General features: G+C 45.2%; 2 protein-coding genes across 2 annotated transcripts; one reads left to right on the top strand and one right to left on the bottom strand.

Annotated features, from left to right (window-relative positions):
- Positions 1 to 54,373: 54,373 nt before the first annotated feature.
- Positions 54,374 to 263,108, bottom strand: Znf704 (zinc finger protein 704). The gene is made up of 9 exons (XM_052715088.1): positions 262,656 to 263,108; positions 209,783 to 210,021; positions 100,446 to 100,549; positions 96,501 to 96,727; positions 84,010 to 84,110; positions 77,858 to 78,125; positions 75,072 to 75,176; positions 67,441 to 67,538; positions 54,374 to 66,433 (listed from the first exon to the last, which is right to left on the bottom strand). Exons 1-9 carry the CDS (start codon positions 263,106 to 263,108, stop codon positions 66,322 to 66,324), a joined length of 1,707 nt encoding a protein of 568 aa, XP_052571048.1. The 3' UTR covers positions 54,374 to 66,321.
- Positions 125,321 to 131,151, top strand: LOC128096022 (uncharacterized). The gene is given in 1 exon segment (XM_052715087.1): positions 125,321 to 131,151. A coding segment is annotated over 1 exon segment (5,220 nt). The 5' UTR covers positions 125,321 to 125,493; the 3' UTR covers positions 130,714 to 131,151.
- Positions 263,109 to 288,358: the final 25,250 nt, after the last annotated feature.

The raw sequence follows: 288,358 nt of genomic DNA, 5'->3' as shown, positions 1-288,358 counted from the left end.
TGCCAACACTCAGGAGGTAGAGACAGGAGGATCTCTGTGAGTTTGAGGTCAGCCTGGTCTACAAAGGGAGTTCCAGAGAGTCAAGGCTGTTACACAGAGAAACTCTGTCTTGAAAAACAAAACAAAACAAAACAAAACAAAACAAAACAAAACAAAACAAAAAACCCAAAACAGCAACAACAACAAAAAAACCAAACCAAACAAACAAACAGAGCCAAGATGTTGCTGGTAATGGTGAGTGGTGGTCCAGCCCTGTAATTCTAGCCCTTCAGCAAGATGATTAGCATGAGTTCATCACTAGCTAGGAATATATAGTGACATATGTGGGGGTGGGGTGGGCAGTGGGTGGTGGGCAGTGCAGGATGCTTCCTGCATCTCTCTCCTTCCCTGAGTCAGGGTCCTTCTTGTATCATTTCCCTGACTTCCTCACGGCCAGGGGTTTAAGCTGGTAGGAGACAGATAGCCAAACGCACCAGACTGTGTGTGAGAAACAAAGCTTTTGTGCTGGGGATATCTTTCTGTATGCTGTGAATGTGTTGCTCTGATTGACTGATAAATAAAATGCTGATTGGCCAGCAGCCAGGCAGGAAGTATAGTATAGGCGGGATAAGCAGAGAGGAGAATTCTGGGAAGTGGAAGGCTGAGTCAGGAGACGCTGCCAACTGCTGCCAGGAGAAGCAAGATGTGAAGGCAGAACTGGGAAAAGGTACCAAGCCACATGGCTAAACATAAATGAGAATTATGGGTTAATTTAAGACATAAGAACGAGATAGCAAGAAGCCTGCCATGGCCATACACTTTATAAGTAACATAAGTCTCTGTGTGTTTACTTGGGTCTGAGCGGCTGTGGGCCTGGGCGGGGCTGGAGAAAACTCCAGCTACACTTTTGAGTTAAGCCACTGGTATTTTAGAATTTGCCTTTTGGGGTAAAGCCAAATTATAGCCAAGGCTATATCCTGACAAATACAGATATACAACCAGAATTAGAAGTTTGCCCTTGGGCCATGAAATTGAACAAACTGAATTGACATAAATAGGAGATAGCTTCATTGATGATGATGATGATGATGATGGGGAACCCAGAGTCTCACACATGCCAGACAAATGCTCTCCCTCTGAGCTGCACCTCCCAGCCCCACTTGATATATTTGCTTGTCTTGTTTTAATTTTTTTCTTAGCCAATTTTAAAATTAATTAACTTTGTGTGTGAATGAGTGCATGCATGCTATGTGGTCCATGTGTGGAGGTCAGAGGGTAACTGGTAGAAATTAATCTTCTCCTTCTACCATGTGGGTTCCAGGGATTAAATTTGAGTTGCCCGTCTTGGTGGCAAATGCCTTTACCCACTGAGCCATCTGGCTGTTTTGTTTTTGACACAGGGTCTCACATAGTTCGGGCTGGCCTCAAATATATCCCACCATAAACTCACTTGCTTTTTTGTTTTTTTGAGTCAGAGTCCCACTGTGTAGGCCTGGCTGTCCTGGAACTCACTGAGTAGATAAGGCTAGACTTGAACTCAGAGATCCACCAGCCTCTGCCCCCAGAGTGCTGCTGAAGGAATTTGCCACCACACCTGGCTTTGTGTTTGTTTTTAAAGCAAAGATGTGGTTGGCTGAAATCAAAGCATATAAAATCCGGAAAAGTTTCTAAATGTAAACCAGGTTTCTTTATATGGAGCATAGGTTTGACATGTTCGATCCAGAATGCGATCTGTATCCCTGGTGTGATTTGAGCCCACCATCGGCTGTTTAGTTAACCACCTTTCCCTCTTCCCCCTCCTTGCTTAGACTTTTCCACTCTCAGCATCCTGCATTCTACTGTCCCCCTCCTTACTCAAGGGACCCCCACATTAGTGGTCTCTTTCCAATTTTCTGGCTTCTGTAGGTAGTCCGATCAAACACACCAAACTGTGAGTGTGAAGCTAGGGCTCCCGTAGAAGGGCAAACATGTGGTGTTTGTCTTTCTAGATTTGGGTTTCCTCCCTCACTATGATTTTTACTAGTTCCATCCATTTACCATCAAATTTCACTTTTTTTCTTTCCAGCTAAATAAAATTCCATGGTGTATGTGCAACTCACTTTATCATCGGCCCATCAGCTGATGGACAGCTAGCTGGTCTCACTTCCTAGCTTTTGTGAGATGAGCACCAATGAGCATGGCTGAGCAGGCCACTATTGTAGAGTGGAATGTTTGGGGTATATGACCAGGAGGGGGACAGCCGTGTTCTATGGTAGTTTTCATTCTAGCTTTTGAGCAATCCCACACCAAGTTCTGTAGTAAATTCCTGGTTACAAATACAGATTCACTGTTTCCCAAAGCCTCAACAGCATTTGTTGATTTTTGATTTCTTGATGATAGCCATTCTGAGCGGACTGAGATGGAGCCCCGAGGTGTTTCTGATTTGCATTTCCCTGATGGCTAATGGTAGCGAACAGTTTTCAAATTATGTATGTATGTATGTATGTATGTATGTATGTATGTATGTATCTATCTATCTATCTATCTATCTATCTATCTATCTATTTTTGTTTTCTCCAAGACAGGGTTTCTCTGTGTAACAGTCCTGGCTGTCCTGGAACTCACTTTGTAGACCAGGCTGGCCTTGAACTCACTGAGATCTGCCTGTCTCTGTCTCCTGAGTGTTGGGATTAAAGGTGTGCATCATCACATCCAGCTTTTAACCTTTTTAAAACTTTTTTTGAAATTTTATATGTGTGGGTATTCTGCAGGCATGTGTATCCATACACTATAGGTGTGCAGTACCTCATGGAGGCCAGAAGAGGGCATTTGCTCTCCTGGGACTAGAGTTGCACATGGTTGTGAGCTACCATGTGGGTGCTAGGTCTCAAGCATGGGTCCTCTGAAAGAACAATCAGTGAGTCCCTGGCTTTAATTCCTGAAGGAATAGAAAGTCCTTACCTGTGCCTGTATGTTGTAGCATGCTTCCTACCTTTTCTTCTAGCAGTTTCAGAATTTTATGTTTGCACTGTTGTCTTTGATACATTTAGAATTGATTGGGGTGTGTGTGTGTGTGTGTGTGTGTGTGTGTGTGTGTGTGTGTGTGTGTGTTCCACATGTTTGTCTGCTGTCCACAGAGACCACTAGAGGACATCTGATGTCCTGGAACTAGAGTTCCAGATGATTGTGAGCCACCATGTGGATGCTAGGAACCAAACCCAGATCTCTGCAAGAGCAACAAGTGCTCTTAACCACTGAGCCATCTGCAGTCCATAGCCTGTGTCTTTTGACGGGAGAGTTGAGGCCATAGTATTATTTAATATTATACCAAATATTTTAAAAAAAGCTATCACTGAAAGTTTATGTGGACTGCTATCATTTCATTGCTTTTGTGCTGTTGGCTTCTTAGTCCTACTTTGCATGCTAGTTACCACAGCCTCATGCCTCTTGGCTTTGCTTCCTTCTTTTTAGTCTGAAGTACTCCAGTATTTTCTGTATGGCTGGTTGGATGATGGTTGATGATCGACATGAATTCCTTTATCCTGTTTATCTCATTAAATGTTTTCCTATTTCCTTCAACTATGGCAGATAGTTTCATTAGGTATAGTAGCCTGGGTCGGCATCCATGATCTTTTAGGACATGAAATACATTACTCCAAACTCTTCTGGTTTTTAAAGTTCCCATCAAGAAATCAGCTGTTATTCTGCTGGGCTTGCCTATACATGTGACTTTTGATTGTCTCATGTAGTTAAGAGCAACTTGTTGCTCTAGCAGAGGACCCAGGTTCTAATTCTCAACACTACATGGCTCACAGAGGAATTGGGTCATTCAAACAAAGGAAAGGGTGAAGTTTTGAAAACACATTAACAGAAAATGCAGAAACTTAGGGACATCATAAAAAGAGCAAATTTATGAATTACAGGCCTAGCAGGAGAATAAATCCAGGTCAAAGGCACAGAACTTATTCTCAATAAAATCACAGAAGAAAGTTTCCCACAACAAAGGAAAGAGTAGCCTTTCCAGGCACAAGAGGCATATTGAACACCAAATAGACAAGACTGAAAAAGAAGCTCCCCATGATACAATTCCTCTGTCCTGTTTTCAGGCCCTGAAAATCTGCCTTCCCTTTGATTCACTCTGTTTGCAATAGTCTCTACTGAGTTTATTTATTTTTTATTGTTTTGAGATTTATTTGTTTTTTATGTGTATGAGTGTTTTGCCTGCATACATGTCTGTGTGTCACATGCATGCAGGGCCCATGGGGGCCAAAAGAGGGTGTCAGATCCCATGGAACTAAAGTTACTGATGACTGTGAGCCATCAGTAGTGTTGAGAATTAGAACCTGGGCCTTCTGCAAGAACAAGAAGTGCTCTTAACTTTCGGGCCATCTTTCTAGTAGTATCCCCTGTCGTCCCCCCTCCACTCCTTTTAAAGAAGGGTCTTGTAGCACTGTCCTAATTGATCTTAATAATAAAAGCCTGGAGTCAGATATTGGGGTAAATGCTGAAAGATCAGAGAAGTAGGAGCAGCCACAGTCACCTCTTACTTCCACAACTCCTCAGACTGAAAAAGGGGCCCAAGCTTCTGTCTCCGCATGTCTAATATTCCTCTTTCCACCGTTCCATACAACTTCTTGTCTCTTGTCTACACAGATCTCCAGACCTCTATGATTAACTAATGGCTAGCTTCAGGCCAACTTTATTTGCTAGAGCACAAACAAAATATCACCACATATTCCCCCTTTTGTCTAAAAAAATAAAGTTATACCTAATATAAGAGAAACTATATACAATAAGTACAATAACTCTGTATAATACATACAGTTAAGAATTACATTAACAATGTTCAATCCATTAGCATTTGACAAATTCAGAGAAAATACTCCATTATCTATCATCTCTTGGCGAGTCCAAAAGAATATACCCAATTCACTCTCTATTCTAACTTGAATTACTAAAACTATTTTTTAATGTCTCTCAACCCTATAAACTTGACACCTCTTTAGTGAATTTCTTTTCTGAATCTGGCAACAAGGAAAACTATAACTATAATTATCTAGTCTTCAACTCCATCAGAGATCTGAGAGGGAAATAATATTACCTGAGTAAGCAGGAAGTGCAAGCAAGTGACTTCCAAAAATGCAAGAAATGACAGAAACAGCTAGCTGCCTGGACAGTCACCCAAGGTTCCTCTGCAACATTGGAGCATTCATCTTCAGCCTACAGGCTTAACATATCTGATAGACTTTTCTGTGAAGCAGGATATTCTGAAGGGCTGTCCTACCTTGTCTTGGCAAAGTTTGGCAGTCCTTTCTTTTGTGTCCTACTTGTCCAATTTGAACAGCATATTGTCAGCAGTTGAGGCAAGGGCAGTAGCTAACTTTTGCCACAAAGAAAGTAAACTCCATATGAAGTTTCTTTGATGCCCATCACCTTCTCTGAATAGATTGGTGCTGCCAGGAGCAGACATGTCTCATAGTCATAAAAAAAAAGAACCTATATTATTAAAACCTCTTAAATGCCATATTCTATAGATCTCTGAAGTGTTTGAAGACCACCTATCTAACATATATCTCTGTTTGACCTTGAAAACATATGTAATATGACTACAAGTTTGATTGTAAAAGGTGACTGACTACTAAGCTACATTTCTTTATTATCCTAAATAGTTTGTAATAATAACTTTGAAAGACTAGAAATTTGCATTACATTGTTAAATGAATTATATAGGTACAATGCCTTGAACAGGAGTAGAAATGTATATACAGTATGTTCTAACAAAAATAACTTTAAATTTGTATTAATATACAAAGATCTATATCAATGTAAAATGTTTAAAACAAGTAGTTGCTTTTTAAAAGTAGATTCAATAATCTACCCTCTTATCCTATCATAGTCATATCCCTCTTTTTTTCAGAGTAGATTCAATAATCTACCCTTTTATCCTATATTTCTAGAGCCCCCTTTTTTATTTTCAAAACAAGATCCCTAAATCTAAACTCATTTGCTCAGCTTTTTTCCTGATCATTACCAATAACAACTTGTAACCAACTACCCTAAACAATGACAAATATCTATACCCTACTGAATGACCAAAAACTGCCCCCATCTTGGGAATGTGGGTGTCACGTTCTTAAAATTACTTTCTGCTGGGGTTGGGGATTTAGCTCAGTGGTAGAGTGCTTGCCTAGCAAGCACAAGGCTCTGGGTTTGGTCCTTAGCTCCGGAAAAAAAAATTACTTTCTGCTGTATGGGGGCAATGGCATCTTTAGGGGATACTGAAAAGAAAAATTTGGATTAATTGTCAAGACCTTGAAGAGGTAGCTGTATCATTCATTATCCAGTCTCTGTATAATGGGAAAGCACAGGGCTTCTCTCAAGTCCTGGCTAGAGTAGTCTGTGAGGCTAGATCATCTCAGCTAGCCATCTTGAAATTGTCCTGAGCAGTTTGTAGTCCAAAGCTGATCTTTGGATTTGTCAACTTAGTGATGTTATCATAGTCCATGTGGAATTGTCATTGTGGGGACCCATCATCCTTTGGAGACTTCAAAGGTTGCTGTTAGGTGTGGTCATGGTTTACCGAAGAAAACTTAAATGTCATATGCAGCAGATCTCAAAGAGGTTAAAGGATCAATATTTATTATGTACATCCAGAGTACAAAAACTTAATTCCAAAATTAAGAGACTCAAATCCAAAATCATGTACAAGAAGCAAGATGAAGCCTTTTTCTAGAATTTGTTAGTACTCTATATAACCATTAATATTATGATAAAAAGTTAAAACAAATATATATATATAAAATTATCTTATAAATTTTGAGATAATATTTATACCTTAAGAATAGCTTATTCAAAATAAAAACCAGGTGGTGGCACATGCCTTTAATCCCAGCACTCGGGAGGCAGAGGCAAGCTTATTTCTGTGAGTTCAAGGCCAACCTGGGCTACAGAGTGAGTTTCAGGACAGGTCCCAAAGCTACACAGAGAAATCCTGCCCTGAAAAACAAAATAAGACAAAACCAAAAAAAAGAAAAGTCAAAATAAAACCAAAGGATTATGAGATTAGTGGCAATAAAATAGTCCCTAAATTTTTGTTTTTCTTCTGTCCCATATCAGGTGGCTCTTCTGACATGAGACAGAGATTTTGGATTTCACTTTAACAAGCATGCTTGGGTTTAGGGAAGAAGAGAGCCATGTTCCAACTCCAAAGCCAGTTTTAATTTTTATTGAACTGGGACTACAAAAAGACAATTTGCATTATATGTCTATAGAGAACAGCAGAAACAAACATTTGGGAAGATTTATGAAATTTTATCCTGTTGGAGATGTGATATACTAATAGACCAATTAACTCTTTTTCTTGAGACATTTTTTTCTGGATGATTTGTCGTTTTTCTTCAGATGTCTCATTTGTCCAGTGGTCTTCAGATTCCTTAGCTGGATGCCTTCATTCTCCTGAAAAGACAGAAACAAAACCCTGCCCCAACCCTAATTTTGGGAAGGTTCCATTTATGGCAAATTATATCTGATCAAATAAAAAGCATTTATTGGTTTTATAGGTTAGTTTAGCTTGAATGGCCATGCTGTTTGATAAACTATCATGACCTCTTCTAATCAAGAGGTCTCTCTCGTTCAAATCTAATCTTTATCAATTTTGATTTATGATTTCTCCTGAAATTTTTGTTTTAATTTCTAAAGCTGTTCTATCATCCAGAGCAGTATGTTTTGTTTTTTTCTGTTTGTTTGTTTTTTGAGACATGGTTTCTCTGTGTAGTTTTGGTGCCTGTCCTGGATCTTGTTCTGTACACCAGGTTGGCCTTGAACTCACAGACATCCACCTGGCTCTGCCTCCTGAGTGCTGGGATTAAAGGTGTGCCCAGCTTTTTCCTTTTTTGAGGGGGGGCAATATGGTTTTTTACAATAGGCATTGGGTCCTTTAACTGCTCTGGGAAGGAGTTTCCCCCATGGTCACAGGAGATGATTGAACCAAATTTGATAGAGAGTCTATGAGAAGCCCCCCAAAGCATTTCCTGATGACAAAGGGTTACCTTGTCTGTGCCTTGTTGATCTACATTCATTAGTTCAATGTCAGCCTTTGCCAGACTTTCTGCCTACTCCAGAAGGGCGGAGCATTATGTTTGGATTATTCTTAGAAAAAAACATTGTTTCTAGAAACACCCTGTTTACAATCCCTTTTTAGGTGACCTTGTTTACTGTAATTGAAACATCTGACATTTTGACTTTCTTTAAATCTCTGGAAATCACTTCTCCTATCCAAGAATCATCATGGGTATAAGATTCAATATTTATTGTATCTCTGATCCATTCCTCCAAAGGTGCTGATCTTGCCTTTAATGGCCTAATTACCATTTTGAATTATGCATTAACATCTTTAAAAGCCAGAGATTCAATTATTGTTTACCTAGTTTCTGGATTTGGTATCATCCTATTTACTGCTAAAGTTAATTTTTGTAGGAAATCAGTGAAGGTTTCTTTTGGGCCCTACATAATTTTAGTAAATGAGTCAATTTTCTTTCCTACTTCTTCAATTCTGTCCCAAACATTCAAGGCTGCTGTGCAGCATAAAGCCAGGGTGTGGTCATCACATAGCGATTGCCTTTGTACATTAGCATAATCTCTCTCTCCAAGAAGTTGGTCTTGGGAGATTTCCATATCTCTAGCCCTACTTTGTCGTTCAATGGTCTTAGCCTCATCTTTCCACCAGGTTCTCCACTGTAACTGAGGACCAGGCTCCAAGTGTCTCCAGTCTTGAGGGATAATCCTATTACAAGTTGACCAGGAGTTTAACATCTGCTTCACAAAAAGTGAATACATGCCATATGAGACTATCACTTCTTCAAATCTATCATTTGCACAGGAGTCCATTCAGCTCTTACACAGCCTTGAGGATATCTATCATTTGGCAGTTCCTGTAAGGTTACTGGATAGATTAAGGTTGGCTGTTTGAAAACCTTAGGCTGTTCCTCTGTAACCTTATAATGCAATGCTGAGATTGGGTCTCCTTTAACTTCCTCTGTCTGGGTCTGAATATCTCTATGATATGTTTTAATAAGTTTTTCTAAAACTTTTATCTTGGCATTCATATTAACCAACTTCTTTAATGATAAAACAAAAAACGATCAAACAAATAATACTTATAATTGACATTATGTAAATCCCATCTAAATTAATTATTCTCTCTTTTAATTGTTCCATTTCCAAACCATCCAGTGTATTATCACACAGAGACCTAACTCCCCACATTGTAATAGTGTTTCCCATTTTTAATGTGGGAAATAAACTCTCTCTTTTAACTAATTCCTTCCTTTAAGAATCAGCAAGAACAGTGTTCCCTCTTAACTGCTGAGCCATCTCCCTAGACCCCCAAAGGGCAAACTCTTGATCATAGTCTTTGAAATCTTCGAGAGGCTAGCACTATTTCTGGAAAAGTCAGTTATATCCCACATTTCTCTTCTTGCTCCAGCAAAGCTTGAGTTTCCCCTTCTGTGGAAAGACAGCTGAGGGCTGCCTGCATGGCTAGCCTTCTCTCCCCTCTCAAACCCCCAAGTCCTGAAAAGGCATTTGTACTTTAGGGCTTAGGTGAAGGACTTGATTATTGCTTTGTTTGTCAGTCTGCTCATTCCATATCTGTGTCTCTATCTCTTCTCTCTTTTATCTACATGACATACATATTAGCTGAGTTCTCTAGGGGAAAAACACTACATAGTGTGGTGATATTATGTTCCCCAAAATATTGTGTACCTTAATAAACTTATCTGGGGTCAGAGAACAGAAAAGCCACAAGATACTTAAAATAGGCAGTGATAGCACATACCTTTAATCCTGGCATTCCAGAGGCAGAAATCCATGTGTTCAAGGATACAGCCAAGCATGGTGACTCACACCTTTAATGTCAGAAAGCGAGCCTTTAATTTCAGGGAGTGGTAGTAGAAAGCAGGAAGGTATATACGGCGTGAGGACCAGAAACTAGAAGCATTTGGCCTGGTTAAGCATTTGGCTGGTTAAGCTTTCAGGCTTCTAGCAGCACAGTTCAGCTGAGAGCCATTTGAATATGAGGACACAGAGGCTTCCAGTCTGAGGAAACAAGACCAGCTGAGGATCCGGCGAGGTGAGGTTAGCTGTGGCTTGTTCTGTGTCTCTGATCTTCCAGTGTTCACCCCAATAACTGACCTCAGGTTTGTTTTATTAATAAGATTTTCTAAGATTCCTTCTACATCATAGGATGAGCATGGTGGTACATCCCTGTAATCTCAGCACTTGGGAGGCGGAGGCAGGAGATGTCAGTGTGAGGCTGCTATATAGAAAAAAGACTGCAATTCTCAGTCTCCAACACCGATGCATTGTAGGGCCAATAGGATACAGACAGAAACATAATGAGGTAGCGCCTGGCATCCTTAGGCAACAAGAGTGGTTTCTCTTCTCCATCCTTTCCTCCAATGAGCATCTGAACATAGGTGTGTCCATCTTTGGTCTTAGGAATGATGCAGTGGTGTTGATGGAGCCTAGGGAACAGGGTCATCACCTTGTCTCTGGCTTGGTCATAGTTCATTTATGTGACTGGGAGATAAAATTCTGTCTTTAGGAGCTGGTGCTATTTTGGGTTTTTTGTCATACAAAGCTGAAGCTGATCTTCATTATTATGTCCTATTAAATTTCATCTTGATGAATTTGAACCATCATTTTGTGCCTTTGGGTCCTGATGTCATCATTCAACGTCTCTCCTCTCTCATCCAGCTCTCTGTCATCTGCTAATGAAATCAGTATGCCGTCTGTGCTCCCATCCAAGTCATTAATAGAAATAGGGTCTGAAAGGCTACACACAGCAGCCTCCAGCCTTCTCAGAGAGCACTCTTGTGTGAGGAACTACCCACCTTGTTTTTGGACCCAGCAGGGTTGCTGGGGAGAGCCCAGTGAGTGTTTGCTGGAGATCAGTGGGTCTCAAGCTTTGCTACCTCTTGTGACCACCCGGAAGGCTTGTGAAGCATGTATAGCTGGGCCCCATCTCTAGGGTTTCAGACTTAGCACGCGTGGGGCAAGTCCCAAGTGTACGCATTCCCACCAAGTCTCAGGTAAGATGCTGAGACTCACCATCCAAGGTCCACACCCCGGCAGCCATTTTATGGGAAGGAGAACAAACAGGGGGAAGGACACTTAAAAACCGTGACTCGGTTGGCAAAGCGCTTGAGGCACCCATGTGAAAAGCCAGGCTGGCAGTGTGCGCCTGTAATCCCAGTGCTGGAGAGGCAGAGAGACAGTAGAGTCCCTAGGGCTTGCTGAACAGTCCGTCTAGCCAATCGGAGAACCCCAGGTCCATCCAGAGACCCTGCCTCAAAATAAATCCAGAAGGTGTACAGTGATTGCAAAGACTGTCCCTGCTCCTCTAAGAAAGTAGCTATGCAAGACAGGTCCCTTAGGAGCCAGAAGGGAGAGGCTGCGGAGCATCAGAGGAGAGCTGGCCTCTGCTGGGACCAGAGCACAGCGGTGGCTTTCCGGGAGCAGAGCAGCAGAAGGTCAGAGGTCGGTTTGTTTGATCTGGGGAGGAGGCAGGAACTCCTGTCCAGGGGTTCCTAGTTTCTTAGGGAAGAATATACAAGAGCATTAGGGGAAGTGTTAATTGCCAGCTGTAGAGCAGGATGGACTTGGGTAACGACGCAGGCACGGCTGAGAAAGGCTTTGAGGAGTTAGTGCGCTAACCTCGGCATTAACTCGTTACTAGAGCATCCGAACCTGAAGAAATTCAGGGTTTGTTTGAATGTTCATCGGGATGTCTTCAGGACCCACAAAGAGCTTGCTGAGTGCCCTGCTCACATTTAACAGCACGTAAGTGTGTGAGTTTCAATGTCTGGCTTAACCTGTTCCCTAGAACAAAACACACATCACCCGTTTTTACATGGAGAAATATAATATGTATATACTATCACATTTAATGCATTAAAAATAATTTGTGGGGTTTCATCCCCAGCTCTGCAGCAGAACTCCTGTGGCAGCCTTCCCTGCGCCCATCTCCTGTGGATCTCACAGATCTTCCCCTGCTAACCTCCTCCCCAAACCCAACACATTGCTTTGTCCCAGCCCCCAACCCCACAGGCACCCCCTGCTATCCCCAAGGGCTGCTCTTCCCAAGGCAACAAGTGGGCTGAAGGAGGACCCATACCTCCCCTACTCCTGAGATCCAGTCCCCCACTCTCACTTGCTCCAGTGTCCCTTCCCTGTCTGACCCCATCCCCACAGATCACAAAGATCTTCTCCAACCTTCCTTCCTCAACTCATCCATTATCCTAGCCTCCAATACCAGCAGGCATTCCCTGTGAGCGCACCAACTGAACAGGCCAGGAAAGATAGACAACACACAGCCATCACACTCTGAAAATCCAGAGAGGACACAGAAACCAAGGAACAAAATACCCACTCAACAAAGACAAACCCAGAAATCAGCACCTAGACCTGTAATCACCCCAAACTCCGATGCCTAGATGCCACATAAAAAAAACAAAATAAACAAATGAAAACAACCAAAAAAACAGAAACAGAAAAAAAAGTCAATAACAGCCAGGGCAATATGTCTCCATTAGAGTCTAGTTATCCTACCACAGCAGGCCCTGAATATTCCAACATAGCTGAAGCACAAGGAAAACATCTTAAAAACTACTGCATGAAGATGATAGAGGTCTTTAAAGAGGAAACAAATAAGTCTTGTAAAGAAATCCAGGAAGTAGAAGGAAATGAATAAAACTGTTCAAGACCTGAAATTGGAAATAGAATCAATAAAGAAAACACACTGAGGGAATTCTGGAAATGAAAAATTTAGGAATTTGAACAGGAACTAGAGAGGCAAGCTTCACCAGCAGAAAACAAGAGATGAAGGAGAGAATCTCAGGCATTGAAGATACTATAGAAGAAATAGACTCATTGGTTAAAGAAAATGTTAAATCTAAAAAACTCCTGACACAAAACATCCAGGGAATCTGGAACACTAGGAAAAGATATTTAAAAATAATAGAAATAGAGGAAGAAGAAGAGCCCCAGTTCAAAGGCCCAGAAAATATTTTCAACAAAGTCATAGAAGAAAAACTTCCTAACCTAAAGAAGGACATGCCTATAAAGGTACAAGAAGCTTACAGAACACCAAATAGATTGGACCAGAAAAAAATGTCACCACATCATATGTGGTGATTTGAATGAAAATGGCCCCCATAGACCCATAGGGAGTGTCACTATTAGGAGGTGTGGCCTTGTTGGAGGAAGTGTGTGGTGGGCTTTGAGGTTTCAGAAGCTCAAGTCAGGCCCAATGTCTATCTCACTTCCAGATGTAGAACCTCAGCTACCTCCCAAATGCCATGTCTGCCTGTGTGTCGCCATGCTTCCCACCATGATGATAATGGCCTAGACCTCTGAACTGTAAGCAAACCTGAATTAAATGTTCTTCTTTATAAGAGTTGCCATGGTCCTGGTGACTCTTTACAGGAATAAAACCCTAACTAAGACAGCACATAATAATCAAAACACTAAATGTGCAGAACAAAGACAGAATATTAAAAGCTGCAAGGGAAAAAGATCAAGTAACATATAAAGACAGACCTATCAGAATTAAATCTGACTTCTCAACGGAGATTCTGAAAGCCAGAAGATCCTGAACAGATGTGCTGCAGACTCTAAGAGACCACGGATGCCAGCCCAGGCTATGATACCTAGTAAAACTTTCAATCTGCAAAGACAGAGAAAACAAGATATTCCATGATAAAGCCAAATTTGAACAATATCTACCTACAAATCCAGCCCAACAGAAGATGCTAGAAGGGTATAGTTAACCTCCCTTAAAAACAAAGGGAATAAATAATCTCAGACCAGAAAAATCAAAAGAAGCAAAACACACTACCCATAATGGGCTGGGTTCTCCACCTGTCCATCACTAATTAAGAAAATGTCCTACAGTCTAATCTTACGGAGGCATTTTCTCAGGTGAGGCTCCCTTCTCTCTGGTGACTCTAGCTTGTATCAAGTTGACATCAAACTAGCCAGCACACCAACTCAGCCACAAAACCTTTGACCTACAATCTGTCCTATCTGCATAATATGCTAGGGAAATGGTGGCACAGAACTTGTGGGAGTAGCCAACCAATGTCTGTTTTGACTTATTGTCCACTCCATGAGAAGGAACCCATACCCGATACTGCTTGGATAACCAAGAACTAGAGACTAGATAGTCTAGAGACCTCCTAGGGTAAAACCGAACACTAGTGGCCTAAAAAAAAGTATCAATAAAATGATTCTTAGTGACATTCTGCTATACTCATAGATCAGTGCCTTATCAGTCATCATCAGATCAGAGAGGCTTCCTCCCTCAGGCAGCAGATGGGAACAGATGCAGAGACCCACAGTCAGACATTATGCAGAGAGAGAGTCTAAATGGGAGGTCTCCACTAAATCCCTCCCCTAAGGGGTCAGGGAACCTCATGGCAGGGAGGCAGAAAGAGCGTAAGAGTCAGAGGGGATGGAGGACACCAGGAGAATGTGGTCCTCTGAATCAGCTAAGCAAGGTGCATATGAGCTCACAGAGACTGAAACAGCAAGCTTCTGTCTACATGGGTTTGTACCCCTCTGCATACGTATTATAACGATTAACTTAGTATTTTTGTGGGACACCTGACCATGAGAACAAGTGGATCTCTGACTCTCTTGCCTGCTCTTGGGACTCTTTTCCTCCCATTGGGTTGCCTTGTCCAACTTCAATAGAAATGTTTTTGCTTCATCCTATTGTATTTTATTTTGTCATGGTTGGTGGTCATCTCTTAGAAGCCTGTTCTTTTCTAATGAGAGACAGAAAGGGAGTGGATCCCCAAGGGAGGGGAAGGGAGGAGAAACAAACAAACACACAAAATAATTTGTGGGATGGCGGTACAGTTTAGTGGCCGAGTTCTTGCCTTGCATGTACAGTGCCTAAGTTCAATTCCCCGTCCCCATCACACCTCGTTTCATAGGTAGACATTATGCAATAGGTGACTTTTATTTTTACTTTTTGGTGCTGAGGGCTGAACCCTGGCCTCACCCAGGCTACACACATGCTCTACTATTAAGCTGCACATTGAGTTCAACTCATGACTGATTAAGAGTGTGTACATCACACATCTTTGGAGTATTAGTGCACCTCACAAAGCACAAGACTGGAAGAGGTACTGCTCAGAGCGTCAAATTGCAGTGTTCTTTTTCTTTGTTTCTTTTTGCTGTTGTTTTTTGAGACAGGGTTTCTCTGTGTAGCCCTGGCTGTCCTGGAACTTGCTCTGTAGACCAGGCTGGCCTTGAACTCACAGAGATCCACCTACTTCTGCCTGTGGAGTGTTGGGATTAAAGGTATGTGCTACCACAGTCTGGCATGTTGTTGTTAGTTTATTTTTGGTTTGTTAAGACAGGGTTTCTCTGTGTAGGCCTGGCTGTGCTGGAACTCGCTCTGTAGATCAGGCTAGACTCAACCTCAGAAATCTGCCTGCCTCTGCCTCCTGAGGGCTGAGATGAAAGGCATGTGTCACCCACTGGTAGTTTTGTTTTTGAGGTAGGCTCCTGTTATGTGGCCGAGGATGGCCTTGAACCCCCAAACCTGCCTCAGCCTCAAATAGTGGGATACAGCTGTACGCCATCACACCAGCTTTGTTTTATCATTGCCCTTCTGAGTGGCAAGAGCAGGCAGAACTCACTTTAGGGGGTGGAGCATTGTCAAATAGTCACGTGGCCCTGTATCTGATGGAGACCAGCTTTGGATATTTGGTCTGCCGTCATTTGAAACCTTTAGTGACTTTGGACAAAGGTCCCTCTTGTGAGTGGGAGGTGCTTGCACTTTATGTGAAGTCCGCCCACCAGGTAGGAAATTCTAGTTTTCTTTTGTGACGGCTTTTTTTTTGTCTCCTTTTTCTTCCTTTTCTCTCTTGCCTGCTCCTCTCTCTTCTACTGGTTTAAGCTAAACTTCGGCAAGGCAATGCTTTATCTGTTACCTTTTTAAAAGGCCATATTCTATTACAATATTTTTAAGACCTGTTCAAACACAGCATTTTCACCCTGGATTGTATCTCTCCCCTCACAAAGTGCAAAGGAAGGGGTAAAGTGTTGGCCATGCTGAAGGGAATGTGGCTGAGAAGGAGGAGGCTCTCCGAGCAGCCGGGAAAGTCAGCTCAGAACTGCATCAAATCAGACCATTCAGCAAAGACGAAAGGGACTCATGCCAGGTAAGTGAGAAGCGCTAACAGCAGGCACTGAGCAGAGTGACATTGTATGGTGGGTGGTGGCCTGGGCAGGGCCCATGGAGAAACCTCTCTAGAGCCCCGCACAGTTTTAATTCTTTGCAAGCTGTTCCTCCCTCCCTCCTGGGAGTTAAAATCATGCTTCTCTAAGTGTCTAAATGTGATCAGTTGGTGCCTCAGGCCTGTGCTCCCGGCATTCCTGAGACTAAGACACGAGCCCTCCCTGTAGTGAGTTGCAGGCTAGCCTGGACTACTAGACCCTGTGTCAAAACCAACAGTCTTACTGGGGTACGTACTTACACCTTGGTCGTTTTAACTATGGAAGGCAAGAGGGACAGATCTGTGCTCAGAGCACAGGAAATGCTCATTTCGAGCATGAGACAGGCTGCTGAACTGGACACAAGCTGGCCAAGGTCACCTTGGGAAGCCAGCTGAGCTTAATAGTGTCCTTACCCTGACTGTACCCTGCCAGGGGAAGAAGTGTCCCTAGGGACCAGGAGGCATGCCTAGCGAGGGTGTGGACTGCTCTGGGAGACAAACACCATTCCCTCACCCACCAGGGATAGAAGTCTCCACCCAAGAAGCTTGTGCCCGGAGGCAATCCCCCATGGGGGCGCTGTGTCCTAGGCAGGAAGTGTCGGCCTGCCAAGGATGGCCCCTTTCCCTCCCTGTCTTTGAATGAGTATAATGTCAATACTGTGAATGCGGGATGAGGCCGTGAATGAGAAGGGGAACTGGAGCCAGAGGTGCCGGGGCCCTGTGACAGATGCTCCATTCCCTAGGTATTCACTTTCGCCATTCACAGGACATAGGCCTGAAAACAGGGTTCAGAGTCACCCTGTGAAGCTCTGGCTAGAACTCCTTGACCTTCTTGCGTGGAGAAAACAAGTGTACTGTGAATCTAAACTATGCTATGGCTGGAAAGGACACTTGTAAAGCTTAGAAAACTTGGCAGTATGTGCTCGGCTCACAGTCATATTAAACCAAGTGATGAATGACTTCTAAGTAAAGAGGCAAAGAAGCATAAGACAGTTCCGAAAGGGCTGCCAGTATGTCTAGAACAGAGGTTCTCAACCTGCGTATCGTGACCCCTTTGGGAATCGAACCCTCCTTTCACAGGGATCGCCTAAGACCATCAGAAAACACAAATATTTACATTGTGACTCATAACCGCAGCAAAATTACAGTTACGAAGCTGGGCTGAGAAGCAAAGACCTGGAGTCCAGTCTTCAGATTTCTTTCCCGCTGAAATGCCCTTATGTTGTAAGTTGCTCCTTTTCTTTTTTGTTTGTTTTTGTTTTCAATACATCCTGACTGCAGTTTCTCCTTGATATCAGGCACCCCAATAAGCCTCTGCGCTGACACAGCAATCCAAATCAGACCGAGTTAGAAAAAGCCCCAGTTTAATGGGTAAAGCATTCCCGGGTGATTCTCCAGCCCCCAGAGAGGAGACAAGAGACAGGAGAACCACGTGTCTGTTTTCAGGGATGCTGCTTATATCCCCTGTGGGAGTGGTCTTGAGCCTCTCTGGGGGAGGAGCTGTGTTTGGTGGGCTTTGAGGGGGCGGGTTTGGGGAGAGAGATGGGGGAGGGGAGTTGAGGTAGACCTTCCACCAGAACATTCCAGACTCTTTGGGTATTTGGATGCCAGGGTGCCAGGGGCTGAGGTGGAGCTCCCACCAGAACACCCTTCCCTCCGTTCCTCCCATTTCCCACCCCTCCCCCACCTCTCCTTTTAAAATTTGGTGTTAGTGCCATTCAAATTTAGAGCAGGGTTAACCAGGAAATTATTTATCTTAAAAAAATACATTTATTCGTCTATGTCTGTGTGTATGAGAGGGGAGTGTACATGTGGAGGTCAGATGACAATTTGGGGTGGTAGGTTCTCTCCTTCCACCAACCGAGTCCTGGGGGTCAAGCTCAGGTCATCAGGCCTGCTGGCAAATTTCTCCACCTGCTGATCTGTCTCATGGGCCCTGGGAGACCATTTTAAACAGGGTGTGCTTGTCGAGACAGTTGTAGAAGTAACTTTTGTGAAATTTGAAAAAATATTGGAGTGTTTATGAAGTCAATTCAAGTTTGCCTTGCCAAGTGCTTCATACCTTATGGTAAACACTTTACAGCAAGGCAGTTTCTGTTTTTAAATACTGAAGGAAATGCTGACAATGTCACAGTTTTACGTAAGAAGTAACCGAAAGGTATCTGGATGCTGAAAATTTAATTTGAAGACTTATGTATACGTTTGTTTTATTTCAAAACAAGACTTAATTATGACACCAACTCCGCCCCGCTCCCGAACCCCACTCCCAGGATTTCACTGTGTAGCCCTGGCTCTCGCTCTATGCCAAGCTGGCTTTGAACTCAAAAATCTGCCTGCCTCTGCCTCCCGAGTTCTGGGATGAAAGGCGTGGGCCACCATCACCTGACTGGTGTGACAACTCTTATACTTTATTTTTGTTGTATGTGTAGACACATGCTTCATATGTGGATGCTGGTGGAGGCTAGAAAAGGTGTGGAATTTCCTGGATCTTGGTGGATTGTGAGCTGCCCAAAGTGAGCACTGAGGCCCTCTGGATAAGCAGTCCATGTCCTTAACCTCTAAGTCATCTCTTCAGTCCCTGACTCTTACGTTTAAAACAATATATTTTTAGGTCTGGGGTTGCAGCTCATGTTGTAGCGTGCTTGCCTAGCATGCTGAAGCTCTGGTTTCAGTCCCCAATCCCTTATAAACATGGCTGTGCATACCTGTAATGTCAGCATTCTGGAGGTGAAGGTAGGGGGATCAGGGGTTCAAGGACATCTTTAGCTATGCAGAGAGAGACCAGCCTGAGGAATTGAACCCTGTCTCAAAAACCACTTAAAAAAAAAAAAAAAAACTAACAATTTTTATCAGAAAATATCATTGAGTGGTCCACCAGAGGGCAGTATTTGATAAAAGTTTGATAATACACATCATTCATAGAAATTATACACGCTTCATTTACTGTATTAACAATGATGTTCGTGGAGAGAGTTTCCTTTGACCCATACAGTTCCAGGGCGAGAACCTGAGCATGCTTTGTCCCTGCAGGGCATAAACGGTTCTTCAGGCAATGCATCCTGAGTTGGAAATGTGTTTGTTTAATAGTTTTGAAGATGAAAGAAGCAAGCAGAGGAACTCCGAACCATTACGTGGCACTTTACAGCCTGGATAGAACTCACTGGCTCGCTGAAAAAGAGTTTGGTTGTTCTAACTCAATCTCCAAAGCGTTGTTTGCCCTCCCTGGGAAACATCCCAATTTGGCTGCATTCCACATGCTAGAAAAAGACCAGAGCCAGAGCCAATTGTGGGTTTGAGTGAGGCTGAGAACCAGCCAGCAGCAGGAGGGGGCTCAGCTATTCTCCAGGGGCCAGAAACATCACTGTCACACCCACAGGGGTAGTCCTGATTGGAGGTGGCAGGGCCGTTGGCCCAGCTCCTCAGTAAGTAAACGTCAGTTTCTTTTATCCACCGGCCAAGTAGCTACTTCCTACTGGTGGGGCTTAACTTTACTTTCTTGTATTTACAATTAGAAAAAAGAAAAGAAAAGTAACACGTGCATGTGGTAAACAAACAATACAAGCTGATGTGTAATTAACACATCCTGGATTTGCCTCCAGGTGCAAACAGCAGCCAAGACCTCTTGCATGTTATTCAGAAATCCAGGCAGAAACCTGACATGTAGACAATGTCTATCCTATGTAGATAGTCATATAAATGGATATCTGTATATACTTTGGTGTATGTGTACATACATGTGCACGCATGTGCAATAACACATCCTGTTAACATACTCTTTCTGTTGCTTACTTAGCTTTTTCCATGTAATTTTCTCAGAGAAATATGTCTCCATTCCAGGGACCCTAATTGGTGTTTCTTTTTTCTGTTGCTTCCCAGTATCAAGGAGCATACTATTAACACGTGTGTTTAATAAGCATCCCGTGGGTGTCAGGCTGCTTACACAGAGGGAAGAAGGGCTATTGTATTGGAGTTGTTTTTGTTTGTTTCCTGCAAAGAAATGAGAACTGGAAAGCACACACTAGATCTCAGCTATTATTTTTCTGATCTTCAAATGCTTGCATTGTTTTGGTCTGTACATTGTCCCCTGTGATGATTAATCTTTGTTTTGTTTTTTGAGACAGGGTCTCTCCATGTACTCCTGGGTGTCTTGGAACTGATTATGTAGACCAGGTTGGCTTCAAACTCAGATGTGCCTGCCTCTGCCTCCTGTGTGCTGGGATTAAAGGCATGAGCTCCCATGCCTGGCCTGATGGTTAATCTTGGTTGCCAGCTTGGCTGGACTAAAAAATGCCTTGGTAAAGTCCACTTTCGTGTGTGTCTGTCACGGGGCCTGGCACATGGGACAATACTTAAGTGACAGCAGTATCAGCCTCCAGGCTGCAGTCTGGAATGCAACAAAAGCCAAAGAAAATGCTTCCTGGCTTCCCTGATGGGACCAGCTCTGCTCTCCCAGGTCCTGCTGCTCTGTTTCCACCTTGTCACCAGCTGAAAAGCGGTGGGACCAGCTGGCCACAGGCTGAACCCTCTGAAGTGGTGAGATGAAGGAACTCTCTTCTGTCCTAAGTAGATCTCAAAGTCGTTTGTCACAGCAATGGCTATGTGACTAGACACCCCTGTTCCTCTTCCTGTCCTTCAGTGGCGAACTGAACCTTTGAGCCGTCAGTTCTTTATGATGTCATTACAAAGGACTGGCATTTCAAGGATGCCAGGGCATGAACAGCTCCTCAGAGAGCAGAGGGGTTCATATGGGTCCAGTGCTTCATAACTGCATGGCTCTGGTGACTTCCCTTCATTAAAAAACTTGTATTGTCTTTGGACATGAGTTACCTGATGTGACATCTGTCACCCCCTGATCAGGGGTTGATTCAACTGATCTGGTGGCTAGGCAGGGGTCCAACTCTTCCCTCCATGTTTACCTCTTCCGAAGCTGTGGGCTTGGTGGGAGAGGATAACGTTCCCCGAGAGAGGTCCGTTCTTCAGTCAAGGGTGTATGCACAGCTGTGCTGGCACCTCTGTGCTGGATAGTTTCTCTTGACACAAACCTAGACACCCCGGGGAAGAGGGAATCTCGGTTGAGAAACTCTCCCCATCGGATTAGCCCGTGGCCCTGTCTGTGAAACATTTTCATCACTTCTATTGATGTGGGGGCGCCCAGCCCACTGTGGGGCCATCCCGAGGCAGGTGGGCCTGGGCTGTATGAGAAAGGTAGCTGAGCAAGCCAGGGCAAGCAAGCCTGTAATCAGCATTTCTTTTTTTTTTTTTTTTTTTTGCTGCAGTTCCTGTCTCCAGGCTCCTCCCTTGACTCTTGGCCTCACTTGATGGACTATAAGCTGTAATTGAAATACCAACCCCCCATGTTGGTTTTGGTCAGCGTTTTATCACAGAAACAGAAAACCAACTAGAATAATCTCCAAACTAGCTCTCAATTGTGGATTAATCTAGTTGAAATTGCAGATAAAATCCTGTGATCTTGAAATTGTCAAATAATAAAATTTAAAAATTGGAAAATTTGTTGTAATTTTTATGTGAAATCCTTTGGTTTAGTTTTTATAGCCTTGCTTTGAGATTTTTTTTTTTTTTTTTTGGTTCGCCAAAAATCCATGCATGTTATCACTTAGAAAGCTCTGGCTGGAGCCTGCTCGTTTGAGTCTTTTGGTAGTTTGCACAGTTGGTTGTTACCATTTCCTGCTGAGGGGAGGCAGTGCCTCAGGTTGGAACTGGATCACAGAAAATCCGCAATAACCGTTTCCTCCAGGTACTCAAGTATCAGCAAACACTGAATTCCCCAGCATCCCCTGCTTTTCTGCCTCCGGGCCGTTCGTCCTCTTTCGGTTTCCTCAGTGATTTGTCAGCATCTTGAAAGTCAGCCCAGTGCGATCATGTGTGTTGAAGCTGGCCGGCTTGGAGATGTACTGTCTAATTGTTGAGATGGATGTCCCTGGCTCTGGAGGAACAGCTGGAATGTGACATGGTTACTTCTCTGTGGAAGCTCAGGTGAGCAGGCACTGTGGACATGGGGCAGCATGTGCTTCAGGACTTGACAGTGCCAGGGCATAAAATAGAGGGACCCATCAGTTAATCATCAGAAGTGACACCCAAGGTTTTTTGTTTTGTTTTTTAAGTTCTAGGGCTGTGGTTGGTTAGATACCACTGTTAGAAGGATGTTGGGGACCTGAACAAACAATAATGAGCAATAATCTGGATCTGCGGGGTGGAGGATGTGTTTAGAAGAAGTTGGCGGTCTCTGACAATTGCCCAAGTGTCCTGCTCTAGAGTTGGGGATAGAAAACTGTGCCAAAATTTGTGACAATGAGAGTTAACCAGGCAGGCAACATATGGCGGTTGGGCAGGGAGAAAGGAGTTGGCTACAGCGGTCTCATGGTACTGACTTTAGAATGTACCAGGGATATGCCAGGGAAAGGTGAACAAAGTATGTTTCCTTCTCAAAGAAAACGGATGAAAAGATCTTGGGTTAATGTACAAGCGGGCTTGTCTGGAAACCTGATGGAAGCAGACGTTAGCTGTGCTACCAGGCAACCCAGCTTCTGCTGAGGAATGACCTGTGATTGGCCAGCTTCATATGGACTGAAGGGGACCATGAAGGAACATAAATGATATGATCTGCACAGCGTTGAGCTTCCTCAGTTCAGCGACTCGTCACAGGGCACGTCCCTTTATGGGGAGTAGGCATTCTGGCTGTGGGATCATTACAATACAAATGATTCCCAACATGAGGGGCCTGGGCGTCTTCTGCACCCTCCTGGTGCTTTCAGGCCTCACCCTTGACCTTTAACGTGCTCTTAAAACTAGTTCCCAGTCTCTGGGACTTCTTCCTGCCATGTCTGGTACAGTTTCCGGGGGAGCCATCACTGGGTAAGGCTGAAATAGCTTTCTAGCCGAGCCTAAGACTGCTAAGAGTAGACAATACTGGAAGGAAAATACTGGGATTATTTATGTTATGGGCAAGAGACCAAACCAAAACCCCACTGATTTCTTTGTACTCCTTAAAGAGAATGTTGTAGTGTGATCAGCTTTGTTCTCGGGTGACCCTACCAATAAGCCGACATACGTCCTTAGCATCTAGGACAGCCAGTCTTGGTCAGATGGCACATGAAACTTAGTCAAGAACTGCTGGACAACTGATATCAACAAAGACTCAGTTACCATATTTCAAGTACTGTATGAGTTATCTGAGTGAGAATACATGTCCGTCCGTCCCTTCCCTCAAGCAATTCACATTTGATGGACAGAGAACCTTTAGGATTTTGTCCTTTTTGTATGGGAGAGGAGTGATGAATGGAGGGCTGGCTGCTTTTGGAGTAGCAAACGTGAACCTTCAGTCAGGGACCACTTTGGAAAGTGTACACTTCTTACTCCCTGAGCTCAAACGCTCCAACTATCCCTTCTGCTGGCTAATCTCTAGTTTCCAAAACTTGAGTACCATTGTGGTTGATAGCGTCATAGTTCACACTAGTTTCTGGGAACTGTCATAAACATTTTATTTAGATGATCTAACCAAATTACCAAAGTCACTCCCGGTTTACCGATACAAACATCATTTGTACAAGCAGGATTCCAACTTGGTGTGTGACTCCAGTGGACATCTCTACCTTTCTGCTCCTTTCTGCCATCACATCGGTGACATTTAGGTGGGTTGGGAGTTGCCCTGCAGGTTTTTATATGCCTGGGCCATAAAATGTTTTCAACTGACTCTTGTATCTGCCTGGAAAGAAAGGTGAATTGCTCTTCAAATGTTTCATACATACTGTGGATTTAGATGCCGTAAAAATGTCTGAGTCTCACTTACAGATGGGCTGCACAGAAGTCACAAAGTGTTCCTTCTTGTACGGGGCTTTAAAAACACACACTAATAAACGCACTGCTAGCTCTCAATTTAAAAATTAATGTCTAATATATTCCAGTTCAAACTCTGGCGATGGGACTTTTTTCTTGTTTCACTTCAGTGAATGTGTGCAGCTTAATTCTACTCCATCCTTTTGGAACATCTTAGATAATTTTATTTTGAACTTTATGTTTTGAAGTAGAAAGTTCTGCAGATTTTTAAAAACACTGAATTTTATCAAGCACAGGGAAATGGAAAGCTATTTAATGTGTTCAGTTTTGCTTGGAATTGTCTCAAGATTCCAGAAAAGCTTATTTCTGTTCTTGGGTTTGTCCTTGGTTCTCTGAAACTTACTGCCTGCCCCCCTCTGCCCGCCCTCCGCCTCCGGCTTGCTCACTGTGCCCAGCCTGCTGGTCATCTGCTTTGGCGGTCACCTGTGTGAGCCACATGGTTTGGGCCTTACATTCCCTCTGCAAAGAGGTAGTGGGTGGCTGAGCTTTGCATCACGTTCCTGTCCCCAGCTTCACACACACACCTTCAACACAGGGCAGGGTGCTTAAGCAGGCAGGCCATGTGCTATTTTGTCCCAGGGGACATTCTTGGGAGCAAAGCAGGGACTTTGAGTGATTATTTCAGGACAGCTGGCGGAATGATAGTGTCAGCGAGCTGGACTGAAAGGTCATGGAAAGAGACATTTACTGGAAGTTAGAGGGGAAACACAGACGACCACAACTTAAAAGAATTTGAGCTCGCTCTGTGTGTGTGTGTGTGTGTGTGTGTGTGTGTGTGTGTGAAAGAGAGAGAGAGAGAGAGAGAGAGAGAGAGAGAGAGAGAGAGAGAGAGAGAGAAAGAGAGAGAGAGAGAGAGAGCACACGTTTATGTATACTTTCACATCTATGTGTGGAGGACTTTGGGTATTATCTATCCTTTTTCTTTTTTCTTTTTTTTTTTTTCTGACAGGCCTTGCTCTATAGCCCTGTCTGACTTGGAGCTCACTATGTAGACCAGGCTAGCTTTGAACTCATAGAGATCTGCCTGCCTCTTTCTTCCAAGTCTGGGATTAAAGGCATGTGCCGTCATGCCTAGCCATTTTTAAAATAAATATTCATTTTCACTTGTGAAGACATTGACTTTGCAATCCTAACTAGGATATGTGGTAGTTCATTCAGGCCATGAGGTGGAGATGGGAGCAGTAGATATCCCCCTCCCCCCCCAGATAAGGTCTCACTGACCTAGAACTTGCAGAATAGGCTGAGCTGGCTGAGCAGTATCCAGGAATCCTCCTGTCTCCACACTGGAATTACAAGTGTGTAGTGCTATGTCTGGCGTTTGTTCACTTGAGTTTTAGTGATAAATCGTGATCTTCATATTTGCAAGGCAGGCACTTTACCAACTGGCCTGGCTCCCCAGCCCCTGGAATTGACCCTCATGGTCTCTCAGCATCCCTGTTCAGGAAGCTTCCCTGTAGCTCTGATTCAGTTCTGGGATGCAGGGTTGATGTGAAAGATCTATTCTTTCCACACTGCCCAGTACAGTAGCCACTAGTTACATGTGATTAAATTAAAATGATTAGGATTAAAATTCAATTTCTCAGTTATCTCAGCCACGTTTCAAGTACTCAGTAGCCTCACGTGGCTAGCGGTCACTAGACTAGCCAGTCCGGGTGAAAAACACTTCAGCTTTGTGGAAAGTTCTATGAGATGGCATTATATTCTCTTCAAATCTCCTTGCTTCCTCTCCTAGTCCCTAGCCTCTTACACTGCTATACACACACACACACACACACACACACACACACACACACTAGTTTATCATGCAGAAAAACTTCAGGCAGCACCCCAAATTCCCATTCTTTCCATTAAAAGAGAACTGAAAAGATTCTCTGATATGTTTTCCTGAAAACCAAAAACCCATCTACCTTGAAGAAGGTTCCCTCACTCCTTGAAGATACGGTTTCCACAGTCTGTCCACGTTTCTCTAAAATCGCCACACTAATTTCTGACGGTGGTCTATGGACGTAGTTTTACGACCTCATCATCATGTTTTGGATAACGAAGTACAAGAAGTTCTGAGTCAAGTCACTTGTTTATTTGGCTATAAAAAGCAAAGGGAAGAAAATGAAAAAAGAATTACAGCCCAGCCTTAGGCATAACATCAACTTTTAAGTAGAAAATATTTGACTTGTACTGAAGAACAGTCCATCTGCCCTGTGGCCACCCAAACAAGTGAACAGAGGCATACAGGACTGATTCACAGTTCCTTTACTGTCAAAAAAAAAAAAATTACCCACATGGCAGGAGAGATGGTTCAGCGGATAAGAGCACTGGCCGCTCTTACAGAGGACCCGGGTTCTGTTCCCAGCATCCACGTGGTCACTCACAACCATCTGTGACTCCAGGTCCAGGGGCCTCTGATGCCCTCTTCTGGCCTCCACAGGCACCAGGCATGCATGTAAAACACCCATATACATAAAGCAAAATAATAAAAACAAGAAACCTCTTCATCTATCATTAAAAACAATTTCATGCTAAGGTGTGCAGCTTAATTCACACACATCTTTGTGTTGTGAAGTGTGCTAAAGCGTAAGTGTATTCAGAAGGTGATAGATGTTTGCCCATGAGATTATTTGTCTTGTCCAAATAATGCCAAGTTATGTATTTATAATCCAGGGTTTCTGGTTGACTTTGAGATTGTACAAGTTCTGTGGCCGAAACCTGTGCTCTCTAACATTTATTCCTGGGATTTTCTCAAGAACAAAAAAGGTTAAAAACAATTGAGGAGAACCTTCCAGGAAGCTTCCAGAGGAGGTGTTCTCTGTGTCCTCTCCATTTGTACCTCTACCCCTGCCATGCTCAAGAGTCCACGTGACTGAAATGGCCTTTCACTTCCCAGTTCGCTCACTCACTTGACGGCAGTCCAGCACATCTTGGTGGATGTGTCGTTTTGGCTCTGCGCTCTGAAAATTTGTTTGGAATGTCTTCCTTTTGTGCTGTGGTAAGTACGCTAATGTATCAGTTACTTTCCTGCTGCTCTAACGAAGTACCGACAAGAGCAGCTTCAGGGAGAAAGGTTATCTTTTGGGCCACAGGTCAAGAACGCGGTCCATCATCGTAGGGAAGCCATGGGGGTAGGAATTCAAGGGGAGGGACACACCAAGGTTTCTCAAAAGAACTGGGAACAGGATTTGTCAAGATGAGGGGTTTAGGTGGAAGTGGGGAGAGGGACTAAGGACAGCAGGAGGTGCTTGCTTGAATCAGGGCAGAAGTTTTGTTTTGTTTTGTTTTTTTAAATTATTTATTTATTTATTATGTATACAGTGTTCTGCCTACATGCATGCTTGCAGGCCAGAAGAGGGCACCAGATCTCATTACGGATGGTTGTGAGCCACCATGTGGTTGCTGGGAATTGAACTCAGGACCTCTGGAAGAACAGCCAGTGCTCTTAACCACTGAGCCATCTCTCCAGCCCCCAGGGCAGAAGTTTTGACAGGATGTGCGTGCGGACTGGAGGCGAGAAGACGGAAGAAGGGCAGTTACGTCATCGGGCGCAGGATGGGCAGGACCTACAGAGCTGGTGTCCGCAGGATTTGGGGTCTTTTAAACGCGGAGGGAGTTTGCTGACAAGCACAAAGAGCCACAGGATAAGATTTGTGCTCAAATCAGCTCAGCAGTTTCTGCATGAAGAATGCGTGGAAGAGGTTCAGAAGTAATTGTTTACTATGTACACTGGCTCCTCTCGGTTTTTTATTGTAGTTATAAACATAGCAAGGAGACATGGAGCAGCAGGAAGTAGTTGCATGACAAGCAAGTAGGAGAGAAACCAACATTTGTTGGTGAAGGCTTCTCGGAGCCAGCTCCGTCTGACGCCAACTCCCCACCATCACTCGGGGCCCCAGGGCTTTGCAGTTTCTGGCTTCTGAAGAGCAACTGTAGCCTCAGAAATTTAGGGAGTCCTACGTGTGCCGCTGTGGCTAGAAACACCATTTCCATCGCCAGTAGCTCTGGGCAGAGAGTCTATCACAGAGGTTTTTAGTGGGTGGAACCCGGTAGACATGATAGACTGGATAGGCTATTAGGCATGAAGGAGAGGATGGCATCAAAGATGTCACATCTTAAGGCAGAGTCTAGGTGGGAGGTGGGGAGGAGGAAGAATTCTACCTTGCAGGAAGCAAAGCCTCTGAGTCAGCCGACCCTGCAGTCTCATCAAGGTGTGAGCAGGCTTGGAAGTGGGAACCCCACACAAGCAGAGTAGCATGGGCGCAGCTCAACAGAGTGCATACCAGAGAGGGGCCATCCTGGCTCCGGAACGGCTCTGTGAGGTCCTGCGAATTCCAGTGAAGCTCCCCCACGTGAGTTTTAAGGGAGAACACAGGCACATCTGATCATATGAAATTTGCAGGCAAATGTCTCATGCATGAAGTGAAAACTGGGAAAGCCGTTACAGCAAACTAGACAAAGTCGAATCCCGACCGTATAAAGAACAGACGCTAATTCCCAGGCAAGGCGAAGCCCCCGAAGGCGATCCAGGCAGAGGGTGTGGACAGAGAACGGCAAGTGTGGAAGGCCGACAAAGGAAATTCACTGTTAGTGTGTCAGAGAAGTGACTGAAAACAAGAACGGCACACTTTGGAACACTTACCACTTTAGGGGGGACTTGAGAAAATAATGTAGCCATTTGCAAGTAAGTCCCTCCCTGCTACCCAGGGAGAGTGAATCATGTCTTGTGAATAGCAAGTTAGCAATACATAATAGCAATTTAAAGGAGCAAGAACTTGGGCCAGTTGTGGTGGTTGGTGTATGGCTTTAATCCCAGCACTTGGGAAGCAGAGGCAGGAGGATCTTGGTGAGTCTGAGGTCTGCTTGGGTCTACAAAATAAGTTCTAGGCCAGCCAGGGTTACATCCTGAAGAGCACTATCTGGAAAAAAAAAAAAAAAAAAAGAGTAAACTTGGAAATCACATACAATATTTCCTTTTTTGTTTTTTTGAGACAGGGTTTTTCTGTGTAGCCCTGTCTGTCCTGGAACTAGTTCTGTAGACCAGGCTGTCCTGGAACCCACAAAGATCTGTCTGCCTTTGCCTCCTGAGTGCTAGGATTAAAGGTGTGCACCACCACCGCTCAGCCCAAATACAATATTTAAATAAGCCACTATATACATAATGTTGGCATTGGGAAATATTTAATGATATGGGGAAATGCATATGCTATCATGTTAAGTGACTAAAAGCAATATGCTAAATTATATATACAGTGTGATTACAGCTATGCAAATAAATATGCATGGCAATGGGTTGATAAAATATATCTATCATCAGTGATGGTGCTTGTATGTTGTAATTATCAGTGATTTTGTTTTTGTTTTACTTTTATTACTTCCCTAGTGCAGAATTGGAAAATAAGAAAGCCATCTTTGTAAAGAATAAAAACATGCTTTGCTCTCTGCAACTTAGCTAACGGCTTCTGCTCCAACGCTGATGCTACTTCCATTGGCTGATGGATGTTGTTGTTTGATTTTTTATCTTTTCTCTTTGGGGGGCCCACCACCCAGCTCCCAAATAAATCACACACGGAGGCTTATTACTACTTATAAATGCCCAGCCTTAGCTTGACTTGTTTCTAGCTAGCTTTTCTTAAACTATCTGACTTTTTGCCTCTAGGCTTTTTCCTTTTCTTACTTCTGTAATCTTACTTTCACTCTTACTCTGTGGCTGGCTGTGTAGCTGGGTGGCTTGACCCTCATGACCTCATCCTTCTCTGGCCATTTCTTTTTTCCTCCCAGATTTCTCCATCTAGATATTCTCTCTGCCTGCCAGCCCTGCCTATCCTTTCTCCTGCCTTGCTATTGGCCCTTAAAATTATATTCCCCAACAGATAGATTTTTTTTTTCTTAAGCTATTTAAATGGTGATACTGGTGCTAGTTCAAATAAGAATCTCGGTGACCCCCCCCCCCCAGTAAGTGCCAGGAACATACTGAACACTTTGCACATATTAAACCATTAAGAATAACACACTAGGGCTGGAGAGATGTCTCTGGTTAAGAGCACTGGCTGCTCTCTCAGAGGACCCAGGTTCAATCTCAGCACCCACATGGCAGCTCACAACTGTCTGTAATTCCAGCTACAGGGGACCTGACACCCTCAGACATACATGTAGTCAAGGCACTAATGTTCATAAAATAAATTAATTAAAAAAAAGAATAACACACCACTGTGAGAGGCAAAGGATTTAGACCTTTGAACATTTCTGGTTGTTTCTCAGCATCATTAGATATAGCAAAAAGGCCAAGAAGGAGTTTAGGGATTCAGTGTCTGAGATATAGATGCCCATAAGCACCATAAGAGCTTCGTAAGTGCCCTCAGAGAGAGTGTCTCCTACAGCCATAAGGCTGAAGTTGCTGAACACCAAGCTCAAGCCCTCATCATATGACTGACTGACTTCCAATGTTAGTGTGAGTCTCCACTTACATCTACAGACATCCGAGGACGTCTGGAGCTAAAGTGAAGACACTGATTGGAAAAGAGTGTGATTCTGTAAGGGGACAGAAATGTGCAGGAGGACCTTGATGGAGCTCAGGACCCTGAGCTATAAGATTCTGATGAGTTTATTTCACCTGAGAAAAAATTTTGCCCACCTTGGGGGTGCCATATACATCTCCAAACTCACTCCTGGAGTATTGCCCTCTCTGCCCCTGCCTGAAGGAACTAATTCTATATTGTCTATGGAACTAGCAATGACCTTTGCTAAGAGATTAAGAAAGACAATGCTTCAGGACCCATCTGTACCACCCAACTTTGCCTAGAGACCATATAACCAGACTTAAGTCTCAGCAGTTAGAGGTGAGATTTACAGTGTGACACATGAGGGCATGTGCTATCCTAAAAACTTCTTGATTTTTCTCATTCATAGAAGGCCTGGCAAATACATGTTGGAACGGGTTTTAAGAGTAGGGCAATGCTGGAAGGCACAGATAACTAGATTAGACCCTGTTTTCAGATATGGATCCAGAGGGCAGTGATTCTGGATTTAATGCCTGATTGATTAGCTGAAGTACACCCAGGTCAAAAGATGGACTGCTATGAAGTGGAGTTGCCTAGTATCCCTGGACTTCATGTTGACGAAGAGCCACAAAAGCTCAAGGGAGATTGGAATGGTGGTATGCCTTTGCCGTTCACCCTACCCTTCCACGTGAGAGTATGCAGAAGACGTGCCCTTCCCAGATGTCAGGAGAAAGAGATCTGTGAGAGGACACCAATGTTAGGTTTTGGGGAGGGAGAGAGATGTGAGGAGGAGGGGTTGGAGAAAAATGAGTCGACTCATCTTCAGGTAAGAGACTGAGCCTCAGCAAACGCTTCCCTCTAGCCAGATGAAGGGAGGCGTCGTGCAGGAGGGGGATGTTCTGCACGACAAGAAAGCAGACTCCGTTAATATGTGACTTGTGCTACATGCCACAGGTAAGAAAGAAGGACACTTGTGACAGGGGTCCTAGAGATGCCGCAGAGGGAGGATTTTAGTTAATGTGTGACTGGAACAAGGCTTCCTTGGACCTGGGTGGCAGTGGGGCTGGGTGTGTTTCTCAACCCACAGTCCTACCTGCTTAGGGCCTGGTTATCTGAGAGGCTTGGGTTTCCTAACAACCAACACCCTTGAAGAGCTCGGTCACCGTCCTCTGCATGCCAGACCTCACAGCAGGTGTGATAGCTTTTCAATTCAGTAACGTAAGTGCAGTGTGGCTAATTGGATCTCAGAGTAGCAAGAGCCAGACAAGGTGAGAGTATTTCCTGCCATGGACAGGAACGACAAAGCAATGATTACAGTCCTCTGACTAGTGTGGGCCTATGGCACTTCCTGATGAACCATGCTTCCAGAAGTTCACTAAAGCCTTACTTGATCTGTTGTGGAAGCAGAAACATTCCATAGCTAATGAACAAAGGCCTACCTGAGATCGTAAACAGAATCACAGCCCTCTAACCAACTTTCAAGCTTGAACCAGTTTACAAACCAAGAATCCCTCAAATAAAAGGGAGACCAGGTCTCCTCGAGAAGACCCTCCCCAACACTTTAACTGTTAATCATTGTGCCAGCTGTGTCCAAGGGAACCTGTTGTGGTTGGAATGAGAATGGTCCCCATAGGCTCATATATTTGAATGTTTGGTTCCCAGTTGATGGAACTGTTTAGATAAGATTAGTGGGTATGGTTTCGTTGAAGGATGTGTGTCACTTGGGGTGAGCTTTGAGGTTTCAAAAGCATGCCAGGCCCAGTCCCCCACCCCTCTCTGTCTCTGGCTTGTGGTTAAGGTGTAGGCTCTCAGCTACTGCCTCAGTGCCTGCTCACCTACTGCTGTACCCACTGCCGTGAAGGCCATGAACTCACCCTCTGAAACTAAGCAAGCTCCCAATTAAATGCTTTCTTTTATAAGCTGCCACAGTCATGGTGTTTCTTGACAGCAATAGAAAAGTAAGTAAGACATAAGCTATTGCTTTTTTACCAGGGTAACTGTACATTGGAAAAAAAGAAATAACCAGATGTTTGGGGCCTAGTAGACACTAGCTCCGAATTCACTCTGATTCCAGGAGGCCATAAGCAGCATGTGCAGCTCTCTAGGCAAACTAGAAACTTAGGGCAGTCAAGTAGTCGATGGAGTCTGAACTGCAATCCATGTCAGAGTGAGTCCTGAAGCATGGCTCATCTGGTTTCTCTAGTTCAAGAATTCATAATTGCAATAGGTGTGGCAGAAGTTGGGAGACTCTCCAGACTGGCTCCCTGACCTGTGGAGGGCAGACTGTTAGGGTTGGAAAGGACAGATAGAAGCCACTGGAGCTGCCTCTACCAGGGAAAACTGAACCAAAAGAAACAGTGCATGGCTAGAGGGATTACAGAAATCAGTGCCACTGAAAGGCCTTGAGAGATGTGGGGTTATGGTTCCTACTCCATCTCCTTGCCACCTTCCTGTTTGTCCTGTGCAGAAGACAGATGGAGCCTGGAGAATAACGGCGAATTCTGTAAAATGTGTGATAATTTAGGTCATTTTAAGAATTAAAGAAATAAAGCTGGGCGGTGGTGGCACACACCTTTAATCCCAGTTTGAGGCCAGCCTGGGCTACAGAGTGAGTTCCAGGACAGGCTCCAAAGCTACACAGAGAAACCCTGTCTCGAAAAACCAAAAAAAAAAAAAAAAAAAAAGAATTAAAGAAATAATTAAAATATGTAATGTCATCCCTCTCTCTCAACCTGCCACCTCTCCCATGCCCTTCCCCAAAATTCACAGCTTCCTTTTCTTTAAGTCATTGTTGTTACATATATACAAATGAATAAACATATAAATGCAACAATATGTTCAGTGTTGTCGGGGTGCTGCATCCTTGCATGGCTCCAGGAACTTTACCTGACAGGGGAGCCGAGGAAATGAAGAAAAGACAGACAGACACACAGAGAAAAGGCTGGGATTCTGGTGGTCTTGGCTCTCTGATGGAGAAACTGCAGCACCCCAGAAGCTCAGTGTGTTTACTATATACCATTGATCAGAGAGGCAGGGTTATTGCACACAACTACAAGGAGACAGGGTTCCTACATACAGACAGACAAGGGGGCAAGGTATATGGTATGCAGCTAATTCCGGTAAGTGCAGTCTGCAGGGGAGCAGTCTTCATGCTGTAAATATCTGGGGGGTGGATAAAGCTACGGTGGATATTTTCTTCACACACCGTTGTTGGTTACCACCATGATATAAATGCCATTATTGCACCTTTCAGGATATCTCACCATGCTAGTCCTCAGGGATGAGGCTTTCAGGTCAGTTCCAGTTCAAATCCTCCACGGCTTATGTCCAAAGTGCGTCGTATCTTCAGCAATAAAGACTTGCTTTCAACTTCTGGGAGGCAAGCAAGGGCAATAGCAATACACTACATTGTTTGGGGAGTTTCTTTGGACTTCCCTGACCAACAGCTCAAAAGGAGGTTTCTCATGCTTGGTGCTGGTGCTGGGATTTTTGTTAGATAGTCTATGGCTCTTGCGGGTAGCAGTAGCACCTCAAGTGATGTACCATCATTTAAACCACACACACACACACACACACACACACACACACACACACACACACACACACCCTCTCACAATCTAGATGTAAATGTAGGTAAATATAAAGTAATGATTCCCCGCATCTCTTTCAAGCATCCTTAGCGTGTTTTGTACTTCCTTCTTCCCCAGTGAAGGCCCCCTTCACGTTTTCCCCACATCCCTCTTCTTATCATCTGTGTCCTGATATTCCCCTTTCTAGAGCTTTGCCTGGTCCTTTAATATGTTCCTGCCCTCTGCAGTATAGGTTATATCCTCGTGTCTAAAGATTTGGAGCTGGGAGCCACAGAAGGCAGAGAGCATATGGTCTTTGTATTTCTGGGTCTAGGTTACCTCACTCAACATAATACTTTTTATTTCCATTCATTTACCTACAAATTTCATCATTGTTTGCAACTGAATAGTATTCCTTTGTGTATATGTGCCACATTTTCATCATTCATTCATCAGCTGAAGGATATTTAGGTTGTTTCTATTTCCTGCTATTGTAAATAGAGCAGTGATGAACATCACTGATAAAGTGTTTGGAGTAGGATGCTGAGTCCTTTGGGAATTTACTAATGAGGGGTATAGCTGGGTCATATGGTAGATTTATTTTAACTTTTTGAGAGTCATCCATATTGATTTCCAGAATATCTGAACCAATAATCCTACTAACAGTGAATGAGGGTTCTCCTTTTTCCACATTGTGGTACTTTGAATGTAATTGGCCCCCATAAGCTCATAGGGAGTGGCACAATTAGGTGGTGTGGCTTTGTTGGAGTGGGTATGGCCTTGTTGGAGGAAGTGTGTCACTGTGGGGGTGGACTTTGAAGTTTTCTATGCACAAGATACTGCCCAACGTCACAGACCACTTCCTGTAGCCTGTGAGATATAGGACTCTCAGCTACTTCTCCAGTACCTGCCTGCACACCACCATGTCCCACCATGATAATGGACTGAACCTCTGAACTGTAAGCCACCACCCCAATTAAATGTTTTCCTTCCTAAGAGTTGCTATGGTCATGACATCTCTTCACAGAAATAGAAACCCCAACTAAGATAACATCCTTGCCAGAATTTGCTATCAGCTGTGTCCTCAACCTTAGCCACTCTGACTGGGGTGAGATGACCTTAAAGTTGTTTTAATTTGCGTTTCCCTAATTGCTCAGAAGATGACCAATTTTTTAGATATTTATTAGTCATTTTTATTTCTTCTTTTGAGAACTCTCTGTTTAGATCCATAGATCTCTTTCCTTTTTAAAATTAGGTTGTTTGTTTTCTTATTTGCTCTTTTCAATTCTTTATATATTCTGGATATTAATCCATTGTCTGATGGATAGCTGGCAAATATTCCCTCCAACTCGGTGCATTTCTTCTTCACTTGATTGTTTTCTTAGATGCACAGAAAAAAATTTTTTTTTTGGTTTCATAAGGTCCCACTTGTCAATTGTTGGCTTTAGTTCCTGGGCAAAAGGAGTCTTATTCTGAAAGTCCTTTTCTACACCTTTATCTTATAGGGTACTGCCTGTATTCCTCTAGCAGTTTCAGTGTTTCAGATTTCACACTAAGGTCATCAATTCATTTGGAATTGAGTTTTGTGCAGAGAGATAGATACAAGTCTAGTTCATCTCTTCTACATGCAGGGATCCAATTCTCCCAGCACCATTCACTGAAGATGCTGTCTTTTCTCCAGGGTGTTTTTTGCATTTTTGTCAAATATCAAGTGGCTGTAGTTATGCTTATTCATGTTTGGGTATTCTATTTTGTTTCATTGGTGTATACATCTGTTTCTGTGCCAGTGTCATACTGGTTTTATTACTATAGCTCTATAATATATTTTAAAATCTGGAATGGTAATCCCTTTGGTATAATTCCTATTGCTCAAGATAGCTTTGGCTATCTGGAGTCTTTTATGGTTCTATATGAATTTTGGGATTTTTTTTCTATTTGTGTGAAGAGTGTTAGGGAAATTTTGATTGGTATTTCATTGAATTTGTGAATGCTTTAGGTAAATTGGGCATTTTTACAATATTAATTCTACCAACTCAGGAGCATAGGAGGTCTTTCCATTTTTCCAGTGCTTTCTTCAATCTCTTTCTTCAGAGATTTGTATTTTTCATTGTAGAGGTTTTTTTTACCTCCTTGATTAGGTTTCTTCCAAGATATTTTATTTTCTTTGAGGATATTGTAAGTGAGATTTATATGATGTAATGAGATGTATGTAAATATGAAAATGAGATGTCCATGATCTTTTTCTCAGTGTTTTTGTTGGTGTAGAGAAAGGCTACTGACTTTTGTAACTTGATTTTGTATCCTGCTAGTCTACAGAAATTGTCAATCATTTCTAGAAGTTTTCTGGTGAAATTTTTGGGATATCTTCTGTATAATAACATATCATCTGCAAATAGGGATTGTAGCTAAAGTTTTCCTGCCTGGCCCACAGTCAGGATAAATCTCTCTCACCTGCCAGTCCCACAGCCACTCAGACCCGACCAAGTAAACACAGAGACTTATATTGGTTTCAAACTGTATGGCCGTGGCAGGCTTCTTGCTAACTGTTCTTACAGCTTAAATTAATCCATTTCCATTAATCTATACCTTGCCACATGGCTCGTGGCTTACAGGCATCTTCACATGCTGTTTCTCATCATGGCGGCTGGCAGTGTCTCTCTGACTCAGCTTCCTGTTCTCTCAATTCTCTCTGTTAGTCCCACCTATACTTCCTGCCTGGCCACTGACCAATCAGTGATTTATTCATTGACCAATCAGCAACACATTTGACATACAGACCATCCCACAGCACTTCCCCTTTTCTTTTCTTAAAAAGGAAGGTTTTAACCTTTATACATCTCCAAAGTCAGCTTGGTATATTTGGGAATTTGGGCATAGCTTCTCTTACTACTTCCTGCTGGAGGGGGGCGCTGTATCTTATGGGGACACAAAGAATATTTTAGGGTTATAGAGTAGTCCATGAGGGTGTATCGTCTGAGTCAGTTGCCTTGAAACGGTTCTGGATGTTGGATCATCTGGGCCATGGTGTCATCGGAGACCTTTCAAGTGGTCTTGGCTGGTCAAACCTGATGTGTCTTAATTTGGAACAAATCCATAGCCTCTGGCTTTCTGTGGAAACAAAAGCAGAGCCTCCTTTCCAAAGCAACATATCCTTACATCCAAATTTTGAAGTCAAGGTACCTTTAAAATATACATTTTGGCATAACTCAACAGCTTTTGTAATCAAATGTTTTTCTTTAGTTACGAATATCAAAGAGAACATAATCCAGATTCTCTGTGTGGTAGCCATCTTTATGTGGCTTATTTTTTTATATTAGCTTGAGCCTATTGCTTTGAACTGCAGCCTTCTAAGCCTGAAACGGTGCTGGCACTGCTGGCTCCGCCCACTTCAGTTTCCCAACATGGCGGTGATACATTTTCCGCCAGCTCTGGGAGCCATCAACTCTCAGAAATAGTGGGTCTATGCCTCTATCAAAGCAGCGTGTAGACCAGAAACCTCTTTTTTTGTTTTGTTTTGTACTAGCAAAGGCTAAATCCACCACACAGTTTAATGTGCCACTTGCAGAGGCCTCATTCCCGCCATACTGCAGGTCGAGCATGCACGCCAGGAACCCCCCATAGTAGCTCAAACATGCAGGCTGCCGCTAGCTTGAAAGAGACAACTAGGAGCTGTTTTTAGCTCCATTTTAGAATCTTTTTACTCAGCTTTTAGGTGGAAACTCTTGCCCCACGTTGGGCGCCATTTGTAGCTAGAGTTTTCCTGCCTGGCCCACAGTCAGGACAAATCTCTCTCACCTGCCAGTTCCACAGCCACTCAGACCCAACCAAGTAAACACAGAGACTTATATTGGTTACAAACTGTATGGCCGTGGCAGGCTTCTTGCTAACTGTTCTTACAGCTTAAATTAATCCATTTCCATTAATCTATACCTTGCCACATGGCTCGTGGCTTACCGGCATCTTCACATGTGGCTTGTCATCATGGCGGCTGGCAGTGTCTCTCTGACTCAGCTTCCTGTTCTCTCAATTCTCCTCTCTGTTAGTCCTGCCTATGCTTCCTGCCTGGCCACTGACCAATCAGTGATTTATTCATTGACCAATCAGCAACACATTTGACATACAGACCATCCCACAGCAAGGGATAGTTTGACTTCTTTTTTAATGTATTCCTTTAATTTCTTTTGTTTTCTTTTTGTTTCAGCTAGTGCTTCTAACATTATATTAAAGAGGAATGGGGGTCATTGGCAGCCCTGTCTCATTCCTGATCTAAAGGGGACTTTTTTGAGTTTTTCTAAGTTTAAGATAATGCCTGTTAGTCATTTAAAGCCTTTATTATGTTGAGGCATGTTCCTTCCACTCCTGCCCTCCTAGAACTTTTATAATGAAGGCATGTTGGATTTTGTCAAAGGCTTTGTCTGTATTTATTGAGGTGATCATATAATCTTCATCTTTAAACTCATTTACATGATTTGTTACATGTATTGACTTACATGTTCAACAATCTTTGTATTTCTGGGATAAAGCCAAATTGATCATGGTGGATGATCTTGATAGTGCCCATATTTGGTTTACAAGTATTTTGTTTTTTTGGGGGGGGATGTTCAAGATAGAGTTTCTCTGTGTAGCCCTGGCTGTCCCAGAACTCACTCTGTAGACCAGGCTGGCCTCAAACTCATAGAGATCTGCCTGCCTCTCCCTCCTGGTTGCTGGGATTAAAGGCATGAGCAACCACTGCCTGTGGTGGTATTTTACTTGTACTGAAATGTGATTTTAACTGTATGTTAATAAATAAAGTTGTCTGGGGGTCAGAGCTATTAGAGCCATAGCAAGTGCATGGCGGTGGTGGCACATGCCTTTAAGGACCTGGAGGGTGGTACATTCAGGCAGTGATGAGGCAGTCACATGTTTGGGTTTACAACCAATGAGAAGGCAGAACAGCTAGACTTTATAAAGACACACACAGGAAGTAGGGCCCCTTTTTTGGAGAGCTCTCTTGGCTGGAGAGGATCCCTGAATCAGGAAGGGTGAGGCTCTTAGCTCTGACCTCTTGGCTTTCTTCTCTGAATTGGCTCTGTGTTTCTTATTTAATAAGACCGTTGGTTACATCTACAACTGGTGCAAGTATTTTTTTTTTTATTGACAACTTTTGTAGTTTGTTGTTTCTTTACCTGGTATTCCAGTGATAGTGGCTCTGGAGAAGGAGTTGGGAGTGTTTCTTCTTGTTGTTGATGTTTGTTAGTAGATTAAGAAGGGTTGGCTGGGCATCTTTGAAAGTCTGATAAGATTCTGTTGTGAATCCACCTGGGCCTGGATTTTGTTTTGTTTTTGTTTTTAGTTGGAAGACTTTTTTTTACTACAGTTTTTATCATTTCCTTATTTGTTATGGGTCTGTTTAGGTTATTGATTTCTTGGTTTCACTTTGGTAGTTTGGATGAACCTAGAAATTTATCCATTTCTTTCAGATTTTCCAACTGAATGGAGTACACATTTTTAAAGTATTCCCTTATAATGTTCTGAATTTCTTTGGTGTCTGTTGTAGTATTTCCTTGTTCATTCACAATTCTGGTGGTATGGAGTCATCTTTTTCTTTTGGTTATTTGAGCCAAGGGCCCGTCACTCTTGTTTATCTTCTCAAAGAAACAGTTGTTAGATTTGTTGATTCTTTGTATTGTCTTCATTGATTGTATCATTAATTTCTGCTCTGACTTCTACTAGTTCTTGCCATCTACTGGGTTTGTTTGGTTTGTTCTTGTTTTCCCAAATTCCTTGGTCGCATCATTCAGTCATTTATTTGTACTCTTTCTGATTTTGTTTTTAATGTAGGCACTTGGAGCTATAAATTTCTCTCATTAGATTGCTTTTAATGTGTTCCAGAAGTTTTATTATTCCGCATTTTCATGTTCATTTAGTCTCAGTAATTTTCTTGACTTCTTCTTTGACCACTCACCACTCATTAGTGAGTTTCATTTCCATGAGTGTGTGTGTTTACTAGAGATTTGGCTGCTGTCAAATTTAAGTTTGTGGCATTTTATATAGTCAGATAGTACCCCTGGAATAATTCTTCTTCTTCTTCTTCTTCTTCTTCTTCTTCTTCTTCTTCTTCTTCTTCTCCTCCTCCTCCTCCTCCTCCTCCTCCTCCTCCTCCTCCTCCTCCTCTTCCTCCTCCTCCTCCTCTTCCTCCTCCTTTTTTGGTTTTCCGAGGTTTCTTTGTGTAGCCCTGGCTGTCCTGGAACTCACTCTCTAGACCAGGCTGGCCTTGAACTCACAGAGATTTACATGTCTCTTTCTCTTGAGTGCTGGAATTAAAGGCATGCACAACCACTATCTGGCACCTTCTTCTTAACAAAAGAAATTTTCTTTTCATTCTGTTTCCTTTTATTGAAGATAGGTTTTTTCCTCACATATCCTGGTTATGGTTTTCCCTCCCTTTACTCCTCCCAGATTCCCCTCTTCCCTCCTATCCAGATCTACCCCCATTCTATTTCTTATTAGAAAATAGGTTTCTAGGGAATAATAACAAAATAAAATGGTAAGATAAAACAAAAACTAACACATCAGAATAGGACTAAATAAACAAACAGAAGGAAGAGAGCCCAGGAAAGGCACAAGAAATAGATACAGAGGCAGAGACCCGCTCGTTGGCATATTCCGTAATCCCATAGAAACACTAAACTGGTACAGAGTACCTTCCATACCAAAGACACACACACATGGGGTGAAGGCTCCATGTAGGCTGTTAGACTTCTCCATGTTCATTGGGTTGTGTGGGGGTTGTGTTCAAGTAGGTGCCCTGCTGTCAGTCTGTGGAGAACAACCCATGGTCTCAGCAACAGCCTGGGTTGTTTGGGGGATCTCCATGGGACCGCTTTGTTAGATGTAACCCAGTCCTGGTTTTGGAAACTTTATTTGTTGATGGGAGATGTACGGTTGGGACTCTGTTCTATTCATTATGTGGCCATTACCCCTCCTTTTCCTTCCTCATCTCTACCTGATCCCGTCATTCCAGCTCCCCCCACCCAATAACTATCCATTCTATTTCCTTTTCCTGGGGAGATCTGTTCTAAATCCCTTACTCTATACCTAACCTCTGTGGTTATACAGATTCTAGCTTGGTATATCAATGACTTAACAACTAATATCTACATGTGAGCAAATACAGAATCACATTTCTCTTTCTGGGTCTGATTTACCTCATTCAGGATGATTTTTTTTTAAATTTCATCCCTCTACCTGTAAATTTCATAATTTCATTTTTGTTGTTGTTGTTGTTGTTTTGGTTTGGTTTTTTGAGACAGCGTTTTTCTGTGTAGCTTTGGAGCCTGTCGTGGAACTTGCTCTGTAGACCAGGCTGGCCTCAAACTCACAGAGATTCACCTGCTTCTGCCTCCCAAGTGATGGGACTAAAGGCATGTGCCACCACTGCCTGGCATGATTTCATTTTTTTAAACAGCTGGATACTACTCCATTGGGGTAAATGTATCACATTTTTCTCTATCTATTTTTCTGTTGAGGGTTATCGAGGTTGTTTCCAGTTTCTGGCTTTTATGAATAATGCCATGGTGGGCATGACTGAGCAAGTATATCTGTTCTAGGATGAAGTGTCCTTTGGGTATATGCCCATGAGTAGTATGGCTGGATCTTGAGGTAGATCAATTCCCATCTTCCTGAGGAACCACCACTCTGATTTCCATAGTAGCTGTACAAACTAGGCATCAGCAGAATGAGTAATAATTTTAAAATGGGGTACACATCTTTCACCACCAGCAATGGAGGAGTGTCCCCCTTACTCCACATCCTTGACAACATGAGCTGTCATTTGTGTTTTTGATCTTAGCCATTCTGACAGGCAAAAGATGGAATCTCAGAGTCCTTTTGATTTGCATTTCCCTGGCAGTCAAGGATGTTGAACATTTCTTTGTTTCTCAGCCATTTGAGTTTCCTCTATTGAGAATTCTCCATTTAGATGTGTACCCCATTTTAAAATTGTTACTTGTTCTCCTGATATCAAGTTTGTTTGTTTTTTTTTTTAGCTCTTTATATATTTTGGATATTAGCCTTCTATTTGATGTGGAGTTGACAAAAATCTTTTCTTACTCTGTAGGTAGCTGCTTTGTCCAAATGATGGTGTCCTTTGCTGTGCAGAGGCTTTTCAGTTTCATGAGGTCCCATATATTAATTATTGATCTCAGTGCCTGTGCTAACAGTGCTCAATTCAGAAAGTCTTTTCCTGTGCCAATGAGCTCAAGGCTATTATCACCTTCTCTTCTACCAGGTTCAGTATATCTGGTTTTATGTTGAGGCCTTTGATTCATTTTGAGTAGAGGTTTGTGCAGGGTGATAAGTATGGATCTGTTTGCATTCTCCTACATGCAGACACCCAGATTGACCAGCACCATTTGTTGAAGATGCTGTCTTTTTTCCAGTGTGTATTTCTGGCTTTTTTATATATAAAAAATCAATTGTGTGGATTTATATCTAGGTCTTCAATTTTACTCCATTGATCAATGTATCTGTTTTTATGCCAATACCATGTACTTTTTATTACTATAGCTCTGTAGTACAACTTGAAATTGGGAAGAATACTATCCCTCATAGTTCTTTTATTATTCAGGACTGTTTTAGCTATCCTGGGTTTTCTGTGTTTCCATATGAAGATGAAAATTGTCCTTTCAAAGTCTGTGAAGAATTGTGTTGGAATTTTGATGGTGATTACAAGGAATCTGTAGATTGCTTTTGGTAAGATGGCCATTTTTACTATGTTAATCCTACCAATCCATGAGAATGGGAGATATTTTCATCTTCTGATATCTTCTTCAATGTCTTTCTTCAAAAACTTGAAGTTTTTGTTGTACAAGTCTTTCACTTGCTTGGTTAGAATTACCACCCTCCCCCCCAACACATGATATTTTATATTATTTGAAGCTATTGTGAAAGGACATATCACCTTGATTTCTTTCTCAGTCTGCTTATCATTTGTATATAGGAAATCTACAAACTTTTGTGAGTCAATTTTCTGTTCAACTTCTTTACTGAAAGTATTTATCAGCTGCAGGAATTTCCCAGTGGTATTGTTAGCATCACTTAGGTAAACTATCATATCATCTGCAAATAAAAATTCTTTGACTTCTTCCTTTCCAATTTGAACCCTCTTGATCTCCTTCAATTGTCCAATTGCTCTAGCTAAGACTTCAAGTACTATTTTGAGTAGGTATAGAAAAAATGAACAAACTTGTCTTGTTCCTGATTTTAGTGGAATTGCTTTGAGTTTCTTTCCATTTTATTTGATGTTGGCTATAGGCTTCATGTAAACTGCCTTTATTATGTTTAGGTATGTCCCTTATATCCATAATCTCCCCAGGATTTTATCATGAATGTGTGTTGGATATTGCCAAAGGCCTTTTCTGTATTTAATGAGATGATAATGTGTTTTTTGTCTTTCAGTTTGTTTATATAGTGGATTATATTTGCTGATTTTTGTATGTTCAATGATCCCTGAATCTCTAAGATGAAGCCTACTTGATCATAGTGGATGCTCTTTTTGATGTGTTTTTGGATTTGGCTTGCAAGTATTTTATTGAGAATTTTTCTGTCTATGTTCATAAGGGAAACTGGTTTGTAATTCTCTTTCTTTATTGGGTCTTTATGTGGTCTGAGTATCAAGTAGTCCCATAAAATGAATTGGGCAATGTTCCTTCTTTCTATTTTGTGGAATTCAAGGAATATTGGCATTAGTTCTTCTTTGAAAGTCTGGTAGGATTCTGCACTAAATCCCTTTTGTGGGGGGGGAGTTGGGATATTTTTAATGACTACTTCTATTTCTCTAGGGGTTAAGATCCGTTTAAGTTGCTTATCTGATTTTGATTTAACTTTGGCAAGTTGTATGTATTAAGAAAACTACTCATTTCTTTATACTTTCCAATTTGGTGGAGTACAGATTTTTAAAGTATGTCCTTATGATTTTCTGGATTTGCTTGGTGTCTGTCATTATGTCCTCTTTATTTATTTCTAATTTTGTTAGTTTGGATTCTCTCCCTGTGTCTTTTAGTTAATATAGATAAAAGTTTGTCAATCTTATTGATTTTCTCAATGAACCCACTTTTTGTTGTTGTTTGTTTGTTTTTTTGTTTTGTTTTTGTTTTTTGGAGACAGGGTTTCTCTGTGTACCACCTCTGGCTGTCCTGGAACTTGCTTTGTAGACCAGGCTGGCCTCTAATTCACAGAGATCCACCTGCCTCTGCCTCCTGAGTGCTGGAATTAAGGGTATGGGTAGATTAAGCTACCACCAAGCAGCTGAACCAACTTTTTGTTTTACAGATTCTTTGTAATTTCTGTTGTTGTTGTTTGCTTCTATTTTATTTATTTCAGCCCTGAGTTTGGTTATTTCTTGCTATCTATTCCTTTTGAGTGTGATTTGTTCCTCTCTTCAGTCTGAAGTATGCTTCTAACATTCTCTGGAGGGTTAGCTTTGTGGACATGGCTTCTTTTAGCCTGTTTGTATTGTGGAAGGTTTTTCTTCCTCCCTCAGCTATCCCTGATAGTTTGGCTGGGTACAGTAGTGTAGGTTGGTATCCCTGGTCTTTCAAAGTTGCCATTGAAAACCCAGCTGTCATTTTGATGGTTTCATGTATGGCTTGTGGTTTTCCTCTTGCAGGTTCCAGCACTCTTTCTGTTTATTTAGTGTTCTAACTATGATGTGCCATGGGAAGTTTCTTTTTGGGTCTTGTCTATTTGGTGTTCTATGTGCTTCTTGTATCTATATAGGTACATCTTTCCTGAGTTTGGGCAAGATTTCTTCTATGATCTCAGGAAGATCTGGTCTGTGCCATTGACCTAGAATTCTTCTCCTTTATCTATGTCCATAATTCAAAGATTTGATATTTTCAGTGTCCTATAGCTCAGGCACATTTCTGTTGTGTGTTTAAAAAGTTTTTTTGTCCCATATTCTCTGCTTGCATGGTCTAATTCCTCTACTTTATATTTGAGACCTGATATTCTATCTTCTACTTGCTCCATTCTATTTGAAAGGCTTTCTCTTGAATATTCTAATTGGGTTATTGGATTTTTCAATTTCTGTCTCCAGTTCTCTCCAGTGCTTCTATTTCTTTATTTAATTCTCTTCACTCTGCTGGCATTGTCACTGTATGAAAACATCATACCATCAGAATTAATTTCCTCTTGGCCATTAAGCCAAGTTTAGGGAACAGAAGTTTTGGGAAAAACCTAGTAATCTTTTTCTAAAAAACTGAAAGCTTTTCAGGTCTTTCATTCTCAGATTTCTTTTCTTCCTGTAAGGGCAAAATTAGATTCACCTGGAAATAACATTTATCAGTATGAGAAAATCACGTGTAATTGCTCTAAGAACAAGCAAAAAACCTCTTGGAATATGGCAAATCCTCTTTGCTAGTCCCGTCTCTCCTTCAAGCCAGTAAAAACAGCAGCCAAAATTCCCTGCAGTCAGAGCCTATACCCAAGAAAGTGCAGGTGGAAAGTCAAGCAGGAGCAGCATCCCCCAAGGTAGAGCCACAGCAGAGGTGGTGCAAGACCCCGGGAAGGGATGCTGGTGTGGATGCAGTTAGCAGAGAAACTGAGCCTCAGCTAAGGCATCAGGGACTCTACATCTTATGGGAGAGGACAAGCAGGGACAAGCAGAGGATCTATCCTGGGGAAAAATATTACTGAAAAAGCTTTATTTTAAGTTCTTTCACTGACCTGGTAAGGCAGGAGACAAGCACTGATCTGTAAGTGAACACAGGTGGGCGCAGCCTGCTCTGGGGACAATGTTACATGAAGGAAATACACCTGTCAATGCCAGCTTAGGGAGAATAGAAACCTCCCATGGTGAAAAAAGCTCACTTGATCTTGATTTTCAGTATGAAAACAAACTGTGTAAACAGAAACAGGAGTGCAGCAGACCCAAAAGGCAGTTTGGGAAATGTAGTCCATAACATAATGTAACAGCAAGATGCTATAGAAAAAGGCAGCTTGGGAAATGTAGTGCACAAAAGTGAGGTGGCATAGGCAAGCAGGCCTGGAGAAAAGGCAGATAGACAGAGACAAAAAACTTTCAAATGTTTCCGGTAACTTAGCAGAAAAATGCCCAAGGGAAATACTGCCAGTATGACCCCTTCCCCCCCCCCCAAAAAAAATGTCATTTTTTCCCACAAGCTTTGTTAGTTTGTCTCTTGGGAACAAGAAACAGGCAAACAGCTTGCCTGTCAGGTGGGAATTATTTGCTATGAAAAAGCAAGATGATAAATTGAACATAAAGCAGGCATTCCTTATAATCCTCAAGGACAAGGCATAGTGGAAAGAGTCCACGGCAATCTTAAGAAACAGCTTTAAAAAATCAAGAAGAGGCCAGGCGGTGGTGGCACATGCCTTTAATCCCAGCACTTAGGAGGCAAAGCCAGGTGGATCTCTGTGAGTTTGAGGTCAGCCTGGTCTACAAAGTGAGTTCCAGGAAAGGCGCAAAGCTACAAAGAAAAACCCTGTCTCAAAAGAACATAAGATAAATAAATAAGAAGGAGGAAATTGTATCCTCAGAAGCTTGCTGGCTGCCTGAGTATGGTATGATATGTGTAGCAGAGAAATGTCAGCTCCAATGATGCTCCTTCAGAAGAACTGGAGTAACTTTCAGAATGATATTAAAGCTGACCATGAACTCTGAACTTTCAGAAATAAAGCAGTGTTGAGTTCACTTATAATTTTTACTATGGTAGAAACTATCTTGTTGAAAGAAAATAAGTTAGTTCTGTTAAGAGATTCTTTCTAGATGTTTGATAATAGAGTTTCCTCTTGAATATAAGTTTGGTAAATAATTCTAAGAAATCTCTTCTAGATATGTGCTAAAGTTTGTAAAATAGTCCTATAGAGTTTCCTTTTGAATATAAGTTTGTAAAAAGTGTAAATGTTGAATGTAAGTTTGTAAAACGTGTAAATGTTAAATGTAAGTTCATCCTGAATTGTTTTTATTACTCCATCAATATCTGTCTAGTCTAGACAAATTAGATAACATTAATTTTTAAAGGATAAACCAAACCAATCACATTAGAAGCATTTTGAAGTTTTTATTACTCTTTTACCTTCAGATATATTTGAATACTTTTTATGATAGCTTAAAATATAATTGTATGATCTCAGTGGCCCCTGGAAAACTTAAGTGAAGGCATCATAATTAGGGGAACTTTTCTGTCTTCTTCTTAAAAGTTTCCACTCTTTCTGTCTCTGTTTAGAAAGGGGTAGGCCTCCCACAATGGGGTAGGCCTCCCACAATCAATTTAGTTTATATAGACTTTCTACTGCTGTGATAGGGACACATGTATAGATGAGCTACTTAAACAGCTAAAAGTGTTTTTGTAATAAAAAAAATGTTTTTTGTTTACTTGAATGGATACTTTGAAGTGATTTGAAATGACTGTTTTCTCCTGGGAATCAAAATAGTCTCTTGAAAGTTTTATTGAACATCTGTTAGGAGAGAGTTCTGATCCAGGAAAAGGGCTTGGTGCAGCTAAGACTGCTATAGTCATCTTAGACCCACTCCATTAAGGATATTCCATCTTTATTATCCTCTACTCCTTTACTGGGAGGTGTGACAGCTATGGAGATTACTGTGGATGTTTGCAAACTCTTAGTAGGGACCTGGGTCAGAGCTGAGTTAAGCTCTGTACCCTCTCTTGCCAAAGGCTGGTATCCAAAGATTGGCATCTTTCTTCTTGATAACTTCCTGAATGTGTGGGTGTAAAATTAATCAAAAAGGATGACCTAAGATAGGTACACTCTATCTGAGGGGTCTGGGGGGCCCCTTTTTATATTAAGAAAGGGAAATTGTGGAGGCCCACAAAGGTTTCCTAGTGAGATCTGAGCTTGTTTTACCCAGCAGAGCTGCATTAGAGGATTGCTCGACCATGTGCACATAGTTTCTAAGTGATGGGAAGGGTCTACACTTGTGTGTGTGTGTGTGTGTGTGTGTGTGTGTGTGTGTGTGTGTGTGTGTGTGTGTGTGATACTACTTTGATCTTCCATATTGTGTTTTTGCAGTGATACCTGGGCATGTGGACTTTTTTTGTTGGTTGTGTATCTGATATGGACACAGCAGCCTGGGTTGATGCACAGGACATGTGTCCTGGCCCAAGCCTGGGGGTTGGAAAACCACAGACAAGGGGCTTCAGACTGTTCCAGAGCACTGGGTGTGGGATCCAGGCTCCATCTGAGGATTACGGTGAGAGCAGGAGTCTAAGGGTTAAAGGGAGGACTCACCAGGCTGGGTTGGAGCTCAGAACTTGCTGGCCAGGCTGGGCCTGGAGGGTGTGGGCACAATGAGTTAAGGTCTGGTGAACAAAGAATGCTAGGCACAGGACATGCATCCTGGTCCAAGCCTGGAGGTTGGGAAGGTGTGGGCAGGGACCCTCAGACTGGGCTGGAGCACTGGGTGTATGGGACCTGGGCTCCATGTAGATAGCTAATTATTTTAAGCTTAATCAAAAACTGACTGTAGTTTTAGCTACCATGTCAAATGTGGTTTCCTTATGTTAGTAGAGTAAAACATCTCTCAATACCTAGTTTGTAGCTACAGACCTCACAAATGCTTTTTTCTTCCTATTTGTCCATATGGCCCACCAGAATTTACTGTCCTCTGGCAAAGCCAGCAATATCACTTTACTGTTTTACCTAAGCTATATATTATTTTTTCTATCACTGTATCATAACTTAGTTCTCAGGGATTTTGATCACCTGCTTCTTCCACATGATAGAACACTGGTCTACATTGATGATGTTATGTTGATTGGACCAAGTAAGCAGGAGGTAGTAACCACTCCGGACTTCTTGGTAAAGAATTTGTGTATCTGAGAAAAGGAAATATATTACTTCCACACCACAAGGATAGACTGCCTATGGCTGTTGCTGAGTGCCAGATCTGCCAGCAGCAGACACCAATGCAGAGCTCCTAATATGTCATCACCCATGGAGTCACCCGCAAGTGACCTCATAACAAGCTGAATACATTGGACTACTTCCATCATGAGAAGGGCAATGTTTTATCCTTACTGGAATACATATTCTGGTTATGGATTTGCCTTTCCTGGCATAATGCTTCTGCCAGAACTGCCATCGATGGACTCATAAAATGTCTCGTCCATTGTTATGTTAGTCTACCTGGCATTGCTTTTTGACCGAGGAACTCAACTTCACAGCTGAATAAGTACAGTGGTGAGCTCATGCTCATGGAATTCACTGGTCTCACCATGTTCCCACCACCCTGAAGTAGCTGGTTTGACAGGACAGCGGAATGACCTCTTTATAATGTAGTTTCTATGCCAACTAGGTGGCAATAGCCTTGGGGCAGATTGGACAGAGTTCTGCAGAAAGCAGTATATGCTCTGAATCAGTCTCCGATATAAAACATGTTTTTCCCTGTAGCCAGGATTCACAGGCTTAGAAACCACAAGGTGAAAATGAGAATGGTACCACTCACTACCACCACTGGCAATTTATTATTGTTGTTATTATTATTGGCTTTCAAGACAGGCTTTCCCTGTGTAGCTCCCAGAACTCCCTGTGTAGACCAGGCTGGCCTCAAATTCAAGAGATCCTCCTGTCTCACCCTCCCAAGTGCTGGGATTAAAGATGTGTGCCACCAGCCTGGCTCGCATTAGCCAAATTTTTGCTCCCTGTCTCATGGCCTTGTGCTCTGCTGATGTAGAGGCAGACCAGAGCAGTGTTTGTGGCAAGAGGCACAGCAAATGTTCCTCTGAGCTGGAATCCATGCCATTGCTAGAAGGCCAGCAATGAGCTATACTGCAATATCTGACTTGGGATATTTTCCTGTGATGATCTTGGCATGACAGTGCAGTCAGCCAAAGAAAGGAATGGACTGTTCACCAGAAGGCTCTGTGGTGACATCAAAAGGGGTAGTGACAGATCTGCTGACCGTGGGCTGCATGAAGGATTTGACATGGGGTTTGTGGCTAGTGTGAGAACAATTGGTTGTTTTCAGGTTTTCCAGAGTGTGTCATCCTTCAGGGGACCAGACTCAGGGGTCAGCCACTAGGCCAGTGTCTTGGTGCCTGAAGAGCTATCTGTGCTCCTTAGAGCAGCAGATGTCACCCCTCCCACAGAGGGCATTCACTGTGGCCAACTCCGTTTGTCCCCTTGTGTCTCCTGTCTGCCATACTGTTGGTTTCTCAGGTGCTGTTTTCTGTTGGCTAGGTAATACTTGCCTAGAATTAAAAGATGAAACCAGAGGAGCATTCACTGCAAGACCCCACTCTTGAAAGTTAGATCTTAATGCCAGCCTAGCCTCTCTCCTGTGTTAGTGACACAAATTTTCTTATGACCTCATTCCATTTACTTTGTGTGTTTTTAATAGCATAGACCCATGCTGCAATTTATTTCATTTAGACGCATTAGTTTTTTTCCACTTATTTATTGAATTCTTGCTATGTGCAAGGCATTTCTACATAAAAATGGTGTGTGTAATTTACATTTTGTCTCCTGTGTTGGGTAATTTTCATGTAATCAATACAGTCATTTGGAGTTGGCAATTCTGAGAATGTATTTATTCAAAAGAACATTCAAAGTTCTGAGGTAGATGTCTGTGTCAGTCTTCAACATGTCCCCTTCTTTGCTTTTGGCTTGGGCCAGGCAATGATAAGTTGAAAGCAGAGAGTGTGTCTGTCTGAGCAGTATGCTTATTCATTTAGAAATGTGTTGATCACTTAGTAATGTACCGCATATGGTGGCCACAGTGAGCAGGAGTCAGCCTGCATCCCTAAAAAAGATCTTGGGTGGGAGTATTTGAGGCTCAGGAGCTTTACATTTGGCATTGAAGGAATTTGTTACATCCCCAGGTGTTCCCTGCAGTGCCCTTAAGACAGCAAGTTCAACTGTTCCTCTGAATCCGTGGGAGGCTGGTTCTAGGATCCCTCAGACACCCAGATCCTTAAAGTCCCATAGATGAAATTGTGTAGTTTTTGCATATGGCCCACACACATCTCCTGGAACACTTCAAAACATCTCAAAATTATTTACTATCTAATGTAGATGCTATCTGAATTCCTGTTATTCTGTTTAGAGAGTAATAACAAGATTTTTATCTGTACATGCTCAGTACCCAAACTATTCCCTCATTCCAGATATTTACAACCTGTGGTTGGTTGAATTCTTGTGCAGGACCCCTGGATATAAGGGGCTAGATGTACATGATTTCACACTGCTTTGTAGGCTAGTATTTGTGGCCTAGGACTCTCCCTGGCTTTTCCTGCTTCCTCACACATTAAGACTTCCCAGCCTCCTGCAGCTGCTGTCCATCTAGGAGAGCATCTGTGGAGCCCCAGGAGGTCCCTGGAGGATACACATAGGTAGTTTGAGTACTGTCCACTGATATTGATGTTCTTGTCTATCCTTTTTGACTAAAACATAGGCACCAAGTCAAATGTCCACGAACTGCCTAAGGAGAGCTGGCATCATACCTGGGCCTGGCAGATACGTTATGGGTTAGAACAAAAAGCCTCTAGTCTGCTATGAATTTAGCACCAAACTGTCCTTGTGGTGGATTTGGGTGTGTATGTGTAACAGGAGACAGAAAAGATGAGGATGAACAAGAAAGAGGTGGAAGGCTATGGTGAAGGTGGGAAACAAGAATGGAGTGCAGTGTAGCCCAGACCAGATTCAAAAGCAGCAGAAACTCTGTATGTGACTCACAGTGGCTCTTATAGAAATGGGCCCTAAAAGCACAGAATGATCGATCATTGGGTGAACTCAGGGATAGAACCCCAATACCCCAGGCTCTGTGGATTTGAACTATTTAATTAACCTTTATGGATATGACTCAGATAAAAGATGACTCATTTGCTCTCTTGTTGGACAGAAGTAAACCCTATCCACCGTATACATGCTGCTTCCTCTACACCTCTGATGAAGTCTTAGAGATTAAGTGCTATGTGATAATAGAACAATTACCATGATATACTGTAATTTCTATGTAAATGCCTTTTTAAAAGGTTTTATTTTTAATTAGGTGTAGCTCTGTGTGTGGGAGCATGCATGTGAGTGCGGATGTCCAGAAGGTGTCAGATTCCCTAGGGCTCTAGTGAGGCAGTTGTCAGTAGCCTGACTTGGGCGCTGGGAATCAAATTCAGATCCTCTAGAAGAGCAGCAAGTGCTCTTAAGCACTGAGCTATCTTTCCAGCCCCTCTCAAGATCCCTTACTAGCCTCCTCCTTGTGATGTGGAATGATCAACTACTCACAGGAGATGGAAGTACATGCCAATAGGCACTGTGATACAGTCTTAGACTACTACTGACCTCAGGGTTATTTTAAGGACCATTATGAGGCTACAACAAGGCTAAGTGACCTCCACTAACTGAAATTATAGTAGCAAAGCTCCTGATGGGAGGTCCCACCATGGTTCCATAGAGCTGTGGTGAAAAGGTACCCAGCCCTGTTGCCTGGCAATGGGGAGAAGAGAGCAACCTCAGTCCCATCTCCTGCACCTGGCAGGAAAGATTATCACATCCAGGGACCTCTGTGCCGAAGACCAGGCAATCATGGAGGCTCTGTGAGTGGGAGTTGACTAGGCTGGGGCAAACAACAGGTATCCGAACTGGGCTGGCTTTGTGCGTCAACTTGACACAAGCCAGAGTCATCAGGAAGGAGTCTCAGTTGAGGAAATGCCTCCATGAGATCCCGCTGTAAGGCATTTTCTCAACTAGTGATGCATGGGGGAAGAGTCCAGCCCATGGTGGGTGGTGCCATCCCTGGGCTGGTGGCTCTGGGTTCTATAAGAAAGCAGGCTGAGCAAGGCGTGTTTTAACAAGCCAGTAAGCAGCTCCCCTCCATGACCTTTTCATCAGCTCCTGCCTCTGGGATCCCGCCCTGTTTGAATTCCTGTCCTGACTTCCTTCAGCGATGAACAGCAATGCTGTAGTATAAGCCAAACAAACCCTTTCCTCCCCAACTTGTTTTTTGGTCATGCTGTTTCACTGACGCAATAGAAACCTTGCCACACAGCTCGTTCTATTAACTGACATAAGTACTAACCACCCATCCTAATGTGCATGTGCTACTCGGCTAGGCAGGGCATTTTTATTTGAGAAGAAATGGATGAAGTTGACATGAGAAGATGCTGGTATTTGAATCAGGTCATCCTGAGTCTCAGAGGGCTCTGTACGGCAGAGCATTTTGGCTTCCATCTGGGGATGTGTACCTGGACAGGTGGTGCTTCAGGAAATCCTCCTTTTACCCATTCCTCCACGGCTAAAGCACACACACTGTTAGTTGTCCAGGGACAGTTGTGTAAGAACTGTTCTCAGCCCTGGAGTAGGTTAGGAGTCAAATTCCTCACTCACTAAAGCTGACTGGACCAGAAAGAGCTATTGCTTAAGCCAGGCTCATCAACTTTATGACCATCATAATACTTGAAAATTTAAGTATTAAATATTCCAATAGTTCATCTAGCCATAGGCAAAACTCACATCTCTGGGCAAACTGGCCTCCAAAGCCCATTCCATTGCTGCACATGTGTGTGTCTGGCTTTTGGAGGTGGACATTGTCAGTTCTAGTGGACAAGAAATCTGTCCAGTGGAAAGCTGGCTGGCTTAGCACCAGGATGGACCCTGGGCATGGTTTTCTTACCACAGGGTCAGAAACAGGTGAGCAGCTGTCAGTCTGGGCAATCGTTCAAGGTGCAGGCAGCAGGGCTGAGCCTGGGAACGGCCCTGATGGCAAATAGTTGATATAATGAAGGTACATCTTTGCCTTTAAACAGTTTTTTACAACTCTAGGCTAAATTCCAAACCTTCTATTGAGTTTGGATGTGCTTCACAGGCTTATGTGGTTAAACACCGAGTCCTTAGCTGGTGGCCCTGTTTTGGGAAGCTAGATTTGGGAAGGAGATTGGATCTAGCTGGAGGCACTGGGTCTCTGGTTTTAGGAGACTGGCTAAAACAGACTGTTTCTGACTGGAGTATCTGACTTCTGGTCTACCAAGATGTAACTGGTTGTGTTGCACATTTTGGTTGTCATGGACATGAAACTGTAGCCTCCACGCCCCCCTACCATGATGGATTACAGCCCCATAAACCATGAGCCCCAAACCCCTTCCTCCCTCATGGTTTTCAGATGTCCTGCCACAGTATCCAACAAGCAACCAGTACGCTGACAGCTCTGAATATAAATGTTAAACCTTACAGAAATAAATGGCTCCCAAAGAGAAGCAGATACACAAAAATTTTTATTAAGTGGAAGTTAGACCGACTTCATGGTCACTAACCAGTTACAAGTGCATCTAAATTCATGTGTGTGGACACCATAGAAATCAGAAGGGTCTTACCGAAAGACCCGTGTTCTGGCTTGGTTTGTGCCAGTGCGAGCCAAGGGTAGAACCATACACAGAGTCAGTACAGGTTGACGATGACGTCAGACAAGATTGGCAACACCATATTCATTGTTACAGCTAAGCATTACAGAACATGAAAGTCCAAAGACCAGAAGACTATTTCTAAAGGGTTCTTAGACTACTCCTTTCCTTCTACTACATGCTTTGAGGACTGCCCAGCAAATCCTCCTCTCTAGGGGGATGGGTTCCTTGCTGTGTTACATGTAAATGGGCCGTGGATACTGTAAACATCTGCTGATCCTCTTGATGCCCATTGTAAGTGGATAGCAGCCATCCCCTTGGGAAAGTGCAGTTTAACTGGTGTGAACATTTTCTTTTGTAAATCTTGAAGCTGAAATTTTTCTTCTTTTCCAATTAGCACCAGTTTATTTTAAAATATTTTTTTCCTGGTGTTAAATCTTAGGAAACATTTTGTAAAACTAACACAAAGTCCAGAATAACAAAGGAAAAAAAAAATAAAAAAAATGTGTTAGAGAACAGCATTTAGAAAAACAACATCATTGGAACATTTGATAAATCTATGTACAGTGTGCCAAAAGCTGGTAAGGAGCATGGCTGAGGAACAGTCTCAGAAAAGGTTTCTCCACCTGAACCTCTGCAGGTGGTATTTACAGTCAGAAAAGTATCAGAAATGGAGTATCAGAACATCTGGATTTGGCTAAAAATCATATAAAAAGACACATCACCCCCCTCCCCCACTAACTTCTAGCTAGGTAGCAGACACGTCCAGAATGGCCTTAAGTACAGGGTTTAGAAGGGGGTTTTCCCGTATTTTACAAACAGCTAAGAAACCTCAACAGACACAGAGGAGATCCGGAACAGCAGAGAAATGGAGTGCATTTCCTCACTGTCAGCTGGAGGAAAGGATGCTGAGGGATGGAGGAGTGAAGGATGCTGAGGGGTGGAGGAGGGAAGGATGCTGAGGGATGGAGTTAGCACTGGAGGGGGCAAGACCAATCATCAGTGGGAAGGTTTGGTGAATGCGCCTATCAGCAGGAGGCTGAAGAAACTCAGGCATATTCTATACAAATTTTTCAAAATATAAGCCACCATCTCCATGTAATTTTGAAAAAAATGACTATTTGCCTTGTCAGATAATATTTTTTATATTTTGTTCTTTGCAACTCTAACCTAAACTCTTTAAAGAATGCTCCTCACGCCCTGGGTGGAGAATTAACCACAACAGACCCGGGCCACCTTTAGCCAAGGCAACGTTAACTTCCTACAGTTTTGTTTGCCTGCTTCTTGAGATTATTTCTCAGTGCTGGGGACTGAACCCAGGCCCTCACACATGCCAGGCCAGTGCTCTAGCCCTGAGCCACATCCCTGGCCCTTATCTACCTATTGATCCAGTGTGACTAAAGCATCTGTCTCTAAGAACTGGGTACCATTTCTGAGTGGTCCCCTCTCAGGCAGAAGGTGTATCCTCATCCACTGTACTGGCTAGCTTTGATTTTTGGTTTTTTTGTTGTTGTTGTTTTCTGAGCCCAGAGTTTCAGGTGAAAGTCTGGATGCACTGTCTTGAAACCATCGGACAGAAAAACAAAGGCACCCCACACCCTTATGAGGATTTGTATTCTCATTTATTTTCAATAATCTGTAGTTGTAATAAGTCTCTATGAAAAAAAAAAGTACTTGGATTTGATATAAAATACATGTTTCTCTTTGAAAATGCATAGTTTATAATTTTATACATTCATTCATTATTAAAGACTTTGTAAGGAAGTACTTACCCCTGAAATGATGGCAAGATTGTCCCTCAAAAGACCTCTCCATATGCCGGACATATTGCCGCAACACCTTCCATTAGTGCCTATCTACGCTTGCAGCTGCCTCCTAACGCCGGGGCCCCAGAGGACCACTCCCTGGGCTTCGGTCTGGCTTGGGGCCCCAGAGGACCACTCCCTGGGCTTTGGTCTGGCTTGGGGCCCCAGAGGACCACTCCCTGGGCTTCGGTCTGGCTTCTGCTGTTTTCCTCAGACACCATGAGCAAAGCTTCCTATGGACAGCACTTCCACTAACTACCCCATTTTAAATATTCGGTAACTTTTTTATTGTTGACATTTTAGATTTGGTGTAGAAAACAATTTAAAAGATGGCTTACCTTTAACAGCAGAGTCTGCGTAAGCCCCACCACTAAGGGCAACAGAGGACCTGCAGCTAATATTCCTCTCTCTCAGTCCCCTCATTTGCAAGCAATGGCCTCAGGCCGCCTGGCATTTGCTTTTGATGATAGATTTGAACCCTTTGGGACCCAGCGAGTATTTTCTTACCCTGAGTTCTTCCATGCACACAGGGCTTTGCTATGAAGTATTTTGGAAACTATACTAGGGTAGAGAAGTTGATCCATAGAGTGTTTAAGTGGCTGACCACAGTTTAACCATTAATTACAAAAATAGGAATTTTAGGGTGCACTGTAGGAAAATACGGAGTAATCATACTTTTATACTATATGATCCACAGGCCTAACTCATTTTTATACCCAGGGTATTTTTAGCTATGGAAGTCATGGAAGCAGTATGCTTTGGGAGGTACCACATGTTTCTGAGATATCTAGATTTCACCTGAAGCTTTCTCCTAGTGATCAGTTTCCCCAGTTGGGACACTGGGGATCGATCATGTCATGCCACTGACTTCCAATAAGAATACAAAGAAAAGGCCTAAAAAAAATCCCTCAGATTGTAATCTGTCCAGTTAGGCATCCTTTCCCCATTTGGGGATGGATCCCCAAAGGGTAACTCAAACCCAAGCACAGCCACAAGCCCTTAGGGTGCCCCCTTTTCCCATCTGTCTTGTTACCTATGCCCGGAATAAGGGATGGGGCTATCCTGGGGTGAGGAATGACTGTTTAACAAGGTGTACAGATTGAAGTAGTTTTTGCTTTCTGGATATACAAAACAGGACCAATTACACACCGAAGGCACTCCCTCTTCACACGGGGAAGGCCAATCCCATTCTTGCACTCTGCAACACTCAGGCAGAAGCCAGAGCCTGGGAGGATGAATCCCCCTGGTTGGCTGCCGCCCTCCATGCTGACACAGGTGCCACACCCTTTGTCCTGCTGACACTTAGCTCTGCTCTGGTAGTTGGCTGGAAGGAGTGCCCTGAGGCACAGGGAAGGGAGCGGCAGCTCCCTCTCTCAGTGAGTCTGAAATTCATCTTCTGTGCTCAGTGCAGCAGGATGGTGCTGAGGGAGACCCTCTCCTCACAACCAGGAGACGGTACCTCTTCAGACAGGGACTGAGCACTGGCCCTGCAGGATGAGGGTAGCCGCTCACTGAGCAAGATGAGCAAGACAGGTAAGCATCCAGGCCCTGGGGCAGGGGCCTCAGAGAAAGCATCCAATAAGCAGCCAATGAACAGGAACGCCTCATCCCTGGCTTTGGGAATGAACCGAGACGACTCTCTGTCCTCTGAGCTGGGGAGCTGAGGACCTTAAAAAAGGAATGGAAGTCTACCAGACGATCTGCATACTGCTGCCAAGATGGAAATAGTAATTAGATGGGGACTCTTCTGTCCCACTCACAAAGTTCTGTCTTCTCGAGTGTTGGCTTCCCTCTTCAGATAGGGACAGAGGGACAATGCAGCAGAAAACGGGAGGTGCCCTTTTATCTGCAACTGTTTCCTTCTTTGATGATAGCTCTCTTCCCTTTTTCAGGGGTTACCATGTTCTACTTTGGCTAACTTTCTGAATTAAAATGTTTTGGGGAATTGATCCTCATAAGGAAGTGTAGTAGTCAGCCTCAAGGATTGATTTCTAGTGGTCTTGTAGCATAAAGGGGGTGCTCTCTTCAAAGGCTCACAATTCTATGGATAATGCCCATTGAGAACGAACATTAAAAAAAGAACTACTCTTTTATTCTGAGGCTGACATCAAATTCTAGTTATTTGCTTTGTACTTGTTGGCTAACACTGGGCTCTTTCCACGTACTTCCCGTCAAGCACCAGCACGGAGCTGTGCAATGGCCTGCCTCTCCGTCAGGGTAGAGAAGGGCTAAACCACTCTGCCTCCCAGCACCGAATTACTTACAACATAGTAACATCATTAATAATAATTAAAAAAAACCTGCTAATGAACGAGGTAACGAGCCAATAGAGTTCTTGGGCGATCCTTCTAGTCCTATGACATGACTCCTTATGAGCTTTACTCTGAACTCAGGATGCTCAGCCCGGCACACCGAAAGCCTTGGATGAAGTGCGCTCATATACTGGACAGCCTTTTAATCATTCCCAATGGACGAAATCTCAACCTTTGTCAACTTCGTTTTAACTGCCTTCAAATTTAAACTTATAGAGCCTGAAAACCTAGACACCAGCAGCAAATTCTTTCCCCCCAAGGAGTCAAAATTTTTATTTAGAATATTGCTTTAGCTAATAAATTCCTACACTTTACCATTTAGCTAGATGGAACTTGGGGATCAGCATGGTAGACGTAGTAAGGGGACACATTTGGGGATGATTAAATTTGCACTTAGAAACGAGTGAGTGTGTTCTTTACTTCTGGATGGAGAACATGGCGGGGCTCTTGAGTCACTGTGGAAGACAGCCAAGACAGCCCCTTCCTCCCTCTTTGCAGGTAATAATGGTGCCGACTCATGGGTTCAAGACTACTCTGGCTGGCCTCAGAATGTGGGAGAGTGACCTCAGTTCTCTACACTAGGTTCTTATGAAGAGCAAAGGAAATAACGTCTGAATGAGACACACTTTATCATATAAGAACTGTCCCTGTAACATTAGGACTTCAAAATAAGGTAGACTTTAAAATAATGTAGTCACTCAGAATGGTGAACTAGTTTAATCTGTTCACCTCCCCCCCGCCCCCATAACATAGTTATTCTCATTTTGATTTTGCCCTCAGACAAAGATGCTATGGCTGTCTAAGTGGAAAAACTTCCTTTAAGGTGAATGGAAACCCTCAAACACCTAAGTGTCTATTAGTTCTGAAGCGAGGACCTTGCCAGATCAGAGGTGAGATATTTATTTTTATTTTTAATTTTTACAGTGGAGTGAGGAGAAGGATGACCTGGGGAGCACGGAGAGAGGGCAGAGGGCTTTGGCACAAGAGGCGCCGTGTGTCACCTTGAAACTTCAGGGGCACCTGGCTGCCTTCTGCAAAGGCACAAGACTGCTTTTTGTTTTGCTCTGTTTTGCCAGCCCTTCATCACAGTGGTCACGGTAGCAGACACAGTAAGAGTCAGGATTACAGCTACTCAGTACTTTGGGGGATGGCCTGGGTATGCCAAAAGGCAGCTCTGGCCAGAGCTGGGTAACAACTAGGTATGTTCTGATTAGGGGCAAGGCTAATCTAAGGATATGACATTTCTGTTTTGTCTTCCATGAGAATCATCTCTAGGGAGAAGTAGCTTCTCTCCTCGTTTGAAATGTCTACTGTGCAGATTGTGCCCACATGTGCATCTATGGTGTTCATGCAGCCAAGGAGTGTGGGCTTGACTTCCATGGCTGGAACTCTGGCCACAGGGTACCTCCGCCCCCCCCCCCCCCCCCCGGGGCTTTTCTTTGGTCTGCAGTACTGGCCAAGAACGTGTGTTGGTTGTCAACACTTCACTGTCAGGTGACGCCATGTCTCCAATTGGGACCTAGCAACCTGGCCTGATGTCTGTGGGTTCTGATTGTCAGAAGCTGAGTGGGGCTCAGTGTGGGCCTTCCTTCTCAGAAGACGTCAGCTGCCTAGTCCAACACCATTTCCACTGCTCCCTGCTGCCTTTCTTTGTCCTGGTATGTGCTGATCATCTACAGGACCCACCGGCCATCCTAAAGTATCCAAATTGGCAGCCTCTGTAAAGAAGCTTCCGTTCACAGGTAGAATAAGATGAACATAGTTCAAAACCACACGGCAGAGACCCCAGGTGGGCATGCAAGTGCTACCAGTGGTGCTAGTCCAAGGGGGTGGCATGGACAGACTGGGCGCCGAGGCTGCACAAGGGGTTCCCTCCCACCATGCATTTATAACTCGCCCTGAACAGATTCAACCTTCTGACCACTTGCTGTGTTACCCAACAGCCTTCCTATAGCAGCTCCCCTTTTGATACTGTCCGCATCCTTAGCGAAACTGGACTGTCTTCATGAATCACGGAACGCTTGGGCGGGAAAGATGCTGTCTCTGGCAGACAGCGGGCTTGAGGATGCGGGACAGCTTCAAATAGCCTTGGCGAAGCTCACAACTGTTTGTGCAGCTCCTGGTTTGTTTCTCCTGTCCCGTGGGAATACTGCCACTTTCTGCTCACAACCTTGTGTGCCCGTGAGTTTTTCAGAGGGAAAAAACAGACAAAAGTCAAACAAAGCTGTTGTTCTGACAAGGAACTTATTCAGCTGCTGGCGAGAATAAAGTTATCTCCAACACTGCTGACTGTCCGAAAGCTCTCTGGGTGTACATCCCATGATTTTTAGCCATTCCCAACCAAATGATGTTTGTTCATTAAATGCAGGCATGTAGTTCCGATAGGCCAACAGGAAAACTTGTAAGAGAATTCATTTTACACTAAAGGAATATTTCTTCCATGGCCTGGAAGTCTATCTGCTAGCATCTTTTCTTATGTTTAAAATATAGAAAGTAAATCTTCATATGATCCCCCCCCCCCTCCAGATGCTTTGAAAACACACTGGTCATGATAAGGGAGAAATTGCTGCTACATAGATTCTCTTGCAAATAACCTTTCTATCTGTTCTGCATTTCTACCCTTGCTCAGAGGGTTAATTGAAAAGATACGCATCAAAACACTTGCTTAAAAGAGGCATAGCCCTTGGATTGGTGAACAGGAACTGTGTACCATATCAACACTTCCTGTTGGTTAAAATACTGCATTTTAAAAAATAAGCTACAATGTATAAAACCAAGGTCATTTCCCACAAAGAGTTCATGTTCTCTGTGATTATAAAACACTGTATCTTGTAAAATATTTCCAGTTCTGGTAAACTTGAGAAGTACTAATGCTTATTATAAAAGTGTCATGTCTCCTGTAGACACCTAAGCGGTAGATTTCTTTCATTTGGAAATTTAAGTTGTAATTATTATTGTATTTAAGATTATATTTACTATAACACATTACAATTGCGATTCTCAGACCCACACAACAAAAGTTATAAAACATGAGATTGTCTTCAGAAAAAAAGGAGCTATTTACAAAACAGGACAGGAGATAAAATTCCATTTTGATTCCTGGTCCTGTGATAGGTACACTCTTTAAAGCATGTATATCATTGGAAATGGACCTTTCCAAAGTCAGTCATCAGAAGCAAGTCAGTCTTGAGTACATTTCATACTTCCTTGCTCTGTTGGTGTGCGTTACTTAGGACAACTGGTACCTAAAAGTGCTAACCTTATTTTATTTACTAACTTCCCATTTGGCTAAATTTCTACAATGCAGAAAAGACAGGATGAAATGATTGCAACATGGAGAAATCCCCACAGGTAGGAGGAACAGGGGAGCCTGTGTGCTGCTGGTAGGTTTCTTACAGAAATAAACTTTCCAGTTGACTTGTATGCCCAGCATGCCTCCAAAATGACCCACACTCCCAATTGTGTCTGTTAGATTGATGGGTCCCCTGGGTACCACTCCTCTGTATGTGTTCACACAGGTCAATGCTACAGCTGAGGTGGAGGGTGGAAACCCTACAGGATGTGACAAAAAGCAGCACCTGGTCCCTAAGAGTCCATGGCAGTGTGCTCCTAAACATGCCACTAAGCAAAGCACACGTCCCGAACAGCTTTCTTTCACTTAGAGAATGCTGTGTACAGCTAATAAACAGTTGCCCAAACCGGGAGATTACAACAAGCAACAGCAAGGCTTCTTGTTCACAACTACATTCCCAGAAAGCCTCACTGCGTCTACACATACCCAGCAGGCGCTGCGCCTGTGGCTCGAACATCAGTCAGCTTGAGGCCAGTGACAAAAAGACAGTTATGCAGCGGGAGCACCTGCCACGCCTCATGGAAGGTGACACTGTCCAGTTGACACGGATTTGTCTTGAAATGATGCTAGTGAGTCTACATGGAAAAAAACAAAACCAAACTTGTTCTGACAAGAAACGACTTGAGACAGTAAAATTCCTCCTAGTCTTGGGGTTCTCCAGATCTGTCTTTGCACCTCCTTCCTGTTTCCCTGAGGAAATGAGTAATATTTACAGTATTCTGCTATTCTGCTCAACACACTCTCTTGTATGGACAGCTCTCACCCCTTTTCTCGGAACCTTCCCCAGTGAGTGACATGCTCGTCTTGCAGTGCAGTTGAAGTGAGGGAGAAACGGCCTCCCGCAGGGCCGGCTCACTTGGAGCCCGGGGCTTCCGGTGCAAGTGTGATATACCAGGGCCAGAGAGGCAACTCGCGTCATCTTGAAGAGCAAGGGGGACCGATTCGGTTTCGGATATTTGTTGCAACATACATGTGACCATCTCTGAAGAGATGGCTGGGAAGCCCAAGGGCCATCTGTCATCAGTGCTGTTCTCTATTGATAATGTTCATTTGCAGCTTGGTCACAGGAGGCAGAGGAGCATCTCATAAGGGAACCTCTTGAACATGGAGCTGCCAACAGGCACCATAAAGTCTATTCTGGTTTGGAAACTCATTGCTTTCTTCCTGACACTGGCTTTTGCCACTCCACAGAGAAGGGAACTTCCTAGACGTAAGGTGGCAGAAAGGCAGGCCCGTAGGACAGGCCCTGGACAAAGCAGCTCCTGACTTGTTCCAGACAGCTCCGACAGACGTGGAGGAGCCCTGGCTGACCAGTCCCAAGAAGCTGAGCAGGTGTGCGCAGGCCTCCTGCATTGCCTCCATGACGTACTTGCTACCTGGGGCTTTTCTCCACGTCGTCTCCCGGACTTCCGCGGACTAAGTGTCCACGCTCTGGGAAGGCTAAGGCTGGAAACTAGGGCCAGTTGCACACATCACTTTTGCTTTGTAGCTGGCGAGAGAATGTCTTGTCAGTCACTGCGAAATGCCTTCTCTGGGAAAAATGAGAAACCGTTTTTTGGAGGAAGGGCCATCAAGGAAGAAAAAGAATCAGACATTTCCACTGGAAAAGGATTCATCGCCTAACCACACCTTTTGTAGACAGGGCTGTTACCCCGGGGATGCATACAGCTTCAGGCCAGCTGCCAGCTCGCCTGAGAGTCTTCTTCTCATCCTTTCTTTCTTTGCTTCTCCACAAAATGCAGACACAAAAAGAACTTAGTTTCACGGCGATGGCATCAAATGACAAGTCAGGCTTCATTTGGCACTTCATTTGGTTCCCCAAATAACAAAATAACTACTTAAAAACCGGAACTCATAACAAAACGGAACTCCTACAATCAGCAACTGTGTGTTGCAACTCAGAGCCTTCCGGTCCCCTGGAGATTTTGCCCTTCCACAAGGGGAATGAATGGGCAGACGTGTCCAGAACTGGGCTCAGGATTTGTCTGCACCTGGAAGCCGGACGAGAAGACACAATGCCTGGGCTGGAGATGCAGAAGAGCTGGTATGACGACGGGTTTAGGGAAAATCAGGGATCCAGGTCAGGTGCATTCGGTCTCATGATTTTTGCTGACAATGTGCACAGTTAAGCAGAACTACCCTTGGGCTGTGTCTCTGGGGGAGACAGTCACGGTGTCTTGCTTAAGGAATGCTCTCATGCAGAGAGTATCCTTCATCCCAAAGTTCAAGAGAAGATGGGTTTAACTTCACATCACTGTAGTATTTTGATTAAAGTCTTCATTTGAGATTAAAAACAAAACAAAACAGAACAAAATTCCAGGGAACTTTGCTGAGGAGGAAAATCTGTAGCCTAAGATTCATCTCTTATTTAAGCCCATGGCGACTGTGATCCAACAGCTGACCATGACAATCTCCGTGTGGCACGGGGCCTCTTGGACCAGCTAGGACGTCATTTCACAGCAGTGAGGCTACAGGAGAGAGGAGAGAGGACATGCCCAGGGGGAAGAAACAGCTCTGCATTAAAAAAAATGCTGTTTCCTGGTTGCAGGTGAAAACATCTAGGAAAGCTGGTGTGGCTGATGTTGACTATTAACCTATGGGGAATCGGATAAAGCGCGTTTTCTTTTCTCTTGAGATAAGTGGCGTTTTTTTTTTCCTTTTAAATATCTGAAGGAAAAGATCAGGACCTCTTTCAAGAAATAATCTTTTTAAAAGTCACATGAATTCAAAAAATAAAATTGCCAAAATACATGGTTGCACAAATTAAGGGTGTGGCGCTGCAGAGCCTCCATATATACCCCTTACAGAAAATAAGAGGCGTCTCTGATACTAGATGACTTCTTTCTACTCTGTAAAAAAGCACTATGTACAATCTTTAAAGATATATTAAGCTTTCCTCTGTGCAATTTCACTTAACATTCGTATGGCTGACACCACGTTCCCATCCCTACCCAGTGCCTCCTATAAGGTGCTCTTACTTTGCATAGGTACAGGACACCCAGCTCTTTAAGGAGGGCAGACAGAACAAGTGTTCCAATGACGAGGCTTGGTGGCTGCTCTCCACGCTCCACCCCCCAGACAGGCAAGTCCACCAATTTAGACATTCCAATAGCTGGAACCCAGTGCAAGCCCTGGCCCTACTGAATGGAGAGAGTCCTATACCAAGATGCATTTTCCTTTGGGCATCCCAAAGGTTAGTTTCTGAGCAAATTCATAATTCATCGCTCCAATATTTTTATAAGAAATGAAAAGGTTTAGATCTCCATTATCCATGAATGTCACTATGCCACTAACTCATCTCCTAGACATGTAAAGCATGAAATCTGTAAAAGTGCACTCAGAATGGAAGTTTGTTTGTTGCCCTAGTGGGATTTTCTCCAGATGAGGGCATGTCAGCCATGCTCTGCTCGAAGCAAAGCTGTGGGGCCAGTCTGGAGATTCTGCCTGGGTGGGGTTTGGAGAGCAGGATGACAACCTACGGTCCTGGCCACAGTCTTGACAAGACAAAGCTGTAGTTCGTGTGACATCCCTGAAAGAAGCATTGAGCCTTACCAGATGGCTCCTGGTGCCAGTTCTCAGCTGAGAAGTGGCAGACAGAGAAGTAGCTGTGCCACCACCTGGGCCCCAAGGACGACTCCCAGGTTCTCTCTGCTGTGCCTCCTGGCATCCTGGTCTCAGCTTGCAGCTGAAGTCTACTGGTGATTCCCACTGCCCGTCACTTTTGGCCTTATGCTACGTGGGGCCTCCAAGCTAACATCTTTACAACGGTTCCTCTTGGGGTCCTTCTTGAAAACAAAACAGATATAGAAAAGATAGCCAGAGAGCAGCTCTTTCTTGAAATACATCATGATCCGGACTGCTCCAAGGAGTTGAATGAAAAACAGGGAAACGTCTATTCACAAGGTAGGTTATCCTTTGTACAAATGCTAGCTAATATTGTGTAGCTTATGGGTGTACTGTATAGCTTATGGGCATACTGTGTAAGTGTCAAAAACCCTTGAAAATACCACAATTCAGAAAGCTTATCAAAATCTTTCTAGGTAAAATGGGCCTGGTAGGTTAAGTTGCTACAGAAGTCCAGTTTTAAGACCAGACGGAGAGCGTACAAAGTTGACTTTTCTTCTGAAGGAAAAAGTCATTCTGGCTGCTCTCGCTCGGGTTCTCAGAGCAGTGCAGGTGCTGATTTTTTTTGCTTTAATTCCACCAAGGAATTATATTCCCAGAATTCCAGGAAGGGCTTTCCCTGGGCCTTGAATGGCTTCCTTTGGAAGGAGAGGCTTTCCCCATCACCTGCAGTGGAAGGTGCGGCAGGAATGGCTAGGCGGAGCCTGCTTCCTGGCTCAGTCGATGAACCTCTGGCAGGCCTTCTTCCAGCGGCAGGCAGTGCACCACATGTCCCGGTTCTCCATCCCATAAACCTTGCGGCACTTTTTGCCTTCACCTCTAGGCTTCCTGTAAGACAGACAGCACGGTCTTGTTCAGGGACGGGAAGTGGGAGGGCCTTCTGGGGAGAGTTCAGAAGAACAAGGGGGAAACAGAAGAACAAGAAACCTGCCCAGAATGGAGCAGGAGCTCTCTGTAGGTTGGGCAGTTTCCTGCTGCTGTACTTGAGCAGTTTCTAAATTTCATTCACGGAAATGTTCATCCGGCCATTTTTGTAAGATTAAGGAAGTAAGCACAAGTGTTGGGGACTGGGGATTGAGATGGGTCTAGGGAAAGGATCTGCTGTCCAAGCACAAGAGTAAGTTTGGACCCCCAGAATCTATACAGAGCTGGACACGATGGCACGTGTCTGTAATCCTAGCAACACGCAGCAGGGCAGGAGGTGCAGACAGGAAGGCCCCTGCAAGCTCTTGGGCCACCTTGCCTGGCATATGGGCGGGGGGGGGGGGGGGGCGCGTGTGAATGAGAGACCCTGTCCAAGGAAGGAAGGAGAGGACCAACCAACACCTGAGTTGTCTTCTGCTCACTCAGGTACACCATGCACACATCCATACTTACATGTACCAGCTTGTGTGTGCACTCACTCACACACACACACACACAATTTTGTGCCCTCCCCAATACTCCCTCCTGCAAAACAAACCACCACCAACAAAAATAAAACACAGAACAGCAGAGAACAGCACTGTTCTTCCAAATTTTCAGTGTGCCTTTCTTTCCAGTGTTCCAAAGTCTGGTTGGAGGCTTCCCAGGAGACTCTCCTGGGTCTAGAAGACTGTAAATTGTTGTTTATGTTGGACGGTAGTGAATGCAGGACAGCGGCCGCCATTACTGTCCCCCACACTGTAAGTGCCCTTTACTAGTTACTGGACAGGCAACCATGGGAATGAAAGAAGGCGGGCTCAACAGACTGGGGAGAAATTTTACAAAAGGTCATAGTTTGATTCCTTTCTGCTATTTTTCTGTTTCCTAGGAGACTTCTTCGAGGTGAAGTATGTAGCGTCAAGCAATCATACCTTAGGCTGACTGTCCCTCTGGGTGGGGAGGACAGGACCGTGTGGGCGTGCTGTCTCTGCTCTCCTGAGCCCACTGGGTGGTGATGTGTTGGAGACACCTGGTGAACACAAGGAAAATCAGGTTGACCGGGCAGACGCTCCCTCTCACACATTTATTAGGTCTCGGTGGTGTGGGCCATGGTCCATGAGCATCAAACATGGAGAACTGTTCTCAGCTGTGTGAGGTAAAATGAATGTTAAGACTAATGGGCAAGGCCAGGAACTCTGGAGCTGAGTGCACAGAGGACCTGCAGCTGGTGTGAGGTGTTGAGCTGATCCAGTGAGGAGGATCCTGCCGACTACTGTGCCACTGTCATTTACCCTGTCCCAGACCCCACAGAGTGGGGGCTGAGTGTCCCCCTGCTGGCAGCCTTTCTGTCATCATTATTATCTTCCAAATGCCCACAGAAAAGCCCATTAAGTTCGGGGCACACAATGGCTTTTCCAGCTCCAAGTTCCAAACATCCACACTCCTACCCTCAATACCCACGTGGTCAGGGCTATGACAGTGACCGCCCACTCTCTGCTGCCACCTTCAGGTGGGTCCAGGGACAGAACTCCAGAGTGTCAGGCTTACGCAGCAGTCTACCCACGGAGGCAGCTCACCAGCCCAGCTCTCGACATTTTAATCTTTGCTTCATATCTCAAACCTTCACATTTTACTATCTATAAAATATACTTTGCACTACTATGGGCAGAACTGTATGCTATTATTTATAAATAAATACAATTATTAGGTTCTGTGACCACACATGCTTACTGAGTAGATATGGCTTCCACTGAGTTTCAAGAACCCTACACGATAGTTTTTGAAATCATGGCTGATCTCTCCCAGGTAGTGACAACACTTGAGCTATAATGGAGCACTTTTTAAACAGGAAGTCTGACTTCGTTGTTTCCCAGTAACTGTAGCAGTAAGAGGAAGCGCCTCACGTTAGCCTCATGCTAGGCACTATGGGAGCAGCACAAGATTGCTTTAGAAAGGTCATGTGCCTGGCTTGATGTCAGAGTTCATGGATGCTAGAGCCAGGGATTTTAACTGCGCCTCACGTGGGAGCGGTAATACAGATCCCTGATGCCTTTCTGTATCTATTTTAGAGAAATTTCTTTGTGATCTTCTCTCTGTCATATTGACTGGAATAACCTTTCAGTAGCATTTAAAACCCTGTTTCTAGGCGATAACAAACAAAGCCCAAGCGTTTTCACTAGTTACTTTTCTTGTGATTGGGACAGAATGTATGGCAGAGACAACTCACAGGAAATGCTTATCCTGGCTTAAGTTCAGGGATGTCGTCCACCATGCTGGGAGAGGGCATGGTGGGAGCTTGGGCACGGCCTGCTCTAATTTACAGTTTGCAAAGCAGGTCAGGCTGGGGGAGAATATGAACTTTGAGAGCCGCCTGTGGTAATCCACTTCCTCCAGCTAGGCTCCACCTCCTAAAGGTTTCACAACATTGGAAACCATCACCAGGCGGGGACCAAGTCATCTAACACATGAACCTGTGGGGGCATGTTACTTCATATGCGAACTATAATATCACCCCAAAATGAAGCCTGGTCTTTCTACTCATCACCCTCCGTCTTTGGGAACATACAGCTCAGGCTGTCCTCAAATTTACTATGTGGTTGAGGTTGGCCTTGAACTCTTGATCTTTCTGGCTTTACTTCTCAAGTGCTAGGAGTAGAGGCATATACCAGCATGTCTGGCTTCCCCAACTACCCTAAAATTTTATGATGGAAATTTAAATCCGAAGTCTAGATATGTCAAAAGATAAGCCCTTCAAGGAATTAAGGTTAGATGAAGTCATAAGGATAGGGCCCTGATCCAATAGGATTAGTGTTGTTATAAGAAGGGATAACATACAGCACACTCGCATGCACACGAATGCACACACACACACACACACACACACACACACACACACACACACACACGAACGTACACACATGCACGCTCAGCAAGACTAGAGACCAGAGGGCTGGCACGCATGTGTGCCTTCTCTCTGACCCCCCCCCCCCCCCACTTTTCTACTTCCTTCTCTCTCACTATGGACTGTACGCACTGAGGAAAAGGCAGGTGAAGACACAGCTCCCATGGTAAACGTCTCTGAACCTGGAGAGAGCCCTCATCAGAAGCAAACAGTCAACCCCTGAGGTTGGACTTGCAGCTTCCAGGAGGTAAACAGCTGCTGATTACACTGCCCGGTCTATGCAATTTTGTTGTAGTAGCTTGAGATGAAGGGGCCAAGAGCTCTTAGTTTTCAGTCAAAACAACAGAGAAAGGCATTCTTGTAGATGTAGGAGAGTAGAGCGGCCACCAGGACAAGACAAGTAAGGAAAGCTGTTATTAAGCGTAGCCTGCTCTCCTGCACACTCCCCGGCTCAGGCTAGAAAAGCCTGCATGGAAGGCCATCGGTGTCTGCAGACACGAGTCTTCATGGCCATGCTTTGGGAAGGGCTCTGACGCTGGGACTCAAGAAATCCAGCACAAAAGTAAGCAAAAGCCCGTAGACCTGGGGACTGCTCAGAAGGACTTTCTCTAGGATGTGTCCCCAGGGTTCTCCAAGATGAGGGAGGAAAGGCACCGTTAACCCAGGATGACAACCTCTGGGCATCTGTCTGGGAGCACAAAACAGAAGAGATTTTTATAAAACAGAAACCACTGTGTTTGGAATTTTCAGATAGACCCATCCTTACTGTTCTTTATAATTTAAAAATTTGAGAATTGCTATCTGGAGCTAACATACATTTCAGAGTGGGGAACTTCATGCTCTCGGATTCTGCCTGGCTCTGTTTTCTAGGGTTTAGGGTGAGCTACTGGTTGGCATGAGGTCACTGGACATTCGAAGCCTGAAGCTGTGTGGGATGGACAGTTCAGAAAGCCCACCTGCAGGAGCAGCAGGCGTCCAACTCTGTTTTCTTTGACAGGACTGACAGGGAGTTCAGGAACACAATCAATAGTCTTTGTGCTCCATTCTTGTCTTTCTAGAGTCAAACAAAGCTTTTAAAAATATACCCAGATCCTTAAAATAGGAATGGCAAGTTTGACTGCTGAAGTGTTTATCTAAGTCTTGGCCGAAGCAGATTACACACCAGAGAGACTGGAAATTCTCTGGTCTAAGAATAAATGAGAAATGGGAGACGGAGGCTGGGAGAGGCTCAGTTGTTGTTAAAGTGCCTGTGGCATAACATGAGGACCTACGTGTGGAAGCCAGCACTCGTGTAAAATGGACACAGTGACATGCAGTACATCTGTAACCCTCGTGCTAGAGGTGGGGGCCGGGCAGATCCCTGGAGCTCGCCGACCAGTCAGTTTAAGTAAATAGGTAAGCTCCAGGTTCAGAGAGCCTGCCTGAAACAAGAAGGTGCAGAACAACTATGTAAGACAAAAACCGACGTCAACATCTGGTCTACACACCATGTGCACACACATGTACACACACATGTATATAAACCACACATACACACAAAACGAAAAGAATAAATGAGAAACAGCCACAGGAGGTAGAATTCCCGGTTTACCCAGACACTCCACCTATGTGCAATCCCCCTGCTAGGATGTCCCTGGAAACCAGCACAGAAATGAAACATTTTTGTAAAAAAAAAAAAAAAAGAGGGGTGGTGGTGGTTGAGATTCAGAGTAGAGTGCGAAAGTGTCCATGGAAGAGTTCTAAGATTTCATTGCTGGAACACAAACAACATAAGGAGTCCTGGCTGGCATCCTACCGAGACATTTAGGAACTAGCAGGATGGACAGCTGGTTAAAAACCACAATGATGTCTCTATGATGGTTTAATTAAAAAAAAAAAAAGCACAGCAGAAGAGAGGCATGGTGGAGCCCGAGGCAGGGTACCAAACTCAAGACTTGCCTGGGCTGTAGTGTGAGTTTAAGTCCAACCTGAACAACTGAGTGAGACTGTGTATCCAGATAACAAGAGCAAAGAGGGACGCAGCTTCACAGGGGAGCATCTGCCCAGTACACGAGGCCTTGCGTTCAATTCTGAAAGCCAGGGTGCCGTGGAAGAGACAACAGTGACTGGTCACGACAGTGGTGAAGACATCCCAAGTTCTCTTCTGTCTCACGCTGTCCTTAATTCTTTACCAGATGAGCAGAATGGCCTATGTGCTCGGGAAGTTTTCCGACGTTAAAGGCAGGAACCAAGGGACTGTTACACTGTCAGCCTGTGGCTGGAATCGGAATTGGAGCTTTCACTGTAGGTGTGGTGGTGGCTAGTCTTCACTGTCAACGTGACAGCATTTAGGATCATCTAGAATACACACCTCTGGGTATTTCTGGGATGGGTTTCCAGAAAGGCAGAAGGAAGAGAGGAAGACCTACTCTGAATGTGGGTAGCTGTGGGAGCCCACAGAGGTTTCCTAGTGAGAACTTACCCAGGGCAAGAAAATCTGAGCTTGCTTTACCCAGCAGGGCTGCATAAGGAGATGATTTAGTCATGGGCGTGGTTACCAGGTGTTTGGAAGGGTCTACACTTGGCTGTGCGGTGTGCTTTGATCTAGCAAGGGAGAGGTCTTTTGCCACTCCCCTTGGCATGTTATAAAAGCCCTTTAGAATAAATGAAGAGGCCGCTGGGTAGTGATCTAGGCCCTCCCAAAGCTATCCTGTGTTTCTGTCTTTCTTCTTGTCAGCTAGGTCTCTCTTTCTATCTAATATTTTCTTATCCTTTTCTCCTCCTCCTCAGAATCCTAGAAAAGGTGGGAAAGGTAGGAGCCGGACTCCCACAGACTCCCACAGACTCCCACAGACGGCACCATCCTGTGGCCTGGGCCCTGGCTGAAACAAATGAATGCAGTGGAGCATGAGCATTCATCTCTTTCTGCTTCAGACAGTGGACACAACATGCCCAGTCACTGGCCACACCTACTGCCACCACAGTGGACTCTGAGAGCAAATAAACCCACCCTCCCTTCCTTCCTTCCTTCCTTCCTTCCTTCCTTCCTTCCTTCCTTCCTTCCTTCCTTCCTTCCTTCCTTCCGTTACCTGTGTCATGCATTTGGTCACAGCAGTAGGAAAGTAACTAAATACACTAGGCTAGCAAAGAAGGCATCTTAGCCCCTTTCTCTGTTGCTGGAATAAAATACTCTGGAAAGAGTTGGTTCTGGTCCACAGTTCAAGGACCACTCTGTCATGATGAGGAACTGAAGGCAGTGGGAACTTGAAGCAGGGAACACATCGTGTCCATCAGCAGGAAGCAGGGAGTGATGAGTGCATACTCTTCTCATGTCTAGTTCATTTTCTCCATTTATACTGTATAGATTCTCAGCCAGGAAATGGTGCCAACCACGACAGGCCAGTCTTCCCATTTCTATTAACACAAGATAATCTCCCAAAGGCTTGTTCAGAGGCCTGTCTCCCAGATAATTCTAGATTCTGTCAGATTGACAACACTAGCCATCACAGATGGGTTAATGGCAAATGGCAAGGAGCTCTGGGCCCTTTTATATCTACTAAGGGAAAATCCTCAGGGGAAATGGTTCATATCTGATGGCCACATGAGTGGATCAATGTTTATGCCACAAACAAAACTAACACAAGAATGTCCAAGCTCACTCCTTGAAAACTAACACAAGAATGTCCAAGCTCACTCCTTGAGAGTGGCCAGGGGCCACTGTGGTGATATTTTATTTGTGCTCTAACAAATAAAGCTTGCCTGGGGATCAAATGACAAAGCCAGCCACTATATAGAGGTCAGGCAGTGGAAGCACATGGCTTTAATCCTAGCATTCAGGAAGCAGAGATTCATCTGGATCTCTGTGAGCTCGAGGCCACACTAGGAACAGAGCTAGGCATTGCGGCACATGCCATTAATCCCAGCAGTAACCATAGAGGTCTGGAGGTCTGTACAGACAGATAGGAAGTGATAGAGCTGGGTGGAAAGAGGAAGTAAGATGGCAGGCACAGAAAGGTATATAGGCATGAGTATACAGGAAGTAGCTCTCTCATGGGCTGAGGATTTCCTAGCAATAAGAATTTGTGGCTGGCTTCTTCTATCCCTCTGATCTTTCAGCTTTCACCCCAATATCTGCCTCTGGTTTTTTTTTTTTTTTATTAATAAGACATTTAGCAATTCGTGTTACAAGCCACCACTGTTCAGTAGCTTTAGTAATTATTCCATATTTATGGTAGTGTTAAAAATCACAAGAGTATTTTCTGGAAGTCACTGCTCCCTAAGTGCTATCAGCAGGGGGCTATTCACTGCCAGGGATTCCTTTATGGAGTTTGGTAAATATGCATGGGCAGAGCACACAGAGCTTGCCCAGTTACTCATCTTTATAAGCTTGGGACCTCTGGAACTTGGCAGGGCTTGCCAAGAAGTTGCTTTTGTGGGGTCTCTGTGTAAGTATGGGAGGCGTGAGGTAGGGAAGAAAAAATAAGGTTTTGACACGTCTATCCTGAGCCTAGTTCTGAACCTTATCGGAAGTCACACTGTGAGCATGGCTGCTGTGCAGGTGGGTGGGCCTCTTGGTGTTCTATGAAAAACTATGTAAGACCTAGGATATTTTAAAATGAACTGTTAGGAGCCAAGCTAATTCACAGTGATTTATCAGAATCATTTAATACACCGAGTTTACTACCTAAATATGGCTGCACTTTTACCATTTGTTTACTTTTTTTTTTGCTCAGGCTTTGAAAGAAAAGAGTGATTTCAATTTATTTAATTTTGAGATCTTTAAATGGCATGCCTCCAAGACAATATGCCAAACTAACAAAACTTATGAAGTAATTTGTAATGGTAAACATCAGCCTTCTGTAAGCAGTGTGAGTCAAGCTGCTAATTCTATAGTCTTTCAGAGATAGAACTCTAGCACCAACACAAAATACATTTCCAGCATCAACAGCTAACGCTCTCTTCTGGTTTTCTAAAATATCAGTCAAAACATCTTTTTCCTGAGAAGCCATACCCATCACAAGACAGCTTGCTGATGAATCTACAAGTGTCCCTTCAGAACTACATACCTGGGACTGGAGAGGGGACTCAGCCATTAAGAGCACTGGCCGCTCTTCCAGATGACCTGAGTTTGATTCCCAGCACCCACATGGCAGCTCACATCCATATGTAACTCCAGCCCCAGGGGATCTGGTGCCCTCTTCTGGTCTCCACAGGCACTGCATGCATGTGGCACACAGAAATGCAAGCAAGCCAAACACTCATACAGATTAAAAAAAAAAAAAGCAATCTTAAAAACGAAAGAAAGAAAGAAAGGAAGGAAGGAAGGAAGGAAGGAAAGAAAGAAAGGAAGAAAGAAATAAAGAAAGAGAAAGAAAGAAAGAAAAAGAAAGAAAGAGAAAGAAAGAAAGAAAAAGAAAGAGAGAAAGAAGCATATGCCTTTGGAAACTAGGCATGATGGTGTACACCTATAGTATAGCATTCGGGAGGTGGAGGGTTCAAAGGCCATCCTTGACTATCTAGAGTTCAAGGCTAACCTGGGCTGCTTGAGACACACCACCTCAAAAGAGAAAAGAGAAGAAACAAACCGTGATAGCGCCTTTGGGCACCGACTCCATCTTTCCCGTGTCTGTTTCTCTAAATGGACATTTGGCCTGGCTCACCTTGCCGCGCTTTGGTACTTACGGGAATACCGGTGAAAGTGACCGGAGGGGACTGCCAGGAAATGCTGAAACTGCTGCCGTTGGGGGTGAACTTAGCAGATCCCGGAATGGTCACCGGGGGTGTGGCCTAGGACACAGGAAGTAGAGAAAACTGCATGAAAGAGTGATTGTCCACAGTGTCTTAGCTCTCATTACCAAAGCTGGGCTGCAGGGACAGATGGGGCTGCTCTGGTAATGTACACTAGCAGGCAGACTCAACAGGGTCCAAGAGAGCAACCAGAAATAAGCCTTCCATATACATCTAAGCAATCTACCTGAGGTATAGGGAATGGCTTTTGGCTGTCAGTTTCTGAAATTTAATCACATATATCTATTTTTGGACATATGCAAGTAATTCTTGACAATCAAATTAGGAAATAAATACCTGAACAATAAATTTGGAAAAGGGCACATGTAAGCTATAAATATTTTAGAGTGTACTTCAGTGATATGCACTAAAATTCTCATTGTTTTAGACATCTCACATCTCAGGGTTGATTCTAAGAAAACGGATACAATGACATTCACTGCACAACCATGTGTCATGAACATGCTAAGAGACTTGGCCAGTGAGACGGTTTAGCAGATAAAGGTACCTACTGACAAGCCCGAAGACCTGAGTTCAATCCTTAGGACCACAGAGTGGAAGGTCCTCTGACCTCTACACATGCAATGTGTCAAATGTGTGTGTACCCACATGTACATACACACAAAATAAACACAAAATTAATAAAAAATTTAAAAGCCTTAAGATTGAACAAATAGATATAACTGTGATAACAAGAGTCAAGCCTATATGCTAAGTGACTGCATTTCTCTTCTCCAGGCTTACTTGTGTTTTGTTTGCGAATTACAAATATTTCAGCTAGTAACAGTGGTTTTGTATCTGACACCATTGGGAAATACTTTGGCAATACACAGAAATATCCATAAACTCTTCATTCATGCTTCAGATGACTCAATAAGGACACTCTTGAGAATTAAAATGAAAGTTAAAAAGTCTACAGGCAGAGAATGTTCATAGTAGCCCACCCCCTTTCTTGTTTTTAATTTCTTTTTAAAGATAGGGTCTTACATGACCTAGACTAGCCTCGAACTTGTTACATTGCTGAGGCTGTCTTCACCTCTCACGTGTTGGGATTAAAGGCGCAACATCATGCCCAGCTCCATGTGATTATGACAGTGGAAAAGCCACGGTAGATAGTCACATAAACTGTCAGAATGATTAAAATAATTACTTCAATTTAATTTAATGGGATATGATACAGTTACTTGGATTTTTTTATAAATAGGTAGGGAAATGTAATTTCAAAAATGCAAGGAAGGTTTTTATGAAGTTGCATGAGTTAGCTGCAGTTGTTGGGCTAGTCACGGCCTGCACTTGGAGGATTTATTTCTAAGTCCTTAGGCTTCTGGTCCACTTCAGGCATGGCCCAGTAGGTTTGTGTGGGTAGTGTTCCAAGAATTTCCATTTGAAACAACTTCTGGGGTGCTGACGCTGTTGAGTGGGGGAACACTGTACTCTGAGAGGCTTAGCTACCTACTTAGAAGCAGGGGATGCTCAAACCCCAGCTACACGGTACAGGCTTTCTGTCACCGCTCCAAAGCTTGCCAAGCAAAGCTCAACTTTTCATTATTTTATTTTAATTTCTATTAAAAATTTTAACTTAGCCGGGCGTGGTGGCATACATCTTTAGTTCTAGCACTTGGGAGGCAGAGGCAGGCGGATCTCTGTGAGTTCAAGGCCAGCCTAGTCTAGTGAGTTCCAGGACAGCCAGGGATACTGAGGGTCACTGCCTCAAAAAACAAACAAAACTTTTAAATAAATGTGTTGTGTGTGGACACGTGTGGCATGGTGCCTATGTAGATGCCCAGAAGACAATTTTCAGAAGTTGCTTTTCTCCTCATACCGTGGAGGTCACAGGGGTTACACACTGTTCCTCAGGCTTGGTGACAAGCCTTACTTGTACACTGGCGTCTTGATGGCACCTTGACTTTACCTTTTTGAGACAGGGTGTCGCTAAATAGCTCTGGCGGACCTCGAACTTCATTCTGTAAATCAGGCTGGCATCGGACTCACAGAGATCTCCTGCTTCTGCCTCCCAGATGCTGGGACTGAAGGCGCGGGCCACCACTCTTGGCTTAATTTTCACGTATCAGATACTTGTAAGCTACAGCAGTCATCAACCTGAGGGCCTTACACTGCTAAGGTTTTTTTTTTTTTTTTTTAATCCTTTGAACAACTCCTAAGGGACTGGGTGTTCAGCTGGCTCTGGGGAGCCCAAGAATAATCTACGGGTCCATTTGAATGAGATCATGACCTTCCCCCGCAGCAGCACTGAAGACTGAATGAGACAAGCACTCTGTACCACTGGGTTACATCCCGACCCCCTTGCTTTTCTTTTTATGGGAGCGTATCACCAAGTTGTCTGGGATAGTCATGGATGTGCTCTGTCACCTCAGTTTCAAACCTGTGATCCTCCTGCCTCAGCCTCCTGAGTTACCAAGAGTCCAACCCTGGGCCATCAGCCCCTTAAACTCGACAGCCCAGCTCTGGCCTCAAATTCATGATCCCCCTGCCTCAGCCTCTTGAGTGCTGGGGTTATAGGCATGAGACACAACTTATGGCTTGAGATCACGACGAAGGGGAAAAATAGAAAAACCAACTGAGTTACTGGCTGCCACGTGTGGTGCTGTTTTTTCATTGAGTTACCTCGCAGTCCCAGGCCTGAGGGCTACTGGTTCTGACCACGGACCCGAGCGAGTTACCTGGTAGGCGTGGTCGGTGTGCACGAGGTAGAGAGTGGTTGGGGCTGAGCGGCTCAGCGGCGTCATCAGCTTGGTGTCTGTTTTGGCACAAGGACTTTCTGTTCGGCTGGAGTCTGGGACAGGAAACGTAGGAGGGGAAGCCAGGGACTGGGAGGGCGACCCTGGGGCCATGCTGCCCAGGCCCTCAGCCACTGAGTCCGTGTTGAGCTTGATCTCGGTGTAGTAGAAGTCCTCTTCTCCATCGCTGTAGTCAGATTCTCCAACTCGCCTAGGGCAGGGGAGAGAAAAGCTCAGCGGTCTGGCCTTGGCCTCCGTCTTGGGCAGACCATTCCTTCCACCTGGAATCTTCTCCTCTCTGTCGGCCGCCAGCCTATGTTTATTGTATTTATCCTGCAACACTCAGTTACGCCCTTTGAGGGAGGTCTTCATCTGCTTCTGCCCACTTTAACATTAAAACATGCCCACTACCAATGCTGTTTTAGTAACGTGATTTCCAGACTCTTGTGTTAATGGTATTTAGAAAGGGGGTCTTGGAGAGGTCAAGAGGATGTGGGGGCATGATGGAACTAGGGGCTCACAAAGGGAGAGGAAAACAAGCTAACAGATTTGGTTTGTCCGACCATATCAGGTTCAGATGTAGCGAGGGAGCCCTCACCAGATGTTGAACAGATGTCTACACTATGGTCATAGATTGAGCATCCAGAACCATGAGCCAAATAAACTTCCATTTCTTTCACTTACTTGGTGTCAGCTATTATGGCACAGCAACAGAAAATAGAGTAAGGTTTCTTAGAGCAATCTTTCTACTACCCATCCATCCACCTACCTACCTATCCATCCACCCACCTACCTATCCATTCACCCACCCATCCATCCACCTACCTGCCTATCCATTCACCCACCCATCCATCCACCTACCTACCTATCCATCCACCTACCCATTCATCCACCTACCTACTTCCATTCACCCATCCATCCACCTACCTATCCATCCACCTACCCATTCATCCCCCTACCTACTTCCACCCACCCATCTATCCACCTACCTACCTATCCATTCACCCACCCATCCATCCACCTATCCATCCATCCACCCATCTATCCACCTACCTACCTATCCATCTACCCACCCATCCATCCACCTATGTATCCATCCACATATCCATCCACCTACCTACCTATCCATCCATCTACTCACCTACCCATCCATCCATCCACCCATTCATCCACCCACCTACATACCCATCCATTTACTAGTCTCAGAATCATTTATTGAGAATATATTATATATAAAACATTCTACTTCCTAACAGGAACAAAACATAGACTCTGCCTTGATGGAAATTTTTGTTTTGGTTTTTGGTTTTGTTTTTTCGAGACAGAGTTTCTCTGTGTAGCCCTGGATGTCCTGGAACTCACTCTGTAGACCAGACTGGCCTCAAACTCAGAGATCTGCAGGCCTCTGCATCCTGAGTGCTGCAATTAAGGAAGTATGCCACCACTGCCAGGCTTGATGGAACTTTTATAGTCTAGAGGCAGAGAAGAGATCCCCAACACACAGCCATTTAGTATATGAGGCTTTATAAGTCCCAGTAAAAAAGATTAAGCAATATTGGAGAGTCCTTAATCAAGGTTGGAAGGGGTCTGACATTTACATAGGCTGCTCAGAGGAAGTGACAGGCAAGCAGACGCCACAGGCTGGGCTTTGGAGGACAGCACAGAGCCTACAGGAGGCTGGTTTGGTGCTTTCACGGAGAAACGTCCCCATAAGCTCACGGATTTGAAGACCTGCTCCCCAGTCGGTGGTGCTCTTTGGAGAGGTTATATGACTTGTAGGAAGTCCAGCCTCGTGGAGGAAGCACATCACTAGAAGTGGCCTTGGAGGGTTTACAGCCTCTCCCACGTCCTGCTTGCTCTCTCTGCTTCCTGCTCCCGCCACCTGCTACCACGCCTTTCTCTGCACTATGGACTCCAGCCCTCTGGAACTGTAAGCCACAAAAACCTCTTCCTTCTCTAAACTGCTTTGGTCATGGTGCCTCATCACAGTAACAGAAAAGTAACTAATACAGCAAGGCTGCAACTCTGGAATGAAGGCTGAGGCAGGATCAGATAGGGCCTCGTTGTGATGGCTTTGAGACCTGGAGATTTTCTTCCGGAGGTTACAAAAGCCCCTGGGAATTTTAGGAAATGGACATTATTTTTAAAGGACCACTATGGTTCTTGTCTGAAAGCTGAGAAAGTTGGGAAAGTGCAGGAGAAAAGGCCTTGGAGGAGGATGCTGCCATCTGTAATACTGAAGAGCATCAGTAGTGGTGGAGGATGAGGGATGAGAAACCACAGTCTAGCTGCATCTTAAAGGTGGGAGGTTAGGGCTCATCTGTAGTCTTCTATGTTCCCTTCAAAGTACATTTGTCCCTTGAGTTAATACCTTACTGTATTTTTGTAACCTTTTTCCTTTTTTAATTTTAATTTTTGGAGTGTGTGTGTGTGTGTGTGTGTGTGTGTGTGTGTGTGTGTGTGTGTTTGGTATTCCAACTCAGGCCTCACTGACAAAGCAGCATTAAAAGCCCACTAAGAGAAAAGTACTTCCTCTGGTCAAGAAAATGAAATCTTCAGCCTGGGTGGAGAACTAACCTAGTCAAGGTTAGGCTGGTCAATCAGGAACCAACCCCTAGGAAGGTACAGTCACTTCTAGCAAGGAAGGCTCACCATGAGGCATGTTAAGGAGCTAAATGGAATAATTACTCCTTTGAAGATTTTTTTTTTCTTTTCCTGTTTTTCTTTTTTTGGATACAGGGTCTCTTTATATAGCCCCAGTTGTCCCAGATTTCACTATGTAGACCAAGCTGGCCTCAAACTCATAGAGATCCGCCTGCCTCTGCCTCCTGAATTCTGGAATTACAAGCTTGCTCCACCACATCCAGCTCTTTAATGAAATACTATACTTTTCCTTCCCAGAATTCCTATATATGAGCTCAGTCCTTACAAGCCACTCTGAGGGTCTGCCGGGTCTGCCTACCTTTCTGAGTCCTGACTTGCCCTTAGTTTTTCTGTCTCTTTCATTAGAAACTAAGGATGCTTTTTCTGGTACATTGGCCTTCCTTACTCTTCCTCTAGAGCCCCCTCCTCACTATGTGGCTCCCTACACCTCTGTGGCTGTCATCCATGATGACTTAAATGACATGGTTTCTGTTTGTTTTTTAATCCTCTTTTCCATTCTCTTTCTCTAGGCAGCTGCTGAGATTTACAGCTTGCCTGTCCTGGGCTCCTTTTAAATTCAAATGAAATTCTTCTTAAGCTTCCAGCTGAGTCTGTTTTTAAATTATTCTAATAATGAAACTTAGAGTCCAAGAGGGGACCTTGATTTCCTGGGTATCAGTGCTTATTCAGAAAACTCCTCTCTGAGCCATCTCTCCAGCCCTGTGTTTTGGGGCTCTGGAAACCTCTTTGTATTCTCACTATGACTATAGTTCTTTTGTGGATCTTTGTATCACTCCATATGTAATCAGCATATCTGGCACTGAGTAGGCACCTACCAAATTCAGCATGAATGAGTGATACAGGGGCTGTTGGGGCAATAGCGGCTGAGACCATACTTTCTGGAATTGGATTTTTCAGGCTCAGATTGTGATAGACACTTTGAGTGTGATCTGGCAACCCAGCATGGTCCCATGCCTTGCTTGGTGTCTTAATTTATAACATGGGATCACAAGAATACATCTTTATTGTATGATGGAGTAACCGTAGAGAGCTTGATAATGTACCTGACGCAGGAAAGGAAGCACTACTAAGTGTTTAGTAAATAAACACAGGAACTAAGCTCCAAAGCCTCCCTCTCCACTCCCACTAGGAAACTATTATCCCAGGGACTTTAAATAGCTTCTTTAAGTAGAAGAAAATTGTGCTTTCTCACAGAAAGTTTTGAGTTAAGTAACTGTCACGACTCAACATTTACCCATCTTGCTAATTTCCCAAGAACTATGTATTCCACTCCCTGGAATGGCTGAGAGCAAGGGACATCCCTCAGTTCACGGGCACATGTGGCAACGGCCAGAGGTTGCTGACCGAAAACTTGTTTCCTCTTGAATAATTCCTATATACTAAAATGAAGTGTTCTCCCCCCGCCTTTCTGCTTGGCCAGATCAGTGGCTTCTCACAGCCTTGCTCCATTTCCTCTAAGCTCCAGAGCGCTGGCATCTGGGGAGGTGTCTCTGTAACGTATCGCGTCAGGTGGGGCTTGGCTTTCTGACAGGCATGCCATTGAGGACCCCAGAGAGTGGGACAAGGAATGAGTGCCTGTTCTATTCCTGTCCCTGCTTCCTTTCCAGTCACAGGCAGGCTGAGCTGCTGCTGGTTGCCAAGTGCTACTAATAGACACCCAGACCTGAGGGAAATCATGAATTCTCCAGGGGGACGGATGAGGGTCAGCCCCTGAAGACTGGGGGCTGAGGAGAGGTTGAGTGATGTGGAGGAGGAAACCATGCACTTTTAAGACTGCATGGTGTGCCTGAAGTTTCATCAGATGCAGGGTATGTTGTTTTGGGGTGGGGTTGACATGTCTCCCCAGCCACGGCTCACTAACTCGCCCAGTATCCAACAGTGGCATGACTGGGCTCATGGAATGAGGTGAAGGCTCCTCCCTGTCCCTGAGAAAGCACAGGCTTGGAGCTTGCTGGAGGTCCTGTAGATTTTCAGGAAGTCCTTTCCTGTGCAATGGCCAGCACGACGGTGAAGAGCATGCTGGTTAAAAGGGGTCCCAAGGAAGCCAACAAGTGGCTGACCCTTGAATGCTGCCCACCCACTGTGAATGCAACATCCTGGATGGTCTTAGTCTCTAAATACTTGTTTGTGGAGCACACAGGCCTGCTTAGCAGGGCTAGCTGGCAAGTTCTTTCGAGGCCTCTAAATTGCTCTGAGCTGTTTATGCCAGTCTAACCCTGAGATCTGACAGGGTAGACATCTCACTGGGGTGGGAGGCACTACAGTACTGTGACATTTCCTGGACATGCAGGCAGAGCCTTCAGCCAGGGTAGCACAGCCTGGCCTCACTCGGCCACATCCCTGATGCTTGGTGACCTTATGGGCACCCTGCTTTACAAAGCTTTGGTGTATCCCAAACACCTGCCTGAAGACTTAGGGGGGCACTGCTGTACTCCTTTCCAGGGGTGCTGACTGGCGGCGGCACGGGGGTGGTGGTGTGCAGTCACCTTGGTAACCCTTTGTTACTGTGTCCCTACACCACTTTTCACAGAGCACACACTTCTTGAGTGCGCTCCCTTCTGGCTAAGGTGACTGACTCATTTCTCCACATTCGTTTTGTTAAAAGGACCCTTCTGTGTTGAGCGCACAGACCTACTCAGGTGTTGACACTTGCCTTTTACACACTGTGGCGACTACGGTTACACAGCATACCTTCTAAACCCCAGACACCTGGACAAGACAGACTCAGGACGAAAGCATGGACAGTTAACCCACCACTGCCCGTGGCTGGGAGTCAGGCTACATGTTCCTAACCTCAACTGTGTCTGTCTGTCTGTAGGAAGGTTCTTACAGCCTTTGAAGAAAACAGAGGCCATTGGAGCCACAGACTGAGCCTGGCCACCAACTCTGGCTTTATCATCGAAGGTGTGGTGGCTTTTTTCCTTCTGTCTTTTTCCGGGGGTGGGGGTGGGGTGGGGTGGAGGGTGGTTCATTCTGAGACTCTCAGAGTGGTAGTAGCTTTTGAGGTTCTAAGTCATGAACATCATCCACTGCAAAAATAAAGCACAGTTCATTTGACAGACACCAGGGACTCAAGGACTCCCTGAAGTACATTCCCAGCTCCCAGGGGAGGAGCCCTTGTGGTGTGCTTTTTATACTCTGTGTCTTTTGCACAGTTTATCTTTGACCCTCAGAGGTAATACTTGACTAATCATTTTCAGGTGGTCCTAGGGATCAGCATGAGGACTTGTATATACCATGACTCAGAAAGTAGCTTAGGGATGCTCTGCAGCTGGGTGACTTGGTGGCTGCCTATGGGCAGAGTCTGCCTCTACAGCAGGGAGCAGGAAGAGTCTGAGGCACAGTGTGGTGTGCAGTATCTGAGAGCCAAGGTGCTGAGGCCATGCTGGGAGGCTACCCCCAGTTCCGAGGGGAGGGGTGGGTTACCTTACCCCAGGTGGATGGCCCGGATGTGCTTCTGGATACCGGCTGCCGTGTTCAGCACCTTGCCACAGTTTTTCCAAAGGCATTTGAACATCACCTTCATGGAGTTCTACAGAGAGGAGAGGAAACAGCATCACAACACATGCAAACCCATCCATAGTTACTTTCTTGTCACTCCTGCCCCTTTTTCCTTCATTAGACACGCAACAGCTCGTCATGTTCTGGACAACTGAATTCTCCACTCTGGGACTTTCCCGGCTGGAGAAGAGCTTTGCAAGCTCGGACTCCTTCCATTTCTTCATGAGAACCAAGCTTTGCTACTTATTTTGATCACATTCACAGAGGTCCTCATGGCCACTGGGGTCACCCTAGCAGTGGCTAATGTTAACTAAGCACTTAGTGGGGGAAGGTGCTGCCCTTAAGCACTTATTTAATCCCCAAGATGGATGTTGCTAGTCATCTCCATGCTACAGAAGGTTTCAGTGAACCAAGGAGCAAAGCTGGAATCTGCTCCAGAAGTCAGCCTTCACCCAGGGCACAATCACATGACATTCTTCAATGAGGGTTTAGCATTTTCAAGAGCCTCCCAGAACACTGACTGAGGCCACCATGTAGATATGTTCTGTCAACCACAGTGCTCTTGATCACAAAATAGGAATAGTAATGGAACCCCTAACAGATGACCGTGATGCCTTAGTGACGTCATGGGCAGGAACCAGCAGACCTGGTTCAGATGTAATCACTCATCACAGCAGGTGTCATGGAATTGCCATTGTGTACCCTCAAATGCATTTAAAAATTTTTGCAGTGCTTGGGATGGGATGCAGGTGCCTGTACATGTTACAGTGCTCCACCACTGCACTACTGTGGGAGTTTGAATGAAAATGGCCCCACAGGCACAAAGGGACTGGCACTATTGGGAGATGCAGCCTTGTTGGAGGAAGTGTGTCACTGTGGGTGGGCTTTGATGTTGCAGAGGTTCAAGTTAGGTCAGAGTCTCAGTCTTTCTTCCTGCTGCTTGCTGATCTGGGCAGAGTCTTTTCCAGCTCCTTTTCCAGCACCGTTAACTTCCTGTATGCCACTGTGCTTCCCACCATGATGATAATGGACTAACCCTCGGAACTGTAAGCTAACTCCAGTGAAACGTTTTCCTTTATGAGAGTTGCCGTGGTCATGGTGTCTCTTGACAGCAATAGAAACCCTAAGACAGCTACATTCCCTAGTTCCCCTGGAATGAAGTTTTATTCAGTTTTTATATTTATATGTATGCATGTATGTGTATGACGGTATGGTGGTTTGAATGATAATGGTTCCCATAGGGTCAGATATTTGAATGCTTAGTCACCAGGGAGTGGCTTTGTTTGAGAAGAATTAGGAGGTGTGGCCTTGTTAGAAGTGTGTCACTGACAGTGGGATTTGAGGTTTCAAAAGCACACACCAGGTCCAGTCTGTCTCTGCCTCTCTCTGCCTGTGGATCAAGATGTAGAACTCTCAGCTACCAACACCATGTCTGCCTGCATGCCACCATGCTCCTGCCATGACAATGGACTAACCTCTGAAACTGTAAGCAAGCCTCAATTAAATGCTTCTTTCATAGGAGTTGCGTGGCCATGGTGTCTCTTTACAGCAATAGAACTCGGACTAAGACAGGGTGTGCCTATGCCATGCTGTACATGTGGAGGTCAGGAGTCAGTTTTCTCCTTTTACAGTGTGGGTCCTGGGAGTTCAACTCAGGTCGGCAGGCTCAGATGGGCACGTGTCCTCACCTGCAGAGCTACTCCCACTGCCTGGAGAGAAAGTCTCAGTACAATTAAAACATGCTGATTAATTTGTAGCTCTTTGCTGCAGTCATGCAGCATGCAGGAAAGCTCAATTTGGGATAATTTAGCAATAGCAAACAGTTTCTCTTTTTGTGCATGTATTATTGCATGTGGGGACATGGGTAGGTGCACATGGAGGCATGTGTGCGTAGAGGCCAGAAGATAACTGTGGCTGCTGTTTCTCAGGCACCACTCACCTCCTCTTTCGATGCAAGGTCTCTCGTTAACTTAGACCTTTCCAAGCAGACTAGGCTGGCTGGCCAGCAAGCACCAAGAGCTGCCTGTATCCACCTCCTCAGCACTGGGGTTACAAGTGTGAGCCGCTGAGCCCAGCTATTATAACTTCAGTTCCATCTGGGGGTTCAAGCTCAAGTCCTCTCAGGCGCTTCACCAACAGAGCCGCCTTCTCAGCCCAGGAAACAGTTTTTGAACACACAATGACCCAAATGAATCCAATATCAAATGCATAATTATTCCGGGATGTTTCTGGGAGCCCTTACCCATGGTTGCATTACCTCACTTCACCGTAGGATTTGTTCTCAACACCCCCCCCACAATGCTGTCATTCCATCTAATGCCAACAACACACCTGAACATCTTAGCCCAGATTTGAGACTACCATGTCAGAATTGCAGTGCTTACTATACATAAAGTTTTCTGCTGCTATAGAAACATAAATGGTTTAATCATGTAAAACAAAATTTTCATATTCTCGTCCCTCAGCATGTAAGTATCAAATTACTTTATCTTTGGATTGTACTGTATTAAAGCATTGGATATTCAAAATTGAAGTTTGCCCTCTAAATTCCCATTTCTACACACACAGAACAGTGCAGCTTTCAGACCTCATCAGAAAAGTTTATTTGTGGAGCCGATGGCAGTCGGTATAGAAACTGATAACCGGTCCAGGTACAGAGAGGAAGCATCTGTGGCTTGCTCAGCCCAAAGTGGGGCATCTCTATTACACCCCTCCCAACGCCGCTCGGGAACCATCTCTAAGCAGGAGAGGAAAGACTGTAAGAGCCAGAGAATGGGGAGGACCACAGTGAAACAATGTCTTGTGGACATGACAAGACCATTGCACTCACGCGGTCACAGCGGTTGTGGGTGCTGTATAAGACCTGTACAAGTCAAGCCTGTCAACACTCCCAGCACGAATGGGCCCCTCCCTACCTCTTGCAGAGAAGCTACTGACAGTTGATGGCTGGTGGGGGAGGAAAGAGTCTGTTTGGTTCAAGTGTGTGGATGGCCCCATGGCCACGCAAAATTGGGCAGCACTAGTCAGACCCAACAGGTCATAAAAAAGAAGAAAAATGGGGGGAAAGACAAAGTCCTCTTAATGACTGGATCTACTGACTACAGACCAAGCCTTCAAGATGAGCTTCTTGGGGAAGGGTGTGTGTAGAGGGGGAGAGGGCTTCATATTCCAACTATAACATATATGCAAAAAGGTATTCAGCATACCAATCTTTAGGTTAATCTTGAGATTGGTAATGGGCATTAGTTAAATTAATCCCTGTGGTGGTAAGAATGAAAACATCCCCCATAGGCTCAGATGTTTGAATACAGGTCCCCAGTTGACACAGCTGTTAGATAGGTTTAGGAGGTGTGGCCTTGCTGGAGGACGAGGAGGGTTCGGAGTCTCGGAAGCCTGGTGCCATTCCAAGCGTGTTGTTTCATACTTGTGATTCGAGATGTGAGCTCTCAGTACGTTGCCTTAGACATGGGGTTTATCACAGCAACAGAAAAGTAGCTGATCTTATCTCATGTGTACTGAGTATACTAAAAATGAAGCTATAATTTACTTTCCATTCCTGAATTTCTTTTTGAGAAGAATTTGGTTTTGTTTTTGCACATGGGCTTGCTTGCCTGTGTGTGCGCTGTGGGTGTGCAAGTGCCTGAAGAAGCCAGACAAATGCACTGGATCTCCTGCAGCTGCAGGCACAGCAGCTGTGAGCTGCCTGATGCAGGTGCTTGGAACCCTGGGCTCCTCTGCAGAAACAGTGAGTGCTCTAATTACAGAGTCACCGCTCCAGCCCTGGATGTTCTTTTTTCAAATTACATCTTATTTATTTTGTGGGATTGAGCAGGTGATTGGGTTTGGCAGCCAGTGCCTTTATGCACTGAGCCATCTCACCAGCTCCCATTCTTATGGGAATTCCTGATCTGCCATGTTTGACCCCACAGGTCATTCTGTTCTGTCCTCTACCCTGCTCTGTTTCTCAGGAGGCTGGCCTCCATGCATAGAATCAACGGGCTCCTGCCCATGGGTTTCTGGTTGGATGTGGCCAATGGGAGGTAACAGGAAGATGCAGCAGGCAGGGGAAAATCCTGATTCCCCTGGTTCTCATTTTGGCAGGCCACAGCTATGTGTGGTTACATTTCTCTTCTGGAGTTGCCATTTCTGCCAGGTGGTCAACTCCTCCAGCTGAGGTTCTAGAGGTCTGGTTATTCCTAGGTTCTGGTAGTCTCTCAGCTGAGGTTCTAGAGTTCTGGTTATTCCTAGGTTCTGGTAGTCCCTCAGCTGAGGTTCTAGAGGTCTGCTAATTCCTAAGTTCTGGTAGTCTCTCAGCTGAGGTTCTAGAGGTCTGGTTATTCCTAGGTTCTGGTAGTCCCTCAGCTGAGGTTCTAGAGGTCTGGTTATTCCTAGGTTCTGGTAGTCCCTCAGCTGAGCTTCTAGAGGTCTGGTTATTCCTAGGTTCTGGTAGTCTCTCAGCTGAGGTTCTAGAGGTCTGGTTACTCCTAGGTTCTGGTAGTCTCTCAGCTGAGGTTCTAGAGTTCTGGTTACTCCTAGGTTCTGGTAGTCCCTCAGCTGAGGTTCTAGAGTTCTGGTAATTCCTAGGTTCTGGTAGTCCCTCAGCTGAGGTTCTAGAGTTCTGGTAATTCCTAGGTTCTGGTAGTCCCTCAGCTTGAGGTTCTAGAGGTCTGGTTATTCCTAGGTTCTGGTAGTCCCTCAGCTGAGGTTCTAGAGGTCTGGTTATTCCTAGGTTCTGGTAGTCCCTCAGCTGAGGTTCTAGAGTTCTGATAATTCCTAAATTCTGGTAGTCTCTCAGCTGAGGTTCTAGAGGTCTGGTTACTCCTAGGTTCTGGTAGTCCCTCAGCTGAGGTTCTAGAGTTCTGCTTACTCCTAGGTTCTGGTAGTCCCTCAGCTGAGGTTCTAGAGTTCTGGTAATTCCTAGGTTCTGGTAGTCTCTCAGCTGAGGTTCTAGAGGTCTGGTTATTCCTAGGTTCTGGTAGTCCCTCTGCTGAGCTTCTAGAGGTCTGGTTATTCCTAGGTTCTGGTAGTCCCTCAGCTGAGGTTCTAGAGTTCTGCTAATTCCTAGGTTCTGGTAGTCCCTCAGCTGAGGTTCTAGAGGTCTAGGTTATTCCTAGGTTCTGGTAGTCCCTCAGCTTGAGGTTCTAGAGTTCTGGTAATTCCTAGGTTCTGGTAGTCCCTCAGCTGAGGTTCTAGAGGTCTGGTTATTCCTAGGTTCTGGTAGTCCCTCTGCTGAGCTTCTAGAGGTCTGGTTATTCCTAGGTTCTGGTAGTCCCTCAGCTGAGGTTCTAGAGTTCTGCTAATTCCTAGGTTCTGGTAGTCCCTCAGCTGAGGTTCTAGAGGTCTAGGTTATTCCTAGGTTCTGGTAGTCCCTCAGCTTGAGGTTCTAGAGTTCTGGTTATTCCTAGGTTCTGGTAGTCCCTCAGCTGAGGTTCTAGAGGTCTAGGTTATTCCTAGGTTCTGGTAGTCCCTCAGCTTGAGGTTCTAGAGTTCTGGTTATTCCTAGGTTCTGGTAGTCCCTCAGCTGAGGTTCTAGAGTTCTGGTAATTCCTAGGTTCTGGTAGTCCCTCAGCTGAGGTTCTAGAGGTCTGGTTATTCCTAGGTTCTGGTAGTTCCTCTGGTCACTTGCTTCTTCATGCTGCTGTGGTTAAGGCGGTGGATTTGCATGATTATTAGATCCTGGCTTGTCCCATCATCCCTGTTTAATCCCCCAACCCCATCTGTACTTTCGTAAGACTAAGCTCTAAGGACAATTGAGTGTGCCATGGACCTTCTGCCAGAACTTGAACAATTAGAAGGAAATAAAGCCATAAAAGAACACGAGTAATGATTTTTTTGGGGAGAGAGAAAGTGATAATGTGATGGTTTTAGTTATTTGTAAGTTTTTTTAAAATAATAAAAGTTTATAAATTAAAAACAAATGCTGGGCCTTTAATCCCAGCATTCAGAAGGCCAGCCTAGTCTACAGAGGGAGTTCCAGGACAGCCAGGGCTATATAAAGATCTGGTCTCAAAAAACCAACCAACCACAATACAAACAAAAACTGGGAAAGATTATATTTTCATGTTAATTTCTAAATTTAAAAAATTATTCTCTTTTTAGTTTTTGTTGTTATGTTTGTTTGTTTTCCCTGGTGCTGAGTCCCAGGGCCTGAGTATGCTAGGGAAGCAATCTACAGTGAGGTCCATCCCTACCTATTTTTAACATTAAATTATTTATTTTAATTATTTATTAAACTTGTAACTTTTAATTATTTCTTGTCTGGGCGTCCTGACACACACCTTTAATCCTAGCACTCAGAAGGCAGAGGGCAGAGGTATATGCATCCCTGTGAGTTTGAAGCCAGGATGGTCTACACATCGAGTTCCAGGCCAGTCAGGACTACACAGTGAGATCCTGCCTTAAAAAAAAACAAAAAACAAAAAACAGCAAAACAAAACAAACAAAGACTTGACCTGACTAATACTGCTTACCTAAATTTAGAGAAAACCAAACATAACGGAAGGATCATCTCAGCTTCAATGGACCTGGGCAGCCAGCTTCGCTCTGCACCGGCCAAGGGTGTGCTCCCCTCAAGGCCAAAGCCACTTAATGGTAGTTTAATTCTTTTCAAGGTTCCCTCACTCTAGCCAGCTGAAATCAACCCTCTGTCCACAAACAGACTACTTGCTGTTATGCTGGAGCAAAGGCAAGCCACAGGAGGAGGAGAACACGAAAAAATAGCTAAATAAACAACGCCCAAATTGCTGCACGGTCCAAGCTGTCTGGAGGAAGCCAAACCAAGCAGGGCTGCCGGCCAAGCCACTGCGGCCAAGTGTGAAAGGCCCATCTGTGCTCAACCTTGGCCTCTCCTCGGGGCTCCAACAGATGTGCTGCCCGCAAATGCATGGGGCAACAGCTGAAAATTCACCCCCAGTGGAAAGCACTTTTGCTGAACATCAAAGTCAATGTCAGCTGACTTGAAGGCTCACAAAAGGCCTTCTTCACAAAGAGCAGCTGAAGGACAAGGAGGACTGACGGAGGCCCCTGTTAGCTGGAATTGCCACCTCCTTGCCTCATCTAACATTACAACGCCCCCCCACCCCCCACCCCCAGAGGCCAGGCACACCAGACCACTGCAAACTCTGAATTTTAAAAATGTCCTACGTGAGGCGTGTAGACGTCTCCTGGCAAGCTCTTTAGATTACCTGCCTGGTGCAGAGGATTGTAGAGGAACTCTAGAGATGCTTTACCTGGGCAGTCGGCTTGAAGACTAAGTGCCCTGGGCAACTGGCTACAACCTCTGACCTCAGCTCTCAGTCTTTTTTTCTATTTACTTATTTATTTTTCTTTTTGAGTTAGTATTTTGCTGTGTAGTCCAGGCTGGGCTTGAACTTGAGATCCTCCTGCCTTATGCTCCTGAGGGCTGGGACTACCACCCCTAATCCACAATCCTATTTTTGTCCCCGAAGACAGGGTTTCACTATGTAACTCTGCCTGTTCTGGAACTCACTATGTATAGACCAGGCTGGCCTCAAACTCACAGGGATCTGTCTGCCTCTGCCTCTGCAACCCTCCACCCCCATGCTGGGATTAAAGGTATGTGCCATTACACCTGGCCACACTCTTATTTTAAAGTGGTTTCATACCTGGGCTATATGGAATGCCTTCTATTTTCCTGATAAAATCTAGACAGATACCCAGGGCTCACAGGATGGTTGTCAGAGGTAGCTTTCAGTCCCAGGGGTGGGGACATGGCTTGATTCTGAAGTATGATATGACATGCTCAGGAATACACCGGATTAAAGCAACAATCCAGAAGTTACGTGAACACCACCATAGTGCTGTAGCCTTAGCAGTATCATATTGGCTTTTCTGATGCACTGGAGACTCCGAAGGATGCATTATTATTATATATGGTGATTGTGGGGCATATACAGTATGCAGGTATGTGTGTGTATACTTTGTCTAAATTTCTAAATTGTGGATCAGGTCTCTGAGCAAAGGAGGGCAGGTAAGTGTGCTGCACTATACACCCTTCTCAGCTTGTCTCAAGGGCTCCTTCAGGGTCAGCAGGGCCACTGAGATCCTTATCCAGGGCCCAAGCTAAAGAAAGAGCTACCTTAAAGGGTTTCAGCTATATTCTTACCTGAGAAAGTAGCCTTATACATGTGAGTTTGCTCATGGACTCCCTCCTTTGTTTGTAAAATGAAATTAGTAGGAACATGATGTTAATTCAAAGTAATGAATGAATTCAAGCTTGCCAAGCACAGACTAGGTAACCCCCACCCCCACGCACCATTTGTTGCTGAGGTGGTGATGAATATATCAAAAGAATGTGGCTCAGTTGGTAGTGTTTGCCTAGCACATGCAAAGCCTTGGGCTCATCCCCAGAATGTATAGTGAGCACATGGGCACACCCCTGGAATCCTACCACTTCAGTCAATCAGGTCATCCTTGGCTACATAATGAGTTCAAGGCTCGCTTGACCTTGAAGCAAGACTGTCTTAAAGACAACCGACAATCAAGGTCTCTGTATGTGCATGTGGAATGTATTCGTCTGTGCCTTCTTTCTCCACGGCATGACGACTTTGACATTAACTCACTGCCCTGGTAACCGGCAGCTTTTCCTCTTTTTCGGTAGTGTGGTGTTCTACTATGAATATGCCATAACTTCCTTTCCCATGTGCCTGCTGGCGGACATTTGCGTTGTTTCCGGTTTGGGGTGATAATGAATAAAGCTGCGATGAACATTTGTCTATAAGTCTTTTTGTGGACGTGTGTTTTCTAATCTCTTAGGTAAATACATATGCAACAGTAGAGTTGCTGGGTCATATGGTTAGCATATATTTAACTTTGTGAGGAGCTGCCAAACTGTTTTTCAAAGTCGTTATACCATGTTGCATTTCCACTGGCAATGAGAGCGCATTCCTATTGCCAGAACTTGGCACTTAGTGTGTATGCTGCATGTCTCCCTCCACGCTCCCTCAGTCCTACGATAGCCAGCACTGGAGCAGCAGAAATGCACGCTGATGGTGGCCTCTCCAGGACAGAGGGTCACAGGAGTGTTGGCCTTGGCCAGTTAGAGTAGAGGTGACCTGGGGAAAGACATTAGTCAAAGGCCACAGAATTGTACACCAAAGGTGAGCTCATGTTAGTTTGTGAAATCTATACTCAATACAGATGGATTTAAGATATTTTCCCTAACAAGCAGGTTCCTGAGCTAATAGAGATCCCTTGTCATGTATTTTCTTAATCTGTGGATTCTAGAAGTAAGTTTCATCCTTGGGGTCACCTGTTCACTCCTAGGTGAGGTTGAATGGTTCTTGCTTTAGAAAGGTCAGGATGACAGTAGATGATGTCTGAGGTCCTTGGGGCTCCAGCACCCTCAGTATAGACCACATGGCTGGCCAGTCCAGCATCCTGTTAGCCCAGATCTCTTATCTGCACTTGGTCCTCTCCCTGGCTAATCAGGTGGGCTAATCCTGGTGATCTGTGCCATTCCAGTGAACCATATACAGACGTCCAAACTGCACCCCCCATCCCCGTCCTTAGGGGACTTTGTTGCTCCTGGTACACAGATGAAGAATGAGTTCTGCAGAGAATGAATATGCACGTGTGAGGGCTTTATGGATTTGTTTGCTTTGGGGGCGGGTATCACTTACAGTAAAGGGATCTGTTGGTTTTTTGTTCTGAAAGATAAAAAAATGCAGAGTGTAGCAAGTACTTTTAACTTGTGGCATAAGACCGCACAGCTACCGGAGCTCCTGTGTTAGCGCAGACCTTCTCCCTGCACCCAGGTAAAACTGTCCGTGGTCACCACACCCCCAAAACAAATGAAAGTGATGGAAATCAGAATCTGTAAGTGTCTCTGAGGTGCTGCTGATGGTCCGGCACGTGGAGTCCTGAGTCAGGTTTTCCTGATGTACTTCCAGTTTCTGCCAGGGCTACTCTCAGTTAATGCGCTGCTCAGGGTTTCTCACATCAACCCCAAAGGTGCACTGGGTGACTGAGGGAGGGCCTCACAGTTACCCTGAGCCACTTGGCACTGGCTCTATCAATACAGGATCAGGATGGAGGCAAGTGCTCTCTTCTCTCCATACCCAGGGTTTTCAAGCTCCCCACTCACTCAAAGGTATCCAAGGGTGAACCCACAGCACAGTATTAGTGGCTACATTTATTGCTCTGCCCATCTTTTCACATAATCCGTACAACAGTCCCATCAACATGGTACCTTCAGAGGTGACACCCCAACTTCAGAATGCACAGACTCTAGATCTGATGGAACCAGGAATCTGGCATTTTCCTTAGTCAGCAGCACTTTGGGTTTTCCAGGAGGTCTTGTGGAACTGAGAGTTAATTCTTAGCCTTCTACAGAATTGGTTTTCTCATGGGCATGCTACCAGAGTGCCCATACTTTGGGTCATTGCATCACCTTGTGGTCATGACAGGAACTACAACCTCTTCAAAGTCCCAATCACATTCTGTAGAAGTTGGAGGCTACCTGAAACCAGGGGGGAAAGTCTGCTAGAATGCGCCCTCCCAAAGCTGGCCAGCTGACTTGAAGAGCCAGGACAGCCTGGCATCTCTCTCACATTTTCACTGCTATGGCTGAGGAATGGATGCTCCACGTAGGAAAAGGGTCTGAGTCCCTCTCTGCTCTCAGTGTCCTTCTGCACCTTCAACACTTTGCTGACACCTGGCCATGTAGTGTTGGTCCAGTGGTGTCTGACGATGCTGCCCCTGTGCCATTCTCCTATGTGGGCTTCGAGGGATCAGGGGACTCTCCAGCTCATTTTGCCTCAAGAGCATCATCTTTATGATTTCTGCTAAGCTCACTGTACTTTTGCCATGATATAAGCAACACAACCTTGGGCAATACACACATTTCAGCGAGCATCCTCTGCAAAATGGGAATAAGGTTGTATCAGAGATCTGGGGTATGACTGAATGAAATGCTGCATTGTCTATGCAATGCAACTCACTTTGAACTTCATTATATAAGTGGATCCATGAGAGTTAGCAGTGAGTGCTGGCAGGAGGTCAGAAAGATCAGCTGGTGTCCATAATTACGAGCCATACCTATGTGCAGTGAAGGCTGCTTCTGCTGTGTTTGTAGCCATGTTCCCTTACATGAGATCACAGCTAACAACTTCACAACTGTCCTTTAAGAGGTGTGATATACACACCAGCAGGTTTACCACCAAGAAGGTGATGGCTTTCTGAGGTTCTCAGAACAACAGTGATAAGGCTGGAATGTGGCTCATCGGACTTTTGATCATGGCACTTGGATTTACCAATGCCCTCCTCTCTGGTTAAAGATGGCCCTATTCCTTGGGGCATACCTGGACAGAACTGCTGTCCTACTCACCCTGCATGCTCTGAGTGATGCTGAGGGAGGCAGGGAGGGTGCTGGACCAACGCCACCTTTTTATTTCTCTCTCCAAATGCATTCAGGGGAAGACAAGGTTGCAATGCATCCTCAAGGCCTCGGTTTGCTTATGGGTCCTCATTAAGAATGATGACACCCGCATACAATTTTAAAACCAGCATATAATGTCCGAATCACATCATTGTCAAACGATGCTAAAATGTTCTCTAGGTTTAGGAGCAGTGTTGCTGTCGCCTAGGAAATAAAAATGCTTCCATAAAATGGAGAGTGAAGGGTCATCGAGAATGGCTCAGTGGGTAAAGGCACTTGCTCCCAAATCTGAGTGTAATCCCCAGAACCCACAGGGCAGAAGGGGTGAACTCACTCCCTCAAGCTGTGGTGTAACCTCGACATGCACACTCAAACACACACAACATAAGTAAATAAATGTTTAAAAAATCCAAACCCTGAAAATGATGATAATAAATCAAAGATTCCTGAAAAGAACGAAAAGACTATGGGTTTGGATGGTGGCTCTTAATAAAAATATCCCAGAACCTCAATTTCTATATAGCACTTCTGTAAGGACCAAATAGATGTATAGTCAGTTAAACTACTGAGCCCAATATTTAGCTCTTCATTACATTTTTGTTTAGTAAATATAATTTTCAGGATGGAAGCATACATATTTATGTGTCAACTTTTACATATCTAGTTGTGTTAAACTGAAGAAAACCTTTTGTGCTGACAGAAGCAGAAAAGAGAAAAAAATACTGGCTATATTTTAAGAGCGTTTAGCCACAGGAAGTCTCAGTCCAGTATTTCAGCTTCCAAACAAGGTAGAGCTGTTTGACAATGTATACACAGGACGGGACGTGCATCCAGATGGGGCATGCGCATGGGTACTCTAGCAATTTTTGTCTTTAATTGGAGATTAAAGACAACTAAGGCAGAACACGAGTGTGTGTGTGTGTGTGTGTGCGTGCGCGTGCGTGTGTGTGCGTGTGTGTCTGCTCATTCTCATGAGTGACCAAGCACCAGTCCCTCGGGTGCAGAGTACAGGGCACCACCCACCTTTCTCTTCCTGGGAATGGGCTCATCGAAGAGCAGGTTGCTGGCCTCTGCCTCGTCGATGCCATCATCGGGTGGCGCGGGGCTTCGGAAGGGCTTGAAGCTGTCGGCGGACAACGGTGGCGAAGGTGTGGACGGGTTGGACTGGTCACTGGGGGCGCTCCAGCTCCAATAGCCGCTGCTGCTGCTGCTGGAGGGCGCACCCTCCTTCCAGGACCCGCTGAGGCCCTCTGTGAGAACAGGGACAGCAAGTGAGGGCCTCTGGGGAAGGGTCGGAGCTCTGTCCTCACCTCCATGTTGCATGCAGTAACCCACAGCAACTGTAAGCAAGTTCTCACCCACCCCAGTCACACGGTAGCTTCTAAGCAGTTGTTTTAGCCACAGTGCAGCAGGGCTGTCTGGGCTCTGATGTGTGTGTTTTACTGCACGGGCGCTCCTTCGTTGGGATTGGTGAAGATTAACCGAAAACAAGGAAGTAGTGGTTATTTCTTGTTTACCAGCTGTGGAGCCTCTGGGTTTGCTGGCTGCCGTGCTTCTGCGTGTTAAACTGCCTGTGGTATCCTCCTACCTGGCCACCAAGTTGCCCCCTCCGGTTCCAGTCTCCTTTTTAAAAAAAGGCATTACTCATGTGACTATGGTTCCTGGGATGTATGTCTAAGAAATCAGATTAAGACTTAAGACTCTGTCAATCAGAATTAATAATTTCTAGATTGGCAATAAAACGACTTCCCACTGCTGATTAAAACAAATAGTGTCTTATACTCTGACTGCTCTTATATCCTTTTAAACTTAATTTTCAAACTTAGTGTATAAAATAATGGGTTTTATAATGGCATTCCCACACATCTGTGTCATTATACTTCATTCTAATTCTTCCCCTTCCCTCCGGCCCCCTCTTAACTTAAGTGTGAGTTCCTTCACACTTATTAGTCCCCCACTTCTGCGCTCGTACCGTGCGTTCCAATTCCCCCTACTTAAAGGAGCTCATCTGCAGTTTCAAACACTGTTACATCTGTCACTCAGAGTAAAGAGTGTCCCCATTTGACCCTGGCACAGGAAGTTCATCTACCTGCTCTCTAACTAGTAAGTGACCCTGGACGGCTGAGGCCAGGACCTGGTCCCCTAGTGGCCCTTGGTCCTCCAGAGCATGCAGGCCCTCTACTGTGGTTGGGGAGATTGCATCTCTTATCTCTGTGGTTGAGCTGGATTGCATCAGAATTTATTGGCGATACCTACTGACTGGACTGGTGCTCAATTTAACTGCAGGAAGTCCAATGCAGAGATTTCTTCCTGTTAGCATCAGAGGAGGATGGCTTTTAATCACTGTACATTTCCTTTCTTTTCAGAACACCCAAACTTATTAGCATTTATATAAATTCTACTTTCTAGATAATTCATCTTCCATATTTATGTGCATTGCGAATGCATTAAAACCCTAATGGGGGGGGGGAAGAGGAAATCCCAAAATGCCTCATTAAAAAATACTAATGTCTGTGTAATTACTAATGAAGCAAAGATGAAGAGTAGACTAGTATTCGTAGAGAAATCACTACCCTTACCTAGTTATAGATTTCCAGCAAATTTCTCAACTATATCAAACAAAGACTTTAGTAAAAATCATCAAATTTTAAACTGAAGTGGCAGTTGCCCATTTCATGATGGTAAGACTGGCAGAATTAAATGGTCTTTTTCAGAATTAAATGCTTTTTTTTTTCTTTTTTTTTTTTAGCATCACAAAGCCAGTTTAGTATTTCCGCCCCTGCAGACTGAGGGTGAGGAATGGATGCTCAGGCACAGCGGACTGCAGGAGCCTCTCTAACAGGAGCGCTGAATGCAGCACAGCATCCTTCAGCGGCGCCTCCTCCCATACTCCACCACAGACTCCTACAGCAAAGTGAAGTTCACGCTGAGGGATGTGCTGTCACGGTCCGTAGGAGAAGGAGCCATCGTCACGGTGGGTTATGTCGCTTCACGTCAGTGTCAGCAGGGTATCTGCTTACCAGTCTGAATACTTCCTTCACTCCTCAGCCAGGAAGACAAGCTAACACGAGATGAATCTTTCAGAAACACTCATCGTGTTTCCTGGGCTGCAGCATTTCCCTATCTTAAGCCAGCATTAGCCAAATGGGCAGACGGGCCCAGCTGGGCTCTTAGCTCTCTGCAAAGCTACCTCCTAACAGAGAAACCCTTCTCAGTCACAGGAAAGGATCACAACAGGTTCCCCAAACTCACTGATACAGCATCATTCTTGAAAACAACTTTATTCCCCTGAAAACTAATGACTTTATTATTATTAATTGCTTCCCTTACTTAAAAATTTGCTTCCTTTTGTAAACCAAATGATAGACTTCAAATTCAGTAGTTGAGTAGCTATTTTAAGATGATTTTATTGTATTTATTTATCCATTTATTTATTTTGAAGCAAGGTCTCTCTACGCGGGCCAGGCTGGCCTCATTAATTCACAGAGATCCATCTGCTTTTGCCTCTTCAGTGCTGAGATTAAAGGCATTTGCCATCACACCTAGCTAAGTAGTGGTTTTTTAAGTCATCAATGAACACTGACAAACTCTATTGCTGTGCTAACAGAAGTGTGTACTGAAGTATGAAAAGGTTTATTTTCATTTTAACCTTTAAATACAAAGGAACAGGAGAAATGTTCTCAATTAAAAAAGAATCATATAGTAAATATAGTGATTAATTAAAAAATATCTTTTTCCCTCTACAGATTCAAACTCATTCCTAGAATGTTTTGGGGGTACCCCAGTTTTACCTCCAGCAATGCTGCCTAGCGAGAAAGGCAAATCTGGGTATCCATTTGCCAAGAGGCTCCCAAAAGGCCAAGGCACCAAATAAGAATGATCACGTCATCTCAAAGCATGTGCTTATGCGGTATACATAAGTCCATCTATGTATACGTCTATATTTAAAAACACATGCGTATACACATACATACAAATATGTATGCAGCCTGGTATTCTAATCCTAATTTTCAACCACCTGGGTGGATTACTTTAGCAGCTCTCTCACAGAGTCTCAGAAGAAAAACTCTGGCCAGGCATACATGATCTGTCACAATAAAGCTCCTGTTCTCTCCTCTGTCCAACTTCATCTCCCACCGTCTGCTTTCCCAATTCACCATGAAGACTAGGTGAAGCGATACCACACCACGTTTAGGAAGGCAGATCTGGAATCAGGAAGACAGGAACTAGAAATGTAGTTCTACCATTTGAAAGCCAATTAGTCCGCATGTGCCTTGGTTTACCTATCTGTAAAACGGTGATAATAGCATCTCGTACACTTGCTGGTAGAAACACCCTGAGATAAAGTAAGTAAAACACTCAGCAGATAGTTAAGTCACTGCTCAGTTAATATGCTAGCTGTTAATGAGGCCATGACTGACAGAGTTTTTCTTCCTGAAAGGGACCGTGTACTCTCTCTGAGTATGGGCACTGTTTATATTCTACTGATACATTCAGATCACCTGGGTGGTATCTGATATGTACTGAATTCACGAGTGGACTAAATACTTCTCTTGGTTATGAAGTGTGATACTGCTTTTACAAACTGCTGGATCTTCAGTGAGTTCCCTGATCCAACTACCTCTCAATGAAAAAGAAACCGTGCTGGGAAAAGAAGTTCAGTAGACTGCTCTCCATTTGCCTAGGGAAAAGGAACGCCGTACCGCACAGATGTGTCCTGGGAAGGCAGCAAGCACGTCTCAGAGCTCAGTAGATGTCAGCTGCCTAGGTGAGGACATGAGAGTGCTGGGCTCTTAGGAGCGGGCCGATGGCCCAGGGTCTCTATCCCCCCCCCCCCCCCCCCCCCCCCCCCCCCCCCCCCGATTCGAAACAGCTTTTCATTCGGGAGGAAGGCGATCCCTAAGGCAGAAGCCTTGCTCCGGGCGCTAACAGGCACTTTCCCAAAGACCATACCCTCGTGTGGCTTACCATTAGGTCGCACAGGAGGGCTTCGGACCAAAGGGCTGGTTGACAAGCTGGTTAGCACCATTGCCGCAGTCACCTTGTCCATGTCCAGTTCCTCTGAAGATTTCCTGTAAAACAGGAAGAAGTGCTGTCTGTCTGTGCTCACTCTACCCAAGCAAGGCACTGCAGGCTGCCACGTTGACTTTCTGACGTATCCTCAGGAAAAACCCAATGTTCTGCTAGCTGATGTATATATAAGAGGCCAAGTGACCCAGTCAAAGCCATACACACCAGGAAGGAAGGGGTGCCTTCTTCATGGCGTCCAACAACGATGTGGGTGTGCTGGTGAGCCAGGCAGCCCCTCTGCAGGCCAGTGATGTGCGGGATGAACGACAGACAAACCAACCACCTGGGACAAAGACTTTCTGACAGTGGCAAGTGCTATGCAGGGTTAGCCGTGGACACAGCAGAGACTAGATGTCTCTGAGGAGTGACTTCTGAGGTGATGTGAAGTTGAGGAGGACTCAGTTCTGGGAGTAGAGAGAAGTGTATCTCTACAGCAGTGGCGGCCTAGATGAGGGACCCTAGATGAGTTCTCCAGAGACAGAGGAGGGGCAGAGCTGTTTCCCCTGGGTCGTGTGCCAATGGAACGTTTCACCTTTATTCCACGTGGATTTGAGAGTCACTGGACACTTTCCACAGGCCCACGTGATACGGTTAGTACTTGCCAAACAACGGCTGAGCTGGCATTACGCAGAACAGAGGGCAGGAAAGGCGGAACAGAAAAGGAGGGTATGAGATAGTTGACAGGGGGGTGGATGAGATCGGTGGCTGGAGGCAGTGGCTGGTGACTCTGGGGCATCGGTGGGGGACAGTAGAACGGTGGTCTCTGGATGGCTCCAGCAACAACGTGGGCATTAACAGCCTCCACCCACATGAGAGCAACCAGAGGAGAAACGCATTCAGGGTGTTTAAATTCGAGGGTCCCTCTCGCCTTGTCTCTTTGTGTGTGCCGGTGTGCGAGTGCTTGGGTGTGTGCATGAGTGCGTGCGTCCGTGTGTGTGTGTGGGGGGGGGAGGGGAGCGGCTGTGTGCATGCATGTGGAGGCTCCAGGTTGAGTTTGGGAGTCTTCCTGAATTGCTCTTCTACCTTACACCCTGAGGCGGTCGTGCTGGCCAGCTCACTCTCGCGATTTCCCATCCACACCTTCTGAGGCTCGAGTCACAGGTGAGCACCTGGCAGTTAGTTGGGTTTCTGGGGATCTGAACTGTGGGCTTTCACCACTGAGCAATCTCCTCGGCCCTCAACCTTTGCTTTTCACTTCATTCCCCACATCCTACCCAAGGAAGACGACGGCATGGGAACAGCTGTGGTAATCACCGAGCGAGACAACAAGGTTGCTCTTACTTCATCCTGGCCAGTTAAACACGAACCTGTGAGGCAGCCGTCATGGCGGCTGGAGTCAGCTCGTGTGAGCCTATTTCCTCGGAGAAGTCACAACCGAGAGGCAGACATTTATGTAGTACATTGACACAAAGTAAATGACGCCACCTCCCGGGAGATGAACATTTTCCAATTAGGGAGCAGCCGAAGCAGCACAACAGAGGATTAATAAGCCCTACCTGCAGATGGATTGTCACTTTGACAAATGTGGCTTTCCTTCACAGGTGTGCTGGAGGATTTGTGAAAGCAGTGAACTCTAGACCTCAAAACTTCATAGCACTGCTTCACAAAACTGAGTGGAAAAGAAATCCTTCCACTGGAGAACAGCCAAACACTTCTTTACTTGTGTGTGTGTGTGTGTGTGTGTGTGTGTGTGTGAGTGTGTGTGTGTGTGTGTGTGTGTTTGGGGGGGGTGCTACCTGAGACATTGATCTCATCGGCTAGATGGCATTTAGAATCACCATGGCAACAAACCTCCAGCCCGTCTGCGAGGAACTTACTCGATAGGTGACCTGAGATAGAAGACCTACTGAAATGTGGGCTGCGGCATCCTGTGGCTTGGAGGCTGGACGTAATCAAAAGGAGAATGCTAGCTGAACATAACCATTCATCATTCTCTGCATCTGACTCCAGAGACCAGCTGCCTCAGGTCAGGTCCCTGCCCTTGGCTTCCCTGGAGTGAGCTCACAAACTGTGAGCCCACACAAACCCTCCCTTAGGTTGCTTCTGTCTGGTACTTTGCCATAGCAACAAGACAGGCAGCTAATACATTGCTCCATTAATTTCACCATGAAGTTACCAAAAATCAGTTTGACTTTCTGATACCCAACATGGTACTAAGTAAGATATTCCAAGTTTATTGTTTCAATCCAAGGTGCCAGAGGATGGAAACCTTTGACGTTTTCCTGTAATTCTTCTCAAAATCCCTTATGTGCTTACTCCCCAAACTGTTCCATCAAAAGGTAAATTATTTGTTTCAGTGACTGGCAAATAAAAATACTTGGATAAACAAGCAGGAGCAGGGACAATGAAACTGCCTCCATGGAAGTGTGCGAGACAGTGGCACACCCTCGGAAGCAGAAATCCCTGCGTACACACTCAGCTGCCACGCATCTTTACAGTCACCACAGGCTACAGGATCCGCACACCCTGGGAAAGGTGATGCTGGCCTCCTGCAGAAATGGATTTCCTTGATGCAACACCGAGAAAAGAGCCTAATGCACCTCATGCTCTCCCGGGTGTTGTGCTGGCTCAGTTTCCCCAAGTGACACCAGTGTGGGTGTGGGCACAGCTGGATAGACATTTGCATCCCCTGTTCCAAGACTGAACTACAACCTCTCTCTGTGATGGCCAACCTTCACTGTCAATTTGACCGGATTTCAAATCCCCTAAGAAACAGTCCTGCAAATATCTGTAAGACAGTTTCCATTAACAGATTAACTGTGGGAAATGCACCCTGAGTGTAGGTAACACCATCCCAGACTGGGGGCCTAGACTATACAAAGGAGAAAGGGAGCTGGGTGCCCACATTCATCTTGCTCCCGATGGTCAACACAACATGACCAACATACACAACTCTCCACAACGATGGATGGTACCCTCGAAAGGATACAGTCTGGAGGTCTGGGTTGGGTTCCTTTTCTCTGCCAGTTACAGAATTAAAAGGTAGGAAAAATCTGAAGCACAACAGGTAGCGACAGATAAACCTCATACAACTGTCGTCAGAATTAGCAGTTAAGAAAGGCATTTCTCGGGGGTAAGGAAACATGTGCATTCAGCATACACACAGAGAAAAGGACCCTCTGCTTCACAGAGGGGAGGACTCAGGAGGCCAAAACAATCCAGTCTCTTCTCCAGGCCTGGGGTTTTAAAGCCTCTGAAGACACGTCCTCCTCTACTTTAGGGCTACAGGTACTGACTGGTACTCTGCTGCTGTGTGACATGTCTTGATCAGGCCCTGAACTTGTTGGGTCAGTCCATCAGCAGGAGACTGATGGTGGCAGATAAAAGCTGCCAGGCTTCTGTCTTGGGTCAGGAGGCTGAGGAAGAAGCTGGCCATGTTGGAACTCTGCTGCCTTTATACCGAGCCATGGCCCCTCTCCCTGTCTGTCTGCCCATCAGGGAGTCTAGCTCCTGGTCTCTCAAAACTGTGAGTGGCTTCTGTCAAGCAGCTGATGACAGCAACAAGAAAATACACAACTAATACACTGTTATTAACAAGAGTTCTAAAACCAGACTAAGAAGAGCTGGTACCCAGTACATGGGAATGAGAAGGTGCCACAAGTTTCCCCTAATTTCTAACAGGACTTTGTTAGACATCCTTCTACATCCATCTGGGTTTCAAAGACCCTTTCCCCCAAGTTCTCCTTATATCATTTTTAAAGTTTTGTTTTAACACACAAGGCGAACCTTTTGTTTGGGAGGTCTAGCTAATAATTCAAAAACTGCTCTAACGGCTCTGATGGAAAGCCATGGAGATACCAAGCTAGCTCTGGGTTGGAAGGTTCTTCCATGCTGGCTTGGAAGGTGCTAGGGAGCCTGCCAGGGAGAACTGTGAACAATCTCACTCATCTTCGACACTACACGCTACACTACTGACCGGTCGGCCAGGAAGGATGCACCCATGAATACAGGACTGGCAACTAACCACTTTCTGTTGGAACTGGGATGGTCTCCACAGGAAGGAACTGACACCTGGTACCATAAACCTGGCTGAAAGCCCGTGGCTGGGGAGGTCAGAGGCACTAGCGGGCAAGCGGCAGCTGCTGCTTCTGAGTGACTGTGCTGACGTCCACAGATGAGTGCTCTCGCCAGCTTTACTCCAAACAGCCTCTTTCTGGGGTGGACAGCAGGAAGTGGAGAGGCTGACCAGCGCAGGGGCTGAAATAAGCGACCGTTGAATGCTCAGTCAGAAATGGGACATCTCTACCACTCCCTTCAAGGTTCAGAGAACACTGTGGAAAGAGAGGACAAGAAGAATGGAAGAGCCGGAGGATGGGCGAGGTGTTGTGGAATACTGCAATCAAAAGCAGCTGTGAGCACCTCCATCAGCCCTGCTGAAAAGATGGGAAGGGGCGGGGCTCACAAGGTCCACGCCTTCCGAAGGATCTGCTGGCAGCTGATGGTTGCTGGAGGGAGCAGAGATGTTCTTCCTAGTGTTAAACCACTGGTAAGGTACATATTCCTGGAAATAACCTCTCACTCATGCCCCTGAAACACCCCCAGTGATTGGCTCGCCTAAATAAACACAGGGGTCAAATTTAAATTTAGAAAAGGACAAAAAAAAAACCAAACCATTAAAGTAGAAGTGGAAGTTACTGGGAAGAAAGGGTCAAGGAGATGGGGATAGAGAAGGTAATGCGGTATAAACATGATCAAAAATACATTATATACATGTCAGAAAATATCACAATGAAACCGTTATTCCATATAACTAATAAATGCTAATCAAACATTGCTGTGGGAAATGCTTTTGTACACTGGTTTAATAAAACACTGACCAGCTAGTAGCCAGGCAGGAAGTACAGGCGGGATAAGCAGACAAGGAGAATTCTGGGAAGAGGAAGGCTGAGTCAGCAGACACCAGCCCGCCATCCAGGGACCAGCATGTAATGGCACACAGGTAAAGCCACGGAACATGTGGCAATATAGAGATTAAGAGAAACAGGCTGAGTTTAAATGTAAGAGCTAGTCAGTGGTAGGCCTGAGCTAATGGCCGAGCAGTTTTAATTAATATAAGCTTCTGAGTGATTATTTTATAAGCGGTTGCAGGGTCTGTGGGGCTGGGCAGGACCGGAGAAAACTTCAGCTATAAAATATTAATAAACAAAACCCAAAAGCTGGTCTATGTGGATTTTAAAATGAGAAATAATAGCGAACACATCACTATAAACTGTGTGTTTATTTTACATGGCCAAACTACCAGTATATTTCAAAGTAATTACTGAATGTCATAAAACAGATTCCTAATGAAGAAGAAAAAGAATACAAATTAGTGTAAGCACGTATTTTTAATCACTTTTTAGTTTCTGCATTTTTTTGAGACAGGGTCTCACTATGTTTTCCTTGCCAACTTGAAACTTACTGTGTAAACAGACTGGCCTTGGACACTGCAGCAATCCTCCTGCCTCTGCCTCCAGAGCGTAGGGATCAGGGAACCACAGCTAACCAGAGTGTTCATTTATCTGGAGTACCTTTAGGTTTTCCATTAGCACTGAAGGTCACCACCACCAACCTCAAAGGAATACACAGCACGCCACCACTTAACCCAGATCTCTTAAGAAGAATTTGGATCAAGTTATCAGATGCTATAGCCTTGTGCTGAGTGGTGTTTTTGTTTTTATCTTTGTTAATTTCTTTTGGTACAGTAGTATCTAATTACTGATTAATTAGTGCTGCAGATTCAAATCCTTATAATTAACACTAAGAGATGATACATGAAGTCGAATCTGGTGCACTTGGAGTAAACTGCTGTAAAGCCTTCTGGTGGATTTATAGTAGTTGGGAGGGGGCGCTGGGGGCCAGAATGGATATCCTCTCTTAATGTGAAATTGAATTGAATTTACAATTGCAAACCACACTAATCCCACATTTACTAAAGACAGAGACCTAACTAAGAATTAACCTCTCTTCCACACTTGAGGCTTTTGTTTGTTTGTTTTTCAAGACAGGGTTTCTCTGTGTAGTTTTGGTGCCTGTCCTGGATCTTGCTCTGTAGACCAGGCTGACTTGAAACTCACAGAGATCCGCCTGCCTCTGCCTCCCGGTGCTGGGATTAAAGGTGTGTGCCACTGCCGCTGGCCCACACTTGAGTTTTATGGAATTTAGCAATACTTAGAATAATGGTTAAAGGGATAGGAATCTTCATTGCCATTTTATACGCCATCTAGACCTTGTGATGAGCTGGCTTCCACTGGTGAACAGGACTTCGTGAAGGTGAATCACAGTTGAGAAAGGACAGCAGGGAAGCCCTGGCTTTGCCCAGGAGTCTCATGTTGAAGAGGTGTTGGGAAACAGGAGGGGCAGAGCTTGGGTCAGTACACTGGGCTGGGCATGCTGAGCTGTGTGGTAAGCCAAGAGAAGCCAGGGGACAGACAAGAATGTGGGGGAGGGGAAGAGAGAGGAGGAGACCAATCTTTAGAAAGAGGCAAGAAAGAAAACACACGGAAAGGAAAGGATCTTAAGAGAGCATGCTAAGTTGAGTGAGGTTTCCACCCAGAGGCTCTGTGGATTTTCCTGGATTCTAGTAGAGCCGGACTCTGGACCTCTGCAGAAGAGGCAGCAAAAGTAACGGGAAGTGAGGAAGCGCAGAGCATGGCTCTGCATCACGTTAACCCATGGCTTCGAATCAGTCTGTCTCTCTACCCGCACAGCCCTGGGTGAGTTCCTTAAGCTGAGTCTCTCCGTTGCTTCATCTAGACCAGGAGTATAAATCAGGCTTCTGAGAGGATTAAAGAAGAAAATGTCCAAGAGCACCAGCATGAGCCTCCGAATTCCTGCCCAAGTTCACCAGCCGGTCCTGACATTCAAATCCATGACTACACCCATGACGTGTCCCCAGGAAAGGGGACAGAGGCAGACTTCTCTCGTTCCTTACTCAAACCCAGCAATAGCAGCTGTCTTCTGCCTCCTCTGTCCTTCCCTTTCCCTGCTGATTTCAGTGTGTGTGTGTGTGTGTGTGTGTGTGTGTGTGTGTGTGTGTGTGTGCGTGCGCGCGCGCACCAGGTTTTTCATGAATGTCAAAACTGCTCCAAGCTCCTCTGTAAGAGGCTTGTGGAGGTGCAGCCTCGGGCTTCTCACTAGGATCACAAGTTGGTGCTGTCACCAACTCGACATATCATGAATCTCCACACATGTTGCAAGCCCAGGCAGATTTTGTGCTGAAAGAGTCTATGCTATCCGTATTCCAGGAGGGCTGTGTGCTGGAGGCTGCACCGGATTAGAGAAGCACGGTCTCCAGGTAAAGCAATAGCCTGCCCTCTGAGCTCCAGGCTAGAGGAGAACCGGACCTTCATCTCTGTCTCCCTCTCTCCTTTCCCTTTCTCCCCACTGCCCCTCCTGTTCTGGAAAAGCTACACACCAGAAGGAAGGTCACGTGAGGACCTGCCTAGGTGAATGGGGGGAAGGATGCTGAGGTTGAAACCAGCCTGGCTGCTACCAGCCTCGGGAAGGATGGGTTTCTGGGTGGCTGAGGGCGAGGCTGCTGTGGAGAGGACAGACTGATCCTAGTGTGCTGTGCAGCCTGGAATGGCTTCCACCTTTTGTGAGGGTTTTCTTCCCTATCTGCAAAGCTCTAAGAGGCACCAGTGGTTCACACTGGGGTGCAGTAGGGACAGGCTGAGAAGGTTCATGAGTGATCAGGTTTGTCCTTCAGAAAGCTCCCTCTGGCTGCCTGTGGAAAATGACTTCCTCGAGTTTAACAACAGGTCTGTGGCAACAGGCTGCTGGATGATGTCATCTGTGACACGAGGAGGAGACCAGGGAAGTGTGGACAATCTCAATGAGGCCTCGGGTCCCCGGTTCTCACTCACAGCTGGGCACAGCAGGTGCAGCCCTGAGCAGTCAACCTTGGCAGCGCTTACATGCTCAGCCAGCTGTTTCTGCCTTTCCTTCTTTGAAGCTGCATCCTGTCTTGGATCTCTTTGCTTAGAGGATGTCAACCAACAGTGTCTCTCCTGACCATCTCCATCAGCCACAGGGAGATATTACACCCCAGGGCATCATGAACGCCGTTTATCTACAATTAAAGTGCTGTAGTAAGAACTGGAAATAAAGTTGAATAATACCTTTCTTAAATTAGTACAAATCTAGTTACCTGGCAACTACTAAAATCTGCTGTCTAGACTAAAATCAGTCACTTCTTCTGCTTTCAGTGTTGGGCTCAAACCCAGGGCCCTGCACACATGAGCGGAAAGTTCAGCTGCTTCAGAGTCTCAGGGCTGTCCACAAACAAGCTAGAAATGAAATCTCTTCTATTGGAGCTATTGCAGCATCCATGCTCAGTTCTGGAATCCAGGAAGGTTTTACTAAGAGCTTGGGAAATGAGATTTCATAACTATTCCTGTGATGAGGAACAAAAACTTCTTTTTCTATAGAAATCCTGTAAAAGAAGTAATAGATGTTATAGTGATTTGAATAAGAATGGCCCCCATAGGCTCATATATTTGAATGCTCAGTCATCAGGGAGTGGTACTTCTTGAGAAGGATGAGGAGGTGTGGCTTTGTTGGAGTAGGTATGGCCTTGCTGGAGAAAGTGTGTCACTGTGGGCGGGCTTTGAGGTTTCAAAAGCCCAAGCCAGGCCCAGTGTTGTGTGGTGGTATTTTACTTATACTGAAATGTGATTTTAATTGTATGTTAATAAATAAAGTTGTCTGGGGGTCAGAGCTATTAGAGTCATAGCAAGTGCGTGGCGGCGGTAGCGCACGCCTTTAAGGACCTGGAGGGCGGTACATTCAGGCAGTGACGAGGCAGTCACATGTTTGGGTTTACAACCAATGAGAAGGCAGAACAGGAAGACTTAAAAGACAGACACACAGGAAGTAGGTCCTTTTCGGAGAGCTCTCTTGGCTGGAGAGGATCCCTGAATCAGAAAGGGTGAGGCTGTTAGCTCTGACCTCTTGGCTTTCTTCTCTGAATTGGCTCTGTGTTTCTTATTTTATAAGACCATTGGTTACATCTACAGTGTTGCTCTCTCTTCCTGCTGCCTGTGGATCCAGATGTAGAACTCTTAGCTACTTCTCCAGCACCACATCTGCCTGCATGCCACATCCTGTCATAATGATAATGGACTAAAGCTCTAGAACTGTAAGCAAGCACCAATTACATGTTTTCTTTTGTAAGAGTTACCATGTTGTGATGTTTCCTCACAGCAACAGAACAGTGACTAAGATAGATGTTAACACCTCTAATTTAGATACTATCCGCTTTGTTTTGTTTTCTGACACAGGGTCTCTCACTGGGCCTGGAAGTTGCTCATTAGGCCAGACTGGCAATGCCAGTGAGCCCAGAGATGTGGCTTTCTCTGCCTCCCCAGCACTGGGATTACAAGTGCTCGCCACCATGCCTGGCTTTTTACATGATGCCGGGGAATCGCATTCCATGATTGCATGGCAAGCACTGTACCAAACAAGCTATCTCCCCAGCCATATGTTCAGCTGCTGAATCTTTTAAGATTACAGGAAAACTCAGAGAAGCATTTTGTGGTCTTGATCAAACAACAGAAAAATTAAACAGATCCCAACAAGGCAACATCAACTAAGACTTCTGAAACTACCTGTGTTGAAGATCAACTTTAAAACATTTCTAATCTATGATGAACTGATACTTTTATTAAATACATGAAAACAATGGTCCTTGGAAATCACTACAAATTTCTAAACCAGTGGACGATGGCAGGGTCCAAGATGTGGTGGTTGGAGCTGAATATAGAGGAGCAAAGGTAAAGGATGCTGCAACACCAACGGCAGGGTGTGTATCCAATAGCCTCTGGATTCATCCAATGGTAACAGGATCGAGGAGAGAACACTGTGGTCTTCAACAAAGGGAGAAGGACCAGGATGTCAGGAAGCAAGGAGAAGCACCGCCAACATCCCTCAGAGGCTCTTTTATGTTCTAGGTGTGAAGCTTTAGACTGCAGCTCACATGGTCTTCCAGGAGTCACAGGCAGTCTTAAACCATGTTCTCTGTGAACATGTGATCACAACCTGGGGCTGCTGTGCTGGGATATTTGATTGAACTGTGGAAACTGAGACTGTGTTAATAAAATCAACCTTGCATCAAAGGACGGAGCCAGCAACTAGTTGACAGGAATTAGCCTTACAGAGAAGCCAGGAAGATGGACAGAGAAGTGCACAGGAGGAGGAGAGAGGGACTTAGAGATGTGCAGTCTTTTTGGTTTGGAACGGCTGGAGAGATGCTCTCTTGCTGGGTCTCTAGCCAAAAAGGAAGGTCAGCTGGTTGCTTCTTGATCTCTCTTAGCTAGCAGGTTTTCACTCCAACATCTGATTCCCAAGTTTTTATTGGTAAATAAAATGATAGAGACTTAATTAAAAACTACATTTGGTGGCAGCTGCAGAGCCAGTACTGGAGGGGCTGGAAATCCTACCCTGCAGTGGGGTGGTGATTGTGGGGCTGTGGGGCAGCAGACAATAGTTAAAATATCCAGAGATTCAGGCGCAGCCCCTAAGCCAACGGAAAAACAACAGGCACATCATGTGATGGAAAAGGAGACCAGAGAGAATGCGACAAATTGCTGAAATTTCTTTTGATAGCGTGTACTTTGTGGGTCTCTGTGTATATGTGACTATGTGGTTAGTGTCATGTGTTTTACAGGGCTTGCATCTGGGTCACAGCCATGTGTGTCTGGGTCCTGTGTGTACTTGTGCATGTGTCTGTGTGAGTTGACATCCTGTGTAGATCTGTGTTGAGTATCTCTGTGTGTATATACATTTGGATCCTGTATGTATGTGAGGCTGCGCTTCTATCTCTGCTGTATTGGAACAGGACTGTCCCTGGCTCGGTCTCCTTCTAGGGGCAGCCAGCATTTTCCCTCCTAGCTCTTTGAGAGGAAGTCCTGGCTAGTTTCTCTCCATCCCATGGAGGATGTACCTGCTGTCCTCAGAAGTCCATGCAGAGCAACACGCTCTCCAGGAACCTCTCGGCTGGGCTGCCTCTGGCCAGGCTGCTGTCTGTCTGGGCTGTCAGCCAGCTGTCCCACAGTATGCCTTGTCAGCAGGGCCTGCCATTCATTCAGGGACAGCAGAGTCCACTCTAATGGGAAGGCAGAGCTCTGTATCATTCAGGAAATCTGAAGTTAGCAGTCTACTCAATAATGTCCCAGTTACCCTTGAGGAGAAAACTGTCATCAAAACTGCATCTCTCACTCATGTTCACGATAGGTCATCCCTGATGTACTGTGGGGCTCATTATGTTACTGCCTGGAGGCCTCAAATCCATTCATGCCCCACTAATGTAAACAGCTGCTAGCCACGGTTTATGGTGATAATTATTTTATGCAGGAAGTTGGAGAAAACAAGTCCAGTGAAAGACCTGCCAACGTAAAAACTGTGGATAAAGTCACTGTCCCCAAGACAAAAATAAGCAAGCAACAACCACAAAACCCAACTAAATTAAAAAAGACAGTATTTATTATTTCTGCTGCCTCTCCTACCTGTAACAGCGGCTACTATGCAAGCAACAAACTGACTATGGCTCCCTGCCATTTCTCTTTCTATCTGTTTAAAGAGTGGAGTCCAATCATCTTTTCTGACCTCGATAAACGTCCTAGGAGCATGAACAGGGCTCCCACTCCATCTAAAAGGCAGTTCTGCAGCCACGGATGCTCAGGTGTCAAGAAAGGACTGGGAATACACACCCTTCAGAGTGATCACTTGAGCTGGACAGAAAATGGCAGGCTCCACTCCTTCACATGCCCTGGGACAGGGAGCTGATGCTACAAGTCCATGGTGTCCATACATGATGCTATAAAGTGGGTGGGTCTGTAAGTGATGTGCCAGAATCAATCCCTCCTAAAGCAGCACTTAATTTTCATATCTGGCTTCAAAAAGGAAATAATACAATTTTTAAAAATGTCTGTGTCTTCTTTGTAGCCATAGACAGTATTTAATGTATATCAAGGATGCTAAACTTTTATACACACTACTTTAAATTACCAGTGTGTGTGGATGTCACTGCCACATTCTATTAAGAGACAGCCTTTGGAACTCTTTTTTTTTTTTTTAAAGGAAACTTAGCCAGTTGGTCCAAGCAATGACCCAATGGGATCTTCAGACCCCACACTGATGGTCCTTCCTGACCATCTCCTTGGCTTTGTTTCTGTCTTTTTTGGTTATCTTAGGACAGGATCACACTATGTAGACCAGGCTGTTATGAATTCAGGTCTTCTTGCTTCTGCTTCCTGAGTATTAGAATTAAAGGTGCATGTTATCACACCTTGCCCATGACTTCGTTTCCAACTGGAGGTATACATACAATTTTCTGTGACTGAAATAGTCATATGAACTAAAATGCAATTCATTTTAGATTATATATTTAATTTTTGTATTCAATTTAAAATTTTATATATATATATTTGGTTTTTCGAGACAGGGTTTCTCTGTGTAGCTTTGCGCCTTTCTTGATCTCGCTCTGTAGACCAGGCTGGCCTTGAACTCACAGTAAAATGATATTATAATGAAAAGAATTTTTTATTTACATATAGATGGCTTTGTCTACATTAGTGAGAACATAGTATATAAAGGTTGAAGTCAATAAATAGATTAAATTACAGGGGTAACAATTACCCGTTATGAAGGGTTCTTTCTTTTTCTTTCTTTTGAGACAGCCTCTTACTCTGTAGCCCTGGTTGGCCTAGAACTCTCTATGTAGCCTTGAACTCTATGGCTAGCCATGAACTCAGAGACATCCCCCTGCCTCTACCTCCCAAGTAGAATGCTAGGATTAAAGGTGGTAGTCACTTGGTACTCACTTTTAAAATCATTTTCAATAGCTTTCCTTTAGTAGTCTCATGCTTAGCATGTTTTTATTCTTTAAGGCCACACTTTATTTTAGGTACGGCAATGCACTTTACATTTAATAATACTGTGACAGAATAGCTTTAAATGGAGGAAAAAAGGGAAAAATTTCAAACTACAAACCCCTCCCTCAAAACAAATTTCAAAAATCCTCTTTTCCAAATGGGTCAATGTAAGGAATACATTCGGTGGCTAGTCCTGTCTGGTTCTTACTGCACTGATTGGCAGTGGGATGAAAAGAGAGGCCAACTTCCACAGCCTGCCTCAGAGGGATAGCATGTGTGAACTGTTTGAGAATGCAAAGATGGCTCCTGGCACTTAAATACCCAGAAAGCTGAATTCTCATACCCACCACAGTGTGGGTGGGTGGGGGGAGGTAGAGGGAGCCATGAAAGAGTCAAAGATAGAACAGGTTAGCCTTATACCCTCTTTCATGACTTAACATCACACTGCATATTCTCCCTCATATTTGGATCCTGGTCTATTAGGTATACACACATATATGGAAACAGGTGTAAGTATGGAAGAGTTTAAAAATTTAGAAAGGAGACCAAAAGAGGGTCCAATTAGATGGTGAATGGTGGCGTGTAAGCAAAACGACACACATAAGAGGATATAAAGCATGTTTTGAATGACTAAATTTCAGCTCACCTCCTGTACTAACATACCCTACCAATGATACCTGATTTATGCTATTTGGTCGAACCATTTAAAATTACCAATATTTAATAATCTCTATCTGTACAGATCTATGCCAATTTCATAAGGTTGAACCTGATCATTTCCATGTGTTTAGTGTGTGTGCAGATACACGTTTGTGAGTGGACACACATGTATCACATGTGCATTTGGAGGCTAGAGGACTACCACTGGTGGGCCACTCCTCAAGAGCCATGCACCTTTTCTGAGGCAGGGTCTCTGGTCTGGAGCTTCCTAGGCAGCTGCCAGTAAGCCCAGGGACCCTAGCACATGGAAGTTCAAGTGTCCCACTGGGGGACTTACCGCCACGTCCCCAGCGCCGGGCTTACATGTGAACGCCACCACCCCCGGCATTTTTACATGGGTTCTGGGAATCAAACTCAGGTCCTCATGCTTACGAGGTAAGCGCCATACTGATGGAGCCATCTTCCCAGCCCCTCAACAGGACTGGCTGTGCTCACTGAAATGTTTATCTTTAGTTTGAGACCAATGAGCCTGTGCTGGATAGTTTTATGTCAACATGACACAAGCTAGAGTCATCTGGAAAGAGGGAACCTCAATTTAAAAAAATGCCTTTACCAGACTGGTCTGTGAGCAAGCCTGTTGCTTGATGTGTGAAGGCCCAGCTCCCTGAGACATTCAAAACGACTGGGGTTCAGCCTCTAACAGTCTTTTTCCCAGGGTTCCAGAAGAGAGGCTACCAGTGGCAGGAATTAATCTGAGGTAATGAATGTAAGAGCACCGAGCTCTTTAGTCCACACACTTTATTCTTCTGAGTCAAAATCGATCTACACGGCCTCAATTCTGCTCTCATACTTAGCTCCTTTCTTGCCTGATATCTCTCTATGTTTTTCTGCTGTTCTCTCTAAATTCTATCTGAACTCTCCCATCTCGTTCTTCCCCATCTAGGTCTTCCCCATCCTCCATCTCGTTCCTCTAATCCTCTCTTCTAGCCCTTCTCAAGTCTCTGTCTTCTGGTTCTCCTCAGCTCTCTCAAGGTGTTTCAGTTATAGACCCACACAAAACAGCAATTCTCTGGCCAAGGCAAGGTCACCCAGGCTTGAATTCTTACAGGGTCATAAAGGCAGATAAGAGTTGACCTCAGGAGGTAACTGTCAGGCTTTCTTTTACAACCCAAAAGGGGAGTGGTTAAAAGAGGTGGGGTCAACTAAGAACTAACATCAGTTAATATATCAGAAAAAGGGAATTTATGTGCTCAAACTACATTCCTAGAAGTGGTTAGGTAAAATGTGAGGAGTCCACAGTGTTAGTATAAACCATGAGTAAAATACAACTGCCTATATTTCTCAGTATAACTTGGCTATGCCGTTTTCTGGCAGAGCAGGGGTAGCTAGGCAGTCTGTGTCACAGCTTGATGTACCTGGTATATAAAAAGCCCTTTTGTTCTAAGGAGGGTTAAAGCTTAATTTGCACAAGAAACAAAGCTATGTATCTAACACCTAACATCTTCTTGGCCTAGGTGGTGTCTCCCTAAGGATATTTACCTTAATTCAGGAGACTAGCAGCTGGTCTGGAATGTTTATTCTGTCTGTCATTTGTCCTTGTATGTTTGAGAGGTATCTCAGATAAAATGCTTTTGTTCAGAGCTGGCCCTGGCCTTGGATGCTAGCTAAAAGAGATGTCTGATTCTAATGCTAAAAGAGAGAAACAAAAAGCCTAGAAGAAGGAAGCCTTGCCTGTGTGACTGTTACCCAAATGCCTTAATTGTATAGGGAAAAACTATGTCCAAAGAATGATCAATCCACACTGTTAGTTCTTAGGAAAAATAATCAATTGGAGGAGCTATAAAAGTGCACATGAAATTCATAGAAGAAAACAGCTGATAATATTAAAAAGCCAACAACATCAATACTTCCTTGAGTCCTGGCTTCCTCTGGAGAAGCCCTTGACTCTTCCAGGTAGATGCTCTGTCGTAATCAGCTGTATTCCTACTTCATATTTCTGTGGCTCATAGCACTGAGACAACCCTAACCCTGGGCTGGTGGTCCTGGGTGCTACAAGAAAGCAGACTGAGCAAGCCAGTAAACAACATACACCATGGCCTCTGCATTATTTCCTGCCTCTGGGTTCCTGCCTCGAGTTCCTGTCCTAACTTCCCTCAGTGATGGAGCATGACCCGAGAGTTGTAAGCTGAAATAAACCTTTTCCTCCCCAAGTTGCCCTTTGTCATGGCATTTTACCACAGCAATAGAAACTCTGGCTGAGGCAAAGCCAAACAGTGGTTCTCTTTTCTAAGGTTTGTTGTAAGTTATGACTGAAGATCACCTCCTGTTAGTAAAACTCGGGGCCTCAGTTCGCCTGCACTGCTCATGTGCAAAGCGCTGCTTTAGCAGAGTCCTTGGGCCGCAGTCATCCACATTCCCCACACGACTCGAACGTCCCCATCCAGGGAAGCACCTGTTTGGCTCTGCAGGATTCTCATACACTCTTATTACTGGATCTATTTTCTGCTTAAATTTTAACCATGTTATTAACACACACTTACACTAATTCATATAGCCATATCTTGACAGCCAATCAATTTGAACAGCAAATATATGCACCCCATTCCTAGAAAAGGGTATTTCTACCACTCTTTATATTTGATCAGAACAGCACCAATTGAGTGTTACACAATCACCCCCACCAATGCACATTTAGCTGTGCCTACAAAGCATGACTTCCCCAGAGCAAATGGCAGAAGAATCTGATACCCTCAGAAACACAATGCAAAGGTTGCGGCTGGACACTACAGGAGATCAGTAACACAGCCAAGTGGGCCCTAGGCCAGGAGGCCACAGGCCAGAGCATATCCAGTTCCCCGTAATAAGAGGCAGATGAATACAGGTTAGCAATGCTAAAACGGCTTAGGCTAAAGCCGAGTTAAGGCCACAGCCTAGGGAGAGCGGAGCACTACATCAAAGCTACTGTTTCCTATTTCCTCTGGAAACAATACATGTGGCTTGTAAGCTTAGGTGCCAGAATTAATATTTAATATAAAAGGCATCACTATGAATAGCTGGATGGCTATCAGGTCCCACATTGTTTCCACCTATGCTGACAAATTTTCACTCATTTAGGTTGTTACAATACCACAGGAGCAGTAGATCACGGTATTGCGATGGCCACATAAGAGCTTGCTGTAATGGCGCGTTGATTAAACTATACTGAGCTTGCCTCTTCCATTATCTTTCAATTCTATGCTATTAGAAAGTTCCAGATACCTGAAATGCAAAGAGGCCTCTATTAATATTCAATTAATATAATTCAGTGCCTGCCTGTTTTCTTTTCCTTATAAAGGCTTTCCATGGGGCTGGAGAGATGGCTCAGAGGTTAAGAGCACTGGCTGTTCTTGCAGAGGTCCTGAGTTCAATTCCTAGCAACCACATGGTGGCTCACAACCATCTGTAATGAGATCTGGTGGCCTCTTCTGGCGTGCAGGCATACATGCAGGCAGAACACTGTATACATAATAATAAATAAATCTTAAAAAAAAAAAATAAAGGCTTTCCACATACTTCTAGTGTACCTACAAGCTTATGATATGGCTTAGATACGGGCTTGCTTCATGGGCTATAGTCGTTTGGGATAAATGAGCATGTGGATTAAGAGGAAACAGTAAAGGTGATGGTTCCCATCAGTCCCTTTTCCCTGGGATAGGCACATTTTAAATGACAAAAACCTTGATGTATTTTACTGTGGGAAAGCTCAAGGTCACGAAAGACAGGTGTCCTGAAGGTGTAGGCATGCATGAGAGCAGACTGAGCGAAGGCAGAGTTTCCTGGGATGAAATGACAAAACTCACTCAACAAAACCAGCAGTGGCTCACCAAGGCTGACCTGGCACTGGCAGCCACTGGCAGCCACTGGCAGGCACTGGAACCTTCCACTTGTGCCCACCAGCCTCACGGAGCCTTTCTTTCACTATTCCCTGGGGGGCCCCCTTCTTTCTTCAGATGATCCAATGTTTAGAAAGTTCTCTGCACTGACCAATGCAGCCTCTTCCTTGCACATTCATATTCCAGGATGACAGAGAACAGCTTGGATCATTCTTTCACACACACACACACACACACACACACACACACACACACACACACGCACGCACGCACGCACACACGCCCGCACGCACGCACACACACACACACACACAAAACAAAACAAACTCTCAAATTTGATAAGCCAGAATGCCTGTCTAAGCCTTTTTCTTTTAAAAATGGGCTAATCATCTTTGTGTCTTGAATGTTCTGCCTGAACAGCCTAAATGTCTAATACTCACACTATATTTCTATGGGTGAAATAAGCTCTAGTTTGGTGTAGTGGGTAGCCATTCCAGCTTTCTTTAGGATAGGACACCTTTTGGAATGATCTTTGTAACATGCCATTTACCTATGCTCTATACTTCTCTGGATTTTAGTATGTGTTTCTTACTTGATATTGTTTGCATTGGTTGTACTTCCATCTTATCTAGGTCATTATCCCTCATTATTCCTGGACAATATTTGATAACCATTCCTTTGTATATAGTCTTGTATTAGGTTAGAACTTTCTTATTTAGACAAAAAGGGGGAGATGTAGTGGGTAGCCATTCCAGCTTTGATCTGGAAGTTCCAACCCCCATTGAGGCTTCCATAACTGTCACGCCTACAAGGCAGGCCCAAGAGAGGACCCTGAAGACCCAAGATCCAGATGTGCCGGCTCTTTTGGTTCCTGGACCCTGGATGCTGAAGGTAGACTGAGCAGAGAGTTCTCCAGAGAACACTGCTGGCCTGCGTCACACCTTTCCCAGACCCTGCAACCTACCTATCCCTTCACTTGTGAGTTACCCCACAAAATAAACCTCCCTTTTAACTACGTGGAGTGGCCTTAATAATTTCACCAATAGTTTGGTTCTGTCTTACACTCAGGACAGAACCCAGTATTGTTGGCATAACAGGACCCAAGGTCTATGAAGGGGACTCTGGTCAAGGTGCGTGTGCGTAGGGGGGGTGGTGATGGTAGTTGTGGTTTAAGTTTTCTTTTTAATAATGAGTTTGTTGAAATATATGTATAATTTGTATAGATAAAATTTCATGTTTTTAGAGTGTAGAATTCAGTGGTTTTTAGTATACTGACAGGCTACAGCCATCTGTTACCTCTTCCAAGACATTGCCATCATCCCAGAAAGACTGCCATCCTTCAGCCTCTGCCAGCACTGTCTACTTGCTGTCTACAGATTCGTCTATTCTGAACATTTCACACGAATGAACTCATACCCGTGAGATAATCTGTGATCAGTTCCCTCCATTTAACACAGTGTTTCTGGAGTTCACTTATTATTATTAATTATGGACAGACAATGCCCCACTGCACGGACACACCACATTTGGTTACCCACGCATCAGTTCGTGAGGCCCTCGATCTACTACTCTCTGATACTGTGTTTAATACTTTATGAACACACAGACATTTTCGTGGGAGCGTGAGTAAGTAGAATTGCTGCATCGTACCGTAATTCTAAGTTCAGTCCTCTGGAGAAATGCTCGATTTCCTTCCACAGCAGCTGTGCCGCTTCACAACCTCCAGCACCGTCCCCACCCCACACCTTTCCCCACATTTGCTGGGGTCCATCTTTTTGTCACAGCCATCACTTTGACTTGCACTGTCCTGATGACTAAGGATGTTGAACATCTACACACGACTCTAATTTCTGCTTGCTTATCTTTAATGGAAAACCAGTTACTCAAATCCGCTGCTCATTTCTAAAACTGGGTTGTTTTTTAATTAAGTCCTGCGTGGTTTTAGATATTCTGAATGTTCTCTGCAAATATTTTCCCCCTTCTGTGGACTGCCTTCATGTTGTTGGTTGTGCCCTTTGCTGCATTAAAGTTTGAAGCTTTGGTAAAGTCACGTTTTCCTGTTGTGATTTGTGCTTCTGGCCTATGTTTAAGAAGCCCCTAGCAAATCCAAGGGCATTACGTTTACTCCCACATTTTGCTCTAAGAGTTGGATCGTTTCATCCTTTTCATTTAGGCATTTGATCTATTCGAGTTAACTCAGGAGACTTTGTTCATTTGTTTATAGATTTCAACAGTCTCAGCACCACCTGGTGAAGGGTAGTTCCTTGTTGAAATGAACTGTGACTAGGGACCCATTTCTAGTAATGATATCAGACATCTGCTTTCTGAGCTGCTGACTCGTGCTGAGTTTGGTATCACCAAAGTCCCTTAAGTATCTCCCAGGTGTCACTGATAAACAGCCTTCCATCCGTTCTGCCCTTGTACAGATGGTAATTGGGGCTCAGTTAATAGATTTCACTCTTGCTGCTATTCAATATCATCAATTGGTTCAGCTGGTCATTCCAGAAAGTTCAAGGCCCAGCAGTGTCCCTACACTCCATCATCTGTATCCTCAGTTACTGCCATCAGTCAAAGCATGTTTCAACTTTGCATCAGATGACTGAAGTAGGAACTGGTGAGTGAGACCAGGTGCCTGCCACTGTGGGACAGACACGGAGATGACAGACAACACAGAAGTAACGCAACAGGCAAGCTGATTTCACATTGTCAGGTGCCACTTCAAAGAGTCCTGCTAAAGTATGATTCCCACAATAGCATTTACATCTTCATGTCGCCTTAGATGCTGGCCATGTCTACATATCATTGTTGAAGATTTACTTCAGAGAGGGTTTCACTCCAGGGGCCCTCCCTCCTTAAATCCAATTCTGACATCAGGAAGGTCACCCCTTTAGTACTGCTGAGTGATGTACTTTGCAATGACTGTGGGCCTCACCCAATGGTTGTCTCACTTTGGGTTGTAACATGAAATCTAAACAGTCTTTTAACAAAAAAAAACCCAGAGCCAGATATTGGTGTAAACATTGAAAGATCAGAGAGACAAAAGAACAAGCAATTGCCATGTCTCACCTCACCAACTCCACGAATCCTCTCACTGAAATCCTCTGAGTCCTCACCCAAAAGGCCCCAGCCAAAAAGGCCTTCAGTTCCTGTCTCCTCACACCTTATATACCTTTCTTTGCCCAGCCATCACTTCCTTCTTAGTGTTGAGATTAAGGCGTGTAATTCCCAAATTCTGGGATTAAAGGTGTGTGTCACCACTGCCTGGCTCTGTTTCTCTCCTAGCCTGAGTCACGCCCATGTAGTCCAGAGTGGCTCTGAACTTACAGAGATCCAGATGGACTCTGCCTCCCAAAAGCTAGGATTAAAGGTGTGTGCCAGCACTGCCTAGCATCTATGTTTAATCTAGTGGCTTGTTCTGTTCTCTGATCTTCAGGCAAATTTTATTAGGGTACACAATATATCACCACATTTTTTAGAGGTGTTTTAGAGGGATTTAGAGGAAGAAATGATATTGTGGTTTGACTAAGAATGGCCCCCCATAGGTTCATATATTTGAATGCTTAGTCATCAGGGAGTGGCACTATTGATAAGGATTGGGAGGTGTGGCCTTGTTGGGGTAGGTGTCACCTTGTTAGAGGAAGTGTATCACTGGGGGAGCACTTTGAGGTTTTGGAAGCCCAAGCCAGGCATTGTGGCTGTCTCTCTCTCTCTCTCTCTCTCTCTCTCTCTCTCTCTCTCTCTCTCTCTCTCTCTCTCTCTCTCTCCTGCCTGTGGATCCTGATGTAGAACTCTCAAGCTACCTCTCCAGCACCATGCCTGCCTGCATGCCACCATGCTTCCCACCATGATGACAATGGACTAAACCTCTGACACTGGAAGCCAGCCCCAATTAAATGTTTTTCTTTGTAAGCGTTGCCGTGGTCATGACAGCAATGGAACACCTGACAAACTCCCAACTGACCATTTGTTACATTCATTGGGCCTACTCCCCAGAGTTCATGAGCAGCACAAATTGGGCTCAATGAGGTTTTTTTTTTTTTTTAAAGGACACCAAGTGGCAGGGAGCAGGTTCTAGAAGGTGGGAATTGATCTGGCAGGAGCAATGGGTGTGAATATGATAATAGATTGTATGAAATTCTCAAAGAATTAAGTAAAAATATTAATTAATATGATACAATTATATTACTTATAAGTTATAAATTTATAAGTAATTTATATAATTATAAAATTAATATAATTTAATTAATATTAATTAAAAAGAGGGTCTACTAACATTGCTGTGGCTTGTAAATAATGCCAGTTGCTGGGGTGTGGGTCCACTCTTTGGGAGCAGAACCAGTGGCTGGGGTGTGGGTCCACTCTTTGGGAGCAGCACCAGTGGCGGGGGTGTGGGTCCACTCTGTGGGAGCAGTACCAGTGGCTGGGGTGTGGGTCCACTCTTTGGGAGTAGTACCAGTGGCTGGGGTGTAGGTCCACTCTTTGGGAGCAGCACCAGTTATATCCACCTTGTACTCCTTTTTAAAACCTGATGTTTGCAGAAAGTATGGTCGGCCAAATGAGACTAGTATGTGACTCAGGACAAAGTCCTATCTGCAATGTGCCAGAAGGAAATTCTTTTCTTGAACCTGTATCACCCGAGAAGAAAGTTGATTGATGTGGACAACAACAGTCCTATCTCTAGAAGCAGTGGCTGACATGGAGGACCCAACAAGTATTTGTGGAATGAATGGGCAAAGCAATGCACATCCTGCACTCTCCAAAACTTCATTTCTCTTTTAGGCTTTTTTTTGGAGGGGGTTGGTATCCAGGAGGCTTTTCCCAATGGTGCACTAGAGTATCAGACCGAAGTTTTTATCACTGTTCCTGGATCTCACTTTAATGATCAGTGAAGCACTGACTGAGGCTCTCAGGTGATAACAACTGCAAGGAAGCTCTTAAAGCTCTGGACAAACTTGACTCACAGCCACCCTAACGATCTCCTCTGGCTAGCCTGGTGTGTGTCCATAGGGCTTTTTTTCCTTTCCAGCTTCAGATATTCACCTCTGCAGTATTCTTCAAAAACTGACTCCTCCAATGATTTAAGTTTTCCTATTGACCATCAATTCCCTCTTGGTTGACAAGCCTTATCTTGTGAATGCACAGATGCCTGTTTTAGGTCATCTAGGGAGTGGTGAAAGGGGGGCTAGTGCCTGGCATTTCAATATCATTATTTTGCTCAACAACAACAAAAATCTATTATAACTGGCCTTCCTATTCTGCCATTTTGTCCCCAAGAGAAGTCAGATTTAATATTCATCAGCTGAACTGATTCCATGGAAACAATAGTGATTTCTAAGATGAAAAAGAATAATGCATGAACACTGGTTATATTTCTTGGCTGTAAAAAAATCAAAACTCTGACTCATCAAATTAAATTACTCATTAAGATTCAAGCTAAGTAACTGTATCTGTATTCAGGTACAACGCTGCCAGACACAAATGAGCTAATGTTGCAAAAGGAGAATTTACTCCCCCGACTCCCTGGGCAGAAACAGCCGCTATATCTAGGATCCCTAATTTTTAAAAATTTCTTCAAAGTTTCTGCACTTATTTAGTGTGTGTGTGTGTGTGTGTGTGTGTGTGTGTGTGTGTATTATGTCTATGGATGTATGTGTGCCAAGCTGTGTGTACAGAAGTCATCACACACTGTGCAGGAGTCTGTTCCCTCCTTCCCCCAAATGGGTTCTGGGAATCACACTCAGGTCTCACCTCACCCACCATAAGATCACTATATTAATGCCTTAAGCCTACACACGATGAGTATTGTTCTCTCCTTTGTTCCCAGCTAGAGTACCTGGGGTGGATATTTTCACTGTTCCTGAAAGTGAACATCTCATTCTTCTGCTGGCACAAGATGCTGACTTCTGACAGGCGCGTCTGCAGACCTCAGATAGGGCTATGGGCAGCACTACGGTGGATGCTAAGAGGCAGCATTTGCGGCCAGGACTCTTTCACAGGGTAACTTGCTATTTGAATCAGAGTGCATGCCCCCAAGCCCTCAGGACAGCTTTTCCATCTCTGTTTTGATGATGTGGGGCCATGGAGGGAAGTGAGGCCCACAGAAGGTGTGGGGACAGATGGTCCCCAAGTCTACTATCCAGTGTCTAGCCTATAGAATTGTTGAGTCCCACACTCTTCAAAGCCTTCTGCATGGCAAGATCCCCTTCACGAAAGCCCCACTTGAGATGCCTTAAGTATGAGTCTTTGGGGTAGGGCTGGGGCACTGATATTTCAAAAGCTTCCCAGGAGTCCTCCAACCGGAACTATGGAGCTGGTGAGTGAACTCAACATGATTGGAGACTGGAACCTTCTGGAAAGGGACTCTCCATGAAGTCCACTTTCATGCTTTATCATTACTACTGGGGTGAGAAGTGTTAAACCAAGTCAAGTGACCTGTAGGTATGGCAGGGGTTTAACTTTAAAGGCCCTGGTGCCTTAGTCAAGATCCTCTTGGGATTCTCTCCAACACCAACCAGAAAGATCAGTCCCTCCCCAAGCCTGCTCTTAAATGCACCTCTTTCCTGTTATGAGGTTTTGAGGCATCAGGTCATGTGTCTATGAAAAGAACCTTAGTCCCCTTGAAGGGCCCCAGCATACTTGCTTAGCCTAACGCCATTTTTGAGCAAGGCTTGAAAAGTAACTAGAGGTCAGAAAAACAACTTGTACCCTGGATGAGAGCCAAGTCAGCAGGCGTGTCGAGCTCGGGGAAAAACCACGAGCTGTCCTGAGTTTGAACCTGGCCTCATACGAATCGTCCAATCAGAACCCTGTAAAACATGCTTCCTGCTTCTGTACCCGCCCTTCCGCTGCCCGACCCTATAAAAACCCTCCACTCCAGCCCGTGGGCGCGCCAGTCTCTTCAGCCTTTGGAGGGACTGTATCGCCCCGGGTACCCGTGTTCCTGAATAAAGCCTCTTGCTGTTTGCATCTGACTTGTGGTCTCGGTGTGATCTCTGGGCGAGGGTCTCTCCAGAGGGAAGACTCCAGACGGGGGTCTTTCATTTGGGGGCTCGTCCGGGATCGGAGACCCCCGCCTCGGGACCACCGACCCACTGTCAGGAGGTAAGCTGGCCGGCCACTGTCTGTCTGTATTGTCTCAGTCTGTTTACTTGTCTTTCGTTTTCGTCGGACGTCCTAAGTCAGGTCTGAGTCGGTGGGGGCTGAAGGAGCTGACGAGCTCGGACTTCGCCCACCGAAACCCTGGAAGACGTTCCACGGGTATCTGAAGTCCCCTCTGGGGCACGGGAAGTCCCCTCTGGGGCACGGAAAGTCCCCTCTGGGGCACGGAAAGTCCCCTCTGGGGCACGGGAAGTCCCCTCTGGGGCACGGTTTTTCGGGGCCACCCACGCATCAGAAGAATACGTGGTACTGGCAGGGGACGGAGAATTCAAACACTCCGCGTCCCCATCTGAGTTTTTGCTTTCGGTTTTACGCCGGAGCCGCGCAGCGAAAAATTCTGTGGTCTGTCTTGTCTGTTTGTTTCTCGTTGTGTGTTTAACCCTTCTTTATTTGGAGACCACCATGGGACAGGCTGTCGCCACCCCATTGAGCCTAACCAAGGACCACTGGTCCGATGTTAAGGCCCGAGGAAACAATGAAGGTGTCATTGTCAGGAAGAAGAAATGGATCACCTTCTGCGAGGCCGAATGGGTCATGATGAATGTCGGCTGGCCGCGAGAGGGATCTTTTAACCTCTCTCTTATTTCGCAGGTGGAGGGTAAGGTTTTCGCCCCTAGCCCTTATGGGCATCCCGACCAGGTCCCATATATCACCATCTGGAGATCACTGGTCGAGAACCCATTTCCATGGGTTAAGCCTTTCCTTCCGCAGCCCCCTCCAGTCTCTGGGCCTTCTGCGCCCCCCAACCCGGACTCCTCCCTTTACCCCGTGCTCCCTCACAAGGAGACTCCTAAGCCTCCAGTCCTCCCCCCAGACCCCCATACCTCCCTTATAGATCTCCTGACGGAGGACCCACCACCATATCGAGCCGGACCACCTGGAGAGCCGGCCGAAGCGGCCCCAGCCGCCGCCCCGGTGGCGGCGTCCCCGGCCGTGCCCGTGGCAGATCCGGAAGTCACCTCGACTCGCAGGACCCACGGGGCTGAAGAAGAGGACGCAGCCCCGTCCCCCATTGCCGGCCGCCTCCTCGGCCGCCGGGATGGCCCCCCTATTGAGTCCAGGGCCTTCCCGCTTAGAGAGGGGCCGAATCGCCAGTTGCAGTACTGGCCCTTTTCAGCCTCAGACCTCTATAATTGGAAACAACATAATCCCCCTTTCTCCAGGGATCCTGTTGCCTTAACCGGCCTAATTGAGTCCATCCTAGTGACTCACAGGCCGACTTGGGACGACTGTCAGCAGCTCCTGCAGACCCTCTTAACAGTAGAGGAGAAGCAGAGAGTTTTCCTGGAGGCCCGGAAGCAGGTTCTGGGCGACGATGGGAGGCCAACCCAACTCCCAAATATCATCGATGCAGTTTTTCCCTTGACCCGCCCAGACTGGGACTTCAATACACCTGAAGGTAGGGAGCATCTACATCTCTATCGCCAGTTGCTCTTAGCGGGTCTCCGAGCGGCCGCCAGAAGGCCTACCAATTTGGCCCAGGTAAGGAATGTGATACAGGGAAAGGAAGAAACACCCGCTGCATTTTTAGAGAGGCTGAAGGAGGCTTATAGGATGTACACTCCGTATGATCCAGAAGACCCAGGGCAAGCACCAGGTGTCATCCTATCATTTATCTATCAGTCTAGCTCAGATATCAGAACCAAATTGCAGCGGCTGGAAGGTTTACAGGCGCTAGGTTTGCCAGACTTATTGAAGGAAGCAGAGAAAGTGTTCAATAAGAGAGAAACTCCTGAGGAGCGTGAGGAAAGGAGATGGCAGAAACAAGAGGAAAGGGACAAGAAACAGCATAGGGAGATGAAAAGGGTTTTGGCCGCCGTTGTGTCTCAGGGACAGCGGAGAGAGGGAGATAGGTCGGGAGAGCGAAGGAGGCCACCCCTTGATAAAGACCAATGTGCTTACTGCAAGGAGAAGGGACACTGGGCCCGAGAGTGCCCCAAGAAGCCACAAGGACCCCGCCGGCCCAAGCCCAAGACTGTAGACCTCCTTAGTCTGGAAGACTAGGGGAGTCGAGGCCAGGAGCCCCCCCCTGAGCCTAGGATAACCCTCAAGATCGGGGGGCAGCCCGTGACCTTCCTGGTTGATACTGGTGCCGAACATTCAGTCCTAACCCATGCCGGAGTGCCTCTTAGCCGGCATTCTGCACTGGTGCAGGGGGCAACTGGAAACAAGAGGTATTATTGGACTGCCAAGAGAAAAGTCCAACTGGCATCAGGGCAAGTAACTCACTCCTTTCTGCACATACCTGAATGCCCCCATCCGCTGTTAGGACGGGACCTATTAACCAAATTGAAGGCACAAATCTATTTTGATGAGAAGGGACCGAGGGTCACGGGTCCTAAAGGAGACCCTCTACAAATCCTTGCCCTCAGTTTAGAAGAAGAATACCGTTTGTTTGAACCAGAACCCCCGGAGAAATTACCTGAGGAACTACAGAACTGGCTGAGAGAGTTTCCTCAGGCCTGGGCAGAGACTGGAGGCTTGGGGCTGGCACACGATCAGCCACCGCTGGTGATCTCACTAAAGGCCTCCGCAACTCCCGTTTCAATTAGACAATACCCAATGTCACGGGAAGCTCATGAGGGGATCAAGCCCCATATTCGAAGGCTCCTAGACCAAGGGGTGCTAAAGCCCTGCCAGTCCCCTTGGAACACCCCTCTCTTGCCTGTTAAGAAACCGGGGACAGGGGACTACAGGCCGGTCCAGGACTTGAGAGAGGTCAATAAGCGGGTGGAGGACATACACCCCACGGTGCCCAACCCCTATAACCTTCTGAGCACCCTCCCACCGACCCACGTCTGGTACACTGTGCTAGACCTGAAGGATGCCTTCTTTTGTTTGAGACTGCACCCTCAAAGTCAAATGCTATTCGCTTTTGAATGGAGGGACCCAGAAAAAGGGCTTTCGGGACAGTTAACCTGGACCCGGCTCCCTCAAGGCTTCAAAAATAGCCCAACCCTCTTTGATGAGGCCCTACATGCAGATCTGGCCGGATTCCGGGTCGAACACCCAACCCTGACTCTGCTCCAGTACGTGGATGATCTACTCCTGGCGGCCAGGAGTCGAACCGAGTGCCTGGAAGGCACTCGAGCCTTATTGGCCAGACTTGGACAAAAGGGCTATAGAGCCTCAGCCAGAAAGGCTCAAGTATGCCGAGACAAGGTTACCTACCTGGGCTACACCCTGAGCGGGGGGCAAAGATGGTTAACAAGAGCGAGGAAGGAGACGATAATCTCCATCCCTCCTCCTCGGAACCCCCGCCAAGTTCGAGAGCTCCTGGGTACGGCTGGGTACTGCCGCCTTTGGATTCCTGGCTTTGCCGAACTGGCAGCCCCATTGTACCCCCTCACTAAACCAGGGGCCATGTTCCAATGGGAAGAGAAGCATCAGAAAGCATTCCAACAGATCAAGAAGGCCTTACTCGAGGCCCCGGCTCTGGGTCTGCCAGATCTAACCAAGCCCTTTGAGCTGTTTGTGGATGAGAACTCAGGTTTTGCCAAAGGGGTACTGGTGCAAAGACTGGGACCTTGGAGGAGACCTGTAGCGTACTTGTCCAAGAAATTGGACCCGGTGGCTACAGGATGGCCATCATGCCTCCGCATGGTGGCAGCCATTGCCGTATTACTTAAGGATGCCGGGAAGCTGACTCTGGGACAGCCGTTGACTGTGCTGGCCTCCCATGCAGTGGAGGCCTTGGTCCGACAACCACCGGACAGATGGCTTTCTAACGCCAGAATGACTTACTATCAGGCCTTACTGCTGGACTCAGACCGGGTAAATTTTGGGCCGACAGTTTCCCTTAACCCTGCTACCTTGCTGCCACTGCCTAGCCCCTCCGAGGAACATGACTGCCTCCAGATTCTAGCCGAAGCACATGGCACCCGCCCTGATCTGACAGATCAGCCGCTTAAGAATCCAGACGCTGTCTGGTACACAGATGGGAGCAGTTTCCTGGAGGAGGGGAAACGCAGAGCCGGGGCAGCTATAACCACCGAATCGGAAGTGGTATGGGCATCGTCACTCCCGCCCGGGACATCGGCCCAGCGCGCAGAACTGATTGTGCTCACCCAAGCTCTCCGGATGGCAGAAGGTAAGAAGCTCACAGTTTATACTGACAGCAGATATGCCTTCGCCACTGCGCATGTCCACGGGGAAATCTACAGACGGAGAGGCCTGCTGACGTCCGCGGGTAAGGAAATCAAAAACAAAAAAGAGATCCTAGACCTCCTAAAGGCCCTGTTCCTCCCGCTCCAACTCAGTATTGTCCACTGCCCAGGGCATCAGAAGGATGACTCTGCGGTAGCCAGAGGGAATCGGCTGGCGGATCTGACTGCCCGAACAGTGGCTTCCCAGCCAGCAGGGAGCAGCCAGTTGATGGCCATACAAGAACCACAGCCTGAGAGAGACCCCGTGCCCTATAGCCCAGAAGACCATGAGCTAGCAAAGAAAATGGGGGCGGACTGGGAACAAGGAAGACAAGCATATATACTGGGGGACCGGATGGTCATGCCAACCTCCCATACCCGATACATGCTGAGATTCCTCCATGCATTGACCCATTTGAGCAAAAACAAGATGAAGACCCTATTGGACAGAGAAAACACCTGGGCAGTGCTGCTGAACCAGGATCAGGTACTCCAGCAGGTAACTTCTACCTGCCCAGCCTGTGCTCAAGTCAACACAGGAAAGGTTCATCTAAACAAGGGGGCCCGCCAAAGAGGTCATCGTCCTGGTGTTCATTGGGAAATAGACTTTACAGAAGTAAAACCCGGACTCTACGGGTACCGGTACCTCCTGGTCTTCGTGGACACTTTTTCCGGATGGATCGAGGCATTTCCAACCAAGAATGAGACGGCTAACGTGGCAACAAAGAAACTGTTGGAAGAAATCTTCCCCAGGTATGGGATGCCTCAAATATTGGGGTCGGATAACGGGCCTGCCTTCGTCTCTCAGGTAAGTCAGAAGGTGGCCAAACTATTGGGGGTTGATTGGAAACTCCATTGTGCATACCGTCCCCAGAGCTCAGGACAGGTAGAACGAGCTAATAGAACAATCAAGGAGACTTTAACCAAATTAACGCTTGCAACTGGCACTAGAGATTGGGTGCTCCTACTTCCCTTGGCTCTCTACCGAGCCCGAAATACTCCTGGCCCACACGGCCTAACCCCTTTTGAGATCATGTATGGGGCCCCACCTCCTGTTGTAGACTTTCTCCATCCTGATATTTCCTCCTTTGCTACCACCCCTACTTTAGAGGCACATCTTCAAGCCCTCCAACTGGTGCAGAGGGAGATCTGGAAGCCCCTGGCCAAGGCCTATCAGGAGCAGCTAGACAAGCCGGTGGTGCCCCACCCCTTCCAGATCGGGGACTCCGTTTGGGTCCGACGACACCAGACCAAGAATCTGGAACCATGGTGGAAGGGGCCCTACACTGTCTTGCTGACCACCCCCACTGCACTCAAGGTCGACGGGATTGCTGCATGGATCCACGCCTCGCATGTGAAGGCTGCCAGGGAACCCGACCCAGCAGGATCCAGAAAGTCAACATGGACAGTGCGCCGCACACGAAACCCCCTAAAAATAAGGTTGGCCCGCGGCTCCTCTTCCTCCCCCTCCTCTTAATCTCTGCCTACCCCCAGGGGACTAGGGCGGCAGAGAGCCCGCACCTAGTTAAGAGGCTCACTTGGCAGGTTATCTCACAAACTGGGGAGACGGTCTGGCAAACGGCCGCCCTTCACACCCCCTTCACATGGTGGCCTAACTTGCATCCAGATCTCTGCCAACTAGTAGCAGGGTCAGAGGACTGGGACATCCCCACCACTGACCCCATGAACCCCAGAGCACCAGACGTCTGTCAGGATGGTAAGGGAACTTGCAAATGTAGTGACGGGAGATATGGATGTGGTCACCCTGAAACCAGAGCAGCCCTGTCACAACTATCCTTTTACGTCTGCCCCCGGGATGGTAGGGACAGAAAGATGATTAGACAATGTGGGGGTTATGAAAGTTACTTCTGTAAAGCATGGGGATGTGAAACAACTGGTAATACCTATTGAGAGCCTTCATCCACTTGGGACCTCATTAGGGTAAAAAGAACTACCCAAAGAGAAAGCCACTCATGGCGTCCTCTTACTCAAGGACGTTGTTGGGGAACTGTCACGTCAGGAAGAGATAACACTTACTGGAAAGGGGGGGGGCCCTGTGTAAATTTCACCTGCAACCCCCTGAATATATCTTTTACTCAGAAGGGAAGGGAGATAACACAAGACTGGATTAAAGGTAAAACATGGGGACTTAGACTTTACATGACGGGATGGGACCAGGGAGTCGTGTTTACGATTAGGCTTAAAATCACGGAGCCCTCCGCCTCTATAGGTCCCAACCAGGTTCTCTCTGACCAAAAGCGCCCCTCTTTACCCGCTCCGGCACCCCCGAGGGCTACCCCCCGACCCAATTCAGCCATTCGCCCAAGCACGGCTCCGAATGCTACTGTAACCCCAGTCACCCTCCAGCCACCCAGGCCCGGTACGGGAGACCGGCTATTGAATCTTATAGAGGGCGCTTACTCAGCCCTCAATGTTACCAACCCAAATCAGACTCAGGAATGCTGGTTATGCCTAGTCTCCACACCTCCCTATTATGAGGGGGTGGCCGTAGTCGGAAGCTTCACCAATTCTTCTTCACCCCCGTCAGGATGTGCCTCGACACCTCAGCATAAGCTCACAATCTCCGAGGTGTCAGGACAAGGACTATGTCTGGGGATAGTACCCTACACCCACCAACACCTGTGTAATCGCACCCAGGCACTTGTTCCAGGACCCCACTATCTCGTGGCTCCCAACGGAACTTATTGGGCCTGTTGCACTGGACTTACACCATGCCTCTCCTCCTCAATACTAGCCAACACGGCCGATTATTGTGTGCTCATAGAACTGTACCCCAAGATAGTCTACCATGCACCTGAAGATATCTATGCCCGATATGAGACAGGGGTCCCCCGTATAAAAAGAGAGCCAGTCTCGCTAACCCTGGCCCTGATATTAGGTGGATTAACTATGGGAGGAGTCGCCGCCGGAATAGGCACAGGTACCACTGCCCTCATGGAAACCAACCAGTTCAGACAACTCCAGGTTGCCATGCATACCGATATCCAGGCACTGGAGGAATCCGTGAGTGCCTTGGAAAAGTCACTCACCTCCCTGTCTGAAGTAGTTCTGCAGAACCGGAGGGGATTAGACCTCCTCTTCCTGCAGGAGGGGGGGTTATGTGCCGCCCTTAAAGAAGAATGTTGCTTCTATGCGGATCATACTGGGGTGGTGAGAGATAGCATGGCTAGATTAAGAAAAAGATTAGAACAAAGACAAAAACTCTTTGAAGAACAGCAGGGATGGTTTGAAGGATGGTTCAGAAGGTCCCCCTGGCTCACCACCCTCATCTCCACCCTTATGGGACCCCTTCTGATTTTATTGCTCCTTCTGACGCTCGGGCCCTGTATCCTAAACAGACTTGTCCAATTTATCAGGGAACGTGTTTCTACTATTCAGACCTTGGTATTGACCCAACAATACCAACGACTCAACCAGGTGGAAATGGAGTCACATCCCTATTCTTCCCTATGAATGGAGGATTCCATTCCCTGAGATAAGAAAATGGGGGAATGAAGGGCCCCAGCATACTTGCTTAGCCTAACGCCATTTTTGAGCAAGGCTTGAAAAGTAACTAGAGGTCAGAAAAACAACTTGTACCCTGGATGAGAGCCAAGTCAGCAGGCGTGTCGAGCTCGGGGAAAAACCACGAGCTGTCCTGAGTTTGAACCTGGCCTCATATGAGTCGCCCAATCAGAACCCTGTAAAACATGCTTCTTGCTTCTGTACCCGCCCTTCCGCTGCCCAACCCTATAAAAACCCTCCACTCCAGCCCGTGGGCGCGCCAGTCTCTTCAGCCTTTGGAGGGACTGTATCGCCCCGGGTACCCGTGTTCCTGAATAAAGCCTCTTGCTGTTTGCATCTGACTTGTGGTCTCGATGTGATCTCTGGGCGAGGGTCTCTCCAGAGGGAAGACTCCAGACGGGGGTCTTTCACCCTTAACCCTGGGTCACACAAAGACACACTCCCTGAGGTGCACATACTGCAGCCAACATCCAGGAAAGACCACTTTCCTGAAACTGACCCATGGGCATCATGCTCAGGAAGCTATGGTGTCAGGTACAGACCCACAGGTGGAGTGTTTACACACACATTAACACATGCCCCAAAGATGTCTATGAAAGTGTTGATTCATTAACTCATTTTATTCATAAGCTGGCAATTTCAAGTAAAATAATCAGATTTGAGGCACTTGTCTCCTTTCTGTATTCTTAGGATTATATACTTGTTCCCCAAATCTGAAGAAACAACTCAAGAATCTGTTCATACTGGGACTACAGTATTTATTAGCCTTAATGTACCAGAGTCACTTTATATTGGAATCTACTGGGAAGATGTGTGACGGCAGAAACTATCCCTAAGTGCCGACCAGCAGGACTTGTTACTTGCTCGTTACCATCAGCTGCTTCTGCTCATTTTATCTGCCTCAGGGAAAACTAAGAAAGGCCAATTAAAATACTGCTTAAACTTTACCACACTTGCAGTTCTGAATTGCAAAGGCGCTCTGTACTCTTAAAATAGCCCCAGTACTTAAAGACCTCCTGACATATTAGCCAATGGTGAACCTCCGTGCCAGGGAATGTATGTGTGAAATGTCTACAGTTCAATGGCATGCTACCCATCATTCTGTCGCTGTTGCCGTGACAGCAGGTCTAAGACTTATGGTGAGAACTTACTCCGCTCTGCAAGCTCATAACACCACTAACGTACACAGAAGTACTAATCACATAAATACTTGTTTTCTAAGGATGCATCCATTCCTACATAGTACAAGTTTCGACTAGGCACCAAGGACACAGTGGAAAACCTGGGTCACTCTTGTAAGAGTGTTCTCAGCAGGGTGAAGTGGAACAGAGCACCTGCAGAGCACAGGGCTGGGGGGAGAATGACGCTTCGCTACTTACTCTATAAGTCAGTTTTATCAACTATAACTGAAAATAGGGAGAGACACTTCTTAGGGTCTGGTGACCTGACAAAGTACTCAGATCCCCTGGGCTCTCCTTCTTCCCATCTTTCCCGTTTTCTGTGGTCCTTGTGTGGTGTGGCTTCTTGTTGCAATAGTTAATGGCTGTCTAGCTGACACTCTGTCTCCTAAATTTTTTTTTAACCTCTTAACTCTTCATGCTGTCTCCTATGAGACAATGCTAAGATTTCATTTTCATCTTTTCTCCATTTCTAAACTAGAAGTCTTTGGTGACTCCATATTACCCAAGAAATGAAGTCTAGCCTCCTTGTATGACATTCAAGGCCATTCACAAGCTGTTAAGCTGTTTCCTCTCATTTACCAATTAAAATTTTTTTTTTAGTTTTTTTCAGTTTTTTGAGACAGGGTTTCTTTGTGTAGCCCTGGTTGTACTAGAACTCTGCTCTGTAGATCAGAATTTGAACTCAGAGATCTGCCTGCCTCTGCCTCCTGAGTGCTGGGATTAAAGGTGTGTGCCACCACCGCCTGGCTTTCCAATGAGGTTTTGCCTACATGTAAATGTTCAAGTGTGTATCTGTGCATTTTCCTAGGACAGTCTCAAAGTATTCAACAAACCCTCAAATAAACTGCTAGCATGTACCTTCCTGGCCTTTGTTTCCATCTCCCAAAGATCCCTAGTTCAAGGCCTCAGTCACTCAAACCCTAAGGGGATCTTCCATTACTTCATGGAAGTATTGTCTGGGATTTTTTGTAGCTTTTGCTCCAAGGGAAAAAAGTCTCAGTTTGTCTTACTAAGATCATTCAAGGTTATCTCAAATACCATGCTCTCCAGAAGCTAACAGATTCCCTCAAAGAATGGGTTAATCTCGCTGGGTGGTGATGGCACATGCCTTTAATCCCAGCACTCAGGAGGCAGAGCCAGGCAGATCTCTGTGAGTTCGAGGCTGGCCTGGGCTACCAAGTGAGTTCCAGGAAAGGCGCAAAGCTACACAGAGAAACCCTGTCTTGAAAAACCAAAAAAAGAAAAAAAGAAAAAAGAAAAGAATGGATTAATCTCTGTATTGTGCCTCCCAACATTTTGAACTTGGGCAACATCACTGCCCGGTTCTCCCTAGTCCCATATTCTGCATGCATGACCTTCATCAGCTGGACTTGTAGTGTCTCCCTTTAGAAGTAGAGGACCATCCCCACCATGCTGTTGTTGTCTTTGACAGCAAAAATGGATCTAATCAGTGGAACTAGGCAGATGTAATCAGGTGGCTGCTGTCCTGTGTTCAGGCCTTGGAGAACAGCAGGTGTGTTTGTCTGTTTGGCATTTCTGTCCCATTATGAGGAGAACATGAGTTGACTAGCTTGCTGATCCAACTGTCATGTGACAGAAACCTGAACCCAGCTATCCTGTGGGCTCTGCCCTGCCAGGTCCAGTTTAGATCAGCTGACCTATAGCTAGCCTGCATGAGAACAAGGGGCTCACTTAAGTCTTGTCTCAATCCTGTAAGTTTGGGGTAGTCTGACACCCCGTACTACTGTGTCAATGGCTAACCAACTCAACCTCAAAGTACAGTGAAGTTCTGTACTGTAGCTGCCCTGCGCATGACTGATCTGCCTCCCCCAACTGTAAACGTCTGGTAGGTAGAGACACGCTGTCTTTATCTTTGTTCCGCAGTGACTTAATTCATTCCTTGCATAGCATGAGCACACTATATATTTTTGCTGGTTGCAATTTACTGAGGTTTAAAATCCCCAGTGGAAGTCATTAGTCAGTGATGGCATGATTATCCAAATCTACCTCCTGTGCTTCTTGTAAGGGCATCAAAACAATCCGACAGGCTTCTTGATGTGCTTCCGGGAAGAACATCCAAGTGACAACAGCCACAGAGTAGTGCCCAAATAACTATTAGTGACGAGGCCGATAATGGCAGGTTATTCTTTCCAAACGAGACACAGGTCAATTAGCAAAAAGAGCTGGGACAAAAGCCCTAACAGTCTCTTCTGGTAAACGGCAGATCTGGAACCGGTCAGGCCTGCTTAGAAGGGACTCACGTGCCTACCAATCTTTTTGAGGAGTATTTTCTTCCTTGTCACCAAGGAGTTCATCTAATTCATGGATGTGTAACAGGGTTTATCACTGGGCTCTTAGGAAATGTGTTGGGAGGACACAGGTCTCAGCAGCAGCTGCAGGAGGAGGTTGCTAAGCAATGAGAAACGAGCGTGCTTCAGAGAGACGTGGATTTGCTCTCCATCCTCAGCCTGGCTCCACATAGCCAACTGTGTAACCTCAGGACACCACTTAAACTTATCTGAGACGGGAAGAGCTAAGATTGATGGAATGCAGTGCTTGGTACATGCCTCATTCAGTTTTCATAGGAACATCATCACGAGAAACGCCAACAGCTGTGAAGATGTTAATTCGGCCGAGGTCACGGAGCTATTAACCGGCAAATTCAGGATTTAAACTCAATGTTCGGTCCATACATTTCCCTGGGCGCCATTGCCTCCTACTGGAGACTTCTGCTGTGCCTTAAATACTAGCTGCGGACCATGCCCCTTATACTTCTTCGTATTTCTGTGCCACCCTCCCTTGGAGGCCAGCTCTCATCTTTCCCCTTTCTACTCTTCTCCAGGTGCCACAGCCAAGGTCATGACTAATGTGAGAACCTCTGGACTTGGACTTCAGGTGTCTATAAATGAGCAATGCTAAACAGACACAAGGTGAGTTTTCATGACTGAGCGGCGCAGTGGTTTCTATAAGAACTGCTTGATGTATTAATCCAGAGTGTTCTGAGTTGGTCATTCAGCACTGAGGAAGCAGAGTGCCCACTAAGGAGGACAGGGATTGATCTCTTCTCACTTCTTTTTTCCTTCCAAGCTGTAGCAGAACAGAAAACCAACAGGAAGCTACTCTCATTCCCCGCTAAGACTAAAGTAGGGAAAACCAGAAGAACTCTACATTTTCCCAGTCCTCACTTCCTCCTCTAGAAAGAAACGATAAAACACTGCCTGCAAGATATGCTAGGGCAGTGGAGGCACACAGCTTTGGAAGTAACCACCCAGTATCTGATTGGAGTTAAGGCCCACTCCACAGATGGAACCCACACCCAACACACTTGGGTGACCAGAGACTAGATAACCCAGGGACCTAGGGTAAAACAAAATACTACTGGTTTAAATAACAATTTTCACAATATATAAAACAACTTCCTATGCTTTTGTAACCAAACTAACCAAGTAAATTTTGGAGAATAAAAGATACCCTACACAACATTTCTGCCTTATAGTCTCTAAAACTACTATTATTAAAATTCCATAGTAGAGTAGAGACCTTGTTACACATTTGCTTGGCCAGTTTAATTAGCTCATTAGCAAAGCTTTTTAAAGAGGAAAATCATCAGAATGTGAAATAGGCCTTCCCTATTTTTTTTTTTTTTTTGTGTGTGTGTGTGTGTGTATGTAGGCACATGTGTCCACAGGTACCAGTATTCACGTGTGCATTTATGTGTAAGCCTTTCATCTGCTTTTTTTTGAGATGGTCTTTACATTATTGGGACCTAGAGCCTACTGATTCTGCTAGTGTAACTGCTCGGCAAGCACTGGAGATCTGCTTGTCTCCACTTCTCCAGGGTTGAATCTGTAAGTGCCTGCCGGCAGGCTTACCTTTTTATATGGGTTCCGGGAAATTGAACTCGGGACCTTGTGCTTGCACATCAAGCACTCTATCTTCCAGCCCTGACTTTATCTATTCTAAACTCAAACTATAAATGTAATTAAGAGCCTTTAAAAGGACTACTTTCGAGCAGTGTGCTATAAATAATTTCCTGGTCATACTGGGATTTTTCTCAGTTTTCCTTCCCCACAACTCCAAGTATGTTCTCTAGTCTGTTCAATTCATTAAACCCCAGTGAAGTGTGACGGAGGTGGTCGGACGGGGGCCACGGGATGTTCAGTCACAGATGGTGTCAATAAAGCCAGCCAGCAGTCCTGTGGAAGGAAGCATCATGACGCAGAGTAACAAGGTCGCTTAAATGACTCCCCACTCTTTCCAAGCTGGTGCTCGGTTTAAAGGCATTCAACCGCATGTCTACTCTCCTCATGACTGAATCTATAAGATGATACCATCCAGGGCCCTCTATACTTTAAATTTATTCTCTACCCCTGGGAAGCTTCATTATTTGTTGTGGCTTTAACTCTGAATATTCTCTGATGACTGGTCCAACTCTCTCTGTTGTCCAGACCTTTTAAAAGTGCCATTAGCGGAAACCTTCATTCAACAGTTTTACAGAAGCCAGAGAAGCAGCCAAGGAGGCATCTAGGTTCCTTCCTCATCTTTACTCCGCACACGCAGCCAATCCAAAGCCCTATTGATTTTGTTTCAGAAATAACCTAGTCTTGGCTGCATTCTGAGTTTTCATCATCTCTGATGGATACTTCTTCCTGAGGCCATAACCTCTTTATTGGAGAAGTCCCGCTCCCCCCACTACAGACATCTACTGTACAAACCACAACACAGGTGTGCAGCCACCTCAGAAGCCAAGGGAAATCAAGCCAGCCCAGGTCTGAAAATGTTTCCTTTGTCCCCCAGTGTTGACCACTGAAATTCACATTTCTAAGCACGGCTGGTAGCACAACACCCCCTTCCTGCCTTTCAGCTTTAAGATCCATCTTTACTCACGTGCAAATGTTAGAGCCTAAAGCTCTGGGATAAGATACAGTGTTTGTGTTGCACAACGGTAGTGTAACACAATGGTCCATGCTGTATCTGGGACACATTTATATTCACTGTTTATGTGAAATTCATCTTTAGCTCAGCCGTGTGTGTGTGTGTGTGTGTGTGTGTGTGTGTGTGTGCACATGCACGTGCGTGCTGAATGTTTGAACCTCCTCCCTCTACCTCCCGAGTACTGGGATTACAGAAGTGTGCTACCATGCCTGGCTACCTCTTATATTTGCAAATTCAGCAAAATCACTTGACGTGCGCAGAGCAGCCCGAAAACATGAACAGAGAGAATAAAGAGAACGGCGCAGGTGTGGAAGTGGCTGAAGTCGCAGGTGCCTGGGGGTGGGGCGGTTACAGGAGACAGTATCAGGAAAGAGGGGGAAGACAGGGTTTACAGGAGACACTGACAGGGAAGGGACCAGAGAGCTCCAGAGAGGCTGGCTTCTGAAAGACCCTGATTTGTCACAGAAGAACAGGATGCCATCTAAAAACTTCATTTCTATAATGCATGTATATACAGTTTCCTAGCCCTAACGCCTGCCTCTCTGGGGGCTTCCTGCTAATTCTGATCATAGGACTTACTTGTGACTGCATCTGGAGCCTCACAGAGGTGGTCCCTTGAGAATAAAGAAACATGTTTTCTAAAAATCACACATTTACATTTAAAGATAATTATTGGCAACACAAACAGTAAATAGTTTTCTAGAAAAAGATCCAATTAGTGATTTACAAGAGTTAAATCTGAGACAAAATAAGCTAATAAATATAGCAAGGATCAAATCAATGGATTGTCATCTTGTTATGTAAAATGTGTCGATTTAAGTAAGATTTTAATGCATGTTTGGACAAAAAGAACATTAAAATATCAGCCATCTAAACAATAGATATATAACTACTGGTTAAAAGATGAACATTCTTATTATTTATTATCTTAATGAAGCTTTTTGCTTTAAAACAATCATTCAGATAAACAATGATAAGTGCAAATCAGCAATTTTAAATAAATAAATTTTTTAACCAGTTTGACATTCAGCTCTGGAAAAAAAAAGAATTCAAGTGATTTATGTGTCTACAAATTGCTTTTATAAAAGTTTAAGCACTGAGGAATAAAAAGTTATTAAAAATACTTTGGGCAACTGAGGAAGCTTGAAGATAGAATGGATGGTAGGTAACAACTTGCATCCATTTCAGTATGTGGGGGTTATCATAATACCTGACAGTGGGCACTCATTTCAATGCTGGGGAATCATCAGAATAGAAAATGCTGGGGACCTAGTTCACTGCTGGGGGAAATATCATAACAGTGGCTAAGCTGAGATAAGCCTGTTTTCCTTTGGCAAAACATACTCAAGTATTATGAGAACAATGATATAATGTCTGGGATCTGCTCTTAAAATACTGCACTTAAAAAAGAGGAAGTAGATTAAAAAGGCTGCCACAAGTTGATAACTGTTACAGTGCGTGATGGGTGTGGAGGCTTAGTCGATGAGTCTACTTTAGTAGATGCTTAAAATTCCATGAAATCTAAAACAGAACAGGCGTTCTTATGTGTAAATAATTTCCTCAAAAATACACCATATACCTTTACTTTCTCCTTTCAATCCCTACCCCCGCAGCTGAGAATATCGGTATTTGATTAATGATCCCTCGCTGCTTAAGGACAGTCTGTGGACCAAGCACTCTGCATGCTCAGTGACTGCCATGCAGTATTCATTTGATGCTTACAATCACTTTTTGACCTAGGCTTGGTTGCACTACCCCCATTTACAAATGAAGAAACTAAGGTCTGCAGAGGTGACCTGTTTTTCAGGGTCACAGATAGTATGCTGGCTCCCATGGTGACCTACACTACCAAGTACAATGGCAACAATATAAACCAAGATCAGCACAATGTATAACATAAAAAGGGTGGGAAACTCCTTGGCTATGGTCTCTGCCACAGCAGAGTGACTCGGGGTCAGATGTGTGTTGGCTCAGATCCAGCTACCTTTTAAGTAGAAGAAGGAACAGACTGCTCCTACGCAGAAGCCAAAAGAACCAACGGAAGTGTCCTCCCATTGACAACAGCCGTTCTACAACCGCTTTATTATTTTCCTTTAAACAATCTAAGACCACGCAGTTTGCGTGGCGTGTGTGTCCTCTGAGGACTGGTTATCTTCTGAAGGAGTTCACCTCGGGTCTTAAATAATTCACCCTGCAGGGCCTCTTGTTCGGCAGACGGGGTGGGCACAGGGCAGGGAGGGTGAGCAATCCTGCAGGGTGAACATCACACAGGCGAGGAGCTGGCACAGCTGCCGCCCCGAGAGACCCCGCCCGGATGAGCTCATCCCTTGGCAGTGCAGATTAGGATGACATCATGTTTCTGGAGAGCTCTGTCCAGCCCACTGCAGCAACAGCGCTCTTGCTTTGCCTGAGCGCAGGAAAAATTAGCATCAGTATTTCTAGCTGTTTCTAAGGAAATAGCATTTTACTTCAGTGTGTTGTGGGATGCATAATACATTGGCTGCCTTACTATCAGCTCCCAGCTTATCAGTAAGCAAGTCACAACTGCTGCACTTACCAGGCCATAAAGGTAAGGCCCTCTTCAAAGCCACAGTCCAATTACTGCGTTTCTCTGTGTTCTCCCGAAGACTTTAGCACAAGATTATGAAAAATGACCACACCAATAGTATTAAGTAATAAGACTAATCATTATTTATTTACATCTCCTTTGTTTGGGGACAGGGGTCTTTTGAACCCCAGGCTGGTGTCATCCTTTCTCTGTGGCAGCAGATGACCTTGAAACCCTCTTCCTCCTGCCTCCAACTGTCTGGTGCTGGGATGACCATATGGGCTGCCAGCCCCAGGTTCTGATGTTCTGGGGAAGAATCCAACTAAGCTACATCTTCAGCTCATAGTTAGCTTTTGCTTTAATCTAGGAACTACGCTACGTGTTGAACATACATTATCTAATTGGATCTTATTCTAAGGCTAAGGAGTAGAACTGCCATCTCCACACACATACATACTTTTTTGACAGTACACTACAGCAAAGCCAATTTCACTGGCCGACAGCTCATAACTGTGGAACATTATGCCACAGTGTTCTGTGGGCCACACAGCTCTAAGGATGTCTGGCATTGTTTACTGACAATCCTAAGAAAAGAGGTTAGATATAGTGGCACATGTCTATAATTCAGTGGCACATGTCTATAATTCAATGGCACATGCCTGTAATTCAGTGGCACATGTCTATAATTCAGTGGCACATGCCTGTAATTCAATGGCACATGCCTGTAATTCAGTGGCACATGTCTGTAATTCAGTGGTACATGTCTGTAGTTCCAACACTGAAGGAGATCAAGGTAGGAGCACTGACTGTTTCAAGTGTGAGGGTGTCCTGGATAGAGAGTAAGACACTGTCTCAAAGGGGAAAAAATAAAATGAAATACAGATACAAAGACTGCCTTGTTCCTGAAAGCTAGAACAGCTTGGTGCCTATCATTTCTCACCCCATAGACACTGGTGAGAATGGGGAGGTGAGGGCAATAGTTCCCAGGGGCTGACTACGAGCCAGAATATTCTGCATGGTGCAACCACTTCCCACAATAAATGTCTCAGCTGTAGTTATCAATTATCCCAGTTTACAGACAAAAACAACCAAACTGGGCGTGGCAGTGTATGCTTTCAATTCCAGTACCTGGGAGTCAGAGGAAGGTGGATCTCTGTTAGTTCCACATTAGCTAAGGCTACAGAGTGAGACCCTGTCTCAAAACAAAACAACACAGAAGGCACTGGCTTAAAGGCCCAGAGTGACTGGGGAGCCTGGGGTTTGCCCCAAAGCAGCTTATTTCTGAAGTAGCCTGCTGTGATAAAACATGCAGAGCTTTGGAATCAGTAAATCTGGGCTACTATGCTCTCATGTTTAGTTTTTTTTTTTTTTTTCCTGGTGGTTGGCAATGAGCTGAGGGCCCCACCCATACTAGGCAAATGTTATATTAGTGATCTAATTGTATTGTACCATGCCACCACGTCCAGCTTACACACCCAGTTCTAACACCTATTAAACAAACTGACAAGACACTTTGATGTTAACTACACAGATGCTAGATACAAACCATACCAGTGGACACGTTATGGTGGTACCAGGGAAGGAGTGCCAAGGTCCAGGCACATGGCAAGAACTAGATTAAAAAGCACAATATCTGTGAAATGATTCCTTCTCTTATTGTTAAAGGCAGAAGCAAGTTAAGTATCCAGAAAATATTATTTGTATACCCACGACTCTGCCTCATTTCATGCTGTTTTGGCTGAACAATCTTAGCAAATGGCTGTGGATTTAGTTAATAGTGGTCTGAGGGGATAAAATAGAAAACATCACCAACAATAACACATTTCTCTAATTTAAAAGGCTGCATCTTTGCAAACAGCATTGATTGTGAGCCTTGCCTTGGCACAGTAAATCATGGAGAGATCTCTAAAGAAAGGAAATCACTCCAACAAATGAGTCACATTTGTTACCAATTGGGAAAGAAAGGATGTGACATGAGTATTTCATGTGCTCAAGTTTTGATTAAACTTTGAAGAAACAAAAAGAATCACAATTTGATGACCAGAGGTGACTTGAAAGGCACTTACTTACTTAAAATATATTCACGAGGCCAGTTAGCTTTTTTGTCATTTTAATAAAATTCCAAAGACCATCAGCTCATAAAGAGAAAACATTAATCCTGTCTCAGTGTGGAAAGCTGCAGGCCGTGACTGCTCAACCTCTTTACACGGGACCTGTGCTGAGGCAGCACCAGCATGTAAGCACGTGACAGAGCTAACTGCTCCACTCATGAGCATCCCCATGACACAGGGGCCTCCCCATAGATCCTGCCTCCCACTGAGAAATTCCACCACCTCCCAGTGGCACTGGGGACCAAGCTCTTGAGGGGTGGGATGTGCTCAACATCCAAACTATAGAATTTAGTTTGATTTAGTCTGATTATGTACTTGCTTCCAAACTGACATGTGATGTATGATGGCCATTTGTTTCTACCTGCTGTGAAGATTGACCACATTCATCTCTAAACAGATCGTACCCACTGTTTCACAATCCACACCAATATCTAGGGAGTTGTTCACCAGAACTTCTATTGGTAATTGCTATGATTTAAAATGGGTTCCATTGAAGACCAGTAAGATGGCTCATCAGGTAAAGATGCTTGCCACCAAGTCTGAGTTCCACCACAGGGAGCCATACAACGGAAGGAAAACCTGACTCCTACATCTTCTGACCTTCACATGGATGCCAGGGCACTCACACCCACACACAACAAGTAAACAAAGAAACAAACAAATAAATAATAAAGCCACTTTCATTTAAAAACAGTAAAAGTGAAAACCTAGGTTTTTGTAAACAAAGCCATCAAGTTTTGCCCCTACTGACACAACAGATCGAAGGAGCAGAGGATGCAGCTCCCCAAACTCAAATCCCAATGCTACTCACACCATGTTTGAAGGGTGGGCTACATGAGGATTTATTTAACCCAAGGGTGTCATAAAGGTGCCATAAACAGTAAAGACACCTGGATGATTTCAACACCTCCAGACTGTCCTGTGGATTTCAATCATCACTACTTTCCATATGCAGAAGAGTACCAGATAGTAACAGCAATAATGTGACACCCAGCAACTGGGTGGGTGAACATCAAGTTCACTGGAACTTTAGTCTGGTGTACATTTCTCACTCTAGAGTGCTTCGAGCAGATCTGAAGATTAGCTGACAAAGACTGAAACATGAATAAAGCAGTCGCACTAAGGTAGGACTTGTCCCGCAGTGCAAAAGCGAACAGCCCTGCTGAAATCAACATCTTCAAACAGAGGCTAAATACATTAAAGACTAATTACATGTGCATTTAGAACAGGGGAGACTATGCTTGTGTGCTGCTTTTTACTTGCTTGGGACTGATGGGGGTTCCTGAATTTGTGTCTTGGTATCTTTCATCATCAAGACAACCAGAAGGTTCACTTGTTAGCTCTTCAAATATTGACTCTACCTTGATTTCTCTTCTCTCTTCTGAAAACAAACCACACAGTGAGTGTATCTCCTCTTCTGAATTTTCATTTCAGTTCTTTGTGTACCATTTCATTTATCAGTTCCCTTTCTTTCAAGTCTTCCTTTTCTATGTCTAGTCTGTGACTATACCCACCACAGCAGAGAGCTACCAGGATTGTTGCAATGACACTTATCATCCCATCTTCTCTCAGTAGCTCAGCTCCCCTGCAGCACCAGAGGACTATGGCGGAAGAGCGTCACTGACAGTGCGTCACTTTTGACATCACCAAAATCCTTGGAGCTTCTGCTTTGCTTGAGTGGATTTCCAGCTGTGAGGGAGAACAGTTGCCACGCCACGAGGCACACGAGAAGCAGCCTGGGAAGCTGGCATTGCCAGGAACCGGCCTGAAACCCATGTCTGTGGGCTTCCTTTCGGTGACTCCAGTCCTAGCAAAATCTTTACGTGACTGTCCTCTGCTGAGCTGTGACTGAAACCTCAGGAGAGACCTCCAGCGAGAACTAAACAAATCAAAGATCTGAATTCCTGACTTGCCGGAACATGGATGGGTGAGAGACGATGACCTCTGCTGAGGTTATTGAGACGAGAGGTCATCTGCTGCACAGGAAAACAGTGCTCTACCCATCCAGAAGGTTTTCATTTCTGTTATCATTTCTGTTATGAACTTCTCAGGTAGCTCATTTTGATAGCTGCCAATTCCCTGGCAAAATGTCTAGTCTTTCAAAATATCTCATAGTACATACTAATTTTCAAAATGTCTGCTAATTACATGAAACTCTCTTTTTCTGTTACAGAAACTCAGATTTCTATTATCCGCAACCCCTCCTCCACCTTTGTGCTGTCTTCTCATGGTCTTGATTATCATTCGCTGGGGTAGTAGATCATGCATGTGGAAATCTTTAAAATAATTAGGTCCTCAAGGCCTCAACCCTACACAAAGAACTAGAGGCAACTGAGGAATCCTGAGAGCTGGAGAAAGTCTTTCCCAGGGAAGTACACCAAATGGTCAGCCCTGAAAAGATACATACAAGTAACATGTAGACCAAGTAGGTTATCCATATATGCATGTAACAACAATTAATGGAAAAAGAGGCCAGGAATTTGAAAGAGAGCAAGAAGGGCTATATGGGAGGATTTAGAGGTTAAAAAAATAAGGACAGGAGAAAGGAAGTAATTATATTTTAATCCCAAAAAGAAAAGAAAAAAAATGAAACCCTTGATGACATACATGCTGGTTCTTGGGCAGGACTTTGCTGTTACCAATGGTTTAAAACCCGGCAGCCCAGAGTCTCCTGATGTAATTTCAAGTGTTAGAAATGACTTGAAGTTGAGTTTCAGGCTGTCACGGCCAGGCTGCCGAGAGCTCATTCTCACACCGGTGGGAACCATCTCAACCCACAATGCAGAGCGTTTGCGATCTTGTCCCTGACTTTCATGTGTTTCGGCTCTAAGTTGGTTTCTTCTGGTCCCCGGGGCTGTCGAAAGCCCTGCCGTGTTTCTTGGCTTAGGTCTTACGAGATCAGCACACATCCTAGTGGGAAAGTGGCCCTACGTAGCGGGCTCCACCCTCAGTTTTTCTTGATTTTCCCTGTGTCCCATAATTTGGCCTTATAGCTGTCTAGTATCTTTGGGCTACTAATTCCTTTTAGCATAGTCCATCCAGTGTTTACTACTCCTGGTGGGAAGGCTGGTCTAAATGCTGAGTTTTCCAAGAAATCCTGTTGTTTTATTAGCTGATGTGGAATTAGTCACATCAAAAAATTATGCAGAAGGGCATCTGCATTATTTAATCTGCTAAGAGTCTGATATTATTACTTCTATGAAACCACCCTCATAATGGAGGAATAATCAATATTTTTTATTTGTTTGGTTTTGATTTTTTTTTAAAGACAGGGTCTCAGTTCAGGATGGTCTCAAACTCACATGTAGCTTAGGATGGCCTTGAACTCACCTGATTCTTCTGCTCCCACCTCCCAAGCCCTGAGATTACAGGTGTGGGCTATCACACCCAGGGAGAAGTCAGTGTTTTTTAAAATGAAGTAGCAAAGAGCTGACAATCTACTCAATTTATCACTGTGGGAGAATTGTTCCTACGGCTATTCCACTGTGCCAATACAGCCACCTGGAACGAAAGGATGGGGTCAGCAACTGGCTGACCAGGATTAGCCATAGAGATGTTGGAGGACTGAGGAGGTCCGCTAGAGAGGGACAGGAAGTGAGAAGAGGGATTTCCAGGGCTGGTGGATCAGGAAAACGGTGGAGAGGAGCCAGCCAATCAACTCTCTGCTGTTCCTTGGATTTCTCGGGTCTTTATCTCAATTTCTGACTCCCAAGATTTACTATCCTGGAACAATTTAGGAAATCGTTTCAGTCACTAGTTAGCAGGTTACAGCAGAATGTGAAAACCCTATCTGTACAGAAACAAATACTTTTTATAGAGAAATCTGCAAGACCATTGCCTCAGAGTGCTTCTACTCATAATCAGTCTTTGAAAAAGGGCTCAGACTTAGCACTATGGAAAACTAGATGCCATACTGTGAGGACAGTCAACTAAGTCCCATGGAAAGGCCCACAGACCACTGGGAGTATTTTCCCAGCATTTCTGGGATTCACTAATACTACTGTCACACGCAAACATCAGCCTGAAGGTTAGTTACTAACCCAGAAGAACAGAAGAGATATTTCAAACACATCAAGAAATTTTACCTGGAGGTGGTGATGTGACTACCAGTAATAAAAACGAGGTGTCTAGTATAATACTGAACAACACTAGCTGGAATTCAAACTTTATAAAATTAAATTTTAAAAAATGAAGGAAACAGGGCTGGAGAGATGGCTCAGCAGTTGAGATCATGTGCTGTTCTTTCAGAGGACCCAGATTTGGTTCCAAGCATCCACATGGAGGCTCACAATCATCTGTAACTCCAGCCCCAGGGGATCTGATACCCTCTTAGGACCTCAATAGGCACTGCATTCATATGGTACACAAATAGACACATGGGCAAAGAACCCACTTATATACATAAAATAAAAATAAGCAAATGTTTTTAAAAATGAAGGAAACAAATCACTGAATTTGACAGTATGACTTTGGAGGAAATGTTTTAAATGTGTTATAGACAAAAATCTTACTTCTTGTGGCAATACAGTTGGTGTAATCTAAATTAGGGAAATGAACAATTCATTCCAATGCCTTGGAAAGTTTTATTATGTACCCCATTCCAGTCATATTTTATAAGAATTCTATTTTATACGAATTACAGCTCAATAGGATTATTCTCCCAATTTTCAACTTTGGGATACATATGTTTAAAATTAGCTACCTCCAGGTTCTATCTGCACCATCATCTCTCTCTGACGGTTACATGCCACCCGGAGCTGTCCCTTGGCTAGGATGTGTGCACAGCAGGCTGTTTATCTATCCAGAGAATCGTGTTTCTCAGTTTTATCTGCATGCCTCAGATCTGTCCATTTCTCCAACTTCTACTCTTTCCAAACCATCCTGAAAATCATGCATTCCTCCTGCCCTTCCCTCTACAAACATGGGCCAATTTTGGTTTGCCTGACAATCTTCAATTCAGGTTAGGGGTCCTTCACCTGGCTTTCAAGGTTTCAGTGATATCTGGTCCTAATCTACCTATTCCAACCCAGTTTCCATTGCTTTTCCAAGAACCCCCCCATTTCATATCATCCAGTGACGGCACTGGGACCAGCTGGTGTTCACTTTGGGTTTCTGGTTCCTTCCAAGTTCCATGTTCTCTTTTCTTCTTACCAAACTATACCAGAACTTGGTCCCTACACACAAGTGACCACACACTATCGTGTCTTCTCAGATTCGTGTTGGTCATTCCTCTCTTTAAATTTAATTTTACTCATGAGTTAGAATGCAAAAGTCCATAGTGTATTCTACAGTGTATTCTTCACTTACCCACAATGCCCCAGAGCTGCGGAGTTAGCAGCATCTCCAGTCTTCTCACGTGCCACACATGCTGCGTCCAGCCACACACACTTGTGTCCAGCCACACACACACTGCGTCCAGCCATACACGCTGCGTCCAGCCACACACATGCTGCGTCCAGCCACACACGCTGCGTCCAGCCACACACGCTGCGTCCAGCCACACACTTGTGTCCAGCCACACATGCTGCGTCCAGCCACACACTTGTGTCCAGCCACACACACACTGCGTCCAGCCACACACATACTTGTGTCCAGCCACACACTGTGTCCAGAGAGTGCTTTCTAAGCACTTCAAAGTTAGTTTTAGCTAATGCTGAGTAAAAGGTGTGTCTCACTGAATGTGTTGGGTATGTCCAGCAAATTTGGATTTCGATCAGGACCCTGCCACTTGCTCCCCAAGTGCTCTTAATCTCAATCTGCCTGCCCATTATCCTCAAGCATGACACAGAGAGGAAGAGGCCAGTTTCATACGGCCACTGCGTCAACTCATTCAGCTCAGCAAGTTCCACACACTTAGCGCAGTGGATGGTCAGGAAGTCTTGGCTTTTATAATCAAACTCCCCTGTCTGACAATCTTAAGCCTTCTTAAAGATCTTTAAAAAAATGTTTATGGCAAAGCCTAGTGCTTGACTTCCAGCCTGCCACATACAGAGATCTTTCTAGATTTGAACACGCACAGTATAAACTGAGATGTTCTGGAAGTGTTAAACACCAGATTCCAAAGATTTATTTGAAAGGGAATATAAAGTAGATGATTAATATTTGAAAATATTGACTGTTTTGAAATGATACTTTTCAGAGATGAGTTAAATAAATTACATTATTAAAATTAACATTACCAGGGCTGGGAATGTAGCTCAATGGTAGAACTTTGGCCTCGCAGGCATGAGGCCCTGGGTTTAATCCCCAGTACTACACACACAGGAAATTAGCATTACCTATTTGTTGTCACATTTTCAAAACTTAGTTACATGTGAGTCTTGTAATACTTTTTTAGACTTTACTATTGCAGACCATTAAAGCAGAAGACAATTACTTCAGTGAATTTCATCCGTGGGCTCTGAAAGAGCTAATGTGTCTCCCCAAGGTGCTACTGAGAGTACTCAATCACATTCGAACACAAAGCAAAACATGTCACAAACTGCTAATCACATCGTTAAGGACAGTTTCCCTGGTTGCAGAGTCTAATCATTTATGAGAGTAAAGCGCTCAGGGACTTTGGGTAAATTTCAAACACCCATTCAAGGAATCTTCTCATCCTTGCCAAATTTGTCATGATCTAATCCGGGTGCAATTTAATGCATGGCGTTTTTATCACAATTCGAGAATGCACTCAACTGGTACAAATACATTTATTTATTCACAGAGCTGGGGAAAGGGTGGTCTCTGCTCACTAATGTGCTTAACTAATGGACTAGCTCATTGGCCAGTGGTAAGGCCAGCGGTAATGAGAAACCACACTAGCCAATATTAAATACTCAAGTAGCTAATTACATGGTTTGTTTAAACTTGGAGACACACAGATGCTGCTAAGTTTCTTCTAGTCCTCTGAGTTGTCATTTATTTCATGACAACAGTAAACTACTATAGAAAAATCTAAATTATAAAAAAATAAATAAAAAGCAAGGCATGGTGGCACTCACCTTTAATCCCAGCACTCAGGAAGATCTCTGTGAGTTCAAGGCCAGCCCTGGTCTACAGGACAGCTGGGGCTGTTTTACTGAGAAACCCTGTTTAGAAAAGTTTAGATAGATAGATAGATAGATAGATAGATAGATAGATAGATAGATAGATAGATAGACAGACAGTAAATATATAGAAATATATGTAGCTAGAGTTTTCCTGCCTGGCCCACAGTCAGGACAAATCTCTCTCACCTGCTAGTCCCACAGCCGCTCAGACCCAACCAAGTAAACACAGAGACTTATATTGGTTACAAACTGTATGGCCATGGCAGGCTTCTTGCTAACTTTTCTTACAGCTTAAATTAATCCATTTCTATAAATCTATACCTTGCCACGTGGCTCGTGGCTTACCGGCATCTTCACATGCTGTTTGTCATCGTGGCAGCTGGCAGTGTCTCTGACTCAGCCTTCCACTTCCCAGCTTTATTCTCCTCCTTATCCCGCCCACACTTCCTCCTGCCTGACTACTGGCCAATCAGTATTTTATTTATTGACCACTCAGAGCAACACATTTGCCATACAGAATATCCCACAGCAAATATACATAGATGATAAATAGATAGATGATAAATATATAGAGAGATATAGATAGATGATAGATAGATATAGATGATAAATAGATGATAGAGAGATAGATAATAAACAGATAGATGGATAGTTGATAGATAATTAGTTGATAGATTGATGGATAGATAGAAACATAGATAGAGGGATAGCTAGATGGATGGATGGATGGATGGATAGATGATAGACAGACAGTTTTATGCACTGACAAACTCAGTGTATAAGAGGGCACCTTTCTATTCCCGACACATTCCCTTTCTCTCCTTACTTTGTAGTATGTATAGCAAAATTCAATATATATGACAGAAAAACATGATATTCCAAAATTCACAAGTTAGGAACTAAATTATTTTCACACTTTTGGAACTTCTATATAGTTATATTTTTAATGTAATTTTAAACTTTATTATATACTTTTGGCTTTTTTCAGACAAGGATCTTGCTATGTAACCCAGGCTGGCCTTGAACTCATGACCTGCCTGCCTTGTTCTCCTGAGTGCTGGGTCCTAGGGAGTTTTAATGCCACGTCCAATTACAGTTTTGATGGCAGCTCCTGCTATGTTATTTTCTACTGTATAAAGACAGTCAAGATGGGGGTGGGGAGAGAGAGAAGACAGTGTGCATTAGAGTTTAATCTCAGAATTCCCAAGCATAGGGAGAAATTCCTTAGTTCGGGTGGGTGAAGCTGGGCCAATCACATAGCCGAATCCTAGCTCTAGGAAGAACTCTTCTTGAGAGATTTAGCCATGTATAGACTCGACATCTTGCAGAAGTAATTTTAGAGGCTGATAACACCAGGATCAACAGACCAGCCACCTACTTGAGACAATGTTTTAAATAAAGCATGTACCTTAACACTATAAAAAAAAAACCCACTTATAAAATTCACAATCAATTTTGCCAGCAAGTATGCACATCACATCAGAACTAAATGAGAGTGTGTCTGTCAAAAAAAAATAAATAAACACTTTTCAATCTTTTTCTGTAACTTTGTGCTTTTGCATGTGGTTACAGGCAACTAATATACAAGAGCTCGACCAAGTTCCAGCATCATGACTGCAAACACATTGTACTTCAAAAGCGGCAGAGAAGCACTTCAGAGCCAAGAGGACCCAGGGTGCAAAGGACAGAAACAACCCAGCCCTTTGGAAAAAAGCAGGAACACCAAAATCCTCAGGAGTACCCTTAGCTGATTAAATACATTTCTGTGGAGGGAAAGCAGATTTAATTTCACAGTACAAACCTGGCTCTTCCATAACTTGGGCTTCCTCAGGCCTGGGTGAGGATTGTAAACCAGTACAATAATGTTGGAGGACAGTTTGGCAGCCTAATATAAAATGAGAGCATACCTAGTCCACGCTCCTCGGTCTTTGCTCAGGAGAAATGGAACCTCACATAAGCATGTTCCCAGGATGGTTATGAAGATTCAATGGGACCATGAACATGAGCGTGGCTTGGAGGAGTTGTGCACGTGAGGAGATGTGGGAGTGATGCACGTGATCTTCTTTCATGGCTAAGTGAAGCATGATAGAGCACAGGGTTTCACAAGCACAGAGCTGGTAGGGATGGTGGTGTGGTGTGTATACACAAATGCACAACTGTGCATGTAGAGCAGGTTGATGTTTTTCTTAATCATTCTATCTCATTATTTGAGATAGAGTCTCTCACTGAACTGTCAGGGGATAATCTTTTTGTACACTGTGAAGATGTGTCATTACCAAGGCATCTTATGACTGGTTTAATAAATAGCTGAATGGCCAATAGCTAAGCAGGAGAAAATAGGTGGGACTTCCGGGGACAGAGAGGAACTTAGGGTTAAAATCTAGGCGTGCAAGAGATGCCAGCAAGACACTGAGGAAGTAGGACGTACAGAACGGAGGAGAGGTAAAAAGCCACGTGGTAGCGCATAGATGGCTAGAAACGGGTTAATTTACATTATAAAAGCGAGTTGGGAATGAGCCTAAGCTAAAGGCCCAGCTTTCATAATTAATAATAAGTCTCTGTGTCATTATTTGGGGGCTGGAGAAAGTCTGACAAGAAAGACCTGCTATACTGAAGATTTACTGTTTCTGCTCTGCCGGCTGGCCAGCAAGCCCAGGGATCCTCCTTTGGTTTATTATACAAGACACTGAACTACCACACCTAGCTGTCTCTTACATGGATTCTGGGCATCCAAACTCAGGTCATCACGGTTTCACGGTAAGCACTTTACCAACTGTACCATCACCCCAACCTTGAGACCTGGTGGTTTATGTTGTTACTCATAACTCAACCTGAGACCTATGCTGTGTAACACGAATCTTAAAAGGTCTTATTAATAAAAAACCCGGAGTCAGATATTGGGATGAAAGCTGAAAGATCAGAGAAACAGAACAAGCCACAGGTAACCTTACCTTACCAACTCCTCAGCCTCCAGAGCAAGATTTCCTGTTTATTCATACCTTATATACTTTTCTGTGCCCTGCCATCTTCCTTCCTTCCTAGTGCTGGCATTAAAGACGTGTGTGCTTCCCAAGTACTTGGTAGCAAAGGCATGAGATCTCAAGTGCTGGGCTTAAAGGTGTGTGCCACCATGTCTGGCTCTGTTTCTAGTGTGGCCTTGAACTCACAGAGATCCAGATGGATCTCTGCCTCCGAGTGATAGGATAAAGGGCGTGTGCCACCACTGTCTGGTCTCTATGTCTAATCTAGTGGCTGGCTTTTGTCCTCTGATCCCCAGATAAGTTTATTAGGGTACACAATCACCACAATGCTGACCTAAGCACTCTCCTAAATGCTGGAAATACTGCAGTGAATTTGAGCACTCAATCCACCCTTGTGCAGTTTAGTTTCGAGCCTTTAGCAAGATGTTGAAGATTCGGAACCTCAGTGTCTGCCTGTGTCCTTCCATTCAGTTCAGTCACTTCTGACACACTGTGAGTCACACTGAGTCCGTGACCACAGGAATCAGCTAGGTACAAGCTGCTTTCACGTACTTTGTAAGTCCAAGGAAGCGATGCACAAGCAGCAAGCAGGCCCAGACCTGGGAGGACAAGGACTGTGAGAGACACCGGCCTTGGCCTTGGCAGCAAGGAACTGGTCATAGGAGTGAGTAAAGGAAGGCTTCCTGAAGGAAGAGCTTGTATATGCAGCGGGCATCGTAAACCAGCATGTCAGGAACCCATGTCATGAGAATACAGCTGAAATGCAGCCTGTGGCCCATCAAGTCCTGTGACACGAAGCAGCGCTTGCTTCCATTTTAAGGGCAAGCGTATTAAGTGGGAAAATTGTTGTGAAATCCTGGATCTAGTTTATACTGTTTGACAATATGTTGTCTTTCTAACACATATGCTTAATTTGGGCTTTCCACATCTGTTTCCTCGATACCAGTGCTTCTAACGTTCTGCTCGAAGAAACTGGGTAATTGAATGAATTGTTTTTAATCACATGGGGCCAATTCTGATTTCTAGTCAAGTGTTTGGGACTTGCTAAATCTAGTTTACGGCCTAATTCTGTGGTAGGCCGCACTGGCCTCAGAGCATGAACCAGGCCTCCCAAAGCAACCAGATGCTTGCTATTCTGGAACATGCCAAAGCTTTCATAATATTTTGTTTTCAATTTAATTGAAAAGTTCTGTGTGTGAGACCTAAATAGAGATTCTACCACAAATAGCAGGAGTACCAAGTGACTCCGTTCACACTAGTTCTGGTGAAAGACCCAACCAGAATTTGTTAAAAGTTTTTATTTGTGTGTGTGTGTGTGTGTGTGTGTGTGTGTGTGTGTGTGTGTGTATACCACAACACGAATACCACAGCATGAGTGTGGAGGTCAGAAGATAACTCAGTGGATCAACTTTCTCTGTCTACCTTCAGGTAGATTCTGTGGCTTACATTCTGGCTGTCAAGCTGGCATCTTGTTGGTAGCAAGCACCTTTGCCCGCTGAGCCATATGGCTGAGCCTGCCATTTTACTTTACATGCCATAAAACTTCTGAAACAGTCCAAGTGAGGTGTGGGACAAGGGGCAAAGGGTTAAAAAGTGATTCTTTCCATATGTGCCAATAGAGAAATGCTCAGGCTGATGGAAAGACTTCATGGTGGCCTCAGCAGTTAGGATAAGAGCTACTCCAACTATAATGGACCTTGTCCCATTTAAGAAGATTAAAAAAGAACCGTCCACTTCTTTTTAGGGGCTTGCAGACAGCTGTTCAATAGAATACTCCTATAAATTACAAAAGCTCATTCAGGTGAACGTCACTTTCATTTTTAGGAACATCTAGATTATAGGAAGATGTCAGTGATGTTTCCTGGATTGCCAGAAACAGCTATGATAGAGAAATGCCCCTTCCAAAAAACCACAGTGAGTGTGTACTCAGAACAAAGTCATTGCTATATAAAAGGGACCCCTTGCAAGGCAGAGTGGAAGCCCGCCCCTAACTCAGCTACACTCCAGAGCCCTCTCTGACCAGGGAAGTGTGCGGTGAAAGGATGACAAGTTTCTGGGTTCCTTGAACACACAGATCAACCATATGTGGCAGGTGCCCAGGTGCCCAAGACACTGGGTCATTCAACCCTGGCATCAGTGCCTTAAGCTTGTAAGCAATCAGCCATTCAACCTCTGGATGGCTTTCCTGAGGTCCAGTGCTGGGTGAAGTCTACATCTTTAGATGGCTGGAAATGGCTGGAGAATGGACAGTGGCTGCAGGAAGCAACAAGAGAAAGCAGCATTGCTTGGCTGGAGACCAAGCTGGAGAAAAGTTCCCAAGACTGATTCTTGAGGGTAACACGTGTTAATTAGGAAACTTTGGAAGGAAGAAAAGAGGGCAGAAGACAGGGAGCAGCTAGTCAGCCCATGCTGAGAGACATGGCACTAACACTTCTCAGCACCTGATGCTTCAGCTTCATTCCAGGTTGGGATACAGCCACTCACCAACAGAAACTAAAGCTCCAGCAACTTAGTATCTAGGTGGTTAAGGAGCAGGCTGTGGATTCATCCCGGCCAATGCTACGTACCCAAGGGTTCCACATCAATGGAATTAACCAACCATGAACGTGAAAGACCTGAAAAAACAATGGCATCCATGCCCAACGTGGGCAGACCTTTTCCTTGACATTAGTCCCTGAACAATTCAGTCTAGCAACCATTCACACAGCATTTATGCTGTCCTGGGCACTGTAAGTATGCCACAGAGATTTCAAGCACATGGAGGGTGTTCACAGAGACAATGCATACATTAGTCCAGAAGGCAGAGTGTGAATGACTCTAACTGCCATCATATGACAAATGGCCTTCACCCATCTGGTAGATTATAAGTTTATTTGTTTAGGTCAGGAACTATTTATTTTTTAAATGCTAAGGAAGAACTTAGTGTCTGACCCATAGTTAACATTTCATAAATAGACACTCAGCATCTAGTAAATACCTTATGAGAAAGTATTTTCCTGCAGACTGTGGCAATAAGTAGGCACCAGTGACCCATCCCTGTGGCATCAGTAACAGAACCAGGAGCAGACCTCCCTTTGATCAGGAGCAACTTCTGAGGCTAAACTCCACCCGGCTGGATTTCACAATGCAGCTGTGTGCAGCTCTTCCCTTGCCTGGGTGTGCAAACGTCTTTGGGAAGTGAGTTTGCCGCTAACAGAATCGCTTTAACTTCTGGCTAGAACTCAGCACTATGCCCTGAAGCTTCTTCTCAACTGTGCTCCCGGGTAGACCAGTACACTCAGGCCAGCGTTCTGGGGCATCCGTCCCTGCTCAGCTCAGGCTCACTTAGTAGACTCTTTCTTGGCCCATCTCCCAGGCAGCTGTGACACTGATTGCAACTGGCCCTGAGATTCTGTCTGCTCAGAAGTCACAGGGATGGCCAATAGTGACTCACTGACCCAGAAGGGCAGGACCTCCCAAGATCCTCCCACAGTCCTGCCCAAGAGAAACCACTCAAGCCATGTCACACTGAATCTTGAAAGCTCTGGCAGACACACTGAAGAAGAAAAGGAAAAGATTAGTAACTGTCAACCATGCATTTCACCGAGCAGAAGATATGGAAGATATCATTTCAATGTGGGACCGATATAAAATTACTAACAATGTATTTTAGTTCACTTTCTCCACATTGTCACAATCTATTTCACACCCTAAATTTATATCACAAACCAATTCTAAGTCCAAGTCTACACAGCTACACCTAGGGGGCGCCTGTGTACATAGAGGCCACTGCAGGCAGCTGCACATCCCTAAGGTCTAAGTGCCATCTCTGAGGACATTTTGAGTGACTGTTCCAAAATGAATCTTCTGGAAGTAATTCAAAAAAGAAAGAAGAAGAAGAGGAGGAGGAGGAGGAGGTGGAGGAGGAGGAGGTGGAGGAGGAGGAGGAGGAGGAGGAGAAGAAGAAGAACAGCAGCAGCAACAACAACACTGGCAAACTCTGGATCAACAAATCCTGCAAGAACAAATGTTTATCTTTACAATGTATAACTATGAAAAAAAGCTTCGCTTCCTTTAGTCCACTAAGATTTTACTATCGATGTAGAGCAGAGGAAGGTGGGGCAGCGGGCATTTTAAAACCTTTCCTCTGGTCTCAAAGGAATGACCACTCTGCACAGGTGAAGTGGGTGGCTACAGCACTGTGGCTGGAGCACTGTGCCCTCCCTCTCCAGAGCGGCAGTCCCTGGGTCAGCCTGCTCCCGCTTTCTTGGCTATTACCCACAGTGGCAGAACAAGAGCCCTTTGAAGAGTCACAGAAACAGCACGCTGGTTTCTAAACATGTGAACCTGTCTGCCTGCCTATCTGGACACTGTAATTGCCCATCAATTGAGAAGTTTACTTTTTGGTGGGAACTATTTACAGGCTACTAACATCTGAGGTGTTTTCAGGGACTGTAAAGAAATATTAAAACAAATACCAACAAAACCCAGAAGATCATTAGGAGATGTTTTTGAAAAACAATACTAGAAATTTCCAGCACATGTGGCCTACCAAAGTTGAGCCAAGTGGATATAAAACAACCTGAACTGTGTTGAGCATTGAATTTGACAAAAGAAAACCCTACGTCCAGATCGATCTACCACTAGTCACTAGACTGTGTAAGAAGAGCTAACAGTGCACCTTGCTACAGTTTGCTTTTCTGTTGCTGTCATAAACATCATGACCAAAAGCAGCTTGGGGGAGGAAGCCGTTTATTTGGCTTTTCCAGGCCACAATTTGTCACCAAGTGACGTCAGGGTAGGAACTAAAGCAGAAAACATGGAGGGACACTATTCACCTGCTCTCCTATTGGCTTACGTACGCTCAGCTAGCTTTTCACCCAGGCCCATCTGCCTAAAACTGATGCCACCCACTGTGAGCATCTTCCCCCATACCAATCTAGACCATCTCTCACAGACATGGCTACAGGACAATCTGATATGGGCCATTCCTCAACTGAGGTTCATTCTTCCCAAGGGACTTTAGATTATGAACTCTAGATTAAGAACTATTAGACATACTTCTTAAGATGCTCTACCAAATAGGAAGGCTTTGAGGGGATACTGCCAAACTCACTTTCCAGAGCCAGTATTACCCTAACACAAAAACTAGGTAAGGAAATTATAGTCCAGTTTTCTTGACAAATGCAAAAATCCTCAATTAAATATGAGCAAACTGGGGAGCTGAGGGGCCGACAAGATGGCTCAAGGCACTGTCGAGCATGATGTCTTGAGTTTGATTCCCCAAAAAACCACTCCAGCAAATTGCCCCCCACCCCTCACAGACACACACGCACACACCCCAAACAAATCAATAAAAATACTTGCAAACTGAATTTCAGAACATTCAAAGATCATATGTCATAATCAAGTTGGATTCCTTCCAGGAATATAGTACGATTTAGCACCTGCAAGTCAATACAAGTATATAAATAGAGCCAAGGAACAAATATAAAATAAATCACACAATCGTTTTGGATGGGGAAACAGACTTTGATGTATTTCTTTTGTTTTCCAAATATGCCTTGAAGATAATCTAGTAGTACACAGTAAGACTACTGACGTTGATGCTCAAGTATACTGCTTGGTGTAGCATGTAACAGAAGGTTCTCACAAAGAAGCTGCACCTTCTGCTGAACCTTCTGCAAAACTGGTTAACTGATTATAAGCCCAGAGCCTAATTATTCTGGGCCATCTTTAACCCCTCAAAATAGCCATTTATTGTTTCACTCTATTTGTGAGCTAACACTGTCTTTGTGACTGAAGATAAATCCTTAGCCCTCACTAACTGTGGTGGTTTGAATGAAAACGGCCCCCATAGGCTCATGGGGAGTGGTACTACTAGGGGTGTGGCCTTGTTGGAGGAAATGTGTCACTGGGGGTGGGCGTTGAGGTTTCAGAAGCTCAAGCCAGGCCCAGAGTCACTTTCTTTTCCTACTGCCTGTGGATCAGGATATAGAATTCTCAGCTACCTCTCCAGCACCATGTCTGCTTGTATGCCACCATGCTTCCTGCCATGATGATAACAGACTAAACTTTTGAACTGTAAGCCAGCCCCAATGAAATGTTTTCCTTTATAAGAGTTGCCATGGTGTCGCTTCACAGCAATGGAAACCCTAACTAAGACCAATCAAAAGGCTAATAGTGTCATCATCTAACATCTGATGCCTCTAGCAGAGATAGTTCCATTGCTGCCCACCTAATGTTTCCACTAATGTCTATAAAAGGTGTCTTGATTTATGGCTTTCTTTGTTCTGTTACTGTAAAGGCTTCCATATAAAACTGCTTCCATATTAGAACATGGAATTGAGGTAACCTAAACGTGTGTCCTCGGGCCATGGTCACTCATATTTGGCTCCAGAATAAACCCTCTCTTACCCCTTTGAGGTCAGAATTGTATGGTTTTTGCTCAGCAATCACATGCCACTGTTTCTGGAGCTAGCTGCTACATAATGCAATTTAGTTTTACTGTCCTTGGAGTGGGAGGGCTTGCTGTCAACAGGGCCCTCCCAGATGATACCGCCCCAGTTTGTTATTGAGTTAATAGTCTTTTGTTATGAAGCATGGAGTTTTAGAACCAACTACATGCTGAGTTTAATTGCTGAAAGGTAATACACTCAGCACAGATGATTTCATTATAGAATGTGGACTGGCTACTTTGCAGTATTTCCTGAGGCATAATAAGCTTTTAACATAAAAACCAAATCAACATTAATCTGCAAAAGCTGTCACTTTATATCCACTGCCAAGGAAAGAAGATAAAAAGGAAAAAACAAAGTGAGATAAAGTAAACCTCCATTAAGAAACTAGACCAAAACAATGATCAAACCGGCTCACTCCGTCCCTTTGGGGCAATCTGACTTAGGAGCTGAGGTTTCAAAGTCTATTTTACTTAATTGCTGAAGGTAAGAGAACAGGAAGGGGTTTTGAACCTCCGTTCTTTGTGGCGCTCCCTGGCTCTGCTTCTGGAGAAAACCATCTTTTAAAGTCAGTGTTTTCAAACGGGTCTCATCATTCCCCCAGTGCTGTTGCTGTTCAGCTGCAAGAAGAGCAAAGCGGCTGTCTGCAGGAGCAGGTGAGAAAGGGGCTCAAGTTCCAAGCTGGCTGGGAGAGAAGCGAACACAAAGTGCCGCCGTCCTGTTTTTTATACCTTTATAAACAATCTGTGTTTAAACAAGGGGTATACGGTGCTGCTTTCCCAGTCTCTCAAAGCTGGCCATTGTTGTGTGTTTAATTACACTCCTAAATCTGAAAGAATCAAAACAGCCAGCAAGGTTGATCTGCGTATTTTGGCTGGAGACACGTGTGCAAAGCAAACCTGCCCAAGCTCATGTTTCCACACTCTGCCGCCGTGCAGCCAAACTTCCTGCTGGAGGGTGGCGGGAGCATGGAGCACACACCAGTCGCCTGCATAAGGAAACAATCTTCCTCCCCACCCCACACTATATTTAGAGCCATCTCTTGGCAATGCAAACATGCTTCTGGGCTTAGTGCCACTCAGACAAGGAAGGAAAAAAAGACAAGAAAAACTGGTTTGGTTTGTTCCAGTGCTGAATCCAAACAAGCAAAGTTAAATGTGGCTTTCCTCATTGATGCCTCTCTGTGTCAAACATCACTCTTTCTTCAAAAGCAGTGGGGGCTGGACGTGGCTCGGAAGAATGTTTTTCTTCTCCCAACTCTAAAGAGGAAAATGTGTCTCACTCTCTACAGGGGCATTTACTAAAGAAGCAAAGGAAGCAGAGGCCACAGTGTTTTGGAATTTTAAAAACTAATACTGTTCATGCTAGGGCTGTCAACTTTCCCAGACAGAGTAACCCCAGAGAAAAGTTAAGCCCCAAACTAGCTGCAGAGTTGATGGGAAAGGCTGTGAAAACTTGCAGGGCCCAGCGGCGGGCCCTTGCTCTCTGGCACAATCTACATTGGGGAACATCAGGTCTCTGTATCAGGAAGAGAGACGGGACACAGAGACACAGATGCATGCAGCCTAAGGCAAACAGCTGCAGGGCTTCCTTGCCAGCTCCAAACACTGCAATGCCACCCTGTATTACCAGAAACCAGCCGATCCAATGTCTCCTGTCCACTCTTGACTTTTTATTTCCAGTGTTTGTGTTTACAATCACATTTCCTCTTGTTTACTATTCTGCCACGGCCTTTACTAACCCGGCCAACATTGCCCACGCAGGCTGAGACAAGCAGGATGGGTATTTGTGGTTTGGGTACTTCCTTCACATCAGGACACAGAGTCACTTTTAACTAATGTAAGAAACATATAAAAGGAAAGAACAAATGTATCTAGAGCTCTGCTGTTACATTTTCCACGCTAAAAATTGTTAACAAAAAATTAGCTTGAAGCCGGACGGTGGTGGCGCACGCCTTTAATCCCAGCACTCGAGGCAGAGCAGGCAGATCTCTGTGAGTTCGAGGCCAGACTGGTCTACAGAGTGAGTTCTAGGGCAGGCTGTCCAAAACTACACAGAGAAACCTTGTCTCGAAACACCCCCCACCACCACACACACACACACACACACACACACACACATACACACACAAAAATAAACTTTATTAATCACTTCTTTTAAAAATTCTTCACAAAACTTGAAAATACTTAAATGGCATGTATAAATCTGAAATAACTTCATCTGACATGAAATACGAACTCTGAAAGTTCTAGGATATTTCTGTGTAATACTTTTTCTTGCATTGGATTTTGTAAAAAATACGAAGATCAATACAAAAGAAACTGACAAAAATGTCCTTAGTGCTCTAGTCTTGAAACTGCTCACAGGTCTCCTCCTTTATGGCCACTCCGATGTGGCTAACTGTCCCTCAGCCCTCTGAGTGGTACTACTGGGAGGCGCTGTGGGCGCAGGGCCTTATGGGTGATCACCAGACTACTTCAGAGATGTGCCTTTGATAGGAACTATGACATGCTGGCCCCATCTTTCCGGGCTTTCCCGTTTTTGGCTTGATTCCTGGCTGGCGGTGTGAGCGGTGCACTCTGCCCCACCCACCACCACGTAATACCACAAGCCCAAAGCAGTGGAGTCAGCTGAACCTGCACTGGGCCTTCCAAAACTATAAGCCAGACCCTTTTCCTTTACAAATTAACTTGGATTATTTTGTTAGACCGACAGAAAGTGGCACACAGGTCTAAGGTGGGACTGTCAACTCGACTCTGCTAAAGTTAGGACCGGATGATGTGCATGCATCGGTGAGATGTGAGAGGAGACCCACGTGTTAGCTGTCTAATGTTGGTGCTCAGCTACCTTCCACATTTCCTGAGTTCTCAGTGGACACAAAGCAAATGGCAGAAACTCACCTCTGTTGTTCAAGCCCTGAAATTTGGGGGATGCTTGTCACTTTAGCAAACCCGGTATAAGCTGCCATACTGAATATTAGTTTTAAAAAAATCAATTAGTAATAATTTCCAAAATGTAATTATGTACATCAGCTCTGATAGCAAGAACAGAGCGAACTCTGACGGTGGATCCAGCCACTGCGCTCTAAGATTTCATCCACTTGACTTCTCCGGTTCCTCTCTTGAAACTGAGATCAAACACAGAACACTTCAGAAAAACACAAAAACAAAAACAAAACCAGAATAGGTCCAGCTGAGGAGGACACACAAGGCTGCTGGGAGCCACAGTGGCTGCCAGCTTCTTTAAGCCTGTGGTTCTCCACACCGAGTGCTCACACAGCCCAACCTTGAAGGCGGAATCCAGGCATCCAGCTGCTCCCTGTCTCCCTCAGTGATGCGGGTAGGCAGGTCTGAGAACTATGTCTTCATGTGATGGGCTTCCTATGTTTCCAAATGCACACAATAACAGTGCCCTTGATCAGCAAGGCCATGTAGCAGAAGAGCTACAGAACCCTGGAGGCCTCTTCAAGAACACACCCTGCTGGGTCAGGAACCCAAGTCTTTTAGGTACCAAGAGAGAAATGTTCATGGGCCGCACACATCTCACTTCTGAGAACCCTGGACCCTCTGCGCACCTTGGAAGATGAGCACACGAGCTTCTACTTAACCGTGCCGTGACCTCAGCAGGCACAAGAGCAGCATGAGGTATTGTGAAGACAGCTTCCTCGTACCCTCACACCAGTGCCACGAGCAAGCATTACTGTTATTTCCACTTTACAGGCTAGGTAATTCAGACTACGAGCATAATGACCCGCTCTCTGTCACATGCTTATGCGTGTGGTGAGGACTGAAATATAAAGAAGTCCCACATCACCCCCCAATGTGATGCAAAGCTGAGGAAAAGCTGACTTAAAACGACTTCCCTGTGTCTTCCCCAGTGTCACAACGCCCACTCCGGAAACCAGTTTGACCACTCAGAAGAACCCGCCTTGTTCATAGTGGACCACGGGGCTTCATTTTGACAAATGCAAAAAAGGTAATTATTGTTTAAATGTTTCTAGAGTTTGGCAGCACGCTCCATCTCCAAAGGTTAAACAGCATTCATCTAACGACCCAGTGAGGAGCTGGGAACTTCCCAGGCTCTAGGTTTTACAGATGCAAGGGGAGATGGGCAGCTCAAGTCACAGGGCATCCAGACCACAGCACAGCGATGAGGATGTGCAACGACGGGATGGTATTTTCAAGTCTCTCAGGTCTCCAAGGAGACACATGAGTGGCCAGCTGGCCTTCCTTCCTCACAGCTGAGGCACACTGGGCTTTACAGCCTTGTTAGCAGCTATCCTCCCTGGCCAGATCTTGGCTGACTCCGGTGCTCTATTACAGCCGAGCTTTACAGCAACTGCATCGGTATCAAGTTGCTTCAAATACATCTCCACTGTCCTTTGAAGCATTGCCAGCTTCATGAATAAAGGCCTTCCTTCAGTTCACTGCAGAGCAATTGCTCAGCCAGTCACCAAATTATCGGTTATCACAGGCACAGGCAAGCTGAACAGAAAGGGCTGCATTAAAAGGCCTCTCAACCTGCCCCACTACTAAGCCTAATTCGGGCCTTTATTCTACCTTCACTTAAGAGCGGAAGAGTGGGAAGCCCACTTTCTGCCAGAAGGCCTTTGTCAAGTGTCATACTCATTAAGCATTTCAGATAGAACTGCAGGTCATTATGTATCATCTGGTTTGATGTAGTCATTTTGCTGATAACCCAGTCCTTTACAAAAACTGACAATAGCCTTGTAGATCCATTCGGCAAATTCAGCTTCAAATATCAGAAAAGAAAGCAAAACATAATAGCTCATTTTAGGGACTTGCAAGATGACGACCATAACTGCAATAATAAAACAGCTACTGCTTGCTAGCTTCTTAGCGTGGGAAGGGTGCTGTGTGCTGAGTGCTCTGGGAATGCCATCTCCCTTAGATTTTATATAAAAACCATCGAAGGCAGGCCATCATCAGGTTTCACCCATTCTAAATCATTCTGCGTTTCATTCCTTGCTCTGCTTAAAATCAGTGGACACCATACAAGCAATCAACTGTCTGCAAGTTTATGGGGTAGTTTTTCTCTGTGAGTCCTACAGAAAACAATGCTGTCTTAAATCCGGTGTTGCCTTGGCCTCATCTTATGGGTGACACAAGTCTGGAGCCTCTGACTCAGTCCCCACGCTCCCACAAGTGTGTGATGTCAGGCTCCCGGATGGTCCACTCCACTGTCGCACGTCACAAGCAAACCCTCATTCGTTCACTCCTTGACATCCATTATCAGTGAGTCACCATACCAGGAATGCTGGGAGTACCAAAGTGACAGAGAAAGCTTTTAAACCAGCTCAACAGGGACCCTGGGTACTCGATTAACTAGAACGTTCAGCGTTTTTTCCTTTCTTCAGCTTTTATTCATATACATTAATTGTACAGAGTAACCGTCGTTATCTTGTTACACACACATCATGACTTTGAGCGTACCTCCTCCCCACACCCATCCTGTCGTTACTCTTGTCTCCCTGCTTCCCACTTCTTTCCTTCTATCACCCCAAACACTTCCTCTGCACTCAAGGGTCCATTTTCTCTTTCATGCCTCGATTTTCACATGAGAGGAATGTGGTATCTCTCTTTCTGAATTGGCTGATTTTGCTCAATGTCGTCTTCACTGCAGACCGTTTTCCCGCAAACGTCCTGATTTTGTTCTCTTTTATGGCCCATCAGTACTCCAGTATGGCCTACACTCTTGGCGTTACCGACTCCTCCACTGATGGGCCCTGGGCTGACTCCGAAGACGGTGCTGGCATCTCCACTGCATGTCGACCTGGAGTCCTTAGGTACGTACCCAGGAATGGGATCAGCCTCACAGATCTGATGGGCCTTGGAATTCCTTTGAGGGTCCCCGTGCTCCCCAAAGGCAGCTTGTTTTCTCTCCCCTAGCGAAATATTCCTACACAACAGAGTAAGAACTACTTAAGTAACAGTTTTGGGATGGCAGGCAGACTCTTAAGACTGCTCCTAATGATGATCCTCAGCTCCCATTACTCTTGTTTGGGAAGAACTCATGACTTGCTTGTGACCCACAGGATACGGTAAAGTGATGGGATATGAGTTTTGCGATTAGGCTAACTGTGGCTGCCTTCCTGTTAATTGTTGGCTTCCTAAAACATATGCCCACTCTGGAGAGACCCAAGTACAAGAACCTGTGGGTTGTCTGGACCCTAGATTAGCTCCCCAACAAGAAGTGATTTGGCCAACAACCACCTAAATAAGCTTGGAGGAGGATCCCTCTCTCCAGGGGAGGCTGGGCTGTCTGAGGTGAGCTGCCAGAGAAAGCCCAACTCAGGCTGATCCCTTACATTCAGATTTATGAGGGAGCCCTTGAGTGGCTGGCCCAGACAGACTGCCCAGCTTCTTGAGCCACAGAAACTGAGACACTAAACATGTGCTAAGTGGCTGTGACAATCTCCTGCTCAATAATAGCTATGTACCTGGCTGGAGAGGCGCTTGGTGGTTAAGTGCTTGCCACACAAGTGTGAGGACTGAAATTTAGATTTCCAGAACTCAGGTAAATGTTGGATGGGCTCCATGGCCTGCCTGAACTCAAGCCTCGGAAGGCCGACGCAAGAGGTTCCAAGAACAAGTTGGCTAGGTAGGTAACCCGCCCTTCTCTCTCTCTCTCTCTCTCTCTCTCTCTCTCTCTCTCTCTCTCTCTCTCTCTCTCTCTCTCTCTCTTCTTTTCTTCTCTTTGGTTTTTTGAGACAAGGTTTCTCTGTGTAGCCCTGACTGTCTTAGAACTCATTTTGTAGACCAGGCTGGCCTCGAACTCAGAGATCTGCCTGCCTCTGCCTCCTGAGTGCTAGAATTAATGACATGCACCACCACTGCCAGGCAGGAAAGACTAGCCATGTCTCAAGCTCTAGGTGGTAGAAGAGCCCTTAAGGATGACTCTCCACATCAATCTTGGGCCTCCACATGCCTGTGCACGTGTGTGTGTGTGTGTGTGTGTGTGTGTGTGTGTGTGTGTGTGTGTGTGTCTGCCCATTGTCCATTCCCAATGTAAGCACACTGAAACACATGGTCATCATTGTTAGATTAATATCAAGTAAAGGGACTGTGTTTACTCATCAACAGTCTTGTACTATGGTTCAATTTAAGTTCTAGACTATATAGTATTTGCTACACACACACAAATGATTAAACTATAAAAAAAATCAACAAAACTGCTTCAATTTCCTATTCATGTGTGACTTTTAATCATAAAAGTGATTTTGTATACAGAAGAAGATATGGAAATACAGAGAAGCAGAAGCAAAACTACCACTCATCTTTCAGTCTGAAATGGGAGTAAGTGGTGGCCTTGAATTTGTAAGCTTTGGCCCACTTTTTATCAACTTGTTAGTATTAGTGAGCAGCTAAAATTTAATGTCCCAAAGAGAACAATCCTTAGTAGGTTAACTAGCACCCCAGACGTGCTCCTACTTCCCTCCACTCAGCCCTCTGCCTGCTCTCAAAATGATTGTCTCAGGACACTCTGGAGCCAGGCTCATCAGACCACTGTTGCCAGGGGCCCTTGATTTACAGCGCAAAATTTAAGGATACCTGGGTCTCCTCGTCACTTTGAGCTTTGGAAGAAACTAGACTGGATCTCCTGAGGTCTTCTTGCACAGATCAGCTCACCTGAACTCTCTATAGCAACAGAACCGCACAGACATCCTTGGAATAAATAAACCCTGCCAAAGCAAGAGGAGACTGTGGCCCAAGGGCACAAATTGCAACATCGGCTCTGAGTCTGATTGTGCAGCAGCTGCAGGGAGTGAGGGGAAATGCTCTCTGTGTCCTCGGGACAGAAGTGACGTGTCCACACTGAGTGCGAAACCACCTGGAAACTTCCCCTCCCGTTCCTTAAAAACATAAGGCTTCATTTAGACACTGTGGCCCTCAGAGTACGTCTCTCAAAAAAATTACCCTCAAGAGGAAATAAAAGGACTGATCAAAAAAAAAAAAAAAAAAATGGACCTGGAGTCAGACAGCTGTGAACGACTGTCATCCACGAGTTTCTTAATGTACCTCTTGAACACAGACGGTTTATACCCACTAGCAATAAACCATATTCCTCACTATTTTCCTGTCTAGGAAAGCTATGAGCTTGTTTTAAGCCAACTCTGATTCTCACCAGATCTCTGGACCAACATAAATGGGAAGACTCTGGGCAGTAGCCCAAGACTCACGCTTTCTTTGTAGACTGAAGTGGACTACCCACGTCTGGCATCGGGAAATAAAGACACCTAGCTAATGATGCTATTTAAATCATTAGATCAGTTCCTTCCTCGGGTGTATGGAGCCAGCTCATGCTGGCTCCTCAAAGGCAATTCATAACACCTTGTCCCCACCAGATGCTATGCTAGTAGGTTGACACTGGCAAATGTTATGCTAATACGTAGACACTGGCAAATAAACAAAGGAAGGATTCGGTTTTCTTCTGAATAGGGAATTGTTAAACATCCATCACCACATCACGATCCTATCCATTCATCCTACCTTCTAAACAGTCTTTATTGAAGTCCAATGTCTGCTAGCTGGACTTTATGATAAGCCCTCAATTGCATAAACAATATACAGTCTGTGTTATGAACATTTGGTTCTCTAAAACATGTGGGCCAATCACTACCACCACCTTGGATATACTTGTTTTCCAGCAGAATGAGATGGTCTGTGATGATACCAGAACCTTAAGAGATTCTAGCAAGTCCTGGAAGATGGTGAAGTGGAACTTTTTCTTGTTTTGATTTTGCAGGGGATTGAAATGCAGGGTCTCTACATCTAAGTACATACTCTGCTTACTGAAGCGGTCGTCCCCTCTTAAAACAGGACTGACCCTAACAGAGTCAGTTATTTTTTGCTTTTTTCCAGGGATTGGTTTGCTAAGGCTTCTGCCCCATATTACCCCACCATCCTATGTTGGCTCATGTCTGCCTTCAATCAGACCCTCAGGAAGTATGTCCAGTCTGGTAGCCAATCAGGGTCCTACCTGGCCACAAGTAGGAACAGTTCTTCCTATTTTCAGTCAAACAGACCCTGACACTGCAGACAGACCCCTGACACTGCAACCACAGTGTTGACCAGATGTCATGAGCCAATCATAAAAGATTCCTGTACCAGTAAGGGTCTATATCCAATCACTTCAAAGTACACTTAACCACAACTGGAATTACCCTAATCTTGCTTTAAAGGAGCCTGTAAGCTTCTCTCGGGGTGGCCATTTGCCACTTAGTCAGTTGGTTTAACCCCAGCATGCTGGAATGTTTTAGTAACATGCTCTTGCTGATTGCATACGTGACTGGTGGTCTTTTACGGGGCTTCTTGCAAACCCTAACACGTACTAGAGCCTCCGAGACCACAATGAAGTAGGACTTCAGAGAACTGAGACATGATTTAAATGTGTGGTTGGTGATCCTGCAGAGGCCCACTTATTCAACAGCTTATTGTGAAGGTTATCTTCAACTTGCACAGGGATCACAAGTGTGTACTACCACTACTGGATATTTTTTTTTTATGTGGGTTCTAAGGATTGAACTCCAGTCCTCATGCCTGAAAGGCAAGCATTTTACTAAGTTTTCTCCCTAGTCCCCCTTGCGCTGGGTTCTTGGGGGGAAACTGATTATTCATCAGAAACTTCCCTCTTTTCTAATGCATGCTCTTAATACAGTAAGTTCCCCTGCAACACTGCATTAGCTGTGCCCTACAAACCTCCATGTGTTCTATTTTCATGTTCACTTACTATAACACATTCTAAACTTTCCCTTAAGAATTCCTCTTGGACTCATAGGTTATAGAGAAGAAAGAGAGTTATTTATAGTTTCCAAGTATTAGGTCAGTTTCCTGTTTTTCAGAATTCATTTCTAATTTAATTTCATTATGGTCACAAAATTATACTGTATATGATTTTAGTTCTTTCAAATCTTTTGAGGTTTGTTTTATGGTCTAGAATAGAGTGTTCTTCTTATTATGTGTTTTTTATCCTGCATTTGTATGCATTACAGTTTTAAGAATTTTTTTTTTTTTTTTTGAGAAAGGGTTTCTCTGTGTAGCTTTGGCTCTCCTGGAACTCAGTAGGCTGGCCTTGAACTCACAGGCATCTTCCTACCTCTGCCGCCCAAATGCTGAGATTAAAGGTGTGCATCACCATTGCCTAAGAATTTTATTTTTAATTATCCAGTGTGTATGGATTTTTGCTAATCTAGATATTAATTAACTGTATGTTACCTTATCTTAGTCTACCAGTATACTCCTAGTTCAAATGAAATACAAAGTCTTGACTCTCAGATCTTTCTTTCCTCCTCTTTAACTGTTTGAGATTTTTTTCTATGCACACTAATATCAGATACTATACTTTTTGTTTCAACCATCAAACATAATGTAGTAAATTCAAGAGAGGGAAGACTATTCTATTTATACACAATTTTTGTGCCACATGGCCTGCCTTCTTTCCTGACATTCTAAGGTTCCTTCTTTTATTATTAGGATAACTCTTTTCTGGCATTATCTTCAGATGGGTCTACTGGGACATATTCTTCCTGCTTGCCACCATCTGAGTCTTGACTCGGGACTCATTACTGAAGCATACATTCTCTGGCTATGGAAGCTGGAGTGACAGATCTTTGAGCAGCTGAAAAGTATTTTGCTACTCTTCTGCCTCTGTGGTGTCTCAGCAGAGATTATTTTCTTGCTGGGCCTATTTTTCCCTTTGTTTCAAGCGTGCTCATAATTGTTACCTGAAATATTTTTAGCACCTTTAAAATCTGTCAGGTAATTCTCACATCTCTGTCACTTTAGTGTTGGCTTGTCCTGATTAAAATTTTTCATTAATCAGAGATCATCCTGGCTTTTTATATTATGAGTGAATTTGATTTCAAACCATTTTTGTATTATATTATGAGACTGAGTGTCATTGAAAACTCTTTATTTGGGCTTTTCATTAGTGAATCTTAATTGTACAAAATAATGGGTTTCGTTATAAAATTTCCATGTGTTTATGTTCTTTGTGCATATTCCCTCACCTCTTGTCTCCCTTCTCCCTCCCATTGGTCCACTTTTTCTTCCCAAATGACTCCCCATTTTCTCACTATTTTCCTCTTAATCTAGATTTGAGAGAAAACATGTATTTGTCTTTCTAGTTCTGGTTTGTTTTGCTTAACCCATTTTCCTGCAAATGATGTGATTTTATTTTTCTTGAATAATTTCACTGTGTATTCATGCCACAGTTTATCTTCTAATGGGCACTGTGATGGTTTGAATGAGAAAGCCCTCACAGACTCATATATTTGAATACTTGGTCCCCTGTAGGTAGAACTGTTTGGAAAGAATTGGGAGGTGCGGCCTTGTTGGAGGTGGGCTGGGGCTTTGAGATTTCAAAAGCCCATGCCATTCCCAGTTAGCTCTCTCTGCCAGTGTGTATGGATCAAGATGTGAGATCTCAGCTCCAGCACCCTTCAAGCAAGCCTACTGCCACACTCCCTGCCATGATGGTTATGGATTCTATCCCTCTGAAACTGTAAGCCCCAAATAAACTCTTTCTTCTACAAGTTGCCTTGGCCATGGAACCTTATCACAGCAATAGAAAAGTAATTAAGACAGGCAACTGGACTACCTTTCTTTGGAGTGGGAAATACTGTCCTGTGGCTGCCAGGTCAGGGCACAAGTCCAGGAACTCCTTAGGTCTACCAACAGCAGGCAAGGAGGATTACTTGAGTTTGATTTGAGGTCCATTAGGGAGGAATTGCTAAGCTTCATTTCTGAAATCCTTCCAGGAGTGCTGGAAGACCTTCCAACGGCTTCACAGAGTAGACATGCAGTCTCCTGACAAACCTTCTTCTGGCAAAGGCAGGCTGGACCCACGCGCTGTTTGTAGTGTTCAGCTGAAGCACAGTGGATGCCTGTGTAAGAGCTTGCCTTGCTAGAATTCATCTTCTGGCCAAGCTGAGCTCTCCTGGAGCTTGGTAGTTTCAGTTGGCCAGCTTTGTCAGCTTAGACTACATATGACACAATAATGAAAACCCAGGAATTTACCATTCTAAAGGAAATTTGTGACCCGAGGCTTCTGGCTAGCTTTTGCATCTCTGCATCTTTCATTGGTGTGATTACGTATAATCTCTAGAGGTTTTAGCTTGAGTTTAGTGAAAACTACAGGGAGAACCATTCTACTCAGTCTCCCAAAAATGGAAGCCTCCTACTCAACTATTCTTGTCATCTTAGAGATTAGGGGGGAGAAAGAGAGAGAGAGAGAGAGAGAGAGAGAGAGAGAGAGAGAGAGAGAGAGAGAGAACTAGATCCCTATAAAGCAGTTGATATTCCTGCTACAATTAGGAAGCATAAAATATCTTGCTTTTTTTTTTTTTTTTTTTTTTTTTTTTTTTTTTTTTTTTTTTTTTGAGACAGGGTTTCTCTGTGTAGCTTTGGAGCCTTTCCTGGAACTCACTCTGTAGCCCAGGCTTGTCTCGAATTCACAGAGATCTGCCTGCCTTAAATCCCGAGTGCTGGGATTAAAGGTGTGCACCACCACTGCCCGGCTTAAAATATCTTCCTTTTAAAAAGCTTACATCAACAGCAAACACTTTTGAGAATGCATCTTTGATTGTGAATTTTGTGATTTTGTTTCATTTTCTATGTACATGACGATATGCAATAGCATTAAAAGTGGAGTATTTCCACTTGCAACTGGATAACAGCACGGATGCCAAAGGCTGGCCATCTCACTGGCCATCTCACTGGCCGGTTTCTGCTGTATTTATAATGGTGGCCAGTGAGAACCCTGGAGTGGGCTTGAAGGCCAAGTATATGGTAAGGCACTGTCAGCAAGCTACTTTTCACTGCGTAGAGACTTGTCGACCTGAACACACTGTACTTGGAAGGGGCCAGATTAAGGCAGGTGAAAACTTCAGAGCAGCCAGCAAATATCCTAAGTGAACCATTGGCTGAAAATGCTTCCTGTGGTTGCCTTCCTGATGTGCTCAGAGTACGGTAACTATGACAGAGCGGAGCATGAAAAAACAATACTGTGTTCACAACAATAATAAACAGCTCTTCCAATACTTTGTGGGCAACTCTCGAGTGAAATACATAATTCATAAATATTGCCTTAGATGCGAGACTGCATTTAACTATTTTTCTTCTTTAGGTTGGGGGATATAATACAGAAAGTAGACCTTAGCAAGCTGAAAGAAGAGTGTGTGTGTGTGTGTGTGTGTGTGTGTGTGTGTGTGCGTGTGTGTGTGTGTGTTTTAAGGAACTGCATTCGTTATTTATTCATTAGTGGGGCTGGGGGACATAATATAGAAGGTAGATTTTGGCAAGCTGAAAGAATATGTTTTTTTTTCTTTTTAAGATACTGCATTTATTATTTATTTATTCATTAGTTTATTTGTTCATTAATTTGAAACTGTGTCTTTCTAAGTATAAGTATCCCAGGCTGGCCTTGAAGGCATAGCAATTTCCTGCTTCTGCTTCTCAAGTGTTGGGACAGGCATGCACCACCAAACCCAGAGAGTAATTCATAAAATTGGTTTTTAAAATCTCTATTGTTTGTATCATATGCATTCATTTTCAACCTTTTAAACTTCATATTTCAAAATATGTTTTTCCATGTAATGCCTGTGCCGATTACTTTTGATGGCTACAGTCTCCATAATCATCATTATTAATGGCTGCATGATAGTCCTTTGGAGGGGAACATCATATCATAATTCTCAAGTGGTCCACTTGTGCCAAATATTTGGTTCACTTGCAATGTTTCTCTCTTATTAATAACATAAATGACAGCCTTTTGTATAAAGTTTTCACCTATCCCTATTATTTTTTCTTTAAGGTTCAGTCTGCAAGGCAGAGTTATAGAATCAATGGTTACTATGACTCAACCTTAGGATTGCTAAATTCTTTAAGACCTGTGTAACTCTGAGCACCATTGATAATGCCTGAAAACAGGAGTCAGTCTGTACCTCCTCAGCACTGTGTCCTGTGCAGTGACTGCACCTCCTCAGCACTGTGTCCTGTGCAGTGACTGCACCTCCTCAGCACTGTGTCCTGTGCAGTGAGTGACTGCACCTCTCAGCACTGTGTCCTGTGCAGTGACTGCACCTCCTCAGCACTGTGTCCCGTGCAGTGACTGCACCTCCTCAGCACTGTGTCCCATGCAGTGACTGCACCTCCTCAGCACTGTGTCCTGTGCAGTGACTGCACCTCCTCAACACTGTGTCCTGTGCAGTGACTGCACCTCCTCAGCACTGTGTCCCATGCAGTGAGTGACTGCATCTCCTCAGCACTGTGTCCTGTGCAGTGAGTGACTGCACCTCCTCAGCACTGTGTCCTGTGCAGTGACTGCACCTCTCAGCACTGTGTCCTGTGCAGTGAGTGACTGCACCTCTCAGCACTGTGTCCTGTGCAGTGACTGCACCTCCTCAGCACTTTGTCCTGTGCAGTGGCTTTATGCATGTTTCTCTATCTCTCTGGTGATTTGCTGCTCTTGACTTAACCACTACTTCTCTGGAACTTGGGGATTTTCAGAAGCCTCATTTCAATGAATTTAAGATGATAAAATTAATAGCCAGCAAATGAGATTCCAAATCGGTCTCTTAGTATCTGCTAATATAATGTTATAATTTTATATGGTTAAATACTTTGATTCTTTTGTGATTTGTTCAACTTACTATAAGCTTATGAAATAATTCTTGAGGTTTTTTTTCTATGACATTTTACTTTCCAGCTGTGATGGTTAATTCTCATTGTCCACTTGACTGGAATTAGAATCACATGGGAGACACGTCTCTGGGCATGTCAATGAGGGTCTTTTCAGAGAGGACTGACTGAGAAAGACTCATGCTGAATGTGGGTGGCACCATCCCAGTGCTGGGGTCTTAGACTGAATAAAAGGGTGGAAACAAGAAATCTACACACTGGCATTCCCCTCTCTTCCAGATCTGCCCAGATGTGGCCAACGGCTCTGCTGTCCCAGCTGTGAGCCTCTCCCACTGTGAGGACTTTCCCATCAGGATGGACTGTAACCTCAAATTGACCCACAATAAACCCTTCCTCAAGCTGCCCCCGATGCAAGACTTGGTCACAATGACAAGAAAAGTAATGGATACAGTAGAATTCAGGTCTGTGTTTTGAGAAAAGCAAAATTGATTTTTCCCCCTTTGATAATTGCTCAGAACTAATTCCAACATGTCCCTTGATGAATATAAGAAATGGCCACACCAGGTCTTCGACTGACTCAGTCCACTCACTGATCGCTACATGGCCTTGCGCTGTGGCTGTTTCGTAACTGAACTAGCAGTCCAGACGTGGGAGGCTCGCTCAATGAATGCCGATGCAGCAGCCTAGTGGTCCTCTTTACTATGCTCTAAAGTTTCCCTTAACATTTTCTGTGCTGTTAACGCATTTATTTTTGATCCCTAATGTTTTGTTTTTGTAAAAATTCAAGCCCATAAAAAGCTGAAAGAATACTATAATGGATAATGGTATATACTTCATCTAGATTCAGAAATAACTAATATCTTGCCACACTTTCATCTCCCTTCTCCACTGGGGCACACACACAATACACGCATGTACATTTCCCATGCACAACTTGAAAATAAACTTCAGGCATCATGACAGCTTAATATACCATCCATAAGAACAAGTCCATCATCCTCTGTGGCCACAATAGCATTATCATATTCTAACATCCAAGTCACTATCAACGTTTAGATTCTCATCATTCACTTCATAGCTTAAAAAAAAAGAACTAATCAAGAATCACTAAATCAATTTGTCATCTGTAGATGAAGCCACCAGAGCAGCAGAGAGACGAAGACAGGGACTGAGCAAGCAGGAGGCGGTAGGGCTCCAAACCAAGCTGTACAGCCTCCATCTAGGTACCAGCCAGCTAAGCTACTCGCTCTTCCCTGTGGGATCTGATACACTGCTCTGGTTACTCCTGGCCTCCAGATTTTTGTCTTCAGGAAACAAAGCTGTACATATAGCCCCTTCTCAGGGGCTGTGTATCTGCCATTACATTGCTTGGTAGCACCACTGGCCTTTTAGTGGCCCTGGCTCAAATTTGAACTCAATGGTAATTGTCAACCCTTCCCCGAGGCTTTTTTAAAAATTTTTATTTTAATGTGCATTGGTGTTTTGCCTGCATGTATGTCTGTGTGAGAATGTCAGATAGCCTGAAGCTGGAGTTACAGACAAGTTGTGAGCTGCCATGTGATGCTGGGAATTGAACCCTGGTCCTCTGGAATAGCAGCCAGTGCTCCTAACTGCTGAGGCATCAAGGGTTACTCCTTTGCCCTGTTGTTTCCCAAACCCTAGCCCCTCCCATTTCATCCCCTCATCTACACTGTTCCCAGCTGCCCTAGTCTGTCCCAGTAGTTAACGGTTTGCCCTCACCCACACATTGGCTAAAACTCAGGAAGTACGCTTCAGTTCCCCACTCAAGCAAAGTAAACTGGTGTGGTGTAATCCAGAGGCTGGGTCAGGGTGTTGAGACTGAATGCTTCCTGGGTTATATAGCAAGACCTTGTCTCAAAAATAAATAAAAATTTAAAAACAACAAAATAAAACCCAAACTCTCCTTCCTTTGGATCAGGCAACAGCAGCAGCAGCAGCATGCCTTGCCGCCATTAGCCAAACTCAAAGGATACCATGGGGAATCCTATAAAGGTCAAGTATACGCCCCTGACCTGTGGCCCAAGATGAGTAGAGCCATGTGCCACCAGCAGGAGCTGCTGTACCTGCTGCACAAGTAGCGGCCAAGACAATAAAACACAGAGCTGGCTGATGTGCAAAAGAAAACCAAAAAACTCTCAATAGATGTTGTTCTATCCAGCGATCTGGATTACCTACCTGGAGGAATCACCAAAATGATGAGAAACTAGCAGAAGAAAGTCCAGTGTTTAGTAAAATGACCACACACAATAAAGGTTAAAAAGTATGTTTAAACCTTTTTTTAAAATAGCAGATAATTACTAGCTTATAACAGGTAAGAAAGAGGCAGAGAGAAAACAGAGGGAGGGAGGGAGGGAGGGAGGGAGGGAGCTCATGGGGACACGTGCATGTGGCAACATATTTAGCTCTTATTTCTAGAGTTGTTACTATTATTCTGTCAGCACCGGTGGTCCTATGTCAGCTGAATGAGAAATGTCACTAGACACCTGGACACAAGCTTGGCCTCTTTCAAAAGAAGTCTCTGTCACACAGTCCCTAAATCCAGGCAGCTCCAGCTTTGAGCCAACAGGCCTTCAGAGCCTAAACATGAGGGGAGGTTAGGGAGACATGCAAACCATCTACTTGGCAACCGTCGGGTTTTGCAAGGCAGGATGGCTGCTGGTACCATGACGCCCCTTGTGGATAGCTGGGATGACACAAGACTGACAACTAATGAATCTTCAGAATCATTTTTATTGCTAACACATTGTATTTGGGCTACATTACAGGCTAAGTTGGCTTTTTAGAACCACCCTTGAAGGCTAACTTTATGGGACAGTGTACATGAGGGATACGGTAAGTAACGGAAGAATAAACAGAAGTCAGGTGTTAGCTGAGCTTTTGTGAATATCAAGTAGTTGGACAACATTTAAAAAACAAACAAACAAAAGTACAAGCAGCCTGTGCCTGGGAGAGAGAACCCAGAATAAGATTATCAAGTGTCTATGGGAGCGTGGCCCCTGCACTGGAGCAGAGCCAGCCCTTGCTGAGTGACACACAGCAGCTCCTGGGAGTGGGTCACAGGCTGGTTCTCATCCTGAGCTCTGCTTGCCCACTTTCTGCTACGATATCTAGACCGGTGACAGGAAAGCTCACATACTATGTGACATTCTGCTGCAAAACCTAGGACAACATGCCTTGAAACACGCATTCCGAATCCTCTTTAGAAACATAGGCTTAGCAGCCCTTGGCTACCTACCTCCTCAGCTTCTCCATTGAGTCTTCCAGAACTGGGCATGTCCAAGAGCCATGGTGAGCTCTCTGTGTGTTCTGGAAAGCCCTATCCTCCCAGCAGAGTTTGTTAGCTCACAAATCACAGGGGAAACGATCCCCTGGGAGGCTATTCTCCGTAGGATTTGTCATAGGGGCACTCATCTGTGTAAGTATTACTACCGTCTGGTAGGACTCGTGGTTTGTCCCTTTTCTCGGGCACTTGTTCCCCTCAATGGGCTTCAGAAAAGTCTCTACTCAGTGGTAACTTCAGGCTAGTGAGTACTGGGCTATAAGCTAGCTCGTAGGCCAGTAAATATGAAGCTGGTATTTAACCACCAATCATCGTGTGATGACACAGAATCAAAAGGACAGGGTGAATTCCTAACAATACTGACATCCAACAGAAGAGCAGAGTTGGCTGATTTCTATCTTACTGGAGGTTCTAAATACAGGATCCGAACAGAAAAAAAACAAAACAAAACAAAAAACGCCATGTGGCTGCTTCTGGTCTCTGTCTGAACGTGATGTTTTAAATTGAACAAGTATTTATTTAGTGACACTTACAAAAGTCTTTGCATTAACCACCAGGAAACAGAGGTGAGTCAATAATGACATACAATTTCATACTGTTCCAGGTTCTTTACACACTCTTCTTCATGTGATTCTGACAACACTATTATGATGGAAAATCACAGTAAGGGAGGCTGAATGATCTAGTCGAGGACCCAAGGTTTGATTTAGAGGTTCTGTCCTTTACCACTGAGAGACACTATCTCTCTCAGTCCCTGACTTAAAGATGATGGACGCTTGGAACCAGGATAATGCATTCAGAGATATTAGAATATGCAGAAGCCCAGAGATTCACACACAACACAAGAGCACATCTGCATTCTCAGGGGAGGGTCATTACTGAGATGGGCTCCGAGGGAAGGAGCAGGTGATGAGGACGCAGGCTCAGGCGGTCTTCAGAAGGGTGGTGTGCGCAGGTTCAGGGGCAAGGCAGGAACTGTAAGGACATGCAGAGCAGTGTGGCTGGAGGAAAAGGCACAGTAGGGAGAAAGGGGGATAGAAACGACCATGTGTGGGCAACATGAGTACAGAGAGTCCCACATTCCCGGCTCAGAAATACATTCTAAAGTCTCCAAGTGGGAAACCATCATAAATGTGTAAGTAAGAGATGCCCATGGCAGAATGAAACCAAAATTGTACAAGTGGGACTAGAAATGAAGAGATCGAATCCTTACAGTCTGGCATTGGACAGGCTATTAGAATAAAAAATAATGACATTAGCTCCAAGCTGAATGGTGGCCCCAAAAGATATGGCCATATCCTAATCCCAAACCTGTACACAACTGTATCTGGAAACGGGTCGTTGCTGATGCAATTCTTCAGCATCACCTTCAGCAGTCACCTCGGATGATCAGTCCACTGAGAAGCATCACTAGAGAGGGAAGGTAGAGGGCGCTGTGAGACGAAGCAAGAGGCAGCCCTATGATGGCTGAGAGGGAGGGCAGTACACGGGGAGAGCAGCCCTGCGGGACTCTGGACTCCTGGACTTGAGAATCGTGAGAGAACAAATTCCAGTTCATTCTGCCAATGCCTCACATTCTGTTAACAGCAGGCCAAAGAAACTGGCGTGACCTTCTCCCCACAATCTGGAGAGCCGTGCTTAGAATCCGCCCCCATCAGACAGTGTGTAGACAAGTTACCACACGCAAGATTAAACGGCAAGCAGCTGGCAGGGGAAAGCCGAGCAGAAGCTGTGCTGTCCACACATCCTTGGGTCACTGTCACAGGACTTAGTGCTTCGTCTGAGTGGGAGTTTCAAGTTTGTTTCACATGCATATGCCTGAACCACAGCTCCAGAGATTGGTATCTGGGGAAGGGCTCCGGAACCCAGGTGAGCTGGTACACGCTTCTACAGGTGATAAGGTAACATTTCTCTAAAGGGCCAGATAGCAAGTGTTTCTGGACGCTACTGGAGCAAAATTAGCCCCTGACGACACAAACAAATGAGCATGGCTTGGTTTCAATGACATTTATTGGCACATGCTGGAATTTGAATTTTATACATTTTCCATATGTCAGAAGTACTATTCTGTTGATTTCCCCCCTAGCCATTTAACGATTAAGAGAGCTGTGCGTGGTGATGCACGCCTTTAATGTCAGCACTCAGGAGGCAGAGGCAGGAGGATCTCTGCGAGTTCAAGGCCAGCCTGGTCTACATAGAGTTCCAGGCCACCTACCAGGGGTACATCAACAGAGGAAAACCCTGTCTCAAAACCAAACAAAAACAATTTAGAGAAACAGGTGGTAAAGCCAGAGTTGGGTCACAGGCCACGGTAGGTCAACCTGAGCTTTCATATGTTGCTGTTTGCAAAGCACAGCTTTAAATTGAGAACTGGCCTTCAGTGCAGTTTATAAACCAGCAGGAGAAAAAGAGAACGTCTGAGGCTCAGCATCACCTCAGCACACCTGCAATTCTACCCCAAACAGCCCAGCACAGGTGAGAGTGTTTCACCGGAGCGAACAGGGCTCTTCAGGTGTACTGCACACGTAAACCAAGGACTTCTGTGGCAGAACAGCAGTGGGCAAGTGTATTAACAAGACTCTGGTCCAAACGAGAAAACATGGTTTCCATTAGTCACATCCTTTTCTAGATGCAAAAGAAGAGAATGACAAATAGTCTCCAGTTCAATCAACAAGGCCTTAAGTTTTTTTCCTGCTTGTTAGATATAATTAACAATAGATGACTTCTATGCTGGACTGTGAGCTGTGACCTGAGAATATTAGGTACTGAGAACAGACAGTGGACTGCTACATTCCTGGGGAATGTCCCTTGTCTCCTTTCTGTATCTCTAGCCGTGAGCTGGCAGCTGAGACACATCTGTTCACAACACACACACACACACACACACACACACACACACACACACACACACACACACACACACACACACAGACCCCGAGCAGCGTGGAGACACTTCCATGGAGGCATCAAAGAAATCCATGAGAGAACGAAGATCACAGCAAGCTTGAACTCTGGACTCAAAATACCAAGGTGGAGTTTAACTAGGACAAATGTAATTGTCTGCATTTCCATTGAAAGTGGTTCAGTAAAATCACAAGTTGGAAGAGGAAGAGGCTTGGCTGGCAGCTGCATGAGAAAGCAGTTCCCAGGCCTCAGGGATGCTGCAACCGCAGTCTCCACTATGAGGTGAGACCGAGTGGCTGGAGGACTCTGGTGCCATCACATTGTGCAGATGAACCAGTCCAGCATAGTCTTTGACAGTAAAGTTATATGCATGGCCCTTCAGGAACCTGGGCATTACACTGTTACAGTAAGACATACAAATGCTATTTTGTAATGGGAATGTAACCAGGAGAGGAGGGGCAGAGTAAAAAGGAGCCAGAAAAATAGTTGTCCGGTTTGTTACTGCTTTTGTTTGTAAGAGACTGGAGTAGAGAAAGATCAGAGGAAGAAAGATCCCAAAAATGTCTTTCTTTCTGTGGAAGCTGAGGAAGTACAGGAAACTGAACTCAGGGCCTTGGCATGCTAGGCAAGCAATCTACTAATGAGCTACATCCACGAGCTCTGTGTGTGCGTGTGTGTGTGTGTGTGTGTGTGTGTGTGTGTGTGTGTGTGTGTGTGCTCTTGCTCATATGTACGTGTAGGAGGGGTGCCCGGGTGCATGCAACGTGGAGGCTGTAGGTTGATGTTAAGTGTCTTCTCCATCACACCCCGCCTTAGTTTTTGAGACATGGTTTCTCACTGAGCCTGAAGTTCACCAGTTCTAGAAAACTAGTTGTCTGGCAAGCCATGCCACAGGAATCCTCCTGTCTCTGCCCTCCCAGAGCTATGAGCTCAGGTGTATGACACTGCACCCATTCTTTTTATTTTTGAGATGGTATCTCACTAAGTGGCCCAGGCAGGATGTGGACCTGAGATCCTCCTGTCTCCATTTTCTGACTAGCCCGTTCATGAGGTTCCACTGGGAGAGTGGTTTCTACCAAGATTATCTAAAGGATCTAAGTCAGCACTGTTTGGAGCAAACATTTGGAAATGAGTGAAAATCACGTTTTGAAGATTAAATTTAAAAAAAAAAAACCCATGGGTCACGCCATGTTGCACAGACACTGGAACAGCTGGACATTAGACACAGAGGTCAGCTTGAGTGTAATGTGTGCACACATCTGGAAAAGAGCCATCTGCATTTAAATCCCCTGTGGATGAAAACTTCTAAGGGCCACGCTGCACATAGTTCTCTCTGGACAACCGTGTTCTCCCTACAGCCCACTAACTGTGGCTCGGACAGTATTCTGCACATGGCCATGTACTGTTCCTCCTTTTCTTTGACCTCCAGGGGAATGTGCAGTCTGCAGACAAGGGTCAGGAAGGATATGACAACTGCATTTGAATAGCTGAGTAACTTGAACCAGCCGTTGATGATACATGCAAGACAATTTAAAGAAAAATATCTAAAAACCAGAACTTTATTAGAAAGAATGGGAGGGTCTTCAGAAGTCAGAAATAAACTCTATCTGATCAGCAGGTGTCCACAGAGACTGGACTGCGATCCGCCTGGCTTGGATGTTGTGATGGAAATTACCACACTGGACTCTCTGACCTCACAACGGCAAAGACATGGTCTTGGCCTGTAATAGGCCCCGCTCTTAAATATGATCTAATGTCACACAGCCCCAAGGGTCAGGATTTGTTATCAAGAAATGTGTAAGACTCCTGATTATTTTCATACAAAAAAGAGCACATCTTCAGGAAAAGGAACCATGAATAATGAAATGCGTAAGAGAATACACCCAGGAACAGAAGAGGCTTGTGTGTATTGGCATGTTGACTGGAGAAGAGGTGGACAGTGTGCACCTTAATTGCTAAAATTATAGCAAATATTTGAACCACTACAATAATTGCATGCAGAGAAAAGCCTTCCCGAACCATCGTACTGCCGCTGTACCTGTGTGCCGGAGCATGTGATGGGGATGGCATTCAAGGAAACCATGCAGAACACCTTCCCAGAAATGTTACCAGGCTCTCGAGCACCTCGGCTTTTCCTCCTAACTGCTGCGTGGGGGAAGCACATGTGCATACAAGCAAAACTGTACCCATTTGTGCCCCGCCCCACCCAACAGAGGGCCCGTCATGTCACCAGCAAGCACCTTAGTCAGCGTTACTCAGAAAACAGGAATACCAAACCGCACAGGAAGTAGTCAGGTGCCTCCTAACCCACAACAGCACAGCTGGTAGCTGACCAGTGAGGCGGCTCACCAGGTAAAGACATTTGCTCCACAAGCCTGACTAACTCCCAGTTTAATCCCTGGGACCCTCACAAAGGCAGAGAGAATGGACTGTAAAGTTTCCTCGGATCTCCACATAAACACTGTGGTACCCACCCCATCACACAGATGCACAATCACGGAATAATAATACATAGCTTTTTTAAAAATATGCACAGTCATGCATTCTGTGGATAGAACTGAATTTTCATCCTGTACCTGGAGTTTACAAACTATGAAGAATGAAATTATTAGGAATTTAAACAGTATGTGTGTATATATATATATATATATATATATATATAAACTAAGCCACTGAGTTCAGCTGATTTGATTTTCAAATTTTCTTTTTGTGACTCTTAAATTTTTTTTTCAAGACAGAGTTTCTCTATGTAACCCTGGCTGTCCTGGAACTCACACTGTAGGCCAGGCTGGCCTTGAACTCACAGAGATCCACCTACCTCTGCCTCTCAGCAAGACTCTTAACTTTTGAAGATTTCTATTTATTTTTGAATTTCTCTTGACAGGTATTTACCCCTTGCTGGTGTGTTTTCCGCTGACTATCACAGCTCAGTTCCTTCTCCGCTCACTGTTGGGGTTTGAGGCGGGAAACCCAGGCCTGTCAGCTCACAGGGTGGCCACTGTGAGATCCTGGCAAGCAGAGCCAGGTGCTATGAGCACCCCCAGATCACAAAGGTAGTCCCCGCTTTTCTACAAACTACCTTCTATAAAATCGGAATCACGGTGACTCCTCCACCGTGAAGTGTCCACTCTGGTAGGGGTGGAGCAGCTTCCCCGCCACACTGCAGCCGGGGTGACTTGTCAGCCATCTGCAGACTTCAAATCCACAACCCCAGGCATCGGGAATTTACGACACATTTTATTTTTATTAATAAAACTCGATGCACGAGAACCAGAATTTGCGCAATGTGCGATGACATGATAAAAACTATGTTGGAACAATTAAAGTAACTGAATACTTTCGCAAACAACCACTCACTTATAATTTATAAAACCTGGTAAATGTTGGTGTTGGCTAAGACATCTCTCCTTTCAGGATATAAAATCCGTAAGTTCTTGTTCTGTGTTTGTCTCTTTGATTATTTTACGTATGTGCGTGTTCTTGTCCATGGTGAGGGGGTACACGTGTACCTTGCAGTCTGTGGAGGGCAGAAGTTCATAATGAGTTGTTTTTCTCTCACTCTCCACCATGCTGTTTCGCTGCTGTCTCTTTGGCTTGGCTTTTCCTCTTGTTTTGCTTTTGTTTTTGAGGCAAACTCTCATATGCAGGCCTGGCTGGCTCGTATCCTGGCTGGTTTTATGACAACTAGACATAACCCCAAGTCATCAGAGAGGAGGGAAAAGCTCGACTGAGAAAATGGCTATAAAACCTGGCTGGAGGCAAGCCTGTGGGGCGGCGTGTTCCTAACCAGTGATTAGGGGTGGGGACACCCCTGGGCTGGTGGTCCTGGGTACTGTAGGAAAGCAGGCTGAGCAAGCCATGGGGAGCAAGCCAGTGAGCAGCACCCCGCCATGGCCTCTGCATCAGCTCCTGCCTCCAGGTTCCTGCCCTGACTTCCTTCAGGGATGAAAGTGATGTGAAGCCTAAGCCCAATAAACCCTCTCCTCCACAAGTCACTTTGGGTCATGGTGTTTCATCACAGCAACAGAAACCCTAAGACAGACAGCTTGGAACCCACTACACAGACCAGGTCAACCTCGATCCCAGAGAGCACCTGCTTCTGTCTCCCAGGGGGGTGAAATTAAAGAAGGGAGTCAACACTCCTGACTCCACCTTAACTTTGGAGACCACTTGCTCTCTCTCATTGAAGCTGGAGTTCACTGGTTAGCTAACCTGGCTGGCCAGAGCCCCAGTGATCTTCCTGCTGCCGCGTCCCCAGTCAGGGTAAGTTATGGTATGCCATGGTGCTGTTGTTTTTAATTAACTTTTTGAGCAGATGTCATCAGAAGGAACAGAAAAGCAATGCAGAGGAATCTTTTTTGCCTTTTGTTTGTCTCTCACTGGCTCAGCCTAGGAAAAGTGTGATGCTGGAAGCTGCGGGGAAGACCCCGGGTCTGCGGGGAAGACCCTAGGTCTGCAGGAATAGCAGTCACATAGAAATGGGTAGAGAAGACAAGCCACAAGTAGCCTGGGCTTGTGACATCCTGGAGCTGTCATAAAAACTATGAAGTGGCTGAAGACTTCGTCATATGGGGAAAAGCAACAAAAAAGCACCCCTAGCTGATATAAGCCTCGTTAGTCAGCACATGCAGCAGCCTTCAGTCTCCACTCTACATCCTTCCAAACCAGCTCTAACTGATAAAAACCACACTGATCCTCTGTAAGATTTCAAAATGCCCAATACAAATGATGGCTGTATCGTATACTACCCATCTGTACCCATTCCGTAAAGCAGATCTTCATAAGGACCTACACTCTGAAACATTGTTGGGAACGTTTGGATAGATGTGTACTGCTAAAAGTAGGCCAGGCTGCCTGGCCAGGGAGTCCTGGGGATCTGATCTCCTCCTCCCCAGCACTTGGACTGCAAGTGTGCACCACTACACCCAGCTTTTCTCTTTATTATTTGAGTTTTTAGGATCAAACTCACTTCATTGTACACTCTAAGTACTGACTAAGCTTTTTCGCCACCCCTACTTATATTTTGGAGATAAAGTCTTGCTATGTAGCTCAGGCTGGCTTCAAATTCATGACTCTTCGGAGTGCTGAGGCAATAGGTATGCATCACCACATCTGCTTAGGAAACCACCCAGGGGAATGTTGGCATGGCAGAAGCCCTTGGCTGGAGTCCAGAGAGCTAAGGTCATCTCAAAGGTGAATGGCAGCTGCCCTGGCAGAAAAGGAGGACAGAGTTTGAGGGCAGCCACACTGGACAGAGTAGATGATGGGTGGAAACAGTGGTTGAAGGCAAGATTGGAGGATGCTCTGAAACACACATACATACATGCACACATGCATATGCACACATGTGCATGCATACATATGCACCTACATGCACATGTACACATGTATTTATACACAAATACAAAACAGAAACGGTCAACTGGAGAGATTCTAAGACACCTCCACAGACACGTACAGATGGCTGGACTGTGGCGAGCCTAAGGAGATGTCCAGTCAGGCAGTCAGTTCACAGACACTACTGAGTGGCTGACTGTTAAGGGCCAGCAAGCTCACGGAAAGAAAAGAGAAGGCAGAAATCTGGGATAGATACATCTCACGTGGGAACAGAGACAGAAAAAACTGGCATCGGCAACATGAAAGGCAGACTCGGGATGGTCTTACTTCACCTATTAGACTAAGGACTTTAAACAAAGAAAGGGAAACTCACCTCCTTCTCTGAACTGCTGAAATAAAAGTACTGGGAATACAGAATTAACAAATTCTGGAAGATAATTGGACAGCATCATTGGAGACAGAAAAGGATATTCATGAGTTTCCGCTACAAGATGGTTCCCGGGGCAGCACACTGTAAATGACTCCCAGTGACTCCTGCTGCCCGGCATTCACAACCTCACATACCCCCTTCCCCTGGAGTGTAGATCCGCCAAATAATACACATCTAACAAACAGCACAGCCAAGGTGAGGGGCTAGGATGTCAACACTTTGGTTAGGTACAAGGAATATAACTAACTTCCATCCCGCTGGCCGACTTTCTCCTCAGCAGTATAAACACACCAAGAGTAGAAGACTTTTCTTTCTGGCTTTGCTGAAACACAAAGGTTTGTTCAAAGGCCACTTGGCAAGCAACAGAGAGCTACCTGCAGCCAACAGCCTCGGAATGGAGGCTCCTTCAGCAGCTCCTTAGGTAGAGGATTCTGTAGCAAGCACCAGTTTAGAAGCAGATCCATTTCCGGCTGGGCTCTCTGATAAGAACTCAACCCGACACAACACTGCAACTGTACACTTGAGAGCCATACTGAACCAGAGCACCTAACGAGGCCCCGCCCAGATGCCCGCCAACTGTACACCTGAGAGCCATACTGAACCAGAGCACCTAACGAGGCCCCGCCCAGATGCCCAGCAACTGTACACCTGAGAGCCATACTGAACCAGAGCACCTAACGAGGCCCTGCCCAGATGCCCAGCAACTGTACACCTGAGAGCCATACTGAACCAGAGCACCTAACGAGGCCCTGCCCAGATGTCCGGCTCCTCAGACACTGACATGTTTGCTTTAATGCAACAGGTATGTACTGACTCGTCATACATAGCAATATCTGCGTCAGTTAGCCAGAGTGCTATCTGTGATAACAATAGGAACAGAAACAGAAAACATCTGCTGGGATATTTGTTAAATACACTGTGATACACACATACGATATAAATCTTTATCCATTAAAATTATACCCTAGAGTATAGGTAAATATTCACGACATAAGTTCAAGGTGCATTGAATATGATTTTATAATCTCAAAGCATGGCATGGAACCAATCATTTGGAATAAGCATGTTGTGTACCTGTACATATAAATGAATAATTGAGACCAAGACGTTATAGCAGTCGTCATTGTCGTCATTGAATGGTTTGGCTCCCTTTGTTCCCTTTCTTCTGCCTATCTGCATTCACTAATTGTCTAAACCGAGTGTACTCGGTCAGGCTTTGGAGGTGCACGCCTTAAATCCCAGCACTTTTCACAGGACTGAAGGCAGAGGCAAGTGGATTTCTGAGTCTGAGGCCAGCCTGGTCTACAGAGTGAGTTCCAGAACAGCTAAGGCTACAAAGAGAAACCCTGCCTTGAAAACCAAGAGGGGAAAAAAGAAAGAATGAGAGAGAGAGAGAGAGAGAGAGAGAGAGAGAGAGAGAGAGAGAGAGAGAGGGAGGGAGGGAGGGAGGGAGGGAGAGAGGGAGGGAGGGAGGGAGAGAGAGAAAGAGAAAGAAAGAAAGAAAGAAAGAAAGAAAGAAAGAAAGAAAGAAAGAAAGAAAGAAAGAGAAAGAAAGAAAGAAAGAAAGAAAGAAAGAAAGAAAGAAAGAAAGAAAGAAAGAAAGAAAGAAAGAAAATGGGGGGGGGGCAGTCACCTAATACACAGAGTGCCACCACACATTAAGCAAGTTTTATTCACGAAAGTTACTGCTTGCTTCCTGTGTGCTAGCAAGAAGACAGAGAAGAGATATTTGAAGTGAGAGTCACTGGTCACCTAACATAGCAATGTCACCTCTTTGTTAGTGGAAGGAGGCAAGAGATTTGTCCCTCCCTGCAAAAACGCATCGGATCACATCTGAGATACACAATCAGATCAATTTCAACACTGTGCCAAATACATCTGTAGTCCCACGTGGACTGGAGTCACTGCACAGACAACATCTACCATTTACAATGGTTCAGATGTCCCACCTGGGCAGTAGGTAGCACATCAGTCTCATAAAGTGCATACTTGCTGGGCGGCGGTGGCACATGCCTTTAATTCCAGCACTCGGGAGGTAGATCTCTGTGAGTTCCAGGCCAGCCTGGTCTACAGAGTGAGTTCCAGGACAGGTACCAAAACTACACAGAGAAACCCTGTGTTGAAAAAAAATAAATAAATAAAAATAAAGTGCATGTTGTTACAAATGAGAAAAATCCACATTAATTGGACAAAACTGATGTAACAAAGTTATACGAATGAGAATTTCAAAACAGTGAAATCAACTATGCTTTATGTAGCACAGGGGGAAAGAAACAGATTATTTAAGGAGATGTTAGTATATTTTGGCTTTTTGCCTGGCTAATGCATTTCTTAGGGATACAGAGGTCTTGGTTTGTGGAGACGGCACAGTGGATACAGCACTTGAGGATTAGAGTTTGGATGCCCAGGGCCTACAGAAAAGCCTGGCAGGCATGGCAGCCTGCCTATGATCCTAGCATGGGGAGACAGAGACAAGGGGGTAAGCTGCCTAGCTAAAACTAGACCGACATGTGAGCCCTGGTTTCAATTGTGAGACCCTGACTCAGTTCAATAATGTGGCAAGCAACTGGGAGACACTGAAAGTTAAGTTTGGGTCTCTGCACGATGTGCATACACATGCATGCATGTACACAAACCTGTGCCTACCCACATGCAATATGTGTACATACATGTACGCCACATGCATACAAAAAGAAAAAGTGGGCCGGGCAGTGGTGGCGCACGCCTTTAATCCCAGCACTCGGGAGGCAGAGCCAGGCGGATCTCTGTGAGTTCGAGGCCAGCCTGGGCTACCAAGTGAGTCCCAGGAAAGGCGCAAAGCTACACAGAGAAACCCTGTCTCGAAAAACCAAAAAAAAAAAAAAAAAAGTGGGAAAGAATGCAGACTTCAGTTCTACTGACTTTATGAAGAAACCAAGCCTCCCAGTAAGCATTTGTGACTTAGCTTGACTTTAATGACAATTAGATGGAAGACCAATTAGATGAAGGTGCTCATCAGAGAAAGTGCAGTTCACCTTGTAGCTCAACACATTAAACACCTCTCCAGGAAACCAAGACAGCCCCTCCCCCATGTAAAAACACTCCTTAGAAGACCTATCAAGCCCCTTTCGAGCGGCAAGCTAAAAAGTGATTTTACCTGTTCAACATGTCTAACTTATTTCCAGGGAGGAAGCAGTATAGCATGAAACTGAAACTCCCACAAGGAGAGGCTCCAACAATAACACTCCTTTGCAAACAAGTGCAGTTCACTGTGGGTTCTGTTTGTTTGGACACACCCAAACTGTGCCCGGGAAGAAAGCGAGGCATGGATGGGAAGTGTGTACAAAGATGGCCATGCAAGTAAACTGGATGCACATGTGGAGAGAAAACCCAGGGTCACTTTCCACATCTCCTTTCTATGGTCCGTCCCATAAGCTGGATCCTGGGAAACCTTTCCACACAAGCTCTATGAAAACAAAGTGAAAAGACCATGGTAGGCATGCAGTGTATGCCAAGCATCAAATCCCACCAGCTGTGCACCAAGCATTCAACACATGAGCCAACAGGGGGCATTTCATATTCAATCCCAACACCTGATGGGGTCCGAGGGCAAACTAGTGTGTGTTCCAGACAGGAGATGAGTGACAGACTATTTCCTGATACAGCGATGTGGGGGACTCTCCCCACCATGCCCTGCTCCATTCCACTCCAGAGAGAGCTTACATGAAGACCCTCCGGAGGACAGACACGATGCCCTGGCACCTAAAAGTGAGGAAACCATGTGAGTGAACACCCCTTGGGTTTCTGAATAGAGCTTGTTTTGTCTAAATGCTGTTTGTACTGTTTTAATGGCACTGAATGAAAATGGCACCATAACTTGTAAATTTTAGAGAAACATAAAACAAGGGGTTATAAATCAGCTTGAGACCAATTAAAATACTTAGACTGCCATTCAAAAACACTGCACAGAATGTAAAAAGATGAGTGGGTGCTTGGTTCTATTTTAATAACTGAAGCTTGCAGGCAGGTTTTATTTCTCCAAAGTACTAGCTAAATACATCCAGGACTGACTAGAACATTGAAAATGCAATTTTATATTATGTTAACCTAAAGAATGAAATAAAGCACCACAGAAGATTGTCTGATTCACAACCAGGTCCATCTGGGGTCAAACCATGCTCTGTCTGCAGAGTCCTGTGATGTAGAGAAATATTTGTAGTTAATATAACAATGGAATTATAGACAACTGTTACCCACCACTTAAGGACAAGTAGGAAATAAGCCAGTTGTTCTCAGTGAGGGTACTTTGGACTTCAACAGAAGTAGGCATCCCACAGGACTATTTATACAACCCAAAGTGGCCCCCAAACACCTCCCAATGCCTCTGTGGACAGACTAGGGTGGTGGTGGTGGTAACACTACATACTGAAAACAATTCATTTGGTGCTGTGGATGATTGATTGATAAATAAAACGCTGACTGGCCAGTAGCCAGCCAGGAAGTATAGGCGAGACAAAGAGGGAGGAGAATGCTGGGAAGTGGAAGGCTGAGGCAAAGAGACACTGCCAGCCACCGTGATGAGAAGCAAAATGTTAAGATACCGGTAAGCTACAAGCCACGTGGCAACTTATAGAATAATAGAAATGGGTTAATTTAAGATATAAGAACAGCTAGCAAAAAGCCTGAGCCACTGGGCCATACAGTTTGTAAATATTATAAGTCTCTGTGTGTTTACTTGGGTCTGAGGGCCATGGGAGCCAGGCAGGAACAGGATCACTTCAGCTACAATTTGGCTGCTATAAAACGTGTGTTCTTTAAATCGAAAGCTGCATTATGTTCCTTGGAAAAACTGACCCCCAGCTAGTACTATCATTTCAATTTGAAATCTCCCCTGTAGGTGCACATGTTGAATGCTTGACCTATTAAGTAGTGGTGCTACTTTGAGTCATTCTGGAAACATCTGGAGATGGAGCCTAGCTGGCTAAGTGGGCCACTGTAAAGAGGGAGCTTCGGAACTGTTTTGTCCTAGGTGTCTCTTTCCCCTTTCTTTCTGCTTCAAAGTCACATGAAGAAGCTCCTCTACCACACATTCCTGCCACCATAAGTTCTGTTCCACACAATCCTGCCACCGTGAGTTCTGTACCACACAATCCTGCCACCGTAAGTTCTGTACCACACAATCCTGCCACTTTAAGTTCTGCCCGTGTGCGTAAGTGACAAGGCTGAACCCTCTCAAAGTGTGAGTTAAAATAATTCTTTCCTCGTCCAGGTGGTTCACTCAAGCATTTTGTCACAACCAAGGAGAAAGCTAACTAGTGTGCATGCTGGGAACCAGCCGTTAACCTTCCTAATTGTCAGATGCTATCTAGTAACAACATATCAAAAAATTGTAAGGAGTAATTTCAATACTGTGCTATGCTGAAGTTTTAAATCCTGAACCATTCCGGGGCTGAATTTAATTTATTAATCTAGACCTTCAAATGAATGCTGCTTTCTCTCAAAATTGAACCATACCTAGGGGTGAATCTCACACATGGAAGTAGGTTTATAAGTCTACTGGTTATAGGTGACAAAAAACAAGAATAAGTAACAGAAATGGAGGGTTTGTTTGTTTTTACCAACTTTCCTCTAATGAAATCCTAAACATTAGGATTTCAAGACCCTCAACATATCAAAAAGTTAGGAACCTATATGAAGCTGCTAACATTTTATGTTGCCCATAATTTAAATATCAGAGACAACCTGTCACCATGTTGTCACAGAGGACAAGAACATGCTTATCTCACAATGCATAACTGGCCATCGGGCAGAACTTCAACTGGATGGGGGCATCAGCTGTGTTTCTCATTGCTGGAACTAAACTTTCGACAAGAGGCAACATAATCGAAGATGGACTTATTTTACCTGACAGCTGGAAGGCGTAATCCATTACAGAGGGGGAAACGTGGAGGTGGGCATGGTGAGTAAGGCTTCCAGACATCTGGGAAGGTCAAAAACAATGATGGGACAGGAAGCAGGACCTGGCTATGAACTGTGAAGCCTGCCCCCAGCAATCCACTTCCAGCAGCAGGCCCCACCTCCTAAAGGCTCTGCAGTTTCCTACAACAGTGTCGCCAGCTGGAGACCTAGTGAGAGCATTTGACATCCAAATGTAACAGTGGGCATGTGCGGCTACACCACACCTGGATTTTCCATTCATTCATTTCTCCCTTCTAAGAAACTCAGAGACCAGACAAGACTAGATGCATTCAGAGTGCTATGGCTATGCCAGACAAGACTAGATGCAATCAGAGTGATACGGCTATAGGCTAATCCCTTCCTTTTTTTTTTTTTTTTTTTTTTTTGGTTGTTGGTGGTGGTGGTTTGTTTTGTCTTGTTTTTCAAGACAGGATTTCTCTGTGTAACATCTGGCTATCCTGAAACTCATTCTGTAGACCAGGCTGGTCTCAAACTCATAGAGATCCATCTGCCTCTGCCTCTGAGTGCTGGGATTAAAGACATGTGCCACCACCCCCGGCTCTAATTCCTTATTTCTAGTCACCACTTCAGTTACTGAGATGACAAAGATCTACAATTCTTATTTTTAAAATAATACTGCAGAGTTCATAGTGGAAGTGCATGCCTACAATCCCAGCACTTGGGAAGACTGCCATGAGTTCAAAACCAGTCTGGGCTACTCAATAAGTTCCACTAAGTCAGCCTGGGCTACACAATGAGATCCTATCCCCACCCACAGCCCCCGAATACTAGTGTGACGGAACTCTAAATAACTTATCAAACTATAAAAATTAAATGTCATATTACCCAAGTAGGCAAAAACCAAATAAAACTCTACATCCTGCTAACAGACGGGCTAGTTACCTCGGGGGAAGTTTCCAAGTTTGGAACCCACTTTGTCACTGAGGCTTTTTTCCGGGGACACCAGGCTTTGTTATGCTGCAGCTTTGGAGGACATGGAGAGCAGACTGGCGTGACCAAATGCCTGCTCTAGCTGACATTCTGCACTCTGGCCTTCAGCTGACCGGGGAGCCCACCCCGACTCTGCTGCAGGTACCAAGTCACTGGGGCCATCAACCACCTCCTGGTTTCTGGAGTCATGGAGAGTCCAAGTCTGACCTGAAGGCTTATCAAGTCACAGGAGACGTTATCTGCGAGTGATTTCACTTTACAGAGAAAACGAAGTCCTGGAGAGCTGAGAGTTGAACAGAAAACTTGACGCCATCTTTCTCACTGTAGGATTATTAATTACTGTCTTGCTTTTTCATGGCGTCTTTTTCCTTAACTGTTGTTACACGCATGTGTGTGCATGTTCCCAAATACATAGACACGACTTGCTCAGTCTACGTAACATTACTGGCATGCATGCTTGTTTTCAGGGCTGATCTCTGGAACTGGATAACCAGTTGGCATGCTCTTCCCTAGGAAGACTATTTCCCCCACTCTCAGCATTCCTTAGTTGCCGGTAGCTGTCTCGGGTTGAGACCACACGAGCTTCCTCGCCTCCATGTTAGCATGTCTGCTGCTACTGTCTTAGTTCAGGTCATGTTTAGACAGCCATGCTGGTGAGACTTCATGGGTACAGTAGCATCTCTGACATTTCCAGGAGACACAGTCTCACAAGAAACTTCTTGTTCCTCTGGCTCTTTTCATGAATTTTTAGTTTGTTCAGTTGTTTCAAGTGTCCATAAGGCAGAAGTGTAAGGTTGGAGAACTAGCTCAATGGGATAGAAGCATTTGCTATGTAATCATGAGGACCTGAGTTCAAATCCCAGCACCCACATAAAAAGTTGGGTGTGGCCATATACACTGATAAACCCCGTGTGTGACGCAGAAACAGAGGACAACTGGGAATTGATATCCACCAGCCTAGATCTGGGTTCAGTGGGAGACCCTGCCTGCTGTAGTTTGAAGGTGAAATGTCTCCCATAGACTTGTGTGTCTGAACACTTTGGCCCCATCTGGTGGCATTATTTGGAAGGGTTATGGAACCTTGACAGGATGGAGCTTTGTTGTGATGGCAGTAGCGGCGGTGGCGGTGGTGGTGAGGATTGATACCGCCTGGCCCCAGTTCCCATTCCCTCTGTGGTACGTGTGCTTCTGAACTGCAGATGCCACATGGCAGGCCTCATGCTCCTGCTGATATGCTTTCCCCAAACGATGGTCATAACCTGAACTGTAAGCGCAAATCAACTTCCTCCGCTTAAGTTGCTTTGGTCAGCGTATTTTATTCCAGCAATAGAAGAAGAAAGTAGTAGGATACTGCCTCACAGCAATGAGGTGGAATCCGGTAGAGCAGGACACACACACACACACACACACACACGCACGGGGTGGGGTGGGTAGAGCGTCATTCTTCAGATTAAGCATCACATATTCCAAAGACAAAGATTACACCAGCCGTGGTGGGTTTTTCCTCCGTGGTCAGATGGCCATGGAAACAGGCGTGACTCCATTTGTGACCGTTCCACCTTGCCCGAGGATGCCCACTGGGCTCTCAGGCCCCTGCAGCTAGCAATGCACCCCCCACGGCCTCCGTCTGTGACTGCCTTCCACCTTGAGCCTTTTCCACCACCACCGTCACTGTCAAACAGCACTGCCGAGTTCGGCCTCCAGACAAGTGTCCTTCTCAGAGGAAAAATCCGAGCAGGTGGCAGGTTCCCTGGGCTGAGGCACGGAGCGGCCGCTTCTCCTCTCTACAAGAAGGAGACTCTGGGCACATCAGGACAGAAAGTCACGCACAATGGATGCCAAGTGCTGCCTTGTGAATGACAACGTGGTGACATTTAAAAAAACAGCTTCCAGAAAATGTTTGAGTCTATTATTCAAACGCAAACTTTAAGCTTTCTTTCACCCCGGTTTTCCCATCCTTTAAATAAAGGGGATAAAGCAGGTGACTTTCAAGATGCTCACAAAGCTCTTTTCTCAGAGATCTAAGCTCGACGACGTTGGCATAGTGTTGCAAGCACCACGCTCAGCTACACCATGGCACACAGTATCTCCGCAACACACCTCCCAGGTATCAGAGAACCGAGTCCCATTGCCCTTGCAGTCCAGGGCAGTGCGCGGTGGGAACACTTGTGCTGCTTTTTAATGTTGGTAATTAGAAGCACTATGATGAAATCACTCGGAGTAGGAAATAAAAACAAACATTTGAGCATCAAAGCTCCTGTTCACCATTTCTGTTCTTGGAACAATGTTCCCTTCCCACTCTCACAAAGGCTGGCTCCTCTGGAGCTAAGTAAACGCAACGGAGTTTTAATAATACGAAGGCAAAGCCCTCATATCCAACTACCAATACAGAAGAATGAAGGAATCCTGCCTGATGCTGACTGGGGCTGACACACAACAGAGCAATATCCTTCCTGGCAAAGTCACTGACCCTGGGACACTCTGGGAGTGGCATTAGTCGGACACTGTGCATACATCAAGCCATCATTTCTCATTCTTGCACAGTTCCCCACACGTCAAGAACTGAGACAGAAACTTCATGCTACAGTTTTGCTCGCAATCAAGCAATTTTCAAACCGGTGAGCTTTCACTTCTGAGACCAAAGGAAGCCGATGTTAGCTCAGCTTAGCTGGGTATGTCTCCACAGCGAGTGCAAGCACCGAAACCCCAATATAATAACATCCTTCCACTCTCAAAGATGGCAACACAGGGGTGAGCCCCAAGACACCACGCACGTCAGTGACAAGCTAGGTAAACCTGTTCCTTACTGATGTACTGGCCTGGCCTCCTTCCCGTCGAGAGGGGACAAGCCTAGGTACCACACTCTGGTGGTCTGTCAACTACTGCTGTTTGTCATACGAAAGATGAATGGGACAGGAAACCTCAAAATCACCAGCCGGGGACTCAGTTCATCAGCTGTGCAAACACTTCTCCAGTGAGGGGGGCTTTATTTTTGTTTTTTAATAATGAAGGGAAAACATGGATTTTAAATGTACAAGGCCTTGAACAGCACATCACAACTGTTACTTCTACCTGGGCATCCAAGAAATAGCTCAAATTAACCATGCAATCAAAAGCTCTGGCCCTCTGACAAGCCAATATTTAGAGCAAACAATACGTGAGGTAGTTTAGCTACAGTGGTCAGTTTGGCCTTGTGTGCCTTTTATTCTCAGAGTAGTTGAGGTACAGAAAACCTAATCACTAATGAGAATAACTTCTTTCTATCCTCTACACAGATACACTGACCATACAAACTAATTTAATAATGTTACGAGCAAACAGCAAGGCAACAGGTGAATATTTGTAAAGGCTTCTGCTATGTGTGTGTGTGTGTGTGTGTGTGTGTGTGTGTGTGTGTGTGTGTGTGTGTGTATGTATGCATGTGAGAGTGTGGTGTGCCTGCAGTGTGCACACACCTGTATATGCATGTGGAGGGCAGGGGAAGCTGTCAGGTGTCCTTTACCACTCCCCATCTTACTCCCTTAAGATGGGACCTCTCGCGGACCCTGATGCTGGGCTGGCAGGCAGCAGGCGCGGTGATCTTCCTATCCCCCTCCCCCACAGAGCGGGATCACAGATCAGTGCATGTGCATCCTCTGTTTAGGCCAGCGCCCAGATTCAAGCTCAGGTGATCACACTTGCAGGACACGTGTTCTCACTCCCTGAGCCATCCCCCAGTGTGGCCCCCCTCACCTCCCCTTTGCTTCTCTTTAATCTTTTTGCAAAGAATCAAGCCCAGACCATTTTTGCAACCCAGTCTGACAAGAAAGAGACCAGGTGTGCCGCTGGCTTTAGACTCAAGCACTGTGAGAAAGGAGACCTGGTAGTTAGTTACCTGGAGCACAGACAGGCATAGCTGAGATTGTTCCCTGGTATGAAGGCATGGGAAGTGCCTTGCCCCAAGGATATAGGTGTGTGTGTGGGATGACACAAAGTCAGATTCCTTAAGACCAAAAAGCAGCAGGGCTCTACAGTAGACCTTTCTCACCAGTTCTGTTCCTAAGTGATTTCCTCTCAGAGGCGGAAACACTCTTCACATGATCTCAGTCTTGGAAATGATATCCCTCTGCAGCTGCAAGTGGACTTTTTACATCGTGAGTTTTATTTTGTGTATAGTATACGCAAAGCAAGGCAGGAGTTATTAACCGAGCATGAACAAATTCGAGGTTTGGCACTTTGGTGCTGAATTGCAAATGCATTCTTTTCAGATGTGTGGCAGTGCATCCCTTGAGCTCCAGATCTGTTTTTTGAGAACTTGACACAAGCTGGAGTCATCTGGGAAAAGGGAACCTCAATGAAGGGAATGCCTCCATCAAACAGTCAGTGGGCAGGTCAGCAAAGCAGCTTCTGGACCAATGATTGACATGGGAGAGTCCAGCTCCCTGGGTGGTACCATTCTCGGGCAGATGGTTCGGGGTTATAAAAGAAAGCCGGCTGGACAGGCAATGGAGAGCCAGTGAGTAAAGAGCCCTCTTCAATGACTTCTGCCTCAGCTCCTACCTCCAGGTTCCTACCCTGCTTGAGGTCCTACCTTGGTTTCCCTCAATGACAGATGTGAAAGCCAAATAAACCCCCTCCTCCCTTATCACAGCAAGGGAAAGCAAAGTAGGACAAATTTCCAGGTGTGACTTTTCAGGCTGCCACATCGGCAGGGATGTGGAAAACACAACTGCACTGCTGGGTAGGAACAAACCAAAAAGAAAACTTGTGAGCCTAAAAGATAGGCGCGTGGGAGAACAGGTTCTTAAGTAGTTTGCAACAGGTGGTGATGCCATCCATCATGGTTAAGAGGCACCAGGTGGCTACAAGCTCCACCAAGGCCTGCCTGTCCTGACAGATGTGGGGAGCTGGCTAACACTCTCGGCCTTGAGATCATTAACACTACCTGCCCTGTGAAACTATACCACATGTATGGGGAACTGAGGTGACATCTTGAGAGCCACAGAGCTAATGTGCTTACCACCTGGGGCCAGAAAGAACATCCATTCAAAAGCAGGGCACCATTCCCAGCCTGTACGATCCAGTCTGGGTTTTATTCAGCAGCCTCAGAAGAACTCAGTTAAATGTGACAGCACTCCGAACCAGTAAAGATTACTTATCCCGGTGCAGCAAACCCCAGATAAGAAAGATACAAGTTTCTACCTAGATTTGATGGACGCTCGCAGTCTGCAGACAAAGCCACACTTCCTGTATTTTAAATACAATAGCAAAATGGGTGCAGGAAAAAGCATATGACCTTACAAGCTGTGCTTTCTTAGAAAGGGGCAGGAGAATCCACCAAGTCTATTATGGGATGGATTTTATCTGAGGAGGGGTAATTTAGGAAAGATGACATCACGAACTCCATTCAAGGCGCAAATGTTTACCAAACACAGTTAAAACACATCCCAAGTGGAAAGGAACAATCAGTATCTTCTCATTAGATGCAAGCATGCATGTGAAACTCACATCATGACAGGCCAAAATATGAATATGGAGTTCTGGACGGGCTGGTATTTAAACAAAATACTTTACAGTAGCAAGCACCTCTAAGTGCAAGTACTTACATTACCACTCGACTATTTAAAGTAGTCTGCACACTGTTCTCTGTAAACGGACTTACTGCCTGGTTGACTTTCATCGAAGGTCTTCCAGGCTTTGGCGAGAAACATCACTAACCGGTGCTTTTGCTAAGGGCCCTGAAACTCCACCTATCTTTCTCTGACCCTTGCTCCCACCGCCCACATCACTTTCTTCTGGATTGCTCCTGGTTACCTATTGTTTTGGTTAGCATCACCTACCACTTTCTCCAACTAGATGCCTGGGCTAGAATTCCTAGGCATTCTGAGCACCACGGCCCTCCAGTGTCCTCCCCATCAGCTCCATTCCTGTTCCCTGCAGGCTGCACCTTACGCACCTCAGTTCTCTTTTGATTAAGGCTTCATAATTCTCCCAGATTTAAAAAAAAATTAAATGATTTATTTTTATTTTAGGTGCACTGGTGTTTTGCCTGTGTGTGTCTTTGTATGAGGGTGTCAGATCCTCTGGAACTGGAGTTATAGTTGTGAGCTACCATGCAGGTGCTGGGAATTGAACCCAGGTCCTCTGGAAGAACAGCCAGTGCTCTTAACCACTGAGCCATCTCTCCAGCACTCTTTCAGATTTCTATAGGTGTTTAACTATTCTTTTGCTTTTAGTGTCAATCTTTCCCACCTTCTCATCCCTACAGGATATCAGAGCGCTTTTCTATGATGCCAATCAAAGTATTTCACCTAAATAGTTATCACTACCCAAAGATAAAAATCAAGTTCTCTAAGTATCCCACATTAACCTTAATTCTCAAGCTTTATCCCTTAATTCCCCAACCAGGATGCTAGAAGAAAGGGAGGGAGGAGCTAATATTTAAAGGATGCAGTAACTAACAGTGGGAGCCAGGAACCAAATGAAGCCCTTGAACTCGGGGGGTCCTTAAGAAAATATATTTATTGCATTTTCCAGTTTTAGAGTCATATGCACTATCTAACTTTTCTTACTGCTGTATCAGAAGAAAAAGCATAAACAGATGCATGGTGAGGTGCCTTGATTTAGGCTGGAGCATGTGTGCTTCCGTAAAGGTCACTACCGTGGGCAACAGGATCCAGCAGTAACAAAAGACATTCTCTCAAACACTAGAGATGAAGCTGGTTTCATGGTTTTAAAAATCTAGAATTGGGATGACGTCTGCTTACCATCTGACTCAGATGGATAAACAGCTTCGTAACAATTACACAAAACATCACCTGTCAGGGGCCACACCAGAATCTGCTGAAGACTTCCAACTAAGGCTACTGAATTCCAACCACTCGAAGTGAACTGAGTGTTCTTCAGCCCAGACACTCCTCTCCTCCCCCAGCCCTCACGCACTGATACGGAGAAAGAGGATTCTACTCCTATCAGCGTAGGTGAGACATTTTTTTCGTGTGTGTTGGAGTAGAAGAAATGAAAAGAGAGAAGCTGGTGTCTCAGGAATAAGCAGTAAGTCAGGATGAAATGGCAAATTAACCCACCCCTCCCTTTCAGGCTCTGCGGCTGCCACGGTCATCACTAGCCACACATGGCATTGATCACTTGGAAGGTAACTGGGCCGAGCTGCCACATACGGCAGTACATAGGGCAAATTCTGAAGCTACAACATGCCAAAAGGAATGTAAAACACCTTTAATAACTTCATCACATGTTGAAAACCCACTGGGGGTGTGTTGGGTTAAATTTAGTACTTATTTCGGCTAATCTTTTTCCTGTTCATATATGGTGAATACAAATTGTGAGAATATATGTGTAGCTCACATTCAATTTCTTTTGGACAGTGCTACTTGAGTACTGTAGAAACTGAACCCAGGGCAAACATTATACCACTGAGCTATATCCCTAGCCCTTCAAGTATAATTCGCAAAACAAAGCAAAACCAAAAACCAGAATATATTGTTTACTACCTGCCTTTTAGCAATAAAAAACAGTACAAAATTCCTGTGCCAGGCCATGTGGGGAGCGGAGGTAAAAGAATCCAACTGCTAGTATCACCCGATTATTCAAGACTTGAACTTGAGTAAGGAGAAAACAAATGTTGCATCAAATTTCCCTGTGAGCCAGTTCTGCAGATGGAGACGGTGATTATGGCACCATGGGGGTGGGATGCTTTCCCGAGTGCTGTGGGGTACTTCCCTCTGGGGACAGTACAACAGGGACCACCCCGTCCCAGGGCTACTGGCCACCAGGGGTTTGGATCGTTTCCCCATTTACCACCAGAGACATTTCCAGGGAAGGGTTTGCTAGTTACGCAGGGCATTCTGGAAGTGATGTGATGCCTGCAAATCTCTCGAGTCCCGCCCCCTCACAATTTTGCTTCATAACTACCCAGTTTGATCCAGAGAGAGGAGCCTAATGTTCAACATTCAAAATGCAGTTCTCCACAGGTGGCATATTCTAATTCGGTGGTGATCTGTACTCATAAATAATGGCTATAGTACACAGTTACTGGAAAATGGTGGATTTAATAAGTTATATTTAAAATGAGCACAGGAACAGTGTAGAGTTCTTTTTAAAAACACATCCACCCATATCTACCCACTCTCCCTCCCTTCCCACACGTGAAATTCATAAGGCAATTTGTGTCACAAGACACAGGCTTTCTTAAGTTACAAATTGAGAAGAAAATGAAGGCCACATCACTGACATCACTGTTGGTAAAAGAGAGGGAGTGCTTGCTATCTGGGAGGTTTCTCTGTCTCACCAGCTTCCTTGACATTGCTGGTGAGCAGAGGGCAGCAGATCTGCATTTGAATCTCAGAGATCATCCTGAGCATCTGGCAGGAAGAGATAGCTGTATTTTAAATAACAATCAGAAACCACATCAATCTCCTCAATGAAATTTTGCTCCTGAGTAAGGACAGGGGCCTGAATGACTTCCCTCTCCAGTGTGGTTTCAGATCTTGAGTCTTTCCTGGAAGGTTCTGACTCCGTGGGTGACAGAAGACTCTAGAAAGCATAATTGTCCTAGCTAATCTTGATCTGCTGGTTGGCTTAATCCCAGCTCAGTGGGACAGATGTGTACAGATCCCACGCAGCACTTTGGCTGTGTAGCCAACAGAGGCAACGGTTACTCTCTGACTTGAATTTCTGAAACGGTGGACAAGCAGGGTGGGGAGGAAGGAGTTTCCTGAAAAAGGTATTTGTTCTAATTATAGAGATGGGGTCAGTGCCCTGAGACAGCTACAAATCACACAGCGTTAGTGTGAATACATTAGAGTCTCCCTATATATATATATATTAAAGAAAATGTGCTTAAAACATTTTAAAATGTTAAAGTGACCTTTCTAGATGGTCTCATATTAGCTACAGAGTTGGGAACCTGGCAAGTTCCTAATACGTGTATGAAACATTAAATATTTCCCCCAGGAACTGGTGGTCTTGATGGAGATTCAGACACAGTAGAGAGCAGGTCTGGAGCCAGGTCTGGTGGCTCACATCTGTTACTCGAGCACTGGGGAGGCTGTGTTGACAGAACTGGTACAGGCTTAAGGCTAGCCTGGGCTACAGAGTAAGACCCTATCTCAAATAACAAATAAAGGACAGGAATTGTGCTGCTTTTCCTCATTTACTTCCAAACTTACTACAGGAGACCTTGCTGTAAGGGACACTGGAGGAATGCTAGAAAGGGCAGCAAACTGCCTCTGGGATTTTCACTGTGACACAGAACATAGTTTATGGAGTAGGCTGCTTTCTAACTTTGAACTCAAAGGTGAACAAGAAGCAGGATGTGCTGGCATGTGCCTTTAATCCCTCTCCCCCAACCCCCCACCCCCGAGGCAGCAGCAGGAAGATCTCTGAGTTTGAGCCCACCCTGGTCCACATAATGAGACCCTTTCTCAAAGTACGCACACATACAGGCACGCGCGCGCGCGCGCGCACGCGCGCACACACACACACACACACACACACACACACACACACACACACACACACACGACCACTTGTCAAATACTGAACTAGATCTTCAAAGGCTAACAAGTTTCTGAAGATCTCTTAAAACTACATGGTTGTCAGACTGGCATCTAAGAAGATGATTTCGTTTTATCCAGCAAGCGACAAACAGCTGACTTTAGAACCCCACAGAACAATCAGCACCACAATACTTCTGTTTTCTTCCGATGGCGGACTAATCATTGTCATATGCTAAAGTGCTGCCCTTAGGTCTAGGAATATTGGGGTTAATTTTTCCTCTTTTCCCTTTTATAACTGGTTTGGTAATAGAGTGCTTTGGCGTTAGGGTTATAATTAGATGTTATCACTCTGAATAAGCAAATTGTAATTGCTGTTTGGGTGAAATCCAACAAATTTAACCATCAGTACCTTGGAAAAGGCAATGTCTGGCAAAAACAGAACGAACATCATGCTCTAGATCAGCGGTTCGAGACCCTTGGGGGATTGAATGACCCTTTCACAGGGGTCGCCCATCAGATATTTATATTACAATTCCTAACAGTAGCAAAACTACAGTTATAAAGTAGTAACAAAAATAATTTTATGGTTGGGGTCCCCACAGTGTGAGGAACTGAATTACAGGGTTGCAACATTAGGAGGGTTGAGAGCCACTGGTCTAGATGATCAAACAGTGCCTAACTGCTGGATTTGTTTAGAGGTTAGGCAGGGAGCTAGTGTTAGTATGTACCAAGACTGTCGACTTATTTTATGGCATCACAGTTGACAAGGACAATGAATTATTAAATTCTCCCATAAACACTGGTGACGATGATTAAAAAAAAAAATCCCCGTGGGGCCAGAAACTTCCATGTAGTTTTTGCATGTTCTCCTATGTGTTGCTGACATTCCTTTGTCTTCCCACTCATTTATGAAGTGGGCATTACAATGCCTCACCATAGCGTCTGTCATTTTTATGCCTGGTGGCTGGATTTGCTCCTGTGTCTGTGGAATATCTTACACACATCTCTCACTTAGATGCCCCAAAGCCCAATTGTGGATGCTCACCCCGCTCACCCCGCTGTCTTATTTTCTGACCTGCTGCTTCTCCAGCCTCCCCCAGGGCCCTGGGAATGAACTGGTAGTTTCAGAACAGAAAATGAGAGCCATCTCTGTGGAGGCAGCCAGGCTGTCCTCTGTGTCTCACACCTAGCAGCGCCCTTCTACTTCCAACTGTAGCTCAGCTGCCGGCTTCTTCATCCTGACTCTCCACTGCAGTCCTAACTCCCAGGACACCGTCCTGTCCTAATGCAGTGCCGTCCTGAACGGTCTTCCTGTGTCCATTCCTGTCCTGCTTAACCCACTCTACACAGCCCAAGTGCTCTTTCCTAACGAATGCCTAGCACTGCCCTCTAGACAATCTTTTTGATCACTTAACAATGTAATGTAACCAATATAATTCAATATGATCTGATTCCTGCCTCTCCAGCCATCAACTGAGGAGGGACAAAGAAAAAGCGTCACACCCACGGATGGGGCATTATTTCACGTTCAAACTGTAAAGCACTGCTGTAGCTACAGTGTGGATAAAACCTGAAAACAGGACTAACTAAATCCCTGTCTATACTCTTAAAGCCTATTTTCTTCAGCTTTCCTTAAAGAGCAATGAAGCTCGTATTTTCTCTTAGAGATACCTTTAAAATATGTAAGGGTCCACACTTAGTTAGCTAATTCCTTGTTCTCAATCAACAACTGCTTTCGGCAGAGGCCGAGTCTTGACTCTTGTAACCAGGCATGTGAACACACTAAGTGACATGGCTTTAGAGACAACGGATCTTCAGAGACTGCCATCCCCTCGGGGAGCATCAACTCACTCCTGGTGCCTTTGAGTTAAGTCACCATGGCTAAGCATGCTTTTCCACCAGCTCTCACTTTCTTAGGTTTAGCTTTATCCACTGAAGAACGTGGATAATGAGAAACACTCAAGTATTTCAATTCTCAAATGTTCCTTATTACTTCCCCCCAAGAAACACACTTCCTCCTGAAACCAATCAGGCCACACTGGCCAGGTCCCACAGCAAGAGGCTCTCCTAATATTATCTCTGCCCACTGGAGGTAGCTCAGAAGGGACGCCTTTCCTCTAGTGACTCAAAAGCATGACTCTGGGGATGCCTGAACCTGCAGCCATTACTACTTTTGTTCATATGAAGCTTGCTTATCTAGCATAAGAAAGGCTGCAAGTGGCCTGCACTGACAGTCCAGGCTGCCAGAGACCAGCCCCTGTTGCAGCCTATACTGCAGAGGACACTTAGGACAGTGTTCCAGGCAGGAGGGGCCACCATGGGAACAGCGCTGACTGACCCAGGACCAGAGCTGGGCTCCAAAAGCATCTACTGTACTTGCCTAGGTCCCAAGAATCACAAGCTCCCCCGAGCAGAGGTCAGGACACAGCAGAGGGACAGGCCGGTCCTCCTGATGGGCTGTGAGGCTGCTGGCACACTTCCAGCCACCCCTCCTACTCTCCCTCCCCGCTGACTGCTCAGCCTTGCACTGTCCCGCCCCCCCACCTCCCCACAAGCATTTCCCCTAATAAACTGCTTGTGTGCTGAATTCTGTCTAGGCCCTTGCTTCTCAGGTGGCCAAGCTGAGCACAGGTGGGGTAATAAACTTTCTGACACCAGCAACCTTCAAACAGGTCTCAGAAAAGTGGCATTTTGTAAAAATTTGTGAAACAGACCACAGGTTTGAAGTTTCTCCTTCTCCATTCTACCCTTCTTTATCCTCAAAGGGGCACCAATAACGGAAAAGCGGGCTTTGAAATGGGTGGATCAAATTAACCACTCTCCTAGTATTCAAGCCTTTCTTTAGTTGTAAATTCATCCAGTTCTGATGAGAAGGCAGACCATACTAAACAGTTTCTTGGACTTAGCTACTTACGTGTCCATCTGTCTGACTGCACCATAGGCTACTGGAGGGAGCACCTCTCCCATTCATGTTTTAACAAGTTCTAGGTAACTAGCAGCAGGGACTCACTAGATACCTGGTGATGAAGGCAAACACGAAATCAGACAATTCAACATTGGGCCATGGAGATCAAGGGTGGACAGGATTCCCAGACCTCCCCAGAGATCTGGACAAACAATTACCATACACACTCCTGCTGTCTTCATTGTGTGCACTCTGCGGAATAAACTTCAAGTTTCCGTTTTATAAACTAGAGAGAGTTGAAGAATAAGGGGAACGTTAAATAAGAAACACTACAGGTAATCTTAAGTTGCCCAAGAGCTCTGCAGCCTTCATCAACCACCTGCCTCTAAGGAGTATCCAAAACACTAAGTCTGGAATTAGGAGAATGAGTTCTAGTAAACTGTGTCGACAGACACACACGTGTGGATTACACATATACAGACATACTAATTACAGGTCATATTTAATGACAGATACATAGACTTCCTTATTCTAATACACTTCACTACACTCCAGATTTACTCAAACATCAACAGATATTTCTGACAGCTATAATTATATTTCCTTTTAGTAAGCAGAAAGAAAAATCTTGTTTCTTTCTGCCGTGTGATTGAAAGTTTCCTTATAACAAAATATCAATCTACTTAGTCAAAAGTTAGCATTTACTAAATAACCTAATGACTGTAAACAAACAGAAGAAAATGTTTGAGAATTACATTATTCTGCATAACTTGATTCCTTCGTGACTATTTAATTAAAAAAGCAATTTGTTTCACCAAGTGTTAGCATGTTTATGATGATTACATTTTTGCGGCAACAATGAAAACAAGTGTATTAGTGCAGACCCCAAACTATGACACTTTAACTAGCACTTCTCATAGCAGATTAATTCATCTAAATTATACCTTGTCAGGGGGGAGTGTTTTTCTACATATTGATGATTTAAAAACCCAATTAATTTTCTCCCTACTGTTTAAAAGCTCACAATAATTCTGGCTTGAGCAGTGTGCTTCTGTGTACATCTAATGGCTGCAAAGAGCAAACATTCCGCAGACTAGCATTAGAAAAAAGAAAAGCAAAAGGCCTTTCCTCCTCTCCTTTTTCCAGAAGGAACTAGAGGTGAAATCACGTTAGAGAACCAATATACAGGGCTGGTATGTGGTTCAGTTGGGAGTGTGCTTGCCTAGCACACACAAAACCTGGGGTTCTATCCCAGCATGGCATAAACTGGACATGGTGGCACACACCTATAATCCGCTTAGGAGGGTAAGACAAAATGATCAGAAATTCAAGATTATATTTGGCTATACAGAGAGTCTTAGGCCAGCCTGGGCTACATGAAACCTTGTGTAAAATCAAACTAAAGCTATACCCTACAACAATCTATGAGAATATGAAGTAATTAATTCCAGGTCTTTTACTACATATGAAAGACTCCATGGGAAATGGTGTGTACGGTCGGTCCTATAGAACTCCAAGTCAGCCCTGAACTCTCAAACACTGTTCTTCTGACAGGCTTTGGAAGAACATAAAAGCACAATTCTTCTCATTTCAAGTTGCTAACATGTCATTTATCAAATGAGTCAGCCAAACATACACATGAACCAACGTGTCTACCTGCTTCAGGACCTATGAAACATTTTACAATGAAGCCACAACAAAAACTAATCCTTAATAATTTAATTAAGTATTTTATACAAAAATCATAGAAGAACAAATAATAATAAACAGTTGAAGAGAAGTAAGAGATACACAAAATTGGCAATTAGAGGTTACAGAAAACCAAGAGGCCTATAATTTTAGAAAGTCTGGTGATGTGGCAGCTGGATAGAGTAACACATAATTTCCTAGAGAAGATATGCCCTCTATTTAATACGGAAGACAAAGGAAATGCTAATCACAAGAGGTGAGCAGGTGGGAGACGGTCACTCCTTCCTAGCCCACAGGTACCGCTTTCCTCGTGAGCTGTCAGGAATCATGGGAATAAATGCCAGACTTCTCAAGCAACTGCTTACAAAGTTTCATGATAATCCTTCCTGGCATCAAAATGGAGTACACGTGTTACAAACAAGCAACCTGCCATGCAGACAGAACACTCCCATTCCTTCCTCATCTGACACGTGCTCACAGACCCTCTAGAAGGGCACTAGGCATTGTTCTAGTCCAGAGACAGAGGATGAACAAAACGATTCCAGGGCAGTTGGGGGTGGGGAGTGGGGGAGTGCAGGTTGGGGGGTGAGGCTGGATACAGAATCAGGAAGAAGAATGACAGGTAGGGGTGTGAGGGGCGTGTAGTGTGTGTGTGTGGTGTGTGTAGTGTGTGTGTATCGTGTGGTGTGTGTGGTGTGTGGTGTGTGTGTGGTGTGTGTAGTGTGTGTATTGTGTGGTGTGTGTGTGGTGGGGGGGATGTGGTGTGTATGTGTGGTGTATGTGTGTGGTGTAGTGCGTGTGTGTGTGTGTGGTGTGGTGTGTGTAGTGTGTGTGTATTGTGTGGTGTGTGTGGTGGGGGGGATGTGGTGTGTATGTGTGGTGTATGTGTGTGGTGTAGTGTGTGTGTGTGTGGTGTGTGTGTGTGGTGTGTGTGTGTGGTGTGTGTGGTATGTGTGTGTGGTATGGCGTGTGTGGTGTGGTGTGTGTGGGGTGTGTGGGGTGTGTGTGGTGTGTGTGTGTGTGTGTGTGGTGTGTGTGTGTGGTGTGTGTGTGTGTGTGTGTGTGTGTGTGTGTTCTACTCTGTTTCCATTCTGCCATATGAATACCCTTTAGTACCACTAGGTAAGAGCTGAAAGAAAGGGAAGAGGGCTGGAGAGATGGCTCAGTGGTTAAGAGCACTGACTGCTCTCCTAGAGGACCCGGGTTCAATTCCCAGCACCCACATGGCAGCTTACAACTGTCTGTAAATCCTAGATCTGACATCTTTGTACAGACATACATGCAGGCAAAACACCAATACAAATAAAAATAAGAAAGGGAAGAGGGGAAGTGGGGGCGGGGACTGTGGAGGAGTGGCGGGAGGAGAGACTGTGCTCGGGTGTATGGTGTGAGAGAACGAGAAAAAAGAGTTGAAAGAAAATTAGAATGTGACAAACTCTATAAATCTATCATGCAAATGTGTGTGTGCATGTGTCCCACAGAGTGCGTGTGAACATCAGAACACACCCTTAGTGTTGGTCCTCACGCACACCGTGCTAGCTGCTCATGAACTTCTGGCGTCTCTCAACTGCACTGCAGAAGAACTGGGATTGCAGATGTGCACAATTCTGCATCCAACTGTGCATAGGTTCTGGGGGCTGGAACTCAGGTCCTTACGCTTTCAAGGCGAGCGCTCTACCCACTCAGCCATTTCCCTTGCTGAGACAAATCTTTAAAAAGACATGCATGATGACATCAACTAGACATCGCTGAACACTTTCACACACAGAAGACTTCCAGGTCACCAATGGCCTGTATCACAAAGTCACCTTTTTAAAATGGTTTGAATTGTCAAACTTCTCTCATCTCACAGTCCACACAAAGAGGCTAAGTTTAACTTACAAACATAATTTGCCAACCCTCTCCTAGGATCTGAGCACACTTGCCTTCAAGTGCCACAACCTTACACAGTGTGTTTTCATTTGTTAATGTTTTTGCATTTACATCTGTCAAAGACCCAGTAACTTTCTTTCTATGACTACAACAGTTTCACCTATGGCAGCTTCCACATCAGTCCTGCTTCACAGGAGAAACAGATAACCTGACAGACAACTCTTGCTAAGTCTGTGGAACAGACAAGACAGAGCCGGCCTGCTCTCCACCCATTTCCTGCAGCAACAGAGAAGCAACTGAGAACCAAGCCTTACCTTGCTGGAGGGACGTCAATATTAGAGGAAACCACTTTCCGCTTTTGCTCAAGGAGACAAATGGATCGAGTGTTTTCTTTCTCTTGGTCAAGGATCCGGTTGGCTTTTTTGGTGTCCACTGTTTTCATGTCTTCCTCCATGGCCAGTGGGAACAAGTGGTGAGACATTTTCTTACTGGAGTCACGTTTCAAGTCCTCTGATTGAAATGTGAAGGTCATTTCTCGCTTGAAACTCCCCACCTGCAAAACACACCACAGAAAGAGACTCTTACACAGATCAGCTCTGCCAGGCTGTAGCAAGGGGAGACTACACTCTTCCTTCCTGTTTGCATTAGTTTACTGTTTAACTGGAAGAATGCAACAAAAAATAAACAAGCAGTTCGGGGCCAGCCTGGTCTACATGGAGTGTTCCAGGAGAGCCAGGGTTACACAGAAAGATCCTGTATCAAAACAACAGCAACACAAATACCACACACTCAAGAAATGCCTTTCTTTCCAGACATGAAAGCACGAGACCTCCATGCCTTTGCATTTTAAAGCCATTGGCGTGCTTAATAGAAGACAGCTAACAGACAAAGGCAAACCCTCTTTGACTATTAATACTGACTGACCTTAGTTTTAGTAAAGACAGTGTAGGACAAATATAAAATCAAAGCTCAGTGAATTAAATCCCATTGTTTCCAATTTTGGAACCATTGGGAAAAGCAAACTAAAGTTAAAGTTTTATAAGTAATTGCCACTTACAAATCAATTCAGCAGCAAATTAATTCAAGCTTTGAGAACAGCAAGGAGGGTCAGACTCTCCAGCAATCTGGAGTCTCACCATTCATTTTAAAATAAGCTCACCAGGAAGACATTTCACAGACACACAAAGCAAGCTGTCCTCTCTCTGAGTTCACTCAGTCTTTACCCAGCCCCGAAATGCGAGCTATGCTTGCTTGTTTCTATTAAGTTTAGGCAAACATTGAAAAGACCTTAGTCAAATAGTTCTATTTGCAGAATTGAAAGCCACAAGCAACACACACAGGAAAATGAAAATGTATTTGATAATAGCAAGCGTCTAGCATTAATCACTACAAATTCCCAGACCAAGCGAAACCTCAGGTAGATGTAGGCACATGGCAATCACAGGACTTATCCAGACAAGGTAATTTCCAGAACCCATGCCAACAGTCAGAGCCTTCCCTTAGCCGTCCCGTGGTGGAGAGGGCAGTAAAGATCCACGTCTGGTGGGCTACACGGCAAATCCACGCCCACTCCACAGGAAAAGGCCAGCCACTGTTGGTCTACTTGCACTTCCTTAGACAGTCACCACAGATTTCAGAATGACTTAGTGAAGAAGAGCAAGGTCCGAGGAAACTGGGTGTCTTAAGCGTAACTGTTGTGATGATATTCACATATGGCACAGGAGCAAGAGAATGAACGCATTTCCAAAGGTAGGTAATAAACGCTCTAAAATGTTATAGTGAGCAGAGACCAGGGAGCCTGTGGGGGTCTGACCTAGGTCCTCTGCATGTATGCTATGGCCGAGTAGCTTGGTGTCCCTGTGGGATTCCCAACAGTGGGAGCGGGGGCGGTCGCTGACTCTTTTGCCTCCTTATAGGACCCTTTCCTCCTGCTGGGTCCTCATCCAGCCTTGATGTGATGGTATATGTCTGGTCGTATAGTAGCCTATTATGTCATGTTCGGTTGAGGTCCCTGGGAGGCCTGCTCTTTTCTGAGGGGAAACAGAGGGAGGATGGATCTGGGGGAGAGGGGAGGTTGAGGGGAGTGAGAGACTGGAGGGAGGGGAAACTATGGTTGGGATGTAATATATGAGAGAAGACTAAAAAAGATTATAGTTGAGAAAGTAAACAAATTACAGAGATTCTAAATGTCACTAATCACTACATACATCTTTCTGCCTTGACACAGGGGTGACAGGAAGGTGGTACTGTGCTTCTGCAGTGGCCTGTTCCCAGCTTGTGCTGCAACAGGAGACTTTAGACTCCTGGCAACAAAGAAGAAGTAGAGGCCTTGGTGTGCATGATTATCAACAGTGTCTCCTAAACGCCAAGTACCACATGAATTAAATATTAATGACGTTCAAAGTCAATAGTATTACGTTGAAACACTGATAAGCCATGCCTCTCCCAGAGCCAACTGGACGGACTAAATGGCCCCCACTGAAACTCTGAAGCAGAAGACTGAAGAAATGTGGCTTTTGGCCTCACAAGTTTAGAGAAATATCTGAGGCGAATAAATACAAGTAGAATAAATTTCCTGCAGTAATGATGTAATAACCCTACGCTAGGCTCTTGGCCAAGAATCCATAGTAAAACAGAGAGTAATAACATTCTACAATGCCAGCCATCAATCTAAAATGCTCCCTGAACAAAAACTCAACACTTGGTAGTAAGCAGAAATTTCAGAAACAGAGTGAATTCCAGAGGCAAGTGATCCCACAGTCCTTGTTTAAAAATGATTAGAATTGATCAAAAGACCAAAAATAACTACAAAAGTAAGAGATGCTAAATCACAAATAGGAAGAGACACTGTTATCCTAGCTACTGCAAGTGAACACTGTTGTGATATTTTGTTTGTGCTCTGACAACTAAAGCTTGCCTGAAGATCAGAGGGTGGAGCTAGCCACTAGTTAAGCACAGAGGTCTGGAGGTCTGCGCAGACAGGAGACAGGAAGTGATAAGGCGAGGCAGAGACTGGAACTCGGCCCATTTTGGGTCTGAGAAGTTGGAGGGGTAAGAGGTGACTGTGGCTGCTGCGCTGTCTCTCTGATCTTTCAGCTCTTACCCCGATATCTGACTCCAGGTTTTTATTACTAAGACTAATTAGGATCACGCTTCTGAACACTGACTGGGGCGTCTGATTAGAGAGAAAAAAGCAAAGATAAATCCATTTGTGGGATGTCCAGAAGAGGTAGACCTGCTGTGACAAGGACAGCTGATAGCTGTCTGGGGCTAGGAGTGGACACAGATTTCAAGTGGGGATGAGGGAACTTTCGCGAAGTGGTGGGAATGCTCTACAGACAGACCACAGTGATATATGCACAGCGATAAATTTATTAAAATCTACTGGTTTATATTCTTACAATAGGATCAGTGTTATGATCAAATTGATTCAAAGAAGCCACAGAGGACCACCAAACCAGCAGTGACTTTGGTGTGGAGGGGATGTATCCAAGAACACCCAGACCAGAAATTTGGAAATTGTGAGGCAAAGTGTAGCCATAAAGTACAGGAATCTGTTGTTGTGTATATTTTTTTAGAGACTGCTACAAGCAGTGACATGATTGTACCCTGCCTTGGTAACCGTCTAAAATCCAGTCCCCATTCAGACCAGGTCCCTAAGCCTCCTCGTCTGTGCAAGAAGGCCATTTTTCCGATTCATTCACCTGGAAAGGAACTCTTTGTACCTCATCTGCTCAAACACACATTTTCCCCCTCTGTTTTCACAACCCTTGTGTTCCTGGTGATCTGCAAGGTCTAGGCTGTTTCCTTCTTTGAAGTTGATGTCAATTAATTAGGTGACTCAAACCATACAAGCCAATATTCTCTCAATGGAAATGACACCATCTGAAAAATCACTATATACTACAGCTCTAAACAGGCAAATAATTTGACAGATGACAGCTAGAAACAACAGTAACAAAAAAACAACAGCATCCATGTTGCTAAGGGCAAAAGGAGAAGAAACCGTAGAGCTCAGCCACAAAGGGCAACTCTCCGGGGCAGGGCATGTCAGACAAGGATGGGTGGGTGCCATTCTCTGAAGTATCCACAAGTGACTGCAACCAGTAGAAACAACAGCTGCTTCCAGAAGGGTCCTAGGTAGCAGGGTCCAGGAGACGTGGTCCCTCAAAAATATATGCCTGCTTCTCTTGCTGGAGCCTGAGGTATTTCCCAAGGCTCCTGGTTCACCACCATCTCCATGTCTGAATGGATAACTACAGGAAATGCCTAACAACCGCCCAAGTAGCCTTAAAACACTCATCCAGGAAAACCTAAAGCTGTGGAATTTTCACGTTTTTTTCTTCTCTTCCTCTTTCATCATGCTAGGGCTGGCAACATGGGCAATTCTGATTCCTTATAGACTAACACACTCCTGGCAGCAGAAACCTGAGGGATGGGCAAGAATTTCCTTGGCAAGAGATTCACTGACCTGCAAACAGTTTTAAGAAAGCATCCGAGGATGAAGGGAGGAACACACAAGTAAATCTACCAGGCTGGGAACCCTGTGAGATGGGAGAAGTGGAGAAACAGCAAGATGGAAGGTAAGTCGTCTAGGGAAAAATACGGAGCAGAGACTTTGGAACTGTCACGCAGACATTTGTCATGCATGTTTAAGGACAGCGTTTCCTGCACAAGAAGGGCTATTGTGGCTGTTGCACACGCACACAATGGGAGCAGAGGATAATGGACTGGCCATCCCTAGCCCCGAAATCCACCCCCCCCCCCGAACGTTCCAGTTCTCACAAGTTTTTCAGCACTGACACAATATCAGACAGAAACGTGTGCACCAGTACAAGTTACTATAGGTGTTATATAAAATGCCTTCAGCTATGTGTATAAAATGGACATGAACTGTAAATGAGCTCTATGTTTGGACTTGAGACCTCCTGCCTATGATATCTCACTATGCATATGCAAATACTCTAAACTCCTGAAAATCTAAGTCTAAAACTCTTCTAGCCCCAAGCCTTTCAGATGAGGGATAACCCATGTGAAGTATTTGATTCGGGGTCCCACATCTTCAAATGTCACTGATGCCCTGGAAGAGTAACAAGATGGTCTGGCAACGGACATGCTCAGGAGGACCTGGTAACGTTCAGTGGCAAGAGCAAGTGGCTCGTGGGCGCCCAGCTGTTGGGCGGGCCTGGAAGGGCTTCTTTGAAAGCAGCATCCTGGTTCCTCCAGAGCCGGCCACATCTAAGGTGCCCCCTGAGCCTGCCCTCTCTTCCATTCCTGTTTGCCTCCCTCTCTCTTGGTCTTCCCACTGTACTACCACAGGGTGAATAAAACACTTTGTATCTACAATAAACCTTTACATCCAACTGTGTTTTCAGAAAGGACTAAGCTTATTAGGCAGAGGGAATGCCAGGAGCCATTTGCCACACTGTAACATTTTCAAGTGTTTAAAGTTTCTACAGCATTGAAATGTACTTTTCTTGTCTCCCACATTTCACTGCTTGTTTCCCATAAAAGACATGCCTATTAAGATCTCAATTAAGATGCATATAAGGGAAAGCTTCTCTTCTTCCTCAACCCTCCTCACCTTGCCCAGCCAGCCCATGCCTCCAGAGAACAGCTTTAAAAAATTTACCACAAAAACCTCAGTTGCTTACAGGGCGGTAACTACCTGAGTGTCCACATAAACTGCACAGAGAGAACTGAGGTGTGGGAGCAATTAATTATGCAGACTGACTGACTGGCTACACAAACTGTCGTGGACATCTCTGCATGAGGAACAGACCCATTATATTTCTGCATTTTGAACATCATATCATTTCATACAATGTCTTTTTTGTTAGCTTCTTCATGAATGTTAAGGTGCTTTTTTATTTTTTTTTATATTATTAAAAGTCATGAGCATCCCCATGCTTGTGTCTTTATGTGCTTGTCCAAGAATTTTGCAGGAAAAAATTTCTGAAGAGAATTGCTGAATCCAACAGCCTAGATTTTAACAGTGAACAAGCATGACCCCGCCCCTACCCACAGTGGGCATCACAATGTATCCATTCGCTAATAAAGGTTACACATTTGTTTTCCACCTATTTAGAAACCCATGTAAGCTCCAGCCCACAATGGACACGATTTCTCTGACTTTAATGAACAATACAGTATGCCCAAAGCCATATACCGCAGGGAACTGAAGACCGCCTGGGCCTCAAGGGCTCATTTATTTCATATATGACAAAGTACACGCATATACAAAGAGACATAGACAATTTTTAAGTAATTAGATGGTAAAATTTTTACTTTATAAACAAAAGCATTAAAAGAATGAAGTAGGCTTTTTTGCTTATGATAGTCATAAAAAATTTAAGAGAGAATAATTCTCTATGCTTTGGACTGCTTTGCTCTGGTTTGGGTTTGTTTGTTTGGTATTTTTGAGATACAATACCATCCCAGGCTAGTCTCCAACTTGCAATGTAGATAAGGATGACCTTGAACTTCTCATTTCCCTCCTCCATCTCCCAAGGGCTAGGATTTCAGGTCTGCGCCTCCACACTTCATTTATGTGGTGCTGGGAATCAAACCTGTGAGCACACTACCGAGCTACAGCCCTAGCTCTTCATTATGATTTCTAACGGAGAGGTAAGCAGAACTCTTAAATATTATTGATAGGAACGTACAAATTTAGAGGGCTGACCTGGAATAATGAAGCAAAATCTCTGGATAAATATAGCAATTCTACATTTCAGTAGAGGGGAAAAAAGAAACACAAAGATGTTTATCACAGAAATGCTTACAGTATTTTAAAAAGTTATGTAAATATATATCAATACTTTATCAGTCAAATATGCACAAATAAACGCATGGAGAGAAATTAATATACTTGCCATAAAAGGGGTATTACAAATGATTTTATGTACTATGGTCTCAGAGAAGAAGAATGTGTATAGGTCAAAGAAGAAATCATTCAGAAAGGGTATTTAAAATGCTAACAAGTGTGTTCGTCGGTAACAGATGTATGTATAGGCCAAGTTTTCTATCTCGTTGATAACTTTTTAGTATCCACATGTATTTTGGTATTTTAAAACTTGTATTACTCTACAATAAAAAGACATTATTACAATTATGTATTAAGAATCTAGCATTTAGCCGGGCGGTGGTGGCGCACGCCTTTAATCCCAGCACTCGGGAGGCAGAGGCAGGTGGATCTCTGTGAGTTCGAGGCCAGCCTGGTCTACAGAGCGAGATCCAGGAAAAGGCGCAAAGCTACACAGAGAAACCCTGTCTCAAAAAACCAAAACAAAACAAAAAAAAAACAAAAAAAAAAAAGAATCTAGCATTTATACAGTATCTTTCTTCTACTAGTTTTCCATGATTAGTGTCTATGTCTTTCTTAAAGGAACAATAAATTACTTCAAATAATGCACCCCCTGGCACTATTAGGTCCACTGCCCACTAGCATCCCTCAGTTATCTTACACTACAACAAGCCCCCTCCATCCCCTTCCCCCAACACAGAACCCCGGCACACATACCACAGACACACATTACCCAGGGTAATTTCTTGCAAGAGAACAAAGCGTCAATGTTCAATTATATGAAAATACTACCAATTACCAATTACCAACTGACAAATAAACTCAGAATCTTTACTCCAGTGAACAGCTTTTGTTGTTCAGAAGAAGATAATCAGCGTATGTATAAATATGACGTACTTGGGGAAATTGTGATTTTTCTTACAAGAAGTTCACAGCATCTGTTTAAGGATTGGATGACGGTAAATGCTGTCCTTAGCTGGGCAATGGAGTGCATCAGTCTTTCTCAATTAAGAAAAAAAAGTCATCAGGGTTCCAAAGAAATGCTGACAACCTGCATCACAAAGCGGGACGGTGCTGATACTGACCAAGAGCATGGCAGCTTTCTCCAGACGCGTTCCCTCCACATTTATAATACTGAGGTGCCAAAAAGTATGTGTCAACACTGACTTCAAATTACTCATCTCCACCCAGTCAGATTTGAGGAGCTGGCTCTGGAAAGCAACTAGATTTCCAGGAATAATCTGTAGAAAGCTAACCCAGTTGTCTTCTGAGACTTTATGAATAATAAGTATTACGGAAATTCTGAGAAATCCCATGACATTCAAGCCACAAGGCAAACACTGTTGAGGAACAGGCAATGAAGGCATGGGAGTGGTCCCCTATCAACTCTCCAGCACCCCACCTTTCTCCACAGAGTCACAAGGTCACTCCTGGCAAACTTGGTAAGAGAGTTCTTCCAATTACAGGTTACACGTTTGGATATATTTCTAGAACTTTCTTCCCTAACACACACACACACACACACACACACACACACACACACACACACACACACACACGAGTTTACGTTTAGTGCCTGATGATGACACATCACACCCTTTGTGGAATCTGCAGTCACAAAAAGAGACTAACAATAGATACAATAACAATATTACTACTGAGCTGGAGGGAGGGCTCGGTGGTTAAGAGCACTTAACTGCTCTTTCAGAGGATCCGGGTTTAGTGCCCCATACCAACATGGCAGTTAACAACTGTCTTTATCTCCAGTTCCTCCTCCCATCCTCTGCAGACACCAGACCTTCATACAGTGCACATACAGCATGCAGGCAAAACACTCATACACATAAAAATAAACAGTCTTTAAAAACAAAATAAACATCCTATGAAGACTCAAAGAAAGATTTATCAGCATCTTGACAGAAGTAATAAATGCTACCTCTAAAAATAGTCAACACACCTCTATTCTCTTACTTCAGATTAATTCCTTAAATTTCATGCTGGGTACACAGAAAAATAAGTTAGATGCAAATCTACCCAGTTCTAATGAATATCTCTAGTAAAACCACTTCAAAAACAATTGCTTCCAAGTACTAGCCCTTGATTCTATTAGTTGCTCGGACCTCAGAGTCTCTGCTGCTTGTTCTCCATGGAAACAGAATAACTAACCTATGACAAACAGACTCTGGGTGGCAGTGCCCACAGCTCCAGAAGTCAAACCGAGGAACGGGGCTGGGACCCTCTGTTAGGTTCGGAATCACACACCCCACTCTCTCCGTAATTACTGGTGCTAGGACCCGGTTTACTACCTTATGCGTTCACTTTAATGCCCTGACAGCTTAATATCCAGCGAAGCATGACTTGGCTTGCTTAATCGGAGATTAGTCAGCAACACATTTAGGATGGAAAGTTATGGCACAACTCTCTAGTAGAAGACCTGGCTCCGGTCCAGGCCTTCTATCAACATTATGTAAGAGAGAACACACAACTTGGGCTTTCTTTTTTTAAGATCCTTTTAGAAAAGCCTTGAACAGGGTGGGGAAGAACATTTCTGTGAAGCCAGTGTTAAATTCAAGCTCAGTTAACTTCATCTGTTTATCTTTTCCAGCCAAATCTAAGGACAAAGGGGAAATCAGTATTATTATGGGTCAAGTGTGTTTAACTTTGTAATGCAGAAATTTGAACTTGTCACATTGGATAGTCTACTTGCTTTATTTAACCCACAGTTGAAATGAACCAACCACAGGCACTCATGGCAGGCCTGTGGACTTGACTTTCAGAACATGTCACTTCCCACCACTCCACACCACCACCACTCAGTCACGCAGCCATTGTGTCCTGCCCAGATATGCACAACTGTCCCCGATGTCTCTGCGGCCATCTTCTTCTCATGATCACTAGTCCGTCTCATCCCTTAAACATCAGTCAGGTCCTCGCTCAGAACACTCCAATTGCTCCCCACTGTCCCCAGGATGGATAAAAGTCAAACTCCTTACAGTGACCTCGAAGGCCATGTGAGGCCACCTTTACGCAACTTTCTCTCTTCCGCCCCCCTCTCCCTCTACTTTCTCACCCCTACCCCGGCTATAATTTAGATCTACACTGTCCCTGCAAAGGGCCCTAGTTAAAAGGCTTGGTCCCCAGACGGCTCTGCCAAGGAAAGTGTAAACATTAAGAGGTGGGGTCTCATGAAAGGCCTTCCCTGGAGGCGTGCCCTTGAAGGTCAAACTGGTCCCTGGGCCCTCCTCCTGTTGCTTCTACCCCGTTCCTGCATGATGGGAAGGGGGTCCCCTCGCCACACACTCCCACGATGTTTGGAAACATCGTGATGACCCAAACAACAGATCACCCAACCATGGCCTGTTATCTCCAAAACTGTCAGCAAAACTAGATCTCTTCTCTCACCGGACACGAGTAACCTCAGCCCTCAGGAGGAGAAGGTAGGAAAACTGAGTCCTAGGCCAACCTGGGGAACACAGCGAGGGCCGGTTTTAAAGAAACAAACTTGATTCTCTGTAATACGAATTGCTAAATTAAAACTGGGTAGATTTACCATCTAACTAATTTTGTTCTACAAGGAAACAGAGTAATTGACCTATGACAACCAGGCTGGTTTGGTGGCAGGTCCCACAGCTTATTAATAAGAAAAACCCAGAGCCAGATATTGGGGTGAAAGCTGAAAGATCAGAGAAACAGAACAAGCCAGCTACGTTCTTACCTCTATGAAATCCTCAGCCTCAAGCGAGTTCCTGTTTCCTCACACCTTACATACCTTTCTGTGTCCTGCCTTATTACTTCCTGGGATTAAAGGCGTGTGTCACCACTGCCTGGTTCTGTTTCTCTCATACAGGCCAGTGTGGCCTTGAACTCACAGAGATCCAGATGGATCTCTGCCTCTGAGTGATAGGATTAAAGGTGTGTGCCACCACTGCCCAACTTCTATGTTTAATATGGTGGCTGGCTTTGTCCTCTGATCCCCAGATAAGTTTTACTGGGGTGTACAATCTATCACCACAATTCTCTGAGGTACTTTGCTACAGTGATGGCACCTGACCATCAGACTGTCACATCACGGGCTTGAGCACACAGCCACACCGCCGCTCCGACTTCCTTAAAGTGTCCTCCTTCTGAGACCAAAGGCTCCCTTTCTGTCTTCACTCAGATCTAAGGGAAGTCAACCTCCATGTCCTGTTCAAAAGCACAATACTCCTTTCCCACTTACATGCCCAATTCCGCTCCATCTCACGGATTACAGCATTTTCATTTTATTACAGCCTAAGTAACATTCCGCACTTGGGGTCAGGGCTGTTCTATCAGAACAGCAGGTCTGTGAGGAGGGAAGGACAGTAGGCATTTTTTTTTCTTGCTTTGGGCAGATGTATTCCTAGGAGTAGGAGAGTGTCTGAAGCAGGTCCTTCTTTCCTTGTGGGATAAGCAGGTGGAGCTCCAGGTGACACACAACAGTCCACCTGTGGAAGTCCAAGGCAGGTGGCTCCAGCTCACACAGCTGACAAGTGTAAGGTCCCAGAAGCCCTCAACCTCAAAGCAACTGTGAACGAGTGACCTGTACGTTGCATAAGAGAAGATGGCGGCCACCATCTTCCTTTTCCTTCTCTAAGTTTTCAGCTTCATTTCACGGGGGATTTCATCTCTGGGGCTGCAATCCCTTTGTATAATAAAATCTATATAAAAAAGTTTGTTTGGTTGTTAAATTACAGAATTCTCAACCTTCTGTCTACAAGCATCAGCAGGTTAATCAAGGACAAACCTTCAGAGATTAAGGCAGAAATTCAGAACAAGTCACAGTATTTTAATATTACAAAAACCTCAAAATCCCGGGGAGTAATGACTCTGTCATCCAGTGTGAGATGCTTGGGGTCCACAAGGACCAGCTGGGTCCCAGACATGCTCCCCCTCCCCGACTCTTCTGCCCACCTGCTGTGGCTAACTTCCTTCCCAAATGCGTTCTATCATTTGGAATCAACAATAACATTGATAATAAAAGCCATCTGTATGTCCCTCATACGTGTTTGATAGGGGCTACTTTACATCCTACCTAAAGGTTTAAATTGTTTTTCCAAAGAAATAGAGGCCTGTATTGCTGAGGGGCAGTTAACTGGTCTACACAGATCTGTCCATAGATGGCCACAGAGCGTTGCTGGCAGACAGTCAATGCCATTCCCAGGGAGCTGGGACCCAGGCCTCTCTTCTCCCTGAAGCCTGCAGAGCTCCATCCCATCAGTGGGGCCCTTCTTGAGACCACAAACTTGCAGAGCCCCTGGGAGAGTCATGATGCTCTCTCCAGAGCACTTCCTTCTCCTTGACGGCCAGTCTGGGCTCCAGTCCAATCCAAGGCACGAATACAGTCAGAGAGAGGAATCCACGAGAACTGAGGCAGGATTAGAGCTTCAAAAGCCCATCTGTCATTTGCAGCTCAAGACAAAGACACACCTCAGAGATGAGCTTTCCCTTGCCAAAACACACATTTCAGAACAGGACTTAAACAATGCACTCACCAATATACTACTGTTTTGTTTTGGAGACAGATTTTGTGTAGTCCTGGCTGTCCTGGATCTCGCTCTGTAGACCAGGCTGGTCTCAAACTCACAGAGATCCACCTGCCTCTGCCTCCTGAGTGTTGGGACTAAAGGCGTGCACCACCACTGTCTGGGACGAACACACTTCTGATACACATAAATAAAAGGTAAAACCAACCCCCACTCCGCCCTTTGGTACTAGGTCTTGAACCGAGGGCCTCTGGCATGCTAAGAGCATTGTAAAATTTCTCTGGTTACAAACAGGGTGAAGTGGAAGAGACCCAGACTCCAGTTTTAATTAGGTACAAATGCAAGAGAGAAGAGCAGCCCGGAGCTGCACAGGAAAAAACAGAGGAAGTCAAGCAGAGGAGGCAGCAGAACGGGGGAGGCGCAGGAGGGAGGGCTTGCCCTCTGCTATGGGATAAACACAGTGACCAAAAGCACGAAAGGAGAGGGAAGGGTCTCTCTGGTTTACACGTCTAGTTCATCACAGAGGGAGCCAGGGCGGAGCTCAAGGCAGGAGCTGAAAGACACACACACACATACACACACACCCACCCAAGGAGGAACACTTTCTACTGGCTGGCTTCCTGGGACTTACCCAGCTACCTCTCTTACACACCCTGCCTGCTTAGGGATGGCGCCGCCCACAATGCGCTCCACCCTCCGGCATCAATTAGCAGTTAAGAAAATGCCTCCCAGACGGGGCCACCAGCCAACCTGATCTGGGCAGCTCTTCAAACTGAGGCGCCTTCTTCCCAGGTGACTCTAGGTTTGTGTCAACTTGACAACTGAAGTTGTTTGGGGGAGGGTGGCACTCAGGAGGGGAAGGCAGGAGCTCTGAAGAACAGATGGGCAGTGGCAGGACTCCCAGCACCCTCTGATTCCCTGGCTGTGTCTAGGTTTGAACACCCGACTCTCTCCTGAATCGACATTTCCAACCTACTCAGATTGCCTCTCTTTTTTTTTTTTTGTTTTTTTTGTTTTTTTTGTTTTTCGAGACAGGGTTTCTCTGTGTAGCTTTGCGTCTTTCCTGGAACTCACTTGGTAGTCCAGGCTGGCCTCGAACTCACAGAGATCCGCCTGGCTCTGCCTCCCGAGTGCTGGGATTAAAGGCGTGCGCCACCACCGCCCGGCTCAGATTGCCTCTCTTAAAGGGGAGTGTGGTGAGGGGAGAGCTGGTTTCAACTTCTAACCAAAAAGTTAGACTAATCTACTTTATTTGGCAGTAAGCTGGGCCTGGTGGTGCAGGCCTATAAACCCCAGCTATTCCAGAAGCTTAGGAAGCAAAATTATAGTTCAAGACCTGCCCAGGCTATAGCCTGAGTAACTTCGAAAGACCATTTCTCAAAATAAGCTGTTTGTTTGTTTGTTTGTTTGTTCTCTTTTTAAAGAGGTTTGAGAACCTAGGTGTGGTTGTGCACAGATAGCTTTAACCTCAGCACTCAAGAGGGCTGGCTGATCCCAGTGAGGCCAGCCTGGTCTACATAGAGAATTCCAGGCCTGTCAGAGCTACACAGTAAGAGTCTATCACAATCATCAATCAATCAATCAAAATCAAAATTAAGAGGGTGGGGCATTTAATTCAGTGGTAGTGTTTGCCTAGCTTAAATCTCCATTCCCACAGAGAGCTAGAAATCAACTCTTTCAAATTCATCCAGGATTCTTAGAGCCTCACATACCATTTTAAAATTTGCAGACCATATCAGAAGCAAAATTAAGTAAAAGAATGTGGGTTTCTAAAGTTTCCTCTTTCAATACATGTTTCATTTCAATACAACTTATCATCTCTTTGGGCAGTAAACAGCAAATGAAATTTAAAACTAATGAATTCATATTTCAGCCTGGATTGTGCTCTTAATTCACAGTTAGTTGAGTGTTTTACTAGCTGAACAGATGACTAAATAAAATCTGTTAATCAATGCAGCTAGTGTATTCAAGAAATTGAACAATACACATTAGAATAAATTTGTGTATCTGCTCATCACGAATGTGATGCTCTGCAGCCCAGGCCTGACTTGTGTAGAACAGAGCAGATGGGAACTGAGCGGGAAATAGCTCTGACTTTAGCAGACTTCACAGAGGGAGATTTCAAAGTGGAGCCACCCGCTCTGAGCTGAATGAGTGGACCACGGCTTCAGGACACAAAGGAAGGCTCCAGATTGGGGTGTCGCTTGGTGGTAGAGCACAGGCTCAGTGTAAATGAGACCCTGGGTGTGATTCTCTAACTCAGCCAAAGGGAAAAGAAAAGAAAAATGGGAGATTCCACCTTCCTCCCTGTGGGCTTCGAGTCGCTCAACCAGCCAGAATAAACATGCAAATCTGTGTTCATGTGTGCTCGTGCAGGGGTAAAAAGAAACAAACGCAAACTCACACACCTCTCTTCGGCTCTGCTCCATCGTTAGTAACCTGATATCATATATAAAGTTGGGATAAAAAATATGTTTATTTCCCTTTCTCTCAATGTTCTAGAAACTAGGTGACAGGGAATGAGTTTTCCTCAGTGCTACATCCCAGGCTCCTCTTCTTCTTCTTCTTCTTCTTCTTCTTCTTCTTCTTCTTCTTCTTCTTCTTCTTCTTCTTCTTCTTCTTCTTCTTCTTTTTTTTTTTTTAGTTTTTCACGACAGGGTTTCTCTGTGTAGTCCTGGCTGTCCTGGAACTCACTATGTAGACCAGGCTGGCCTCGAACTCACAGAGATCCTCCTGGCTCTGACTCCCGAGTGCTGGGATTAAAGGCCTGCGCCACCACCGCCCGGCCTCATCGCCTCCTTTTACCTCGCACACACTAGTTCACAAATGTTGACTTAGTGTCACTAAATGAAGGTAATATAACGATGGGGCTGAAAAGGAGGATGTGTAAAAGAGGTCAAAAATGATGGCTAGCCTGTGTATATCCACAGTGCTCTGAAGAATTCGGGGCCCCAGGACAGTGACAGCGGCAGCAGTTGTGTGGTTAGAGTCGCTGAGTCAAAGACACCGCGTTAAGATTTGCCTACCACGTATCAACAGCAACCTCAGGATTCCGAGAAGAGCATTCTATCCAAATGCCACAGCTGAGGAGACCAAGGCACAAGGAGGGGGAGTGACCGACTGTCCTCTCTTTAGGGTCTCCCTTCTGGACTCTTCTCACTGGCAACCACAGTCCCTACATCCTATACAGGCTTCTTCTGACTTCTTCATCCACCGTCCCTCAGCTCTAGTCCCTGTCGTGGCCAAGCTATCCACGGAGTCATCTCCTCAGACTGGTTTTTTTCTTCACTGCTTTCTATTTCCTCTTCAGTTTAGTCCAATTCCCACTTCTTCCAAAGCAATAACAACATCAAGTGTGTTTCTGTTAGAGTCACAAGTCAATTATTTACCACTAAGTTAAAAAGTAAACAATTTTCAGCCTCTGTCCTCATCAGTATTACACACAATTAGCTTCTATGAAGCCTCATTTCCTCGGCTCTGTAACAGCAATGACCAGTCCCACATCCTGTTTGCAGACAACACAATAATCACCTAGCTAGTTTAAGCCTAAAGATTATTGGCAGCTCCTGCTATACACTGAAGGAGTGTGTCATGGATGTTCAACAGAAAAACTGCATGGATCCAGGAGCAAAGTTGAAACCCACCACAAGTCTGAACCCCGCACCACTCATTCCCGTGACAATGGACCAGGAGCTGACACATTGCCACAGAGGATCCTGAAACAGATTTCCCCTGCAGGTCACTCACTATACCTTCACTGCCTTATTGTGCTCCTGTCACAGGCTTCGTGTAAGTACATCACCTTGGTAGAACCTAAGTCACACATACAATTCTAGCTGCAAGGTATGCTGGGAAAGTCTAGACATAGTAATAGAGGAAGATATTGCAGAGGGACAACAGAGGTGTTGAATGACCCAATCTGCTGTATCTGCCGCACGCCATATGTTCTGGATTGTTCTTCCCTTGCAGGTCTTCTGTCCACTCTCTCCAACACATTTTCAATCTATGTACATCTGTCCGCTTCTATTGCCATCATAGTTTTCCACTCCAAATACTGCAAGAACCCCTGGATAATCTTCCCACTTCTAGTCTTCACCTCCAACAAGCCGAATGCTACTGAGAATCAAACAAAAATGACTTTTTAACTTCGATACTAAATCAAACACTGTTGCTAAAAACAACTGTTCTTGGTTATAAATGTTAAACTCTTAAACACACAATTTAAGTAGTGGTATGAAATCCTTGATATGAATTTAAGGTGTTGAAAGGGCCCTAGGAGAACTACATATCCCAAGGTCTAGGAATGGCTCCAGAAATTTCACTGCTGGGGTTATAGCACATTTGTGTCATTAACCCAGTGGCCTGGTTAAACTATAAATATCTCAGAGAAGGAGTCTATTTGCTGCATAATCACAAGGGCTGGAATCAAATCCTGAACCTGTAGATTGACCTGGGAGGGGTTCTTCTTCTTGTTTTGGTATCTCTGCAGTTCCAGGTCTGGCTCTCTCCTACGCACCAGGGATGATAAGTGAGTTGAGAGCACTGAACGGCAAGCAGTCAACGAACGAGAAACTCTCTTGCAATAAACGACCGAGAATTAGCTTGTAAGCGTGATGACTAACGAAGAAGGGAGAAAGCTGACCGCACACATGGTCAGAGGGAACAAAAATCATCAGCACAGAAACAGGGGCTCAGCCTGGAGGGAATAAACGGTGTGGGCCGCCAGTAACAGCTAAAGGTAGGTAAGGCCTCTGAGAGCCGGCAGCGGAGGAAGTAGTAAAAAAAAGCCAAAGCTACATAGTGAGACCCTGTCTGGGGGCGCGGAGAGAAAGAAGAGAAGGGGAGGGAAGGGCAGACAAGAAAATAAAAACTCCTTTCACTGTCTTAAAAGTTTCTGCCTGGAGGAAATCCAGTGAAGGCCACCAGGTGGTCTCTAGCCACCCACCATCCATCACCCCACAGCTTGAGTTCACCTACACTCAGAAATAGGCACTACAGTGGGAGGTGGATTCGAGCAGAAAAGCGGGGGGAGCCTGCCTTGCTCTGTCCCAGTAGGTTCCACACCACCATCACATCAGTGGGACCCTTCAGTTTCCTTCAGAGAGACCTGTAGCAGGCTTTCTTGGACCGCCAGCCCCCAAATCATAACACAGGGACTTATTATTAATTTTGAAAGCTTGGCCGATAGCTCAGGCTTGTTTCTAACTAGCTCTTATAACTTAAATTAATCCACTTCTATTCATCTACGTGCTGCCATGTGACTCGTGGCTTTTACCTCTCCTCCTGCATGTCCTGCTTCCTCTGCGTCCACTGGCAACGCCCCCTTTTGTCTTCCCAGAGCTCTCTCTGTCTGGAAGTCCTGCCTAGCTATTGGCTTTTTATTAAACCAATCACAATGGTGTATCTTTACAGGGTGTAATTAAATATCTTGCAACAGAGGACAAGCCCACCAGCTAGGAAACACAGTATTTACATTCATCACAACTCAAGAATCTTGCCAAAAGTCAGTTCAACTTTGTCACTAAAATGTACCTTCACCTGTGCAGCACCATAAACGATGCAGAGTTGATTTTCCACCAATATTTCTCATATTTTTTTATCTATTATCTGAATTAATATACAGTTTTTAAAAACAGGAACATCAGGCTCTGGTTTGAATGTCCCTCCAAAACCCATGTTGAATTTGTTTGTCACTGGGATGGCACTGAGTAGTGACTGGACTGTGGTGAGTAAAGCCGCTCTCCGGAGCTGGTTGGTTTTCTTAACCAGGCAGGATTTAACATTTGCCACCCACATACGACAGAGCAAGTAGGCTCTCATCAGATGTATCCCTCTCTGCCTTGTACGCCCCACCACTCAGAACTGTGAGGAACACATTTTGTTTCATCATAAATGGCCCATCTGTGGTAATCTCTTTTAGTAGCATATGAGTTAAGAGAGTCCAGAAGGGCTCCATTTCACATAGTACTTCCAACGGACCTCGTTGGAAGAGAGATTTCTTCGGTAGCTTTACAAACTCCCTACACCAGTAGTCTCCTGAAAAGGACAAACATGGGCCTCTTGATAGCCCGAGTATGCAAATAACAGTTGGTTGCCTGCCAAACGCTTATCATAGAACCCTCCACAGAGCAAATGATTAATGTGTTTATGAATGTCAGAGGCCATGCATTAAGTTTTAAAGAAGTTGAAGACTTTAACAAATGTGTTAGCTGTCTGAAGGATATTCTACCAGAAGTAAAATATGCGTAAGTCATACTTTACTCTCTGGCTTCAAAAGGCAAGTAAGTTATCTACAGCCTGAAACATGTACATTCTTCCAGGAGATCAACAGACGAGTGACAGACGCTATATAAACACCTTCTGTAGCTTTGTGTAACAGGATTTCCCAGTATATGTTAATGCATTAATTTCCAGCTAAAACACCTCCCAATTTTCTTATTTAAAGATCATTTTCAATGGATTCTTCAAAGACATTGCATAAAAGATTTCAAAGAAGGGAAAAATTCTAAAGCTTGAATATTTATTCCAACCTGCACATACACCAGTCTCCTGTTCCCAGAAATGATAAGGAATAAGGATTTTTCGGTAGAGCTTTAAAAAAAATGTTCACTTGAAAAGTTGTCATTCATACAAGTATTTTCAGTAGGTATTATAGGCAAAATAGGGTAGTAGTGGTATGTGAGTGTGTGTTTGTGTGTGTGTGTGTGTGTGTGTCTGTGTGTGTGCTGTTGTGACAACTTTTCCTGAAGAGACATAACACATATGTCTACTCACTCCACATAGGCAGCCTATGACAGACCAAAGTATAGAGACCACCAAAGCCCAACTTGGTGAACCAATGAGTTTTCCTGGGGTTATTTACATGGATATGGGTAAGGGATTAGATACAAGACCAGAAACGACTCAAAGACAGTTGCATCACCAAAGCCCACTTCAGCATGGGTGACAGCTCACAAAGCTGGAAACCTGGAGCACACTGCACAGCCTGCAGGCAGCTCAACAGGTTGGAGAGTGTACTTTCCAGATGACTCTGGTCTAAACCTGTTCCAGGTACCTTAGCTGGTTTGTGCAAGTCTTCAGTGAAGCTTGTCTTGTCTGAGGGGAACCTTTTAATCAGCTTTTATGGCTTACTCTGGCAGGGGTGGACATAGTGAAAATGCTCAGTTTCAGGGACTTCCTGAAGCTATTCTTTGAGTTGTTTACCTTCCTACTTAAGGAGCTTCCCTGCAGGATGGAACCTCAACAGTTTCCTCAATCTCAGAGGAAACTGTCACACATCATGTTTGTGACCGTGTTACACTCCTTTCCTCTCCCTCTACCACCTCTGTGTGTGTGTGTGTGTGTGTGTGTGTGTGTGTGTGCGCTTGTGTGTGTGTGTGTGTGTTGGTTAAAAGTCTCACCCCAAGATAACCATCACCATGAACTTGAGGTTTCAATCTCCATTGAAACTTGTCTGTGTTATAAATATTTACCCATAGCCCCTCCCAGCACAGAGACAGCAATGATTTCACCAACTCACTGTGGTGTCAGGGTCCAACCACTGTTGATAAACCTAAGGCAAGAACCAACATGTTTTTAAAATTATTATTTTATCACATTTTGGAGATTTTAAGTTTTAAAAGTTTGCTATCACGGGCTGGTGAGAAGCCTTAATTGATAAAGTACTTTCACTCAAGCATGAGGACCTGCACTCCATCCCAAGCGCTCACAGAAGAAGCCAAGCATGGTACTGTGAGCTTGTGATCCCAGCTCTGGGGAGAGGAAGACGGGTGGACTCCTGGATTTGCTGGATTACCAGGAGTCTAGCCTAATGGGTAAGTCCCAGTTCCCCTGGGAAAAAAAATAAATAAATTGGCTTGAAAGAGCTCAGCAGTTAAGAGCACTCCCTGCTCTAGCAGAGGATCATGACTCTATTCCCAGCACTCACATGGCAATTCACAACTGTCCGTAATTCCATTTCCAGAGGATCCAACGACCTCTTCTGACCTCCATGGACATTGCACTTATGTGACGCACAAATGTACACACACACAAAACACCCAAGAAAGGAAAAAATGGAATCTTAAAAAAAGAACAAAATAACCATAGTGGATAGGAATGTCACCTGAGGTGACCTCTGGCCTCCACACACAAGCATATACACGTGAACACAGTGCATATGCACACACATACACAATCTGCTATAGTGTATGAGGAAACAATCAATAGTCTTAGTTTAAAAACGGTTCCTGAGTGAATACAACTGGAGCATTCCTTGCCTTTGGCTTCAAGAATGTGTAAGAATGTATCCGAGAGCTGAGAAGGCAGCTCAGAGAGAAGACGGCACTTGATGAACAAGCATAAAGACTGCGTTCCAATCTCCAGCAGTCGCACAAAAAGCCAGACAGGGCTGGGCTTGCACCTGTGCGCTGGATAGTTTCATGTCAACTTGAAGCGGAAGTCATCTCAGAGGAGGGAGCCCCAATTAAGAAAATGGCTCTAAAAACCTGTGCTGTAGAAAAGCCTCTAGGGCATTTTCTTAATTAGTGATTAATTCGGGCCTAGTGCATTGTGGGTGGTGCCACCCTCTGGGCTGGTGGTCCCGGGTTCTATAGGGAAGGGGCTGAGCAAAGCAGGGGGAGCAGGTTAGGAAGCGGCACTCCTCCCCGGCTGCCTGCCTCCAGGCTCCTGCCCTCACTGTTTTGGATAATGAACTGTTATATGGAACTGTGAGTGAAATAAATCCCTTGCCTCCCCCAAGCTACTTTGGGTCATGATGTTTCATTAGAGCAACAGCAACCCCAACTAATACAACCTGTAACCCCGGAGATGGGAGAGGCAGGGCAGAAGGACTGTGCAGGCTTACAGGCCACCAGCCTTCCTCCAGGTTCAGTGAGATACCGTCTCAGGGTAATAAAGCCAAGAGTGAGTTAGCAGGACACTTGACATCCTCCTCTAGCCTCCATGAGCATGCACATATAAAACACACACACACACACACACACACACACACACACACACACACACACACACACACATCTTCAATGTTTGGAGTGTTCATGCTGAAGAGCCCTGAGCACATTTTATAGAGAACCTTATTCTGCTTATTCTTTCTGTTCCCTTCCACAATTTTTAGCCTCTTATATAGAACTATCAGTATATGATATACACAGACCAACAGGCATAATGAGTAATGCGAAGGCTCCTGAACCTAGGCCACATTCTTTTCACTTTGCACTGATTCTGACCCTACAGCGGTCCCTGAGAACACTGAGTGATTGGTGGAGATCTGCCAATGCCAGCCTACTGCAGATCATTTCCTGTGCTGGCTCTTGGGTTTCCTCACACAGGAAGCCGACCTCACTGATAAGAAGTCTTGGCAAGCTGCTGGCTCTGAGGCCATGCCGATCTGAGTGGCCTGTGCTGCTACCAGAGGCCATGGTGACATCCAGGCCCAAGCTGCTGAGGGCCGTGTCTGGGTCATGATTCTGCTGCAGCTGGGGTCTGTGTTGATGTCTGTGGCTCTTCTTACCACCTAGGGCTGTGTGGATACTGGGGCTCTGGTCAACCACCTGAGACCATGTTAGTGTCCACGGGCCTTGCTGTCTCTGGGACCATACTGATCTGAGTGGCCTGTACTGTCACCTGGGCCATGGTGACATCTGGCCCAGGCTGCTGCCGAGGGCCATGTCTGGGTCTGTGATCTTGTTACAGCTGAGGTCTGTGTTGATCTCTGTGGCCCATATTACCACAAGGGGCCATAGGAACCATGTATTTTGAAATCTGAGCATCTCACTGGCCACTGAAGCAGAAGAGCTGGTCCTTCCCTCAGGGGAAAGCTGGCCTCATACCCGGGGGACAGACAGCCCACCCTCACCATGGGCCCAGAAGAACTGGCTCTGCCCCTTGCCTGAGGAGGGTGGTCCCAGAAGCCCAGGCTGGCCAAATCAGCTACTACCACAAACTCACATCCAGGGCTTTGAGATGGTCCACCCTAACATCTACCCCATCTATGACCAGCCAGAGGATTTGAAGGGACTGGTCCTGCGGAACCATAGCTGCATGATCTCCACTCAGTGAGGGTCCAGCATTGATGGTGTACTAGAAGTTAGAGGTCTTGAACCAGATCAACAACTCACTGCAATGAACAATTGCAAGGAAAGCTGAGTGACTAAAGGATGTACTGCTTGACACATCACAGCTCCCAATGCCACTAAGACAAATAAAGAGATGTTGGGAGGTGGAAAGATGGAAGAATGAAGTGGGTTTCACTTTGTTTTTAATTAACATTTTTTCAATTTTCTTTTGGGGGGATGCTACGGGGTGAGGGATGGATATGGAGGAACTGGGAAATGAGCAGGATTGGGGTGCATGATGTGAAACTCCCAAAGAACCAATAAAAGAAAGAAAGTCTTGGCACGCTGAGGAAGCTCAAGCATCTGGCTGAAGTGCTGTTTCTGACCTGCTTTCCTGTCTTTCTCTACGTGCCTGGCTTGGAGCAGATCAAGAGGAGGAGGCACGGATTTAGCAGAGGCAGGCAGATCTCTGAGCCTGGTCTACAGAGCAAGTTCCAGGACAGTCAGGACTACATAAAGGAACACACACACACACACACACACACACACACACACACACACAGTCAACTTGACACAAACTATAATCACCTGGGAAGAGACTCTCGAGGAGAACTGTGCACACTGGTTGTTACGTGGGCTCATCTTTAGGAGACTGTCTGAACTAGCTAACTGATGTGAGAAGATCTAGCCCACTGCTGGCAGCACCATTCCCTAGGCAGAGGTTCTTGAACTACAGAAGAGTGGAGAAGCCAAACAGGTGAACAACCAAATCACCTGTGTGCATTTGTTTCTCAACACTCTTGACTGGTGATATGTTTAAAATTCCTGCCTTAACAGTGGTGGTACACGCCTTTAATCTCTGTACTCTGGAGGTGGAGGTAGGTGGATCTCTGTGAGTTCAAGGCCAGCCTGGTCTACAAAGTGAGTCCCAGGACAGTCCAGGCTGTTACACAGAGAAACCCTGTCTTGAAAAACAAGTTTTAAAAAAATGTGCCTGCCTTAAATTCTTCACAGTAATAGATTATAACCTGGATTATAAAATAAAACAAATCTTTTCTTCCCCCCCTCAAAAAAATGAGGAGGAGGCAGGCTCCAACACAATGCATCCCTTTTTAAGTGTAGGGAGACCATACAGAGAGAGACACACCACCACCAAGGTTCTGGAAGTGTTTGCAGCACTCATGAAGAACTCAGTGTAAATAAAATGGTAAGGAGCTAGCGAGCCACAGAACCATGAATACAGACTTGCTAGTAAAGTTAATATTTCAAAAAGAAAAACACAGAAGCCATGAAAGCAGAGGGAAAACAGACTCATCACAGCTCTGTGGAGTAATTTATTCAGGTGTGAATGGCTCAGGATTCCTTTAAAGCAGCCATATTAAAATACTGCTGAAAAGTGGATGCTCTAAGCAACTATGTTCATTAGCTTCCAGGAGTCGAGGAAGCACGTGGAACTCTCAATGCAAATTGTTAAAGGAAATGCTTGTGCCCCAAATCTCTGCTCTATCAAAATTATTTGACGTTATGAATTTCTAGCGAGACTTAGTATTTTTTTGTTTATGATACTACTGAGTGCCACATGTACTGTTCAAGTTTTCAAAGAACAGGCCATGTAGCTACAGGTGTTGGGTGTCAAAGCCAGGGCTTCGGTCATGCTGAGCCACACGCCTCTGCAGGGACTATTGCTCACGGGTCATGCCTGACCAGATGAGCCTTTTGGCTTTGCAGATATCTACATCTCTGCCCAGATAATCCAGGCCATAATGATCACTCCTATACTAATGACTCCCACACTCTCCCAGTGGCTTTGTGTTGTGTTGTGGTTTTGAGACAGAATTTCTACACAGGCTGGTCAGTGCTCTCCAACTATCTTACACAGCCAAGGATGACCACTTGTGATCCTCCTGCCTCCCCCTGAAGTGCTAGGATTACAGACGTGGCCACCATGACCATTTTTATCCATTTCAACTTCATTGGAGATTAAAAAATAACTCACTGGTCAATATTTTTTTTTAATTTCAGATTCCTAAAGGATTCCTAGAGATAACAAGCCAAGCAAAATTGCCAGGTGAAACAGTGACGTGGCAGAGAAAAGTCACATTTCTATACAACAAACCCAAAACATTAAAGTTTAAAATACCATTTACAGCCGGGCGGTGGTGGCGCACGCCTTTATTCCCAGCACTTGGGAGGCAGAGCCAGGTGGATCTCTGTGAGGTCAAGGCTAGCCTGGTCTACAGAGAGAGATCCAGTACAGGCACCAAAACTACACAGAGAAACCCTGTCTCAAAAAAACAAAACAAAACAAACAAACTATTTACAATCATACCAAAGAAAATAAATCTAACAACATATTCAGGATTTATATCTTGCAGATTCAAAACAAAGTGCCTGTGAAAGAAATAAAGATGTAAATAAAAGGACAGGCACTACAGTAAGAGATGTAAAGACTTAGCAGAGTCAAGAAGTGTGTTCTCCCCAAACTGATTTTTACGTTCAACTCCATTTCTATCAAAAACCAACAAAGGCCAGTCATGGTGGCACACGCCATTAACCCCAGCAGTGGGAGGCAGAGGCAGGTGATCTCTGTGAGTTTGAGGCCAGCCTGGTCTACATAGAGTTCCAGGACAACCAGGGCTATATAGAGAGACCCTGTCTCAGAGAACAAAACAGCAATTAAAAAGATTTCGGTAGGGCTGGAGAGATGACTCAGCAGTTAAGAACATTGACTGTTCTTCCAAAGGACCTGGGTTCAATTCCCAGCACCTACGTGGCAGCTCATAACTGTAACTCCAAGATCTGACACCCTCACACAGACATACATGCAGGCAAAACACCAATGCACACAAAATAAAAATAAATAAAGTAAAATAAATTTCTGTAAACAGAGCTTCTTCTAAAATGTATATGGAGATGTACAGGACTAAAAATAACTGAAACAATAAACCCAGTGAAGTCACTCTACCCTACATAAGCCTTACTTACACAGCTAGACCATTCAAGACAATGCAGAATCAGTCCATGGAAAAGACTGCAGAAACAGACCTACACACACACACACACACACACACACACACACACACACACACACACACAGCCAACTGAATTCTGCCAGAGGTGGGAAGGCAGTTCAATGAAGGAACGATGGACGCTTACCAAATGGCACTGGCGTCCTGGGCACCCACAGACAGGAACGTCAATCTCAGAGCACACCTCAACACAGGCTGTGCAAATTAACCCAAGACGCACTGCCAGTGTCAGGATAAAATGCACACTGACCATGGCAACCGCTTACAAGAACTAAACCTGTCTTTACCTTGGAACTCAACAATCATGCTCTCGGGCATTTGCTTAAGAGAAATGAAAACTTGAATCCATGCAAGAACGTGCACATGAATGTCCAGAGCAGCTTTCTTCACAAAACCTCAACAAGAAATGCTCTCGATGTCCTTTCGGTGTGCGGTTACGCAGACTGTGGCGTACCCCCATCACAGTAATAAACAAATGAGCCGCAGCAGCCTCCAAAGTAATTATGCTGCACATGTGTGTGTGTGTGGGGGGGGTGTTACAAACACAGCCAGGCATGGCGGTACCCACCTATAATCCCAAGATTCAGGAGGCTGTGGTCGAAGGAAGACAAGTCACCTGGGAACTTAGTGAGATCCTGTTTCATTACAGACCTAAAGGGGGAGGGGGGAGGGGGGGAGGCTGAGGCTCGAATCTGACGGCAGAGTATTTGCACAACATGCGCAAATTTATAAGAACTCACAAAGACAGGAACTGTGACTCAGGCTTGCAATCCCAGCATTCAGGAGGCAAGGCAGGAGGATTACCATGATGAGCTCCAGAACAGCTAAAGCTACGGAGGAAGACCCTGTCACACAAAACAAAACCACCATCACCAAGACCACCACCAAAAGGAACTCAGCAGGAACAAGGCATAAGTCAACTGAGACATCTGGGAAAACAGCAGGCAGATCACTCCACCTCTGTGGAATGAGCCCTGAGGGCCACTCACCTGGCTGCACAGACCCCCCTCCCCCTGATCTGATCTCTGCTGACTCATCAAAGGCAGAAATGGTGTGACAGATGGATCTGGACTGTCCTCCCATGCCCTGTGTTAAAGGGTTGGTGTCAGCTTATTTCCGGGGGGGGGGGGGGGGGGACCCTGGGGAGGTGGGCCTGATGAGAGGTCCTCTGCTCACTGAGGGCTTGCTCTCAATGGGCATAGGGTCCCAGTCCCTTCCCTTCTGTTCTCTGTCAGACCTCTGGTGTCACCGTCCTCCTTCCATGAAGGGCCACCTCACCCCAGGCTCCAATGCAAATGACTTGAAACTGTCTGGTATTTGTCATGGTGACACAAAGCTGAAAAACTAACAGTGGCCAGATGTGATCAAGCTCCTCACCTTCCTTGTGCCCAGCAACACAAAACATCCCAAGAACTGCCTAGAAATACACCACACAGAAACCTAACCTGTCTGAGCCAGACAGTATTTCCTTCAACTCTAGATGTGAACTTTTTACCATCACATTCTGTGGCTCAAAGGCAGCAGAAACCCTGATGGAATACTCAGGGCCAGCCTTGAACACACAAGCTCGGCAACCAAACCCTGTAAGAAAGCTGCAAAACCATGCTCTAGCTGCATTCTACCCAGGGGCCACTGACGTGTGCTGCAGTGAGTTCCTACAGAAAAAACAGTTTTCTGACAAGAACTGAGGGTTTTACAGCCCTGGAGATGATAATTTTCAAGGTCTAAGGATGAACATTAAAAGCTTTAGGATAGTGTTTTTTCTATTTTTTTGGACAGATTTTTACATTCTCTCATACTTTAAGTCATCACCGAACTATATTTCTGTTAGAATACAATTTTTTCTGTTGCTCTCAATAAAATATGATTTTACCGTACGGTGTGTCCAGTCTTGGGATTCAATTTGTTTTATTATTATTTCATGTCTGTTTTCCTAAATATTTTATTGCGCTCACAGGCAATGGTATCTCCTTTAGGATTTTGCACAAATTTATTGTTGCTAGCTTGTGCATTTATTTATATTTGCTGTTCCTCCAGTCCTGAATGGAAATATATATATATAGTGCAAGTCAGTTTATACCCTGACTTGCACTATAATGCCATTATTTTCTTTGTGTCACATGCACGGTATGGAACTAGATTCACCAGAAATTTAAGAGTTTGCTGTCTCTATCTTTCCATAACTTCTTGTTTACTTACATGCATCTCACTTTAGTTTCTATTAGTTGCTCTGAACACAAGCATTTAATGCCTCCTCCAAGTACTATCTCCTGGTGGCACTGAAATACACCTTCTGTGGTGTACAAACAAACAGTGTGCCACCACTGAAGACGTGAATGCAGGATTCCCACAAACACCTACCTGCAAGCATCACTCCATCACGCCATGTTCCCTCCCACCTGCCCCTTCCTGTCCCGTGGTCTCTGCACCAGCTCCACATTTTCTGTTGTTCTGCTGGGTGTCTAGCCTAGAGTGCCATTCATCTCGTCCTCTACTTTACAATCTGTTTTTCAGCCTTTAGCATAGTTCTAGCATCATTTACTCCACAACCTTCCTGGCCTCCCCTCCAAGGTTAGATGTCTCCTGTCCCCAGAATTGTTTGAGCTCTTTACCACAGGACTCAAAAGGCTGGGTGGCAAATGTCTGCATCCATTTTTGCCCCAACACTTTAGGTAGGGACTATGGGGATGTGCTTGACGGGAGCAGGTCACCAACGGAGCTGGTGTGATTCCTGCCACATGAGGCTATTTTGTTTTCAGAAAACAAAGCTCCATTTATTCCTATGGCCTAGAGAAAAGTCATAAGCCAAGAAGAGACTAGAACATCACCGCCCAGCTCCCCGCTAAACAGACCGCTCTTCCCTTTCGAGAGAAAGGGCTAACTAAGGACAGCTGTGCTCATTCAGGATCTTGTGTGTCAGCAGCCACATGGCAGTGGGACTCAAGACACCAAGCTTACAGAGAAAGGAGACCAGGGCCTGTCACCAGCAGTGTCCCCAACAAAGCGGTCTAGACTACACGCCCAGTGTGTTTAAGATAACTGTGAGGAGGCTATCTCAAGGATGCTCACACACAAGTAAATACAAATACCAGTAATTCTTTAATAACGCTCTTGCCATAGCCAGACATGGTAGCATTGGTCTTTCATCCCAGCACTTGCAAGACCGAGAGGATGAGGCATTCAGCTCAGCATGGCCACATGAAACCCTGTCTCCTTCCCCACCTGCAAAGTCGCTGGTCCCATAAAATGGACTTGGATGCTATAATTTCTTAAGCTACATAAATATCTGTAGTTTCCATCAACACCAATCTCATGTTCTAAGAATGTTGAGTCTACTAGAGAGATCTACTTTCTTCCTGAAGATGTCCAACTTGGCATTTTGTGGGCCAAGAAAATATGTCACAACATATGCTAGGACTGAGTCCCTAGTAAGAGACTAGGGCAATGCGTTGGTGCTTCTCACAGGCTGAGTGAGAAGTACGTGGTGGTTTAAGTATGAAACGTTGCCTGCAGGCTCAGGTGTTTGAATACTTGGCCCCCAGATGGTGGCGCTGTTCGGGAACGTTATGGGATTTCGGGAGGAGGCAGGCGCCTTGCTGGAGGGAGAGATCAGAACTGTTGTTACCTGATCCTAGCCACTAGGCGACTGTCTCAAACCCCAGTCCCTTTGCTTTGAACAGCAGAAGAAGACAGGAAGTCAAAAACTCCAAGCTGAGTGCTGCTGTGTGCGTTAGAAAATTATTACTCTGCTGTTCTCTCTCTACTTCCTGAGTGTGGATGCAGTGTGATTAACTCCTGCCACCATGATGGACTCCATCCCTCTAGAACCATAGCCAAAATAAGCCCTTTCTCCCTTACGTTGCTTGTCGGGTCATTTAATCACAGCAACAGAAAAGAACCAATACAAACTCCCGTAAGCTCAGAAATGTTCTTTTCTAGAACGGGACCACAAGTGTGAAGTGTGTTTCTGCACAACGGAGCAACAAACCAAAGCATCCTGACTTGAATTAAGCAAGTGCACATGCTGGACTTTCGACATCTGTTTTGGCTGCTCAAGCACCAACGTTAGCTTGTGCTCTTTGCTTTGAGGTGGATCATAGAACAGAGCTTGGCAAATAAGTGATCTCCCTGTGACTCTGCTCTGATAGCCCAGACCCAGCAAGAACCTGTGGAAGATGAGCGAAATCCCATATTATTATTAGCTCCTTTATTCCTACCAGGACCTTAATATGTTCTACAAATACAGCTTCTAAAATAAGAAAAGGTTACATAAAACCCAAGATTATTTTAGTAGTTCTGGAGAAAACAGTCTTAAATAAGGAGGGAATTATGGGGGAGGGAGGCAATGAGGAAAGTGTTGGAATCAAAAGTGAATGCTGAGGAAGCAAAGCATCATGGGAAAAAGTAGGACTCGGTAATAGATGAACTAGAGAGAGGAGGAAGCCAGAGGAAACCCAGAGTGTGGAACAAATTGCTGCTCTCTCCACTCCTACGCTTTCAAGCCTGTTTAAAGAGCAACCCCTTCCACACAGATGCATCTGCTGGGCCTGGGCTAGTGTCAACAGCAGGATGCGGAGAGATAAGGAAGACAATGGTGACGGCCTGGAAGCCACTAGAAAAGGTGTCAGCGGGCGTGTGGCATGTGTACACAGAAGACTATGGAAGACAGTCATCCTGAAAGATTTCAACAGGAAAATCTAACCGCGTGGTGGGTGAGACAAAGGGCCCACAAATTACAGAGGTTTTAAATGATGGCCATTTACTAAGTCACCTTAAATAAGTCACTTCAACACGATGGCCACGTACCTCATGATTAACCTAAGTGGCAATGACCATAGGGTTTGAAAATATTATACTGCATGGAAAAAGGATGCTAACGGGCAGAGCACTAGGAAACACAAGAAAAAAAATCAGTGCTTGCTTCAGGAACCCACAGGTAGAACACGCACAAATGCTCATTTCCCCTTATGCAATTAAAGTGACACTCCAAGTCTTGAGTTTGTCTCTGCTTCTGCTCCCAGAGCCATCCTGTCAACATCACCATCTTCTTTAAACACTCGTATGCGTGCACACACACACACACACACACACACACACACACACACACACACTCGGCAAAGGAAAACCCAGGAATCCCCGAGCTGTGCTCCCATCCCGCTGGCCTCTACTTTACAAGAGAGTATCATTAGCGAGCATTTGAAACTCCCCCTTTCAAACAAGGCTCGTACGACAGCAACAGTGAAGTGAAGTTTCTTGAGATAGCTACTGTCCCATTTCCCTTTACTGGGAGCTAAAATCAGAACTGTTGCTGCCTGATCCTAGCCACTGGGCGAATGTTTAAAGCCCCAGTCCTTTGCTTTGAACAGCAGCAGCAGCAGACAGGAAGTCAGAAACTCCAAGCGGAGTACAGCTGTGTCCTTAGAACATCACTGCTCACTGCCAGGTCTCCCTGCTGCAAAATGAAGGCTGCACTGCATGCCCCATGCTTTCCTGTCCCTGCCTGTTCATTTCACAGAACTGTTGCTTGTTTGCTTAACGACTCCCCCAGGGGCCTTTCTCAAAAAGAGTAACTCAGCAAAGTGGCAAAGCACAGAGTACTAGAGGAATTCCATGTTTTGATGTACCTCAATAAAAGTGACGGGAGAAATTTGTTTGAGCTCTTCATTTAATGTTTTCTTAATTGTATTTCTTGAGCAAAAGTTTTTCATTCTGGTAACATTTAACAACTGCTTTATAATTAGTGTTGTCTGGATGTCTGGATCTTCTCTAAAATGTCATCTTTGCCTACTCAGAGGTTGCAGAGATGGTTTCCTTGACTTCCTTACGGAAGTGTACGGATTCATCAGGCTGTGTCCCACCCTTTATTCATCCTTCCAAAAGAGCTAGTTCAACAGAGTCCACTGGTTTTCTCTGTTGTCTTTGTCTAGGAATAAAGAACTCAAATTTTATGTTTCAAATGTATTCAAGTGCTATTTACACTTTAGTTTGTCCATCTCTATTTAAAACATTCTGCTGGGCCAGGTGTGCCACATACCTTCAATCCCAGCACTCGGGAGGCAGAAGCAGGCAGATCTCAATGAGTTCGAGGCCAGCCTGGGCTACATAGCAAATTCCAGGCCAGTTAGAGGAATAAGTGAGATACTGTCAAAACAAAATGAAATAAACAAAATTGCTAAGGTTTTGATTGAGACTGTGGAATCCATAAACTTGTGGAGAATTGTTAGCATAAACACACAGTGAGCCTCTGAATACAGTAACTCAGTGTCTTCATGGAAGTCTCCTTGGAGCATTCTCTTCAACATTTCAGAGAAATACTCAATGTTTTTGAAGTTTTCATTAATTTTATCTCTGCCTATTTAGTTTTTGATGTTATCATTAGAACGTTTTAAAAAACTTTATTAAATTCACAAGTGTTACCTTTTCCAAATATTTTATTAATTTTGTGAATATCATACTGTAAGATTTGGTGGATGTTTGAAATGATGGAGAGTGCCTGATCCTGGGGAAGGATGAGGCAGTTATGCTGGGATGAACCCTCCCTCGGGCTTATCCCATTTCTCTCTCTCTCTCTCTCTCTCTCTCTCTCTCTCTCTCTCTCTCTCTCTCTCTCCAAACCCCACCCACTCAGAGTCTCTGAACAAAGAAAAGGCACCAAAAAGCCCAGTTCCGAATTCTTAGTGGCTACAGCTGCTTCCTCGGTGGCTTCCCTCCATAAGTGCTCAGCTTTTGACCATATTTGAGCACAAACCCAGATTGTGGCAGACACATCATCACCCCTCTCCTACAACCCATAACATCTCCCTGCTTTTGTTTGGGGGTGCAACTTCTCTGGCCTCGATCTCTGGAACTGGAGTACCCACCCGGGAGTTGCTCTGCTCAAATATACCTGTTGTTATATTTTTTTTTTCAATTTGGCTTGATCTGGCTTACTGCATTGGCAGAGAAACCTATTACCTGGAGGCAGAAAACCTATTACATACAACATATTTTAATCATATTCACCCTCAACTCCACCTCTCATCCTCACCCCCACAACTTCATGTTCCCTCTCTTTTCTTCCCCGGCCCAGATCAAGGCTAGTCTGTGCTGTCCAACTACTCTTAGGAGTGAAGCCTGGAGTCCTGGAGTGTGGTTGACATACTAGGGGTCATACCATTAAAGAAAGACTCTCCCTCTCCCATCACCAATCAAATGCTAATAACTCCTCAGCTGGGGTGGGGCTTCCTGTCCAGTTCCCCTTCATGCTGGGATTTTGTCTAGCTTGCTGTGGGTGCTGTCACAATCAGTTTGTATATGTATCTGCCCTGTTCTCTCCAGAGAACACTGTTTTCTGGCATGTCACCCAGCACCTCTGGCTCTTACAATCTTCCCTCTCTTCCTTCTTTGAAGATCTCTAAGCCTTGAGGGGAGGAGTGTGATGCAGACATTTCACTGAGAGCTGAGCATTCCAAAATCTTCTATTCTCTGCATGTTGACCAGTGTTAGGACTCTGTGTTAACTGAGACCTACTGCAAGAAGCAGCTTCTCTGATGAGGGCTGAAAAAACGTATTTATCTTTGGGAACTGCAATAAGTCATCAAGAGTCATCATAACACTATGTCCATTTAGCAGAATAGCAGTAGGTTGTCCCTGGGGCCTATGCAGCCGCTGGTTCTAGGTCTCATTAGCTGGGCCAGGTATGAGTTCCATCTTGTGGAGCTGGCCTTAAATCCAATCAGAGTGTGGTTGGTTGCTCCCGTAACATTCACGCCACTCTTGCACGAGTGGGTGTATCTGGCCATGCCAGTAATTACTGTAGCTTTCAGGTTCCAAAGCTGGTAAGACAGAAAACTCTTCTCCTCCGGGGTAATATGGATAGTACCTTCCAACACTGTGAAAGTTAGGTAGTAGGGATGAAACTTCCAGGCCAGTACCTGCTTGTTATCTCTATTTTTGTGACTCAAGTATGTTATATCTTCACCAATAGAGGTTTACTGTCAAATTCTGGAGGGCAAACAAGAGCAATGGTAATAGCCTGTAATGAAGGCAGATGTGAGGTGAGTGGGGGAGGGGGGGGCGTGTACTGATCTATTAAAACCAGTGGTTAACAGTTCATAAAAAAGTAACCCATTCCTGGCATTAGGGGGTATTATCCCATCACAGAATAACTTCACTCAAACTCTTTTTATATATGTACATATTTTAAGAAGCTTCTACAGTAGTAGGTTTTCAAATAGCTTTTTCAAAAGCCTGTTAGTGTCAATTGTCAATGGAGTTTTTAAAAATCCCATTTTAGCAGCTTTTGCTGCTTCCTTAGGAGTTTCTCTGTGTATATCACTCAAGCACAAAGTTTTCTTTCTTCTTCTCCAATCTTTATGCTTTTTCTTGTCGAGTTTTTTATCACTTTGGCTCAGACCTCCATGACAAGCTAACTGAACAGGTTAGAAAAGACATCTTTGAGTTAGTCCTCATAGTCACTGAATGGTGGTGTTTCACATGTATTGTGGCAGCTACAAATTTCTAATACATTGTATCCGTTTAGAGAATTTCCATGATTGGCCAAGTATTTTTTAAATCATGAATGAATATTTTCCCTTTCAATCTGCTAATAGTGTAAATTATATTGACTGACCTTTAAATATTTAACCAACCTTACATTCCTAGAGGAGAAAAAAGAAGCCAGTCATAAAAAAGCATAATGTTTTACATATGAAAGTCTATAATAATCATTATTTGTTTTTTTGTTTTGGGTTTTTTGTTTGTTTGTTTGTTTCATTTTTTTTGGTTTTTCAAGACAGGGTTTCTCTGAGTAACAGTCCTAGATGTCCTGAAACTAGCTCTGTAGACCAGGCTAGTCTTGAACTCACAGAGTTCTGCCTGCCTCTGCTTTCCAAGTGCTGGGATAAAGTCGAGTGCAATCACTGTCTGGCTAATACTCCTCATTTGTAATAATACTGGATAGTTCTAGTGGAAGACGCACTATGTTTTTAGGAAGGAAATCATCTTATCTTTTTGATAAAGATTTTTGTGAAATTGGTATTATTTCTTCCATGTATTGTTATGTGTAGTTAAACACAGAGATAGGCTCTGAGAAATACATTTTTTTCAAGGATTTTATAGCTATACAAACATCCTAGTGTCTGTGTTACAAACAAAATCAGCCAGGCACCATAACCTTAGAGGTCTAGGTCCACCTCTGGATATGTGGTCTTCGTTACCTGAAACATCCTGATGTGATGTGTGACTCTATTTGATAGATTTCACTGGTGAAGGCATCAGGCCAATGTGAAAAAGATCTGTTATAAATTCCATTTCTCTGAGCTATGGTTAATTACTTAAGTATCTTTCTACTCCATGTGGTGTAGTCTGTTAATTTATGTTTCAAATTTCAAACTTATCAGTGGATTAATCCATTGGTCAGATCAAAGCTCTTATGATCCAATCATTTCCCTTCTCAGCAACTAGCCCTGTAATACATGATCTTCTGGGGCATTCCAAATCCAAGCAAAAACAGGTCAGTTTGTGAATATTTATTGTATACTAGGTTTATTTTTAAACCATTCAGTTTTGACAAAGCATTCTATGAACATTAATTAGTTTTGTTAATAGTGCTTTTCAAATATTCTCTACTTAATTTTTTAGCTACCAATTCTATCAATAATTAAAATAAAACAATGACTGCTCATTTGTCTATTTCTCTTTTTGGCTTCTGTTCTGTATATTTTTAAACTCTGTGAGGTGAGTAATATTTAGGATGTTTGTTTCCTTAGTAAAATAATTTCCTTTTTACATTTTGTGTGTGTCCACGCGCGCACAGGTGGAGGTCAGGGGACGCCTTGCAGGCGTCAATTCTCTCCCACCATGTGGGTCCCAGGGATGCACCTCTGGTGATTAGCCGGCACCATCATCCACTCAACCAGCTCACCAGCCTCAAAACGGACTCTCTCGCGCTTTCTTTTTTTGGTGTTTTTGAAACAGGGTCTCTGGATGTAGGCCGGGATGTCCAGGGAATCACTGTGTAGACCAGGCTGGTCTTGAACTCAAGATCTACTTCCTCTGCCTCCAAAAGTGTACCAGTACCATGCCTGGCTGTTTAGTTTTTAGAGCGATGGGTCATATTACTGGTCTAAATCCCTGTACTCAAGCAAACTGTGTGCCACAGGCCCCCTTACAGGCACTAGCCACCACCCCGGGGTTTCTCTTTTGGAAATAGCTTTGTTTCCTATGGCAACATACAAAGAGAAATCTCGAAAGCAAACTGAGAGACTCCAACCACTGTGCATGAGTGAATCTACCATGAGCAGATCAGGGGCTGTCTCGGTTTTGTCTTACCCTGACCCACGGTCGGTATAAGGTACCCAGAATTGTTGTAGGGGTTACGATGCAGATCTACTGCCTGGAGGGTTCATTCTCAAGCCATCTTGGCCCATTATGACCTAGACTGTGTTTCCTACATTACACCAATAGCAACAGGCATATACAAACGCTGTTGGTTGTATATCTTACTTTTCTTTTCTGAACATTTTTATTTCATATTTTTCAGTACATTAATCTGAAATGAATCTTGTCTTATGCTCTTAGCTACAAAAGCAATCTAAGAAATGAGTCACCAGCCACGTCAGGTCTGTACAACAGGAACACTTTCACCACAGACAATGATTTTGACTTCACCTCTTTTGGCTAAGTGGTGAAAAAATCAGCTTGAAGAAAGTGACCAACAGGTTAAAAGTGGTGACAAGGAGCCAGTGGGATGCTTGCAACCAATCCTAACCTGAGTTCGATCCCCTGAACCCAAATGGTGGAAGAGAGGGCTGGTTCCACCACGCTGTCCTCTGGCCTGCACTTGAAAGCCTTGGTATTTTATTCCCCACCACCAGAAAAAAAAAAAAAAAAAGTAAAAATAAGTAAATGTTTTTAAAGAGGTGCCCAGCTTTTTTTTGTGTTGTTTTTGAACACACACATATACAATGGATTACTTACTAAAAGCTGCAATTGTGGGATACTGGCTTGCTTTCCTCTAATAGCCACCCTCCATCAGGTCACACTAAGTCTAACACACACACATACATACATACATACATACATACATACATACCAGTTTACATAAAAATCTCAAGTAACTGTGGGTAAAGCAAGAGTTTAAGAATGAAATTTCTTTATTTCCATACTGCTTGGAATTTTTTTTAAGCAAAACCTAATTCTAAACTTCTGTTTGGCAGGTGTAAGTGTCAATGAGCTTCCTTGGGGTGTCAGGGCCCCTCTCCAGGTGGCTAGGAGAGAACCGAGGGTTTTATTGCCAATGTGTTTGCTCGGTACACACGACTCGTTGACCATGTCCAAATGCTAAAACGGGACAACTGTAGCCAAGTGCACTGGCTGGGTGTGTCTGATCCTTTCCAGCCTTCTCCCAATCCTGCCTCTTGTACTACAGTTTTCTGATTTATCCAAGCCTTTTAAACATCTATCTCAAGGGACATGGTAACCACCATGTGGTCTAGTTTATGCCAGTGCCATGGAATGCTCTTTTTAATGTTTTAAGGCATCTATTTTGTTTTTACTAACCTCTTTTTGTATTGAAAGAAAATCAAAGCACTTTATTTATGTATTTTTATTTTATGTTCAGGAGTGTTTTGCCTGCATGTACATATACCACACTGTGTGCAGGTTCCAGAAAAGGGCACTGGATCCCCTTGAACTAGAGGTGCAGACTTGTGGGATGGATACTGAGAGTCTTCTGCACGAGCAGCACGTTCTCTTAACTACCAAGCCACCTCTCCAGCTTCAGTGAAGAACATTTCGTCAGGAAATTCTGTGCAAGGCAAAGCATCTGAAAGACATGCTGGGTGCTCTTCACCAGCAGAGGACTTACTCGTCCCTCACAAAGCTCCTGTCCTGCCCTTAGCTAAAAGAGCAAGACACGTGTGTATATTTAACTCCTGGGTGACTCTATAGCCTAAGTGTCGTGTGATATTTTGATTGTGTTCTGATAAAGCTTGCTTGGAGTCAGAGGACGGAGCTAGCCACTAGCTTAACCAAAATTAGTCATAGAGGTTTGGAGGACTAGACAGAGAGAAGACAGAAAGTAGTGAGGCAGGGCTGTGTGGTGGTATTGTGTTCCCCAAAATATTGTGCACCCTAATAAACTTATCTGGGGTCAGAGACAGAACAGCCACAATATTAAACATAGAGGATAGGCAGTGGTAGCACACACCTTTAATCCCAGCACTTGGGAGGCAGAGCTAGGCAGAAATCCATGTGTTCAAGGATACAGACAGGCATGGTGACACACGCCTTTAATCCCAGAAAGTGAGCCTTTAATCCCAGGGAGTGATGGTAGAAGGTAGAAAGATATACAAGGCGTGAGGACCAGAAACTAGAAGCATATGGCTGGTTAAGCTTTTGGCTGGTTAAGCTTTCAGGCTTCTAGCAGCACAGTTCAGCTGAGAGCCATTCGGATATGAGGACACAGAGGCTTCCAGTCTGAGGAAACAAGACCAGCTGAGAAGTTGGCCAGGTGAGGTTAGCTGTGGCTTGTTCTCTCTCTCTGACCATCCAGCATTTCACCCCAATAACTGGCCCCAGATTTGATTTTATTAATAAGACTCTCTAAGATTCCTGCTACAGGGCTGAGAGAAGATCTCGGCCCTTTTGGAGGAAGGAATGGAAGATGTAGGAGGCAATGGTGGCCGCTCCCCTGCTTCTCTGATCTTTCAGGTTCTCACCCTGATATCTGACTCCCGATTATTTATTGATAAAGAATAATTAGATAAACGATTCACATAAGTCTTCTGTAAAACCCTGAGGAAATCTGGAATTTTCTACCCTTGTTCCCAGTCCATATCCCTCTGGGGAAAGCTGATTCTTTACTATCTCCATCTCTGAGTTCAAGGGGCAGCCTGGTCTACAAAATGAGTTCCAGGACAGATGAGCTACACAGTACGACCCTGTCTCGAAACAGCATCAGGTGCTCACTGCTGCGGCACAGGACGGAAGCTCCCAGTACCTACATTAGGTAGAGCGGAACTGCTTGTGACTTGAGTTCCACAGGACCCACCATTGCATTCTGGCCTCCACAGACACCAGCACAAAAGTGAACACAGCCACACATATATGCACATAATTGAAAACAGTTCATCTTTGGGCTGGAGAGACGGCTCAGAATATAAGAACACTTGCTTCTCCTGTAGAAGACTGAAATTCAGTTGCTAGCAACCACAGAAGACTGATCACAACCAACTGTAACTCCAACTCCAGGGGAATCTGATGCCCTCTTCAGGCCTCCCTGGGAACCTTCACACGCACACAGTTTTAAAATAATAACAAAAATAAATCTAAAAAAAAAAAAATATGAAAGGCTCCTGAAATGAACTTGGGTCCTCTGGAAGAACAGCAAGTGCTCTTAATTAATAAACCATCTCACCATCTATCTCCAGCCCTTTATTTTTTGGCAAAGAGGGTCTTTTACTAGGATCCGGTACTCACCAATCAGGCTTGTTGGCTGGCCTGCAAGCCTCGAGGATCTGCCTGTCTCTGCCCCCCCCCACACACACAGGGGATTATTAGCACAGACCACTGCGTCCGGCTTCCTCATCCGGGTCCTGAGGATGGAACTCAGGTCCTCATGATTGTACAGCAAGCTCTTTATCAACAGAGCTATCCCTCTGTCTCTGAGCAGTTTTACTACAAGCAACATATGATGAAACAAGACTATTTTTCTTCCAAACAGACACATTTCACATTTATTTTTTTGTAAGTTCTAAGACTGTCATTCAATTTTTTTTTATTAGTTTTCTAATATTTTGTTAGATTCACTTTGAGTTGGAAGAACATGAATCCACTAATCGAAAACACTGTCCAAAACATGCATTTGAAGAACATGTTCTTAATTAAACTTTGGATCTCGACCCAAACTAACAGAGAACGTGCAGCTCGGTGTTCAGAGCTCACAGCTGACTTGCACAGCACAAGCCCCACGAAGCTCGACAACTTATGAAAATGGCAATTCACATTGTTTTAATTTGTAAGTTGGTCCAAAACAGTCTCCTCTCTCCTTGAATTTCCATTGTTGCTTAGGTACCAATTCCAATTATTTTTTAAATCTGTTGGTCCCAACTGTTTTCTGAAATGTTTGACAAATATCTGTGTCATTTGATATGAAATTACCTCACATGTATTTCTTTCCACAGACGCTGCCATTTCTCTATGAGGCTTGTTTTCCACATCCATAAAAAAGAGAGAAACATTACGGACCTCTACATTTATCAAGAGGGTCAAATGAGGCTGGCCGTGAGGAGCATCTGTACGCTGTAATGTATTGAACGGTGGAACACGTACACAATGTCCAGGCATATCCAAAAGCGTCTGTCCCGTGGCACTCTGCGCTGCGCCCACGGAGTGGGGTCGATCCCGTATCTTGGTGAACTGAAGAAGTCCTCTCACTGATGCTGGTATTTCCATCACTCTTCTTTGGGGATGTGAAGTCAGATTAGTAATTATACCTTCCTGGTATAAATGCCTCTTGGTGTTTTGCTCCCTCATTATTTTTAATTCTATTACAACCACACTTCTCAGGCCCCCCTTTCTCACCTCCTAGACCCATCTTTGAGCCCAGCTGGCCAAGAAAATTACTGTTCGCTACATTTCACATGAGAATGGGGCTTATAGCTATAAAAATGAAAATGGGCCAGATGAAATAATTACCTTAGAAACTCAATACTGAATCGGCTATCTGTCAAGCCCACTAAGAACACTTTTTCTCCTTTGTGCCTGTAAAATCTGCACGATAATGTTTGTTTATCTGTACATGGGACCTTACCATTAGCCAAGGCTGGTCTCTAATTCCTGGGCTCAGGCCATCCTTCTCCCTCAGCCTTCCAGAGGAGCTGGGTCTACAGGTGTGTGCCACCGTGCGTTAACAATTTACTTTCATAGTACTGTTTTAGCAGGGTGGGGGAGTACATATCTTTAAACCCAGCATTCAGGGGGCAGAGGCAGGTGGATCTCTATGAGTTTCTAGCTAGATAGGGATATATATGTGAGACCCTGCTTCAAAATAATAATAATAATAATAATAACAACAACAACAGGGTTTTTTTAATGGGGAAGGAGTTCGTTGGTTAGGAGCCCTCAATGCTCTTACAGAAGACTTGAGTTCAGTTCCCAGCAACCATGTCAGGCTGCTTATAACTTCCTGTAACCCAGTTTCAGGGGATCTCAGACCCTGTTCAAGCCTCTGCAGGTACACTAATGTTACATACACACTAAAAATAAACTGCCAGGTGTGATGTGCACGCCTTTAATCCCAGCACATGGGAAGCAGAGGCAAACAGATCTCTGTGAGTTCAAGGCCAGCCTGGTCTACATGGTGAGTTCCAGGAGAGCCAGACTTACAAATCTCTAGAATAAAATAAATTTAGTATGCGTAGGAAGTATGAATGCTGGGGGATGGGGCACACACCATAGCAAATGTGTGGAGGTCAGAGGACAACTGTTTGGAAGTCAGTCTCCCACTCTGTTTCCAGGCAAGTCTCTCTTGCTTCTGTCCCTGTATACCCCAGGCTAACTGTTCCACAGGCTTCTAAGTGATTTTTCTGTGACTACTTCCGACCGTGCCATAGGGTGCTGGAATTACAGGTGCGTGCCAACACATTCGGCTAGTCAGCTTTCTTCTCTCCTTTGGTGTTTTTTTTTTTTTTTCTTTTTCTTTTTTTAAGACAGGGTTTCTCTGTGCAGCCCTGGCTGTCCTGGAACTCACTCTGTAGACCAAGCTGGCCTTGAATTCACAGAAATCCACCTGCTTCTGCCTCCTGGGACTTAAGGTGTGTGCAGACACAGCCACCACCACCCGGCCAGCTATTTTTTAATGTGGACTCAGGAGTTGAACTCAGGCCATCAGACTTACACAAGCATATATTTTTACCTGCTGAACCATCTCCCTGGCCCGGGTTTTAGTTCTTCATCTCAAGTCATTAGGCACACACTTCTGGCTTTCCCACTGAAGAAAGGAATTATAAACCAATATTTCCTAAAGCCTATCCAAAGGAAAAGTGCTCCAGAAATGGAGAAGGGGCATGCAGTCTAAAAAAACTTGTAAAATAGACAAACGACCCAACCTGTATTCATCTTAGAAATGGAAAACGGTCCTTGGTACATGCTCAGTGACTCCTTTATAGTCATATCAGTATTCTATGACTCTCACAATTCACTGTTATTTTGAAATATTTTATTACTGGAAAAAATCTGTTATCTGTTTTTAACTGGATCTTCCAGAGCTGGTATACTCAGAGTCCTTTCTCACAGGGCAGCTCCCTCACAGGAGAAAAAGGAAGTACAACTGGCAAACTTCAGGCGAATGTCCCGTCTTCCCCATGAAGAATGACTCCTATACCAAGTCCAAGACACAGAAATCTAGGAAGGGCAAGCCCACACTGAGAGATTCTCAGCCATGCAAAGGAGAAAGAGAAGTGACACCCTATACTCCACCACAGGCTGCAACATCACACTGTGGTGGAGGGGATTCCACACCCTGCTGGACCACTGAACTGCTACAGTACAACAGCTATAGGTATAAACAGAAGAGAGACAGTCTCTGCCCTCTTTGCATAGGGAAATGACCGGCAGCTTTCTGGGCTGGGAGGGAAGATTGAAGCTCACTACCTACCATACCAGGAGCTCAGATGAATGAGTCATTTTGGGAGGCAGCTCACTGAAATGCCTGGGGAGCACAGTATACAGAGGAGCAGGGCTGGGGATTCAAAAAAATTTACAAATTGATCCTTTCCAAAACCATAAAAAGAAATGCACTTCCATTCACACCCACTTTGGGGAGGTCTCTGGGCCACATTCCATAACAACTGCTAATGATGGGCTAATGTTGCCCCAGATGTTCAACCACAACACTGAAGCCCAGAGCAGTAATGCCAGTGAGAAAGGTCACACAACCAGCACTGTACTGTGAGTCTTAAAATAAAATCAAACCTGAAGCCAGGTATTGGGGTGAACGCTAGAAGATCAGAGAAGCAGAACAAGCGACAGCTTCCTCACTGCCCCCCCAATTCCTCAGCTGATCCTGTTTCCTCAGACTGGAAGCCTCTGTGTCCTCATCCGAATGGATCTCAGCTGATCTGCTGCTAAAAGCCTAAAAGCTTAACCAGCTCTAGTTCCTGTTCCTCACGCCTAATATACCTTTCTGCTTCCTGCCATCACTTCCTGGGATTAAAGGCGTGTGTCACCATGCCTGGCTGTTTCCAGTGTGGCTTTGAACTCACAGAGATCCGTCTTCGGAATGCTAGGAATAGAGGTGTGTGTGCCACCTTTTTCTGGCCTCTATGTCCATCTAGCGGCTGTTCTGTTCTCTGACCCCCCAGGTAAGTTTATTGGGGTGCACAATATATCGACCACACAGCATACTGCAAAGACAGACCTGAAGCCAGAACCTGCTCTGCGTCATGTCCCAATTTATAGAGGACTAGCAGTGAGGTGTGTATTTGTGTGTGTGTGTGGAGGGGGGGGTACTGCAGGGTCATCGGCTTGGACCCGAGACTGCTCCTGTAGCATCTTACTAAAAAACTGCAGTGAAGGTCCCATCAACAGGTAACTATCCTGACTGCAAGACTTGGCTAATAAAATCTTAGGACATACAGTCTTTTAAAAGAAAGAGAAGGGTGGGCGGGCAGGCGGCAGGGAGGCAGGCAGGCAGACTGGATTAAATTTAAAATGCTGTCACATTTGACATTCACTCATTTTGATTGGCTACTCAGTATGCCCTAAAGTAGAAATAGCACCGTCCTCACATCTTCCACTATGAAAGCGACACTGGGGGAGCAAGGATGTCCCTGAGAATCTCCTGGGAAAGCACATGGACTCAAGCCCTCACAGGGCAAGCCCAGAAGGCACGTTCCCCTTCTTCTCGCTCACGGACCTATGCTGTCCTACAGCCCAACGGACTCCAATCCCAATGTACATTTCTGCGATGCTCTAGATTCTCCAAAACTCTACAGTAGAGGCTGCAGACAGGGTTCATTCAGTGTCAGATCTCCAGAACCTACATAAAAAGTCGGGCATGGCAGTACACACCTCAGTGCTGAGGAGGCAGAGATCCTGAGGGCTCCCTGGCCAGCCAGTTGAACTGAACCAATGAGCTCCACGTTTAGTAAGAGACCTTGTTTCAAAAAACAAAGTGGCTGGACTGGAGAGATGGCCCAGCAGTTAGCACTGGCTGCTCTTACAGAGAAGCTGGGTTTGGTCCCCAGCACCCACACGGCAGCTCACAATGATCTGTCACTCCAGTCATGGGGCGTCTTAAGTCCCTTGTATGTGGCGCATGGACATACATGCACCCCCCCAAAAAAAAACACAATAAATAAGTTTTTAATTCATTAAATGGCAGTGATGCACCTAACACTGACCACTGTCCTCCACAGAGATGTACACACACACACACACACACACACACACACACACACACACACGCCCTCTTACAACCAAGTCTATCTTTCCCACAAATTTTAACACAGGATTTTCCAAAACAGTATCTTCAGTGAAGTGAATTTGATCACTCATATCTACCACCCATATTTCATTCAGAGTTGTACTCTGTTCCTTCTTACCCACTAAAGAGCAACAACTGAGGTTACTTGCCAAATGCAGTCTAGGAATTACCTCCTGGCCAGACCATATAATTTTCTTTAACATAAATTGTTTGGTTGCATTGTTTTAAAGTATATATCAAAATTAGATGCCAAGTTGTGACTCATCAGTTGGCTTGGAAGAAGTAATCATGATCTTATTAGGCACAAAGAGAACCGAGGACTGCCCACCTCCCTCCAGATCTTCTGGGAGGAATGTTGAAGTGCAGGCTCCCTGGAAGCAGAGGCAGCCATGAATTGCTATTTCCATGTGCACACCAAGTATCTCCCTGAAGATTGAGCAAGCCATGAACAGCAGATGAACGGCAATCATTCTGATTTAGAAACAGAGATCTGGCCAAGCCACAAAGTTGGTCATCAGGGTTCACAAGTATTGTGACATGCTGCTGAAGGCCAGACAGAGCCATGCATTCATCTGAAGATGAGACTGTATGGGGCAACTGAAGATCTCCCGACTCAGACAAACATCAAAATGTCACTGGGACAAGACTGCTTCATACAGACCTGAAGTTCTGATTTTACAAGCACAGCAGGGCAGGAAGGACAGGCATTCTTCCTCCCTCATTACACAGAGCCCACAGCACATGTTCATCCAACTGAGTGAGGGGGGGGGGGGCTGAATAAATCCAGTCCCTGATTTAAAGTTCAGGCATGTGCAAGGGCTGTGGCTCACTTTGGCTCCTTCTCATTAAGAGGTAAGGGAGTTCAGGTCCCCTTTTTGTTAATCTTGTGGTACGGGCCGTCCTATGCAACCACAGTCAAGTGTTCACAAAAGAGACGAGACTCGAGTTGGTAGCTACTAACTAGGCAAGTTTACCAGGCACACTCTGGTATAGCCGTTGGCTCATGGTGACTTTCTATCTGCCTCCATTCTCCTAAGCATATGTGTCCTTTGAAAACCTCACAGGGGGTGCTGAAGAGATGGCTCAGAGGTTAAGAGCACTGGCTGCTCTTCCAGAGGTCCTGAGTTCAATTCCCAGCACCCACATGGCAGCTCACAACTGTAACTCCAGTTCCAGAAGATCTGACACTTTCACACCAATTCATATAAATAAATAAGTTAAATAAATTAAAAAAGAAAGAAAGAAAACCTCACAGGGAAGGGGACAGGCCCAGGCAGGATTCACAGAGAGAGGACTCCACTTTTCATACCAGTGGCAAATCAGGCAGCACCCCCCGCCCCCCGCCCCCCACAGTAACACAGGAGAATGCGCTTTTCAAAGTTAGAAGCTGACAAGCAACACTGATAGAATACTTTGGAAAACCATGATGTGTCTATCCACAGTGCCAATGATCCAATGAGGATCCTTCCTAGGCACAAGAACAGTCCCAGAAGGAGGGTGGTGACTAGGGGTGACTAGGGGCCGGCAGAGTGAGGCATTGTATCAGAAGCCAGAACTGGACACCTATTTCTTCTTGCAAGGTCTGTCAGCTCCACAGACAAGGCAGGGTATTAGATTACTAGTTAATCTCCGTGTCCCTTCAAACTCCAGCAGACTACAGGTCTGTAAACGACAATTTTGTGTTGTGACTTCGGCACACACCCTCTGCGTGAGCCAACCCCAACAGTTTGTAAAACATGTGCTTGTTAGCACACTGGAAGGCAGTGTGGGACACGGGGTCCCTGCCAGAGGCTCCTGGAGTCATCTGACGGTCAAGAGATAAGCTGAAAAATGTGGTAACCATCCCTGGAGAGCTGGCACACAGCCACGGACTCTGTCTAATTAACACCAGGAGCACTAAGAACAGCATTGCTAACACACAGTGCCTCATTTAGAAGCAGCCCTGCCTCAGTTTTTCAACACAGGAACTCTTGGTGAACTTTCAGCAATCTTTCATGTCCAGGTTCCTCTTAAATTTATTATATCGGTGAATTATCAATCTCTCTGGATTGCTGAGTTCTGCTTGGTTAAACTTCTACAGAGCACTGAAAAGCACTGTCTGGCTGGGCCTTGGGACCCAAGCTCCCCACTGTTCGGACTTTGCCAACCACTGAGATCTCATTAAAGTCTTCCTCTGTTTTGACAGTGCCCTTTTACGGTTGGTTAGGAAAATGCTAGGTGAAGTATTGTTCCCTGTGTCAGTATTGGTATAGACCCTCTCAGGAGGATTATTCAGAGTTCCTTGAGGGAGGGGAGTGGGTATCTTACCAATGGGAAATTGAAAACATTGTAATACAAAGTTTCTCTTCTTGTTTAAATTAATGACTAAATGAGGGAGGGGACTACAGTAATAAAGTAGTACATCCCAGATACTTAGTAGCATTAATTTGTTTACTTTCTCAACCATCAGCAAAAAATGGGTATGTGGTTCACAGCTGCACATTAGAAGGTTTCAGACTGGGACAGCCAAGTGCATGGAAAGCTTAGCAACCCGGAACTCCCCTACCCTGGAACTATATCCATACACCTATTCTAGCAATACATTCAGCAACCTGGACCGCTACCTGCACTGAGCTGCATCTACACGCTGATTTCTGCTCCCAACAACGCAATAGTCTCCCTTCCTTTAGCAACGCCTTGGTAATTCTCCTTTTGTGTTTAGTTTCCATTTTAAAATGTCCTAGTTTGTGTCTGGGAACTCCAGGCAGAGGGCCGGGCCAGTCCAGCCCGAACCAGTTCGAAATTGCAAGGCAGACTATGCCCCCTAACTTAACTTTTAGGGAGTCAATACCTATTTTCCCACTTTATGCCTGGGCGCGTATATGATTAAAACTACATGCGTGTGGGGAAGAAAGTACACATTAGAAAGACTTACATACCTCAAGCCTGTCAATCAAAACAGAGAATCACTCACTCTCCTCCCCGTAGCAACCCACTCCTCCTCCTCCTGGACCCCATGAGAGGAAGCATCAAACAAAACTGCTACTCTTGGCCATTCTAGCTGGAGGAGTCCACCGCTTCCTTATAGTGCATTCTGTACAGTCTCTTTCAGGAACACATACTGGACGGTGAGAATGTCCAGTGGATCAAAGCACCTAGGCAGAAGCCTGAGGGCCTGAGTCCGACACCCAGGAGGCAGGTTTTAAAAATGGTGGATGTGCTGGTAAGCATCCGTAGGTATCACATGCTTACTGCAAAACCAAAGACCAGAAGCAGAAACCAGAGGATCTCCCAGAAGCTAACAGGCCAGCTACCCCAGAATACAGTGTAACACAGGCAACAAGAAACCTCACCTCAACAAAGTGGAAAGAGAACCGACTCCCCAAAGTTGCCCTCTGACTTGCACACGTGCACGCAATAGCATGTGCACCTACACACACACACACACCCCACATACCGCACGCACAGTAATTTTTAAATAAATAAAACTTCTTGCTAATTTACTATGTATGTGCATTTTTAATTATTTAAATTTGGTGGTATGAACCTAGAAACACAAGACCCAGACAGACCACAGGGAACAAGGTATGATTAAGAGCCCTGGCTACGCCTCTGTCTGCAACCACTTATCTTGAAGTAGGATATTGCCTAAGCTGGTATCCTTAGCTGGAGAATGGAGGCCCCACTAATTTTCAAGTGTTACATTCTCAGGAAGTCCTCCTTCAGATGAAATATTTAGGATAATTCCTGTCTCAAAAGGATGCAGTGAACACTCTTAATACTCTTTTGAAACCTAATTGTCAGGGCTTTATTGCTCTAACCTCTGTTTCCTCCACAACTTTTCACTCCTCCCCCCACCCCCCACCCCCACCCCGCCCTTATTATTCTGTATCCCCTAGTCCCTTAGGGCCCAGCAGCACCAGCAAGAACCAGTCCCTCTCCTTCTTCCCACTGTCCACCTCCTGCTTCATCCAACTTTGCCTTTCCCGCAGGGGCAGCTCAACAGGAAGCCTCCCAGGACTCCAGTCCGTGGTCTGTCACTGAACAGCAGTGCATCTTACTTGTCTGTCCCTTCTGTAAAACAGTCCCACCGGCCCCACTGCACGTGTCCTGGCTGGCTATGGGTGCTGGCGAAGGTTAAAACAGTTGCCCTAGCCACTCGAATCACTCGATATATGTTAGCTGGAATTACTTTTATGATTATCATTCTGTGCGGGAGACGAGAGCATGGAGTTGGGGAAACCGCACGCCCAGGCAGGCTTCTTGCTCTATAAACACAGAACCACAAACCCCAGATGGGCTCGCTATACGGTCTGGCAACTCCACTTCATCTCCCTAGCAGGCTGGCTTTCCCGCTCTCCCATACATCATTTCACGCCTCCAGCTCTTAACTCACCCTCAAACCGCTCTCATCTGCTCCTGCTCTTCTGCTGCAAGAGAGAACAGAGGCGATCTGGCATGCACTAGTCACCTGACCATCATCTATATAAAAAAATGTGCCTCAGCTGGAATCCTCCACCTTCCCTACCTTTTCCAATTGATTGGAAGGAGAGTTCAAAGGGCAGCCCTCTTCCACCTGGGTTCCAGTTCGTGCTCTATAGCTTTCCAGGGACTTGCCCCAAGCAGTGACCAGTGACACCTCCCGCCCTCCTCCGACCCGTCATATTCCTTTCGTACTTTCCAGGGATGATGCCCAATGATCCTCACATCTCCACTTACTTGGGCCCTTGTATAATATCTCTGCCTTTTAGACTGGGCAGAACCTGTAAGCTTGTTTCCAACCAAGATAACACAGGTTTACTGCTGCCTATGGAAGAGAACCCTACCGTGGCCCCAAGATTCTCCTTGCTTGTTTGATAAAACAAGAGCCATGCTGAGGAGGCCTGCATGACGAACAACTGGAGGAGGAGGACTGGAAAAATGAGCTCCAGGAGTGATGAGTACTCAGCAAGAAGCCGGGGTGGGGCCCTCGCCTTTCAGGTTCAGGGAAATGAATTCTGCCCATTCATTCTGAACCTAGAATGAATTCTTTCTTGGCCAAACTCTGGATGAGAAATCAACCCATCTAACCCTTTGAGACTTAGGAACAGACAAAGTTCAGGCTGAAACTGGACTCCTATGGAAATGGACTTTGCATGGAAGACTTGCCTATATCAGTGTGTGTGTGTGTGGGGGGGGGGAAGTGTGGTAATTTGTTACAAAGTTACAAAGCAATAGAAAACTAAGAGGTGTGACCTCTTTCAGGAAAGTCATACACTCTCATCCCTGGTCCAGAGCTCACTTCATCTCACCCGAAAAAACAAAACAGACTTTTCTTACTCCTGAGCGAATCTTGTCAACCAGCTCTATACACATACCCTAACCACCTCACTTTGCCTTCAAGGAAGGCTCAGTCCACTTGACTTACAACACAAACTTCTGTCAAGAATAACGGCGGGGTGGGGTGGAGTGGGGTGGTGGTGCTGGAGAGATGGCTCAGTGGTTAAGAGCCCGTGGTTGCTCTTTCAGAAATCCTGGGTTCAATTCCCAGCACCCACACGATGGCTCACAACCATCTAACTCCAGTTCAGGGGGATGACATCCTCTTCTGGGCTCCATGGCACTGCACATACACGGTGGGTGCACACATATACACGCCGGCAAAGCATCCATACACATAAGATAAAAATGAACCTAAAAAAACAAGCACTGTTTCCTTTTACCCAGCACAAATGAATGTCTCTTTGCATTTACTCAGCATCCCGTACGTATTCATCTCTGTTCGGTGTGCTTTGGGTTTTGGAGCTGTTTCTTCTCGTGGTTTCTGAACTTTACATTTTCTACACACCTGATGCTGCTTTGACTATCTTCAGCGGCTTCTCCTAGAACCCACTGAAGTAGTGCTGCGTCCAGAGCCTGGCCCAAGGTGCTGCTCGAGGAGATACTATACGGCCTCTGACGTCGATGCTGGCGATTTTCAAACTCCCCTTTCTAGCCCAGACCTTCCCCTCCGACTGACATCCTAAACCCACCAGACTGCCTGCTGCCTCCACTTAAAAGTCTCCCATCACCTCACTGTTAGTATGTTCTAACAGAGCACTCAGCCCTGCAGTCCCCCCGCCCCCCATCTCAGCATACGGCTTATGTAGCCATCCTCTGTGCCAGGAGTTCCTTCGGAATTCCTCTCTTCCTTCACTTCCTTCATCCAGGCCACCAAACATTCTGGCAAGTTGAGCTTCGCAATGGACCCTGAATTGGTCCACTGTCTTACTCACACTCCTGCCGGCTGCTAATGCCAAGCAGCGCTCACATCTCCCAGGACTGTATGGGCTACAGTACCTCACTGCTCTCCCAGCACTCACTGCGGGTCTCTATTCTCCCCCACAGTACGAGCTTTGAAAAATACCAACCACCTGGCAAGCTCTTCCTGATGAAAACCTTCCAGAGACTTCACACTCTATCTTTAAAGGGCCTGCCTTTTCCTTTACTGGCTCAGGCCTATCTCCTTCCTACCAAGTTCCAGCCACAGCCACGAGCTGCTTCTCACCTCAAGAGTTACAACTGCTACTCCCTGGTCTTGGATCTTGGGAAGATCCTGTGCAAAGTGTCTCTGCTAGAAGATCAAATGTCCCCTCCCAAGAAGGGTGCCCCCTAAAAGCTTTCTCTTTTCTTCCTAGAATCTAAAATAGTGCCACCACCACCCGCCCCCCAGCGTTACCCAAGGCTGCCAGACAAGCCCAGCTTTATTTTCCCATCCCCCCACTCCCCTGCCTCTGTTTCCTGAGTCCTGATCCAAGCTGCCTCTCAGCAAGATCAATTCCTGCAGTGGGTGCACTTGACTTAGTCTGTAAGAAGATGCAGTGGGCAGAAGAACCAGGCTGATTCAAACTGACCTGGCTGCCACCTCCACCACTGGCTGCCCTCCACACTCTGGTACTCTCACTGAGCTACATCTCCAACAGTAAATTTCCCACCCAGCAGCTCCACGACAATTTCTGTCACAGCTCCTAAATCAGACAAACATGGTTCTGAAGCAGGAAGGAGGAAACAGAATTCTTGGAGGTATTTTCCAGCAGGTCATAAATAGGACCAGCTGAGATGTTCCAGAGGGTGGGGACACTTGCCATGCAAGCATGACAACCCGAGTTTGAGCTTGGAAAGCAGAAAGGTGGGTGGGAAGGAAGGACTCCATACAAAGTCGTCCTCTGACTTCCTAAGTGTGCCATGGCAGGCGCACATTCCACACACACAATAACAATGTCAATAGTTTTAAAGGTAAAGGTCATAAGCATCTGTTCACTAATAATCTACCGGACTCCCCCCATCCTAAGAAAGAAGGCATCCTCACTTCTGTCACTTGCTAAGAGGGGAAACTGGTTGTTGATTCAGGCCCTATGCTGAATGAAGTCCCAAGTCCCAGCTCTCTGCTTGCGCCGGCTCTGGCATGGTCATTGGCTCTGCTCGGAAAGGCTGGAGGACAGACTCAGGGAAAGCTGAGTAGCTACAGCCCAAATCACAGTCCCGGGTGTTGTGATTACACACTTGTTAGCAGCTGCTAGGATGCAGCGCATTATGTGCAGCATTATAAAGTCATACCCTGCTGTGTTCTAGATTAGCACCTGGCACCAAGTAGGTGCTCAGTAAATATTTGTCAAACAAATGAACACAGGGATATACAGAAATGCAAATTTATTTGTTATGTTCCATTAAAAAAAAAATCTCTTCGGATGCAGTACCGGGCTAGTGCTAAAGTGACGAAAAAAGAGGAATTATACCACAGCGTATTCAACATGCGACTTCTCAGAAGTTGTGAGCAATGTGCTATAAAAGTTGTGAGCAAAGCAATGTGCTAGAAATTTGAAAGAATTTGAATTTATTTGGAGATGTGAAAAATCTTTTCTGCTAATGCTAACGATCACACCCTAGATATTCTGAGTTTAAAGAACAGACTTCTTTCCTACATGGGGATCACAGAGCATAACTTATTAATTTTTCTATCTCAATTTGTATAATCACTGTTCAAACCCCCAGACACATTTTGAGTGTGTCTGAACAAAACTGCTAAGGAGCCTGTCTTATTCAGTGTCACTGATGCTATGGAACTTAATTCAAACCCAGCTATATCCTGTCGCCACACAAAGCACGCTTTTCAGCAGGCCGAGTAATGAGTGTGGGCACTCGGGATTCCAACAAGCAGCTGTCAAAAACAATCACCCAAATGACCATTTGCTCCAGTCTTCTCACACCAAGAGCCAGTCAGTCGTACTTCAGGGTGGTCTAGGAAAGAAACACATTCCCACGTCTACTGAGGGGCTACCCTAACTGCTGTTTAGCTTTTCTTTGTAAATATAATTTCAAGCTTCCAGCCACTTTTGAGAGCGGACACAGGGAGATTTAAAAAAACAACAATCTCTATCAAGTTCATTTGTTTATTATGTATTTTCTTCTGAAAACTGCCAAGAATTGAGGGCTATTCTGCTGTCTTAAGAACCACTGGAGAGAAACAACTCTCCCTGGCTTGCCACTTGCTGCCCTCAAAACTTCTTAGCAACGTACACGGTGCATGAACCTCAACGCAGTTTGCTTTGTCCAATAGCGTGCTTGGAAGCTCAGCCAGTCAGTTGTGTAATAATAAACCCTTTATCTCCTGAAGATACAAAAACGGAAAGATCGCTCGGTGCTTTAGCGCGGATGGGGACTTGGCGAGAATTAGCCGAAAGTCACATCGTTTTAACGTCACCCCACCACCTCTACCACCACCATCTTACTCGCCTTCCTCTTTCCTCATTTGTAATCTTCGGGGCGGAGGGGTGGGGACACAAAATGCTTAGGATGCCCAGTTTAAGGAGAGCGAGGAAAAGCGCGGGGAGGGGGTGGGGGGGGTGGGGGACACCAGCAAACAGCACGCGGAAACCAAGGTCTTGGTGATTGCTGCACAGGCTCACGGTTCCTTCCCAAGCGCCTGTGATGGAAAGCGATCAACAACTGTTCTCAGGTGGAGGGAGGTGTTGCAGGTTGCTTGCTAGTTTCCAGAAGCTTGAACAAGGGAACACTTCCTGCGTCCCCAAGGCGGAATAAAATGTCAACGCCGCGTCGATCGGGCGCAAGGCGCCCCTACCTCGTCCCGCTCCCAAGTTCCCCACCCAGCCCGGGAGAAGCGTTCGTCTCCCACAGGCACGCGGGACCACGATCCGAGCCGGCCTCTGAGCAGCGCCAAGCCGGCCGCCAGGGCGCCGCTGAGCCGCAGTTCCGCGCGCTGCCCACGGCCGCCTGACACACCCCTCCCGGGCCGCGCCGCTCCGCTCGGCCTCCCCGGCGCCCGGCCGCCCCGCGGAGCCCGCTGCGCCCCCCCCCCGCCCCCGGTACGCACCTTCACGGCTCCCCGGGCCGGGCCCTTGGGAAGCGCACGGCCGGGTCCGAGGGGCACGAAGCGCTCCTCGGCGTCCTCGTCGTCCTCGTCGCCGTCCACCACCTCGACGACCACCTCCTCGTCCTCTTCCTCCTCGTCGTCCTCCTCCTCCGCGCCCCCTCGGGGCTTCTCCACCACCCGCCCGCGCGCCCTGCGCCTCCGGCCCGCGCCCTCCTCGTCCTCGTCCTCCTCGCCCAGCAGCAGCAGGACCGGCGACGAGGCGGCGGCGGCGCGCGGGGGACCGGTCCCGCGCGGCGGCGGGAGCGGCGGCCTCCAGCTTCCCGGTGCGGCGGCGGCCGGGCTGGGGCCGGGGGGCGGGAGCCCCAGCGCGGCGGCCTCGGGGGCGGGAGCGGGCGCAGCGCCCCCGCGGCGGCTGCCCAGGCTGGGGCGCTTGGCCAGGCGCCTCGCCTGCATGCCTGCCTGCCTGCCTGCCTGCCTGCGCCGGGCTGTGGGCCCGGGGCGCCGGGCTCCTCGCGGCGGCGGCGGCGGCGGCTGCTGCTGCTGTTGCTGCTACTGCTGGGCCCGGGGACGCGCGGCTGCGGGGCTGCGGGGCCGCCTCCGGGACTGGCCGCGGCCGCTGGCTGCAAGACGCGCGGGCGCCGCCTTCGCTGGCCCGGCCCGCGGGGACGCCGGCGGCTACGGTGGGGCGGCGCGCCGGCCGCGGGCGGGGGTGGGTGTGAGCGAGCGCGCCGCTGCCTCCGCCTGCGCCGCCCGGGAAGCGCGGGCCGCGCTGCGCTCCATGCGGCCGGCGGCCGGGCCGGCGCGCGCCTTCTCCGGGCCCTGCGCCCGCGCGCTCGGGGCCTACCGAGGTGTCCTGGGCGCGAGCTGTTTGTGTGGTGTCTTCACCGCCGCTCCCCCCCTCCTCCTCTTCCCCAGTCCTCACAGCCTTCCCTGTCCCCCGTTCAGACAAAACCCGGACTGGATTTATTTCCCCGACCCACGCTCTCTGAAAAATCTGCCGGCTTCCTAGCCGTTGGCCGGGACACGGAGGCCACCGTTGCCCCTGGGGCCCGCGACTCCCTCTGCTGGGAAGAGCGTAGGCTCAGCCAGGAAGAGGGTGTTTGGTTAAGAGATCAGCTTGAGAGTGGTTCACTGATCGCGACCACACTGGAGCTTAAGTGGAGTCCGGCAAGGTGTGCCGATCCGAGGTTTGGGGTCAGTTTCCAACCGGAGTCCTCAGTCATTGAAATTTCTGCAACATTTTCAGAAGCCTCTACCAGGCTCCTTTGAGCACCCGGGCTGTAGGCCTTGCCTTATAGTCTCTGCTCTGTGCTAGTGCGGCCCTTCGACGTTATTTGGTTTTTTGTTTGTTTCCAGTTTCCACCTGAGGACCTTAACCTGGTGATGTCGGCCAAATTCCAAAAGCCTTCGGCTCTCTTGGTTTGGTCTACTGGCATTGTCCGAGTCTTGAAGGAGCAACAAACCAAGGGGTCAATATTGTTATTCCAAAATTTTTATATGACGTAAGACCTAACATAAGGCCAGCTTGCCATGTAATGAAGAACTGCCACTTTCTGAGGACTTTCCGATGTTGTTTGGCCTTAGGCTATAGTGAACCAGGTATTTTGCGTCCAAATCATGGCCCTAAATTCTACTGTTTTGGCTAGGGCTGGGAGGAGCTTATAACATCAGCAGCTGGGTAAAAGGTATCGGCATGATCCACCCATTATTGTTGGGGATTGAACATCACGTGGCTTGCTAGACACTTGAAGGGGCTCATTAAATGCTTACTAGGGTTCCTTCCAACCGCTGAGTAGGGATGAGAGCAAGGACTCGAAAATGAACTCTGCCCTGCCGGAAACTGATTACCTTCCAGAAAATGCCTATTGGAAGTAATCACACCCAAATGTGGTGTGGTTTAAACTCTCCTGTCCACAAGTCCTGTCCATTGTTCTTTCTGAAATGCCTTTCCAACCAGCACTTCCTTTCCCTTCCCAAAGCTTTGATAATGTCACCACAGTGAAAGTGGAAGTTCCTACAGTATTAAAAAGGAGGTGTACAATCACACACTTTCCCCCAGCCCCACTGCAGACACCACCACCCCAGGGTTTCTCTCCCTCAAGCCACATTCAGATCTTATGGTTTCTAGTGAACTTTTCATTTGTAAATATCCTGTTCAGGAATCTAGAAAGAGCAAACAGTTGGGGCATTGTAATCTATGGGTGTGTCTTGAATCAAGTCTTAGAGCAGCTAGTCCCTCCCAGAAAGGAGTAAATTGTTTCAACGGGTGCTGCAAAGAATAGCAAAGGGCAGTGAAGGTGCTCTCATCCAGATTCAAGAGGGTAGCTTGGCTGGTTTGAGAGATGATTTGGAGAGAGGCAGCCAAGTGTGTAGGTCTCCAGACAGGCGGCTTAAGGACAGTGGGAGGGGTGCAGAAGAGAATATGTTGTAGAATGTTACGGCTATCATAACCACTGTCAAGGTCATCAGAACAGCTGTGGTACTTGCATGAGCTCAGGCTTGTTGACTGTCCTGAGGAGGAGGAGGAGATAGAAAGGATCACTGGCCTCTCACCTGAGATCCAGGCTCTTCCCTCCGCATCTCCTGCCATTTGTATGGACTTTTGCCCTAGCTGCACTTGGTTCTATCTCAGTAGAGATGCTCAACTACAGAATGTGGAAGGTTGGCTGAAGGAGGGGACTGCATCTAGGCAGCTTTGGGTAAGTCATCATTCGTGATGGGCTAAGACTTTCTGATGCTCAACTGCTTGGGGGTTGCCCACACTCCTGGAAGTAACCTCTTACTCATGCTTAGTAAGTAAGCCCAATGAAGTCACTGATCCCCAAGGTGGGCTTTGGTGGGATTGTTCATCATTGCACCTCTATGTCATGTGACGAAACTTTTCCTGGGGAGATGAAGCACATCACTCATCTACTCACCCAGGTAGAGACCCCAGTACAGACCAAAGTATGGATACCATTCCAACTTGGTGACCCATGAGTTTAATTGGGATTACTTGCAGGAATATGGGTGAAGGGTTACTTAGAGGAGCTGGAATGACTCACAGACAGCTGCATTGTGCTGCCACACCTGAGAGGCTATGGACAGTTGAGAGCTTCTAAGAGAGGGCGAGCTGATTTTCTCCAATGGTGTGGCTCCTGGGCGGTCAACGACACTGCAGTGGACAGCCCCACACCCAGGAATAGATGGACAGCAAAAACTGGGGTTGATGGGTTATTAAATTTAAGAAGATTAAAGGTCGCAAAGTTGGGGGGATTAGGAGGTGGGTAGATCTGAGAGGAGTGTAGGAGGAGGTTGGGGTGGATATGATCAAAATACCTTGCTGGTATTTACTTCTCAAAGAACTCTAAATTATTTTGTAGGCTAGTGAATTAATAGATGCAGTCAATTTAAAAGAATGTATGCCATCAGTTTAGAAGAGTGCTGTCGTCATTAGTTACCACTTCAGTCATATGTCCTTCCCTACCCCTGACTCCAGACATCACCATGGAGTTCATTGTCAGATTAGGGCATTTTCTTGCTGAATTTGCAATTATAACTCATCCATTTAGGAATTCAGAAGTCTTCATAAAGGTTCATTATACAAACCATGATCTCAGAAAATAACAGGATAACATGATACAGGTCAAAGGACAACTTTCAGAAGTCATTTCTCATTTTCTGCCTTGTTGAAGCAGGGTCTCTCTTTTCTGCCACTCTGTATTCCAGCCTAGCTAGCCACGAAGAGCGGAAGTGACACTTCTGTCTCTGTCCCCATCACACCTGCCAAATGAGTACTGGGATTACAGGGGCACGCTGCTGCATCCTGCGTTTTTGCGCGTTCTGTGGGTTCCTGGGATGGAACTTGGCGGCTCAGGCATGCTCAGCTAGCACCTTTACCTAATGATCTTTGTTTCTCGTCCCTACCTAGCTTTCCCCTCAGGGTTCTAGGGATCCAACTCAGACCCTGCTGCTTGCAAGACAAGCACTTTGCCTCCCAGCCCCAGGCCTGGCTCTTAGCATTGGTATGCACAGTGAGCTAGTGAACCCTTGCTGCGGAGAGAAGTAGACAATAATCAAGAAACAGTGAACATGACTGTAGAGATAGAGTAAGCACTAGGAAAAAGGCTAATGTGGGATTAGAGTGGTGGTTCAACAGGAGATGTGGGCCCCAGCATGGTGGTGCATGCCTGGGACCCCAGGGAGCAAAGGCTCACATAGATCGGAGGATCACAAGTTCAAGGCCCGCCTGGGGGACTATAAGGAGAGATCCTGTCTACACCTATTCAGGCATGAACAAAACAAAAGAAAACAAGTGTGTATATGTTTACATCAAAACAAACTTTAGAAAGGCCTGGAAGACAGTGTGAAACTAAAATCAGGACATGCAGTGGAGCAGGCGTCCTTCCTGTAGGAAGGGCTCCCTTCTGCCGCGTTCTGCTCCGTTCTTGTGCGGTTTGGTAGTGGTCATCCACAGGGACAAGGTGGCCATTAGAGCAAGGGTCACTCACTCCGCTGTGATCACCGACAACTTGCCATCTGTTGTCTGGTTTCTTGTGACCTGCAGTGATTCTAAATCTTTGACATTTGGGTCCCAAAGATGTGCTTAAAAAATGATTGAGGAAAACAAGACTCGGTTTGACATTTTGCTCAATATTTTTAAGATTCAGAAAAACAGAAACCATGGTCCCCAAACCATAACCGTAACCCATGCAGAAACACAATGGACTCACCCAGCACTGACTGCTTTGATGTCCTTACCATCCATAAGTAGTTAGATCTGTTGATTGTGGTAGCTTCTTCGAAAAACTACTTTTAATCAAGAGGTAACATCTTGCCCCTTACAAAGGTTATGAAAGTAAGGTTAGGTTTGTCTTTCCACACTTCTGGGAACCTTAAAAATGATCTCAGTCGATGACTGTCACCACTCTGTATGAGGAATAGATGAAGGGGAAGAGCACAGCTCATCTCTTACACCTTCTCTGAAAGCCTGGCTGACTCAAACTCAGGTTCACATGACAGTTTCTTCTATGAGCAATTAACTCAACCCGTTAACAACACTGTCCTTCCCTATAGTTCTGAATAATGCCTCTCAAAGGCCTGATTTTGAGGGGGGAGCAGTATATTATTCTCCATCCCTCCACACATTTGTTCTATGTGCATGCACGTGTGTGCGTGCGTGCGTGCGTGCATGCGTGTGTGTGTGTGTGTGTGTGTGTGTGTGTGTGTGTGTGTGTGATTTGCATCTTTGTTGTTACCTCATCTGTTGAGTCCTCCCATATTGACAACTGAATGGCAATAGAAAGAACACCTGACTGGGATTGTAGAAGCACAGCTTGAATTCTGCATGTGACACTAAGGCCCCCTTCTCTGAGGGGCTCAAAACTTAGGGTGACTGAGCTGTGCTCCCTACTTTCACAGTAGAAGACAGCACCCCGAAGCTTGTGTTCAGATGGAGCAGTTGCCCACTATTAGCCCTCGCAAATAGGTCCCAATATGTGCCCACAAATGTACACTGATAAGCTTGCTTGAGAGTGTGTGTCCTCTAAGACAAATCCAAGTGATGACCTCTGTTTCTAGGAGCATGGCTTTCCCTTTGAGGGCCCTCCCTGTTTGGTTGGGAACACAGAATGTAGGAAATTAGGATTTGGTTGCTCTGATATTATTTCACAAGTTGTTCACTGTTGAGATGCCTGGTGGCTTTGCAGGGAGTGAGTGATACATTGTAGCATTTGTACTGGCTTCCTTTTCTACGAAGTGCAGACTGCTTCGTCAAAGACTGACAAGTCTTCATTACCAGTGACGTCTCACAGTCCTGAAGCTCCTCTGTTGGTCTCTTCTTCCTATCAGTGTTCTCATACAGGACCTTTCCGGGGCACTGACTGGAATCCCACTCATGGCAAAGACGAGCCAGAGAGTGGAAGATAGACCATTTCCGGGAACTCAGGCACAGATGGGTCTGAGCTTGGGGAGGGTTTGAAGGGGAGGCTTAGCTGGAGTGTGACCTTCTGTATTTCTGTTCCAGTTTGCATTCTATTGCTGTGATAAACACCATGACTGCAAGCAACTTGAAAAGGAAAGGGTTTATTTCACCTTAAGTTTTACCCCATCAGGAAGGAAGTTCGGGCAGGATCCTGGAGGCAGGGACTGAATTGGGGACCATGGAGAAACACTGCTTACTGGCTTGCTTCTTGTGACTTGCTCAACCTAGGACTGCCTGCCCAGGGATGGCACAACCCACATTGGACTGGGTCCTCCCACATCAAACATTTATCAAGAAAACGCCCTACAGCCTTGCCTACAGACCATCTGATGGAGGCATTTTCTTCCCTCATCCCCGATAACTCTATCTTGTATCAAACTGACACAATAAGACACTATCTTTGTCTCTGAACACGCCTATGTGTCACTTGTTTCATTGTCTGCTGTAGCAGGCTTTCTTGGACCACCAGCTCCCAAATCATGACATGGAGACTTATTATTAATTGTGAATGCTCGACCTTAGCTTAGGCTTGTTTCTGGCTAGCTTTTTTTTTTTTTAACTTAACCTATTTCTATTCATCTATGTGCTACGTGAGGCTCATTTACCTCATCTACGTACTGTCCATCCTGCTTTCCTGCTTTCTCCATGTCTGGCTGACTGGCTGGCTCCCCTTTTCTCTCTGCCCATCAGCCCTAGCTATCCCTCCTCTGCCTAGCTATTGGCTGTTCAGCTATTTATTAGACCAATCAGGTACCTTAGGCAGGCAAGGTAAAACAGCAACACATCTTTGCAGAGTTAAACAAATGCAGCACACCTTTACATAGTTAAACAAATATTCTGCAACATAGACAGATGCAACACATCTTTACATAGTTAAATATTCTGCAACACAAACACATGTAACACATCTTTACTTAGTTAAACAAATATTCTATTCAACAAAAGTCTGCTCCACTGGAATAGGGTCTACAGGCCACTGGGGCCACACACGTAATCTTGTGATGAGGGGATTGGGGGGATGAGACATTTGTAGTAGTTAGAGATGTCCCATCACAGTGCTCTGAATGGGCTTCATCTTTGTCACTGGCCCACACTTGTGGCCACATGTGGAATGCAGTACTAGGTGACCTTTACCAAACCAAGTAAAGAGGAAAGTACTAACTACTGGGCAGAAGAAGAGCAGATGAATCTACTGTGTATTATGAACATTGCAGCACTGTATAAAATATGAAGCAATCAATTAGGACAAAAGCTGCTAGTGTTGTCCCTTCCAAAGCCAACAACACAACTGTTTTTCTAGGTTGCTTTTCATTTCCTTTCACTTTCTTTGACTCCACCTAATTCTTCATATACTTTTTCTACCTCACTTTATCATGGTAGCATTTCTCTCACACAGGACTGTGTGACTTGTAGATGAATTCCAGAGATAGCATGACAATGAAAGTCATAAAAATATTGTCAGAAAAGATGCATGTATGTTTTTATAAACTCTGAGAAATGACCATTTCAAACCCGATAGCCAGTCAGAGGAAAAGGCTGATAAGCTTGGAAAAACAAAAAACAAAAAACCTCTGAACCTTATCACAGATGATGCCATTAAAATGTTTTCAAATAAGGACCTAGAGAGATGTCTCCGCAGTTGAGAGCATTGGCTGTTCTTCTAGAGGACCTGGGTTTGATTCTCAGCACCCACGTGGTAGCTCACAGCTGGCTGTAATTCCAGTTCCAGGGAATCCAATTCCTATTTCTGGTCTCCACAGGCACCAGACACCCATGTGGTCCACAGACATATGTGTAGGCAAAACACCAACACACATAAAGTAAAAGTGGTATTCAGTCATGTACATCTAGAGTCCCAGCTCTTCAGGAGGCTGAGACAGGAGGATTGCCTCTGACCAGGAATTCAAGGAAGGCTCAGTAACAGTGGCTTGCTGGTGCACTCCCCTGCCACCACTGTAATTGGGTCTCATGTAATCCAGGTTCTCAAACTCAATAAGTAGCAGAAGATGACTTTGAACTCCTGATCTACCTCTCTGGAGTGCTGGAATTATAAGCAAGTACCAGAATATCCACCTTTCTAAAACCTCATCACAAAAAAAAAAAAAGTAACAGGAATAGCTCGATCAGTCAAGCACTTGGCTTACAAGCATGAGGGCCTTGCTCTAATGCCCAGAGCCCATGTAAAAGTGCCAGCCGAGCTTTATGTTTATAATCCTAGTGCTGGGGAGGCAGAGACAGGAAGATCCTGGCAGACCCTGGCCAGCTTGTCTAGCACAATTGGTGAACTCTAGGCCAATGAGATCCCATCTCAAAGGGGATGTACACTGTTCCTGAAGATGATGCCTGAGGTTGGCCTCTGCCTTCTGTGCACACTTGTTCACACATTTGAAAAAAACAAGAAAAAGGTTTAGGTGAAAGATAGAAAATGTTTTCAACATTAAGCCTAGCATTAATAGGTCCTTTAAACAGATAAAATATTGGCCTACCAGACTGATAGATAGATTAAGGTTTTGATAATATTCATGTTACTGAGGACATGGGGGAAGCAGATACTTGTATAGGTTCACTGCTGAGCATATTTATCATAAAGCATATTTGTTCTATTTCAGTATCATAATTTCAAAATGCACTTGTCATTAGAAGTCAGAAATTCCACTTCTAGCTGTACGTCCCAGAGAGGTTGTATGAGCCCAAAGAACAGTGTTGCAGCATTGGCTGTCAGAGCAAAATATTAAAAATATTTATCAAAGGGGGGTGATTCATAAATCACTATGCAGTCACTAAAAAAGAAAGTGATAAGAATTGAATCCCTGGTCATTGGACATTCTCCGCCGAAGCAATAAGCCAATCAAGCCAAATTAATAAGCCCAGATTTAATAAACAGAGCAAAGCAACTCCCAGGTTGCTCTTGGGAAGGCAGGAGAGAGAGAGCACGTGGCAGGTCTGGCGACCAGGTCTTAAATAGCCTGTAGACATCGTCTTGAGCAGCTCTGGGGGAGGAGTTGACCCTAGGCAGGCTTTCTGAGGGGCAGGGTCTAAGGAGAGAGAGAGAGATGGGGCCAAGTTAGTGCTTCCACCTAAACAGAAAGTGTGGTTACTGTGCTGAAAGGAAATGGACCCATGTTTAAGTGACAGGGACAAGTTGAGAAGTACTCTTTACAATGCAGTTTCATTGGAGTTTAAGCCCCGACACACTGATGTGTGTCACCAGAGTGGGTTTTTAGTAGATGAAACTGAATGTAGGCTACACACCTTCGGGCGGGGGGGGGGGGGGGGGGGGGGCGGGGGGCTGGCTTCAGGGAGGAGGTGAAGGAGTCCCCTGCTCTCCCTGTTATTATTATTGGCTTCCTAAAACATAATGTATTCAAGTATTGCAGTCACTTTAAAAATAAAGAGTAGAGGCTGAAGCGATGGCTCAGAAGTTAAGAGCACAGGCTGCTCTTCCAGAGGACCTGGGTTCTATTTCCACAACCACGTGGTAGCTCACAAGCTGTAATGCCAGCCCTCCATCAGCACTACATACATGCAGGCAACATACCCATACACATTAAATAATTTTTTAAAAAGGAACAGAAGTCCTCACAGAGTGTTTACTACAGGGCACTCCATTGGCCTGCATGAGATCCTACCCTGTCTTGTCGTTTAAACCCAGCACCGCCAGACTTCGTACAGAAAGCACCACACCTCTCAGGGATGGCTCCTCCCCTCATGGTCAGGGGGAAGGAGTGGTAGAAGAATGTGCACATGTGCTCGATGTATTTTCCTACATGGCTTCTGACAGATGCCTGGACTCAGAGCCTGACACTGGGACGGGGTGGGGGTGGGGGGCGGTTCCGAGGGTGGCTGCTATCCCACACACCCCGTCTTGTTGAAGATAGTTTCCCTCCAGTCTACTGTAGTCAGGTGTTCCGTTGTTTTAGTTAGGGTTTAATTGCTGTGAAGAGACACCATGACCCTGAAGAAGGAGCTGGGAGTTCTACATTCAGATTATCAGGCAGCAGGAAGAGAATGTCACACCTGGCTTGAGCATCTGAGACCTCAAAGGCCTCCCTCGGTGATCACTTCCTCCAACAAGGCTGTACTACTTCAACAAGGCCACACCCTGGAATAGTGACACTCCCTGTGGGCCTTTGGGGGCCGTTTTCATTCAAACCACCACATCCATCAAATCCCATTTTGTTTCAGTTGCTTTCTTGGATCACTGAAGAATTTCCCTTTGCATTCACCTTTTATTTTCTCATCTGCAAATTCTTGTTTTATCATTTGCCCGTATGTCCGGAAGAGTGAAGGGTTTTCTTCTCCGCACACATGAGTTCAACACTAAAAGCCCAGTGGTCACATTTGTACCACGTGCTTCCTCACCTTTGCCGCCTGCCTTTCAAAGTTTTCATGATTTGCCACAATCTTCAGGTCTTCCTACAGGCCTTCCTTCCCCTTCCTTTGCTGACTGATGACTGTCTCCACAAATTCTTACCATGATTTCTCCCAGTGTTCGTAGTACTGGCTTGTACAGGCTTTCCTTTGTTCTTCTCTTGGAAGACCAAGATGCATTATGTTTTAATTTTATTTTTCTTGCAGTCGGGTTTGTGTTTCAATCATGCTGGTCTAGTATAATCTCCTTCTACAAGGACGTGCTATTCCAGTGATGGGGTCAGCTTGATAGATTTAGAATCACCATGGAAACACCAGAGGTGTGTCTGTGAGAACTTTTCAAGATGGTACAAGAAGGTTACGCAAGCTTCCAAAGGAGGAAGGCAGCCAGCAGAGGGAGAATAGTCTGTCCCAGGGAAGAGCACACCAATTGGTTATCCACCACAAATGGTCAGCCCTGCATACATCCATCCAAGGAACATTATACAGACTGGCCAGGTTGTAGTTAGGATGTGCATGTAACACCTAATGACATTAAGAGGCCATGGATTTGAAAGAGGGCAAGGAGGAGTACATGGGAGGATTTAGAGGGAGGAAAGGGAAGGGAGAAAGGATGTAATTGTATTTTCAAAAATAAAATGAAAAATACAGTATAAATTCAGACAAAGAGAGAAAAAAAATGTGAGCCAAAACAAAGCCTTCCTCCTCAAATTGCGTTCATCAGGCATTTTGTCACTTGATGAGGAAAGTAACTGATATGTCCTAGAAAAAAGTTACTCACCATGTGGTCCTGGCTGGTCTTGTGTCCCCCATCCTTCAGCCTCAGCCTCCTGGTGGTTGTGATCACAGGGGTGCCCCAGTGTTTCTGGCACTCAGGAAGTATTCTTAAATTATACTTTTCAGATTTGATTCTCATTCACATAGCTATTGGTTACATGACTGCTTGTCTATATTTTAGCAAATAACCCTTCATCATAATGTAAGTATTTCTACACTCGTATAACAATAAGCACAGGGCTGGAGAGATAGCTCAGTGGTTAAGAGCACTGACTGCTCTTCCAGAGGACCCAGACTTGATTTCTAGCACCCATGTGAGCTGTCTGTAACTCCTTTCCAAAGGGATCTAGTGTCCTCATCTAGTATATACAAGGTACACAGACATATGTACAGACAAAACACCCATACTCATAAAATAAAAATAAATCTCAAAAAAGAATCCAATAATCATCATCATAATAGTTCCAGTAAGCAATGCTTCCCAACATAGCTCCCTTGGTATATTTAAAAACATTAGTAGACATGGCTCACCTGCTAACTCATTTTGCAGTGATGGAATTAGCCGCTATCAGGGCTATCCACTATTACAGTGGCCGGTCATCAGCCACATGGCGTTATAGAGCACTTGAAATGTGCCCAGGATGAATAATCAACTGAATTTACATTTTACTTGATTTTCATTAAGCCCGAGAGCTCCATGGGGCTAGGGGCCTCTATGCGGGCACACACTTTCCAAGGGTCTCTTTCTACTTCCTAGATCCATTTGTAGATGAATCTAACTGGGCTAATTGAGGAGAGAGAAACCACCCCTGAGATATTTTGCTGCAACTCTAAATCTGAACAACCATGGCTGTTTTTACTCTTCTATCTAACTTTAAAAAGCCATTGTTTGTTTGTTTGTTTTGTTTTTTATGTTTGGCCTACATTTAACAATTCTTATAGATTACCTTCACCTATCCCCCCCCCCCACCACCACCACCACCACGAGGCTATTTTCAGGCTTGAGGATGGCTGTGATGTCAGGAGCTTCTAATCTATCTTTTCGCCCTTGATAGTACTTTTGTCTACACCATTTTAGTTCCTGTTTGGTATTTTACTCTCAAGCTCTGCTGTGGTGGGGGTCAGGGCGATGTCCTAAATTAATCCCAGGAACCTATCATGAGAGCCTTAAAGCTAAGAAATGGGATGAGATATCAGCACAGGCAGATATAAATGCCCCGGGGGACTTCTTTTTGTTTGTAAATTTCTTTTTGTTGTTATACCTGTAGATATAAAGAAGGAAAAAAGCCCACATGAGAGGGGATTTAGTAAAGAGTGTACGGATTCCTCGTTGCTCTCCATACTTACTACAGTGTAGAATTTTCCTTAAGTCAACTTGGATATTTGCCTGGCTCTCATCATGGCAGGGTGGGAGAGTTGAGGGGTGGACAGAGTGATGGACACAGGTGGACAGGGTGGACAGAGCTGCCTCAGGGATCTCCATGTTTCACTGTGGGTGCAAAGGTTACTTACAAATGATTCTTCTCTGCCCGTAAAATCCACAGTGCAGATGCTTGTCCCCACAGCTTCTGCATAGGAGCCCCGCCATTCCCACAGCGGCAGTGGCTCCAGCCATTCCCTAGTCACGGCTGTTATCCTCTTCCTCTGCTTCTTGTCACTGGGCGGGCAGGGGGAAAAGCAGTAATTGGCTCCTCCTTGGTGGTGTTTCAAGGATGCAGATAGCAAGGTTTGTTTCTTCCTCTCTGTGCTTCAGAGTGTCCTCCCATAGCCTTATCTCCTCCTAGACTTCAGCTCGTTCCCACAGGTCCGGAGAGCCATGGGCCGGGGCAGCCCCGCCTCCCAGGAGAGAGGCAGCTTCCTGTCCCGGCACACTTATGAGCTGACCTCTTCTCTGCTCTTCCATTACCTATGGAGATTAAATTCCTAATCTTTTAAAACATGTTTTGTTCTCCTGCGTGGATAGTGCTCGACACAGGAATCAGGAACGTGCAGTGAGGACTGGTGTAGTTAAGACTCTCTGGGGCTGAGATGGTTCAGCGGGCAAAGGTACCTGCCACCAAGCCCGACACCCTGAATTGAATCCCTGGGACCCCGCATTGTGGAAGGAGAGAACTGATTCCCACAAGCTGTCCCCTGACCTCCATCCATATGCCATGGTATGTGGGCATACGTACACGCATGCACACACAAAATAAATACAATGTAAAAAAAAACAAAGTTAAAAGGAAACTATAATTAAGAGTTGAAAAGTGCCTGTGGATTTGGTGAGAAAATGGTGATGGTAGTGAGAACAGGAGAGCTGGGTGACAGTCACTAAAAGGACATAATTGAAGCAGGGAACACACATTTCAGGCTTTTGTTTTTATTCTCCCCAAGTGTGGTGATTAGAGGAGAGAATAAAGGAGCAGGCCAAAGAGAAAGGAGTTTTGAAGATGGGAAGACTTGGGTATCATTAAAAGACAGAAGAAATGGGAATTAATAATAAGTGGAGAGAGGGGGCCCAGAGAGGGGTAGGTGATTGGAGCCTGAACAGAACGAGCTATTTGTCTCCTACAGGGAAAGCGCCTCCAGCATGCATGCCGATGCTGATCTGTGCAGAGGGCCAGGCAGAGAGTGAAGATATTCTCATAGACGCTGTGCCCTCCCTTTGGCTATCTGACTACTGAGACAGCAGACTCTCAAGGGATTAGAATGTCCCCAGGACTCTCATGCTGGAAGAAGAAAAGGGCCAAGAACTGGTGTCAGCCCAAGGGGAAGATTCTCTCCAAGAGATTCCATGCAATTACAGATGTGGGTCAGAATCTGGAGGGCACCCACTGAGATTTCCAGGCTATTGTGTCCCAGAACAAAGAATTGGTCCAGGGACATATGGACAGTAATAGAAATGGAGGCAGTTGGTTGAAGAAGAGACAAGCACTACAAAGAATGAGAGCAGACACTCAGCCCTTTACAGGTCTTTTGCAGAGCACCCACCTTCTGATGCTTCTTCACACCTCTATTCCCCTGCCATAACACAGTCTGACAACTCCTCACACCACCCTATAGGACAGATTGGCGCCCAGGCAGCCATGGGTTAATAATGTGTGGGACCACACATACACCAGGACTGCTAAATTATGCATAGCTCTTACTCTTTATTTAAACCTTAACCTCACATTAGGACAGAAAGATTGACTGCATATAAATGTAAAACTATTAAGTTTGAAAATACTGCACAAAATATAGGCTTGAATAGGTACTTCAGTAAAACTTGAGTATCCACTGTGTGTCCTAAGGTCTTTAGAGGATTCTGATATGCACTGCACACTTTCCCTGCAGACTTAGTTCTGAACACACTACATGCACACATTGCACTGCCCACGTGGTCTCGGCAAACAATGCCAACTGACGCTGCCTGAAGCATGCTCAGACTCTCCCAGTCTAACAGAAGACACAGGTGGCTAGACACACTACACAAGACTCCAACAGACATGACCGTGATGTACAAGGGAGTTTGGGGGTCAGGGAGAAAAAAAGAGACAGATAGCAAATGTTATGGTTTCGATATAAAATGTTTCCCCAAAGGGCTCATGTTGCTGACTCAGTCCCTATTTTAGATACTTTGATCTTGTTGCCATCACCAAAACACCTGACAAAAATTGACTTAAGGAAAGAAGGGTTTTATCACAGTTTGATGGTGCATCATGACAGGGAAGGCAGGACTTCCGGAACACGAGGCAGCCAGTCATATTGTATCCATGGTTAGGGGAAAGAGAAAGAGAGACAGAGACAGACACAGAGACAAAGAGAGAGAGACAGACAGACACATAGAGAGAGACACAGAGAGAGAGACAGAGACAGAGACAGAGACAGATAGAAAAGAATTCTGGGACTCAGTTCTCTCTCCTTTTTATTAAGTCCAGACCCCAACTCATGAAATGCTGCCCCCCACATTTAGAGCGCGTCTTCTGACATCCGTTAACTCAGCCTATGAACTACCTCAGAGACATGTCTAGAGGTTTGTCTCCTAAGTGATTCCAGATTCAGTCAAGTTCATAATCCATATTACCGTAACAGTCCCCAATATGCTATCATGAGTAAGACTTTGGAGAGTCGATTAGATCAGGAGGGTACTGCATAATCAACAGATTTATCCAGGGGTGGATCCATAAACTGAACCGATTATTGGGAAGCAATAATGGTAGGAGGTGGAGCCTGACTGGAGGAAGTAGGTTGGATGGCTTGACTTTAAAGGGTACATATTCTTCCCAGTCCGATTCCCCCTCTTCCTCTCTCTCTTTCCCTCACCACCTCCCTCTCTAGTGCCTTGTCCTCCTTCGTGGCTGCCTTGCGGTAAGCAATTCTGCTCCATCATCCCCCTCCCCCTTGACGTTCTGCCTCACCATAGCCCATTGTGGTACAGCCAAGCCCAGCGCAGACTGAAAGCTCCAAAACTGACAGTTAAGATTTGCGTTTCTTCCTTTGTACATGTATGTGCATATATGTGGATGTGGTTTGTGTACATGTCTTTGGGGTGCACATACACATGCCTGCTCATGCATGTGGATGACAGAGGCGGATGTCATTGGCCATCTTCTTGATCACTCTCCACCTTTGTTTTTAGAACAAGGTCTTTCACTGAAGCCGGTGCTCAAAGATGGGCTATGTTGGCGCCCTTGAGCTCCTGGGGTCCACCTGACTCCTTTGGCACTGGGGTTACAGATGAACGCTACCATCCCAGCTTCTGTGTGGGTGCTGCAGACCCCCACACAAGTCCTCACGCTTGTGCCGGGTGCACTGCGCCCACAGAAGCATCTCCTCAGTCCTTTCCCTTTTTTTTCAGATATTTGTCACAGCAATGGAAAGTCAACAGCCAAAGTGGGGTCAAGGAACGCTTGTCTGATGAGGTCCTGCTGGAGCTGAGCGGTGGCGCTCTAGCAGAAAAAGAGCGGAAGTGTATGGCGGGGGCGGGGTGGGGGGGCTTAGCCTTTGAAGCAAAGGTGTGGGATGCCAGGGAGAGTTTGCTAACTCCACCCTGGTGGTGTGAACCAGGAAATAGCTAGTTAAAACACCAGTTCTTTCTGGTGTTTCCAATCTGAAGATCGGTCTTTACCTTTCAGTGTGGCGGTTTGAATGAGGATGGCCCCATAGGCTCATATATTTGAATGTTTGGCTCCCAGTTGGTGGACTGTTTAGGGAGGACTAGGCGGTGTGGCCTTGTTGGACAAGGTGTATAACTAGGAGTGGGCTTTGGGGTTTCAAAAGCCCATTCCAGGCCCAGTCTCTTTACCTCCTGCCCGTGGATCAGGATGTAAGCTCTCAGCTACTGCTCCAGCATGCCCAGCCATGTCTGTCTGCTGTCGTTCTTCTTGCCATGATGATCATGGACTAACCCTTTGAAACTAACTAAGCAATTTCCCAATTAAGTGCTTTCTTTTCTAAGTTGCCTTGGTGGAGGTGTCTCTTCATAGTACTACAACATAACTAAGACACTCAGTGTCGGTGTGGTAAGCATTGTGTTGTGTGGGACTGAAGCTCGGCTGCTGTCATAGAAGATCATAGAGCAGTGGCAGCGACTGTGGCATCACCATGCATCACGGGAATCTTACGTCATGAGAGAGGACAGCAAGTACAGATCAGAGCTCCTCAAGACCTCATCCCTTTATCACCCGCTCCTCTCAATCCAGAAGCCAAGGATGGATGCTACTGGACATGAGACTTCTGTACACGACTTTTCAAAACTAACACAGTACTGAAGAGACCACTCAGTGCTTAAGAAAATATCCTGTGCCAGGTGCGGTGGTACACACCTTTAATCCCAGCACTCAGGAGGCAGAGTCAGGTGGATCTCTGTGAGTTCAAAGCCAGCCTGTTCTACAAAGTGAGTTCCAGGACAGCCAGGGCTGTTACACAGAGAAACCCTGTCTTGAAAAATAGGAAGAAAGAAAGGAAGAAAGAAAGAAAGAAAGAAAGAAAGAAAGAAAGAAAGAAAGAAAGAAAGAAAGAGAGAAAGAAAGAAGAAAATAGTCTGCTTTTCTAGAGGATCTGGGTTCAAATACCCACATCAAGCAATCCATTAACAGCCTGTAACTCTAGCTCCAGGGGATCTGATGCCTTCTTCTGGCACCATTTCTCATGTGTACATATCCACTCACTGACACACAAACACATAATTTAGAAAATAAAATCCATCACAAAAACAAAACGGCAAGGAATTAAGGTGCAGACTTCACAGGAATAAACGGATTTCTTGTGATTAATACAAAGTAACCAGAGTCAACACATACATAACACTTACAAGGAGTACTGCACGCCAAGGTGATGTGCTGACTCACAGAGGACTGGAGAAGGGATGCTAATGACTGAAGAGACCTCATAGAAGAGGGTCACGTGCACAGATGCATGCAACCGACTCAGAAAACACGACAAAGGGGAAGAGCAGCAGACTTATATGACTTAATAAACAACTATTCATAAGCATGTCTACAGTTTCTTTAATGAATAGTTCATTATGTAGTTACACATTCTCTAAGGCGATAAAGTTCATTCTCTAAGGCGATAAAGTTCAATTCAGCCAGCTGTTGGACTCATGAATGCTGTTCTCTACACCTGCAGAGTTAATGGGCACCTCTGACTTCGTATGATCAAAGTAAACATTGCTTGGTTTCTTCTTCAGATTTGTTCCCAGTTTTAGTGACTTTATTTTTAATGCATGTCAGCACAACTCAGTGGTCAAGGATAGCAACCTAAAGATTACTTCTACCTTCTCCATTTCTCCTGGATCCCAGATTTACTTTCAAAATATTTTTTGTTTATTTTTGAGATAGTGTTTCTGGTATCAAAGGCTAACCTGGAACTCACTGTGTAGCAAAATGACCTTCAACTCCTGGTTCTCCTGCTTCCACTTCTCAAATGCTAGGATTACCGATGTATACCACCATGCCTGGTTTATGTGGTGCTGGGGGTGGAACCCAGGGCTTCATGCTTTCTAGGCAAGCACTCTACCAACGCAACCACATCCCCAGCTTGTTCAAAGCTCATCTAAATCTAATTAAACACCCGCTTCCTCTATGCCATCTGACCCCCGGGTGCCATGCAAGCCTCCTAAATGGTCTCCTTGCTCTAATTTTTGCCTTCCCCAGGCAGACGTCTACGTAGTAGTCACACTGTGTGACGTGCATGGAACAAAGCAGGCCTTCCAATCCAGGAGCCTCAGGAGTTTCCCATCACACTCGTGGGAAACAGGAACTTCCTTCCCGGCCTAGAAGCCTCTGGAATTGCTCCACATCCCACTTCCAGCCGCCATCTTCTCCTCCGGTATGGGCACACCACAGTTTCCCAGGATCATACCAACCTGTGTCTATGTCAAATTGGTCTGTCACCTTCCAGTCCCCTCTACCTGAATGCCTACCCTCTGGCTCTCGAATGTCTTTCTAGCTCCTGAATTTCACCTGAGCATCTGATCAAGTACCACATCCTAAAAGCGGTCTTTCCTCACTACTTTTGTAAAACTGCATTCCAAATCTGACACCTCCACCCCCAAACTTAGAGCACTTTTACTAGCCGCCTCCAGCTGTTGAGATACTGTGACTCTGTCCCTCTGCTCTCAGAATAATGTCTTGCATCTATTGGCGCTCAAGAATTTCTTTCTTGAGTTTAACTGGTATTTGGCAATCCACCTGTTTCAACAAGAATGATGAATTCTCCCAGCACGACACCAGTCTTGTTTTTGCATCTTTTGGTTGGAAGATCCAGTGGCTCTCAGACTTTGCCATGCATCAGAACCACTTGGGGGAGTTTGTGAAAACACAGGCTAATGGTATAAACATTAAGTCTTTGATTCTGAGATGCGGGGTGGAATTTGCACCCTAACAAGTTGCATGATGCCCCTGGCATTCCTGGGGCAGAAACCCCACTTTCAGAATTCAAGAAACCTCAGTCAAGTGTGCCTTCTATGCTGTGTGCCTTTCTCTCCCTCATTACCCACCATTACTTACTTACCAGTGACCTCAGAGGAAACCAGTGTCCCGAGCTTCAGTTCTGGTCCTCACCACAAAAAGAAAATGATGGTGTTTTACAAAGTCACCCAGGGTCAAGGTTTCTTTACCTTTCAGTCGCCAGCTTTGTGCAATGCTCCATAGTTGCTGGCCTCCCGAAAAAATGTGTTTACAGGGGAAATGCTTGGACTACCACACATTTTAATAATGACAAGGTTTGTAAAGGGAATGTGTCTCAGCCCCTGCTCTGCCAGGCTGCTAGCCTGTGCTTTCTGCAGCCTAGAGAGTATGTCCAGGGCATCTACACTGGAAGGCTGTGGTTCACCGCAGATAATTCTGCAGGGCTCTCCCTGGCAACTGCAAGCCTGGGCATTGACTGAAGTTGAACTTCTGCCCTGGGCTATTTAGAGGGAGAGGAAATAAGATCCCAGACTCCAGCAGCAGAAAGGAGGCTTCTTATTTACTACTATGGCTCATGCCTGGGTGATGGGAGGATGGTTCTGAAAAGTTTCACATTTCCAACATGTGCATACCGGTATGAGTGTGTGTGTGTGTGTGTGTGTGTGTGTGTGTGTATTAGATTTCATTTAGATAACTCAGCTTACTTTGGGGCTTCTATCTTTTCTACACTAACTTTTTTATGTACATTTAAAATGGAGTGCGATTCTAGGTCTGATTTTCTTCATCTTGCTTTCTGTTATTCTCCCCTAAATAAAAACATATATGCTATCTCAAAGAATGCAGTTATCTTGTGGGCTTGACCTATCCTACAGTTACTGCTCACTGGAATTTATTTATGATGGACTAAGCAAGTTCTTAGCAAGTTTTTAACCAAAGAGAAAAATGGTTTACAGGAAATGGGGTGTAAGTCAGTAAAAACTATGGACTCAACAGTATGCCAGGCAAAAAGGCCTTGGTCTGGTGTTTTCCTGTGTTTTGACCATAGTGATGATCACACAGATTAACCTATGCAGGAGAACCACATGGAATTATACCCCCTCTAATGTAGGTTAAACTGAAGAAGTCTTAATGAGGTAAACTGTATGAATGCCAAGGTCCTGTTTGCAATACTGTCCAGAGTTATGCAGGATGGTCCATTGGAAGTAAAAGAATATACAGGATTGCTCTAAGATAGAGTCCTGCTGGATGTAGAAGGACATCAAAAGTTTAGAGGACCCACCTTTCTCTCAAGGGAACGGAGGAGAAGACAGGGACGTACCAAAGAAAAGATGTCATTCTCTTTCTGGCCTAAAATGATGCTGTGAGAAGAACATATTTCACCAAGTCAAAGATTATTGAAGGATCACCTTCCAGATGCTGAAAGGAATACTAACAGTTGTTGACATTTATCAAGTGCTGTCGCATGACAGTCTCTTTGCATGACTTGTCACAGCTGGTGCTCTTGATGGTCCTCTGGGCAGGTGCTGTTATAACATTCATTCTGCAGATGAAGCGGGCAAGGCACAGAGAAGTTGAAGAAACCACCAGTAACTGGCAGAGACTGTATTTGATATGCTCAGCAACAACGTTAGGGCTAAGTCTGGGTGCTCACTGTGTGCAAGGCAGACTGCCCTGGAGCCTTTGTGTGTGTTTGTGAGTGTCAGGGTGCATGTATATGGGGGGGGGGGGCAGAGAATAACCTCAGGTGCCATTCCGTAGGCACTGGACCCCCCCCCCCCCAGGGTTTCTTACTGGCTTCATCTAGTATGCTAACTTGGCCAGTGAGTTCCAGGGATCCGCTGGCTTCTTCCTCGGAGCACTGGCATTACAAAATGTGTTCTGGGAATCAAATTCATGTTGCTACGTTCTAAGACAAGCACTATACCAAGGAGCTATCTCCCGACCTGAGCTTCTCCTCACCTGTGATTATTTCTAGAAGATTCTCTACCATATTTTGGCATACTATATTTGTTTATTGTGTGCTTACCAAGTGTCAGGCACCTTACGTGGGTTTTCACATTAAACCTTCACGGTGAATCCGGATGTGTCTGTGAGCACTTTCTGTGGAAGAGATAATTGCCCTGTGCACAACCACATGTTCAGGAACAGTGAAGACGCTCAGGTGGACAGACTCCACAGGTACCCGGCAAGCTCTGAGCTCTTTCGCTTCCTGCTCAAAAAACAGCAGCCTCGAAGTCACTGAAGCTTTCTCTCAGTTCTAGATGCTCCTGCGGTCCACCAGGCCTGCGTCTGGTAGTCTGGTGCGTCAGAGGGCATCCTGAGAGGTGTCCTTACTATGTTGCTGTATTGGAGACTCAAGGCAAGGACAGCAATTCTATCTTTAAAGCGCCCTCGCTAATGACGTTCGGTTTTGAGAATCTGACACAGAAGCCAGCAAAGCACACCACTAGCCCATTTCTTTCACCTTTTTGTGACTTCTGAACACCTGACAGGGGATTGAGGACTTCAGTGGTCATCTCTGGTCCTGCAGGAGATAAGGGCACACAGTCCCTGCAATCAAAGCCGGTGGGTGACAGGAAGTCAGGAAGCACTTGCCAGGGCAACTTTCTGGCCGGCTGATGGCTGGGATGGCACTGCAGATTGCCGCTTTCTCTTTTCTGCTGGAGCTCTTGCAGGCTGCTCCCAGCCGCTCCGTGTCCGGGTTTTGGGGGCGCCTCGTGCCTGCGAGTCCAGGAGGCCGGTAAACAAGCGGGGAGCAGCCAGCAGCTAGCCTGGCCTCCCAGCCCAGCCGGGAGCTGCCAGATACTCCACAGGGCAAGCTAGAATTTGGCGCCACAGCTGGGAGTGCGGCTTTTGTTCACAGCAACAAGGCTTGACAGGCTCTGCTCCCGCGCCCGCCAGCCCAGGCAGGCAGGAAGGAGCCTCTGCAAGTGTCTGTGCGCTGTCTTTAGCGCGGGCCGCCCTCCCAGCACCGCACAGCGAAGATGCCGCCAAGGATGCTCACCCCAGCTACACCCGACGCCAGCCGGAAGGAGCCCGGGGTGCTGCAGACGCTCAGGACCACAGTAGCGCAGGTGGAAAGCACGACGCTGTTGGCAACTGCGGCGGCGTTTTCAACACTTGTCTCCTTGGTCGGTCGGAGAGTTTGTTCCCCTCCCTGACTGAAAGGCTGCCTTCCCTTGGACCGAGTTAAAGCACGGATTCCTTTATTCCAGAAGGGACATTCTGTCTCTGTGTAGCATAATCAGTTCACCCAGCTTTGCGGACCCATACTTATGAACACATAGAGACAGACGCTATTGTTGTTTGCTTAATTTTTTAGAGAGAGAAAGAGGAAAAAACTTATAGGGGTTGGAGAGATGGCTCAGCGGTCAAGAGCACTAGCTGCTCTTCCAGAGGACCTGAGTTCAATTCTCAGAAATTACATGGTGACTTACAACCATCTATTATGGGGTTTGATAACCTCTTCTGTCATGTAGGCATACATACACATAGAGCACTCGTGGACATAAAATACGCACATAAATATTTTAAAAGAACACTCATTTATGTAGTATGCATGGACAAAGCAACTTGCCAGAGTCGGTTCTCTGACCTCACCCTGTTGGTCAGGTCATCGGTCGTGGGAGCAAGTGCCTTCACCTGCTAAAGCTACCTCATAGGCCCTAGCTTAATTTTCCAATGGCAGGATGTTTGGAACACATCTGCATCCAGTCTCAAGCCACTTGGAGAAAAGTAATAGACAAAGTCCAAAGTCTGTTAGGTTAGAAGTGAGTGTTGTCTCTTCAGAAAAGACTGGCCCGAAGTACCAGTAAAGGTGCTATCTAAAGTCTACAGTTAAAATTTCAGTTTTAAAAATTGGTTTTAAATTGTACTTGTGTTATGTGTATTGGTCTGTATGTATCTGCATATGTGTGCCACATGCATTTCTGGAGCCCTCAGATGCCAGAAGAGGACATTAGATTTCCTGGAATTGAATTTGGGTCCCCTGGAGAGCAGCCAGTGCTTTTAAACACCTAGTCATCTCTTCATTTTAATTTTAATTGTATGTATGTGAGTCTGTGTTTGTGTGTGAATATACATGTGAGTGCTGGTGGCTGAGGAGGCCAGAGGCTTTGGCTCCCCCTAGAGCTGGAGTTAGAGGTAGTTAAGAGATAGCCAAGGTGAGTGCTAGGAACCTCACTCTAGTCCTCTGATGGAGCAGTAAATACTCTTAATGGCTGACCTTTCTCTCCAGCCTAGAATTTCATTCTTTTAGTTAGTCTTGCTAGAATGAAAACACCCTGGAGGAAATAAGAAGATTTAAAAGATAGTTGTTGACAACTTAGTGTGGATTATTTCTTTCTTGAGAGTATGTTTTCAGAAATGGGGGTGACTAGACAAAATCAAATTAAATATAACTGCTGTGGTAGTTTGAATGGCCCCCTAATCTCACAGGGAGTGATGTTACGAGGAGGGGTGGCTTTGCTGGAGTGGGTGGGTCTTACTGGAGGAAGTGTGTCACTGTGGGGTGGGCTTTGAGGTTTCCTAAGCTCAGGATATTGTCCAGTGTCACAGTAGACTACCTGTTGCCTGCAAGATGTAGGACTCTTGGCTGTTCCTCTAGTACCACGTCTGCCTGTATGCTACCATGCTCCCTAGCATGACGACAATGGACTGAACCTCTGAAACTGTAGACAAACCCCCTCAATTAAATGTTTCATTTATAAGAGTTGCTATGGTCATGATGTCTCTTCAGAGCAATGGAAACCCTAGCTAAGAAAACCGGTATGACCAGTGAATTGATTTTTTTAAGACATATTTATTTTTATTTATTTATTTATTTATTTATTTATTTATTTATTTTGTGTGTGTGTGTGTGTGTGTGTGTGTGTGTGTGTGTGTGTGTGTGTGTACATATGTATGTGTTTGCCTGCATGTGTGTATATGTACCATATACATGCCTGGTGCCAGAGGAGGTCAGAATAGTGTTTCAGATCTGTCTAAAACTGGAATCACAGCAAGTTGGTAGCTACTATGTGGGTGCTGAGGACCAAACCTGAGTCCTCTGCAAGAGCAGCAACTGCTCTTAACTACTAAGCTCTCTCTCTAGCCCTAAAATTGACTTTTTAATTTTATATAATTTTAATAGCCACCATATGGGTCATTTGTGGGGGGGGGCACAGAGACTCCATAGTGTGGCCTTATTCCATCTTGACTCAAGGTCAGAGAGTCCGAGCTTGTTTTGCCCAGCAAGACTGCATAATAGGATGTTTTGGCCAAAGGCGGGGTTACCAGGTGTCTTATACTTCAAGGCCTAATTATAGGATGCTTTGCCATAGGCATGACTACTAGATGTTTTGAGAATTAAGGAAGTGTTTACACTTGTCTATACTTTGTACCTTGAACCATGGTGTCCTTGAGAGGTCTTTTGCCTCTCCCCTTGCTGGTGTATAAAAAGCCCATGAGGAATAAACTTGGGGCAGCTGTGATATTGACTCAGAGCCCTCCCAAACCTATTCTGTGTCTTTGTCTTTTTCTTTTATGTCTATGTCTCTATTTTTCATATCTGTTATTTCTCAGTCCACATTCCGCTATACCAAGGACTGTCCAAAGGCTGGGCTGGACTCATCAGTCATTGTAGCTTTAATGTTTTTTTAAGAGTGAATTTAGCCACAAATCTGGAATGAGAAATCACATAAAGTAATACATTGGGCAGCATTATAGTATTCATGTCCCTGTTTATAATCTCTTCCCTTTAAGCAAAGCTTGACCATAAAAACATGACCACAGTGATGAGTGGCCACTTCCAAACTAGGTTTTAGAGCACCCCAGGTGTAGCCTTGACCATCACAGTTGGCTGCTCATCATTGGTGCTAAGGGAAGCCAGATGCTATGATGTTGTCAGCTACTCTAAGGTGAGAACCCACTGACAAGTGACCTCATAGGAAAGACCCGGGACCTGCAGACCAATGACTGTCAGAGAATTAATGGCTGCCAATAGCCATCAGAGTGTGAAGGGTTAGTAGAGTCTCTACCAGCTGCAGCCTGGCTGGCACTTGATTGCACCATGCCTGAGTTCTACAACCACAGCTCATCTGAGATGACAGGTGTTTGCTATCTGAAACCACCAGGGTTAAGGGTAGTTTATTACACAGTAGTTCATTTTAACATGGTCAAGTTCATCTGAAGTTCCTGTGTACCAGCCAGGGCAAAGGGTAGATTGAGAATGCCCCCAAAGGCTCATGCAGTGAGCTTTAGCCCTTAGGGTTTGAGAGGTGATAAAACCTTGAAGAAGGGTGGCCAAGAAGAGATCCTCAGATTGGCAGGGGGATGCTCCCTCTGGAGGGATTGCCAGGGCCAAGGCTCTCTAGCTTCCTGTGTTTCAAGGTGTGATCCTTTTCTAAAACATGCTTCTGTTATTTCTCATAGGCTGCAGTTATAGCTAAGCATGCTGTTTCGACCTTGCCTCAGCTGTTTTGTGATACCAGTGGAAAATGTACTAGTACAGGCCTCTGTAGACAGAGAAACTTGCAAACATTGAGACCTAATGCAAATAACACCCCCACTGTATGAATACTCCACTGTGGTATTCTCCTGGGGTAATGCAGTCTCTGACATCTCTAGTCTGCGGGTGCTTTGCTTGTGTTGCCCTAGGAGTTTCTTTTGTTGTAACTGGAAAAAAGGAAGAGTAGGGTGTGTCCAGGCGGCACCTGGAGATGATACGCTTCATTTCT

The sequence above is a fragment of the Peromyscus californicus genome, unplaced genomic scaffold (assembly GCF_007827085.1).
Source record: "Peromyscus californicus insignis strain IS unplaced genomic scaffold, ASM782708v3 Scaffold_5__1_contigs__length_169319896, whole genome shotgun sequence".
NCBI lineage: Eukaryota > Metazoa > Chordata > Mammalia > Rodentia > Cricetidae > Peromyscus > Peromyscus californicus.
The sequence above is the reverse complement of the archived record's forward strand: the minus strand, read 5'-3'. Positions and strand labels throughout refer to the sequence as shown.

Coding starts and splice junctions, on each gene's coding strand:
- Znf704 (XM_052715088.1), bottom strand. CDS start 263,108: ATGCAGGCGAGGCGCCTGGCCAAGCGCCCCAGCCTGGGCAGCCGCCGC. Junction 96,728..100,445: donor CCCTCCTGTGCGACCTAATG/GTAAGCCACACG, acceptor CTGTTCTCACAG/AGGGCCTCAGCGGGTCCTGG. Junction 66,434..67,440: donor AGAGGGACAGTCAGCCTAAG/GTATGATTGCTT, acceptor TCTGTCTTACAG/GAAGCCTAGAGGTGAAGGCA.